Source organism: Tribolium castaneum, chromosome 10 (genome assembly GCF_031307605.1).
Source record: "Tribolium castaneum strain GA2 chromosome 10, icTriCast1.1, whole genome shotgun sequence".
NCBI classification, from domain to species: domain Eukaryota; kingdom Metazoa; phylum Arthropoda; class Insecta; order Coleoptera; family Tenebrionidae; genus Tribolium; species Tribolium castaneum.
In genome coordinates this window covers 2,172,797-2,417,363 of record NC_087403.1, presented here as the reverse complement: position 1 = coordinate 2,417,363, position 244,567 = coordinate 2,172,797, and the positions used below count along the sequence as shown (strand labels likewise).

The window sequence follows — 244,567 nt, the reverse complement described above, 5'->3', positions numbered from 1 at the left end:
CAACACGTTTACCTAATTATTATTATATACTAACAACATAACGTGCTTAAATGTTACATAATACCAGTTCGCCGTTGACATTGAAACACTGATCTTACACTTGAGGTTATTTTGTTTATTCGGAATTTTTTTATTATTTCACGAACTTAACATAAACCTTCAATAAAAGCTCATCACTGATGCAAAACAATCGACTTTACCGAGGTATAAATCAATCCGGTCGGGGCGCGAAATAATCAAACAATTATCGTCTGCTAATCACCAAGACCTAAGCTAATAAATTTATTGTTGTGAGTGATGGTGATATAAAAACAGCTTTGAAATTTCAAAATCAAAGCATTGCGTGACCGTGAATCCTCAGTTTCATTCATTCATTATTTGTTATTTATTACAATTTATTTTCTAGCATAAATATTAATTCGCGACTAGTTTATTATCAGTGAGTTTTTGTCTCACGGAAAATTCCGGCTCTCCATCGGGAGATTAAAATTAAGAATGCCAATCTATTTCACTGATTGCTCAAGAGATTAATGCAACTTCGTATACAGAATTAGGTTACATTTTCACTTTTTTCTCCTTAGATATCCCAGAAATTGCGAACGTATTAATTGAGGAAATCATTCAGATAGGAGTAATTAGCAATTGCAAATAAATAAATATGTGCATTAGAATTAGCTTAGACGCCACGATAATGTTGAATCTCATCTAGGTTTTCTGCATTATTTAACTATTTCAATAATATTACGGTTGGGAAATGCGGCACATTTTCTATGGGAAGTCTTACATTTTGACCTTATTGTTGGGAATTGAGAAATGTCTCTTTTGTGTGAGATATCTCTCGGCAGTGTGAGTTATTTTTGGCTCACGTTATGACGAATGAGTCCTTATTATTTGTTAAATGCAATAAATTTAATAAAATCTAACCTCGAACTGTACTTGAAGAGACCTTGTTTGGAGCGTTAACATGTCAATGAAATTGGCGAAACAGATCAGTGATGGGAAATAAAAATAAGACTCGGTTTAATAAAATACACACTTTATTCAGTCTCATTATATTGGACTTAAAACTGGGAGACTACAATTAAGGATAAATTATTAGAACATCTTTACAATAAATTCACATAATGATATATATACAATGAATGCGTGATAAAATAACGATAATAAAATAAATGGGAAAAAATATGAAGGTGATGTTTGGCTTAAAGCCTCGTCTTTTAGTGGCCGTACAAGTTCCGGCAGGGCGCCCGCCCTCTCCACTGTCATACAAACTACCTGTGATTACAGCCGCAATCTTACAAAATACCCTCCGATAAGCATCGCCTAATCGCTCACCGGTTCAGTACTACACATCGTTTATTTTCTTGGTGTCAATACTAGCTTGAAACAATCAGGCGGGACCGCAACGCAGCCAGGTTGTACCTTTACGCTTTCTTTTGTACTGACGTCATAATACTGCAGAAGTGTTGCTAAAACCACGAAACTGAAACATTGGACGAGCCTTTGGCCGATGCACGTCCTCTTTCCCGTGCTGAAAGGAATGAAATGTGCCGGTTTGACGATATTGCCGGTGCTCGAAAGGAATCGTTCAGGCTTGAACAGTCCAGGCTCGTCCCAATAAGCATCGCCTTGATTCAGCTCGTAGTTGTTAATGAATACAATCGTGCCTTTGCTGACTTCGTGTCCGTCGATTTCGGTGTCTTTACTCGCGACGTGTGGGACAATGGGCGAAGAGGCTGTTCGGAGAGTTTCCAAGATGGTGGCTTCCGTGTAGGGCATCGCAGCTTTGTCGAAAAGGTTCGGGCAGCGAGTACCGCCAGTCACTTGGTCGACTTCTTCCTGAATACGTTTCGCGACTTCCGGATGATCGACGACTGCGGCTAGAGTTACCATGACCAAGTTACCGATGGCCGAGTGTCCCCCGAGGAAATCTTCCAATTCGAATATGATATGTTGCCAATTCATATTTGGGTCTTCCTCCAAGTGCATCAAAAGAGCATCGGTGAAGTCTCTCGGTGGGGAGTTGGTGTCTAAGGTCGCGCGGTGTTTGTCAATGATCCTCGACAAGATAAACTGTCGGATTTCCGTGGCCCAGTTGGAGATTTTCTTCATGTGGCCGGTGTAGACCGGGAGGAGCCAGGGGAGGAAGTCGACGGCATAGCCTTGATTGATCTCCCAGAAGATCTCATCGAAATACCGGACGATCTTCTGGAAGCCTTTGTCCTCGTAGGCGAAGCTTGTGGAGCACATGTACTGGGTGAACATGTTGGCGCAGACCATGAGGACGGCCGGCTTGACGTTGCAGGGCTGGCCGTGGGGGAGTTGGTCCAGTTGGTGGAGGAAGGACTTGAGCTCCTCTTCGCCGACGTTGTTGACTCTGTCGTACTGGAGCGAAGTGAATCTGGGCGAGCAGTAAGTGCGGGCGATGCTGCGGCGCGTCTTCTGCAGCGAGGACCAGTCACACAGGGCGAGCGCTGAAACAAACATGCAGGTTAGGGGGCAAAAAACGCAGCCTAGTCTCAAGGCCGTGCTGCGGCTCGCCTATCATGCCCGGCACGCGTCAAGCCACGCCAGACCACTTGATGCCCATTGAGGCAATGAGGCGCGTGGACCCACACCTGTGGCTTGCGCCACAACGTAACTCGTGCAACTCCACCATCCATCCATCCACCCGACTCGAAATCGTAGCTGAAACGCGGAAACGCAAATATTCGCGAGTAAAGGAACTCGATGGGGGCCAAGGACGGGACACCGTTAACCAAAATTATTAATGGACCGTTGGCCGGCCAAAGCGACGTCGAACGAGCTTATCTCGAGGTTTTCGTCGATGGTAATGCTATGATAATTGAGGTACTTTAGCGGCAATCAGTTTCAATTTCATTAGAATCCCAAGTTCAAGTTCACGGCAATCGAGTGTGTAGTGGAGCAGTCTTATGAATGAATCGGGCAATCAGGTGCGGTATTATAGAAAGTAAATTCTAAAGCAGCGTAATCGACAAAAACCGCGACGTGGTGACCTCTTAAACCTCGGAATGCATATAATTTTGCAGCCGGTAGGATACAATTTCTTTGCTAACTTTTTCATCGGAATGTTGGATGTTTTAACGGGACTCTCGGTTTTACAGTAATTAGTGATTATACGGTAAAGACAAACTGGAAGGATATTTTTCGGTAGATCGAATTTTCCGTGCTCAGGCTCTGATTTATTTAAGTGAGCATCGGAGAAATCAACGCTCGCGTAAGCGACGAACCCACCGACTCAGTCCACGCTTCCGGGTTTTTAACACTTACAATTGTTGCGATCGCCGCCGAAGAGCTTATGGAAGCGAGCGAAGTCGGGCCGGCCCCCGAAGTCGCCCCCCTTGGCGATGAGCACCTCTTTGATCAGCTTGAAGTTGTTGACGACGACACAGGAAGCCGACCCGAGGTGGATGCTGAAGATGTCTCCGTAGACCCGACTGAGCGCGGTGAAGGCCTGGAAGGGCGTCTCGTGCCCGGCCAGGAGGTGCATGCTGCCGATGAGGGGCCAGGGCCGCGGCCCCGGAATCGTACTCGGGGACTTCTTCGGCCGCGAGAACCACCACACCAGCAGCACCACACACAGACAGAGGAGCGCGAGCATGTCTGCACCGAGTACACTTAGACTGGTCACTGTGAGTAGTCGAACCGCTACCCTCTATATGACGGCCAGCACTTGACGGAGTTGGTGCGCGACCAATGACAGCTCCCCTCTCTTGCCCCACCAGGGGGTGCAGCTGCGATCTGGAGATTGGCCTGAAGATGGCCTGTGGCCGCCCCCGCCACTAGCAAAATAGGAGTCCCACCGTCTCGCGGCCCGTGACCGTCTACGCCCGTGATGGTACACTTCGCCAGACCGAAGGTCATCATTTTCAAGCATATCCTGTGAAAATTGACAACCACTTCCTCGCTAACCACTTTGCACTTTTACAAGTCATCAGTAATAGGACCCCGCGCGCAGACCGCGCTTTTGGAGACCTCCTCCAAACAGTCCCCACTTGATCCACACTCTGCACGAGACCAAACCCATCGGCCCATCACCGCCGTCTTCGACTTTAACACGACACGACCGCAACGCCAGACGATACACCACGATGGACTTACTTCACTTACTTACTTCACCTCCGTCTAATTGCAATTAGACGCTCTCATTACTCGACCGATGCGACCACATCGACGACTACTCATTTATTCTCACTTGTATTGCAAACTTACACTCACAACGATTTACACCGTTTCAGCACATTCATCATTATCCTTCCTTTTACCTGACTCTCGGTATCGGGTTAGAATAACGAAATCTTTCACTACATTTACCTTAAACCCCAGCCTAAACCCGTACTCTTATCTCTCCTAATTATTACCAACTTAAACAAACACCAAGCAGCAATCTTAACGACGGCTGAAATTTGACTTCACCATTTATAAATTTTATAAAACAACACGTAAAACAACTAATATCCATTATCATTTAACAATCAATTAGCCTTTCTTAAAAATCTTCAAGTGATTAATTGGTTGGTTTCCTCCAAAATCTATGAAACGCAGATAATGCTTAAAATAATCTGATCCTGTTTATGGCAGTCTTTGTTCAAGTAAACATGTTTATCCCAAAACAAAGACTTTAGGCAAAAATATATTTTGCCTCTGGCTGAACAGCCGTAAACAAAATTGTAACATCAAAGATTGATTTGGAGATTTTCTTGATTACTAAATGTTTGGATCCTATTTTAACAGGATGTGTGTTTTTTTCATTAAATCGGTTTTTTGTAAATGGGGCAATAACCTTTTTTTAAATCTTGAATATTACTCGGCCGGTAAAGTTTTTGCCCATAATAATGGAACGAAAATCAATGTGTTTAATCATTTGATTAATTGACGAATGAATTAATTCGCAATTACTGTCGTAATAATATTTTTAATTGTGCCCGCACAAATTATTAATATAAATTAGATTCCTCGTAGTGGTTGTTCAATAATTCAGTTTCTCAATCCCAGCTTTTTGGAAGTTGGTACGTTACGTATTGCAATACTTTCGGAATAAGTTGGATAAGTTTATTTTTTTGATCCTCGTCGTTTAAAAATATGTCCGGTGCGTATAATAATACGTAAACTTTTAATGTTTGATTAATTTTATTCGCCTAAACGTCGTTCAAAAATCTCGAAACCTATTAAATTTTCGAACTGATTTGATGTTTTTCTTCTTAAGTGGCAAGGCAGTTGGCGTACAGTCCTTGCGCAATAATCCGTGATAAAAGGTTTGATCCAGCGGCGAGGTGCATCACATCACCGAATTCAGATGAGAGCAGTTGCGCAATATTCTGACAATTTCTCTGTTTTCCACGCAAGTTTTGTTTTCCAAACACGATACTCTCGTTACATTCACTTACATTGCACAATTAAGAGTTTACTGGAACCCTCAGGTTGGCCAAAAGAGGCTTTCTAGATAGCGATCGTGCGAAGATCTATTTTGGTTAAATTTTGAAAGTGCAATTTGAGCGGAACGTAAGCGAGAATAATTCACTGACGTTAGTTGGTACCTAGAACTATGAGATGTGTTTTTTAATCAGGAGTGTCCCATGTTATATAATAAACCAACAATATCCTAGACTATTTTAAGATCAAGCAAAAACCTTTTCGGTTTGAAATTGGAATCTGAGCTGGCGGAAATACCCAAAAAATTGAACCACTGCAAACAAAGACTAATCTTCGTTGTATTGTTACGCAACTGGAAAAAAGCGCGTTTTTTGCGAAGGGGTTAAAGCCGCAGGCGTGGACACGCTTGGTGTGTAATTAGAGTGATCGGAATTGTAGACAATTAAATTTAAAATACGCGTAGAATACTGTTCTAGATTACTTTTAATAAAAGCGTCGATTCAGCAAAATATAAACATGGATTTATAAAATTGCTTAATGAGATTTTTCGAGTATCGTATTCAGCGGAACTAAGTTCTGTTTTCATTATCTTCGTTTTATTAATATGGCAAGAAAATTGGTTGGAGGATACGAGATAATTTTATCTCGGACGAGAGATATTTGTGACGAAATGCTCTAATTGACGCTTGTGACACTCTTTCCAAACAATTTTTCGATTGCTGGCTGGTCCATAATATCTACGATTTTGAAATTTTCGAATGAATAATGGATGTGTAACAATATTTTGAATAATTTAATTATGCTCTCTCGCTTTAGTTTGACTATTTTTTAGCATTAAGCGGCACTGGAGATAACGTTTTGTCGTTTTGATGAAATTAATTAATACATAGTGCTTCGTGTGACGCAATTTCACGTAATTGCCCCTTGAGAGCTTTGTGCAACAAGGGGCTCACCTGCGATCGATTTGACTGAAACAAATGCGTCTTAGCGGAATTGCTATTTTTACCACTTTGGACGAAATTTTCGGTTGATTAACGTGATAACCTACAATTTCCTAACTACTTAGTCATTAATTCTAGGAATCGTTTGGTAACGTGTTTTTGTTTTTGTATATTGATAAGGACATTAATCTTTGCAGTTTGCCTTTCTTTCGTAATTTCGTCTAAAATAATTTCGGGGAATTGGTAAACGTAGGTAGATGTCGCTGCATTTTAAAAGCGAAAGCTCTTTTCAGAGAAACACTCTAATTTCAATATTCAATGGGAGACTTGGTTAAGTGCGCAAATTGGTCGCTCGTTACATGCGACAATTACTCTTATTTATCGACAATTTTTGTGGCGCGTTGCATTTTTATTAGACAATTTGATTAATTTTTAATGGGAGCTGAGCCGCGCGATCGGTGAACGGTAATTTAAAAAGCAAATTTCGAAAAAAACGTTGAATTATTATGATGGCGCGTTTCTTACAAACTTTTACCTTTGACGTGTTATCCGCAATTTATGAGGTAATTAAAAAATGTAATAAAATCAGCCGCTTGATTCTTAAATAATTTTTGTCGACGGGACCTACGAAAAAAAGTTCAGCCGACTTGATACCAGAGGAAATTAAATTTGTCCTTATAAATCTGTATCGGCTGTTATATAATTTAATTATACATTCGCGATAAATTCAGAGGGCCACACAAAGAAGTGTGTATGTTAATGATTAGACCGTGGGATCTTTGTAACTTTGATTCTAAATTAATTTTCTCATATCCAATTTGAACTTGTTGCATGTTAATTAGCGGGAACACTCAAACACATATGTTAATCCAATTCTAATTATCGGTATCAGATTGGACATCACTCATAATTGACACATCCGCAACCAAACCTCGCTAAGTTAGTTTTTCCATTGAAGAATCTTAAATTGTGAAGGTTGCTTCGTGTACAACATGGGTCACAATGTCAAAAGTTTTAAGGTAATATTCAAGCGTATCCTTGCTTGCTCTATTTTCAGAAAACCTAAGGTTGTGGGAACGATTACGTCCCCTCCCGTTTCTAAACTCAAATAAATGAACTAGTTAGAGTCAATGACATAATAGATCCATTCAGTCACCCCGTGCTGAAGCAATAAATTTCAGGTCGTTTATGAACGAACACGTTTACTGTATTTTTTTCTAATCACCTGAAGAAATTGGTCCTGGTATAATATATTTATGTAAATGAATGGCGGATTCATCAGGATTAGAACTATCCACAACCTGTTCCATATCAACTAATCTTGTTTAATTAAAAAAGTTTATTATTTTTTATTATTTACCCACTTCATTACATAATGCTACACAACCTTTTTGTCCTGTTTTACTTTTCAACCTACAGACTCTCGATCACTCTCCAGTGGATGCGAAAATTTCATTTCAAACGCAATTACGAGACTGGACGTCATAAATTATATTCCACTAGGTCGGCTGAAAACGACTTATATTAACATACTCCACATTTTATTTGTAACTTTTCTTTTAAATTTTGACTTCGTTAACGGACCATCGCCGAATTCGTTTGACTCGATTGTTAAAAAATTGTAATAGGATCTCGTCATGACTGTAAATGATTGAGCATATTTCCGTCTACTGATAGTATGTTAATTGAATCTAATGTCAACTGACATTGGAGATTCCAAAAGTGAATCATTAAATTTTCTAATATAATAAATTGTTGATAAAATGTCCCGGCATTAAAATTTATTCAGATTATTACATAAAACTTAAAAGGCATTGTTCATTTTGCATAATTTTAAATATTTTTCTTACTCTTAACTACGCCGACAGCTTCGTTCCGCAGACGAAACTACACACAAACAAATGTAATTTTTATGCCATTTTAAACACATTTGCGAAATGCAGATGAAATGCAAAACTGCGCCAAGGAATTAACATCTCATAAAAAATTAAGTCATAAAATATTTAACGATTTTTTAATCAAAATTGTATTTTTTCTGAATGATTTTTTACGTTATACATTAGCATTTGACTTTTAAATTACACATTTGCATAATATACTAAAGGCCATTTTTTTCTTTCTAAAAGTTACAACCTCCTAGAACTAAAAATTCTAGAATGGATGTGCCGGATCAATGACGAAATAAAATAGGGTGTCCTGATAGGTTTCCGCCGCCTGTTATAAAATAAAGTGTTTTTTGCTGAAATATTTGCAGCAGGAAACAATTTAGTGGTCGAAGCAAAACATTTGGAAAATTCTTACATAATTATAGCGAAATCTACAGACTCAGACAGTATTTTTACAAAAACAAACAAACAAGATCATTCACTTTTGGATGGAATGTTTTTGGTTCAGTGACTTGCGAAATTATAAAAAAGCCATTTTTGAAACGACGCTGTTCCAAATCGTGTTACTCAGAATTAAATTCGACGAATTTTTAGTCTGGGTCAGTGAATAATAATGCATCGAAGAAAGGTGAAATTGAAATTCACTGGAAAAAATTTGGATCCTGTCCCGTTAATTCTCTGGAGCCACGATTTTCAAAATGACTCAGATTATTTCTGCTGAAACAAAGTACAATAACCCAGTGATCTCACGAAGTCGCGGAAAAAATTTCAGTAAATACAATTAACGTTAGGTTTTGGTTTTGACCCCGTTAGCGTATTTCTCGAAAAACGTTCGGTGAGCTGTTAGCAAGTCGAAGTGTCAAGTGCTATTATAAATAAAAATGTTCTAATGTTTCTGTATTATATTTCTCTTAATTTCAATACAATTGACTTCCAACTTTAGCGCGGTTTTTCCTCGATGCGGGTCCACCAACGTCATTTAACCAGAATTATTTAATTTAATTTCAACACAACGCATTGCCAAAAATTGAGTCAAATGACTTTCGTTTTACTTTAATGACGCTTTACATAATCCGGAAATCGGTTGGAAAACTCTTGATACCGGAAATAGAAAAATTAAAGCTGTCGTTTAAAACATTAAACTTTGCGTTCACAAGTGAAAAATCCGGAGCCATAAATCAGAAATAACGAGACGGTTGGGAGAACATGTTAATAGGAAAATTTAGCCGATCGATTTTCTAGTAAATTCTGCTTCGCATTAACCTTAAATTTGGATTTGTAGGACTGACCGGAAGTCTCGATGAAAAACCTAGCTAAAAGATTCAGCATAATTAAATAAACACAGTGGTATCGGACTCCGCCTGTTGATAGGCCATAAATAATCTTCTACTACCTGCAGCAACAGAGGGGCAGGCCAGCTTGAGCACCTATCGGCCACATATAATTTCAGTTTTTCGTTCTACACCTCATTTGCGTCACCGGGGAAAGAATTTTTATTACGTTTGAAAAATTTACCTAAAAAACATAACTTATGGAGTGTCACGTGTCTTCGAAATTTTTGCATAATATTAGCAACGCTGCACCTGTGACCCCACACGTGGGATCAAAAGACCAAAGACTGTTCCAACCCGGAAATGCACCCATTCATCGAAACTATTTGATTGAAATAATACAACAAATAAATTCGCTCATGACAAAGCATTATAAAATTTTTCAAGCGTCATTGTTGGAATACGTAACTTTCCTAATGCAGACCAGGGGAAAAACGTATTGTTAGAGATCCGATTATAATCGAAATAATTCCACTCGGAGCATCTACTAATAAACGTGATAAATAAAAAAGTGTTTACGAGAGCAAATCGACAAATGGGTAATTACCCGTTGTCGGGAAAATTGGAGTAAGCCTTTGCCAGTTCGCTTCAAGGTGTTATAAACAATGAATAAAATTTCATATTGGAATTGATTCAGTGATTGCATTGGAAATATTTTATTACAAATACTGTGGACAAAATAAATAAAAAGTTTGCTGATATTACAATAGACGCAAATCAAGCATAATTCTCCTATTACATTTTAATTTCGTAATTGTAAAAAAGTTTTGGAAGAGGAGAATGATTTTTGCGAATCCGCGTGCATTTGCCTAATTTGTTGACGAGCTTGAAAATCGATTCGTCTGGTTGTCTATTTGTAAATAATGGAGGAATCGCAAAACGTGTGAAAAATTGCGGGTATTTTCTTTGCATTAGCTTGTTTGAGAAATGAGGGAGTCTTAATTTAGCGTCGTGCGACTGTCGAAAATGCTGCGAGGGCAATTACGTTTGTTTTCGCCGTGAAAATAGTGTGGCTAGTATTTAATTAGTTGGCGCTTTGTCAGCCTGTACATTCAGAAATAATTTTATGAATTAAGTGCGTTAGAGCATAGGCGTGCCGCACTCATTTCTTGAGGGAATTGCCAAGTGTGACAACCGGGGCTGATGTTTAATTAAAAGTTAATGTCGGAGGTAAGTATGAAAAACAAAGTTAGTCGTAAGTGTCAAGTTTTTGCTCGGAAGTCGAGTGAAATTTGAATTTTGATGGGTAAGCGGCGCGCCAATGGAAAGAGGACGAGCGCTTAGTGTAATCCATTTAGCGTTTAATTGCTGACCGCAAGATTACTTAATTGTGTTAATTCGAATCGTCGTTACATAATTAGGGGAGGCGAGAAGAGCCACTTTTCGAAAAATGCCACCAACTGACCTGCATTTTTTCAGTCGGCCGACTGCGCGACGCACTGAAATTTGGCGTGCAATTGGGAGCCAGACATCTTTTTGTTATTTAACTCGAATTATCATTGTACTTCCAGTTATTGTACACGTTTTTGGCCGTACCTATACGTGAATCGACTGACCAGTGGCTGACTCATCAAGAAAAGTGTTGCAGGACTCGCAGCTCGGAGAGACAAATTTTTCGCGAGGGGAAAACCCAGGCGGGCCTTACTGTAAATCAGTTATTTAAATCATCTCGGACACATCCTTTGCATCTGTTACATAACTACAACGAAATTTCATACGGATCCTTTCACTTGACCGCAACCCAGCGCGTCCGGTTTGTGCCTTTCTTGATTTCAGGTTCGCGCTCGGTGACCATGCCGTCCTGTCAGGCTATTAGAAATTTGCGCGTTTTTCGCTCCTTTTCCCGGCAGGAGCTTGGTTTGTTGAAATGTGTGGGACCTATAATTTAACCTAAACCTCGATGGGACTGTCAGAGCCTTGAACTCTAGTCTACGCGGGTTCACAAGCTCTGTAGCAATCGCATTAATCACCTTTGCTAAGCAGTCACCGAAAAGTTCGCGTGAATGATCGATTGACTGACGGTTGACTGCACTGATTAAAGCTTTAGGCTCTTAATGGCCAAAATGAAATTTTATTTGGACCGTGATGGTCACCACTTGATTAAGTTTGCATAATGTTTGGATTCGAGTGTCGGGTTCTGCGCAGCTTAGACGAAGAGTTTTTGGGGTCAACATCTTCGTTTAGTCGCAATGGTGAAATAATTTGTCCGTGACCATGACTCCAATCTAAAAAAATCGGGATCGTTTGAACTCACAGTTGCGCATATAAATATCGCAATCAAGTTTACGGTTCCGTTATCTGAACAAGGAAAAAACCATCATTTACTATTGTTCCACATTTTTAGCCTAGTCCTAGAAGGAGAAACAAATTCCGACCAAAGAAAGAGAAAAGAGACCACTAAAAGCGTTACATAACAGGAAATCAAAGAGAAATGAAACGGTACCTGACCCCGTCCAAAAATCACCGCGGCCATAATGATCTAAGCCAAATCTAACGGTACAAAATACTTACACTTAATGTTGTTTTGGGTCAGCGTCGCACCTTTTCTCCGAAAAAACCTTGCGCAATTCGAGTTTACATAACGGGATCAACCCCGAACCTTCCCTAATTAATAAAAGTGATCGCTGGCGAAGCGCCGAAAGCGTTCCCATCGCGCCAAAATCGTTATGTAATAAAAGAGGGTCATTAGCATTTGGACTTCCCCAAAATCGCTGAGCGAATATTTGTCGCCGTGTGAGATGTTCGCTGCTTCTTCCGGGTCATGCTATGAATGGCAAGTCGATTTTTTCGACAAAGGAGCAGCGGCTGCTAGTGTTGTGGTGTTGCAACTTCTAAAGCATAATATGACATTCCTGCGAGTTATTTTACACGGAGATATTTAACCTAATTTGCGGCCGGTGAGCGAGAGGTGAGGTATCTCACTCTTCTATGTGAACTTGACCGCGAGTTTCAGTGTAACACTCTCCATGACGCAAAGAAACACTCTCTTGCACTCTCTCACTCTCTCCTCTTCTTGCTGCGCTACTCGCGCGACTTGCCCCCGAACAATCGCCACCATTCGCACAAGTCGCGCGGAAATTCAACCCTCCGGAGACGCGTCAATTTTTCAACGCTGCTCCTGACGTGCTAGCGCTTTTTCGCCACTTACTTTTATTGAAACCCCCTTTTCAATCGCACTCATCGATCGCCTTAATTCCACTTTTCACTTCAAAGAAACAAAACTGATGCAAGTATTGCCCGCCTTGCTAAACGTTATGAAATAACGAAAGTGACATTCTGTATCAAATCGAAGTTACTTTTTATGACTACGAAACGTCTAAAGGAAAGTTGGACTACTTTACTTTTTCTGTGTAAATAAAACAAATTGTCTAACACGCCACGCGATTCGTCGGAAGTGAAAAATTCACAAAATGGCTCAAGATTCTGAGAAAGAAAGTAAAATTGAGCGATTGAATTTAAAACGCCCCTGTGAGTGCGGCCTGTTTTTGATTTCAGATGGAAAATCGGAATTATTTGGACGAGGACCGAGGACCGTTAGTCACGTCTGTCGGCATGGCTTTTGCATAAACCGAGCGAATGTCGGGCAAGGAATCGACAGGATGAAATGAACAGTTGCAGCCATGTCTGCAGATTATTACATAGAGATTATATAAAAATAAATCCGGCTTGTGGAGAGACACCATTCTCTTTTACTGTTAAATCACTTTTTTCTATTACTTTCTTATGGTGTATAAAGAGTACAGTTTGTTTTCAACATGTGTTGCTATTGTTATTTGCATTCCACGTTTCTTACATCAGCTCATCCCGTTATGTGTACATTCATAGAAAAAAGGCACCGGAGAGCCGTTTATTTTCATCAAAACAGGACAATTACCCAATTCATTTTCCCGCATAACGTTTTACTATACATAGAAATACTTGATTTGATTTATAACAGCGCTAGAGGCCAGACGAAATGTTTTCTCTATTAATCATGTTAGTCTATTAGCACCTGCAAATGTGCCAAAAAATTATTTCCTGGAGATGATTTTTTGCTTGGCCCAATCCAAACCCCACACGATGCTGTTGAAATACTAATATTCGACTGCTGATTGCCTTCTGAAGTTTGAAAGACAGGCAATAAGCGAAATTGTCCGTTGTAAATAACGAAGGTGCGTAAAAGTGTCTATGATATACAAAAAATTTCGGAAGACCGTTTGAAAATCGAAGGTTAAGGATTATGGGTCTATTATTAGCATTATTACATCGTTTATTACCCCAACTGCTGGGAGAGTTTTCCGGGAAAAAAGGAGGCTTCTTCTGGTGATAACCGTTGCTGGATATGGTCATTATACATACCTACCTAGGCTGGGTGCAGTACTGTAGCATTTCAATTTTGTTGATTAGTTACGGTTATGCTCTAGATCGAAGCCTCTAGAAGTCCGTGTCAATATTTCGGATGGAATGGGACCAATTAATGGTCTGGTGTGTTGTTTTTGGAACGAAAATCCGGTGTAGTAGAAGTTAAATAGAACGCGGATACAGGAGGAGGTACGTGAGGAAAATGCGGATTGTGATTGTTCGAAATACATAATAATATGTAGGAAAGACAAAAAACAAGTACAGTTGTAGTAAACTTGGTCATTGGCACGGCTTATATGCAGTGGATGGCGAATTAACATCAATACCGATTGGAAAAAGTTAAAAATAAAAGTAGTTTGACCTTGACCTCGAAGAACTTCTAAAAATGTTAGAATGGATATTCGGGCCACACGGTGAGCTAGCACCGTTAGATTTTAAATTGCTAGTGTTTTCATTGACCTTATGTTTTGTTTACACTTAGCGTTCAGCACAGGACGTCAACTAGAGTTATGAATATATTAAGGAAATTGCATAAGCAGGCATACACGTTCAATTACCTAACTGCGTCCATTTGCCTTTGAAAACAACATTTTTATTTAAATTTAATGGCTCCCATTAAACTTCGCCCGTCTCTCTGCCTTCTATCTGCAACATGCCTGCACTCGACCAACTCGACCCATTACCAAATTGTTTTTCAGACGACAGAAACGGGCCGGAAGCTACGCTCTGGGGACAATCTATAATTCATCGGATCAACATTTTCAAAAGCACCACGACAAAATCAGGTTCGTTTCGATAAAAAACAACCAAAGAGAAGCAAGCGAAGAAAAAAAGACACCACGGAAGGCATCCAAGGATAAATGTACCTAATCTAACAGCGATGTTAAGGATTGTAATAGAACCGCCGCTTGATATCTCGACACATAAAAAGCCGTTCAAAATAAAAACACAACCACTAGGACTTTACGTGTGTGTCAGTGTGAGTGTGAGAGATAAGTAGATTTTTCATCCCTTAAGCTATTATAGGTCAAGGTTTACCTGTACGCTAACTCGTTAGTTACTCTGTATTTTTGAAATAACATCATCTGACATGTCTTCAGCCTCTATGTCGAAATCGACGAAACGACTGAGCAACACCGCACTCTATAATAACACCTTTTAAATAGATTTTTAATCGCGCGAGCGCTGAATAAAACATGAATCGATGAAATAAGATGTGTTTTCTTTCATTGTGACCATGTAGTCGAGTTAACACGTGGTTAAGTCTACGTTTGGACAACTTTCACTAACAATGTATCTATTAAAGGTAATATAAATTGAGAACGCAAAATTAGTCCATGTTTGAAAAGCTTCTGCATATTTATTCGACCGAATTTAAAATCCTGTTGCAAACGCCAAACTATCCAACATCCAGCGAAACAATCAGCGTTTTCTGCCAATCACGATTAATTTGGAAGCAACTGGCGGCCCAGACCGCCATGTCCAAACACGCACCTCTCTTATGAATGAGTTCAGGTAAAATATGGGCAATAGTTTAAAAATAACAGATGTTAAAGTTTGCAGCCGCCTACGCAGGTAAGTCCGCTTTGATGGAAAACAAAAAAACGCTCAAATGTCCGAAAAGGATAATATTACGTTATTGACGTTTTCGGAAATTAATAGATCTTTTCGGCGAATGAAAGCGAAAGCAAAACATCGGACCCATAAATATAGATCACCTGTACTCTCCAAACCCAGATTTTCGAACACATGCGCCCAAATTCTCCGAAAACACGTAATTATATACTATAATAGCCGCTTCCTGTCCGAAAACCGAAATTAATTAGGCGTCAAGAAGTGAAGTAATAGAGAGCCGAAAAAGAGCAAAAAACACACCGTTTTGTTGTTCTTTTAAAAGGAAAGTTGCACAAAAGACAAACTTTCTGCCAAATAAAATGAAACATGCACGGATTATATTTTTCAGAGCATGTCGCTTTCCGTTTTTTCCTTGAAATATTTCGGTGCAAAGTCGTTAGGATCATCACTTTCGTGATATTCTTACATTATACACGCACCCATCTCTGAAGTGAGCCGTTCGTGTCTATACTTTCCCTTTCCGTTTGCTCTCGAAATATTGCCATCAAAGGACTGACCCATTTTTGTATTGCACCAATAAAATTATTACCTGGAGCTCCCTATTTACTCCCAACTTTACCCATTTGTCATTCCCATATATTTCGCGTTATTTACGAGCCGAGGGACAATTACTTTCGATAAAAATTCGACGACCGGACTCGAGCTTCTAGAAACCAATTAAACCGATAAAATAATTGATACAACACAAAGAATTAAAAGTGAAATGTCCGTCAGAAAATATCACTTTTACCTGACCTGCTAAGAAAGTTTATAACTCAAATTATATAAACTTGTTTGTAAATACAATAAAAAGTCGGTAACTTCTAATAAAATCCGAAAGTCCTCGATGCGCGCAGATCCTTGTCGTAAACTCCAACCCGACGAAATTTTATTGCTCGGCTTAAAAATCTGACGAACAGTAGTTGAACATGCCAAATATTGGTATTTACTCCACCGGAAAAACTATAAAACACTTGACAAAATCGCCGAACCGTTTTCAAGGGTCTCGTTTTATTTTCGATTTTCAGACCTACTTTTTGACCTGACTAAACACAAAATCGATATTTTCAGCAGAAGTGCACGTACTTTTATGTGCAAGTTTCCCATACATTTTAAATCGCGCCTCTTTGTGCTTTCTCTTTAACTAAGCGAGAAAAGCTCGTTGTTTATACGCACCCATTTTAACCTTGTATCAAACGCTTTATTCTTGCTTTCTTGAACAAGTTTTTCCAAACGAACGGGTACAGCTTTTATCGACAATTTCACTGACTTTGTTAGATATGCAATCAACAAAACATCTTCGTACATTCGATTACATAAAACGTGGATAAAACCCATTTCTAATTACTCGTCACGTTTTGTTCACTTAATTAAATCGCCCATAATGCACTATTTAAAAGGGAAGTCCTGCTGCTGGGGCTCAGAATGTGAAACACCATGTGAATACTGTGTAAAACGAACGTGAAAGTGGAATTGGGGTTCAAGGTTTAAATTCTTGGGCTAGAACAAAGATTTATGATTTCGACATGAAATTTTTCGAATCGGATTACGCGTTGACGAAATCGAAGCGGAACTCAACGGTTCTCGCGCAATAAAATTTTTTCTCCACAGAAATCTCAAAAATTCTCAGCTAATTAAACGACCGATCGGTCTCTGGATTCGCTTTTTTCGGCAGACACGTGGAGAGTATGGTAATGAGCTGTCTAGAAAAAATAAATTCGAAAAAAATTTACAGTTAGCCGAAAACAAAAAATGTTGCCTTAGCATCATCATGAATATTAATGACGAGCATATTCCTCAAATTAATTTTAAATACAGAGCCGACTAGACAGACAGTAAAGGTATAGCGACCGAAACCAAATACATAATTAAGTTAAATGAGATAAATATTTATTAGAGAATTTGTCTGTCACTAACGTGAAACCGGTAATGCAAAAAACGAAGCCGGAATAGAATGAAAAAACGTGTATTTTATCCAACCCATTGATTTAATTTATAGATACGGCTAATTTAGTTAAGGATACGCTCGAACTTGGACTAGCATTGTGGCAATAAATATTAATTTGGTCCCTAACTCGTTGCCTCATCTCCTGGAACCAACACTTGACCAATTTTGGTCATTTTTCGATCAAACAAAGCATAAAATCGAACCTCTAGTTCGTAAAAGTCCTAATGGAAACAGCACCTTTTCCATAAATTTGATTCTAATGCGCCATTAAATTCGTGTTTCTTAATGATGTTTACTAGAGACCAAAAATGAGGATGAAATGAAAATGAGCATCAGTTGCTTAAAAGATTTTTCTAGAATCTTGCACAAGTCTGATTATAATTTTTGTTTATTTTCGGCAAAACGGTAAATTGGGACAGTAGTGTGAGAAAGCAACCATTGCACTATTCACCATAAGGCGGTAGTAACAGTGCGAGGACGAGCATTATGTTGTTAAATACAGCTTCTGGAAGCTTGTGAAAATGCGGAACTGCTTTATCTGAATGTTGGCCGTTCTCATCTCGCCATTTTGAGTTGTCCTCAATAGCAAGCAGTGAAATTTTCTTATCAATATTATGGAAATTGGCATGCAATGGTGCATGCAATGTTTTGAGTAATTTTTGACGTCATTACTGTTCATTAAATCAGACCATATCTGTGTTGTGCTACTTCCAGGCCGATGTTAGGTAAGGAAGCTCCATTGTGACGTAAATTGTGGCACGTTGTTATATTTTATTAAAGTATGTAAAATGAGAGTGAAAGTGAAATTGGGGTTCAAGGTTTAAATTCTTGGGCTCCACAAAGATTAACGCTTTCGACACCGTATTTTTCACATCGGATGAAATCGTAACAGAATCTCTAATTCCTTATGCCGACGTTGTTTATTTAAATGCCAGAACAATGTCGAAAATTGGGAAATGTGGCACGTTCTTTTCACGAATTGGGAATTCATGAGCCGTATCATTTATAAAATGTTCCAATTTTAACCGGAAGCTGGCTTGTATCATTTTTTGAATACACTTTTATTATTATTCTGAAGTGTGCACCGGTTTTGCAGCTGGTCCCTTTAATACGGTTAGCTGCATAACAAATGATCGAAATTAAATCTGACGCTCGTCAAAATACGAATTTTTAAAAACACTAAAGGATAAAAATTAAATTAACTCGGACGTTTCTACAGAGCCAGACGATGTTTCAAGAGAAATGTGGCGATAAAGGAAGTGAAACACGTCCGAGAACTACTGTGCGAATTGGTTTTGAGACGGCACTTTCTGGCGATTCTTAATTGGCCAAAAGTGTGATATTTACTAAAAAATACAAACTATGTAACACTTGCATGGAAAATCAAAACGGATGTTTATTACACAAAATTGCCAGAGATACGTGCATTAACGTCTAAAAATATTTTTTATCCCCGAACATACGCAATTCTACTGCAAAGTTATACGGGTTGTTAGTGGTACACTGACACACACTCGCGGGCTTTAATTTTTACCTTATCAAGATAGAAACATGTTTATGTGTCACTAGCAATCTTTTACGCAAATAATTTAGTTGTTGCGGCCTTAAATGTAACAAAAAATAAAGTATACATAAAAATGTGCAATTTAATTACAAAATAAACGATAAATAGTTGGTAGTTTGGCACCCTTGTCAACAAGCTTCATTACACTCCTATTTTTTGTTTAAAAAATTACAAGGACGTTTCAAAAGCTTTAACAGGTAAGTGGGATATTTTTGGTCTTGTTTTAATTTCTTTTTTGCTGATTCAAATTCAATTTTAGAACAGTTTGACAAATGGTTACAATATCCATTGTAAAAGATTGCCATTGGTAGCGCAATTTCAGTTTTTTTCAAAACACAACATATCTGTTACTGGCCAAATTTACGATGGATGACAAATAGTGTAAGCTGAAATTTTTTGGAAACTTCTACGATTTTCATTTTTAAAAGACGATCGCATAATTTTTCACTTTTTTCACTTTATCTTCTATTATTATTTTTTCTGAAGCAAATTTTGGTCGCGTATTTTTTACTCAGAGTGTAGGAAAAATGGAAAAAAGTAGGTGAAACGGTTGTGGAAATATGGGAAATTGAGAAACGCTGAATTAGTTTATTTTTGTGTCCTTTTTTTATTGGTAATAAAAAAAAATTTTTGGTCTAACAGTTCTTGTCCTTGTGTTAAAAATTGATGAGCCAGAGAAAGCGCATGAGGGAGAGAAATAGGGAAACTGCTGCATTAAGTTTTAAGTAGCTCCGATACTTGAAAAAATGTGTCTAATTTGCGGTCTCGTAAAACGCCTTATGTTTTTCCAAGAATGGGCCGGTGGGCGCCGGGAGTTTGGTGGTGTGTAGCTGTCGATGGAGCTTTGAGCTTTTCCGGTAAATTGTTTATAAATCAACGCGCTTTTATCGCATTGCGTTTGCAAGCGGAGAGGGAGAGTGAATTATACTCCGGTCCTGTGGCTGAAAGACCGGCGTGGTGCAACATTAGGGGAGTTGCGACGCCTGCAGTACTCACGTGTCTCCTCGGCGCTAACCGCTCCATCGTCCTGCTGCTTCTACTCCCAATCCTGCTGCCGGTCGAGTCCTGTCAGTATCGCGCGCGTCCTTGCAACTTCCAAACTCCAACAAGTGTGAGTGCATCCTTAAACGGTATGTGGATTTTTCTCTCACACACACCACTCCCGAGGACCCTCCAAGGACTCCAATTATTACCACAATGTTGCGTGTTGCGGTTTCTTGCGTTAATTGGTTCCGATTGTTAGGCTTTGTCCTTGGGAACTGTTTAATAATCTCATACAGAGAACAAAAGGTAATTGCGGACCAAGACGTGCCAGGGCAGATAAACGCGCATCAAACGGTTTATCGCCACTTTTAACGATACCAACTGCCGAAACACGTGGGAATAGACGGGCTAGAGCGCCGTTTTTCCAACTTGCAACATCTCATCGCTCCTTATCGACGATTATTGCCAACTTTTGGGCCAGTTTTATGGGCCTGACTCGCAGATTTCACTTATGAATCTCCCGCCCCTTGCCGCCAATATCTCCGATCAAAAACGGAAAATTATTTCTTACGTTTCCTCCCACATTTCTTATCATTTCCACCAAAAATCGTAGCTAAAATTTTCGTAAATAAATAATTTTCAGGATCTCTAATTTGATTTTTTTCTGTTGGAATTGGACCGCAACAAAATATCACAAAAACAAATTTTTACAATAGTTTCGAGAAGTGGGCCAAGGGTAAGGTGATCTTTTAATCACCGTAAAATTAGCTTTTTCAAGCACGGTGTTTATTGTTCATGTAAAATTTGTCTCATTTTTTGGAGCTTTTCAAAATATTCAACGTTTCATGAATGATCACAGGGATTTAGGGGGTTTACTTTGATTGATGGACTTTTGGGCTACTTAAGTCGTGATTTATATCTTCTTTACAAGAAAAAATAGACAGATTTACAAATTCACAGTGTGTTTTTTTATACACTGACCAGAATTTTAATACATACTCGAAATTTTGCGGTTTTGGAATTACATACTTGCTTATCCTTATGCCTGGCTCCAGTAGTTCTTTTATTCGAGTGTTTTGTTCATTCTATTATCCGATTACATTAAGGCTTTTAGACAAAGTCGATTAAAAGGGAATCTAATCTAATTGCGGGACGTGTCTATGAATAGATTTTTGCTCGCAATAGCGTAGACTTTTTTCATCTGATCGTGTGGCTTTTAGCTAATTACTAATTACTTCGTAGCATTTGTTACAATATAGTTTCATATCTGGTCGAAGAATCGTATTAATGTTAATTAAATAATTGCTAAATTAGAGCGGTCAGTTGTTCTTGTTTTGGCGTTTGAGCAGTGTTTTACGTAGTAATTACTGCGTATATATATTTATAAAGACGAAGTGTTCTTGTAAACCAGAACAGATTCACAATGCTGAAGTTGGCGACTTGAATGGAATTTTAGATCGCCTCCTATTAGACTCACTACTTCTGTATACGCAGCGTAATAAGCCTGAATTTTATAAATGTGTCCATCTGAAGGCTATTCGCCGGGAAATAAAGAAGGAAATAAGATTTTAATAATAAAAGAATTTGCCGTGATTTAGCAAAAGTCGGTCCATTTTGGGGTAACACTCTATAACCGCATTCCGCAAGTTGCATTTGAAGACGCTTCTTTGCGCCATATTTGAGTATAAATATTCCAAAAGGGTGACTTTGTATCCAGAATAGGAAATTCCCGACGCAAAACTGGAACGTTTCAACCCGTCCAGACGGCGATGCTTTATTCATTACAATTTTTATTTATCTGTAGATCTTTGCGCCCTTTGTCGCATTTTTGTGGTGCAACCTTCAATATGCCGAAGTTGCGGAAAAACTCGGATGGCTCACTTTTATTTTCCAGTTGATTTATTGCTGGAAAATTAAAAACAAGAGAGCGGAAAAGTATTTCAGGCTTTTTTAGCTTTTCCCGGAATATAAGTGAAGTGTATGTTGTAATCATGTTCAACGAAAAGCGGCCTCAAATGAAATAACGTTAAAAGAGAAACCTGAAAGGTTGCGTTATTCCTGAAATTCACTTGTGCGCGCTGTAATAAATTTTATTTAAGGTCCAAGATGAGTAATTAGAAATGTACACTTGGAACAACTTGGACTTGCTTCAGTTCACACAAAACTGGACTTTTCACGCTTTTGTGCAGCGCTGCGTTATAGATCTTTGTGCCCGTTTATTTCATAAGCGCCTAATTTACCCGGATTTGTTACTGACTCGGCTAATTGCAGGATTTACTCAACTAACGCAGACATTCCCTGCTAGCTTATTCTTTAATGCGCCAAGCCGTCACTAATTTTACGCCTCATTTACATTTTCTATTAAATATTACGAAATAATTATAGCCCGGTTGATGTACCGAAAACCAAAATAGTTGTCGGCATTGTTTGTGAGCACAAAAGATAAGTTTCATTGTTTTCGGGTAATTGTGGTGACATTTTAATTTTTCCCTGTAAAACATCTTCGTTTACCGACTTCAAGGCTAAAAATGCAGGTTTTGACACTATTCTAAATAGAGAACTTATTACTGGAGTGACGTTTTGAACCGGCGAAGGCACTTTACAAAATTGATTGATGATTCCATTTGCGCTAATTCCGTACTTTTTTGGTCGAATCTCGTGATATTCTGCGAAATGTAGGCCGCGTGTTTCGAGTGCGGGCTAATAAAATGTTCCCTTGAAATTTTGTATCTTGTTCATTACATTAAAGATACCGTAGCGAAACAATTGAGTTACTTTTACGGCCTTATTTTAAACCAAATATTCAGAATATATGCTGTAGCAATAAAAGTTAATTAACTTGATTTTTTGTAACTTAATTAAAGGTAACAACTCGAAAATTCGAAGCAATTTAGTTGAGGTTTCGCATCCCTTTTAGTTAGCTGTTTGTGAAGTTCGGATTTGGGAGCAAATTCGAAACATTTATAAAACGCACACACGCACCTTTCTCAGCAGTTTGTTTTAAAGTGTTTGCACAACCCTTTCATAAGGGCATGTTCTTTCGGCAAATTAGGATGTAGGGGATTACGGTCTCAAATAAAAATTCAACCACTTGACCAACTCATCTGTTGATATAATAAACCTCTCTGAATGGCGATCAAAAGCTCGAAATAATCCCCTGCACCAATGTGCATAACCCGGAAAGGGCGGAGTTGGGAGAGTAATTGACGGATTTTGGCTAACGACGCTCGCACTGGCGATTCTTTCATTTGTGGAACCCACGCCTAAACGGCTCTTGTAGAACGGACTAATAGAAGAGTGTGAACTCCATTCATTCCGTCATGAAAACACTTCACCTCCACATATTTCCCAAACTTGTACAATAGAGATGGACCCCAGCTTTCCCGCCCAAGCTTGGTATGTTTAACATCACTACAACTATGCTCATTGTAATATTTCACGCTTGTGTTATTTTTGCGTCGCTTGTATTCGCTTCATACATTTTTTAAACTTTGGCTAAAATGCATTAGCTCTCCCGGAAAGCTGCGAAATGCACTTCTTTAAAGTCATGTAGGGTGTCAATTAAACGAACAAATTTTACATTTCATGCAGGGCGACAAAAGCTTCCCGTTTTTAGCTCCTCGACACAAAGGCTTGGACGAGGAGCCAAATAAATTGTACACTGGATTCTGTGTATTGTAACAACTTTTCACAATCACCAAAATCTATAAACGCAAACATGCCATTAAATAATTACATTAAATGTTTTGTGAAAAAAAAAAACGTTTATATTATGTAGTGACACTGTTTTTTCACGTCTCTTTTAGTTGTTTTACTCGCTTAATATAAAATAATTATTCCAACTGCTACTTTTAAGATTGAGAACACACTAATGCTTTAACTTGTAGTCCCAGCAGTTGGAATACGAACCTAGTAAAGTGTTCTAAGACGAAATTCTTGGCGAGACGTTTGTTGGCGAGCAAAGGTGTTCATTATGTTTAACAAAGGCTCCACTATCTTAACAAGTGCTCTTGTGACAAAAGCTCCAACTTGTAAACTCGTGTTTATTATATTATATCGAGTTTAGCATCTGTGAAATATTTCGATTAAGTCCCTTTTATTAGATTTCTAAATCGAATCTGCGCTAAAATGTTAATTGTTTTATTACAGTTTGCAAGTCTTGTTAATCGGGATCATTTGTTCACAAACGCTCAAAACGAGGAAATTATTACGTCCCACGTTATTATTTATCGATTTTGCGTCTTCAAGTTTTAATAAAGTTAGCTGACTCACGTTGAATTAGTAGCTTTAAAAGGAGTAATAATTACTAATGCAAACATAATGAACGGCAATAGGATAATGAAATGAAGTTATTAAAATTTTAGTTAATCAGCAAGGGGCGGTTACGGGATAATACAATACACAGTGGTGTTCACTCCTATTTATTATTAGGCGTTTAAGTGCGCTAGACCTAATCGATTCAATTCCAGTTTCAATTTGCTTAATTTATTATGATTGCGAACAACAGGTTGCTGCGTCTTTTTGGACAAAAGCCACTTCCTGCGCTCCACTCGTCAGCACTTCTACTTTGTATTCTACTATTTCCACATTTGCTGCAGCTTATTGATACATATTTTCATATGTAAGCCATCGTCAGCGAAAGTCTAAACAGCTTAAAATGCAAATTTTTTTATCGATGAGTTAGACACGCGGAGATGTTTGCCCCTGTGCCACGTTTTTAGCCATAATCTCATAAATAACAGAAATAAATAAGTGTGCAGAGGGTAAAAAGGGCACACGAATTCAACATATTACATTATCATAAGATGTCGACAAAGTAACAACAAAGTTTCCGCAAGACCTGAATAAGTTAAACGGCACGCAAGGGAGGCTCATTGCTACGATTCCTCCAAAAATGCAAATTTTGTTGCAAACTTTCAAACGTACAAAAATTTTCATTAAAATCATTGTCCAGAAACTGGCTTTAATCCTTCCGTTGCTTTTGTATGTGAAATATCAAAGCGTTGGGTATTTGTCGCCAATTGTTGACGACACAAATAAAACTGTTTGATCTGGTGTGAATAAAACAGAATGAAAAACCGATGAGCTATCATTTCCGCGGCCTGAGCCAATATTTAAAGCCAAACGTGAAGTTGACTCGATCTCGGCTTATCAGGCTTATTACGAGTGTTGGGGGTTGGAGTGTTTGTCTCAGTTCAGGCAAATGAGCTTTTCCCGATTTGGAGCTTCGAATGCTCATGCTTTACGTTCGAGTGCGCCTGCATTTTTCTGGTAGCGACGAATTTCAAGGCACTTTCCAAGGGCAAGCCTAAATTACACTTACGCTTTAGTGGTTATAGAACTTCATTTCTCTCGTCCTTGGGCTCGGTGAGATCGATAAATTCTCACCGAAATGCTACATCTCAAAACCTGACAAAAGTCATAAATTTCGCTTAAAAAAGAGCCAATCTACATGACGAGGTCTTTAGCAAACCGCAATGCGACAATGGGTGGTCTTCCTGCTGGTATTGCGAAGGTTGCCGGTTTTTCCATGAAAAAAATTTAGATTTTTTAACGAAGCGCGAAGTTATCTGGTACATTTTTACCAGAGGCGGTCCACGATAAAAAATTTAAATGCGTCATTTATGTTTTTACGCTACTCCTGAATTATGTAACAACTGTAAAAAGTTTATACAGGGCGCTAGACCAGGATTTATGACTGGCGTTTATTTACCTTTACAAAATTTTTAACCACTGGTCCTGCATGGCAGTGCGTAAAATATGCACTGCATTTGTCAAAACCGAAAGGATGGAAGTGACGAAAACAGCAAGATAACAGGAGCGGGTGAATACCTAACAAAAATATTGCATTTTCATTGGTTATTCATACGCGCTGTACCGCAAGAGATAAATATGGGAAAGCTGTCCGTGTTGTGCTTGCGTTTGGTATTAACCGTCCGTAAACGTAAACAATAACTCCTGCAACTAGTATTGAACTATCGGATCTTTATTACCATTGACTGAGACGCTAAATAAACAACGGTTTATGTATAAAAAACGGACGATATATTGGATATTTGTCCGGCAATATGTGAATAATGAGAGGATCAAGTTGAGGTGTGATCGCAATAAGGGCTGTTTCCATTCGAGTCGAATTCGGTTCATAAATCCGCTTAAATGTAGGTCTGGTTATAAACGCGGATCTCGCTATTTAGAAACCATCCGCATAATTGTGGTTTTGGACCGAAATCCCGATCTCTCCCCATTATCAAACAGTCAATACAAAAGTTTATCAGTCATTTAGTCAGTTTTTGCCCCACAAATGCAAAATTAATTAACGCGTGAACCTGCCAAATTAGACTAATTTATAGTACGGTTCAATCTGGCTTGTTCAGACGCTATAAACTTGCCAAGTTTGGTAGTTTCTTGCAGATTGTTACCACAGCTGTTTTATATTTATTTGGCGGAAAAATAACGGAAATGTCCAATTGTTAACGATTGGAGAAAAAACGTTTTTCAGTGGCAGACAGGGCAGCAGTAAAAACCTTCGTTCACTTTTAATGAAAGCAACAATTGGATGATTTTAGCTGAAAAACCATTTACACGTCCATTGTGCATTTATTTTGGATGAATCATGTTGCTAGTCCATTTGGGAGCGCTTTTTTAGCAAAAAATACCCTCAAATTTTTGTAAAATAATTAAAGCTGAGCTACCAATAGCGAGTTTTTTGCATTTTTTCTTATTTGTGTGTTCTGGTGAAACCGCCATCCAACTGCGGCAGTATTGAATTTTTTGCGGTGAGGATGCTCTCACATTTGAAGAGACCCTTGTTGAGCAAGGGAGTCAGGGATCTGATCTTAGTTATCCTCTCCTATTCTAGTCACATATCCTTGACTGCGGCAATGACTCTAAGGACTCATCGTTGGATAAATTCTCGTTGAGGAGCATCCATATTAACTGATTTCATTAAGATACTGATCTGGCGATTTGGTTGCGCGTGTTTTGGGTGAAAATCGCGTTAATATTCCACTGTTGCGGGAGTAATGCGATTTTGCGGGCGGTCTATTGACCAATCTTTATTTCATATTCTTCATCAAGCGCAATTTGTAATTCCGTTTCGGTAATTTTCAAATAAATCATTTCGCATCAAGCGATAAAATTTTAATTAAAATTCGCCCAAACACCGTTTTAAAACCGCGTTGCAGGTAACGACTCAGATTTAATCATGGTTTTGCACTACATCTAGGCTAATTCAACTTTTTTAATTAAATTACTAATTTTATCACGTTGTTAGGAAAAATGTTTCGTGTTTGCAGGGCAAGGGATGAACAAGGATGTATAGTGTGGTGGCGCACCAAAATTACAGAAAGCGTGACCGTTCACCTCGACCACAGAGCGAAAGCTCGCCAACAGGTGGCCACACTGACTCGCACAGGAAACTGTCGTTCTACCAGCGCATCTACAGATACGTCAAGCAGCAATTTCAGCAGGAAAAAGGTAAGCTCAAAGCTGTGAACCAAAGCTTCCGCTACCAGCGAGAAGGGGGCGCGCCTTCTAAGTTTGAATCGATACAAATTTAATAGACCCTGTTTTAATTTTAATTTATTTTTCAATTTTAATAACACAAAATTGATTTAAACAAGGGATTGTGTATGTTCAGGTGGGCTTTATTTCGGAAATTAGAGAACGCCAAGATCGGGTTAGACCTTAATGTGATAATCGATATTTAGTCAAAGGTAATTAATGGCTTTGATATTTGTTTCACTATAGACTTATCGCTTTGTGCTCTGCTACAAGATACGTGCATTAGACAGGTAATTATCCTGATTATAAGAAACAATAATTGGTACTTAGATTTTGCCTTTGTTGTTATCTGAAATTACGAAACATGAGAAAATTCACAATTTGGATAATTATTATTGCTCACAATCTAGGGAAATGTAAAAGACAGATAAGCGATAACTTGCTATTTTTAGTAATAACCGTTTTGTTGTTCCTGTTGCGAGTACATTTTAAACTTGTCAAGATAATCCATACGTGCTTAATAAAAATTTTAATTAATTTAACAAATTAAATTGTGAATGAAAACTAAATGGACTGCTACTTTTTAAAGTTGTCAGAGCAGGAATAATAAAGCTACGGTTGCTGGAACTTATCTACCACATTGCTCTATTTAAATTTATTGCTTCTAAGGGGTGCTGAAGTTTACTGTCACTAGGAGTTCGGAAAAAATCCGATCCATTAAAATCAGAAATTTAATCGGTGTAGATGTCTTTTTAGAGCAATGATCAATGTCGGGGTAATTTGACCACGAAGGACATTGCATTATTCATTGGGAAAAAGTCGGGAAAGACTATAAAAAGCGAACTAAAGTCAGAGATTGATATCTGGCGTAAGGGTCACAAATCTGTTAGTTTCTCATCGAATAAATTTTTCACTAAGTAAACTGGAGTTATCACGTGCTATAATCGATCCTCCGTGGAATAAAAAGTATGGGATTAAAAACCTAGATGTTTCGCGGAAATTTGCCGGCGGTGTATTTGTATGAAGCAAAGCTATCAGATGTGCGTCTCTATTTATAACATGTTTTGCGTCTGAGTCTAGATCGAGATTACATTGTCTTCAATAATGCTCGATATATTTAGAAAAATGAGGAATGGATAATCATTCGAACTAAAGTTAGTAAGTACGCTGCAAGCAAAACCGGCTGAGATCCGGTCAATTATCGGCAAACAATCACGAGAGTGACTAGAAAATGTGTGAAATGTACCACCGGGATGAAATAATTGACTTTTCGTCGTGGATCGGTAGAAATCGGAGGTACAAAGCTCACTGAAGCTTTGCGTAGATGTACGGGCGAGATCGCAGTAGACTGCGTAGCTATGTTTAAGAGCTGGTGTAGTCACACGTTGTTCTGCATCCTCCGACCCCTGCGCTAAACTGGACGCATTTCCAGTGCACATTGATCCCACACAGAGACCATAAACACGTGCTTTTCTCTAATCGCGACATACTTTTCACTTAAGTCACAACACATGTAACATGTTTGGCGGAAATAAGAAAGGTAAGTCTAGATGTGACCACACGTAACAAACCAGCTTGTCCGAACTGGTTCTCAACTAAAAAACAAGACTGACATCTCGCACTAACGTGCTTGCCAGTTTTATTGCGCTCTAAAAATAAAGGTATTATAATTAAATGAATAAAATCAATTTCTCTAATGCCTCGTCGCTGAAATTTTATGAAAAATGCAGCAAACGTGGATACTAAATATTTATTATTCTGCATTTGGTTGCAAATAATAAAAATATTTACGAATTAAAAATGGTGGAGGCGCCGGGTTAGCACAAATACATAAAACAAAATGCACACGTTCTTTACGTTTATTTAATTCCCAGTACGAATTAAATGATTACTAAAACACGAAACGGTCAATAAAATTCGAAATAGTCAATAAAAAAATTAGTATAGCATTATTTGGCACCAACAATAGTGCGTACCATCAATTAATTATTAACTAATTTTTTGGCTTTACGTTAATAAATTAACTATTAATAAATAATTAATATTATTTACAGTCTTGTTCTTAAGCGCTCAGGGATTTTGGATCAGTTTTATTGATAGTGCACTTTTACGCTAAATCTTGCGCTTTGAGCAAAGTTTGTGTTAATTGCAATTTATCTATTACCAGTGTGGTGTTTATTATTTACACGCAAAGTTCCAAAACTTGTTGACACTAAATTTCATAGCGCAGAAGGTGCCACAAAACATCGCAAGTTTTTACCGCAGTTATTTATTTGTGGTAGTAAGTATAATGAGATGACGTTATTTACAACGTAAAGCACCATGTTGTACCAAATCAATCATGATTTTGGCTCAAAAAATTCAAACGTAGAGAATGATGTGTGAAAAAATGGTGGAGGCGCCGGGCTAGCCCGCTATTTAGTGACACGTGGCGCGCCCATCTAACAACCTTTCACGTAAACCTTTAGATAAATTTTCGGAAAGACCTAAAAATGACGAAATTATGCTGAGCTAGTTCAGATAATTCTATTGGACAAGGCGAGCAAATCCGGTTCATTTTTCGCTGAGCTTCAGTTGAAGCAAGTTGATAAAGGCAGCGCTTGAATATCGATAACGTTGAAATACTGCAGTAGACAATGAGAGAAAGGGGGAATTGCTGGGTAAATATTGATTATAATATAAAGTTAATTACCACAATGATAGTGTGCTTAACAGTTAAGTTAATTGTGAAAATTGAAACCGAGTGGCTGGATTAATCCCCGTCTAGCGTAAAAAGTGTAGGCAATTAGGTAACGCAGTTATTATCGTATTAGGCGTGCCTATAATCTGGCGAATACCAGCGGGGAAATGTAACAAAGTTAATAAACTGGGTTTGCCAAAAGTGGAAATTTGTTATTGATGCGGAAAGGCCGCACATTTTTGTGCTTTCATCAGTTGTTCCTAACAAGATACATAAATTGCAGCGCCTATTATTCGCTAAATTGACATAATAATAGTGATTACATTTCAGTTCTATTCATACCGATGGAAAATAAATATTGACGTTCCAATTGAACCGCATCCAATTTTGGCGCATGTTTAGATTTTAAATTTTCAAAATGAATATTGTAATTTAACGGTAAATGACACAAACTTGTGCCTTTGCTCGAGTGCCCTTTCTCTGAATAAATAAGTCACCGGGCTCAGTGAAGGCCACTTTTAAGTTAAGTAAGACTGCGCCGTCGGGGATTATCTGAAAAATCAAGTTGGATACGCAGGGGCGAAAATGGCGGTTTAATGGACCATTTGAATAACGTTGTAATTACAGCATTAGGTGTGAAACTGAGCTCCCTCTCCAATCTGGTAAAACACAGAGCAAACATAGTAAACCAGACCTGATGAAACGTAGTTCTCAGACAAGTTGGAGTTTCTGGCTGACAGAACTAATATAACTTTAGAAAATCCCCATTAATCGCGACACAAAAAGTGCGTTAAGCGCAAACATTTTTTAATTAAAATATTCATTAGCACGGTAATTATAACATAATACGATCTGGTAAAACACGAAAGCAGACGTAATGGAGGTAATAAACCAGAAAGGATTCGTTGCGGAGAAGTTACAAATTCGCTTTATTTGAATGTGCACTCGACACCTCTTAGAATTTTTCAACTTGGACTCATTAAGACACATAAATCCTCGCAGATTTTGTGCAGAGAACACAAAAAGTGCATTAGGGCTTTGTAAGGTATTTACTGTTTAAACTCGAATGGCATTTAAATATTGCTCGTTCCCGACACTAATACATGTTCCCAGGAATAGCTTGTTGGAATTTCGGATGCTTTAATGGCACACGTACCCCATAGATATTGCGTGAGCTACGCCCCGAGGGCTGACAATGCACACTTTTATTTCGCTCGTGCGACCCTGGCCGCTCTCATCCACACAACTCAACTTTCCAATCAAACTTTCCGAAATTGCGATACGAAAATAGTCGTTCTAACTAATTTGCAAGAAACCGCTCCAATATTTGCACTCACACTAAATTCACAGTTAAAAGTTTCCAGATTTAACGTGTACTTTGCCACGGTAAATCTTAATACAGTTTGACAAGATCGACTCCGTATAAAGTAGTTTTATTATTACTCAGACTCCTGTGCAATTTATTAAAGAAAATCGAGCTGACATTTAAACAAATCGAATTGTTAGTATTAATAAAAACCGGCTTAGTGATGTCACTCAAAGGAATGCGGCGTTTTGATTGATTCATTTGAATATAAATTGACACTCAGCTGTCCCATTAAAATTACATCATAATTTATCGTCTAAAAATCGTTTCCTCAGCTTCGTGGCTCACATGTACGACCACTTTCGAGTAATTATTGTCTTGTGTGTTCATAATTCATTAGCAAATAGGTGAAGTTGTGATCAATTAATCAATATTTTGAGTGTCGGTGACGTTTTGGCGGAGGAAATGTTGAACGCGAAAAGTGGTGTTTCATTCACAAAAAACTTATCTACACATAACGTTTTATGGTGATCAATCATATCTCTGTAAGTATTCTCTTTAACATTTTTTATTCCGCTGAACGCTGAGGGGCTGCATTTGTATGGACTTTTGTCAGATATGTCACGAAAGTTGTTGGTGGAAATTAATCAGTGCGATTATAAAATTCCAAAAGAAACAATTTGCACATACTTTACATTATCAGGTGCGAGTGTGCGAACTGAATAGGAATGGTGTCACGTTTTATATGTTTGTCTTTTTATTCCGACAGTTTTAATTGTGTTAATTCATGATAGAAGTTTTCTTAGCAGGGGAAGTATATTTTCTTAATAAACTAGTCCAAGGCTTGCAAATTCCACCTCACAAACTCAAATAAATTACGAGGCTTTGTGCAGCCGCCGAAAGTTTAACTTTATTAACTGACTGTACAACACATTTAATAAATTCACTTTTCTAGTTGAAATGATCAGCCAGAGGAATGTTTATTCCAAAACCTTTCAATCATTTGCCCACCGATAAATGTTTGGTTTAATTAATCAAGCGGCTATTGGATTCCGTCTTGAGTGAAATAAATGTTCGGTGAAGCTAGTTTATGCTTGTATGTTTAGGACCTTACTTAATTTAAAAGACAGGACAATATTGATGGCCTTTTTTAAGTAAACTTTCCACCATAAAACTCAGGAATGAAAAAACAAAGGAAACTGCTATTTATTAAGAAAATAAATTAACTTGTTTTACATAAAACTAATTACGCAAATAAAAATCATCCGGAATTTATGAGGTGCTGTAATATATCTCCCGAATTTTTTTATTCAAAATTCTCGCTGTTTTGAGTAACCTACAAGATTTATGACCCTGCTTGATATTCATAAATGTGCACTCAAAACTGATGAAAACAAACCAGTGTAAGTAGTGGTCTGCTGCAGCTTCAATACTCCCGGACATGATTACTTTTATTTTCGATTTATTGCATCGTGAATCGAGAAGTTTGATTTATGCTCCAGAGTTCTGGCCAACATGGAAATCTGGATTTAAATAATACACAAGTATTTTGATAGCTTTTTTATTTGTCAAAAGTACAAAAGTATCTACAGTCTTAACAGCTTAGGAGATTGAGTCCGAACATTTTTCCCAGTTCGTGCTGGTCGCTTTTTTTTGGTTTTTTCTTCAACGGGTCGTAAAAATTCGGCGGGGGGTTGTTGGACCACGGTTGGAGCTCTACAACGAACAGTTTTCGTGCCATTGGTGCCAAACTGTTTCGTTGGTCCTTGGCGCTCAATCGTCATCAGCAAACCCGGATTCAAAATCTCGTCTCGTTGTCTCTGACGTTCGGCAACCAATTCTTCCTGAATTGTTCTTCGCAAGACTGGATCTCCGTGACTGACTTCCCTCCACAGGCCGTCAGTTCGAACCACGTTCAAGAGAGATGAAGGGTCCAAGAACCTGAAACAAACATAGATTAGTAAAATAAATACAATTAAAATAAAAATAACTTACCGAAAAATGGTGGACCACATCTCCACCGGCAGACGGAGCTTCGGCAGGGCGAAATTCGCAGCGACGAGGAAAGGAAACACTTGGTACATCTTGGAAAGCTAGGAATAAACTGATTTACTGGCTCCGAGCAGCGGTATATATACTGCCTCGAGCGGCCTCCCACTCCGGTTAAGCGGAGTGGTGGACCAATTGCAGCAGAGAGGAGTGGGGACGCTGGTGTCTCCCAACTACTCAACTCACAAAAGTTATTTTATTGAAATTAAATAACGTAGAGCAATAACTCGGCTGCGAATATGACGCCAAAAGTTGTTTCGTTAACGCACATTTAACCCACATCAATCGTTCCTGTTTGAAAACCCTTTCAACTTCCATGATCTGACGAAAGTTTGATGATTATGATCGAATCTGGCAGGGCTACGTCTCGAGCTCTATATACCGAAATACGAGGACTAGTACACCTGCGTTGAGAGGCTTTTATGACTACTAAAACCTTTTATATTAAAAAAGCATTCAGTTGGTATAAACTCATTTCTATATTCGACTCGGAGAAATCGTACACTTTTTATTGCTGTTGAATATTTACGGAGAAAACTTAGTTCGTACTTAAGATCAGTCTCAAACGTCTAAAATAATTTACGACTCTTCAATTCTAAAGAATTTAAAACTTCTGCCGTTTTTGTGACACCGCCTTATTAATTTTTTGCAATTAACGTGCAGTTCCTAATTGCAGAATGATGTATATGAGAGAATAAAAGAGCTTTTGAGGCAGCTACCGAAATTTTGCCCTCATTCGGGACAAATAAACACAATTTCACTGTTCGTTAAAGGGTTTTTGAATATTAAATCACAATTATCAAGCGATTCAACCCGCTATGGTCAAACTGTAAACTAGTTTTCCTAAAAAGAATCAGCAAAAAGAAAGATATTGGGCCGTATTAGTTTATACATCAATACTTTTATAACGAACAATAAGAGCGTTGGGCAAATAGCCAAACAGCTAATCGGACTGCTAAACATTAATATAAAACGACTGCTAACAACGCAGTCAAGGATTAAACAAACAGTTTTTCTAATTTGACGGATTGAAAGCTCCACTGCAGGTTAATAAGTATAACAAACATTCAATCATATTTTTTAAACGCAGACGCACGTGTTATTTTCACATTCAGTTCTATTTGTTAAATAATGCCCTTTTAAATTAAACATTAAAAAGCTTGAAAAATAGATCTTTTGTGAACTTAATTTTACGAGATTTATTTAAAGCACCTGTTATTCCTTTGTCGAAAATATTAATATTAATATAGCACCTGAACAGGTGTACACGACATATAATCTCTTTATTGATCCGGGGGTGGATATACGTGAAATAACAATATTAAATATGAATAGAAAAATATTTACAACACTTTGGAAAATTACATAAACAGAAGCTTCGACAATTTCTAATTTTCTGCAACCGTGTGAATAAATGAAAAATTTTTGTGACAATTGACCAAACATTTGATAAAGCTGGGATTTTATAGCGGATAAAGCCATACAATCTATTTTAGTTTTTTGCGTTTGTCTGACAGGCTCCTTCAGTTTCGACAAACTTATCATTTTCAACGGCTCCCCAATTTGTTGTTTCATGACACAATTTTGATGAGTGTATTTTTATCACAAGCCGCATAGGCTGTCCATTATTCACTTATATAGTCACTTTTATGTGTTACTTTCATAGGAACAAAAAACTTTAAACATATCATTTCATGCGTTCAAAGTGCGGCGAGAAAATTCATTTCTGTCACAGGCTGCTAAAATAGTCATACAAATCCTGCTAATGTTGCAGAACGTTAAATTTAATTACACATGCACACACAATTTTTTGTTATTATGGCTTTTGTTATGGGTTTCACCTGTTCGGCTCTATTCGTACCCATATGACTTTTATCACAGTGAACGAAAATAATTTATTAATAATTTGCGTTACACAGCAAATTGCTGGTAAGGAGTTTAGAAAACCATATGAATGTTGTATGTGATCGAAAATATCACAAAACTTCTTCCTATTAATATTTAAATAGACTAGTACTTTTGAAGCGAAGTAAATGCATCGCCTTTAAATTTTTTGAAATAAAGGTAATAAGGCATTCTATTACCATAGAACTCAAGTCGCTATTTCTTGATAAATGGTTCAAACCTAAACAAAATCGCCCAATAAGCATTCGTAGGCTCTATTTAGGTTTTAAAAGCTTGCCGTGATGAAGCCAGTTGAAAATATTAAGTTATGTCTGAAATAAAACAGCAAGGATTATCACCCATTTGGAAAAACAAAAGCGGAGATTAATTGGTTTTAACTCGTCATCTGGTATTTTTATTTAGCGTAATAAAAGATTGTCAGATTACATTAAGCCGAAAATGCGAAAGCGCTCAAATTACCCAAATAGAATAAAAACAAGTCAAGTTTGATTTTGTGAAAATACGGTTCCAAAGCAGCTGTTTGTACAAATCGATTTTAAAACGAGTTTAAATTCAGTTGTCGAATCAAAACAAACAGCGTCAATAATTGTTATAAGGGCTTCAAATTTGTGTTATTTCTCTTCAGAACAGAGCGAGTTTCAACAAAAGCTTTTTTATCGATTTCGACCCGTTCAATGACTTCACTCTTTGTTATTGTAATGTTTAACCGTACATTCTTAAATTCAGCCGAGCAGTTAAAAAAGTTTCAGGCCATAAATATGAGATCCTTGCAAAAGCAATGTTTAAATTTTGCATAAATTTTAAAGTAGCTATAGCAACAATGCCATTATCGCAGTAAAGTTGTTTATGGCCTCCTTCTGGTGCAATTTGCATGGATATGTTAAGTCGTTACAGTACGTGAATAAAAGTAAAAATCAGTTTCATTCAAGAGTTATCACGACCAAATCTCAGCAGACCCGTTTGAAAGCAGAGGAAATAAAAGTCGATTTTATAAATTAGTCGCTGGGGCACACGTAAAATACGGTCTAAATTCACCGAAATAATTAATTTTTTCCTTAACCGGGACACAAGAAATTGACGACGTTTATAAATTAATTTTTTGAAAATTGTACCAAAATCGATGCGCCCAGTCATCTCAGCCATGTAGGCCACCAATGCAGCAGTTCGACTTTTGCCTCTGCGAAATGCCTGTTTCCGGACACAGTTATGCCGTTTCGCAATACCAACTTTATGTGGACCTCCGGCTACGTCCGACGTAATGGCCAACTCAACTTTTCTCGAGGGAAAACGGCCGCTTATTGCACATTCTGAAAACCAACTTTTGTCCTTCAAACAAATTCCAAAATCGCAAGTTTTTCCTTTGTTTATAGCGCACGGTAAAGTTGCAGAGAGGAGATAGGGAAAGTAACACGAAAAAGACATTTAATGTGTTTAAGAAATTTATTTTCGTCCCTAACACAACTTTTTACAATTATTTTCCTTATGTACAAAAATATTTACAATTCTACAGTCTTAACAATTTACGAGGACGAGTTTGAGAATTTTTCTCGCTGGGTTGCAGTCCTCCATTGCGCCGTCGTTTGGCGGGTCGTAAAAATTCCACGGGTGGTTGTTGGACCACTGTTGGAGCCCTGCACCGGACCGTTTTCGTGCCGTTGGTTCCGAACATTTCCGCTGGTCCTTTGCGCTCGACCGTCATCAGCAAACCCGGATTCAGAATCTCTTGTCGTTGTCTTCGACGTTCGGCAACCAGTTCTTCTTGGATTGTTCTTCGCAAGACAGGATCCCCGTGACTGACTTCCCTCCACAGGCCATCAGTTCGAACAACGTTCAGAAGGGACGAAGGGTCTAAAAACCTGAAACAAGCATAGATTAGTAAAATACATACAAACAAAATAAAAATAACTTACCGAAAAATGGTGGACCACATCTCCACGGGCAGACGGAGCTTCGGCAGGGCGAAATTCGCAGCGACGAGGAAAGGAAACACTTGGTACATCGTGGAAAGCTAGGAATAAACTGATTTTTGGGTGCAGCGGCCGCTGTTTATATACAGCGTCCCCTTCCACTTTAGAAAGTTGAAGAACTGGTAGTGGTAGGGTGGGGTGATGGGCAGTGGGGTGGGAGTGGGAGCAAGCTTTGCTTATCCGACCGGTATCAAAGGCTGATTTTTTTCGAGGTCATAAAGCATTTAAAAATGACATGTTCTTAAAATACGACGTGTTTTCATTTAAAGCAAAGCAAGTGCTTGGAATTAATTAACTTCTGTATCTCAAAAGACATATTTAAGGAGTATAATACTTCAAAGATTTTTTTAATTCATTTCGTTTAAACAAGACTTGTTAAATATTTGTTCGCTCGACTTTTACAGTATTAAATTTATTCGAAGGGTTAATTATTAAATGCTGAAAGTTACAAAATATCGGAGCGGAGTTTGTGTAATTTTTTGTTATTGTAATCAATCGCTATCCTTGCGTTCTAACTGCTTCGTTCTGTTTATGAAAACGAGATCTCATTTTCTTTCTTCCGGTATGTTTCCTTGTTCTGTTTGCTACAGAAGATTTTAAATTACTCGAACAAAGCCAAGCAAGAAGAAAAATCGACGTAGTTAGAGAAATAAATTATACAAGAACAACAAAAACTGCGGTCTCACGTTTAAGTAGAGAAGTTTTAAATTCTGTATGCAAAAAATGGGCATGACGGTCATAATTGGCTTATCTTAGTGCGAAATGAGCACAAAGCGCTTTGGTGCAGTAATACCAACTTTGGACATATATTCCAATAATAAGCTGCCAAAGCCGACTACAATGCCATACTGGATGTTTTGTGGCAAACTTTTCAAGTAAATTCACTCTTTTGACAGAGTGCTTTATTATCGATTTAGTTTAGGAGATTTTGCCACATTTTCACTGATTTATACTTTCTCAGACTTAATCACCGGGAAATCCGGCTAAGACTTATTTGCCAAACAAAACTTCATACCTTGAATTCTAGAAAAAGAAAAAATTTGCGGCAATATTTGTGCCGTCATCGTACATCATTGAACTAATCTTTACTTCTCCCTGCGTCTTTCCTGCCGACAGTTTACGCCATCATCTGTTCCGAACGGCTATGCTCCATTTATATCTTCTACAACACTAATTTCTTTATTTAAGGAGACTCTAACCGCGGTTTTCACATCTCTGCTGCCGTAAATCAATAGGCAAAAATCACCAAATTGCCCAGGCACATAAATGTCTCAAATGCCTCCAGCGAAATCACGTTATAACCTGCTGCAACACAAATGTATTATTAACCAACCTGCAGTCGTGCAACATTCGTAATCATCGCCATACATATTTAAATCACAATAGCATTCTGTGGGGCAGAGTTTAAGGCTAATGGGGACGACAGAGTTAAACCAAGTGTGCGACAAAGACAAGTAGTAATGAAATTTATTTTTCTATTTTTAGCGATATTTGTAGTTCAATTTTAAATCGAAAAATAGAATTGAGTCTTTTAAATAATTCTAATTTGAGACATCGTAAAGAAATATTAACGAATATTTTAAAAAACGTTATGTTTCACCTTTACGTTCATCTCTTTTTCTCTCAAAACAAAAAGTACATTTACAATTTGGGGCTTTTACGTACATTTACATTTTTGCCGCATTATTTTCTTATTTCTCTCAATTTTATGCTCCGCTTTACGTTTATTCGTCTATGTGTTTTCTCAATCTCTTATTTTAGTTTACGTGTTGTTTCCTTACCTTTTCTATACTTTTTTCATAGAAAAATTCTTACACCTGATCCGGGGTTTGAACCCCCGACCTCCAGAGTCGTAAGTGGCGCTTATACCACTGGGCCACGAGGCCCCAGGTGCTGACCGTCTTTTGCAGATATTTTAACACAAACTTTTTAAATAAATCAACATTACAAACTAAATAATTGCAATAATTCACATAAAACGCAAATACTTTCAGTTCAAAAGTCGGAGACTTAATTCGAGAAAGCATTTTTTCCACTTTTTTCAATTTAACTCTAATTTTTCATCAGATTCTATCAAAACATACCGGGCGTATAAGTCAACTAAAGTTTGAAGTTATATTTTACCTTTACGTTCATCTCTTTTTCTCTCAAAACAAAAAGTACATTTACAATTTGGGGCCTTGACGTACATTTACATTTTTGCCGCATTATTTTTTTATTTCTCTCAATTTTATGCTCCGCTTTACGTTTATTCGTCTATGTGTTCTCTCAATCTCTTATTTTAGTTTACGTGTTGTTTCCTTACCTTTTCTATACTTTTTTTCATAGAAAAATTCTTACACCTGATCCGGGGTTTGAACCCCCGACCTCCAGAGTCGTAAGTGGCGCTTATACCACTGGGCCACGAGGCCCCAGGTGCTGACCGTCTTTTGCAGATATTTTAACACAAACTTTTTAAATAAATCAACATTACAAACTAAATAATTGCAATAATTCACATAAAACGCAAATACTTCCAGTTCAAAAGTCGGCGAATTAGCTCAAAAAGAATTTTCTTCCACTTTTTTTCTATTTAATTCTCTAATTTTTCATCAGATTCCATCAAAACATACCGGGCGTATGAGTCAACTAAAGTTTGAAGTTATATTTCACCTTTACGTTTATCTCTTTTTCTCTCAAAACAAAAAGTACATTTACAATTTGGGGCCTTTACGTACATTTACATTTTTGCCGCATTATTTTCTTATTTCTCTCAATTTTATGCTCCGCTTTACGTTTATTCGTCTGTGTGTTCTCTCAATCTCTTATTTTAGTTTACGTGTTGTTTCCTTACCTTTTCTATACTTTTTTTCATAGAAAAATTCTTACACCTGATCCGGGGTTCGAACCCCCGACCTCCACCGTCGTAAGTGGCGCTTATACCACTGGGCCACGAGGCCCCAGGTGCTGACCGTCTTTTGCAGATATTTTAACACAAACTTTTTAAATAAATCAACATTACAAACTAAATAATTGCAATAATTCACATAAAACGCAAATTCTTGCAGTTCAAAAGTCGGCGAATTAGCTCAAAAAGAATTTTCTTCCACTTTTTTTCAATTTAATTCTCTAATTTTTCATCAGATTCCATCAAAACATACCGGGCGTATGAATCAACTAAAGTTTGAAGTTATATTTCACCTTTACGTTCATCTCTTTTTCTCTCAAAACAAAAAGTACATATACAATTTGGGGCCTTTACGTACATTTACATTTTTGCCGCATTATTTTCTTATTTCTCTCAATTTTATGCTCCGCTTTACTTTTATTCGTCTATGTGTTCTCTCAATCTCTTATTTTAGTTTACGTGTTGTTTCCTTACCTTTTCTACACTTTTTTTCATAGAAAAATTCTTACACCTGATCCGGGGTTCGAACCCCCGACCTCCACCGTCGTAAGTGGCGCTTATACCACTGGGCCACGAGGCCCTAGGTGCCGACCGTCTTTTGCAGATATTTTAACACAAACTTTTTAAATAAATCAACATTACAAACTAAATAATTGCAATAATTCACATAAAACGCCAATACTTTCAGTTCAAAAGTCGAAGAATTAGCTCAAAAAGAATTTTCTTCCACTTTTTTTCAATTTAATTCTCTAATTTTTCATTAGATTCCATCAAAACATACCGGGCGTATGAGTCAACTAAAGTTTGAAGTTATATTTCACCTTTACGTTCATCTCTTTTTCTCTCAAAACAAAAAGTACATATACAATTTGGGGCCTTTACGTACATTTACATTTTTGCCGCATTATTTTCTTATTTCTCTCAATTTTATGCTCCGCTTTACTTTTATTCGTCTATGTGTTCTCTCAATCTCTTATTTTAGTTTACGTGTTGTTTCCTTACCTTTTCTACACTTTTTTTCATAGAAAAATTCTTACACCTGATCCGGGGTTCGAACCCCCGACCTCCACCGCCGTAAGTGGCGCTTATACCACTGGGCCACGAGGCCCCAGGTGCTGACCGTCTTTTGCAGATATTTTAACACAAACTTTTTAAATAAATCAACATTACAAACTAAATAATTGCAATAATTTACATAAAACGCAAATACTTTCAGTTCAAAAGTCGGAGAATTAACTCGAGAAAGCATTTTTTTCCACTTTTTTCAATTTAACTCTAATTTTTCATCAGATTCTATCAAAACATACCGAGCGTATAAGTCAACTAAAGTTTGAAGCTATATTTTACCTTAACGTACATCTCTTTTTCTCTCAAAACAAAAAGTACATTTACAATTTGGGGCCTTTACGTACATTTACATTTTTGTCGCATTATTTTCTTATTTCTCTCAATTTTATGCTCCGCTTTACGTTTATTCGTCTATGTGTTCTCTCAGTCTCTTATTTTAGTTTACGTGTTGTTTCCTTACCTTTTCTATACTTTTTTTCATAGAAAAATTCTTACACCTGATCCGGGGTTCGAACCCCCGACCTCCACCGTCGTAAGTGGCGCTTATACCACTGGGCCACGAGGCCCCAGGTGCTGACCGTCTTTTGCAGATATTTTAACACAAACTTTTTAAATAAATCAACATTACAAACTAAATAATTGCAATAATTCACATAAAACGCCAATACTTTCAGTTCAAAAGTCGAAGAATTAACTCGAGAAAGCATTTTGTTCCACTTTTTTCAATTTAACTCTAATTTTTCATCAGATTCTATCAAAACATACCAAGCGTATAAGTCAACTAAAGTTTGAAGTTATATTTTACCTTTACGTTCATCTCTTTTTCTCTCAAAACAAAAAGTACATTTACAATTTGATGCCTTTACGTACATTTACATTTTTGCCGCATTATTTTCTTATTTCTCTCAATTTTATGCTCCGCTTTACGTTTATTCGTCTATGTGTTTTCTCAATCTCTTATTTTAGTTTACGTGTTGTTTCCTTACCTTTTCTATACTTTTTTCATAGAAAAATTCTTACACCTGATCCGGGGTTTGAACCCCCGACCTCCAGAGTCGTAAGTGGCGCTTATACCACTGGGCCACGAGGCCCCAGGTGCTGACCGTCTTTTGCAGATATTTTAACACAAACTTTTTAAATAAATCAACATTACAAACTAAATAATTGCAATAATTCACATAAAACGCAAATACTTTCAGTTCAAAAGTCGGAGACTTAATTCGAGAAAGCATTTTTTCCACTTTTTTCAATTTAACTCTAATTTTTTATCAGATTCTATCAAAACATACCGGGCGTATAAGTCAACTAAAGTTTGAAGTTATATTTTACCTTTACGTTCATCTCTTTTTCTCTCAAAACAAAAAGTACATTTACAATTTGGGGCCTTGACGTACATTTACATTTTTGCCGCATTATTTTTTTATTTCTCTCAATTTTATGCTCCGCTTTCCGTTTATTCGTCTATATGTTCTCTCAATCTCTTATTTTAGTTTACGTGTTGTTTCCTTACCTTTTCTATACTTTTTTTCATAGAAAAATTCTTATACCTGATCCGGGGTTCGAACCCCCGACCTCCACCGTCGTAAGTGGCGCTTATACCACTGGGCCACGAGGCCCCAGATGCTGACCGTCTTTTGCAGATATTTTAACACAAACTTTCTAAATAAATCAACATTACAAACTAAATAATTGCAATAATTCACATAAAACGCAAATACTTTCAGTTCAAAAGTCGGAGAATTAACTCGAGAAAGCATTTTTTCCACTTTTTTCAATTTAACTCTAATTTTTCATCAGATTTTATAAAAACATACCGAGCGTATAAGTCAACTAAAGTTTGAAGTTATATTTTACCTTTACGTTCATCTCTTTTTCTCTCAAAACAAAAAGTACATTTACAATTTGGGGCTTTTACGTACATTTACATTTTTGCTGCATTATTTTCTTATTTCTCTCAGTTTTATGCTCTGCTTTACGTATATACGTCTATATGCTCTCTAAATCTCTTATTTTTGTTTATGTGTTGTTTCACTTACCTTTTCTACACTTTTTTTCATAGAAAAATTCTTACACCTGATCCGGGGTTCGAACCCCCGACCTCCACCGTCGTAAGTGGCGCTTATACCACTGGGCCACGAGGCCCCAGATGCTGACCGTCTTTTGCAGATATTTTAACACAAACTTTCTAAATAAATCAACATTACAAACTAAATAATTGCAATAATTCACATAAAACGCAAATACTTTCAGTTCAAAAGTCAGAGAATTAACTCGAGAAAGCATTTTTTCCACTATTTTCAATTTAACTCTAATTTTTCATCAGATTCTATCAAAACATACCATGCGTATAAGCCAACTAAAGTTTGAAGTTATATTTACCTTTACGTTCATCTCTTTTTCTCTCAAAACAAAAAGTACATTTACAATTTGGGGCCTTTACGTACATTTACATTTTTGCCGCATTATTTTCTTATTTCTCTCAATTTTATACTCCGCTTTACGTTTATTCGTCTATGTGTTCTCTCAATCTCATATTTTAGTTTACGTGTTGTTTCCTTACCTTTTCTATACTTTTTTTCATAGAAAAATTCTTACACCTGATCCGGGGTTCGAACCCCCGACCTCCACCGTCGTAAGTGGCGCTTATACCACTGGGCCACGAGGCCCCAGGTGCTGACCGTCTTTTGCAGATATTTTAACACAAACTTTTTAAATAAATCAACATTACAAACTAAATAATTGCAATAATTCACATAAAACGCAAATACTTTCAGTTCAAAAGTCGGAGAATTAACTCGAGAAAGCATTTTTTCCACTATTTTCAATTTAACTCTAATTTTTCATCAGATTCTATCAAAACATACCGAGCGTATAAGCCAACTAAAGTTTGAAGTTATATTTTACCTTTACGTTCATCTCTTTTTCTCTCAAAACAAAAAGTACATTTACAATTTGGGGCCTTTACGTACATTTACATTTTTGCCGCATTATTTTCTTATTTCTCTCAATTTTATGCTCCGCTTTACGTTTATTCGTCTATGTGTTCTCTCGTCTCTTATTTTAGTTTACGTGTTGTTTCCTTACCTTTTCTATACTTTTTTTCATAGAAAAATTCTTACACCTGATCCGGGGTTCGAACCCCCGACCTCCACCGTCGTAAGTGGCGCTTATACCACTGGGCCACGAGGCCCCAGGTGCTGACCGTCTTTTGCAAATATTTTAACACAAACTTTTTAAATAAATCAACATTACAAACTAAATAATTGCAATAATTCACATAAAACGCAAATACTTTCAGTTCAAAAGTCGGAGAATTAACTCGAGAAAGCATTTTTCCACTATTTTCAATTTAACTCTAATTTTTCATCAGATTCTATCAAAACATACCGAGCGTATAAGTCAACTAAAGTTTGAAGTTATATTTTACCTTTACGTTCATCTCTTTTTCTCTCAAAACAAAAAGTACATTTACAATTTGGGGCCTTTACGTACATTTACATTTTTCCGCATTATTTTCTTATTTCTCTCAATTTTATGCTCCGCTTTACGTTTTATTCGTCTATGTGTTCTCTCAGTCTCTTATTTTAGTTTACGTGTTGTTTCCTTACCTTTTCTATACTTTTTTTCATAGAAAAATTCTTACACCTGATCCGGGGTTCGAACCCCCGACCTCCACCGTCGTAAGTGGCGCTTATACCACTGAGCCACGAGGCCCCAGGTGCTGACCGTCTTTTGCAGATATTTTAACACAAACTTTTTAAATAAATCAACATTACAAACTAAATAATTGCAATAATTCACATAAAACGCAAATACTTTCAGTACAAAAGTCGGCGAATTTTGATTGTTGATTTTACGATTTTAAAATTGTTTTTACCTTTTTTGTGACTTTCAGCATGTTTTTGACCGAAAATGGACATAATTTCTCCAAAAATCACCAAATTTGTGTATTTTCTAGTCAAAAATAGTGGCCGTATTAAATATTTTCGTTTAATTTTTTTTATAATTTGAGAAGTAAGTCATCTAAGGATTCAACGCTAAAGTTTAAAGTTATGTTTCACCTTTACGTTTATAAAAAGATAATAGAAAAATAAATTTCGCACCGTCTTGCGGCTTAGAAACACACTAAAACATGTTTCCGTTTAGCCTTAAGGAAATCGCTCTGGAAACTGCCACAGCAGCCGCAATTTTTTTTTCTGATGCTGAAATGCATCTAGGAGGAAATGGAATAAATAAGTTATTGGCTCTGATACTTCTATTAATATCAGTAATGAATTGAAACAAAATAAAATGCGAACAAAAAGCAGCTTGGCTTAATTTATATTCTCCCCAATTTCTCAATGTGTGGGAGATGTGTAACTGCATTTTCGATTAGCGGGCTATGTGAGTTACTGATTGTCTCTAGGGAGAGGTTTGGGCGTATGTTGTGCATTCTGATGCCGCCACAGCTGAAAACGGTCTCTATTTTTCGATGTGAATTAATTATGTTCAAGCTTCATGTCCCCGAATAATTTGATAATTTTAAAGAGTTGAAATGGGCAAATAAACGACGTAACTCACTTTATCAAGTTTCCAAACTTATTCACGACCACTTTCATTTCCATTTTTAACTCATCGAAAGCTACTATTCTTAACAAGTTAAAAAGTTTGGAGAATAAAAGACTCAAGGAGTGCGGAAAATAAAGCTTTCGACTCGAAATGTTTCATTTTCCAAAATTTCGTTTAATTAAAAGTGAGCTTTATTGGGCTATAACGCGTCCTCGGGTTCACCTAAGCCCCTAACTGCGGTTTGGAGTCGCTAAGTGCACTCTGCCGCTGTGCTGGTGTACATAAGAAGCCGAAGCTTCGCAGCAACCGCAAAATCGGAGCATTCCAGCGGCATTTCTGTGTCTCAATTACTTAATGGAATCATTTTCAGTACGACGCTAAAATAATTTTAATTAGAAACACCTTGTATATCATTTTAATTACAACATGCAAATTGTTGTTAGGGTGTATAGAAACATGGTAAAGCAGATGCTGTTGACATCAACTTGTAACAAAGCAGGCAAGCGAAACGCTTAAATTATCTTTCTGTCACATTCACGATTTACGACAAATACATAAGCAATTCGGATTTCGGGGCTATGATGATGCTATTAGATAGTGAAAGTGGATTCAAACAACTTTTGCCCAACTTTGATCGATTTCGAAAAGGTTGGAGGAAACTGCCATCAATTCAATAAGCTCCAAGCTTCAACACTGAACATTATTGTTCTTGGCTCGTAGCGCTTTAATAGACAATATAACAGTTTTTATTTTCTCACAAATTAAATCCTGTTTCACCAGAAAAAATTACTCGTTTTGTCTTAAGTGTCTGCAACCGAGATTCCACAAAGAAGATAAACACATTTTACTTAAAAGCCTTAATAAAATTTGCATAACATTATTCGAGATAAACCGAATGAGTCACCAAACGGAAAACTTGAATTTTATAAAATAGAAAATAGTAATTTTAAATAGCGAATAATCAGAATAAACCGCAAAAATTTACGTAAATGTGCAATAAATTTTTTATTGCCTAGCTAGGTTCGCATTTTTTATGTCTATTTTGATGTAGCAGCAGTCTATAAAATAAAAATGTGATATATCTTAGATAATTTTATTAGGAAGAATATAACATGCCAGGAATAATAAAACATAGGAAAGAATGATAATTAAAATTTCAAAAATGCATATAACTATTTTTCTAACTTTATTAGTCTTCGTTAAAAATTTAATTGTGTTATTGGAACGTGGTAAGTAATTACTAAAAATAAAGTAAGAATGAAAATCACGCTATTAGCGGTGCACAACACAGCCCAAACGACTTTTTTTATGAGATATAAAAGCAGATAGCAACATTGGTAAATTAGTGTATACCAGTTTCCTAATATTATTGACATGAAAGCGTACATTGTGCGAGTTATCACAAAATTGAATCTCTTTAAAGGGCTAATGAAAAAAAGGACGCAAGAAATTTTCCCGACGCTATTAAAATTCTTCCCCGGCAAGTGTTTATGAATATGAACAACGTACAGTGTAAACAAAATTTCGGAAAACCAACTTTGCCAATCACCGATGTGGAAGTTGGATAACTTGTTGATTTGTTTTGGGAACAAAAGTTTTTCGATGTAGCGGCAATATTCCAAATCGATTAGAATTTCTGCTTGGTAATGTGCAATATCCGAGCGAATCGCATCAACATTTAAAGAGACAGCAAAAATATTAGCACCGTGAGCACATTTCATTTCGTGATTTTTCAAGCCGCTGAAAGCGAAAACGTCATGTTGGAGTGAATGGTCGCCACGGTGATACGTCTCGAACCCTTATTTACGCCAAAAGTGGCATTGAACTTTACGGTAAAATAGTGAAGTGACGGAAACAAATTCAACTTTCCGCTGGAGCGATTCCGACGAAATCGATTTAAATTTATTAGAAGCCAGGATTATAATCCTGACGGAACCTTGGTTGTACAAATTTAAACAAGGATGAGTGTCGCAAGAAAAAGGGTCAATGCGAGCGTAATTCTGGATCTGATCTGTGTTTATCGGTGGCCACCACGCACCGAAAGCTCCAATCCAGCCAAGACCAACCGGAGGCGGGTGCTAAATAGAGGATTTTCCTTCGCTCCGTCTATTTTTCTGCTGCAAATGATCAACAACCGAAAGGCACTAATATCGACCCTTATTACATTACCAATGTCTAATAATAGCCCCTTTTAAATTTATTGTTTTTCGCTGATGACTCGCAAGTTTGATCAAACAACTTCCTGCCATTTTTGCAGTGCGTTCCGCCATTTAATCAATTTTCTGTTAGAACGATTAAAACGTATTCGCCGGACCTATGCATAGATTGGTGACATTTTTCAGATTATTAATGGCGCCGCTGTGTCTGTTTTGTGTGTTACGAATAATATTATTATTAATTGCCCAAACCGTCAATAGCAGCATTGTAATATATCCATCATTATGTTTACATATGTACAACATCATCGTTGATTTATACAGTGCGAACCATTAATGACTTTAACCACCCGTCATTAAACAAAGTCAAACCAAATAATAAGGCAACCGTCAGTTCGGACCCAATTTTCAGTTTCGGAGCGGTTTAGCCGTTGCCAATGGGCCAAAATCAGCCCGAAATTACCGATATCGCGCGTTACAAATCTAGTAAAGTGCGACAATGTGTTGACGTTTAATTGCAAGCATGAATTGAATAATTTCATTTAATCTGTGTTCCGGTTTTGGTATCTCTTCGAATCGACAGCGAATATTAGCACTAATGCATATTGTGGCACTGCCAAACTAAATTAACCCAATGTCAGCCAAACACGATCAAAATCGAAAGGACCGGAGAAAAAGCCCGTACGTCGCATGAAGTTCGTACATTATTTGCCCGAAACTGTGTAAAAAATTCAGAAACTTGTGAAGTATAATACTTATGGTAATAGGTGAGGGAAGCAAGATGTTGAAGCGCCCGCACCAGTGGTGAAAAATTAACCAGCAGATTTTCAAGCGATGCGGTTTCTCCAATATCCGAATATTTCACCTGATTATGGATTATTCAGATTTAAGTGGACCCTTTTATCGGGTGCCCGCATGTTTTCCCAAATTATAAACTAGCCCACACTTTCTTACCTTCACACACTGCATTATTAACGAAACTGTTTTTACCTCCGCCGCTCCAGCAGGTCAGTTTAATTAATTCTGATGGAATAAAACAGCGAGAGCGAAATTTCAACCCTCGATAAACATTCGCTAATTATATTGTTCAACAAGAAGTTGGAAGTGTTGGCGGCTTTTTTGGCGGGCAACTGAGCAAATTACTGAGGCGGGAACAGACATTAATAATTAATATGGCGTGGCATCTCTCAAGTGAGATTTATGGAAAAGAACTAAAAGACGGGGAGTTTCTGAGCAAAAACTGTATTAAATAAACTAATACATTTATTTTGCGGTCCTGATTTTGATTAAGTGTCATGGGGAATCAGCGATGCAGTAAAATCTTCCTCAATCCGGTGCCAAAAATAACCCACGGAGCGAAATTCTTGATTTATCGGCGTACCTCTATTGATAAAGAGATCTAGAATTCGCGGCCTCGGTTTAAGAAATCCTGCTGATTTATTGGCCAGAAGACAAATTATCAAACCGGACTTCGGCCAACTTTTTTCATTAGACATTATAGCCTACACAAAGGATCGTGATTGGACAAAACATACATTACAATGGAAAACAACTCAATAGATGATAAGAAATGAAAAATGGGAAATCTCACCCCCGGCATTATTGTTTCCTTAATGGAACACATATCGTGTTGTTTCGAGGGGTTTAAGTTCATTGCTAAAATTAACTCCCAGCAAGCAAGTCGACAGAATGAAAAAATCTTAACTCATCTGCAATGAAATCATTGCTTGCTTACGTTCCATTTTTAAATATTTACCGAAACAAAAACGCAAACAGTATTACGCGTGGAGAAATATAACCGGGTCTGTTTATTATTGTGCGTCGGGACTAGGCAACTCTAATGAAGTTGGAAGTTTGCAGAGTTTGCAGCAATATCACCTTCCCTTATTATTCCGCTACAACTTTTTTCTTTTAACAAAGTTCGGCTATTTTCCGAATTATTTTACACGGAACCAAATTTTAATGTGTTTGCACTATTTTTGCGTAGTGATCGTGAGTGAATGCATGAAGGACATATCTTATGAATTTCAGAGTGTATTTAATCCAATTTTCCGGTCCATGTCTCTGTTGTAAAACGGTGCAGAGCTTTCGCATTGACCCAATTTATACATAATTTGAAAGAGGAGCCATAACTAACAGAAATTTTTGCGATTTTGGACTATGCCAAGTGAGAGTATTGACATTATTGACGACAGAAATTTGCATAAACATTGTTAATTGGTCTGTATCATAGATCATAGCAGAACTATGGTGGTAACTGATAATAGATCTCCCGAATTCTCTTTTATTAGAAGTATTGATTGGGCTATTTTTGGTAAAGCATTGACATGTTTTTCTCGCCGGTTCATTTAAATATAGGTCGATGAAGCTTTGTTTAGGTTATTTCTTGGCAGTCGAAATGGGCCTTATTTATTTAGGAATTGACGGAAGTGCATTGTTTGAAGCACGTTCCGGTCTTTTAATAGATTAAAACCACCGTATCGCGTATCTTCCATAATTTACAAAGACAATGCGAAATCACTTCAGTATGAATGTAGTAAAAGTTTAAGGCCGTAAAAATCCTCGTTGTTTGCAAACAAATTGAAACTTGGCTCAACTTTGAGCTAAACTCTTTAAAAGTTCTTCTAGTAAATAAAAAGCGGCGCAAGGCGTAAAGAATTCTGTGAATAAAATCGGCCTTCACCAATACGTCTGATTTTACAGCTTAACCAGTCGATTAAGTTTAATCGGAACACGCCAGTTTGAAAAATAGCGCTTCCACCCGCTAACATAATTGAGCGGATTAAAGCTCAGCGTCAGGTGAATTCCATGGCAGGTGTCGAAACATTCGTTAGAATACAAAAAATTGAAATATATCACCTGATTCAATTACTTTTTCCTGTGGAACAAAAACGCCCAAATAAATCATGTTCCAATCCTGTGTGAAGCATTAAGTTTATATACGACATGAAAATCAAAACGTACACCGAGACCATCCGTCATTGTCTCGTTTCGACCCAACTCCAGACAGAAATGACCCGGATACTGCGAGATTTTTATTCCCGGCCACGCTACAATTAAGAACACGGACAAACAAAGCCAATTACGCCCAGCTATAGGCATGTATCAGCGAAATCAACCGCAGAAACAATAAAATAAAATAAAAAGACAGCTCTCCGACGTTTCAGTTTAAAGCATCAAATTGAAAATAAGGCGTTTATTTTTATATTTGTAGCTATTTTTACGTGTGGGTATTGTTAAAATATTTAGCGAGATTCCCCAGAGTGAAGCGATCAAGCCTGTACTCCGTGGCATGAAATTTTGCACTGCAATATTGAGCGTGCTCGCAAAACGCAAAAGTCTTTTTGTAAATTTATTAAGTGACTTATGAACCCTGAATTTATAACTGGGATTCCAATCGATTAAAAACATGCCCAGTTATGCTAAAATTTCAAGAGCCTTTGACAGTAGCGATATCATGTATGCTCCAGGTTCTAACACTAATGAAATTCCCAACATACTTTCAGAAGAAACTGCTCTTTTTGCGTAATTAATGCCAAATTATGAGATTCATTTTACATGCCGTCTTTCCATATTCTCGTCGTGAAAGAAAATGTCTTCTCACATTTATTTGTACAAAAATTTTAGATTTCAAATCTCGATATAGGAAAAAGAGCCAGTCTTCCGAGCGCATTTTTCCGCACTCGTTTCAGCACGCTTACTTTACCATGAAAACAATTGTACGTTTTGAAACGCGCACTACTCGTCCATTTATCAAAAGCTAAGTGTTTCTAAATTTATTTCAAATGAGTGTCTTCGGTCGGGAAGACCAACACCATTTTTAACTCGTTAACTTGGCCATTATTAATCGCGAAACCACAATGTCGGCAAAGATTTGAATTATTTTGTTTGTAAGCGCCGTTTGCGTCATGGCTGTTCTATTTCAGTAGACTGTACAATTGGATTTCACCATTAAAATGTCACATTAAGTTTGATTCAACTTTTCATCTTGGTTTTCATTGATTTTCTTCGCATGTTCTTGTTTCGTTTACAAGCTGCGGTGTTACTTTTGCGAAAAATCCGGAGTCTAATCATAATTTCGTACAGTGCCACTTTTCAATTAAATCAGTTTGAAGCGTTATGTAATTTGCAAATAAACTTTTGTTCGTTATTGTGCAAGTTTCCGTACTCCCCGAAGTAGCTATGATTGGTGCATGTTTCGCGTAACGCCAAGGAAAATTTAAATTAGTTGTAAAGTTATCCTGGTCGGATTTGCCGTTACTTAGGAGTATTTCGATAGAATTGCTCGGTTCGACTAAACAACCAAATTTAATCCCAACGTCTGTTAGTATTCTCCTTCCGTCCCCTTTTTAATCTGCGACTGGCGAGCATTTATCTGGGCAAGCCGCTTGTGCCATCGCAGAAGAAGTAGCAAGTTGCCGCCGCGTGAGTTGATTGATTGTAGCGGCCCTATCAGGGTGAATAATCCCGAATGGGGTGTAATTAGGAAATGAAGACGTCCGCATGGGAGAGCTGGCGCTGTGTAATTGTACAAAGTGTAGAAACTGGTATAAACGGCATAAACGGCACACCAGTAGCTATACTCCAGTCATGTAATGATGCGCGATAACGTTGCGCCGGTGGTTCCTTCAGGGATCTGTTAGTACACTGGCGTCCGTGGATTGGGAGTATCGTGCGTCGCGACGCCGTCGATCATACGTGCCCACCACGCGGACTTGATGCATCATGGGTATATCATTTTTAAATTTTCCCCGCAATTTTGGCCGCATGTCTGTAGTTTGGCCCATGTTGAGCTTTCTTTGCACATCCGGCGGACAACTGCCCGTTTGCCCAAGTCTCAACTTCTTTCAACTCACCCCATAAATTATTGATTTGACCGACTCTCGATACCATTCATGGAATAATTAATGACTAGTGCATGATTGTTCCATCAGTCCCAAATCTGGGGTCTTTGACTCCCGTCGCTTTTTCCCGAGAAACTGCGATGCTAACTCACCTACTCCTTACCCATGCATTAATAACAGCCCAAAATTATATTACGACTTAGGTGTATTTTTTGGTAAGGTGGTGCTGCAGTGCCGCTTCCCACGTTTAAATAAATCTCCGGTTATGTTCCAAAACACGCTGCATTATGTTAAATCAGACAGTTGAGGATAATGCCTCACTTCCCTGCAACTTGTTAATGAATAGCTTTAGTTAACGTGAACTGGTTAAAAACAGCTTTCACCGCATTATGGACAAACCCCGATAAATTATGCACGACTCATCTATTTATTGCCTTCATCTTAATAAAGCCTGTGCGATTAAACATTGTACTCTAAACAATTTAATCTACGTTCACATAAATTGTAATATCACGTCCCTCGGGATCCGCTGGGTTTATAGTGGAACTGTTTTTACCCCACGTGATGCTTTCATCCCATTTATTGTGTCATTTGCATAATTCGATGCAATCGTTTAATACGCTCCTACAGAGTTGCAAAATTATTTATACGTTTTAATTAAAGACACTTAAAAACTTTTGATTAACTTTTCCATTTTATTGCAACTATTATCCCAAATCGCCAAAGAAACGATTAACTGCACCAAATTGAGCCGATTCGGAAGTGGGGCGTTAAAGGGTGCCAACTGCAAACTGCGCTATTAAAAATTTTTATGTCTTTCGCTCCAAGTATTTAATTAAGTGATAAACCGTTGCTGCGTTATCAATACCTATCCGCGTTTTCGCGTACTTTGCTTTTTGGTTTTGGTGTTTAGACCCGATGGCAAAGAACAATATTTGTGCAGGTCATCAGATAATTGCCACTAGGTGCTTAACTTCATCCGGTCTTATCGCACTAACAAGGGTGACTTTAGTGTTATGTTTTCTACGTACCTGAATCATGCCTAGCTTTATTATTATAGGTGTGCTTCCAGGGTGTTTTCAGCCGGGCCTGAATTAATCATTTAATGCTACAAGCTGGTCTGAAACCATAAGTCGTGCTTTTTACACCATTCGCGCTATTTTCGTACGTGAATAATAAACGGAAATGTTATGCGCGAGAGCTATAAAAATTAATCGAACTTAAATGAATCTTATTTTTAACCCCATTCAGGACTGAGATAAGTGAGTGATTCAACGTATCATAACTGCACTTGGCACGGCGATTTTCCAGCTTATTTTCAGACCAATTGTGGTTCGTTTACCCTCATAACAGGATACAGAGAATTACAAAATTTAATCAATAGGGAACTATAAATTTATTTATTTATGCATATTTAGTGGTCACAGAGCATCGCATCGAATATGCCGTTACACATGTAGTTACTGAATTAAGCCAACACATCCAAATATCCATGAATTTTGGTCGGAACTTTCAAACAAGCAAAAAATTACAAGTTTACGTTGTCAGAAATAGCAGATTTGATTTACATGCGTAATTTTCTGACTGGTAGTTCAGCCGGATGATTCCGATGTTTATTGCAAAAATCATTAAATCAATACATTTCATTACTTCATCAGTTCGGGGATCTAATTAAATCACATGAAATGAAAATCGCACGGATTATTCAACACGGCATTCGTTTTATTTTTTTATATGACAAACTTATTTATGCGAGACAACAGACTGTGTTGTTGAAACAATGTAAATGTGTACATACTTGATAGTAAAATTAACATTGTTATACCAATTAACTATTGCATTTTACCGGCATTTGCCAAACAAAGTTTGTGTCAATACATCAAAAGCAGACGAAATTGTGTAAGAATATTGAGCTTATTAAATACAACTAACTTAACTATACGCAACACCTTAACAACCCTTTGATGTGTAGAGTTTTTTTTGACAGCTGATTGCCGTTTTTAAGGGATTACGTATTGTAGATGAACAGTTAACAAATGTCAAGAATTTCCTGATGCAATTTCTGGGCCAGCATTTTTGACTTTTGCGAATCAACCTAGCGAAAAAATTTCGTTGTTACTGACCTTTACACATGCAAATTATTCTACATGGCTACTCTTTAGGCGCAAAATTTTGTGCCAACAATTGGATTTTCCTCTCGAATGGAATACACATATCTTATGTGGGCGTATTTTCCGAGTTTGCACAAACGTGTACAAGTTGTCGCCGAAACTTCCCCAAATGTAATCACCATATTCTAGTCCTAGTCGAGCTCTTGCCTCGCCGTTGAAAAGATGTCGGTCCCAATTTTGAAATTGTGTAAAATGGTCGGTGGCCAAACAATGGGGGTAGCCAGCAGACGCGATCTGATTAATTATCGTGTATCCACATGTGGAAATTTTCGCGGCTTGAACGGAGTTGAAGAGGTAGAGGCACTACTATATTCGAGCAATCGTGTGGAATCCTAAACTCGAATTGTCTGTGTACATCTGCCATTCAACCTTTCAATCAAGATGATTTTGATCCCACATTAATTTTGCATGAATGTGTTTAATTTGTGATGGGCCCCAGCATAGTTTAGTACATTAGGCAACTTAAGAGCCCGGTTAGAATAAATCAATTGAAGGCGCTAAGTGGTGGCACTGTTCATCAGAAGGTGGAGTGCGGAGTGAAAAATTGTCGCTCTCATTAGTGCGATTTTTACAATTCCTGCCTACACGCAACAAATGCTTCAAACTGTGTCAGAAACAGACGAGCTCGTTATATAATTGGCCCTTGTGAGATACAGTTTAAACGTACCGTTTTCGCGCAGTATGTGCTTTGCATATTTTTATCTTTACACGAAATGGGCGCTTTTTTGCATTTTAAATTCGCTATAAAACTGTTTTTAATTAAAATCGCTTTTGAAGGAGGATCTGCTTGTCAATCATTCAATTAAATTGTTGCTTTCCAGTTTTCCGCTTGCAGCAGATCTAGTCGGGCTTGAAGAAATATGAGCATTTTATTGACGTATACGTGGAACTTTCTATGAATAAATATTGTTTGTAGGGGGTGATGTGTTCCGCGCATCAACCCGACAAAGAATTATAAATGAAATACGAAATTTTAAATATTGGATACACAAACCTCGCGTGAATACCAGATGAGGCCCAATCCAAATAAAAGCCTCCACCTCAGATCAATTCTTACCCAAATTACGGACTTGGCATTTATTTATTCGGGGAATTTCGTACATTATACACGTTTGTTTACACACAAATCCACAATCTCTAATTCCAATTTGTCGCATTTATTCCACTCACGATTTTTGCGAACAAATCGATTTTCGTATAATAAATATTTTAACAGAAGAATGAAAACGCTTTTGAGCTAATCTACTTGCAGTTCAAATTAGTTATCCAAGAACTCGAATATAATACGTGTACTTGTAACAATAATGCAGGCTCCTGAATATGGCCTATTGTTAGGCCGCTTATTTTGTTCTATCTTTCCATTCACAACGCTTTGTTGGCGAATTTATGCGTGTTAAATATTTTCAGTACCTCCTAACTTGCTTTACGGTGTTTTAGTCACAACTTCGGAAGTAGTTAAGTCGATAAATCGCCAATTCGGAACTTTTACACTCTTAAGGACATTCGCATAAAGTCAACGTTGTGTGATTTCCGCTTGTTCGCTACTTAACGTCTTAGTGCCGAGGATCGCTTTCAGTGCGAATATTTAATAATGTGTTTTATTTTCCGCCTCCACCATATTTCATTCATACGTATAACGCTGTCCGCGTCGACTGTCAGCTCGAAAATTCGCCTAAGCCTGACATATCCTCTCCACTGTTCTAATAATGCTCACCATATTTCGGGATCCTTGGCGATTCTAATGGAGTAGCTAGCCGACCTTTGCACTTGAAAGGTGTGGCCCTTGCCCCGACCCTTGTAATCACAGAGGAATCCGGAAAAATGACCTCGTTTAACTTTGTAATGTAAACACGAATAGTGCAGTTCTGTCCATGTGAGACTAATGTTAATAGAGCGTCCTTTATCTCCCTGAGCCTCGCAACTTTATATCTATTGTTTCAAAGTTAACCGAGTTATTACTACTCTTGTCATAAGACCGAATACCGCCCCGTAATAAAGCTTACAAGAAAATATACTGGTGCAATAGAGCAATCAGCCGTAAATTACGTTGATAAAATCTCCGAGACTGGTCGCATTTAATCGGAATTAGAACAGTTTTTTATTTGTATTGACTGGTCGTGGTCACAAATTTCAAGTGTGAAGTATCACTAATGTAGTTGTCCCCGTCGGGGCAAGTCAGTATATATTTCATTTTTGCTATCTTACGTGCTAAGATATGTCACTTCGTCGTGACATCCTTTCCTCTCCGATGCTTTTTTAATGAATAGCTCCAGAGTCTTTTAAACCTTTCAAACGGCTCTATCAAAATCAATTTTCTTGAAAGAATACATTTTTCACGCAAAAAATGATGCAAATCTCTCGCTTCTGTGCACTTTATTCGACGTTTTGAATAATTTTATGCAGCACCTAGTTTATCTCTCCCACTCCGCCGTCGTGATTTAATGTGCATAATAACTCACGGTTATTGCTATCGCCTAATAGTTGAAACAATAGGGAGCTTATTAGTACAATTGCAATTCCCTAAGCAGTCGTGCTTTTCATTGCAATATTTAAATTTGTCGTCGATAGATCGACGTGGCATTCAGTTGCCTGACAATGGTAACAAGGTGAACGAACCGTCAACGAAATCGACCATTTAATTAAAACAGCCATGAATTTGCAATTTTCCCTATTATATTCGTTATGTTTGTTTACATTTCGACGATTGTGCCAAAAGTCTGTGTAGGCAATTTGGCCGGGAAGACAAATAATTGACCCACATATTCAGCTGAATTGTCAGGGAGAATCATGATCTATCTCTTTTATTGGTAGCAACAGTGCTAGTTTTCTCCAAAAGCGGCAAACAAGGGTCGACAAATTTCGGATGGTCCTGACACAGAAGCCGCAGAACTTGATAAATGAGGCCTTGTCATGACGTTTCGGACTATCATACCATTAGTCGCTTAGGTGAAACACAAAAATGCTAAATCAACTGACGTAGTCGTGGCAAAATAAGCTGTCAGGCGAGGAAATACACAGATATATTATCGTGCGTGTTACCTTATCCGCCCTTTCACCTGTCGCTCCAACGCTGAACGTACCTATCATTAGAAATAAAAACAAAACTGGAATGAAAATATCCATTTTTCTCCGATAATTTTTAACCGCGGTCACCACGTAAAGAATTAGTTGTCTGCGGCTTTTGAGGGCTTTGAAGGAAAAGGAAACTCATCTATTTCGAAATTGGGGCTTAATCACAAATTGAATGAAAGTCTCAAAGCACTTTATTAAGCAATTAATCGCTCCAGCAAAGGTTTCATGCACAAATACGCTTTTTAAACAGCATGCTGACTTTGCGGGGCTTGTGTTTCTGCAGGATAATAGGTGGTCACGGAGCAATCCCAGTTTTCCAACTATATTGAATGCAATCCCGTTGGACGTGTCAAATTATTAAAGCCTTCGCCCGCATCGGAAACGTAATTTTTGTGCGAACCAATTAATTTGAGAGCACACACGGTGCTCCGATTTGATCGCTTTCTCAATACGAATAGACCGAATTTGAATGGAATCTGAAGTAACTTTGTCTGCTCAGATCTTACAATAAACGCTTTGTAAAAGTGATGTCTTCTTTCATAGCGTGCTTTCCACAAAACTTCTGGTTTGATAAATGCAAGTCTATTACTATCAAGTGACAGGATCTCCTAAAACAAAATTTACGCCCGAATATGAATCGGGGTCGCGAGTTGTTTTATAATCTATAACAAGGAAGCACCGATCTTATCTGCAAATTTGTTCGCTTTTAATACTGAGATTAGACGGCTGAAATATTTAAAAATGCGGCATTTTAAGCACAGTCACGTAGGGTGAGTTGAAAGTTGCGTCCCCAGAATTCCCGATTGTCTAATTCCATTCCGGAAGAGTCCGGGAAGTTATTTTGTAAATTGCACCGTTTCACTTGTCTGTCTAGTGCATTATTTTTCTCAATATAAATTTATCCTAGCGACACTAATACCTACGATAAAATGAATTCCGTCGATACATCGGTAAAATCAGATTTTCTCTGTAGGCCAGGAAATTAGACAACTGCCACCATATTTCCCGGAAAAACTGGGAAGTATTATAATATGTATAAGGGCTTTAGCGTGTTTTCTCTTCTTTTGGCCCGGATTTCGGGTAAATGCATTTTTATTACCACCCGCCTTAAATCCAAAAATCATAAAGGGCAAGTTTTTTAACTGGATTACGGCTGGAGATCGATAGAGTATAAAGGAAATGTGTAATTTCCTGCTGCACGAAAATGTGGCCCGCCTTTCGTCAAGAGTCCTTAATTCGGAGTTGTTCACTTGGCGTTATTTGCCCGCAAAACTCTATTTACAATGCAACGGTTTTAATGGAGTTAGTTAGAGGGCGGAAATTTATGCACTTCAAACATGATCAATCATACACTGATAAGTGAAAAAGCCAGCAAATGCATTAACTTCCGAGAATAACGAGCAAATAAAGTTTTTGTGTGGGGCAATACGGCTTACCTAGCCTCAGTTATCGATATTTTATTCGAAAACGATCCCCATAAATTGCTTATTGTTGCTGCCGCTCTCGCCAGGATTGGGTTAACATAAATTGCGAACGGCTACATGCAACTTATCGCCTGCAATTTTTTGATGACATAAATTCTCCGAATAAATGACACCAACATATTTGCGGCAAGGATTTTTCCCAGAGAAATATCAACAGGAAGGGAACAACAGACAGGGAATAATTTAACTAATATGTTTGCTTTTTTCGTACGCCCATACTTTATCCTTCCGTGCCCTAACCAATTTTCGTTCTGTTTCAGATGAGGAGACTGACGAATTTAATTTCCATATAGCAAGGTATAGGCCGGAAGAATTACAGAAATTAGCGTCGAAAACAAAATTTACGAGGAAAGAAATCCAATTAATGTACCGAGGATTCAAACAGGTTAGTAATAAAAAGGCCAAGAGACGTAAGGCGAAAAGTTTCTTGCCAAATTGAATCGTATTCAGAGTTCATCTCTCAAAACTGAAGCAAACTATGATTTAATGCCCAACCGGAAAACATGACCAATTTATATTTTAAAACACGCTAGGTTAAGTACCAGAATAAGTCTTGTCAAAACTAACTAACCTTTCCAACATCCCCTTTGTCGATTGCAGTTTGCGTATGCAAATGCTCGTTCTGTGGGCTGAAAGCCGAAAAGCGTACAGCAATAGCCTTAACTTTAACATATTTCCAGACTGTTCTGTAATTTCTAACTTTATGATAAAATTTAAATTCTGATGTGACTCTGTTACGAGCGGGCTATTTATATTTCCCCGATCGTTCCTTATTTGATCGTAAATTAATTCAGACGATATTAGTTTTTGCCGCAAGGACGAGTTTCTGAAATGATTTTTTCCAGGAATGCCCCACTGGAATGGTAGACGAGGACTCCTTCAAGCAAATCTTCTCGCAGTTTTTTCCATTAGGTGGTAAGTTCTCTAGAATTAGCGAACGATTTTGTAATAAGACACCAAAACAACATAAACCTGACATAAATGCGCTCTGGAATCACCGGTAGGAAAAAGCAGGCATTAAAAAGATATTACACTATATCAACTCTGTGTTACTATGGGAGCCTTGAACAGGTAACGACACATCTCAGACAAATCACTTCTCAAGAGGATACTTTTGTTAGCCCCGAACGTTGATTGAAGGAAGCACTAGAATAACTGAATTAACAAAGAGCGACAATAACTTTTACTTTCATGTTCATTGGAACAATTGTTTAAAGCACGGTCTTGTCTTACAAACTCTCCCCTTTAGGGAAACAAGGGATTCGATCCTACGTAAGATAAAACAATAGTATTCCACCAACGGCTTCCCTCGAATGACAGCAACTCGCTTTAAATGATATCTGACGGATTCTTTTCAGCTCTATCTATCTTCCCCTCATTAATTAACATTTTGCAGTTGGTTAACCGCTCGGCTTAATGAAAAGTGACAATCTCCTATTCTATTTTAGCGAATGAATAAATTAATGTCATTTACATTAGTAGCGATTAGACCCTGCAAAGCCATAGACAGAGGAGGTATATTAATTTAGCGTTATTGCAAGCACTACCGCCTGAACTTTGATCTATAATTAATTTCCATTAAAAAATGAAAGACATTTCGTTTTTGTTCCGCCTCAATACTGGTGCATTGAATGGGCGCTCTTCACGTTTTATTTCTTCGTTATATCTCCTCTTGACCTGCATTTGCGGACCAGAAACTCATTAATTATTTTAATGATGACATTTGCGCTAGTATTTTACGCTGGCTTTCGAGATGTCTTCAAAAGCCTGTTATCTAATTAGATACAGATTCCTGCAAGGTAGCTGCTGTAGCGCAAAACTCGTCTATGTAATCTGCTTACGAACCCCCGAAAGCTGATTATCACACTTGCAATAAGTAGGTGCAGAAGAAATGCATTTTAAGACAGCTGGAAAGTCATTCTGGGTTGGCTGTTATTAATTCCTTGGGTACACAGCGTAAGATAATGATCTTAAACATGCAAATGGCAAAACTGTTGCTTTTAATGAATATGCATTTACATTTCGTGTGATTTTATTCGCGAAAATTTGCTGCCACATTAAGACTCGCTTTAATTATGATGTAGCGCTTGATTGGCTAATTGCACAAAATGAATGCGTGTTTTACCAAACGCCATAATTGGAGACAACAGACAGAGACGATTGTGGCGCGCGTTATTTAAAAATATCGAAAGCCATTGGCTGGAAGCCTTTCTTTAATGGAAAGATGATATAGAGTGTCAATATTTAATAACCCTTAAAATATGTGACGGGGTGTTTACAGAGTATATTGTTTGGAGAAATGAAATACACTGGCTCGATTCCGCTACAATTATCCTCCAAAGGAGAAATGGAATAATAGCGTCTTGTATCCCTATTCACTTAACTATCGCTATAAATCTACGAAGTTTTTCCTTCGCCGTTTACATCCTTGCTAATTGTTAAACTAACCCCGGCTTAATCCGGGACTGCACGAAGATTAGATCTGAATAACCTGGGCTCTAGTACGAATGATCGAATTCGCCCCCGTTAGATTTTATCGAACTTTGTTTCGAGTTATTCCTTGATTGATTAATAATGGGACAAGCGATTAATCATCCAAGAAGCTTTTAAGGGTGTTTGCCGATATTGGCATTTTTAATGCTCGTTCAATTTCGGTTTGATTGCGCTCCAAACTTCCATTCTTATTTTTTTCTTTAGGGGCAGTGGAACAATATAAAAACTTGACACTTAGAACGAATGGGTTCCGTTTGTGCTAACCTCAAGGGCCCAACTTGTTCTTTGTGAACTGCACGCAGGGCCGGGAAGTCATGCATATACACGCATTAACTTGGCATATGTTTGACTTAATACCCGATTTCTCACAAATAAAACAATCAACGTAATTTTTATATGTTTTATTATTTTTTTATAAAAAAGTATTTTACAATCTTAATAATTTACGAGTATGAGTCCGATCAATTTTCGCGCCTCGTTGTGGCCCTCGTCGCTTGGTTTTCTCAACAGGTCGCATAAATTCAACGGGTGGTTGTTGGACGACGGTTGGGGCTTTACAACGAACCGTTTTCGTACCATTGGTACCAAACAGCTTCGTTGGTCCTTGACGCTCAATGGTCATCAGCAAGCCCGGATTCAGAATCTCTTCGTGACGTCTTCGACGTTCGGCAGCCAGTTCTTCTTGGACTGTTCTCCGCAAAACTGGGTCTCCGTGACTGATTTCCCTCCATAGACCATCAGTCCGAACGACGTTCAGGAGGGATGAAGGATCCAAAAACCTGAAACAAACTTAGATTAGTAAAATAAATACAATTGAAATAAAAATAACTTACCGAAAAATGGTGGACCACATCTCCACGGGCAGACGCACCTTCGGCACGACGAGATTCACAGCGGCGAGGAAAGAAAACACTTGGTACATCTTGGAACGCTAGGAATAAACTGATTTTACTAGCTCCGTGCAGCGGTATATATACACTCTTTCCCCACCCTTACCAAACTTTCTACTTAGTGGTGGGGCTAGGAGTGGGGATCCCGCCACGTGTTGGCTAGACTAGATCTTTAAAGGTTTATTAATTAAATTTGGAAAGTAACGAATAAAAAATAAAGACGCTGAAACGTGCATTCATTTAAAAAGTTTAAAGTGCAACTAGACTAGTGTGAGTGTGTTGTGTCACTCCCCCTCGACCCGTTGAGCAGAAACTAAAGCAACTAAGCGAGATACATCCGATATGATACATTCTATACTGGAGATAAGAACCATCTCCGGCAATCTCATCAACTAGAGAGCGAAACAGTTGCATTTTAGCAACCCTTCTCACTTTCAGTAAAAAATTTACTTCTCCTCTTTAGTGATCAGAATTAGCAAGTGGAGGACGTTTTAATTATGTGTTTTTCCGTTATCGCTCAATTCCTGATAAGGGGTGATGCGTGCAAATATTGGGTGTACAACACTCCTGGAAGTTTGTTTAATTAGGAAAGCAGGGAAAAATCCTGACGGAAGGTTTCGAGTTGCTCGTGAGATGGGGGTTTAGGTCTAAACCCCGTTAAGTTCCCTGGAAGCGAAAGCACTTTGACGCAGCGTGCATTTCAGAGACGTCGAGGGAGTATGCTCAAGACTATGCGTTATCAGCGCATATACTACGTGATAAGCTGTATCAATTCAATGGTGGTTTTAAAGCGCTTTATATGCCACAAATAGACAATGTTATCAAAGCCTACACTCCCCTTGCTTATTGATTCTTCCATGTAACAAATGCAGCCTTTGGAGACAGTATATGTTTTACAGACGCCCGCATGTCTGTCACTGAAACACCGCTGAAAAAATATTCAGCGAGTGACGATTTTTACTATCGAATCAAAATAACGAAATTAGAATTTAGTAGCTTTTATTGACTTTACATCAAAAAGGCGTCACTCTATTCAGATAAAGACAGAATAAAATTTGGATGGGATAATTTGCCGAACGACCTACTGACACTGGATACAAGGACGGCCAATACGAACAGAATAGAGGTCACAATCAGAAATTGCGTCAAGACAGAAAATGTAACTTAGTTATCTATAATCGGATATAATCCCAATTAATTTTGCGAAGCTCTGCTGAAAGGATTTCACACTATTATTATTACTAGAAGTGTTTATCATTAAGTGTTTCATTTTCGTATTTACACGTATTTATTATAATTAAAAATCGGATTTTTAGGGAGTTAGAAACCTTATTTAGGTGTCAAAAAGGTTGTACAAAAACAGAAATTAATTAATTACGTACGTATATAAAAACATAAGTCATAAGTTTCAAATGCCCAAGTTAATAACTAGAATTTGGTGCATTTTTAAGTTTTGTGAGGAAGTCTTACGAATCAATTGAGTTTGTGCTGAAAAACGTGCGAGTTTGAACACGAACCAATTGCGAGAATCAATCATTATCAAAAACAAATCGATCCACAATTTATTCACGATTCTTGAACCCAATTGTAATAGAAAACTTGAAATTTTCCTAGAAAACTGCGAAAGTCCCGATGGTTTGGCCGACATTTACAAAATAATCAGACTACAAGTTTTTGTTCAGTTGTGAACGCCTTATGATTGGACTGTTTTGCAGTTGGGAGTGCATTCTCCCACCCATATCCAATGGCAAACGCTTCAATCGCCTTGCAATTTTTTGTGCACTGATAAACAAGTAGGAGGTGATTTTTATATTCTTATTGGCCAGTTACTCATTTCTGGGACAAATGAGACACAAGTGAACCTTAGATGCGAATAAAATGGTCGGTTCTGTTTAGTTTTTGAAATATTTTATTACGAAAACACACCTTTTCATTTATTACACAAATACTAAGCATCTTAGAAAAATATGACTCTTACGCAACTACTTAAAATCTTCTGGTTCGGAAGAAATAATTATTACAATTACGAGTATAAAGATTAAATAAATAAATTTTTAAAATTAAGTTTTAAGAAAAGACCTTAAAAATTGCGTGTGCACAATTTATTTCACATTTCTTATCCAGTTTCATTTTAATGAGAAGCATTAGAATCAACTCCAGTCCTTTCAAGTGCTTCATTTTTGTATCTCATTCTCTGGTTAAACTTTGTTTACAAGGATGCACAATTGGAGAACAGTCTGGGAGAGCTTTACGGTCGGAAATTTTTATAGCTTTAGTTCCGACTGGCTATAAAAAACTGACGATAGACACAATTTAAATTTGTTTTTCTAGCTTTCTCATAATATACATTTTCATCGTTCAACAGAATTTTTTGGCGATACGCTGACTAGTTTCAGAAGTATAAGAATTCATATTCAAAACTCCAAATTACGGTATAATAAATTGCTGCTTGAAATTTATAACCGCTTGGATAATAAAGAGAGGACTGTAAAGATTTAACTGAAAACATCTGTTGAGCCGGCGCCCACCAATTGTGTGAGAAATATGAAAATTAAGAAAATGAAATCGAACCCTTGCTAGAAGTTGAAAACTGTACCCGGCTCCTTTGGATAAACTTAACTCGCAAAATTTGAAATAGACAACGAAGCAACTTGGATGCTTTAAAAAATAAAAGAGACAAAATTTTTTCCAAACTTTATTTTTTATATACAAAATTATTTACAATCTTAACAGTTTATAAGGTTGGGAGCGCATATCTTTTTTGTTCCGTTGTGGTCCTCCATGTTGTCGTGACTTGTCCCTCACTGAGAATTCAACTTGTGGCTTGTGATATCACCGTTGGAGCTCTACAACGAACCGTCTTTGAGCCATTGGTTCCAAACGTGTTCGTTGCTTGTTTCCGCTCAATCGTCATCAGCAAGCCCGGATTCAGAATTTCTTGCTTTTGTCTTCGACGTTCGGCAATCAACTCCTGTTGGATTGTTCTTCGCAAAACTGGATCTCCGTGACTGATTTCGCTCCACAGACCATTCGTTCGAACAACGTTCAGAAGGGACGAAGGGTCCAAAAACCTGAAACAAACATTACATTAGTAAAATAAATACAATTAAAATAAAAATGACTTACCGAAAAATGGTGGACCACATCTCCACGGGCAGGCGCACCTTCGGCACGGCGAGATTCACAGCGGCGAGGAAAGAAAACACTTGGTACATCTTGGAAGCAGGGAATAAACTGATTTTAGGAGCTGCATGCAGCAGTATTTATACACCCTTTCTCCCACCCTTGTAGATACGGGCAGCAACTTTCTACTTAGGGGTGGGGGCAGGAGTGGGGGTCTTCGCGCGTTGAGCTTTTTCAGCGCAAGTTATTCAAAATTACAAAAATTTACACAATACCCCAGAACGTATCAATAAAATTTTGAACACGTGCTTTAAGGATAGTTAAGGAAGATCAATAGAAGAATTAATAATTCAACAAAGTGTGAGTGAATTATAGTGTATCCTACAACATGAGCCATTTATTGTCTGTACTAATTAAGGGTTGTTCTAATCTTAGTCCAGTGATTGTTTCGTTGTAATGCAACTTCGGAAAAATCCGTGTCTAACTGAAACACCTTCCAGGGGTTCAATCTGGAAATCCCCTGGACATTTAAAGTTCGGCCGCTCAAATCGAAAGTGTTTAACGATTTCGCTGGCCGGGCGGTGAATCCATTAAGTTTGATGTTAATTCCAGTTTTGGCAAAACATTAAGAACTGTCAGCGGAAACACTTAAGTTCTGTGTGTTTTGATGCCCAATCGATCACCGAACTTAGAGGCTTAGGAAGTTTTTTATAACAACTCGGATAGTTCTGTAGGTGCTGGGAAAAGTATACGTCTCTCGAGACTTCACATGAAAAGTTTTTTCGGAGTATTATTAAATAATTCATGGACTGCTTGAAAAGCCGTCTCCGTGTTTGTATTTCCACGATGTCAATTATTTCAGGTAAACTTGTTTGAGAATAATTTTATTATTTAATATGCATCGAACGCGAAAAAACACGAAAACGCTCGCACGTTTTTAAACCAACTCGACTGTGTTTACTTTAACGAACAACCCATCCCGTTATTTCGTTTTATTTATTTAAAATTTAGCAACAAGCGTTTATAAAAGCATACGTTTGTGTGCGCTCTCCTGATTACAAAATTGAATTTTCCAACAACAATCTGATTAGAAAGATTAGTTTAATTTTTAAAACACAATCAATCATTTGGAAGAGAGCTGAATAAATTACCCGAAAAAACCCGAATTCTAATTTGCTTTCACGAAACCAAAATCATATTTTACCTCGGCACAATTGACTCTCCTTATCGCAGTCGTTTAAAAATTCTTTGTAAGTTATTTATAGAGGGGAAGGAATGATAAAATTCAGACGTTTGTGCGAACTGCGCCGAGGAGGATAATTGCCCCACAATTACGCGCTTTAATCGACCAATTGCTCCAATTGTCATTTCATGCAAAATTATTACTCCAGAATGGCACATAGATGCAATTAACTCACGCAGAATAACTTTCCTGCGCCAGATAAAATATGCAATCAAACGACAAAAGAACGGGATGCTTGAATGGTATTCCTGGGATTTTTCTTGTACAATTAAGTGGCTAAAGCGGACGTCTCAGTGTGACACCACCGGATAAACGGTCACCTGAATCGATTATTAATTTCCCATCTAAATCGGGACGAAACGTACGAATTTATGAGCAAGCATTGATCGGGAGATAAATTTAGCTTTGTAGGATGCAACCCTTCTATATTCTACGTCAGAGTTGACAAATTACTGCACCAATTTATTATTTGACAATGGAACGGAAAAACATCAACGCCCACATCAGATTTTCAATTTTAAACCACACATCAAACATTTATAAGTGTATTAACGTCGGCATTGTCCCACATTATTCCAAAAAACAGATTTTCCAGCCAGTTTCGGAACCGACAGCTCCTTCCGAAACACTCCTAATTCCGTTCCAAACTAATCTCGTTGGTAACATATGTCTTGTGGGACTCCGGTTAAGTGTAATCAATTAAACTGTAGATGTGTATTGTGGCGAACATTAGTTTAGGTCGCTGATTAGGTGATTAATTATCCAAAAATACGAGAAAAGCACAATTAGTGGGCATACAACCAGCAATACATCCCGCGCTTGTTGGGTTTGGAGGCGGATGCGAAAAATTCTTGTTATATGATCCGTGGCGGCAAAGTAATAACGCACTTGACGATGTGAGAACGAAAAAATATCAGTAACACCAGGCGTACTAAACCAGATGCATAAAAAAGCGATATAGCGCGTATATTGATCGCGCTTAATAATTTATGTGGGGGTTGTTTCGTTTAATTCGAATTATTAGATGGCTCGTGTGAATTCTGCTAGATCAGGATTTATTATGTTCAAGCCCTCATAATTGCCTCCAATTATAATTCCATATTACAATTCTAACTTTCACTGGGCCCTTGTCAACCAAATATCTTACTATAAATCAGTTTTGGTAATTTGCTAAATACGATTTTTGTTCCAGATGCAACGAACTACGCTCATTACGTCTTCAACACAATCAAGCAAAAGCAAACAGGAAAAATCAGTTTTGAGGTAAATTGAAAGTCCACATTTTTATCAACCCAAACAATGCGAACGTGGCGGAGGAAGAGGTTATCATCGTATTGACAATTTCTGACACGAATTCTCTCTTCCTTGAACTTTGCAATAATAATTCTTAAACCCGACATCCTCGCAAACTAATTAAACAATTAAAGCATTTACCTTTTCACCTTCTCTAAGCAATTATTGCGCCCAATTTACTAAAAAGTAAGAGTAAATCACAGAATTAAGTCAAAAATGACATTATCTTTGCAAGTTCGGAGGATTTAAACACGTTTTTAAGCCAAAAATCAAGTTTTTCGTCCTGTTTTTATTAAACTCGAACGAAAAAATCACCAAATTTGGTCCAAAAATTTACCTTTTCTAAGCGCTTATTCAGCAGGAACTCAATTATTGCGCAAAATTTCGCAAAAAATAAGCCAATAAATCACAGAATTATGTCAAAGGGACATTATTTTTACAAATTCTGAGGATTTAAATATGTTTTTAGACCAAAAATTATGTTTTTCTTCCTATTTTTATTAAATTTGAAGAAAAAATCATCAAATTTGGTCGAAAATGACCAAAAATTTACCTTTTCTAAACGCTTATTCAGCAGGAACTCGATTATTGCGCACAATTTCGCAAAAAATAAGTCAATAAATCACAGAATTATGTCAAAAGGACATTCTTATTACAAATTCTGAGGATTTAAATATGTTTTTAGACCAAAAAATATGTTTTTCTTCGTATTTTCATTAAACTGGAAGAAAAAATAATCAAAGTTGATCGAAAAGGACCAAAAATTTACCTTTTCTAAGCGCTTATTCAGCAGGAACTCAATTATTGTACAAAATTTCGTAAAAAAATAAGCCAGTAAATCACAGAATTATGTCAAAAGGACATTCTTTTTACAAATTCTGAGGATTTAAATATGTTTTTAGACCAAAAATTATGTTTTTCTTCCTATTTTCATTAAATTGGAAGAAAAAATCATCAAAAATTTACCTTTTATAAGCACTTCTTCAGCAGGAACTCAATTATTGCGCAAAATTTCGTAAAAAAATAAGCCAATAAATCACAGAATTATGTCAAAAGGACATTATTTTTATAAATTCTGAGGATTTAAATATGTTTTTAGACCAAAAATTATGTTTTTCTTTCTATTTTTATTAAACTACAAGAAACAATCATCAAATTTGGTCGAAAATGACCAAAAATTTACCTTTCCTAAGCGCCTATTCAGCAGGAAAACAATTATAGTGCAGAATTTCTAAAAAAGTTAGCCAATATATCACATAGTTGAGTCAAAAAATGATAAGTTCTGAGAATTTAAACACGTTTTTAGACCATAAATAATGCTTTTTTCCCAGTTTTAGTTAAACTAGACCGAAGAAATCACCAAGTTTGGTCGGAAATGACCAAACATTTACCTTTTATAAGCGTTTATTCAGCAAGAAATCAATTATTGCGTAAATTTTCTTAAAGAATAAGGCAATAAATCAGAGAATTATGTCAAAAGGACGTTATATTTACAAGTTCTGAGCATTTAAACATGTTTTTAAACCAAAAATCAAGATTTTTTCCGTTTTTATTAAACTAGAACGATTTGACTTGACACGAATATTCTTCCTTGAACTTTGCAATAATATATCTTAAAACCGACATACTCGCAAATTAATTAAACAATTAGAGCATTGCTGCGACACTGGACCATTGCCATTTCATTCGATAAATATTTATTATTCACGAGGAGGACAGCCGGTGCGACCTTTCAGGGCAAGGGCTCCGCACGGAATTTTTCACTTAACAGTTGCATTTTTATTAAAAGAACAGAACTTAGTGGGTTCATTCAATATTAACGAAGATAAGGCAACGGCAAGCGGGCAGTTTGTTATTTTCAAATGGAAGTTAATTGGGGATTAGCACCGCAGTTCACTATTCTCACAATATCTAGTAGTACTTCCCGTAACTCTTTTAATAAATTACCTACCGTTTAATTTATATCTCAAAAATTTTTATTATTAGAAGAACGAGTCTTTATTTGGATTCGTTTAATATCCAAGAATGAAACACTGGAGAACGGATAGTTTGTTATTTTTAAAAGGGCGATTAATTGGGGATTAGCAGGTGGCTGACCCTAGTTCCAGTTCACCGAGTGTATTTTTCACCCCAGGAATGGAATAAGTAGAGAGAGCATAATTCTAGTTTTAGCTAAATATGAAACTGTATCGTTCCCTTGCCAAGCTTCAATTTGAATTACTAAAACCTTAAAAGCACGTATTACGGCACTCAGTGCGTCAAAAGGCACTTAAATCAGTACATTTCCTTACATAGCGACAAGATCAATAAATCTTCCTTATTTTAAGCCTTTGTTTTTAAACTAAAAAGATCTCTTTGTGACGCAACATCAAAGAAATTGTGTCCATCACCTGCCAAATCAAACTTATAACACGGAGCGTTGTTTTGCCGAAACGAAAGAGAATAAAAATGAGTCGCACATAACACACATCGATCTATAAAAATCCTAATGACATAATTTAATATAAATAAATTTCCCAATGTTGGATTTTTCATTCGCATTATCTTCCGATGGTTTATTTATAGTGCGTCAAATGTCAGTGATAATCGGGCCGATTTTTCACTGATCATTTTCTGACTATTTCACAATTTATAAAAGCAATTAACTTTTGGTTCATTAACTTGTCAATCGAACGCTTTGTTTGTTATTTTACAAACAGCTGTGGGCTGGAATTTATTAGCTAATTATAATTGTAGAAAAACTGTAGAGTTATTTTCCATTTGATGTAAGAGACTTTCGGCAATTCTGCGTGCCGCCGCTGCACCCGGATGCTTCCACCTGCATTGTCTTGTCCTTGGCCATGGCTGGTGGGGCGACGTTGACGCCGGGGTCGAGTCGGGAAATATTGATTCCTGCTATTAATAGCAGAGGGTGCGCTTGGTGCTCGCATCATTCTGTTCTTAGCCAGGTTTTGGGGCGGTTTGTTGTGTCCTTTTCGGTGCCACTTCCGCCAGAATCGTGTAATAATGCCGGAAGGCGACGTGTTGCATAATTCACGTGATCTAAGACAGGTGTCCATTGTTATAGAGAATATCTGAGCGCGGTGCTCGCTTCGCGACACTCTCCCCTACGACGTTCTGCCTTATTTAACTTCTCTATCTAGTTTATATGTTGGTCAGTAAATTTCGGCCCAACTATTTCCTCCATCGATATTTTTTGAGGGGGCAATAAAACTACGTGCTGGAACGCTCCATGTCTTTACGCAATGCGTAAGTTATGCGGTGCGGTTTTCGCAGCCACCAAACTCAAATTATACCAACTGCTTGACTCGGTACAAATCGCCTTAATTAGTGGCGTTCCGAATACAAAACAAACAATTAAAAGCGACAGAAGGAACCACCACCATCCAACCGTAAATAAACTCTTATCACCGATTGTTGGCGATATTCACCCGCTAATTAGGCCGGTCCTGCACGTATCAGTGGCGAAAATACCACTTTTACTTGGGGCTACCGATTGTTCTGTTCCATACAATATGGATGTACTCCCGGTCTTCATAATACGCACTGACAGATGATTAATGAAGGCTTCTCTTCCTGTGCGTCCTATCTATTACGCGAAAATTAAAGGGAAAAATCGGCCATAATGCCACTCCTGCTGTTTCAAATCCAATTATTTGAAACATTCGCGTAAAATCTCGCCCATAATTAAAATAAATGAGCATTAAAATTAACGTAATCCATTCGAGGTACAAACAAATTCCATTATTTGGAAATAAATATTTCCAGTCCCGCACTTGAATTTTGAATGGTATTGCACACGACGTTAGATAAAGGCGCTCATTATAATCAAATTAAAAAATCACCAGCGACTTTGGAACGTCCGAATTGTGATAAATTTTTCTTTTCGATTATCACGAATTTCAAAATACTCAAAACAACCAATTTTGCAATTGCTTCTGGACTTCATACTAATAATCTAAAAATCGCGAACACAAACACAAACAGTAGGAAACGAAAATCTGAAACATGTTGTACACTTTTAATTACAAAAGTCTTTGGTTTTTAGCTGCGACAGGACGGGGTTTCCGGTCGTAATTAATTTAAAAATCTCCCGCGATAATAAATTGCGTCTAATAAATTATTCGTTCACTAGACTAGAGTTACAGTTACTGGGCTAAGTTCGTTATAGGAGAATAAAGGAAAATGGAGTGACATTTATTTGTGATGGACAATTTCAGGTCAAGTCTTGAAGTTGGAGTATTTTTGCACGTGTATCGAATCGGGTTTTTGAATAACGAGGCCCTTTGCATGCGGGTGTCCCCTAACAATGGCAATTCAAAACCTATATATTTATATTCATGAGCGTTATTCCTATTGTGTTCGCCGTAACTGGCAATGCGTGTTCGAAAATTACGACGAGCCGCCCCTGCAAAAGCATATCCTTTGTTTGTTTCTTTGGTGCTTTGTTCCGGCAAAATCTGGATTTATAACCGCTGGTCAAATTTACTATGCCATAACCCAAAGCTCGAATACATCAGGATAAGGTGACGGAATAAGATTTCCTGAAAGTAGGACGAAACTAATCCGACTTGATTTCATTTCCGCTGCAATCTGGTACGATCGAGACAACAGTTTCGATTAAAAATGCGCCGCTGAAGGGTCGTAAAGCAACGAGATGAAATCATTGAACTGACTGTGCACCACACAAGGAAAATATTCGCAAAATTAAATCACAAAAACCCAAACACACCCCTTGTATTCAACCCTTGCTAGTTAGTATCGGGTGAACCACGGCAAATGTCACACCACCGCCGGCTTAATTAATACCATTATGGCCAGTTCGGAGATAAGGACTATTGGTGGCAACCTTCTTGGGGTGTCTAAAAAGCGATAATGCCACCCTGGTTGTATATACATTAATGGCCCGTAAATAATACAGAGGGGTAAATAAGGCGGTAGCTCTTAATTACTCATTTATAAATAAACAATCAAGCTTCCACCTACAGACCGAAAAAACAACCAACTAAAACAAATCCTTTCTCTTGGCCCGCGTTTTAAAACTAATCACGACTCTTTCCGACGTTGAAAAATTAAATTCCATTATTAAACTCCTAATTAGTTTTCAATTAAAAATGAATCACACGTTTTCTTGCGAAGCAAACACATTATTCCCGCTTCAATCAGGGCGCAACAGTTGAATTTATGAAGCTCGATAAGAAACGAATATCCTGCCGGGGGCTTCACAATGCAGGTGGGATCATTGTCTAGCTTTGAAAACGATCCAAAGAAGAGATTCCGCATTTTAAACCGAGCTGTGGCAATAATCGTGGCTAAACTTGCGCAGCTACCCTCCAGGCTCTTGACATATCAACAATTACTTCAGTGATTCCCCAAGCATTGATGTTGCTGATTAAAGCTCGACTGATCTCGAGCTAATTGCAGTCTTACATGTGTTACAATTACGAAATGTGCATCTCCGCAGACGGCAACTATAAATTATTTAATCACACTGCATATGCATTAGTTTGGTCTACTGGCCAATCATCGATTTCTAATTACTCACAGGGCAGCAAATCCTTATCTTGCGCCGTCAAGTGACAATGGAAATAACTCAAAATTTTCCATTTTTGCAAAAGTAATTTTTTAAGAAAACAGTTCTGTTATTTGGGAGTGGTTTCACACCTAAAAGTGAATTTATCGAGCGAAAAACCCACCGTCACGGTTCCATTGTTTCAATAAATTTGCGGCTTATCTACCCGTGATTATTTTCTGTTTACATTACGATTTCCTCGAAACTTAACATTTTTCAACTTTAAAATCCCTAAAGGGAAGTTCAACGTTATCGGTTTAAAAATCAGCCTTACTGCAGCCCTGCTTTGTTTATCCTCTCTTACTATCACTTCCGCTTGCTACACTACTCAAATAAATAGAAATACTTAAGAACAAATATTTGTTATCAGAATTGTGTTGTTTACGGGGGATATTGTTCAGGTACCTGAATCTGAATCCGGAATGTGATTAATTACTCTCAGACAATTTCAAATGGCTTGTAACAGGAGTCGTTTATTTCCCAACACGAAAAATCAATTAGATATGTCTCGAGCGGTTTCTTTGAGAAGACTAATGATGCTGCGGCCCAATATTTCCAATTTTCGTTCAATGTCTGTGAGAAAAGTCCGGCTTTTTAATTAATTCTAAAATATTAAACTGTGTGACTTGCAAAGGGACTGGGCTTAAGTGATTCTCTTTGAAGCACAGCAAAATAATTTAAAATTTAAAAAGCCAAAAAATTGCCTCGATGTAAGATTGATTGGAGTTATTTTAAGCCCTAGACCGGATTGTTTTTACATGGAGCTCGCAAACGAAAATGTCAACGGTCAAACACCTCAGATTAGATATGACCCTTTGTGCCATCCATCTTGGCGGGTTTTTGTGCAAACTGGCACGGCAAATTTCAATATAATAGGAGCCACCCAGCTTGTAATAAATTGCTTTAAATGAATCTGCAATCTGTTGTCCTTAATTAGTTTGATGAAAATAAATCTCGGCCTCAAAAACGGCAATCCCTTTCGGATAATTTGTGTGCATCTAAACAGACATGCATAAAACATGTGCAGGAGTTTCCTGCGAAATAAATAAATTCTGCTGAAAGAGCACTTGCGTGCGGGAATCGCTTTATCGCACCCCATCCTTTTCTGCTGAGGTAATAATTCCAGATACTAATAAGAAAACTTCATGCGAAAAATTCCGAATTGATGATTTCCCAACGCTTCATTGGGCATGACGATGGCGAATTCGCGAGCAATTACAAGCCTGTTTACGCCCCATTATAATAATACTTGGCGGGGTGGCGTTTTATCAAATCTTCGTGACTTATGTCAGTGTTATCGAATATCAAAACATATTTACGTACAAACAGCTAAAAAATCGCAGACTGATAAAAATACTGCTTCTTGTTTTTGGAGGCAAAACTTTATGTCTCAAACATGGAGTAGTGGTAGTCCTTTCGATATTAAACTTTTAGAGGAAAAAACTCGCTAAACTCACGAAGCAGGAAGGTTTTAGGGCAAAAACTCCCATTGCTCCAAAGGGAGCTTCGTTCCTTTTAACTCCGAGCACACAACGCGCTTTAATTAAATTGATTCCATAATTAAAGGTAAGTAGCAAATATGCAACTTCGTTTTTATTCGAGTAGTTACCGGATGAAAAGATTGAAAGCATCAAAGACTCTAAAAGAATCGACTCGTGTAGCTCAAAACACGAGAGAGATACTACCTAATATTTATTGAAATAATTATTTGTGTCTGAACCGAAAAACCTCAAAGTTTTAATTGGGATTTTTTATCACAGGCAGGGCTGAAGTTGTTTTTATATTTTAATTAATTAACAAAACAAACAAAACATGAGGCGCACATTCATATTGAATTAGCCCTTCCTCGTTATTGGATTATTTCAAAATAATTCAGGAGTAAATACACAAAATACATATTTACGCACATTCTCACCCAATTGCAAAAAGCACTCGCATTTTTGCGTGCCTGCAGTATTTCGAAATTGATTTCTGAATTTAGATCCTTGTTTGTATCGCATGTGCAAAAAAAATAATAAAGCAAATACTGCATCTACTTCAAATGAACGGTATTGTTACAAAACTGACAAAAATTGTAACTCCCTAGTCCGGGATGACTCGTTCCGAAAAAATCACCCTGTTTGTGTTATTATTAGCCTAATAAATCGTAGAAATTATCAGCACAAATGGACTTCCGTCTTTATTTCGATGTACGTTTCAGTCGCACAGTCGCGATAATTCCGTTATTTTTGCGTTGCGGATTTATCACAAAATTGTTATAAAATTGATAATTACTAATCGATAGTTCGCGGAAAAATAATCATTTATTAAATATAAATAATTGCGATTCTTTTCCATTCAGGCGGCGTTATCAGGCGATAACATTCCGGTAGGGTAGCACACGAATGTTCTTTCTAATTTTTGCGTAGTCCATGCATGTTCAATCAATCAGGGATTATATTTCTGTTTGAACGGCGTGGTATCAACCACGGTCCTGTTTATGAGCACTCAAACAGGCAAACAGGACCTGTTGCAGGCACGCCAACTTGCTCCTGAATATTTAGCAACACACGATACCGTCGTTTTGAGCACCTGTGGCAACTTACGTCAATTATGCATTCAAATCGCATCTAGGGATTACGTTATCAGTAGTAATTACTGTCTTCGATTTTTCCGATTTGTGCGCTTTATCTTGATGTTTGTAAAAATATTTGTGACCTGTTTGCGCGCAAAGTCCGCGATTTATCGTTTCGCAGACAATTGTTTATTTATTTGTTACAACGCGGGGTCAACTGTGGCGGATCTATTAATAAATGCGCTGTTTCGGGTGATTTTCCAGGACTTTCTTAGCATATTGTCCAAGGTGTCCCGAGGCAGCGTCCAGGAGAAGCTCCAGTGGGTGTTCGGGCTGTACGACTTGAACGGGGACGGCCTCATCACCAAGACGGAGATGGTGGACGTCGTTTCGAGCATCTATGAGATGTTGGGCCGAGCGACGCATCCAACTGTTAACGAAAGCTCGGCCAAAGAACACGTAGAAAAAATATTCCATGTAAGTGATAAGTACGAGACGCGCTCAAGCGACTTTGCCTCTTCTTTCCAGCTGATAGACACGAATAAGGACGGCGTCGTCACCATCGAAGAACTGGTGCAGTGGTGCTCTAGGGATGAACATGTTCTTAAATCTTTAGAAACTTTGGACACTGTATTGTGATCGTATCTGCTGTCCCGTTGGCACTCATCTTATCTTGTTTCGAAAGTAAACCCCGGACCTCCCCGAACAGCCTGTACATATGCAGATCAATGTTAAAACCCCACAAACCCCACCTGTCCCATTGAACATCTCATTACGTAATTTGTTACGGTAGTTGTAACTTTGCAACTTTATACGCCAAATTTTAATATTGTTGTGCTAATTACTAGAGTAGAGAAACCTGCACGAAACTGTATATAAAAAGCTAACGTGGCTAATTTTGGGGCCATTTATATCTAGTGGTTGTAGTTACGTAGAAAAGACTATTTTGTGCTAAACGAATTATTGTTACTTAAAACATGATTTTGGTGTTTCTACCGTAAGCATCAGTATTAAGTCCGAATAGCGTGCTCACATTTATTTAATGACATACTTTAATGTAAATAAATCTTCCTCTTCACCCACTTCGCTAACGACCGCAGTCCTCAAGACCGTTCGCACAAGAACACCACTGGAAATTTTGCGGCTTAGCAGTTTTTTACCTAAATTAAATTAGTTTTATAAACCTAAAGTTACTCAATATTGTTATAAGTTTGACTTGAAATTCTAAATTCTAGAACTGTTACTTAGAAAAATGCATGTGTTATATTCTTGTAAGGGCCCGACCCGGCAAAGTTCGTCAATATTGTGAATATTTCATAAAATTTACAGAAACTTATTGTGATAGCATATTTACTATAAGTAATTAAGTCATTAACTGTCACTTAAATTTAATGATGTTACTAAGAACAATAAATATTAAATAAGTGTTGTAGTCAGTGTCATAATAAAGCATCTTATTTATTCTATTTAACCCCGATGATCACTTCCCCGCCCATGAATTGCCTTATCGCCAAACACAAACAGTTGCGACAAGCTAACTCATTATCTTTTTATCTAATCATGATCCTTAGTCATAATTACACCAGTGAAATGAGGTGTGTGGCAACAAAATGCAGTTTTATTCATACGTTTTTTTATATTTATTGCTGCCCAAAACTTTGAGTAAACGAGTCGAAATTACGTGCCCGCAACACTGCAAGTGTGATATTTTCGAAACTTTGAGACGCGCCACTTGCACACGCGGGAATTTGGCAGGGATTGAGTCAAATATACCGACACAAACGCAAATTCTGGACCTATCCTTTAACCGGATTAGCTGGCTTCAGAAAAATGTGTTTAAGGTAGTAATCATTTCCCGTTATCAGTGGCTAATTCATTTTAAGGAGGAAAAACTCACGAATTTGAAACTACTAAACCTGTCCCACAACATAGTGAGTCATATTGAAATGAAGGCTTTCAAAGGCTTGAGTGCCTTGAGGACGTTAGATTTGTCGTACAACAGTGTCCAGTATTTAACCCCAGCCTGGTTTAGGGACATGACAGCGCTGGAAGAATTATATCTGCGAGGGAACGGCTTTAGTAAACTGGACAGTGGCCCACTTTTCGCCTCTAAGTCACTTAAAGTAAGTCAGTTGTGCGGTTTCAGGGATGAATACGTTGGCGTTTTAGCGACTTGACTTGAGCCTGTGCCGCATATCTTACATAGGCCCGGACTCATTTAGCCAGATCCCGAATCTGGAAGTCTTGGACGTGTCTGAGAACTATTTGATCCACCTGTATATCGCCACAGTTGAGCCTTTGACGAATCTCCAAATCCTGGATGCCGGTAACAATTCGTTGTCCTGTGACGGTGTCTCAAAAAACTTGGCGAAATATTGCGTCCAGAAGGGAATAAGGTTCAAGGATCCGTGCAAGCCGACGATCGCCGATTCGGAAAAGTTCCAGCGCATGGTTAATTTGGCCGAGCCGGAGGACGAGAAAAATTCATGGATTTATGACGACGGCCAAGAGATACGACATGACAATCAAACAACAACAAACGCGACTTGTAATAACACTCCTGCTGATAAGAAAAGCCTGTTGCAGGAAATCGTCGACTTGTCACCCGTGTTATCAATTCTGCTTCCATTTATTTATGGAATCGCCGTTGGTGTGCTGATAGCGTACATTCTGAGCGTGTTTTCCCGAAAAAAGCAATCGGATGAGCCCGCTCATGACCAGAATTTGCGAAGAAGTGGTACGTTTAGCCGGATGCTCAGTCGAGGCGCGGTCACTGAGGAGCGGCAAAACCTGCCCCTGCGCGAGTGGCACCTCTCTGAGTCAACCCCCGTACTGTTTAGGAAAAACCAGTGCTAATCTCTCTCAATAAAACTGTGATACTCCTCAAAATACTTTTATTTATCGCTGGTTATGTACAAAGTGGAATGAATAAAATCAAATAAAACGGAACAATTTATATGCTTTATATTGCACTTATGAGTATGTAAAACAATTGGCACGTAAATTCAGGCCAGGTTGGCACTCTGCAGCAACTCCCGTATGTTCATGTACTCCGTATCCGACGAGAAAAACTCCAACAGCTCCTTGAACGTCGGCCTGTTCTCCGCGTCGTACTCCCAACACCGCCGCATTATTTCGTAAATATGGTCCGGACAAGCGTCCGGTTGCTTCAACCGCTCGCCGTCTTCGATAATTTTGATCGCCTGGACGGAAAAATCAGAACTGTGCCACCACTCACACTCAACTTACATCAGACCCCTTCAATTCGCCGTAAGGCACGTCACCGAAACTGTACATTTCCCAGATGGCGACGCCGAAACTCCACACATCACTTTTGTGTGAAAACTGGCCGTAGTTGTACGACTCGGGGGCGTACCACTTCAGTGGCCATTTCCCGCCCTGCAAAGCTCTAAAGCAGTGTCAAAATCGGGGGAGAGGCTTGAAATCAACTGACCTGTAATATTCATGATCAGCGGCCAACGCTCTAGACAGGCCAAAGTCGCTGATTTTTGCCTGGTGCTGGGACGCTAGAAGGATATTCCTTGCGGCTAGGTCCCTATGAATAAATCTTTGTTCTTCTAAATAATTCATCCCTGACAAAGCAATGAGAGATTAGTGGCCGATTAGGTCATTAATTCGATACTTACTAAATCCCCAACTTTGCATTAATCATAATTACTATTATTAATTACGCTGGGAGTGATCATTGGAGACACTTACCGCAAGCTATCTGAGCGGCCCAAATCTTGAACTCCGAGTTCGGATTAATGCTCTCCTTATTGAGAATAATGTAGTTCAACATAGACCCTAGCGCGACTAGTTCCTGCACCATCAGGAGCGGGCGCCCTTTCGACAGCCCGATGAGCTTAACCACGCAGTGGTGGTTCAGCCTCATCATCACGTGGGCTTCCTTCAAAATGGCATTACTCGTTTCGATTTGCTCGTGTCTGACTGTTTTTATAGCGACTTTGATTTCCTCTCCGTTCCGTTTCGTATAAGTACCTTCGTAGACCGAACCGAACTCGCCCTCCCCAATAACCCGACCCATTTTTAGCCTTTCTAGCGGTATATAGTCATCTTCGTTGTCGTTCGTTGTGTAGTTATTATTATTCGAAAAATTTGTCGTGAAATGGATGTTTTGAAATTGACTAGGAAAACACTTAAGCGACTGAGATTCGGCTATACTTATTATTTCTGGTTGCGGTCTAAGGTTTTTCTTTCGTTGTCTGGGTATTGTGGTACACTGAAAATACACCAGTAGCGGGTTTCGCAACAGGAAAGTGCCACTTACTTCAGGGACCGGGGGCTTAGGTTTAGGAGGTACAGGTGTTTGTAACACTGTCGGCAAGCCGTCAGGGATAAAACTATAATATTCAATAATATGCTCTAAGGATTCTAAGTAAGGCCCATTGTCGATAAATAAATAATCATCCTAAAAAAACACTTTTCAGTGGAAAACCAACATTTTATTTTTATTTTATTTTATTTATTCATTCTAGTCGACTAAAAAATAAATCAATAGTCTAAACGATAGGGAATTTATTACGCCACCACCTGATACTTTGATATTGTTCAAAATGTATACGGTGGGAGATTAAAAGCCAATATTGCGATTTTTTTAAATTATTGGCGTATTTTCTATATTCTATATTCTTTGTCTGTAAGTATAAAATGATCAAAAAATTAGAGGAGACACCTTTCAAATGTACACTCAACCGTAAAGGGTAAAGAATTTTGATTTAATTAGAAATCGCGATTTTCTTACTATTGCTTTGTCATTGCTTTGTCTTGTTTGTCACCACTGTGCACAAGTTACCTTAACAGTCTAGTCTTTGTTAAGTAAAACCACTTGCCTGTTTCCTAATTATGTAATTATAAAACAACGACTCGTTTATAAGGGTGAGGACACGTTCTTTGTTGCGGTCGCTCCACCTGACTAAAAACGTGCCGTCTTTCGTACTGAATTGCTTGATCGTGGTTTCGGCTTCGTGTCGGTCTAGGGTACCGTGGTACCAGTAACTCCTATGCGTTTTGGGTGCTGGACATTGATAGTTTTCTAAAATTTCGGCACATTCTATGAACCCATTTTTCCTAGCAAGATGCGATGGCAATTGGTTATCCTTATCCCGGGGATTAACCGGGGCATTTAGGCTTAGTAATGCTTTGACCACGTCTTTGTGGCCCCGACTGGCAGCTTCGTGTAAAGGAACGGCCCCAGTTTCGGTGTTCCGGGACTGGATGTTAGCGTTGGCCACTTGGACCAGGAGTCTTACAGTACTTGGAAAATTGTTTTGGCAAGCATACTAGAAGGTTGTTTTGTGTTACGGTGATTAATTATCGCTTAGTCTTACATGAAGAGGAGTGTATCCGGCAGTATCTCGTAAATTAACACTAGCACCGTAGTCTATGAGTTTTCTGAGAATGTCGTCCTTGCCGTTCATGCTGGCTAAGTGCACGGCCGTTTGGCCGTTCTGGTTCTTCGCCTCGTGCCTATAGCCGGTCTTAAGAACCTCAGACACGACTTTGTAATTCCCTTCTTTTGTGGCGCGGTGCAGCAAATTCGTGCGGCCGTGTCTGCGTGAATAGTCGGGGGGCGCGTCCCCTTTGACGGGAACAGTCAGAGACAGGCCCTCTGAGAGGATCCCCTTTGTGTTTACGTAGTGCTCTATCAGACTCTCAAGGCCGTGGATTTTAGTATTTTCATCTAGCCCAAGCAAAACTTTGCCCTCACTCTCTTTACCCACTTAACAACCTTACCTATTGAAAAAAACGCATCTTCGCTGTGTCTACGGATTTGAAAATGACTAACTTCATTGTTGTGAAGGACTGAGAGTACGAAATCGCCCGTTGATGAGTTACTCTCACGCACTAAAAAACTCCCATCGGGACGTCCCTCTATAAGGGAGATGGTGCACAATCGCCCCCAGAGAATGCAAAACGACTCACCTTCTTTTAATAGGTTTTCCGTGGCTTCCCGTGACAATTTTCCGTGATACCAAAAAATGTCCTCATCTGTGCACATTTTTCTAAGTGGGTTTTTGACCTGACATTCAGTGGATCACTTGCTTCCTGCTGAGTCAACCACATGTAAAAACAACACTCAGAAAATCATTTTACTATTTCGACAATAAATATTATTGTTCACTATTACAAAAGGAAAAATGTCAAATTAATCGTGATCCAGGCGCGTGCGTACAGCGCACACGTTGACAACGGAGCCTTTTCCACAGTGCGCTATTTCCATACCACACCACCCAAAATTCATAACACAAAAACTGAAGAGCCTTTCTTTAGCTTTTTTATTAATACGTAACTTGGTCATACACAAAACTCATTATACCTTACATAATTACTTTATTTTAAAACAGGAAATTAAGATTGATTAGAAATTTCAGACTAAATAAGAATTTTAGAACAGTGGCGTAGACGAGTTCAGTTTTTAATTTAAAAATAAAAATTCTTTACAATTGAATCTCTTACACAATTCGACTGCGTAGTTAGTGTAGTTAAGAATTCTAGTCAAGACCGGAACCGAGTAATTTGCATTGCAAAAGTGGGAAAGTTGAACATGTGTGTTTAATTTTTTCAAAATCAAAAAATTACCAAAAGGTTTTAAATGGAATTATATTTTTGGTTGTTGGATTTTTTTTTATATTAAATTGCGCTATTTAAGATCCAGTACACAGGGTGATTCTTTTAGGTCCTACATTAGAAACTTTTCCAATTGGAGCTTTAAAAATTTTGTATACGCTCAAAATCGACTATTTTGAGTTCAACTAAATCCACAAAAATCTATGTTCTCGTGTCATTTGAAAAACTGTGTTATAATAATTTTCTGATCATCATTTTCGAATAATCACAGTAGCCTAATGGTAAAGGGTTCAAGAGCTGTAATATTTTGAATGAACTACTTGAATACTATGAACTATCAAAATAAAAATGAAAAATTCTTGTTGAACTATTTTAATTGTCTCCTTAAAATTCATATCGTAATTAGATGTTTTAAAGCGGTAACAAAGACGTAAAAATTTGGTTACTTATGTTTCATTAGTATGAAAAAATAAGAGAAGTATTGCAAACTGTGTCAAAAATGCGACCTTTGACATTATGTTAATTGCTTTCTTTAAAACCAGCCTTGTGTTAAATTATGAATTTACGCATCGGAATGAATCAAAAATGCAGATTTGGGTAAATTCGTTCGCTCCGCCACTGGAAGTGACCCTTTAGTCAGGGGCGGGGCGCGGGGGAACATAAACATCAACAGGAAATTCGAAACTAAAAATATGAAACAAATGGCAAATGAATGATTTTGTCATTAGCAACGATTGCAAAGGTCGTCTGCAGTGATTATAAATACTGGAATTGAATTGTTCTAGATTTGATTGTTTTGTGTTGGTGTCAGGGCCGTAATTCCATACCCGAGTGGATTCATTTATGTTAAAATCTGTCTGGAATTAATGGTGAGCGATAACTGGTAATTCCGTGTTAATTTAGATAATAAGTTTGTTGACCTTTGACTGAACCTCGCCAGGTTTGGGTAATCACTAATTACACCTATCAGGTTGGGAAAATTCGGCCTATTTTTAACGCGTGTCGAGCGCGGTGGTAATCACGAATTGGAGAGTGAACGCCGAGAAAAATCGGGCGATAGCGGTTTTGCCGATTTTACGTAAAGTGTCAATCACATGGTAACAAACGAAAGGATAGGAGTTAATCTGGGACTTGTTTTTCTTTGTCTCCCGATAAAGCATGACCCCTGTGAAGATAAATGACCCCAAGAGCCCGGTTTATATAGAACGGTAAAGTCAGCAGTAGTTTCAGTAGAGTGCTTTAAATCCAGCCATCCTAACCTCAACGTGTGTGTTACCCGCTGTTGCTTGATTTTGAGTGCCTATCCGAGTATCCGCCCAACCGCTCACCAATTTTTTTCTTCATCCTGGCAGCAAAGGGAGGAATGCTGAGTACTACTAGAGATTGTCTTGGTCTTCGAGTCCGTCTCAACGCCCTGCACCAAACCTGGAAGTGGCTGCACCAGACCATCACCGTCCACGAGTACCTCATCGCCCTGACAGCGTCCCATAAAAACGTTTTTATGAAATACGGCCCCACCTGTTAGAGACATTCGGCACAACACCTAAACCTGGCAAAATGGCACTAGTGCACCGCAAGTTCGTCATGAGTGCGATCCTCTCGCGATTCGCGCGCGCTTACTCCACCCCAGTCCAGGAAAAAGACATTCGAAAATCAGTATTTATCTCGCAGTCCAAAGACATTTTCACTAACCTAGCCCTCGAGGACTGGCTGTACAAAAACCTCGACTTTACCAACCACCATGTGCTAATGCTGTGGCAGAACGACCCCTGCGTGGTCATCGGCAGGCACCAGAACCCCTGGCTGGAGGCCAACGTGCCGGCCCTCGGGGCCCTCACGGACCAGGGGGTCGCCCTCGCCCGACGCAACAGCGGCGGGGGCACGGTCTTCCACGACCAAGGCAACCTCAATATGACCTTCTTCACCTCCAGGAATCATTACAACAGGAGGTACAACCTCGAAGTCATCACCAGGGCCATCTTCAGGGAGTACGGCCTCAAACTCGAGATCACCCCCAGAGATGACCTCACTTTACGCAACTGCAAAGTATCCTTTGTCATATGACGATAACGAGACTACTTAAAACTGGTTAACTCAAATTGATAATTTAATTCGTTACAAACGCTTGCATAACCATTTCCATACGGCCATTCAGTGCTAATGAGCCTTTTGACCCCCGTTTTTTCATTATGTAACAAACGACAATTGTCTGCTAATATAAAAAATTAAAAAAAATAAAGAACTGGATTACATCATACACACATCATATCACAAGTTCCGGGCTAAAGACTGAAAATAAATCGTAAATTATTTTTCGTTTTTCTGGAAAATGCATTCTTTAGTATTGCAGAGGTGATCATGAAACACAGCTCCCAGCGATTAAATGTTAGAAAATTTATCTTTTTCTTTACAAAAGTCGTAGACTTTTAAACTTGCTTTGTTTTCTGTCTGCATCATATTTTTCGAGCCAAATTTCAAAGAGTCCTGTTGTTCGAATGAATTAAAATTTTGCATACTTACGTAATCTGTGTGACAATGCAGTCCTATGTAGTTATGTAACTACTCAACAATACGAAATTACAGAATTACTATGTTCTGTTGAATGCTAACTTGAAGCAAAAATATTCTCTTTTGACAAAAAAAACATAATTTTTTACTTTATAGTACATCTTTTAAATACAAGCTTTTAAAAAAATATTTGTTTAATGGAACGCGCTAAATTTTATTGCATTTTTGGACGTAGCTTTTAATACTAATAATTTTGATCTAAACTTATTTTGGTCGATTCTGCTTGGTTTTTGAAAAAAATGATTTTTTAACATAAACACTTTCAAATTATTGTACAAAAACTAACAATCCTAGAATAGTAGGATTTTCACCACTTTAAAGGACAAAGTTCAAATTTAAATCTATAAAAATTATTTAGCACTCTACAGTTAGGAACGTTTGTTAACAAATAGAATAACTTGAAAAAGTTAATAGAATACCCAATTTTTTGTTTTTGCTTTTTAAAGACCGTTTAATTGTCTAAAATTATCTAAAAACATTAAGTTTTAAATGCCTAAAGATAATAACTAAAAAATATTTAATTTCAGCAACAATACACATTATTCCTGGGCATTGTTGTTACTATATAAACCATACCGTACCCATAGTATTTTAATTTTAATTATTTCACTCATATAAATGACGAATAATGGCCTAAAGGTAGTTATTATCAGCTGAAAAATTCCTCTTCGACTACTGAAACAATAGTTAATATTTTTTTAATGTTTAAAGTTAAATGTCCTTGAGTAGTCGGGAGAGAGACACTTAATTGTTAATTTTTTTAGAGAGACAAAAAAGTCTTTTAGATGCGAAAATATAAAATGGGGTGTTCCATTAAAAAAAATTGTTATTGAACTTGAAATAAACCTATTTATTTTTTTAACTGCTTGATTTCAGGAAGCTAAATAATATATGCTTTAAGTTTGAACTTTTTCTTTAAAGGGGTGAAAGTTCTAGGATTTCTAGGATCGTTAACTTTTATGTAATACCTTATTTTTTTCAAAAAAGTTAAATTAATAATAATAAATTATTTATTTATTTATTTAATATTTTTTAAACATCCGGCTTCTTCTCGGGTATAATTGCTTGAAGTCTGGGCATTTGATTTCCACAACTGCAGATTCATTTCCTAAAATCCGTTGTAGTGGCCGCAAAATTATTTTTTTATCTACCAACAGGCCAAATTCTTTTTAAGTCACCATACTTTAGATTTATTAGCATTTCCACAAAAATTACTTAAAAGAAATGTTCCACGATAAATTATGGCCACAAAGTTTTGGGCAAAATCTCAAAATCAAAAAAACTTCGTGATATTTCCTTGACTGGCCAGGTGTCGGGCACCGCCGCGAAGCTGGGGCGCCCCAGTGCGTACCACCACTGCACCCTGTTGGTGAACACCAACAAGGTGCACCTGAGCGAGGCGCTGCAGAAGTCGGACGTGGGAATCGAAACCAACGCGACCAAGTCCACCAAATCGAAGATCCTCAACTTGTGTGAGGAGAACCCGAAGATCAAAGTGCCCGCTTTGTACAAAGTGGTGGGTTGGGAGTACTTGCGCACCCACGCGTTGTCGGTGAAAGACGGCGGCATGGAGCTGGCCAACCAGCAGAAGGGCTTCCAGATGGTGAACCCGACCGAGAAGTGGTTCCCAGGTTTGTAGTTCATTGACAGTGGCTCGGTTTTGAACGTTTGTTTAGGGATTGAGGAGATTCGGGACAATTTGCAAGGCTGGCAGTGGCGGTTCGGGAAAACCCCCAAATTTACGATCAGCCGCTCGTTCACCGTCCCCGAGCATTTGATCAGCCAGGATGTGCCTGATGATTTGAAGGTCACCATGGTGGTGGAAGGGGGGAAAATCAGCGATGTGAACCTGTATGTTCCACCCGGGTTGGTGGCAAACGGTTTCAGTGGGAATGTTAATGTTATAACTAGTCTCATTGGGCACAAATTTTCCGAGGAAGCCTTAGATAATCTGGAGTGGTCGCTCGGGGCGCTTGGTAGTGATAAGGATAAATTCGTTACTGATTGTGTAAAGCAAGTCATGCAGTCGGTATGACAGAAAGATGATTAATCTCTCGGTCCGAATATGTTCCTAATATTTTCCTCAGCTAGTGCCATTTTATTGTTTTTGTTTTAATTAAATTATCATCACATTATTTTTAACTGGTAGATAATTGTGTTATTTTCTGATATTCGTTATATTTAGATTAAGTTCAAAACCGTTTCGAACGGTCAACAAGAATTAATCATATCATTGTTAACTTACATTATTAATAATTGACTAATTTTTTTCGTTTCTTATTGTAATGGAGCGGAGACAGCCTGAATTTTGTAAATAAACTTAGTTTAGTATTTTCTTTAGTTAGCCAGCTTTTTCCTTAATTTAGTGCTTGTTTAATTTTCTGCATTTTGCGTTAAGATGTTGTGCCTTCAAATACATAGTTTTAATAATCCTAGTGATAAGTTGTGTAATAGATGTTTGGATAATAAAAATATTTTTTGAACGGGAAAGGTCTATTGTTCCTTCAAGAAAAACTAGCAACGATGTTAAGAAAAATTTATTAAATATGAGAAAACTGGATTACTACAACATTTAAAATGTAAAAAAAGTAAACCAGAAACGAAACTTGTACAAAATAAACGATATTAAATCCTAAGAAATTATTAACAATTGAATACTTAAAATAATATTAATCAATAAGAAGGAGTGAATCTGACATGCGAATCAAATTCATTCTATCACGCTCAATTGCCGCAGAGGCCCTTTACAAAAATACAATGTCACTTCGAATTAAATTTATACATGTTTAATGCAATTGAAGTACACATACTTATAACTCAACTTCTGTTCATATCAAAATGAAAACAATCTTTTTTTTATATTACAATGAGTCCTTTTGTACAGTAGTAGATATATCTTATTTACATAGTGACTACCTACTTTGATATTAACAAAAATTAACACTTTTATCAGTCTTAAATATAAATAATTATTCAAGCAAAGCCGAAGCCTTCAGAACACTCATGAATAGCCTTCAACAGGTACGAGCGCAACTTGTCGTAAGTTTCGTACACGGGAAGATCCAGTTGATTGAAGCTGAAACAACCAATCAGCAACGCCCCTGTGAAACAAACGAAAAACGTACCAAGTATGTGCCGATGGTAACCTATCAGTTGAACGATCGTCCCTATGAATTTGGAACTTTTGTACACCGTTCATTCCCTCAAGTGCTGCAAATCCTTGTAATGGAACCTTTGACGTCCCGGTCACGAACTGGAGGAACTTCGCCCGATCTGCCTGGTCAAACGACCGCAACGCGCGCCAAAACCATTGAATCTGAAAAAACAACAATAAAACGCGTGATTTCCAAAAACCAACGGTACCAACCTGAAGAGAATTTGCTTGGTACTTATGGTACTCAGTGTTGGCTTTCAAGTCGTCTATATCTACATTTGGTAATCCGGAAATAAGCAATTCAAGTTCTTGTTCATTAAATATGGAAATTAGGCGCATAGGAATAATGTCATAGAATCCGTCCAGGAATGCGTTCAGTCTGCAAAAACAGCATTAAGAATACGCAACCGTAACAAGGCACATGTCATTACTGTTGCTTGATGGCCCCCGTCATCTTCATCTGACACGAGAGTCGTATGTATTCCATTTTCGTCTCTTCGGTAACTGGGACATGTCGCCCGTTAACAATCAAGTCCCTGGTTTCAGTAACTCCGAACTCGTTGATTTCAGTGCTAAATGTTAAGTCAAGTCCTAAGTTATTAATATTATTTTCCATTAAATAGACTAAGCCCCTATAAAAACTGTAATCTTCGCTTTCCATGTCTGTGTATTTCACCGGAATTCCCAAAATGTGCTTGTAAAATGATCGTGTAAAATAACACTCAAGTAGTTTATTGTCATAAATGGCTTTAGCTACAAGAACAGAACGTTAATTAATTTCCTTTCACACACGCAAATTCCTCACCGATAACTCTCCCAACGAACTTATAGTAGCAGAGATGATTGGGATTGTAATGGCTAGCCGAATTGATCATATAAGTGACTCTATCACCGGGTGAGACAGTGAACAAGGCATACATTGGATTAAAAATGTCCCGTGATATGATCACGTACCACTCTCGTAACAAACCGCCGGCATCTTGTCCCTCTTCGTCTAAAACCCCCTAATCAAACACCCACACTTACAAACAACTTCACCCACCTTCAAAAACGATATAGAACCGATTTTTCCACTCTTCGGGAGTGCGTCTGTACAACTCCCTGAACGAGTCTTCGAAAATGTTGCTTCTGCGCACATGAACCGCCGTCTCTTCTCGTCGTATGCCCTGATCCATCCGCTCCAATTCGGACCGGAAATACCTGCGCTTGATATCAAAATCAAGAATTCGCGTGTGGTCCACCAGCACAGCGAACGGCCCATCGGCCAAATGCGACGTGCTCTGCCTCAGGATCTGGTTCAAGACGCGTCGGTGCTTCTCAGCAAAACTCAGGAACTTCTGTTGTTCGGGGGGTACAGTTTTTGAGGTACTTTCGGCCGTATGCAGTTCAGTTTCCGGGTTGACGAACTTGTTTTCGGTCGAGGGTGCCGGTGGCAGATCGCCGGACTCGGCTGACGTTGTCGTACGACTTTCGGGGGCTTGGGAAGAACTCGGCTCGGTGTCTTGCTGTTTCTTTGAAGGGCCCTGCTGGGGGGAATGAACGAGGAAGAAAGCCTCCACAGCGGGCTGGAATCAAATTCAATGTGGTGAAATTAATACGTATTTAGGAAAGTTAGTTACCTGCAATACAAGGACGGCATGGTGATCTGGAGTATGCTCCAATTCGGAAAGGCACTGGCTTAATGTTTCCCAAAGACTATCAATGCTGCTTAGTTGTTCGCTTAGTGCGGGAATATCGTAACACCATGAAGCGTCGGCTCGTTTTACGTTCTGTTTGAAGGAGTTGCGTATTTGCACGATGACGCGTAATACCCTCAAGAAAAATAGTTGACTTGAAGATTTCGAAGTTAAAGGCACCATGGAAGGTAATTGGAGCTCGCATGAAGCCTTTACTTTGGTAGATGCGGTGATGATCACAGTTTCTTTGGTAAACCTGTCTGCAATTGTCCCTTTTGAAGTGGAAGGACCCAGCTCGTCGTTATTCGTTACTTTGCGCTTCTGCGCGTTGTATTCTTTCAACTCAATTAACATGTTGTTTATTTGTTCGCGTACTATCTCGCCGATGCGCACAGCGCCACTCAACAACAGATTCAAGATCTGCAAAATCCTACTGTTAAACGGAAACAACACACTAATTATTTACTCACCATGTAGCTCATTTCAAGTGTGGAACTCGCTAGGTTCAGGAGCAAGTTTGTGATAAATTCAAGCCCTTCCTCGGAACAGTTTTTGTACGTGATTACGTTAACAGCAAGGTGCAGTGCATTGGTGGGTGTTGTGTTTTCTTTGAGTTTGTTCTTAGTAGCCTTAATTGGAACGGTAGGAGGTTTGGCTAATTCGGGCATACCTGAAGTTATCACAGATAGTAACCTCAATAAATTATCTGTGAGTTGCGTATTTCTATTCACAACCGGCGAAGCCAACATATTCAGCAACTGACCAAATACCGACTGTTCGAAAGTAATAACTTTATTATCGGGTTCAACCGCAGTATTACTGCTACTACTCTTAGGAATACTTTTTCCTTTCTTTGTACTAGCGGAATCCAATCTGAGCAAAATCTCCCAGAAATCGCCAAACGACTCCGACTTGACTCGAACTGGCGACAAGTTGTTTTTATCTTCTCGGTCATCTCGAATGCACTTGAGGGGAAGCAAGCACGAAGGGAAAGCTTTAGCCAACGAAGTGAACAAATCGAGGGCGTTTCTACACACAATTGGAGCAGCCTGAGGATGGATACTGATGCTTGACGCCGCCGATCTGTCGCTTCTCTTCCCAGTGCTGGACCTATTAATGATGAAAACATTTGCGGAGCATCCAAGTGCTGCTTCCATCCGGATGTTTAACCAGTTCCCATTGTTTTGCAGCAATTTCGAGTCGGTCATCAATTTGCTAGACAAAGGTCCAGGTTTTGGCATTTTCCGAGCCGGTTTATTCAAACTCTCATCGGGCTTCACATGGACGCTCTTATCAATAATCGACAAAAGTGCGTTAACAATCCATTCACGTGTCGGTGCGTGGTAACACAAATTCCTGATAACTCGGTGCAGTCTCAATTTGCCCAAGTGTGGATCATCCGTGAACAATAGCACCAGAAGACACGAAAGTCCCTCGTGGTCTAACAACTGCCTTCCTCGAATTTTCAAAGGCGGTGTCGGCGTTGCCGAATTATTCATGAACTCCCTATTCCAGTGCGTCCACTGCGCTCGATGGAAATGTCCCGACGAGTGATGCAACGGCTGTTGTCTAGCCCTGGCCGAGTGTCGTATAATACTCGTCAAATTACTCTGCAAAATCCTCTCCTGTACCAACTGGCGATTCCTCGCCTCCCAATCGCGGCGCAAAGTCTGCGCTTCGGCCGCCAAGTCCGGCGGCAGAGCACTCATTTGCGAGTCCTCCATGTCGGACAAAATCATCGTTCGCAATGACGGCTGCAAGGTCTCGAAGAACGCGCCAGCGTCGACCGGTTCGTTCGGATTGGCCTGTGCTGCGGCCTGTCTCTGCTGTTCGAGTCTCTGTTGCGATAGCACCTCCTCTTGGAGTGAAGGCGGCAAAGCTGCCAAAAATTCGGGACTCACTTCGGTCGTAGTCCCAGCTGCAGCTTCCGGGTTTTCGGTTCGTGCGGCGATACGCTGCTGAAGTCGCAAAATGCGGTGTTGCTCCAACACCTCCTGGCGCATATCCGGAGGGAGAGCCTCCAAGAACGAGGGATCAACACCGTCGGGAATTTCCTCGGTCTGGTCCGAACTGGGGCCAGGTTCGCTCGTGGTTTGCTGCTGAGGCATTGCGGTTATCTCACCGGATTCTTGAATTGAATTCGTGGTTGGGGCTTCCTCGGTTGGGATCGGGTCGCGTTCGGAATTCGCGAGTGAGTTGATTTGTTGGTTCAGGCTGTCTTCGAAGATATCGCCGACGGAGTCGCAAGTCGGCCGGTTTCGGTTACAGCAGTAGTTCTCGTCTTCGTTTTCGCGTGTTAAAGGTGCCTCGTTATTCTCCTGGTCTGCGTGTTCGACCATCTCGGGAGGGTGTAGCACGCTTGGTGAGAACATGTCCGTCAGACGAGAAGGTGGCGTGTAGGGTGATAGCGTCCCAATTGTTGAAATTCCAAACGGGTTAACAGATCGGCCGTTCCGGTCACCACTCTCGTTATTTTCCTCGTTGTTTTCCTGATAAGCTTGCTCGACTGCGTCTGGGGAGTGCAGCACATTTGGTGGGAAGAATATTACCGGCAAACGGGAAGGTGGTGTGTAGGGTGACAGTGTGGGAATTTCAAACGGATTGACGGATCTGCCGTTGCGATCGCCACCTTCATTATTTTCTTCGTTATGTCTAACAGTGTCAGATCTGATACTCGGACGTGAATTCCGCCGGACTTGTTCCGTCCCATTGTCAAATCCGATAAATGGTGATGAGTCCATCCGGTTGTTGGCCTCCGAACGGTCATCGTTCGACGAGGTTTCCAACGGAACGCCATCAATGTCTTCATCGGTACCTACAAGTAACCTTCAACACTTGAAAACCACGGAAAAGCTCAACTTACCATCAGTTGCATTTGGCTCAGTCGAGTCCTCCGCCGGTTTAATGTAGTCATCCTCAAAGAATTTAAACCGTCTCAAAGTATCATGCGATTTTCTTTTCTCGACGATTTCAACATTTCGTTGTTTTATCAAAATCGGTATCAATTTGTTGCATACTTCCGTCGTAACATCATACACCGACTCGTAGTCTAAACATTTCGACTCGATGTTCCACCAATGCAACACCGGCGAAATATGATTTAAAGTTGCAGCTAAACTCGGGCCGAGAAGATAACCCGATGATTGGTCAACAAAATCGATTTGTTCCTCGTGCGAAGGCAACAAACCGAAATTATCCATTACTACCAGTCTTGCGGATTCGCGCATTTCAGGAGGACCACCCAAGATACTATTAGCTGAAGCTAGAGTGACCTGTGGTTCGTGTGGTCCTAATAATCTTTGCAAAATGACCGGAGGGTTGGGGTTTCGCGGATTGAACAAATATTGGTAACGGCGGGCCCTAGTAACACGCTGGGTGCGTGTCGCTGTATTTGAGTTACTTTCATTTGCGGTACGAGATAGTAACAATGGGTGGACTATGGGACCTGTGGTGGTTTATGTTTTGGTAAAATTTGAACCCGTAACATTTGACTCACCTGTGTGGTCACTGCTATTGTTAATTTCATCAAATAAAGGCATGGGGAAGGCAGCATGGTCTCCCATTGGATAGGCCACCATCCGGGTCACCACCTCATTTTCGGCCCCCGGATTGGTGTATTGGATCATTAATACGTCATCGTTGCGGTCCATGTACGAAGCTAAAGGCAGCTTTAGAACGCTTAACCACTACCAAAATTAAACTTACCTCGCCTTCTGTCACTACCGTCATCGTCGTCGTAATTCGTATCGTCAGCGTCGTCGATATTTTCATCGTCTCCTTCATTATCATCGTTTTCTTCGTCTTCGACTTGATCAGACGGGTTCGAATCCGACTCACCCGAATCGGTACTCATCAGCTCCTCAGTCGCATCTCGTTCGTGTTCGAAAGTCAAGTTGCCATCCTCATCTATGTCCATTGTATGGTTTCTAGACGATGCAACGTCGCTAAAACTTTGGTTGTTGTCATTCCCTTGCTCAAGCAGCTGGTCAATCATGTGCACTAGCACGTTCTCGTTCTCGTTGGCTTCGACTTCAATAGTCGACGTAACAACAGCTATATCATGTTCGGTGTTTTCCGAGTCCTCAATAACGACAGAATCGTCAATTACGACCTCTCTTTGGGCGTTTGTCCCTTCGGTCGAGGTCCCACTCTGAGTGCCAGCACTCTCATCGGTGGCCTGCTGATTCTTTCGGCTTTTCTGCACGTTAGCCGGCACCGGCTGATTGACAATTCTCGATAAGGCTTCAAGTGATTTCAAGCAAGCATTGACGGTGAACGGAGTGTTCGGTGAGGACAAGTCGAGGAAATGCGGCACTCGGGCCAAGTCGTTGAACAGCGATTTGCGAATCATCAAGCGGACTATGTTGTTCATTTGGGGAGTCGGCGGTTGCGACTTGACTCTGGCTTGCGACGACGGACAATTGTCGATCATTATGGAGATAATCCCCGCGATTAATTGCACTTGACTGTGTTTTTCGGTGGATTCGGGCATCACCAAGGCGCGGAGCAGCGCAGCTCGGACCTCACTCACGAGAGTGAACTGCGCTTCAGGCGAGTGGTTCGAGCTTGCGATCGCCGCGATCAACATGCGACACATTGTCGCGCAATCCGAATCGGACAAATCATCAGCTTCCGGCAATATGTAGTCTAGGATGAACGCCAAAGCTGTGCAATCCTCCTTAATGCACTCGTTCGACCCGGCCTTGTACGTATACTCCGTAATGATTCGAGCAACAGGGCCGTAGGACACGACTGCGTCACCCAAAATCTTCAAAATCACTGACTTTGGTAACATCATTTTCTTCATACTTTGTATGGGTTCGCTTTGATCGTCGGCGTTAGCCTCAGCCTGGGCCGGTGTTTCCGAGCCTGAGTCGTTGTTATCGCCGGTCACACTCTCGCTCGGTTTAGTGCTGCTAGTCTCAGGAGGGGCGTTTTGAGGCGAGGTTTGTGGCTGCGTGTCATCGACAACCTCGAGCGGGTTCAACAATGCGTTCAACAAGTCGCAAATGACTTCATTCGAAACGACTTCTTCCAACGGTGGCGCTCGGGTTCGCGTCGGCGGCTCGGTTTTAACCGGAATCCGCGAATCCACGTCTTCCCGATTGACGTCGGTGTCGACCCGCAGAATGTTTTTGGCAACTTCGAAAAACGTTTCTGGGGAACGAGTCACAGCGCCGCCTATCTGTCTAGTAAGATAGAGTAGTTCTTTGTAATAGGGAGGTATAGTCGATAGGGTTCGAGCTCTGATAATTTTTTCTATAGCATAGGATAGTGTGTTGGGTTCCTCCAAAGTATGTCGGATTAAAATCGTTGCTAGAATACCAAAACTGGGGAATTCTCTCACTTGTTTCATTGCAATTAAACACTTGACGCCTCCTTCCTGTACGAAAATTTTCGCCAGTTCAAAATCGCGGGTCAATCGGATACAAATTTGTAGGATCGAGTGCAAGAGGTCTTTCTCGATCGTCAAGTGCATGAGTTTGACGCAAGCTCGTATGATTTTAGTTTCTTGTGCCTTGTCTAGATTTCGCACATATTGACATCTCTTGTCTTCCTTTTCGGTGAGTTCCGCTCGTAAGGACTCTTCCAAGTTGACGATGAAAACGTCAGAACAACTCGACAAGCCGGAATTGATCAGAGTCATACAAATGGGGCGGTTATTGCCGCTCTCGTCGTTCAACTGTAGCATATTCGAGAAGGTTACAGTGTAGCGTCTGCGGCCACAAATCACTCTAACGCTTTGCTCGCCGTTCCAATAGGCATCGTTAATTAATTTATTATTGCTATTTGAATAAGGCGTCCATTTACCCGTTTCTAAGTGGAACCAACGCCACACCCGTGTTGTGCTTAAGTGCATATTTCGTTTGCGATGAGCGCAAGTCGCAACTTTCGAAGCAGCATCGATCAGAAGAAATGACGATGCTAACCATTTCGGTTCTGTAACTTTCTCGGAACGACTCATCACTTTCTCGGCCATACAAATCAACTTAATGAGAAGATTAATCAAATCAATTTTATGTACCGCCAAAGCACATGGGATTTTCATTTCAAAGTAGGACGAAACCTCGAAGAATAGGATATACAAGTGTAAGTAATTCGCCAAACGTGTCGCACATGGCAATTTTGCAACGCTTGGCAACTCGCATTCGGGTTGTTTTAGGGCGTAGCAAACATTTTTAGCATTCTCATAAATCTCCTTAACTAAAGTATCGAGAAGATTATCACGGAACGTGCGCCCGTTACGTTTCATAATAGTTACAAGTAACTCGCAAATTTTGTGAACGCATTCCGGAGTGTTGTCTAGCAGTCTGAGACAGGCCTCCAGAGCGTGATTGGTAAATTCGTCAATCAGACTTTCAGCTAGTGGTTTTCCATCATCTTGTATTTGTCGCTTTTTCGACACACTCGGTAGATTGTTCGAAACTCCGAGTGAAATAGCTATGGCTTGCATCATCTGGTCGTCCTCGTCGGAATTCATGAACGACTGGGAAATACGGTATAGGGAAGGTGGATTTGTCAGTAAATAATCAGTTGCTTGTTCAACTGTTAACGTATTGAGTAAGGCGTCAGTCACGTGCTCGCGAGAGAACCCCATATCCATCAACTGCCTCAAACTATCGGGATTCACTTCGGGTTCACGACTCGAATTCCCGGACGACGATTTAGGTCGACTTAAATCAGTGGACATGTTCTCCTCAGATTTCAGTTTCTCTTTGATTATTTTTTCACCTCGCAAAATGTGGCGCAAAACTGTTAAAATGTTCTCGGACAAGCGAGTACCGTAAGTGGTGAGAGGCGCTTTGTTCCACAGCAATATCACAGCCTCGAACGCCAATTTATGAATCTGGATTAGGTATTTAAGCGGATCGAAGTTATAGCCCCGATAGGTGGAGCTTTGCGATGACCGGTTTGATATTATATGAGGAGACTCAAGAATAGCTTTCGGGTTCACCATTTTTTCAAGTAGCATCAACCACGCGTCCAGAAAACCGGCGGTTCCTGAGGAAGTACCTCAGCATTGTTTGTGCACCGTTTTTTTCTCGCAAACACTTACCTTCAGGCAGCGGCCCGTCTTCGAACGCCTTTTCAATGGGAATGGTCCCGCCAGCGCTGAGGGCCCATCGAAACGTGTTGAAGAACGTCGCCTGGCCTCCCAAAGCCACAAACTTCTTCAACATCAGGTGATACGGATACCTCTTCTCGTCAAACAGCATTGGGCTCGTGAACCCAACACTGCAAATCAAGAACGTGATCCTTGATTTAATTAAGGGACACGCTGGGAGCCTCTCGTAGTCTAAGCCATCGGCCAATAAGACATTCAGAGCTGTGGCGACGCTGCGTGCGTACGGTGTGGGTAACGGGGGCGCCGCGATTATGTTCTGACCCCGTCTTTGGCGAATCGGCGAACCGACGCACAATTTTACAAGAAGTCCGAACAGTTCGGCCAAAGCTCGGCCAAGTCGTGAGGATGCGCCAAGCAAAGGTTTGATGTATTTCAAGCTTGTGCTTAAATTCAGTGTTATTCCTTCCTGGTCCACGTCCATTTCTATTGAAGGTGGGTTAGTGGTCAAGGCTTCCATGGCTGAAGCCACGTTCACGGTGCTGTCACTTCCCGTGTTGCTACTTTCACACTGCCAAAAACAATTAACCAAACAATTAAACAGCAATAAATAACAAACCTTGTCAAAGAAAGCGTTCAGTTTTTCGATATCCTCTCTTGTAAAGTCAGACGGGATGAACTCTTCGCTACAATACGCCAACAGAAGGGTGCTTTCCCACACCAAAGACGTGTACAAGTCGGCTAGTCCTTTAATAACCCTAAGCCCTTCCTCCGAACCCCAATTCTGGAGTGACAAATTTCGGATTTCGCTCTGACCAGTCCGACAAACGTGCACCAGCATGATGATGTAGCCGTGTGCGGCGCCCATTGCGTGCAACAAAGGGGTCACGCTAGCGTTATTAAACGCGTTTTCGACATTTGACGCGCCGGCTAGCTCGAGTAAGAGTTTGGGTCCGCTTGGGACATCCAACTTCGTATACATTGGCTTCAATACTTCAAGGACTTCGCTTAGTTGAGCTAAACCCTCTTTGAATAAATTCGTTTCATGTGCGAGATTTAGGATGCTCTTGCAGACGGTTGCAACAGCTTGAGCTGGATTAGTGACGGGGCAATTTACTGGTAGGTTTGGTAAACCAAGGATTTTTAAAAGCGGGCGGAGACCGCCTTGTTGGACGAATTCGCGACAGTGATCGTCAGTGGAATTGTTGCTAAGAATAGCGTCAATAAATTTCATTGTGTTTAGAATATAGTCAATGAGGGCTATTGGAGTTCGTTCGCTGTTTTCCTGCTGGACTTGAGCGTCGTTTTGGGCGTTCTGGGACGAAGTTGAAGCCTCCTCTTCATCTTCGTCTTCTTCATCAGACGACCCTTCAGTGTTGGTGGCAGACCGTGTACTGCTAGAGGGCGAGACTTCGGACTTGCTGTGTGGTTTCCAACAAATGTACTTCGGGTCTGTTCCCAAGTTGACCAACTCCTCGAGCAGATCAATAATTGCTTTAATTGCGTCGCTTTTGAGGCTTGGCTGGTGTCGCATTAACTCGTCCATTGCATTTCCTAAGTTACAAGCGGTGTCGGCCATCGGTTCCGAGCTTCGCCTCCGTCTCATTGCTGGTAAATAATCCGGTGAGAGTAAAACGCTGAAGGTTTTTTCGAATGGTTTCATTTTAATAAACTGTTGCAATCCGCGGTTATTCAAACACAAAGCACTGAAGACGTTGGGTAGCGATCCAAGGACTTCACGAGTCGCCGGAATTTCCTTCACCAACAACGAATGCAAAACGACTTCAATTAAGCCGTTATCCTGAAGGGCGGACAACAGCGACGGTTCTTGGTAAACATAAACAGTGACAACATCGGTGGCTAGAAGAAACAAAGACGGGCCGTAATATTCCGCATTTGCGATAATATTTTTCAGGGAATTTGGCAAAGTTCCTTCCATTAAATGTCGGATATTATCCGAGAAGGTCGAATCTTGTAATGCTTTCTTCAAAAAGTTAAGCATTGATTTTAACAGAGCTGCTCTTTGGGGTAGACAGGTTTTTCCGACGTTTTCAGAGTGGTACTCAAGATCGACTAGCTTAGTAGGCTCGCTCGAATTTTCCGGAGCTTCAGTCGAGGGGCCAGCTGCGCCTTCCTCGAGAAAAGTTTGATCAGTCACTGTAGTTTTTATTTCGTAGAGTTGTTCGGCTTTGCACAACTTTACTTCAACCTTTACGTAAAAACAATTAATCGTGACTACAATTTAAAAAAAAATGGAAACTCACATCAAGTCTATTAATGAAGCTCTGCAGCCCTCCATGAGTTTGGAAAGCTTGCATGTCGATGTTGGTAATGAGGTCAATGACCCTAACGGCTCGAGTAACAAACTGAAGCACAAAAAACAGATAAAAATCGATATACATATTTATATAATTGTGAAAACGTACAGTAATGTGTTCCAACTCAACTCCATGCCAGTTGATGACTTGTAGAAGCGATTCCATCATTCCGCAAGAAACCAAAGCTTCGCCTCCTGCTTCGTAACTCGCTAAATGATACAGAAATGAAAACAGAGCAGTTGCTAAAGACAGCGGGAATTTAGCGTTAGGATCGGCAATTTGCTGTGGACTCATTGTAACATCACTGTTTTCCATCACTTTTGCTTCATCGCAATCAACATCAATGATTTCGGTGTCGTCTTTTTTACTTTGATTCTCACTGCTTTGATTTGTAAGAGTTATAATACAATTCCTAACTAAGAGAGGCAAAAATCCATGGTACTGACTAGCACCTGTGACGTCAATTATATTATTAAGTCTAGAACCGGGTTTTCTACAAAGAAAGCATTAAAATCACAGTCACAACTCCGTGAATATTTACTTTGGAATATGGGGATTTCTATCTAAGTGTATGATAGCTGTTAGCGTCCTAAGCGCCGCAGAGCGAATTTCAACCAAATGAGGGTCCTTCATTTCAACCAGCTCTACCAATTCTTCGAGAAGGCCATTGTAGAGCAGATTATGAGGAGAGTCTTGAATTGCATTAGAGTATACAAGCACAGAAAGGGCCTGCAGTCGAGCTTGCACACACAGGAGACGGTTATTGTAATCGGCGAAGTGGTAAGCCAAGCGAACACGCGTGAACAACCACATCTTTAAAAAAGAAAATTAATTAAATTAAATCAACTAAAAATCCATACAGACGTACTTGTTTATCAGGAGGCACATAGTAAATTCCCAGTAACGACTTCATAATTTCGGCAGGAGTTCTATGAATTTTGTCTACATGTTCAATGTGAATAATATGTGGAGAATTTTTGCTATTTTTCGATGGGGCTTCTTTAGGATCATCACTTTCCCTATGAAACTCTACATGCACAGTCGTCGCGGAAAAAGGCAAGGTCTCATCAGCTCTGCAACAGTCAGCAAGACCGAACCCGTTCTCCTTGCCGCCCCAATTCTAAAAAAATGAACAATGGCAGTGGTAATTTAAAAAAAATGTTTGTAGTGTTACCTCTGCCAAATGATGGAGCCGCGAGAGCAAGGAATTTTTCTTATCGGGTGACAACCGTGAAATAAAATTGCTACGTTTGGAGAACATGTACAATAGGTTTAGAACGCCCAGAACCACAGACATGTCGTTGGATTCCAGGAGAACCAAGAGGTGTTCCAATGAATTGTACAAATGTCGGGAAAACGAATGTTCTATCAAAAGCGTGGTAAAGTGTAAGATCCATAGTAACAATTTCTTTTCCTGAAACAGACACCTGCAGGAAAATTCCACGCGGATTGTTGTGACTTACTGTGCTATTGTAATGAGTATCACATTTCAGAGCCCACTTGTTTTCAAAGGATTTCCGTCCCGCCTCTCCCAATATTTTATCGAAAACGTCAAGAACTAAGGCCCAGTGCAGCAGCTCGCATTTCCCGAACGTCCAGGTGTTGATTTTGGACAGTTCTTCCAGAAGTTCTGTCCGGGAACATGCCTGGAGCCTCTCGATAAGCTGTTGGCACTCGATAGGAACATCAGAAGTGCTTTTCCGCACCCGTGACCTGTCTATTTTCATTGTGCCATATGTTAAGACAGGAGCATTACACCAAGTTGAGCTTTCAGGAAGCTGAAAAACTGACACTACTTATTTGTGGAAAATCGAACGGTGGAAGGGCGTTGCAAACTCGCACAAACAGAGGATTGTTTTGACTGGGGAGGTTGGAATTATAAACAAAGTATGACATGCACTCGGCTTTTACCAATTGGAATATGAGGAATAATCGCTTAGTCACTCGAAACGAAAAATGTTTAACTTCGTCATGAAATTGCACAAGGGGGCTCAAAACAAAGCACTGATTTTTGGTGGCGCGTTTGGGAAACCACTTTGCCGTTTTCTCGAGCGTTTTTATCGAAGTTCTCGAATTTATACGTACGCTCTATCGGCCATATTGGAAAACAACTGACAAACAATTTCACAAATGCTGACAACTACAAACTCGATGAAAATAAACCTGGCTTCAATTACCTTAAATTCGGGCCTGTGCACGGAAAATCATTAATAAAGAGCCTTATCAACCCTTTGTTTATATTGCTTTTGCTGGATGACCGCACCACAACCTCGGTGGTGATTTCCTTCACTACTGTCCACCGAACCGTCCAACAACGAACTTCCAACCGATTTTCACTCAACTCAAAACGATTTTAACCAACTTGGTCACCACTTTTCCACAAAAACATACTAAAATTCAATTTCAAACCGCTTGATTTTAACAAGATTTTCAACAAAATACAGTCCAATCGACAAAATAAAGGTGCTCGAATGTCATTACTGCCAACCATCAAACAATGTCACTAAATCGTTCCAAGAACACTGCCAAACAAGAAAAAAATAATACTCTGCCCAAAATTTATACAGATTAATCGCTAAACAAACACTGAAATGTTCCATGCGACAATCTGCGTCTCACAAATAACGCTTCAACCCAATTTAATTAACCACATTTAACGTTGGTACACCGACAAAAATGGCTACGAGTTTGAATCAAAACCGCCAGAATTTTCAACGTTTTCTCTCCCAAATGTTCCGTGAATATTAGCCCCAAACACTCGAAATGTAATAATTACTACTTACTTACCACGAAAAAGCAAATAAATGCTTCCAAAAATAACACACTTTTGTTTCCTTAACTAATCATATAATCCCCGCATTTGCAAGTCGAATATACATTTAAAACGTGCAATTTTTTGCATTTGTCCAAGCGTTTGTCGAAAATAATAATAATTATTATTATTATGGCCAACCGTTTTTTTTGTTGACGATTCACACTGACAGCGAACAGCTGTCAAAATAAAGGATGAACAAGTTAGAGGTTAACTCCAACATAAAATTTAATTTATTAGGGAACGTAATAATCATTGATGTTAGCGCTTTATGTTGAATGTAGTGTAGTGTCTAGTCAAACATGTCCCAGAACGAACATAAATTTGTTTACTCACACGGCGACAAATCAGTTGAAGTCGACATTAAAATCCCGTTTGAGGGGTCCGTTGGGGAGTTAGTCCATGTTTTGATCCTTAAAAACAACTTACCAATATATGTGGAGAAAGGTTTCCCCAACCCCTAGCTTAAGTGTTTCTCACAACGTGAATGATTGCAGATCTTGCTGAGAACTTGTCCCAATTTGTGAACGACTGGAGCATAAAGCACAACAATGAACACACGGCGTCTCTAATAGACGACGCAAGAAACGACAAAACTAACATTGACGAGATAACGAAAGAATGGGAGAAACTAATGCGGGAGGAAATGGCCGAATATGGGGAGCGTAGATGCGCCTCAGATGAGGAGCTTTTCGCCACAGCTTACCACAAAATGGTGCATTCACCAGCGCTAGAGACAATGCTACAACTCGAGCACATGTACTCGAAGACCGTGCGTGCTAAAACCGAGGAAAAAAACCGTTGTATCCAGAACCTATCAATGAAACAAACTGAGGAGATGAACCATGCCGTGGACAGGCTGGAACAGGACATGACCGAGTCAAAAATCAACGAATTAGTGGCGCGACACTACGAGGCCCATTCGCTACTCAAAGTCAAACTAACCAGCGAGTTAGACACAATCAAGGAGGCCCAAAGGAGGGAGTACCGGGAATGGCTGATGCAAATGCTGGAGCAAAACCAAGCGACGAGTTCACTACCAACTCCCAAGTATTGTACAAAAATAAGTCATTTGTTATTCAAATCAATCGGTTCCAGCTCGCCTTTAACGCCACATACCCCCCAACCCGCGATTTATTCGTCAGAGTGCGCCCGGAGCATAGACACCCCCATTTTGGAGGAGAGTTTCACCATTCATTTGGGGTCTCAGCTGAAACAGATGCACAATATCCGCATTTTGTCGGCAAATGTCATGGAGTTGTGTGCCGTGGAAGACAACGATCAGTCGTACGTGTTTGAAATTTTGCTACCACAACATTGATCAACTTTCAGGTCTGAGCCAAAACCACAACTTCTACAAACCGCCCTGGCTTTGTACTCAAGCGATCTCTCGGGGCTTGTTCTCATGACTGACAATAAAATTGGGTCACGACTCACCCAAGACTTTCAAGAAATTTGCCAGAGAACTACTGAATTCCACTTCCCGCATATTGACGACCAGTTGGACAAAATCTCGAACACTGCTCAGCTGTACCTAAAGTCGCAGAAGGAGAACAGCAACAGAAACATAAACAGCGAGTTGTTACAAGCCGGCGATTTTTACATCACCAGACATTCCAACTTAGCACAAGTCCATGTTATTTTCCATATGGTTTCGGACGATAGCTTAAGAGGCAGTGATATTAACAGCAGACATCCCGTCGTGTTAGGGTTGAGGAACATCCTAAAGACGGCCTGCTCCAACGATATCACTTCACTGACCATCCCGTTGTTGCTACAATACGAGATGACAGAGGTAGCTAAACTATTTATTTGTGATTTTTTCAAATTATTTTTCAAAGGAAATGACCATATCATGGTGCGAAAAACGGGCAGAACTGGTTTTTAAGTGCGTCAAAGGTTTCATGATTGAAATGGCCTCATGGGGCGGCTCCGAGCTGAAAAACCTACAGTTTATGCTGCCGCAAGGCATCTCGAGCAGAGTTTTCCAGTCGCTAACCGAAATGTTACCAAGAATATTTAAAGTATCAAATCCCAAAATATTGAAGTAAATTAACCATGTGATATGTAGGAAAATAAGAACTTTTATATTATCAATATTAATTGAATAAATATTTCAAGTTACAGTGCTTTTTTTAACCATGTTTAATCGGATTATGAGGGTTTACTGTACTAAATTTAAACACTTTTTCAACAAATGTATTTCAATACGATAAACAATATATTAAAATACTGATTAAAATATAGCAGATTGATAAATAGTACAACGTAAATTACGTTATTTTGACTTAAACCTCTGGATTTGTTTCCTGGGCGTTGGTTGCCTTTGCCTCGCCAGAAACGACTGTCCTTGGCCGGCGCTCAAAACGGCCAACCTCTCGTCAATGGCCTCCCTGTGGCAGGTCATTCCCAGCTTATAAAACGCCGCAGCCATCAGTCGCTCTTCCATCTCCTTCATATGCCTTGTGTTATTCAAAGAATCAATTCCGCCGTTACTTTTCGGCTCCAGTTGTTGTGCCACTTCCCTCGCCTTCTCCAGATTCCTGGTGTACTTGGCTTGCGCCGTCTGAAGCTCGCTTTCTTTCACCGTCAAAGCCTCTTGTAACGTCGCAATTTTCTGCTTGTACTCCTTCACTAAACTATCGGCGTGTTGTGGCTCATCACTCGCCACTTTATTCTTCAGCTCTTCGAGCTGCGCTTCCAGCTTCAGAACGGTCTGGTTGGCTGACCGCTTCTGTTGTTGCAGTTTCTCAACCCTGGCTAGGGCGCTCTCGAGAAGGGCTTGGTTCGCTTCGTGCTCTTGCAGAGACGTCCGGAGTGTCTTATTCTCTTTTTCTAAGAACCGGAGCCGTTCTTTCATTTCAGTTGGGGTGAGTTCCTGTGCCATGGCTGCTCCCGCCTCCTTCTTCGGGTGGCCCAGCTTCAGCTCGTCCATTTCCTCACGCAGGACGTCCCGTTCTTGGATTATCCGCTCTCTTTCACCCTGGAGAGCGACCAACTTGTTCTCAAGCTTCTCGCAGTTGAACTGGGCTTTGTCGGCGCGTTGCGTCTCCTCGTCCAGTTTCTGCTCCATTTCCATGAGTTGTTTCTTGTAGGTTTCGCACTGGCTTTTCCAGCTGGTCACTTTCGCCAGTTCCTCCTCGTGTTGGAGGATTTTCTGCAGGTATTCCATGTTCTTCTCTTCCAGTTTCTGGAGCGTTTTCTTGGCGTCGGCGTACTTTTCGAGTTTTTTCTTGTACGATGCGAGGTTTGCTTCAAGGACTTGGACCTTGGCGGCGGATTCCGACAGAGCGTCCACTTCGTCTTTCAGGCGGGAAGTGTCGTTTGCGGCTAGTTGTAGTTCGGCGATTTTTTCCTGATTGGCTTTGATCTGTTTTTGTTGTTCGGTGATTTTCGCTTTGAAGTCGTCTCGCATCACTTCGGCTTTGAAAAGTTCCTCCTTGAGCTCTTCGTTCTGTTTTCGGAGGTCGGAACCTTTGCTTTCTTTGTCTTTAAGGGCCTGGTTTTCGGCAAGTAAGGCTTGGTTTTCTTCCAGGAGGTTGTGGAGCTGGGTCTCCATTTGTTGGCACTGTTGACTCAAGGTCTCTTTAGCTTCGTTTGCAACCTCGAGTTCGCCGACTAGCTGGGACACTCTGGTGTCACTGTCGAGGATTAAAAGACTGCCAGAACGGCCCCCAGTCACTAAGTCGAGCTGTTCAATTGCTTGTTTTATGTTTTGTTGCACTGATTCTTCCATGTCCATTATTTTGGTGATGTATTCTTGCTTTCTCTCGCAGTTTATTGCACATCCTGGGACATAAAATGTATAAACTAGAACTGGGCAACTAAAAGACTCACCTAAAATTAACCGTAAAAGCTTGGATAATTGCACAGGATCATTGTTGGCCCCAATTTCAGTCACATCAGGTCGCCCATCTTCAAGCAGTTGGAGGGTGAGGACGTCCTGATAATATTCACTAATAGCTTCAAAAATTTTCTTTAAATTACTGACACGCAGCCTCCAACTTGAACTAACATCTCGCTTTATTTTTGGTTCTAATTTGCTAAAGTGGACCGGTGCTATTTGTATTAAAGCTTCTAACATTGCAACCCCATCACATATTTCTTCAATATTTCGAGCTCTACTTGGCACTATACTTTGGAACCAAGTTATCAAACTTTCACACATTCCACTACTTGGATTCATTTTTATCGTACCGTGTGACATGTCGCTTATCAATGGACTAGACGGGAAGAATTTGTAAAAATTGACCCCTATAATTGTGAGACATATTTATCAATACATTGTCGTGTCAAATGTCACTGTCATTATCTTAACATTTTGACAATAATTAACAACTCCGCTACGTCACTACGTAGAAAAAGAAAGATAAACTGAACGAGCAGATACACGAAAGAAACACAAATAGTGTTGGTGTTCAAATTAGTCACGTGTCGGTGAAGCACCCATGAACATTAGAATCCGCAAAATGACAGATCGTCCACGGTGGTAGGTGTGCGCATTGCTTGAATATGAGAATAAAAAATTCAGTTAAGTTTTAATTTGTAATAGAAACACATTAGAACGGTCAGGAGATGTTTTTATAATGATTATTTTGATAAGTTTCCTTGCGCGCGATTGTCTGGTCGACTGTAATATTCATGGTGCCAGCACCATTTTTGGTGCAATCTTCACCGATATGAAATTTCCCCAGATTGACCTAAATTGGAAACCACAATAATCGCCCCAGACTAATGAACATAAACAATTAAACATCATTAATACTTCCTCACTGGCCTTAAAACAGCATGCATAATAAGCATTTAAGTCAAAAGGGCACAAGATAATGGGAAAAAAATCCTAGAAATGAGACGGATGCTGCTACAATCAGCGCCCCTGGCGGTTTTCTTCACAACTAAATCTATTATTATTTTCACTGATTTTCAATTGCAATTTGTTCTTAGCAGAGGCTGCGGCCCTTGGGGCCTTCAATAGTTGTTACATATTGAAAAGTCCCACTAATTCCTGTACAAAAATGACCCGTAAGTAGTAATTCGGTGCGTGAATGTGATATTTCGACGTAGTTTTGTAGGTGGTAACCAACGTGAGCTCGCCAGAGCAAAAAACCAGAAAAAACAGCAAGAACTGGCGAAAGGTAAAGCTAAAAACGATGGTTTAACCGTAGAACAACGAAAATTCAGGTGAGCAGGTGGGTTTGAAGTGCTGGTACTGATTGATGTTCCAGGGATGCTGAAATGATGCGAGAGAAACAGCGGAAGAAAGAAGAAGCTAAATCTAAGTCTCACTCGTAAATTAATCGTTTGTTTTATTACCTATATAATATATTTTGTACTATGGAATTACAGGGCAGTTGTAGCATTTACTATTCTCAGTTTTTTGAAGTATTAACCACCCATTTGACAGTTTTGTAATCATTACTTTGTTCATTAAATTTTCAAGCCCTTGTGGACCTTTCTTTACGCTTCAACCTTCCTCTATGTTTCGGGTTGGGTCACAGGGGTCAGGAACACACTAGTAGGTGAAGGTACAAATCAATAGAACACTGACATGAGGTCAAGTTTATTTTTTTTATAATTTAACCATACAAACAAAGTATTTCGCACCAACGCAAGTTATTGTTTAAAATAAGAACTCTTGAACAGAAGAGAGCAAAAACACGGATATGATAGCTAAGAGGTACAAAAGTATTTTTTTGTGTACTCGCACAGCCTTATTATCACTACATAACCACGTGAAGGTTGTGTATAATTTGAGATTGTTGCGAGAACAGAGTTTTTTAAGTTTAAATTACATAAAAAATGATTTTACAAAGGATTTTTTTGTAGATTTTATACACCAACGAAATCAAGTATCTACTGAATTTACAATGTTGCAGCAACTAAAGAGGAGGGTTATTAAAGCTGCTCTAATCACACAAAGTGTTGGACACTCCTTTATAACGCTTGACAATGAGATCGTTACGCTTTAAAGAAGAATTGTAAAAATCCTCAATTATACAGTATACCTAGTTCACAAAAAATCTTTACATGAAGAGCTTATAAATCTCACAAATTACCGAAATTTACAACTGATAAATAAATAATCTCCATGGAGAAAGTAATGATGCAAGTAATAAAAAAATACTATTTTTTTCAAATATGTACATGTGAGATTCCAGGACAATATGCAATATCGAGCGACTTAAGACGAACCGGTTACGGTTTCCACAGCTGTAGGGGATCCCCCAGGTATAAACTCCGCAGCTAGCGGGTTGAGATTGCTTTCCTTAACAACTTCAGGGCAATCCAACTTTAGATTGTTGATCATGTTCGATATTTCGTTGTTATCACTGAAATTATAAATAAGTAACAGTTAATCTCCAACTTTTTTCTATTACAGAATAACAATCTTATCTTGCAACAAAAACTTGTTTGTCTAAGGAGTCGCAACCAAAACAAGGCCAACTGTATTTATTTTTCCAAAATCAAAATTTACTGACTTGGCTGTGTTTACATCACGTACTTTAACTACAATATATGGCCAATAGTAGAGAAAGTAGCGTGGTATTAATATGCAGGTCAGGACAAGGTTTTTCGACTTTGAAAAACCCGCTTGTTTTAATAGTGAACTCCACGATCACCTGTCAAGGCCGATTTTGGTTCTTCATTTTTCGCTTGTTTTTGTTATTGCAGTCAAGGTTACGTTCAGGTTTGAAAGTACTAAAAATACTTACTCAACCCCGTTAACATGATTTGAGGAGACTTCACTGTTTTCGTCTGCTAGCATAGCCTCAATGCATTCTTCCATAAGGGCTTCTTCCTCAAGCCTTTGCATGACCTGTGACAAAGGGCGAGGGGTGTAAGCTGGTTGGGTGCTTGTAACTTACTAAATACCTCTTTGTCGAACTCCTCTTCGTTTTCCATCCACAGATATTCGGAAAAGTCATCCTCCGCTGAAGCGTTGAATTCCTCAACTCCATTATTTTCTATGCTTTCCGAAATGTAGGTGGTGTCTTCATAGTCGTAAAGGCCGTTCTCAGATGATTGATTGCTGGGCATTTTCATGCTCTTAAATCAGAAACAGCTATATTTCGAACGCGTTATTGACTCTAATATATGCAGAATAATTCTCCTCCATTTTAAGCAAATGGAACGTTTGGAGTGGAAAATGCTCGTACTTACAAAGGATGCAATTGCGATTCTTGATAACGGAATGGTGATAATTGATTAGGTTCTTCGTCTGATTACAAGAAATAACGTTTTCGCGATTAAATCGTGGAAAAAAACGGAGATTTGCTTGATATCAACTCTATTGTCAAACAACCAAACAAGCTGTTTGCGTAAAGTACGGGTACTGCGAAATGCTCGAAATACTGGCGACGCAGCGCTACAGCCGACCAGTTCCCTGATGGAATGGGTTAATGTTTAAAAATCTAATAAACAATAAATTTGCATAAAACCTCTATCTATGTGTTTGCGAATTGTTAAAATTTGTATTTTATTGTAGATGCAATTATTGCTTTGAATTTTTACTTTAAATGACTTTCTTCAGTAGGGTGTATGAACAGTTGCCTATATTTCCTACTTTGGCGGCAAAAAATCTCACCAATTAATTTATTAATTTTCAGATATGTTGACTTCATCCCTATTTCCTTTTTTCCTGGCAAGGATGCTCTAAACCTCCACGTGATTTTTGCTGAATTTTTTTCTGTTTACCTACTGATGTGTTGAATTTAATAATTTGAGTGCCATATATTGAAACGTATTGTGTATTTTTTATTTTGTACAATACTGATAAACGTCGCTTATTGTAACTTTCATAGAAATAAAGATTTTTTATTGGTGTTGTTTTTTTTTTAATGTCTTGCTACAGTTAGTCAACGCAGAAGCCATACGAAGGTACGTGCATTTTATTTGTGTGTTGTATTTTCTTTATTTCACAAACCAATAATTCCTTTATTCCCTTTTATTTTCTAATAATCATTGTTTACCCCATCCTTACATCATTTGACCAATTAGAGCAATCCATAATTGTAATAAGTATTGCTGATTGTTTTACAACCGCAAAATTATGTAAAACACTTCTTATGTTCTTATATTGCGGAGAGCATATAAAATGTAGATTTGTCGAAAAGTTAACGTAAAGAACAATTTATTTCATATTGAAAATGATTGATTTTACCCAAGAAACGACCATCTTCGTAGTTGTTTTAAAATTTTAAGTCTTGTGTAAAATGAGCCGAAGAATTCACTGGAACAAAGAACAAAGAAATGTTTTTTTAAGATAAGTGACGTGACCCTATACTCGTAATTTCGACGTAATTTTAGAAAATTTTGCCAGAAAGTACAGTTATCGTAAATTAGTACTTCGGGTTTCAAAAGCAGGCTTAAGGAGGCGCTAAAATCAGAATTGCGTCCAAGCGCCCAGTGCGAACTTGATATCCACTTCCTGTTGTAATTTGGCCCTTACTCGGCCAGTTGCTCAAATAATTTTTTTCACGGTAACGGGACAAGAAAAGACAAGTGTAGTTTATTGTAGAGATCTTTATTGGCACCAATAACCAAATATAAGTTGCTTGTAAAAGCAATGTTAAGTGTACAAACTGTAAGATTAAACCCAGCAATTCACTTGACGAAATGCTACACATTCACAGGGATACTTAATAAGCTACTTACAAGATATACAATGTACAAAACCTATACGATTTATAAAAAATATTAGCCTAGTAATTTAATGAAGATGTTATAACTAAGTAAAATATAACCAAGAAGTACGGGTACTACAGTTGTATAAAATAACGTGGTTACAATAAATCACATCCATCATTCAAAAATGATGATTACAGAACGTCTAACTGGCATGAAAATTAGCTCCACTATCTCCCAGTTCCTAGCACCAATAACGTCAGTCACTCGCATTCATCCATTACTTAGAATAACTATGTACAATATGTTATGAAAAAAAGGCATATTCATCACCTGATATTTTCATGTATTAGAAAAATATATTATCGTAGTTCTATAGTGAAATAACGCTTAAAGACAAAGAAAATTAATAAGCACTTTTCAAAGCTTCTTAACCCAGATACAAATCAATAGAAAATGTTTTTCTCAGCACCAACTCTTCGTTTAAATGCCCGTTAAATCAAACTGTTTTTGTATACAGTAAAACTTTTCCAAAATCAATGCGTATAAAAATAATGTTTGAGCAACGTTTGCCGTGAGAAATGGAACTTTCTTTAAAGTGTTACATCAAAAATGTATGCATATAAAACTAGTCAACAGTTCAATCTTTGTGACCTTGAGGTGGTGGCTCCTTGTGTTCTGGATTCGTCATTGTCGAGTTGGACCGAGGGACGACCAATATCGACCCATCTGCAGACGTCTGAAGACTGTATTGGTACGGCGAGTATTGATTCCCATCCGGATCCCGCAAATTCTGCACCGAAAAAATCGTCAGATACCAATATTTGCTCAAGTCACCCCACTTACTTGAAAAACGTGTCTGTATAGCTGCTGGTACTTGTCTTTCATGCGCTGACACTCGCCGGTGACATACTCATGCTCGTTCATGAGCCGCATTTTCCTATCTCGCATATCTTTGACCTCGTCAGCCAGACTCAAAATCTGGTCCAGCTTGCGCTTCCTGCAGTTCTGAGCCGCCACTTTGTTCTTGCCGCGACGGCGGATATCGCGAATCAAGCTCAACTGCGGCTCGCTCAGGTCGTACTTGGACAAGCGTTCGTTGAATTCGTCCATCGGCAAGTTAATAATATCATCGACGGTGATCGGAACGTTCAAGGCACGAGCTCGCTTCTCATCTCTCGTCAAATGCTCCTCGTCACCCTTCTTCGACTTGGTTTTGTCGCGCGAAACTGGACGTTGCATTGCCCCCGTACTTTCAGTGGGCAGGTGGTACGTATGGTTGTGCTGGATGTGGTCGAGGGAGTTTCTCACCAAGTGGCTGTGTCTCCCGAACTCCATCGAACACGAGTACTTCATTTCGGAGGGTTTGGGACCCACGGCCCCCTCCGGCTGGGAGCTGTTGTAGGGGGCTGCCGTGGGGTCGCGGTACTCGTATTTGACGGGGGGCTGGTGGGACACAGCGCTCGTTGCGCCCTGCTCCTGCAATGCGGAATTATGCGGTGCAATTTCGTAAAAAACCAATATTTCCTCAAGATTTTAGCAACGATTACGTGTTTAATATTATCTGTGTGCTTACAAGAATTAAAATAACATTTTGTACTAAGTATTCCAGTTATGTAAGGCATGTTTAAAAAAAAACTGTAAAATTAGAAACATATTTATCAATAAAAATATTAAAAATAAAAATAAAAATCATCATAGTTAACAACTCAACTAAATCGCTGAGTGGAAAAAAGATACATTTTTTTAATATGAAGCCGAGTATGAAACCCGAGATGAAATAAAACAACAAATTTTTGTCTGTGTTTTTATATTTATAAAGAAAGAACATAAATAAACTTTAGATTTAGACAAAAATTTTGGAAAGCTTGTTAAAATGATTTTTTGATTAAATTAAAAATAGTTTTGCACTAATACTAATACGTTTTTCTCTACTGTTGACATCAGAATAAACGATAAAACGTCGATTGAATTTTACTTGGTTTTATAAAAAATTGTCTTAACTAAGACCAAATTAGTGTATTCGGAAAATAAAAATCGTTAATTGTCGGTAATAAAAACTAGAAAAATTTGATTTGTAATAATTAACTTTGCTCAAATGGATTGCCGACTGTTGTTGATAATAAGTGCTAAAGATTTTTTTCTGTTCATTTTTTTACACAAGTGTTTTTTCTTCTTATAGATTTTCTTTTTAGTTCTTACGTAATTTCTAAATTTATTTTCATTTCTATATTGTTTATTTTTTATTATTTTATATTTCTATTAATTTTTCTTTGAGGTAAAATTGAACAGTTTGACCACCTCCCCAACTGTTCATTATTGTTTAATTTTATTCAAGTTGCTGATTCTTCAAATAAAGGGTAAAATAAATTTAAAGTTGAAATGACTTCTTGCCAGTCGATTACGCATATTAATCGGCCAATGTGGTTTGCAAGGTTTGAAAAAGAAAGATATTCGTTTACATTTTACCGGAATATTACTGCACCCCCGTTGGTGCTAAGAATTAACATTGATGATTTATGGACTGTCTGACCCATCCCTAACTTGACTACCTACCGATTTGTCTGGCATCTCGTTCTTACGCTTATCGCTTTTAATTTTTCAATCTCTTCCGCCTTCATTTGAAGAGCTATCAAAAAATTTTTTTTGATATACTTTTGATAAATATTTTAAAAAATTAACACCAACTCATGTTTTTGGCGAAAGTAATTTTGTTTAAAACCACTTAACTCAGTTACAAATAAGTAATGATATACTGTTGTAAAACACCGCAACATGTAAATAAATAAAATAAAGTTATTTTAAAATCTCGGTGCCTTTTATTTAAAAATAGTACCATTTCCGGTTGTTGACAATTTGACGCTCCAAACTGTATTAAAATTAAATAGGGATCCAACCAACGATCTTGTTACATCAAATGTAACCAAAACCATATCCGTTTGCAGTTTTGCTCGACGAGAAAGTGGTCTATTGTTAACTCAATCAGTCATTCTTATCACCTTGTATAATAAATTTGATAAAAATAAGTACTTCTCGAAAAGTGTGTGTTTTGAAAATGATAAGGAAGAGGCTTTAGTTATAAAATCACTTTACGCAAGTTATCTTTGTAATATTTTATTTAAATAAAGCAACACCTTTTGGGGAGACCGTTGATGTAATAAAAACACCAGACACTCATTACTATTTATTTCACTCTAACACTTGTTTCTGTCGATTTAGACTTCAACTTGAAGTAAATAAATTGCGTAAAAAAATAGTTTACGAAGAATTAACAACGCTAAGCCCAAAATGATTTTAAAATCGGTCAAACAACACAAATTAAAAAATTGAGTTTACTTATCGCGTCTTCACATTTGTAATTAAGGATTTTTATAGAAAATAACTAACAAGTATTAACTTTTGTCGTTCGTGTGATCCCAAAAAAATGCAGGTATTTAACTTCTGTAGGACAAAATATTGATAGACTGATTAATATTCTTTGGGTAACAAACAAAGTATCAACAGCAAAGTTTTTTCCATTGTTCCATAATGACATAATTAGGTGGTTAATTAACTATTTGCATAACCACACACTTTTGCAGTGATTACTGATTAGTGAGTGACTTTATGAAGTTCGGTGAATATTTCTAATATTGACTTGACATTCGTTTTTAACACCAAACGAAACACTGATACAGATTTTATGTCTCATAAAACGCCCATTATTGGGACTATTAAACGTTCATTCAATCCCACCGCGATATACAGGCTGGTCACTTACTTGAAGGTATCGTTTTCCGAACATTTGGTGTTTCTTTTGGGCAACGGGCGGCATTCGGGTGGCATCTGAGGCGGCTGCCAGGGCGCTCGCATGTTGCCGACTCGTATAGCTGTAATCGTACGGTCTGTATTTTCTGTATTTAGGAAAAACCAAGAGATTAGTAGAGGAAAATATACGAGTTGGTTTTTCGTACGTTTGATGATAGTCTGTGACGTAGTGATCCCCTGCTGTGTGTCCGGAATCGGAACCGCCGTCGCACCACTCGCCATCTGATAGCGATGGTACTCTCTCAGAGCCCATGGAGCTCACAGCGCTGTCGCTGGAGGTGTCCATCCTCTCTACATCCGTCCGGGACAGGGATGTGGTGGTGCCCGTGGCCCCGTTCATGCTTAAATTGCTCACAGCGTTGTTGCTATCTAACATACGCATTGTGTACATGCCTGGAAAGCCGAAAAATCCATTTTGAAAGTCGTGCGTGTCGCACCGTGCGCATGCGTCCGATTTTGAAATTATTTTACTATACCTACTATTCGGGTTTTACACAATGAATCGCGGAAATTTCTGAGCATTCATCGCGATAAGGTTGGTATTGATTAATCGCTTGCCAAGTCTAATATCCGGTGTTGGACGTAAAAAAATGAATTTCCGAGTAATAATTTGAATAATGTTTTTTAAATCGGCTCACTTGAATGGAATTTCTTTCAAAATGCGGTATGACTTAAATCATCTGTGTGCTCAATTGCGTCATGCACTATTTCCATGTTATCAACAATATGTTGATCTATAAACCTGATAATTTCCAGAAAAAACCACGCGAGTTACGTAAATTTTTGAAAAAATCCATTGTTGTGTTGGCGGCGGTGACATAACGCAGGACTTACGGCAACTTCGATTATTTACAGCAACAGCAACAACAACAAAGACACAAAATCAAACAACAGCAGTCTTGACCCGGGGCGCAGGTGTGGGAAATTTTCATTTCGCTAAAGTGCCGCAAATTTCTTCGGAAATTGTCACACATTGTAGTTCGAACACAAAAGTAAAAAGACTGATTAAAAACAATGTTTCGTTGGCTGTGAATTCCTTATCAGTTTGAGGCAAGTCTCAAGGATAACCCGAACGATGATTCAACATTTTTCTCATTAAGAACCACACATTACGAATTAAAAATTCACGTAATGACCAAACAATGCTTTACCAAAAAACGATTAATATGTAACTAGCGCGCTTTTGTTAGTTAACGCGACGCCACCTGTTCGCTCGAATCTAATACTCGTACGTGCTAAATGTAAAAATAACCCAAGACACGCATATTTTTATCGCCACTCTGAGCTCAAAGCTTCGAAAATCGCCTTCGCGATTGTTCATCTTTTTACCTTAATGACGATTGCGCACGATTCATCCTCAGCCGTAATTTGGCCTTCGCTCTGGACGTAATTACATAAGTTCAAAAACATCACGTCAAATTATGGATTCAATAGCGTAAACAAATCAAGCGGGATTATTCAAATCAGAGTCATACGGGACGCGCATGCGCCACTTAAATACCTGTACGATTTTAGCGCGTTATCTGCGTGCGAGATTATATCGATAGTACTCGAGTTTGAGATACGAGATAAGGAATTTTCCGTTATCAAGGTCCACAAGCACTCACCTTCATTCATTGCCATGTCCATAAGCTGCAGGTCCTCATCGTTCAAAAACGAGGACAAAAACCCATCAGTCTGATTAAGCTCAGTTGTACTATTCTAGTAAAACAGGAGAGAAAAGTCAACAATTTCACTCAAACCGCACCGAATTACCTTTACCTGGTAATACATCATATCGTGCGACGGCTCGAGCTTGTAATGGGGTGCCGAATTCGGTTCGCCCATTGGTTCGCTGCTGTTCGTAAGGTTCATTGAAGTGGCAACGGCATTGCCCAAGTTCGTGCCACCTAAGAACACTGGATTAAGTAATAAAAACTTAAGTCGAGTCAAAACCGACTTACCGATATTATTGTATGGCACTGTGGCGTTTATGTCTCCCATGGGGGGTGTTAAGGTCGCGTTGTGTAAAAGCACCCCCCTGGTTGCCTCCGGACTGTACGCCATGCCGTGGGCATGGGGGTGGCTGTAATTGTGCAGGGGGTGGTGGTGGCTGAAGGGGTGCGGCATGCCGCTGGTGTCGCCCGGACTAGGAAGACTCAGCAAGTTCGCCAAGTCCTGCCATCGCTGCTCCATGCTCACAGTGCGCACGAAAGGCATACGGCCCTAGAGAGACAAGCGTCATTTTTGGCTGGAATTTTTTAATAATTGCTTCGACATATTCAATGCCTGCTTCCGTCGTCCCGTCCACAAGTTGAATAGTTTAAGCTAAGCAAACATGCTGAAGTGCAATCAAGAGGAGAACCAATATTGACCAAAAGTCGAAGAATTAGAAATGTGGATTTGTTACAGGTTGATGTTTTGGTCTCTTAATTTGATCCAGTGGAAATAAGCACTCGAGGTGACAGCTGAATAAAACACTTGACTCTTGTTGAGGCGTATTCCCACGGAAACTCTCACTAAGTAAACATAAACATGGATATCCAGTCTAATCCATAGGAAAAATGAAAAAATAAATTAGTAACTCAGTTGCGTTTTTGCGGCGTTTGGTAAATTGAATTGAAAGCAATTTAAATGCCCAGTTGGAAAAAACGCGCCCGGAATTTTGCAATAAATTCGTTACGGCCGCAAATTTTTCTATAGACCACTTTCTAATGGCTCGAACGTGCAATTTGCCCAGTAAGTGGTCAACATGTCACAAAATCGAATGCCTAACAGATGCGTGATGTGCGAAGAAACGCCTCAACATTGAAACAACTGGAAGCGTATGAGTGCGGAGGCCTTAACCTTGCATAATGAAAGCTTTAGAAAACTTCAACGAGACCCTTGTGTTCGACACAAAAAGGGACGGGAAAATGCTCGGCGCACGATAATTAATCAAAAATTTCAAAAAAGCGGTAAAAAACACCCAGTCCGGTGCGCGTACGAGTCTGGAAAAACATTTTACACCTGATACCGCTGGCAGGTATAAAGAAATTTTAACAAAGGATAGAGAGGATGCCGATGATGGTAACCCGACATGATGATAATTTGACAAGAAGAACCCGCAAATTACAAAGGAGAAGTCACTACCTAGTGCACACAATTCATCTGTCATCGGAAATTTCACCGAAAGGGCACACAATTAGTGGGCGAGTTTTTCGATGCGGTAAACAAACGATTGTGATAAAATAATTAATCAACAGTTACATAAGTACAAAGTAATTACCTCTCTGGAAATCGCTGCTATTCAATAATTAAAGCCCGGTAGGCATAAACTAATTTTGTCGAAGAAATTTTGTTTCTCACGTCAGGAAAACAATTTGTTACAAGCATCTTTAATTACCAACATCTTAAAACCGAAAACATCAACTAATTAGACTTATTCTATAAAAATAATATGGTTATGTAAAAAAATATACCTTGACAATAAAATTACAAGGTAATGTTAATTTTATTTTAAGTACGATGTAGATGCATGTATTTCCTGGGATTAAGAAATGAAAACTTAAACGTGTAATTTCGCACAAAAAGGACGTAAACGCGAGGTCGACCTACCTTCAGAAAATCTCAAATCCGGGAAATACATTTTGTTAAAACACCTAATCAACCCTTAAAAAACCACGAAACGACACAACTGTAACCTCCCGACAAACTAGTCGAGATTTGCAAAACCCCCCACTTCGAGTAACCTTCACTTCAACTAGTTAAAGCAAAAAATAAGCGGGACTAGCGTTTGCCATTTGCCGGCACAATAGGAATAGGAACTATGGTTCCGTCCTATTGGGTAAATCTGTAACAATACCTGGAAAGCCCTGTGATGGGGATGGTGGAATTGCGACGTCTGTATCATGTCGGTGAGGATGCTTAAATCGTCGTCAGAATCCTTCGAACTTGAAGGTGTCTCGCTGGCTTTTGGCGCGCTAGTCGACGGTTCAGTTTCGTTAGTTCCTTCGGCGAGATTTTCAAGCTCTTTAACATTAATGGCCTCCTGGAACAGTACGGTTCAAAATCGAATCGATTTACTTTTCATTTTAACACTCACTTGGGGTGTGTCGTCTAATTCGACAAGACGAAGAGCTTCGTCAAGGAGAAACTCTGGGAGCGGCAATGAAAGGTCCCCTAGTGGTAAATCACACGAGGGGCCACAATCCGCTCCAGTCAAAGACTCTGATAATTCCTCGGCCTTTACTACATACTCCCCTGCAAAGACGAAACATTTATGGTAATGCCATGCAATCTACGAACAATACTCCATTTTTCAAATCACTATTATCCACAAACGTAATTACAAACACATCCAATTCTGAGCTCCGCACGAATATTTAATTAATCATTTTCTGTACAAAAACCGTACCTAATCACAAATCTGTCATTAAAAGACACTTATTTGTACAAATTCGTACATGCTTGTCTAACAATTCGGCATTACTGTTGCTAGCTTCTCGCAATACAAATTAACTAATGCTTTGGCTAGTTGGTAAAATAACCAACATTGATGTAACAGGTGGCCAACAGCGAATCATGTTGCAAAAAATAACTGATGTCCCCTTTTTTTCATACTTAATTTTACCAATGCTGATGGAATATCAGTACAAAAATATAAGCCCATACCTACTTATTTAAAGAATTATTCATTTCTTGTTTAGTAATTTAAAAAAATACAAATTTATTTGTATTTTACATTTACCTAAACTTCCTTCAAATTCAATCAAATTATCCAGAAAATTATGGTTCGCTAGTTTATCAACTAGCTAAACCATTATCTACTTGTATTACTAGGATAATGGTTGTCATATTATTAACAAGGTTCGACTGCATTTAGTTTATAAACTAGCTGCTAATTTATATTAAAATAGCTAATGCTAAGTTAGTTTACCTGTCCAGCTAGTTTATATAAAATGTTAAATCTATATCTAGCCGTAAAGTATTTATATAAAAACACTAATTTATTTGTGGCCTAAAATAATAGAATATAATCTTTTGGCTGTTTAGGACCCCGTTGGAAATAAAAGAATTGTTTTAATTCACGTTTTCTCAATTTTAAATACGAACACTAAAAAGTAATAACACTTTACCATTTAAAAATGAATAAATTATGCAATAAATCGTTATCATAAAGTTCGAGGATAACATTGATCCAGTAAAGAAGTAAAGTATAAAGAAGAACCTGATTAAAAAATTCTGACTATTGTTGTAAAAATCCTGAAAATTTGAAATCCCTTGCATTGTATCAAATCATAAGTTTGAATATTTCCGCTATTACAGGTTTATGTTCAGACATAAATGCATGAAATTCCTCTCCTTGAAGAAATATTGCAATTTATTTAAATAGTTTAACCTATCATTTAATATTACTTGATATTAGGCTACGGGCTTTAGAGTATCGATTTAGAATCATTTATTTAAACTACTTAAAATAGTCGTAAATTACGATTACCTATGCATATAATTTTCGTTACAAATAAAAATTGTTGGAACAACCAAGCAAATATCAAATTATTTCATAGTAGCTTTCTGACCGACAAATACTAACTTATAATTTAATAAACAAACAAAATCGCAAAGTTGAAATTTTCTTGTTCTACATAGTTGCGTTTTCTTCCTTTTTTTATTGACTAATTACAAATATTGGCGATAAAATCATAGCTCACACACGCATATCCATGAAAATACAATTGACGAAATTTCGGCAATTATGTAAAGTACATTACGAATTTTTCGAATTTTGTGCTTACCAACCAAGCTAATAAGTATAAGGAAGGCCAAAACGGCAAATTTCTGCTGACCCACGAAGATTTATTTCGTGATTCGTGATTTGATATTTATCACATAAGAAATTATTTTGAGTGTACGATCGAAGTTTTAAATTAATTCAAGTAATAGTCTGAGCATGCTCTTGCAGCTAATGAACTTACATCAAAAAGTTCGCTCGTTACTAATTACGTGCAAAAACTTAAACTGTATCTAATTTAATAAGACATACAAGAAGCGCATAACTTGGCGAGAACTCGTGTATGAAAATGCAATGAAATCTGTCAAAAGCAAATTAATGGCTCGCAGAGCAAAGCTACGATTTTATTTTAAAAGTGGAAATAAATCTTTTCCCGACGGATTTTTCGCGAAAAAGCCACTTACATAACGGTCGTCCATTGTTCCTCTCACAAAAACAAGGTCAAACAAAAAGGAAAAAAGCGAAAAAGGACTAATGAGATCGACTGAAATGATCCGTCGCGAAACCACTGAATGTTACCTGAAAGCTCTGAACCCCCACACTCGTGTGGCCTTAATTCTAATCTCCCATTGGTCGCAAGTTAACTGTAACACCTTAAAACCCAAGCTGAAAGCCCACCCTTCGGCCCAAAGATCGCGTCTAAATTATTAAAAACATTGCGATGTTTTCTGAATAAGAGTGTAGTGTCCAAACACAATGCTACAAAGAGTTCAAAAGGAACAAAACGAGAAGTTACGAGGTAATGCATCTAACGTGTATTTTTACATGCTGTATCACCGTGTTTCAGCAAAATCGAATTTGTTTGTGTAACTGATGCGAGCGACCTTACAAGTCAATGATTCCTCCTGATATAAACACAGAAATGGTAAAAATTCGAAAAAACGTGATTAGCGTTGAATCCTGCGCCGGCCATTGATCGCCGCTCCCCTCTCCGGCGCAAAAAAGAATAGATTTTTGTCCGATGATTAATGTAGTATTTTATATATGAAGAGGCGTAACTTGAAAATTAAATTCGAATATATTATGTTGCCGTGTGCCGGAAAGCCATTTGCGCGTATAAAGAATGCACGTCAAAGAGCGCCGCCATTGGAAGCCATTTTGTTGTGTGCGTTTCTCGTGCCGACATTAATAAAGACGTGTGGACGCGTTGATAAATAATACGCATAATTACAACATTATTCATATGCAATGTGTTGCAGAAAACTGCAACATGCATCTGGCCGCTTTTTTAACACATTATGCTAATCCGCGATCAAAGAAATTGATTAAAACTATACCGAGGAGGATAAGGCTGCCGACTGGTGATGAAATATTTCGCTTCTGTTGGTTTTAAGCGAGGAATTTCACTCGAATGGTGATTTTCGGCACGTCGGCCGGCATTGAAATCACCGACTTCAATAGACGACGGATCGATGACTTCATCTTTTCAATACAAAATGGAAGGTTTTACACGATTAGGAGTGATTAAAATCTACATCGAAATGGTTGTTGCCTTAATTGTGCCCCTGTGAAGGCTAGAATAAACGATTATAAGACAAAACCTTCAAAATTTTGCTGGGAGAGTGACCAATTCGAATCGTCTAATTTTGTAAAATTCAAGCTTCGCAAGTGTAAAAATCAATATTTTCGGGTGATTTCACGTTGCTTTCAATCATTTTAAACCAACACGAATTTTATTTTTATTTGATGGGATTAAAATTAATCCAAATAATTAAAACAAGAAGAAACTAAAAAATAGCAATAATTAATTGACAAATAAAATATATTTTAATACCTATGTAAAGTATTTTGATCAGAAAATGCTTCTGACTTGTCGGATAATCAAAGACTTACTTTTTTCACGGCTTATTTCTCTTTAATCCTGACGATAGGTACTAGTTTCTCTATTTCATAATTTTGACTCGATTTTCATTCTTACAAGACTTTCGAAAAAAATAAAAAGATTTGAACAAATTACCTCAAGATAGCGAATAAGAATAATTCAATGTAAACAAGTGAAAATTGGATGAAGCCACATTTGGTTCATTTTTAATTTTAAGCATGATAGGGCGTTATGAAATCATACATTTTTTTGGATTCAGTGTTCGGCTTTAGCGTGCGCTGTAAGACATAGTAAAAAGAATAAATGTAAGGGATTTTAGGCCCCAAAATAAGCTCGTGTGAACAACTAATGCTCGTCCTGATTTAGAGTGAAAAATCCGCTCGTACGCATTTTTTTCGAGACAGTTAATTTTCGCCACATTGCTTTGCCATTCTTTTGTAGTTTAAACATTCGGAACACTTTCAAACTGTGAAAATTGATTTATTTTGGACTGATTTAACTTGGTGCAAGTGGTTAGTGTTGCGCTCAAGTTTAAACATAATTTGCAGAGGTAGGCCTTGAAGATTTTGAAACAATATAGACAAAAAGAATATAATCTAGATCCGCGATGTCAACAAAATATAATACCTACTCAAAAAAGGATTAAAAAACGTAGGGAAAAATACTGGCACGCACTGATACTAATTAATTAACCACCCCAAAACAAAAAACGCATTTATTTAATAATAAGCGGTGAATTTTTTATATCGCTAAACCCACCAAACAGTTCTATGTTCAATTACAAAGAAAAAAAATTGAAGACCTCTAAATTGAAGACCTCTAATGCCCCTATGGTTTGTTTAAAAAAAAACATTAGAGACAAAATAATAGAAAAATTACAGACAGAACATTAAATACTCAACAGTAAAACAGTTATGGCCAAAATTTTGAAAAAAATAATAACAAAAATGTGAAAGAATACGAAATTTATGTTTCAAAAAGTTGCGAATAAAATTAAAAATACAAAAAAGTTGCAAAGAATTAAATTTCCCTTAAATAAGTTCGCGCCACCAATGGTATCTTTAATGATTTAAGCCCTTAAGATAAAAATAATTCAGGCACAAAAACGTTCCTTTTGGATATTTAAAATATTAGTCAAGGCAAAAATTTTAAATTGTTCTTAATTATTGTTTTCAGTAGAATTTTTGCTAAAGCCGCACCAAATTTTATTTCACTTAATTAATTTTTTATTATACTTAGCTTAGGCTCTTAAACTTAATAATCGTATAAATAGTACGTTCATATAAATTCCAATAAAAATGAATTAAAAATATTCTTATTATTATCATGTATTATAAAAACGAAAATTGCGTGCATATGTATTAAATTGTATAAAAATTTCCGGGCAACTGTTAAATTTAGATCATAACACCGTTATTTTCTGATCGACATTTCACCAAATCAAATCAAAAAACGGCGCAAAATATTAACACAAAAAATTCTTAACTACATTCAGACTTTCTATGTTATTTATATGAAACAAAGATAACACCATGTTAAAACCGTAATACTTTATGAATTTTCGAATTAAAGATAGTCACAGTATCGAATCTACTACAACCAGTGCACAGTAAACATTTTTACGTTTGCACTTTTAATGTACAAAATATACTGAACGTTTTAATAAAAATTTCTGTACAGACACAAGAAAAAAGTTAGTGAATCATTTAATCATCGCGATACCTGATCGAGAAATCGAAGTTTGTATTCCGCGTTGAACATCGCTTTAGTCTTTTGTCGGAATTATGTTAAAATTGTTTTAAAAAAAACTTAAACCCACTAATAGCAAGGTAAAGCCAACAGTTAGGATGAAACATTATTTCGTTACAAAAAATGTTTAATGAATTAATTGTATTATCTTCGAACTTTAATGAATTAAATGTATTTTCTTCGAACATAAAAAAATCATTAATTTTTTGAGAAAATACATTAAACATTAATAATAAACGTTATTAGAAATTTGTTTCATTCAAACAATTTGTCGAAGTTAATTTCGACAACTGCTGTTCAAGTAAGCTAACTGGGGCTAAAATAAATTTAACGTAGCTTGTATAACATTTTCAAAATTAAAAAAAACACATAATTATAAATTATCTTGACTTTTCTCACTGAAAACAGAAACTAGGAAATATAATTACTACGTTTACTGATGTGTCAAAAACTTACATAGCGAACACTATACAAAAAATGAAATATTTTTTTAGTCGCAATTTTTCTGAAACGCTTTTTTCCCGAATAAAAAAATAAGAGATATCCCTGGGTTATTTTGATAGTGCTTAAAAAAACATCGTTCGTTACAACATAATGCCTTCATTATAATATCTTCGGTACTTGAGGGCACAAAAAGTGTCAAAAATCACTATTTCTTCTGCATGAAAGATAAATAAACAAAACAAAAGGAACGCTGACGGACAACAGCAGGTCCAAAAAGGTACTTCAGACCGGACCTCAACCACATCATTTAAGATAGGAATCTTTAGAAATATTATAAAGCAACGGCAATTTTCACCTTTTAAAGTGCTTCATTTTCAAATCATTTCGACTAATGGCTTCTAAGAAACAAATAATATTACAAGAAATTTGTGACCGGCGATGATATCGGCACGCCGTTTGACAGCAAAAGAACCGAATCCTGGCGATTTTATCTCAAATATAGTCATTTTTGGTGCTTGCTCAGGAAGGAAAGCCAGTGTAACCCGACGCCATTCGACGGCAAACTACACCATTTTCGGCGGCCGTCGGAACCCACCGCCGAATTTCCCGCCGGAACGCGTCTCCCAGTCCCCGGATTTTTAAACAATTTTCCAAACATTCGTCACTTAACCGAATTTTTAGTAATCCTTGCTTCGGATTTCGCGCGCTTTTTATTTCACAAATCGCGAAGTGACAATAATTTTTTTTAATCATTATTTTCTTTGTATTTCAATTTTTGCAGGAATTTGATTTGTGTCAATTGGAAGAATCTAACTGCCATGTGTCTAGTTTAGTAGATTCTGGTAAAATGGTCCTGAGGAAAAAATAAATAAAAGTGGTCCGAAATGGTCAGACAGGACCATTACTCAAAATTAGAAAAATGAAATAATTTCGTCGTGTCATGGTGCAATTCCCTGGAGTATGCCTACCTATAGTAAATCATTAATCATAAATTTGGCTACAATGCGAGATTTTTGACAAGTGAAAACTATGACAAACAAAAATCATTAATATTTCATATAGGCCCTATTGTCGCCCTTAATGATCCTCAACTTAGATGCATAGGTAAAGACCAGATCAGTGAGCAAATGATGTTGTTTTGGAAGGAAACATACCTTGGAACAGAAATCACCGAAGCACTGATAAATACACACTGTATCCAAATATCATGTCCTTTCACAGTCCACCTCGCCAAACACAAAACCTCAGGACACCAAGCATTTTAAGTCGACACATTACTGTAGCACGACCAGCAGGAATTGAATGTGTGCTATCGAAGCTATGACTGCGGAGCTGAAAACAGGCAAAGCCAATCAGGACCCAGCCCAACAGAGCGAGCTCCAAGCTAATATGGCTGCCACTCAGACAATGGGGGCCAGAGAAAGGGAACTTGCTTAGGGGGCAGAGGGGCTACCAAGAGAGGGGCAGAACCCCAGTTACTTCTAACCCCGAATGATGATAGCATTGCATTGCAACTTTTTTACAATCTTACATTTCCATCAGCCATTGCCACCTACAGGACTCCAGGACCTCGCAGCCCCTCCACCGCAAAAGCACTGACAACACACAATTTCACGACTTCTAATGCAACCAAAACAGCTCCTCCAAACATCAAGACGCAATCAACCCTCACAAACAACCACCCCTAACGAATTAAATGGATTTCACGCTAAATCCCGCGCAAAAAACAATCAACACATCCTGGAAACCATCAGAACGAAGTTTTTAACCAAGCCTTATTCAAGTCCAAACATTTTGGGATGATTTAAGTTGATCGCCAGTTATTGTTTTAGGTGGCAGGAGGCAAAGAACTATTAACAATAGAACTGAAAATGTAGAGACCTTGGGCCCACTCGAGTGTTGTAACAATGTAATCTTAAATTCCTAACAAAGGATGACTCTGACTGTAATCCACTTAAAAAGGTAGCAAAGAATTTCTTCTGAGATATTCACTTAATGACAGGCTTTGACTTTTTAATTTAACAGACATCACACACCACAGAGGAGCCTCTCCACCACACAATTCCCGTTATTAAATTTGGAATAATTAAATTCACTAAAATCGCCTCGATAAAACTTTCGCAGAAGGTGCCATTACAACCTGGCCATTTCCTGAATAAATTTTACCACCAAAAGAAAAACTTCCTTTGAAAATCTTTGTCCAGATCGCTCTTCTCTATTACGATTTTATCGAAATTAGTTTGACCAAGTCAAAAAATAAGCTAATGATTATCCGTTGGCCAACAAACCATCGCTGAAAGAAACTTGTTCTCTCGTGGCGATCAAATTAAATTCATTTATTTATTGTTCTGCTTTTATTTATTTACTTGTTTTTGCTCGGAGAATTTGAGTTAAGGTTTTTCAGTTGACTAAAGGGCTCTGCATTGAGTGTTTTCTTTTTTTTTTCTATTTTATTCTTATTTTATTTTTCTATTACCGAATAAAGTAACTTAATGGTTCACATTACATTAACTGTGTTTGCCTACAATTCGCATTAGAAATAAAAACATTAAATTAAATTGTCGTAAAAACAATTTTTGGTTGAGTTTTAGAAACGAACAAAAAATTCGTTAGTTGACAACTGGCACTGGCGGTATTTTTACTTTTTGTTTAAAGAAACGTAAAATTTTATACGTTTATCATTTGTCTTTTTATTAAATTAGACACAAGATGACTTACTGTTGTGCTCTTTTTTGTAAATTGTCACAAAACTTGAGAATCAAAATAAAACAAATAGTTATTCTTTCGATTACTGCGAAAAAGTCAATAAAAAATTATCCTTTTTGATTGCATTATGCATTCGGACGCTCGAGATGGAATTTGGTACGTAATGGTATTTTTAATTTTTTGTTTAAAGGAACGTAATATTTTTACGTTTTTCTGTTTTCTATATTGTCGATTTTCACTTGTGAATAAATAAAACGAAATGAAACAATTGGCAATTATCCTTTTTGATTGTGGTATTGAGCGGACGCTCGGGGTGGAATTTTTGATTTTGTTGGCTGTGCAGGTGCACATTAGATATCTGGTTTGAAAGCGTATTATTTGCGCGCTGGTCGTTCGTGGTGAGTTGGTATGATGGTGCTAAATTTTGACCCAGTCTGAGTGTAAACGGGGTAATCCGGTTGAATAAAGTAGTCAGGTTGTAAATTCCTGTAAAACACCTAGTCATTTTAGTCTGCATAGTGTCTAGTAAGGTCTGTCCCCAGCATTGGCCACTGAATGAATTGTGCTTACATTGTTTGTTGTATCACCTAAGAAGCGTGGCGTCATGCACAAGGAAAACACCAAAGTCTGGAGTCATGACAACTTGCAAGCATCTCATCTAAAGTGGCTAACATTTGTGCCGAGTGTCCAACAAAGACTCTTTTCTAATTGTAACACTCGTAAAGCTAACTACATCATTGATGCAAGCTCATTGGCTATTCGATATGCTAATTTGACCGTCGACTCGCGCTTGCAACAGGTGTATTCACCATCAAAAATCACTTTCATCTATTCTATTATCTGTTTATATTGCACATTGTTAGCAAACTCAGTCGGGCTAAAACAATGAGCCTTCCAAGCAGCGATAGGTGAAATCTCGGACATCTATCACTGCCGAATGACAGATGGACCATTTGTCAATATTTGTGCGTGTACCTGTCCGTAATCTGACCTAACCTATGTCCTAAATTGGCCCCTGTCATACTTCACTATTTTGATTTCATTATACGTAATCACTCCGCAACTGATCTATCAAAATTTTATCAAAATTCGAGCTCCGACAGTGCCCATTCTTTTTTACTGTTCTGGAACCCCGATTTTCCCCAGTCTATAAATAGCAATCGTGGAATAAAATTTTAAATTAGTTAATTTAAAGACAGGTGCTGGGAGTGAAAGAGAAGTCGGCTGTAGCCCCGGTTTTATTCGATCCAACGTACAAGAATGACTCTTCAAATTTGGACTCGAACTTCGAATATTTCCAAGAAGGCCCACCCCACGTTCAGTTTTCGAATTATAACGTTTGGAAGTAGTGAAATATTGTCATAAAATCGTACATGAAAAGTTTTGTGTAATTATCAAAGGATCCCCAAAGAATAGAAAAATTTTGCCGACATCATCGCGGTCCGGGTTCAACTGTCAGACGACCATCATTACTCATAAAAGTAAGCTATCGCCGGAATATTTTAGACAGAGAGCACGGAATCTAACTTCCATTGTTAAGTTATTAATCTGGCTGTAGCGAACGATGCTTTCCATCAATCTGAGCAGCAAGAGCGGAGTGTTCTTACATTAAGAGCAAGGGTTCTGAAGGGAGATGCATTACTTACTTATTCTCCCCGCTGCTCCATTTATTTATATTTAAAACGTTTCTCCCGATTGTTTTTACACGATTCTCGCCGTTTCACGATCTTGATGACCAAATCAACCACCGTCAATTTATTCAAATTAGCTGCGTTAAACCGTAACGTACAGCTGCCCGAATATCAACCGTAAAATCCCGTAATTGATAATTCTGGACATTATGCAAAATAAAGCCACATGGGCGTAAATTAGGCCAATTTTCCGACTAACCTGTTTCGGTGTCTATGGTGTAGTTGAAGCCTGCCCAAGGATCGGCCAGCTCATTCTCAGGCTCCTCCTGCGACATTCCAAAATAGTTAACAAACCAAATAATCTACTTAAACTGACTTTGATGTTGTCGTCATTGATGGCTTTCAGAGTCTTCAGCTTTTCAATCTCGTCATTTTCCATAGAAATTGAGGAAGATGGAGAGCCATTTTGCAGATCTGCGTCCGGTTTGTCCGCCTTCCCATTCGCCACGTCCAGGGAAAAACCCAAGTCCACGTCTTGCTTCCACAGGACTTCAATCAGATCCATATCCTGTTCGGACAAAATCGTAAAAAATCACACGTGTTTTCCAGCAAACTTTTCATTTATGGCGTAATTTTACGTAAAGCCAGCACTAAATTGATATTGTTATTATCTCGTGTATGTACTCAGAGATAAAATAATAACGGCGCTAGTGTAATTATTTTTTAGAGAAGTACGAACTTGACAGATAATTGTAAATTGGATCAGAATCGAGTTATCAGCGCAAATACAATAAAAAGCACCAAAATATTGTGTAACAGCAGATAAAGAGGCGATTTAAATTAATTTGCGTAATGTCAGATAAGATGTTCTCGGCTGCCATTTTGTGAAGCGGCCGGACAATTAGCGCTATTTTCGGTTAATCAAGGACATGCTCGTCGACGTACGGAGCAAAACAACACCTGGTTTAATATACGGACGAAATTAAAGCCCGGCATGGGCTGCACGATGGAAAAGTAAAAGGAGCGTTCGTTATATCAGCGGTCGACAAGATGGCGGCCGAAACTCCAGCAGACTCGACAACGGATGGTTCAACCAAGCGGGAGACCAAGGTGTGGTTCTCGTTTCCCTGTTACCCTACTGTTAACTTAACCAACACCCATTGTCTTTTACGCTCCTCCCAGTTTAATCATACAACCGGCAACGATTTTTTTAGTCGAGGGGGCTCTATCAAACAATCATAATTACTTTTTTCTTCACGTGCGTCAGCCACGAAGAAACTTTGCCACTCGCTAAATTGAATAAGTTTGGAAATTTTCGGAGATCAGCGAACTAGTTTATTTAAATCGAATTTTTATGCCGCTATTTGACGTTGGCAATTAAAACTAATCTCTTGTTTTATTATTATTTTTAATCAGTAATCGCTTCCCTAGATTCTTAGAAATTTCAATCACATCCAGCACTCGTTTATCGCGATCAAAGGCTTGCAACGTGATCGCGTTTTTGCAACATAACTATTTTGACCTGCACCAATTTGTTTATTTTTACGATGATATGTATCAATAACTCGCAACATTTAAACGGAAACTGACACTTAAATATATTAAAAAAAGAAAAATTTAATGTGGAAGCTTGTCTTTAAGTCATTAAAAGTTATTATTTTAAATACATCAAACACCACTCATCATTGTGACGAAAAATTTACAGTAATTCGAAGTTAATAATCAACTAAAACAGTATAATTCGCTCAATCAGAATCAGAATTCAACATGAATTGTTCAAATGATAAAAATACCCACTAAATGTCTCATCCGTCAAAAGTATGCTTAATAAAATTGAGAATCTTGAAACAACAATAACACAATAAAAAAGCATTACAAGATAATTTGATTAAGTTCACGTTATTTACTTTTTTGTAAATCGATTTCAAGGGACAAAATGTTCATAAACACCTTATTTAACGATGAAACAAAAAATTACAGAGACAGAAAACAAGAAAAATCTTATTCAGTGTTAAGAAATTTTCATATATTCCCAGCAACTTCAAATGCTTTTAGAAGAAACCAAAAAACTTCAGTGACGTTCCAACTTATAATTTGAAATATTACACCAACTCTTCGACACAACAAATCTGTTCTAAACATTGTAAAATAATAATTCAATGTACTAATAAGTCTTACAGTATTTATGAAAGAATACAAGGCAGAAAAAACGAAAAACTCCTTTTTAAGTAATTAATAAAATGGTGGATTATTGTATACAATTCGGAATTTTATCATCAAATAATATTGTAATTTCAATGCCTCGCCCGTTCTTTATTTGTTGCTCTAGACCTACATTTTTTGTTACAGAAAAAAGATAAACTTTTCTCTTTCAATTAATAAACAGTAGGTATCCAAGAATAAAGATTTAATTAATTACACTGAACAACAAATTTTATTTTTTTATAAATAAAATTCAAATGAATTTTATTTTATGGTGGATAATAAAAATAAAATATTTTTTTGTAACTTGTCAGGTTTTGCAGAAAATAAAACTAGTAAATTATTTTTGTTATTCCCATGCTATGTATAATAAATATTATGACGCTTATTTAAAAGATTTTTCATTTAACTTGTCTTTTCTATTGTCAGATCATTCTAAAGATTTTGGCGGTTTTGGTGCAACAAAAGTAACAATAATAATAATTTCTTGAATGATCCGTTTACCATAGGTTTCGCAAACGGCAATGTTCTCTTGATTTAACCAGTTTCTTAAACTTTGAATATGTCAGTTAACAAGATTTTTTTATTCGTAGTAATAAAAGAAAATACGCTCACATATAGTGAAACTCAAGATTATTTTCATAAAATATTTAATAATGACGTGATGACCAGTTTTTGAGTACATGTTTAGAATCTGCATAAAAAAGTCCATAAAAGCACGCTAAGACATTAAAAAAAATATATTGACCAGTGTTATAAAGTGGCAACCACCACATTTATAATTGCCGAAGGTCCGATTCTTCAGTAAGTTTTCAGTTGGCTTTAAGTTTGTTATTAATCGGATTTTCTTTTGACATTGCGTCCTTTTTTTAACCGCACTTACTTTAACGTTTTTTGTTCTAAAAGGTGGATTACTGTTTGATTTTTATGGTTGTTTAATTACGTTTTCAGCATATATTTTTTTTGTTTAACCCCACGATACAATAAAATTTATTAACACTGAACACACCGCATGTGAGTATTAGGTATATTTAAGAAACTCACTATTTTATTTTAGTTGACCAGCCCTGTATTGATGATTAGGGAGATAACAAGAGTCAATTTTTCATAATTAATTAGCGCAGTGGAAAATTTCTTGCGAATAATCAAATTATTTAAATTTAAAGCAATAAATATTTATCAAGTTTCAGGCATAACGAGTTCTGATCATGTGAAAATCAGGAGGGTTTCAAGTGTTCTATAGGAAATAAACAAAACAATATTTTTGAAATAAAAAATATGTTTTGAGTTAGTTGGGATTTTTGGACCGGAAACCGAGTTGCGGTGTTAAAAATAGCGCTTTACTCAATCAGTCGATTACAGAAAGTAATCGAAGTGGTTAGGAATAACCAAAGCGCGAAAAAACTATTAAACGCTTAATATTTTTCGAATAAAAAGGCGACCTAATAAAAATTTGTTAGATTTCCGTTTTGTAAGGAACTTTTTAAGCTCGATTGATCTGTGACGGTTTAGGTCTATTGCACAAGAGGAAATAACCACAAAACGTTTTACACTTTATGAAGAACGACGTCCTATAAAATTCTTTCACAAACGCGACATTGTTTTTATTTTTGAATAGAAACAATTACACTGAGACTGGAATTGCTCAATTAAAACGGTTAGGTATCGGCAAAAAATTGTGACGCTTTTTGCGTATCGAAAAAATCGTCGAAGATTTTATTGTGAGTCAAAGGACAATAAAAATAGAATTATCTGCGATAGCGATAATCTCTAGACAAGAAAGTTGTATTAACTTTCGAGTGGTTGCCAGCACAATGGTAAATGCGAAATTTCACAGTGGTTTCGGTGAAACCCTTCTATGCGACAATATAAATGTCACCTACCTGTCCACCTCAAGAGGGTGGCTTCGAAAAATCCGGACTCATTACGTATTCATTGGAATACTTCAAGCCGGTTAATTAAAGTTAAACAAAAATAAATCCGAATTATAATAAACTCCAACTAGGCGGAGTGCTGTAATTACAAAAGGATACAATCTTGACATGCAATCTAACATATCGTAATGTTACAAAAAAATAATTAAAAAGAATTAGTCAAACAACTCATTACTGGTGTCTTAGACAAAAACAAACTTGTTTGAATAAACAGTCCTGTTTGCTATTGTATTGTTGGATACAATTTACATTGTTTTCTAATTCGACAACTCGCCCCGGATTTAATTGGTCGCTCTGTTTGATCATTAAACTAAATCTTTTCTAACCCAACGTTATCTAAAGATAACAAATTTTCTCGCTCCCTTTCACTATCACAGGTAGATAGTACTCCAAAACCGCTAATATTTATAGTTGATAAATGGTTAGTAGTTATTAGGTACCTACATTCTTTCACATGCTCGATCTTCACGTTATCTTTAATCAGTAATTGTGATAAAACAGTCTATTTTTGGACACCGCAACACGTGAAAATCAAATTTCTGGTGTTATTTTAACCATGTACCCGAGTTTATCGACACCTTCCGAAATCCCAAAAGTAATGCAACGATTCTTTGCCACAAAAAGCAATTTTACGAGATTTTTCTTGGATTCAGTAAGAATAACGCTCCTTGGAAACACGTTTTCTGTCCCTAATCAGTTTATTATCACAATCAGAAACATCTTCCTCAATAATTTTGGAGTGTTTGTAGTGAGAAAAGTGGTGACTCACATTCTCAGTTTATCAAATGCGATTTACACATTTTCTCTAAACTTCAAGTTTTAAGTACAAAAAAAAAAAAATTCAAGTTAGCAGTATATGAAATAATTAAACACGACGATGAATAGCATGACAAAATTAATTAATAAATAAAATTAATATGCCTTTAAAATAAAACTTAAAAAGTTATATTTTAATTTTTATTTGTGGTGTTTTAATAACATGCTAGTTCAAAAGCAAGTTTATATTTTTATATTCTGCGATGATGTTAATTATTTTAGCATTTTTGGACTGATAGTGATTGTCTTTTAGATTTTCTTTTCTACGAGATATCAGTAACAACAATTTGTTGATAAAAAATGTAAACTCGGGTGTAAATTTGGGTTTGTTATTTCACTAGCACGCGGAATCCTTGAACAATACACGCCTTTGGTGCGAAAATTGGAGAAAGCGCATGTGTCGACCCGACGTGGAATCAATTTGATTGGCGAACGCGGTTTTGGAATTTACCAAATGTTCAAATCGTGCAGTTTTAATTGGCGCAGACAACAAATAGCGCTTTCGTTGTTAAATACATGCTTTATTTTCGTCATTACGTCCGTATCTGTCAAGCACAGAGTTAATTTTGTTGATGATATCTTCGACATCATCGTATAAACATACTACTGAATTGCAAATTTAACAGTTATAGTATATGCTAAATAATAGATTAACATATTGTTGGAGGTAGGTCTATACATGTAATAATTAACTTTTTGAGCTTTCGATTTATGAATATGTTATTGCGGAATTGATTTGCAAATGGGTATTTATTAAAACATAGAAAATCAATAGTTTGAGTGGAGCAATTTGTAAAAATCGGGTATGGAAAATGAACCGCACCTGAAAATTTGTGTAATATTCCGACGGAGGATTAAAATTAAATGTCAATCAAGGCAATAATTGTAATAATATTACAATAACAGGACGATTAATCACGGGTTTAGCGTGACAAAAGGTGTTATCTTTTATCTTGTAGTCCTTGCATATGCATGGAATAATTTCCAACTTTTTCTACGGCAAAACCGCAATTAAAGTTGTTTTCGATTAATGAGCTGGGTTGGTAAAAGTTAATTACAAAGGATGGAGCATGGAGATGCGGGATAGTTTTATTAAATGAAACGATTGGTGTTTGCTTGATTAAAGTTAGAAGAGAAGGGCCGCTTAGGCTTTTAACCAATGAAGATGGTCGATATAGCAATTCACAGGGAACTGGATTCCTATTAAGAAGTATCATTTATCATCTGTCGCCACAGGACTGATGCATACATGCATACATAGAGCATTTACAGATAACAATACAGGGGCGGCTTCGCCTCGAGAGAAATCCAGGCAAAATTGGGCATTAACGCCCGAAATTCATCTGGGGATACGCGGATGAAAATTTTGACTGTGGGAGAGAGGCGTGCGAAGAAGGCTTAGCGAGTGAGAGACGCGATTCGAACACGAATTCCTAGTCCGTCTCTGTCGGAAAGCGCCCTGCTAGGATACCGCTAATGATATAAGATAGCCGATAGAAGAGAACGGTCTCCCTGTTCGAGAAAGCCGCAAAACGGGCGGGTCCATCGGGACCTGACCTCCTGCTAGATACTCTCTTAATCGATTCTAATTTAGCGATATGAAACCGATCGTGCGTTCACGCTGTATGAATAATGAGATTGTTATAAACTATTAGAAACGGCCATTGTAGACGCTGCTAAAGGTTAAGACTTGTTCGGAGCACATTTGAATAGTTCATGACACTCACATTCATCACAGCTTTCCTTCAAATCGATCGCTCTTTTCAATAGCGCATTCCATTTCTATTTACTTCCACGTTCACGACAAATACCAAATTAATTGACGCCGTCCAAGACGAAACCAACCCCCGATCGCCGATCAACCAATATTGATCACAAATACCGCAAATTTTATTAAAACAATCCCTTTGGGCTAACCCGAATGACATGCCATATGCTTACTAATGAACCCAAATACACAAACATGATGCCAGCTGACAACTACATACCTACATACAACCATAACGAACTCAAAAACTCACTTCCTAACGAACTCATGAACATTCACATTTGAACGGTGATCCCAAAAAAATTGCACTAGATGTCACAATTTACTTTCCGACGGTCAGAACGCGACTTAAAACGCAACAATTTCAATTTAATTCTGATATTATTGTTAAGTAGTGATACTCACCTCATTTTCGCAGAGTTCACACATCGATGTACATTAAAAAAATGACAAAAACACTTGCACTACCAATACAATGGCAGAAATTCGGTTCACTGTGTGTGGCAATAAATCTTGGTGAAATCAATTGGAATTGCTAATAAAAATTATTATTTCCTTAGTACAATTGCATTTACACTTTATGAACGCCAAACAAAACCTGAATTTTTGTTATCCACGACCAATTAAGACCGCATGTGTTCCCATAAAATTTTCTCAAATTTTATTTCGTGCTTTTAATTTCCTTTTGGTCGTGTAAAATAAATCGTAGTTTCGACCACTGACGCAACTACTGTTTACTTCAATTAACATAAGTAAACCTAGCTTTAGATCTCCTATTTTGCGTTTCTGTCAGATTAAGATAATTCTCTAACACGGAGTGAAACAAATAAGAATGTTGTAAAGAGGTTGAGGCTCTTCATGATGTAAAAAACACACCCAATTTTGTATGACGTTGCATTTGGGTTGTTTCAACCCCAAGTCTCGTGATTCATCCAAGCCATTTACTTCATCGCCCTTCGATTAAAAACTTATTTTATCTTTGCCACGAGCGACTTGTTATGAGGAAAAACACAATAGTGAACACTCGAAATAAATTTTCCGATTTCGCACGATAAAAACAATTTTGAGACACAAAACCGAATCGTATTGTCTTAAAGTGGTTAATTTCGCGTACAAAGAAGTGTCGATTTGGCAAAGTGGGTCGTGGCAAAGTTAATGAAAGGGCGTAAAAGTTTTAAACGAAGCTGATGACATATCATATCGATATAAGTGTCTTAAAATGCCGATCATGCAACCATGAAACATGCTTTATATTAACAGAATGATATTTAATGTATTCATTAGGTATTTCCATCGCGTTTTAACGCATCTGCCGTTCTTGTTTCCATTTATTCAATTAAGTTGGTTTAGGCGAAATGTAAAATAAAAGAAAGTGTAAATTGTTGGTCAAAAACGATAATTGGAGTCAACTTAACGATCTTGTTAAATCGCATGCAAAATTGAGGCATTGTCACCGAGAATAAAACATTTTCGCTTTTCATCGTTCGTGGAATCTGTCAAAAATAAGACACGATTTGGATAATTGCCGGAGGAAAAACGACAATTACGCTCAACAAGGCGTTAACATTAACCAAACTCCATTAAATAATACAATGTAAAGCCTCAAACTAATAAATTAAAACGTTCGTTGGCCCTGGAACAGATAAATAAACGGCAGCGGCAATCCCACATGTTTTCCTTTCAAAATTTGGTTTTTACGGTCTTCTTTATATTAAAAGTGTTAGTTTTTTCTCGCTGCACGCCCATTTTTGGTCCGACCACGTAATGAGCGTTGCTCAACATTTTCAAATAAGGAAGTTGTCAGAAAATGATATTAGGTAACGCCCCAATGAATCCAATTTTGTGAGGAGAGGGCCAGCTTGTGCGCGAATTGACAACATTTTAAACTGTTTTTCCGTATTTCCTCGACGAAAATTAGCTATCGATTATGAGGAGCGATAAGCGAGGGAATTGTTAACATGTTTGATAGCGATATACAATGGAGGCAGTGCGCTGAACGGCGCCGAGTCCCAATAAGCTCAAGTCGTGGCTACGGAGCTTCGACAGCCCGACAGCCCCAGTCTGATCGTGCTGTTCAAAAGTGGCCGCTGATTGGTCAGCATTGATTATGTCGGCGGGTTCTTTTGTCAAGCCGTCATGCTTCATTTCTTGCCGTCTGCTGACCTCCGGACCACTCATCTGCCCTCCTTGTCTTCTCATTTTTTATCCTCATACTACATCTTAAATTAATTATTAGTCCATCATGGCCACCACAAAACCCACTTCAGGACGCCAAAGATCCAAAATATACGCACAACGACGTCAAAACAACATTTTCATTTATTACCACGGCCAGATGAAAAAAATGAAGATTGAAAAACCTTAACATTAAGCAAAATAATCGCAAATATGTAACTGTTTCGTCCTAACCAAATCAAATTCAATTGGTTGTTTATAACATTTGCCATCGTAAACTCTGTCAAAGCATTGAAATCACCACAAATATAAACATAGAAACACTCCTGTGCAAAAACACATATTTTTCTGTTTATTTTTGATGATTTTAAACCATTTTATAACACAAACTTTATTACTATTACAGTAAAACCGACTTCGAATTTTCTGTTTTCGTCAAGATATAAAAAGTAATAAACCATCATAAGCAAATACGGAAAAAATACATATATATGTAAAAATAAAAAATGATTCAAACCCAAGACTGAAAAGTAATTTCCAATAAAAAAAATAAACAAATAACTAAATATTTGTAGCCGAGTTAAAACAATTAAAAATTCGATGGATTTATTTTTCTAAAAAAAATAAGTTCAAATCCCATGATACGATGTCGGCTAAATTAGAGCAAAGTTGCGCATTTTTATACTCAATAATTAATTGAATAAAAATTTTATGTCATTTATAGTTTTTAAATTATTCGTTTTTATTTTTTTAAGAAAAAACCAAAAAATTATTTGTTTTTAAATTGGACATTCTTCAAGCACTTTTTTCAAAAAAATCTAAATCTGTCAGCGCCTTTTCCAAGGCGTTCTTGACAACACTCAATTTTGTTTTTTCTTATGAACGCCATATACTTGTATAAAAAACGTTTTTTAAAAAAGTACTTTGAAAAAAACCGCCAAATATTTTGTTTAACAAATTAAATTTTGACAATACTATTAAATATGGAAGCAGAAATTTTATAACTTTGTCTTGTTTTATTTGCGAAGAATAAATTTCTAGCTAATCATGTCGAGTAGTTTTTAAATAAATAAATAAGCTAAGCAGAAATGTGAACCTTCCACATCCAAATTCAATTAAACCTTCAAAATCTAGTTTGTTTAAAAACAAAATCGTTGACGTTTTTCCAAGCACTCTTCGCTAAAATGGTTAGTCTTAGAAAATACGATGATAGGTTTAAATTCCTTAGAAAAAAATGCTTGAAGAACGTCTTAGTTAAAAAAAGTCTGGTTCTAGTTCGCTTGAAAAAAAAAACGAAAACTACAAATTTCCATTTTTGTCTAATAAAACTAAAAATAAGACATCAATTTTTTTTTCAGATAAGTGGTCAACATAAAAATACGCAACTTTTAATATATAATAACTGAAATACCCATGGTGGAGCTCGAAAAACGAAAAAAATTATATAAAAATAAAAAATATATATTGAAAAATAAAAATCTCATTTTTTGATAAATTTTACTTGGAGTCTTGTGTACGATACTGTATTTTTTAAAGCTATTTGTAATTCAAAAATCTTAAGAGATAGATAGGTATAGAAAATGTTGGTGAAAATATGCATAAAATTAAGATCATTCATGGAATAATAACAAATGCCAGCTTATTTATAATTTCATTCCGAATATTATAATTGTTCCAAAAACCGCAATTCTTCAGGGAAGTTGGAAGACTTGTACTAGTCAAGAGCAATGAAGAACGAGCTTTTTACGTGTTTTCTTCTGGGTATTATTAGGTGGGAACGGTTATAACAGTACATTTTCGGTGTTGTAAAAATGAGTCGCCGTAAATAGAAACAATATTAATAATCGAACGATCATCTCTTATTTAGCGATCTCACGAAAAACATCGGGTATTTTAATAAATCGTTGAGTGGCTTTTATCAATTGAATCAATATCGGTAATTGTGTGGCAGCACCTTTCACTAAATTCTTTAACATTGGGTTTGATTTTTGAATAAAGTTTATGATTGCTACGATAGTATCAACGTAATGCGATATACAACGAAGTTAATTTCAGATTTGCCATTCAAATTCGTTGTCGTTTTATGTAATAGTGATGCGGTCGTTTCTAGATATACATTTCATTACGACATTTATAGTCTTTAATAATCCGTAAAGGGTAAGATAAGACTTTCAAATGACAGTAATAAACGATCACAGACGAACAATAACCGGTTGTTTGCAGTAAAACTCTCTTGATATTTCGCGTTAAAAATTATCTCAAATTGTATCGGTAACAATTAATTTAATGGAAAACCACGCCGTTCCTTAATTACAATTAGTTAATTGTAATTCCGCCATTTTCAAACCCCCGCTGTTAAATGGGTCGGCTTTTGTTGCACCATTCGCTCACATTCTAGCGTCATTCGAATAAGGCAACAGGTAAATACCATAATTTTTTTGACGTCCCTTGCCTGTCGCATAATGGCGTCATAACAAATTTAACACAATTTAAGACGATAACCTTCTTATCTCTGCACAGATAGCCGAAAATATCATTTTGAGCATCGCAGGGATCAGACTGACACAGTTTTTGGCAAAAATTTTAAACCAAAGGAAATAAACGAATGTGGTCACAATGGTGTGACTTTATGATAAGATAAGATGATTTTCGTGTGACAAATTGTGTACAGTGCGATGCATCTTTAATTGTCTGACGAAAATAAGTGTTTCCTCTTGTGTAAACATTTTAGGAGTCCATTTGAAAATTGACATATCTCGTAAAATCTGTCTAAGCAATTGACATTAAGTGTTGTTCTTAAAAATCCTTTAAAAGAACGGTTCGCTCAGACACAAAGCTGATTCACGAAATGGCGGCTGTGTCTGTCTATTGTTAGGTTTAGATAAAATCGAAGAACAATATCTGGAAGCTATTCCTCAAAAAGATTATATTATCTAATCAAATAAGCCGTTTTATTCTCACTACCATATTAGTCGGAAATTGTAATAAAAGTGAGTGCCTTTTAGCACCCGTCCTTGGATAAATAATTCCGAATTGGATCTTGACAAACCGATCTATGATAGATACGATCAACTAGTTTTCGCTGTCAGTTCGATTTTAATAGAACCTGACTGAAAAATATTAATAGCAGCGGTTGTGTAGTACCCGTGTTGTATAAAGGTGGTCCTGTCGGAATCGTAAGACGCCGCACTGAGACCTGTCTCAACATCATTTGTCATTCTAACATCCTGACCACCCCATAAACTCGAAAAAGTCATTTGTCAAACAGCAATTGTTTCCCTATGCTTAATAATCACTTGACCACAACGGCTTTTACAACCCTTTTACCTAAAAACTTTCTACCTGAATTTTCAATACAAACCAACAATCGGTATTTGTAAATTACAGTACTGACGCGAAGGACGCTAAATTAGCGTGTCTCCAAGATAAAAATAATTAAATCGACTGAAAAAACAAGTTTATATTGTAGTTATGATTATTTAATAACATGTTATTCAAATCGAGTTAAACGAACGGCCTTGCGCGCCATCTCTTGATCCGATCAATAAGATTACAAGACGCAAACCGACAGATACAGAAGATCCATTTACAAAATTGCAATTAGAGGCACTTTCCAAAAAACAACCACATACCGACACCCAATTACTCAAAATTTATATTGACAACTGTTATATAATAGCGTATTTTTGTAACGCGATAAATTTAGCCATGACGTCACTATTTAAACAATTATGAAATTACAAATTAAAACCTTAAGGTCCGGTTAACATTTAATTCAGTTCGCAAATGCAAAGTAATCACGACTTGATTCTAATTAAAATTTTTGCTCACTCTCCGCAAATGGGCCCTAAGTGCTCCCTAAGTGAACATAATTAAGTTGCAATATGTTATTACGAATGTTGGGATAGTTGCAGTGACAGTTTAGCCATGTTTACAAAATGAAAATTTTCGAAAATTGTGGCGCAAACAAGGCACCGCACATAAATTATGTCAACCAGTTGGTGCGACAAGACATGTTTTTAACTTTTCCGACTTACCATTTTTGTGAAATTTAATCCGAAACACGATTCCCAAGACACACAACACTTCGACGACTAAAGGATCACTACTGTGTGTTGAATTTTGAGACAATAACAAGATAAGAGAAATTTTGATAAGGATAAGCCTCGAAAATCATACACTAGAAAGCGCCAGCGACAATCAGTACCTATTCAGTTATCCTTGACTTTCGTTGCTTTAGTATGGCAATAATTATTTATTAAACACGTGGTCTACCATTGGCGTATCGCGTATCGACAATTCCAGTCAACAGGTTATTCTGAGCTATCTCACGACAATAAAGAGATGGATACGAAAACCGGACACCATACAAACAATTGTTTATTCACATAACAACAAAATCGAAATAAAAACAGTTTTAATGACAATGGATCACCTTTGCCCTTTAAAGATATATTCATTAAATCGGAAAGTTTCGTCTTTCATTTGACGTTTCCCTTCAGCCACACGCATATTGAACTCCCATCATGAATCATTTGAATAAACGCAACGAATTCCGGGAAAATAATTATTTTGAGTAGGTCGTTCGAGGACGACCACTACCGCAAGTCCACGGCGATTCGAGCGATGCACAAGAGATGGTGCCACCACTGTGACATCAATGCGCAGTTGCGCAAGGTCACCACTAGATGCCGCCCACGTGGGTGCATAAAAACACGCGAGATGTCGCCACGTTATTCAAAAACCAAAAAACCTTAACCTACCCCAAGTATAAAAATAAACGAGTTCTAAAATAATTTTGACCAGTCGTAGGTTCAAGTTCAAACATTTTTTTATAAATTATGCGCTCGTTCGCACACCCATCCGTAAAACTCTGCGAAAAACTTCTAGAAAACAATATTAGTCACGCAATAATAAACATAAAGTGGGAGCCAAGTCTTTGTTTAGTAGAAATTTTCCGAAATACGCACGAAATTGGTTAAGGTCGCGCCGAGAATTAAGGGCGATAGCAATGGCATGTGACTGTCGTCATAGTGACACGAAAACACTTGATACTAAGAAAAGAACCCGTAGAAAAATATTATAATTAGTGCTTTTCTGAGACTGTGTAGGCTTGAGGTCAGAGAAAAACTCTAGGGCGATGATCGGCGGCTTTATTCCCAATGGGAAAAAAGCGCATACCTATATTTATTTTTTACACGTGTGAAACGATCTTTATTTAACCCGACCTTCACCTAAGTGAACAACACTGGGGAGGTCGTTTGCACCATTCGGCGGTTCGCTGCCCCCGAAGGGTGGATTTTGTATCAAGTCTCGCCGCCGCCGCCACCACTTTCGTCTGGAGTGGCATTACTGCATTTGCACATATTGCACAATCGTTTCCTAGATTGCACACGTACAGATAACAACAGCGTGATTTTTCCTCAACTGGCTAAACTATATTTTTCATTAAATGATCGCCAGGTGTAATAGGATAATGATCCCTGTCAATTACCTATTTGTCATCATTCCACCTCACGCTGACTCAATAACCATATCCACTTTTCCTTGGACATTCGTTCAACTTACGGCGACAACTCAACGTCCTTGTACACAACAGAAATTCATTTTTAATTGATGCATGTATTATTTTATATAGTTGCTAGCACCAAAAACCCATAAAAAACAAATAAGCATTTGAGTTTGTTTTTTGTTATCAAAATATATGCATATTCTATGCACAGAAAAAGCGGTCACACAATAACCCTGGGGGGCTCCCTCTATATTTTTACAACAGTCACTAGCCAAATATTGGCTTTAGCAAAGACATTCATAAACTGTAAAACAAGTTCCGCTATCACTAAGATGAACTCTTATTAGTAGCACGTCCCATTTACCTATACACGTTTCGCAATACACAAACTATCAATATTTATGAACTGTAAAGATACTCATTGCTTACGACAAATAGATCCGATAGAAGAAAAATGAATTTAGAGTGATCTAATGCAACAAAAATAAACAACGTTGTTTTGTTTTTTGATCATTATCTCCCTAGAATTATCTTCCAATCCATTAATGAAACAGTTATTGAATACAGTTTTCATTAATTCTTCTGAGCTACAAATTAACGTTTTTTCAATGCAAAAATGTGACTAACGTTTGACCCAATTTTCTGGCAATGGTAAAATGAAAAATGAGGTGTTCAATGCTTAACAAAATAAGTCCAGTTTTAGCCATGTTGAGAAAAATATACGAACGTATGCTACAAAATCTTGGTTTATTTTAATGTCATTACATATTTTTGTGGTAACACCAAAAATTTGTAAACATTTATTTAGTGCAGTAATGAGGTAAGTACATTTTTTATTTCTTTATTTTATTTTTCTTTATTATTATTTTTTTTTTCATCTTAAGTATTTTCCATAAATTTGAAGACAATATTTTTAAAGGAAAGGATTATATTAAACAAAAATATATAAGTTAATATATAAGTTTACGTCAAATGTGAAAAAATTTCATTGATTTATGATTACCTTTTGGTACAAGAAGTATAAAAAAAATTAAAGGTTGCTATCCCTTGTGTGCTTTGGTAAAAAGCTGACTTCACAGTAAGTATATTTATATTAAAAATAATCTGTATAGAGAAAAGCCTTACAATTTTTTTATCACAAGCTCCTGAACAATAAGTTATGTAAAAGTAATGTTTTACAGAAAAAAAGAAAAAAGACTGTAGTAACAAAACAATACTGGGTTAAAAATGAGAGTTTTTCATTTGAAAAAACTAATTAGGGATAGTCCTGCCAAATTAAAGACATAAGTTATGTACTGTTTTTTTATTTACTTTTATTTATTTATTTTTTCCAACAAAAATTACATTATTCTGACCATGGTTTACGTTGTCTTTTAGCCATTAACTAATAACTATGCTCCTCCATTATAAAAAATATCAGCCAAGATTGAACCTTCGTAACTCAAAACTCGCCTAAAGGACTTATTTCGTTATAGTTTGAACACCCAAATGTAAAAAGAGTACGTATTTCTCGCTCGTTAAACAATTTATTACATTTTATTAAAAGAAATTTTAGTTTCAACTGCATTTCTTATCACAGAGGTTGTCTGTTAAATAAATTAGCAAAAACACACATCCCCTTTTAAATAGTACACACGTGTTTTATTTACCGAATGAAGTCATTGTTGTTATTTATCTGCCAAAAATAGGTATCATTTATTTTGATGCGAAATCAAAGAAAACAAAAAATTGCACAACATTTGCCAAATTGTGTTTATTTGAGACGAGTTGAACGTTTGAAAATATTTTTTTTGTCATTGAGTTTGCCCTAGGTCGAAGTTCTGCCAAAATTTTTACGAAATCGGATGATTTAGTCCCGAATGCCGGATGTGTTTCGACACAAAAGTGTTCTAAAATGTTCGGATCGCCTTGGAATTCAAAAACAGACAATTTAAAAGGTCACAAAGGGTGCTACACAAAAAACTGTTATATACCGTACGTGTTTTAAGCGCTACAAACGAAACAATAGCCAATAAAATATTTATGAAGTAAACCTTTGGGTCAACACATCTTTTTTAAAATAATGTCGAACCACAAACGGGAGCAATTAACGACCGAAATTAAAACACGGAATATTAATTGGGTTGGGCGAAAAACAGCCAAAATGCAATTCCGAACTGGTTCAAGGTTGACGGGACGTATTTTCCCCGATTCGCAATAACCCGAAGGTATTTTCGTATTTTTGGAATAATAGGGCAACGCATCTTCGCTTATTTACGCCACTGCTCTTTGTCTGCGCGAATTGGCAGTCGCTCAAAAGTCGAAGGAAAAACATCGAACGCATGTGAATCACATGATACGAAAAACAATTTTTACCAAAGTACTTACACTTTCGATTCCGAAATGCGTTTTCCGAATCGACCAAACAAATTCGGGGAAATCGGATTAGTGGGACTGGGGCCAAATTTGTTACAAAAATAATGGTTCGATTCTTTGCCACAAACGGCGCAATTGAATCGACCCGACGCAAATTACAAAAAGATTTTACCCTACTTTCCGATTCAGATCAATATTGACCATAACTTAGCTTGTAACGACTGGAATGTGTCCACGTGTAGGTTTGTTTGCGGCACAATTTCAAGAAAACCATTACAAAAATATTTCAATTTTGCACTTTATTTAACCTTGTTTCGTGTCGCTCGTTGAGGGTCGCACTTGCGATAAATTAAAAAGAAAGTGTTCTTTCATGTATTTTATTGGGGACAATTGTAACGTCAGTTTTCGAGGCAGATGAGGCGATTCGTTACATAAACAATGTTTGTACACTGGGCAGTGATAATGACTTGCCAAATCATCTCCCTCATTATGATGGGAAATGATCAGATGTTTCGCAAATTGTGATAAGCGATTGAACAAAACCTCACTGGCTGTGCCAAACTTTTTCCGCCACTTTTGATAACAATAAACAATAATCGACGTAAATAATAATTAGTGACGCAACAAAGGTTTAACCTTACCATCCAGTACATATCAACGTTGTTATAATATAATTATTCAGTCCCACATGTGAGCCTACTTGCGTTTTTAGCAATTACCGATTTGGTGTCTCATTTTTTCAAATAGTGTGTGACTCATGAGTTTCTTCGGTTTGCGATAAGCTTATCTTAAACTAGCAAACAAACCTCCTGAGTGAGTTCGAGTCCAACGTCAATGGGGGCTGTGGCGGCTTCAGCGGGGCTTGCGCTCTCCTCGTTCTGGCTCTGGGCCGAATTGATGAGGTCCGAGGGGGCGTCCTGCGTGGCCAGGGGGGCTGTCGCCCGCTCGATATTGAGCAAATAGGCGGTGACATCGGGGTGTCTGTAGCTGTCTCGGTTGTAGCGCCCCAGCAAATTCAAGTCGGCGAACAATTCCCGCTCGTAATTCAGCAAAACTGAGTCGAGACTCTTGGGGTGGACGAAGTGTGAGCGCAAAACGGCCGGTGTCAGGGATCTCCAGCTAGTCCCGTTGTCGAAGTCGTAATTCGGGGTGTTATTGAAGAGATCGTTCTCTAAATAGGGCCCACTGTTGCCCCGCAGCAGGCTCAAGATGAGGGCGATTTGCAAAAGTTCGTCCCTGTACACTTTCTTCAACGAGAGCATTTTCAAATCCAAAGTTTTTACACTGTTCACAACTTAACCTAAAAATTGTGGGAGGCGAAAATAAAGTGGTCCGCTACTGCGAGGGGCATAGTCACGGGAGTCTCGGCATTTTCGTCAAACTGAGAGCTTCTTGCAATGGTTTTGTCTCACAAATTTCATCATCGGGGGGTTTTTCGGAGTTAATGACAATGACAACAGGATGACAGCTCAGTTTACAGACCGGTCGACGGTTTTGTAACAAATTCGGTTTGACAGTTCACAATACTTGGGCCAATTGCACTTTTAGCTCAAACAATAACGACTTAAGTCACTCAATTAACTCCACTTTAATTATATTGCACGGGCACAACTACACCTGTCTAACACAATCTTAGAACATCAATGTAGAAAATTTAGCGAATTGCTGCGCACTGCAACAAAAAAGAGTGGGGCGGCGGAAAGTTTACGTACAGTAAACCTGTACACGCGATTTACAAAAACCGACCCAAACTTTTATTTTTAATTTATTCCGTGAAAATTAATAAATAAACAACTTGGTTTAATTTGCGACGAAAGTTGGCCTATTCGCTCACTCACCCTGCAATAAATGTACTGCTCTTGGATGCTCAGGCCGTAGATCACGATTTGGGGACAGTCCTCCCTCATCTTGGCCGCACAATCAAACCACTTTATTAAAACATTTATCGGGCAATAAAGGAGCGAAAATCGCCGTCATTTGTATTAAAATAGACGAACTCAATTCATGCCGCCGCACGTTGTTTCAACAGTTTAAATGACGTCACGAAGCGCTTTTTTATTTAAAACGTTGAGGACACCAATGTGGCCTTTGCCCTTACTGGAGGAAACATTTTCAATTCAAATAGACAACAAGAAAATCAAATGCAAATCAACGCGCACGCATTTATTTAAGCTCTACAATCTTAGCCATAACGTTTAGCAAAGGGGGGCTCGGCGTTGGTCTCCAGGAAGTACACCCCTCGGGCCCTGAAACACAAAATAAATTCGAGAAAAGTATCGGAAACATGTCCGTTTTTCGAATCAGTGCATCAGTCGTGCCAGTATGATTTTTTTTCCAAGAAAAATTAATAAATAAAAAACAAGAAATTGATTGACTAATTAAAAAAACTAATTACAAATAAGAGTAAAAATTTATTTTGTTTTAACGGAACGGATAATAATTAATATTTTATTTTTATTTTATTATTTTAATTAATTTTATTTTCCGTTTAAAATCCGTTTAAAATTTACAATTTGTCAATAGTTGTGGTTAGTAAGGAATTTAAAAAAACAACATTATTTAAAAATCGTCAAAGATAGATAAAAATCGATGCGGAAAAATTCTTCTCAATTTTAAACACATTCAAAGGCAGATATGAACTTTATCTTTTAATTTTCCAAATACGATTTCGAAATTCCTAAAAATAAGACAGTTACCGATTTTTGAAGTGAAAGCTGTAAAGCCAAAAAATCTTAAGCATCTCGAAAAATAACACGAATAATTGAAAAACGCAGTGAAAAACATTTGGAATAAGAAAGTTGATAGCGGCTTCCGTTTTAACCGAAAGTGCCGCCATGTCAAAAATAATTTCATTGAGCCGAACTTAACGGATTATGACTGAGTACCAATTTTCGGATGAATATAATTATTAGAACTTTCAATAATTGCAATAATTGTCCGTATTTAGGTCCATTGCCGCCCTGGGCTACTTAATTTTACGGCCCCTGTCTATAACATTTCTTAAAAAAAATAATTTACTGGTTAATTCAGAAAATAAGAAAAAATTTCCAAACCTTAAAAAGGGCAATTGTTATTGACAAGATCATATAAGACATTTTTGTCGAACTTTGAAAATATGTAACACTTAACCCATTTGTTAAACATATTATCCGTTAAAATCTATTAAAAAATCTTTTCGATTTATTAAAAAAAAATTTTTTTCAAAAAACGTGGCCATTTTTACACTTTTTTCTATAATCTACCGTTGTCGCTGACTTTTTTCAAAGACATTTTTCTGTATTGTGTACTTACTCAGGCTTTTTCAATCATTACTCTTCATAAATTTTCTATAGTATGAACTCAAACTATTAAAAACCTCTTAAAATCATTAATCAAACAATTAAGAACGTACGAAGTAAAAAAATTACTTACTACAATTGATTAAAAAAAAATGCAAGCCGCCTATTTACCACGCCCTGGGCATTTAGTCCAGACGTAAATGTGCCACTGAATATTGGGCTTAGGCGGAATAGCATGTATACTATAATAATAATGTACCAGTAAGTACATTTAAAATTTCTTGGCCCTTAAAATCACTGAATTTGGAGCTGGCAACGGCCGAGCGGCGAATTCGAAAAATGTCAAGTAAGTGTCCAATTGACGTACTCAAGTGATAGGTAATGACCCATGTGGACCGGTTCTTCCTCCAAGCACGTGTAGTCGCCTCGAGTAACATTACAGTGCCTTGCCTCAAAAGGATAGTCGTTAACAACCGACTCGGTGTAAAACTCCACCGATCTTATATGGCTACAAGACACTAAAAACGCACTTGTCAAATCAAGCACCGCACCAACAAACCAACAGTCAGGGGGTTCGTGCACCCCGGCTGGGGCGAAGTCCCCTCATTTGGGTAAAAATCAGCGTCTCCGATCGGTTTAGTTACACCGAACTCGTCGGCATCGGTGTGGATAACGTCCACGAAAAGCGCGTCCGTTTTGTCAAGCGAAAGAGACTCGTTGCGCTCCTCAATCAGCTCGAACAGGGGGCCTGCGGGGTCCAGTCCTGGAAAGACAATCCGTTGCTGGAACTTTACTTAGGGGGTTTACCCGTGATTCTCCGCACGCGGCCTCCCACAAAAGCGCCAGCTATGCCCGAAATGTGCGCCCCCAGGCTGTGGCCGATTAAATGCACGGTCTTCAGATCGATAAAATTCGATTCCAGGAGGGACAGGAACTCGCCAACGTATGTTCCCACAGGAACGGTGTGGTTCACAGCGTCGAAGTAGATAAACGCCGCCAAACGGCTCCAATCAACCACAATTACGTTCGAGTCTTCGGCGTTGTTCAACACTAAAAATTGACCAGTCGCTGGACCAACTAACATTTTAACTGTACCAAGTCTCAATCGAGCAATAATCTCCCGATGTTTGTGGTCTGTGTACCCATGAATGACAAAATAGGTGTTCAAGTTGGGGTTGAAGTTGGACAAGGGGATAAGAGAGGGGTAGCTGGGGGGCAAGATCTGGGCAACTTGCGGGTTCTTTCTCGTGTAGAGATTGAACGTAACGTCGTGACCAATGTTGGGAACATCAGCGATCCCTAAAAAGTAATTGACAGCGCCCTGAAACTGGAAAAACATTTTTTCGATTGTCACGTCTGATAGCAGTTCGGCCCAAGTGCCTGTAAAAGTGATAAGAGTCAAATTTATTCGCTGCAATCAAAAATTCACCTAGTGCCATTAATTGGTATATCAGTAATTGTAAAATAAACATTCTGACACTTGTCCGGTTCAACCCAACACACAAATCGAGTTTTTCGCTCACTTGGCTGGAATCATCGCCCACTCGACGTCTATTGTCTATTGTGTCGCTATCAGTTCATTTTGGAACACCTTCGACTCAATTAATTAAACCCCGGACCCCCGACCCGGTGAAATAAAACAAAAAAATGGAAAAAAGTTTTTATTTATAAATTATTACAATCAGACAGTGACCTAACTAGCATCGCCTTAACGTATCGTTTAGGCAGCGACAAATCATTTTCGATCAAATAGTAAGTATCGGAAGCCTCTTCCTCGGGCAAATCGTTAACGTAGCAATAGAACTCCCCCAGTAGTTTCAAAGCTACTGTTCTATCGCCTACCCACGTTGATAACTTCGCCAAGTCGCACAAGCTCGCAAAGTTAAACAGGACAGAGGATGAGTGAAATTTCGTCAATAGGGAAATAAATTTACAAATTTCCAAAGCCGTCGGTTTGCTTAACAACAAGTAGAAGGCCATCTTCATCACATTATACCTGTCACCGGCCGAGCTACATTTATACAAGTGTGTAAGAGTGGACGCTAAGTCGCCCAAAATTTCATCATCCCCTATTGCATCAACGTATTTCCCCACACATTTAGTGACAAACCGCGCGTCCGAATCGGACTTATTGTCGCAATGTGACAAGACAAGAACATAAATAAACATTTTGTAAATAGAGTCGGTCCCAAAATCCTGTCTAATCCCGGCGATTAGGTCGCAATTCAGCTCCGCTATCTCGGAACACAACAAAATGGTTTTTGCGTAGCACATAATTAGGAATTTGCTACAATCGGGTAATTCCCCCAACTTCAGAACCAAAATCTGCATTATTGGCGCAACGTCAATCTCGCTAATTCGATCAACTATGATCGATAAAACCCGGACTTGTAAAAACTCAGGTGTTTGTAAAACACGGTCCAGGAAAATTGCTAATCTGTCTGGGCTGACATTTCGTAAGAGGTGCGGGACGTGGTTATTTAACCAAATGCGGTTTTCGTAATTAATTTCCCGATTTAGTGTCACTGCTATTTCATCGACGGAGTGCAGCCTCAAGGACAACAAATTAAAATAAAACGAATCAAATTGTTTTAAATAAGCGATTAAACCACTTATGGCTTCGTCAATAACAATTCCGTCCGTCTGGACACAGCCCTGTTTGTACTTTTGGTGCAACTCCCGGAGGAGTTTGATTAAATTCGCCAGGACGTTTCGTCGCATCCCGTGGAAGTGTCTCTGGATGTGGGAGACAATCTCCGAGATGACAGCCGGTATGTTTTCAAGGGCGCACAACGAGGTGAAAGCCTTGATTGCCAAAAAACCCAAATTGTTCGAATACTTCTGCATGATGTTGACGAATAAGTGTCTAAACTTGTCGAAGTCGCCCTCGAGCGACTGCCCAATGAGCGAGCCATTGACAATTTGCGATTCCGTGAAAAACAAGAGTGTGATAACAGCGCTATCACTGAGCTCGCTTTGGGACAAAACCGCGTAAAAGTGCGGGACAAGGGTGGGGAATAAAATAAACAAGTCTTCGATTGTCTTTGGCCGGATGTTCTCGTCAAGGGAAACCCCGAGAAAGCGCTCAATCAGCGACTTCAGCAGCTGCAAGTCGGCGTTTCTAAAACAGAAATTATTTTTTGCAAGCGGTGGGTGCCAGTCACCTCACTATCCAGTTTGTTCTATTGAACAGTTGGATGCAGTTTTGTATTATTGGCACGGCGAAGGGAAGAGTGAGCTGGTGGATGGAATTGTCGGAAACTAACACTTCGAGGCTGTGCAGCGACGAGGATAACGCCAAATCGGGCGATAATGGGTTAGAAAGCACTTCAAGCAGAAAATTTAAAGATGAGACCAGGAACGGCTAAAATCAGGCGAGCTGGACTAAAGTTTAAATTAATTTCATTCTACCTTAGTTAGATTCTTATCCGAGAGACACAAAGCGTGAATGACGAGTCTCGTTTCCGGATTTCGTCTAATTTTTCCACTTTGTTTATTATGATAAAGCGACTTTAGCGTCCGGTCTAATAATTTTATTTTAATTTCCCTGTCGGCGCTATTTTCCATACTCGAGCCCAGAGTTTGGATGGCGCCAACTGATAACGACACGGGCCGCTTCAAGTTACTATCAGTGATTATTTTCGAAAGATTTGTGAAAATACTCTCCTTATCAAAGTTCGGCCAGTCATTCTCTGACGTGACCAAACATTCGACAGTGTTCTACAAAAATTAGTTTGAACGGAAAACGGCACTACACCTACTCACGTTGATGAAAGCTTCGAAAATCTTTGTTTCCTTAGCGTTCAAGCCGGTATCAAGTTTCGTATTTATAATTTTCGAAATGCAACATAAACTCCTGTCAATTACACGCTCCAGGTCGATATTATCGTAACTTTTAGTTACAATAAGCATATCCAAAATTAGAACCGAAGTAAACATTTTCTCAAAATCGAAATTTTCCACCGTGTCGTTGAAAATTGAACATAATTTTTCAATTTCACGTGAAAACGGCTTTTTCCTTAATTTGCGATAAGCAACCACCAAATCGGTGTAAATACGAATGGTTTCACTGCTTTGCAAACACACTAACTCGTTCACTTGAACCAGAAGTGTCGCTAAGTCAAAGTCACACTCCACAACACCCAAATAACGTTCTTTAATCAGTGTGACTAGTTTGGGGCAAAAATAAAACTTGTGGCCAAAAAGGAACGCAAACTTGTTGGTCAGTTCAGAATTAAAAAAACGATCGCCCCAAAAGCCACTTCTTTGTAATTGTCGGAAATAGAAATTGCCCCCGACTTCGTAAACGCAGTCCAGATCAATTTTATAACACGTTACTAAATCAGCAGAGGAACCGCAGGCAATGTCCCATAGAACTTTCAGAAGTTGGGCCGAAACCTCGCACGTTTCTGGATCAGAAACCCGGCGTAAACAAAAGCGGTAAACAAAATTCAAGAACTGCGGGCTTAAATCTTGCTCAGATTTGGCAAGAGTTAAATGGGAGACTATAAATATTTGCGAAATAAATATTTTTAGCGATTTTAAGACGTCGGCAGGAAACTCAAACGAGGAGTAATTATTGAGGTAGAACTGTACCATTTGTACTGCACTTTGTTCGGGGTGATGTTTTTTCGAGACGAACGTGCAAACCATGCGGAGCGCCACCGAGCTTGTTTTTTCCCAGTTAAAAAAATGCATAATGTCGGGGTTGAACTGCGGTTTGTAAAACCCCCTTTTTTTGATTTCTAGCAGCGTATGAGCTTTGAAATAAATATCAGCGTCTTTGATTGCGATAAAATCGTAAAAGTCGGCTTTGTAATGCTTCACGGTTATCGGAATCCAGTATTTTAATAAACTTTGATGGAACTCCCCGTCTTGGAATTCTTCCAAATGGGGGTAATAGTAGGGCCATATTTCCGCTTGGAAATCCTCGAATGTGCAAAAGCCTGTTATCATTTCGTAATAAAACGAGCCGTCACGACTGTCCGTGTTATTACGAAAGAGTTTCAAAATTTGCTTGTTAATGAAAGGGAAAAAATGACGGACCTCTTTTTGCGTGAATTCTTTTAAAATATCGTTCAAATCGATGCCTTTAATTGGAAGGTTGTTAAAATTGCACAAATAATTCTTACAATTGTGCGGCAATGACCTTAATACAATCCTACTGACATTTTGAGCGCTGTGTTTGAAACCAGTCAGAGGAGAATACGCCACTTTTGCCATCGTTTTTAGAACCAAGACTGATAAGGTAGGAGTCAAGACATCGCCCCTTTTTTTCAAAACCATCTCGAGCAGTTTAACTAAATGTAAAGACTGGGGTCTGACAATGACAATAGTGTCGAGAATTTCTTCCAAAATAAATTGAAGAAACGTTATCGAAGATGTAGACTGAGTGAATAAAGCCTTCCTGTACTTCAGTGAAACAAACAAAAGTATCTTGAATATAAACTTCTCACGTACAAAGACTTTAACCGATTTTTTTTTATCTATTGACAAGACGATGTAGTTGTCATTTTTGAGGTTATGTAACAAGTTACCAAATTCATTGTCAAAATTTATTTGAAAAAGTTGCGCTTCTAAATGAAACAGTAACTTTGAAATGGATTCTATATCTGTAAGTGTTTCAACAGGTAACTGTGCCAAGTATGTAAGCAAGCTTATGACATCCTCACGTTTGATACTTTTTTGAGAGATTTGCTACAATTGTACTAATTAGAAAAAAAAAGGTCTTTTAGTGGTACTTGCCTCATCTAATGCAGTCTGGAGGATTAACATCTTCCAGAAATGCTACTGAAGCATTTGCTATTCAAGTTAAAAAAGTGGGGTTAGGTAACTGTTTTTTAGGTTATTTTTTTCCCGCCACTTCCAATTAGATTAAGTTTTTGAAAAATTTTCAATTTATTTTTGTATTGATAAAGTTGTGTTATCAAAGGTTTATGATCTTTTTCCCCTTAAAAAACGCAGTGACGAAATGTCCCGAGATTTAGAAAAATTGAAATCCAAAAATTGGATTGTCAGTAAAATCCAAATATCACTTACCCACAGAATAACAGGTTTTACAGAAACGCATCTATACTTGTCCCGATAGAGCGAAAATGTCACTAGCACATCTATTGTGGCCAGCGCGTACTAAGTGTTATCGCGGGCGATTTGAATTGCCCGTAGTTACTTTTCTTTTAAAGTGATTGCATTTTTCGTATTGTTTGTAAATATTCACAACAATAGTTGCTAATAACACTTTCTGATGTTAGACAACTATTGTTGCTGAATATTTACAAAGAATACGAAAAATAAAATATGAGAACAAATAAAGACAATAAACTTGTAATAAAAATTTATTATCACTAGTCCAATATACACGATACGATAACTATAAACTAATCATTGATCCATCAAATTATTTATATTCCCACAATAAAAAAGTTCAAAAAAGCACACACACGAAAAAAACCACAAAACAGTACTAATTTCACATAAAACAAAGCCGAAGGCGAACACCAAACAAACCAAGCACAAAATGGCGATTGGCACAATGGCAACTGTCACAGGTCCACTGTTAATTTCTGCCGATATTATAGGTAGCTTCGCTAAAATTGACTATACGTGTGTGCGACATCTGCGATGGCAAGCCGAACTACAATCGATTTTGAATTTGGCGCCTATACTTGGTTTGGTGCATTTAGGTTTCACCACCCTGCACTTACCATGAAGTTGTGTGATTCCCCAAGCAATATCGGGCGCCATTTTTGTCATATAAGTATTGTTTTGAGGGTTTCTTCGTTTATGGTTTAAAGGGTGTTGAAAAAATACAATTCGGAGCAACTATTTTTTATTTGGAATAAGTACGTAATAATATACAGAATTTTTGTTAAAAAACCGATGTCAAAGTATCAGTATTTGCTTTGGGTTGGATATACTGGAAAATATTTTTAAGACTATTCCACCCCAACCAAATTTTCTGTTTAATAATATACATATAATACAAGCAATAGAACTAAAATAAATGACTAAATATAGTAATAACATAACCAAGCAAAACCGTGTAAACCTATGGAGGACAATAATGTTAGAAGCTCTAGGTAAACATTTAGTATTGCTTGAAATGTCTTACTATTTTTTAAAATCTTATTGTGTTTGTTTTAATTTTTTGAAAATTAACAAAAGCTTCTTCAATCAACAGTAACTAGAACTAAATCGTTTAATCCTACTAAGCTAACAATCACAGATCTGTATCATGCTCTGTTCTGCAGCCCGTTTCCAATTGTATCTGCATGAGCACCATGAGAAACGCAATTTGAAAAAACGCTTTAAATTTTATTGACAAGAACATTAACGTTACATTGTGATACAAACGAAAAATCTAGGTAGCCAAACATCGGTGTGTATGTAAAGTCCGAAACAGCATTTGAGGAAACATGCGCTATATTGTGAAACTGCGTGTATCTCGGTTCATCGCAATACCCCGTATTTACAAAAAACGCGAATTCATTAAATTCCACAACAACAATTGTGTTGTTTTGTAGACACGGGGTACCTGAAATTTAACTTAACATATTTATTTGAATGGAAACAAATTGAGAAACGCTTTTCAAAACAAAACCTAAAAACTAAATGGCCAAAGCAATGGAATATATGAGAAACAATATCAAATCATATTTTGACGTTCCCCATGTCAGTATTTTAAGGCAAAAGTTTTTCTTAGAAAAAATACAATTAAAAAGCATAACACGGTACTGGCCTAAGATTGGAAAATAAACCGTAAAGTTTCTCTGGTACTAACACGAACTGGTTTTACATATTGAACATGGCCAATACACTAAGTTGCAAAGCTATGTGTTAAACAAAAGCAATGGATAACGTAAACTTGTTAATAACACATGGCTAAAGCAACGAAGAAATGTATGAATGCATTAATGAATAGCTAAAAAACCAGAGAGGCTTGAATAATCATTCATCTAAACTAGTAAGCAACAACTCGAAGCCATTGCTTTCATTTTTCCAAATTATGAAATCAAAGAATACTCATAACAATTATTTACAAGAAATCATTAACAAGAATAAAGATTTCTTCTAATTTTTTGAATTCTAACAATCGAAAAACCCAAAAGAAAAATGAAACGAAATGAGATGCAAATGAACGAAACAAATTGAAAACTGTCTAACTTATGAACAAATCATAGTCAGACCAGTCTGACTCTTCGGAATCGGAAAAAAAATCAGCCAGATCTTCCAAATCCTCTGCTAAGGATTGCCATGGATTATCTCTTTCATCCAAGAAATCCCACAAAATAACTTGCTGTAAATTGAATTCAATAATCCTGTACAAGTGTATAAACTCAGCTCGTACCTGCAGGACTTCAATAGCGGCATTATCGAGACCAGGACCCCGGCGCCTTTGGCGCGGCGGCGGCCCAACATCGCAAACGCGACCATCGGGAAACGCGTGGCGATAAAAGCACTTGTTGCCAAACGGGCATTTGCCCACACCTTTATCGAAATATTTGCAGTCTTTTGTCGATAAAGCGGTCTTATAATCATCGATCAACTTGTTCTTATCTTCCTTCGTATCGACCCAGAACAGGCTCGGGCACACGAAATCAGACGTCACGCGGCATTCCGGACAAGCTCTACAACAACAAAAAATAAACGATCGATGTAGAATCTTCTCCCTCAAGTCCTCTCTTTATTTCTCTAATAAAAATTGCTATTAATCGTCTTGGCGCTTCGTGCGGGTGAACGAATCAAAAACTCAAAAAAATCCCCTACCTGATGATCTTGTTCTCGAACTGCCTCGCTTGTCTCCACTTCCGGATGCAGCTCAAGCAGAAGCAGTGATTGCAGTTGGGCAAAATCCCGAACCTCTGCTCGCCGTTGGCTTTCTCCATGATGACCTCGAAGCAGATGCCGCAGCTTTTTTCCTTTGATCGAGCGATGGCGAAGGAGAGTTCCATGTTCTTCTCGTGTTGTTTAATGCAGTCTTGGCGGTGCTTCTTTCTCAACTCTTCATCGTACGGATGCAATGCTGCGTTTCCGCATAGATCACATATTTCACCATGGAGATAGCTACATTCGCCTGGTGGATACTTGCAGAAGCCATCTTTGTTCGCGTAAGGACAAAGTTGTTTTGTGCTGTTATTGTTTCCAACGGCACCGGTCGGATTGACGGCAGCTGCGTAGCTCAAAGGCTTCGTGGCGATGCTTTTTGGCACAAATTCTGGAGCGTTCACCCAAAGGGAGTCCTTCAGGGGGGAGCAAGCGGCTCCTTCGGCGTTGTTTACGGCGGCCTCGCCCGGTTTGCTACAAATATCATACATTTTTTCTAAGACTCGCATTAATTAGTAACGAAAACGGAAATTTCAAATACATAAAATCGTCTCCCTTTAACACACCGGGTGTGTGGGAAAAATTTTTCTTGTTTTCTTTCCTCAATGTGCAAATGTGTACACTCCACTTTTCCAATTCCGAGGCCAAAAATACCCGTAGCGTCGCAAAAATCTCAAAGTAGTACTCGTATCCCGTACAAGAAACCGAACGAAACAACACACCGACGCGGTACAATTACGTACAATGAGCCCCTGAAACAACACCATCTACACTTCCGTAGCACAGAGCATTTCGATCATTTGACTATTGAAATAATTTTCCCTAACAATAACCCACTGACACAAATCAAAGCACAACTATCAATAAAAATGCAACCCTTCATGTCAAAATTTCAATGCTGGTGCTCGATCGCAAGGGTTGTATTAAAAAATAAGGTCAATAGTTTTTTTTTGCTTTTTTTTTAAGCGAACAATCTAATACTGACAAATTTAATATAAAAAATGTAGCTCCCCGTACGCGGAAAATTTAAGAGTACAATCTCGAAACTAGTATTTTCAGGAGCTTTTTTCACAAAAATAAAAACCTTTTTTGAAAATCTGCTGCTGCTGTTAGATGCGCTCTGATTGTAAGCCAAATTGCAAAATTATTGAATATCAGTTAATTTACGATAACACGATACGTTTTAAAAAACACGATTTTCAGAATTGTTTTTCCAACATGAAAAATCTAAATTAAACGGAGCTGCCGGAAGTTAAAAATAAATTTATTATCTCCATCAAACATTTATCAAAAATTCAGCAGCAACAGGCACTATCTATACAATTATCAATCAGTTTTTCCAAAAGAAAATAGATTGGGGAAAAACGCTTGTTTCCATACTTTCCATTCACCTGATATACACGCAAATTGTTCTACAAATTCTTTAAAAAACATTTTATTAGCTTTAGAATACAGGGGATATAAAAACAAACACAGACAACCCCAGGCACAAATACGACATAATTTTTTCAGTTTCAACATTTCAGTAGGTTTTTATACTAAACAATCACTTTTTTGAAAAATATATTTAAACCGGAAGAAAAAAAATATTATGTGTAATATTAGAACATACAGAAAAATTAAAAATTGAGTGGAAAATCTCACCGTGGCATTTTTTAGAGTTGATCCCATTCAAAAAAGCGAAAAATTAGCAAATTTTTACGACCTTCAAGCGTGAAAATCACTGGTTAAAAATTTGTTTCCAGAACTGACATTATTTTGCATTTTTTTGTCACGTCTTTAAATAAAAAAAGTAATTATTTGGCAAGATTTCGCAACAAGTCGGTCGTTTTCTATTATCCTTTCTAAAGTTTTTAAGCCAGACACTCAAATATCTCGTAAAATTTGACAAAATGATTCAAAAACTTGAAACAAGGGAACCTATTTTCGAACGTTTAAATCGAGGCTGCATCTCCTACAGCTCGAAACTGCAAAAAATAATTTAAAGCCATTGCATTACTACTTAATTTTTCCCAGAAATTTAGTTTTCGTGCGCTGCTTAATTACAGTGACGTGTCAATCCCATAAAAATGGACATTTTTGGCGCATGTGAGCCACAACCAAGTGGTTATTTTAGGTGTAAATGGGAGAAAAGTGAGCGGAGAATAATAAAAGCAAATTAGCATTTTCTAAATAAGACAATTAGAATTATTTGATGACTGTAATGTCGTTTTTTGCTAGCAGTGTAAATTCTTGTTTAGACCTTCAGAACTCTAACGGCGCACTATTCGCTCAATGATGAAAAACATTCACATCATAATAAATGAAAATGAGCCAATGAAAGTTTATTATTAATTAACCAAATAATAGGGAGAAAGTAATTCGCGACTTACCCATTATTCATATTTGAAGCGGCTGAAGCATGGACAGAAGACTCCGCCCGTGAAGCCCTCTTGTCTTCACTCTTGTTAGCGTTTTGCAACTCAGTTGCAGAGGTAGATGGCGTATTTGTGCTAAAACATACTTTTAAAAAAACGTGTTCGGGGAATTGACGAAGGGCACCTTGAGGGTTGGTTACTATTAGTATTTGGTACATTACGCATGTTTACTGGTATTATTTCATGACGGAAACGGCAGTTCCCGGCATGTGTGCAGTACCCGCGCAAGAAGTAGCGGCAAAGCGGGGCTGTCTTGAGTCTCCCGATAACGCACCCGTCTCGCGGCTTTACTTGGACTACGTCGATGTGGTTCTTCCTCTTATGAGTGAGGGAACAGCCTGGTTTCTTACACACATTCCTCTCATAGTAACTGAAACAAACCGGTGTTATATTCACATGAGCCCCCTTTAACGGCTACAAAAAATTATACCGCCAAAATCGCGGTTTAACCGACAAATGGCCACACTGGGCTTCAAGGGGGCACAAGAACAGAAACAAAATGTTTTGGTTATAAACGGCAAGTGGTTGCACCGAACCAAAACCGTGGGTTTCACCCAAACGGACTAAACTAGCGTTCCAGTAACCAAATACGGCAAAAAACCGTTAAATTACTTACTCAAAGCAGAATTTTTGGGTGTCTGAGAAACCCTGATTGCTATCCGCCATATTGTCTAACTAAATGTCTTTCAGTTGAAAATTTCTAATAAAATACGAAACGTTAACTCCACACATTCACGTGAAAGCAAATTTATAACACCAGGTAAAAGTTCTATGTCGTGTAAGTGTTTTATTCACAGTTTTTTACGAAATAAACACAAATTTTAAGAAAAACACAAGAGCAGAACACACTTCCCTTGCATCCTCGAAATGAATGCAGTTGGCGCTGCTGGCTGGCATTACTTCAGCGCAAGCGTGCGTAAATACACCCTTCCACATTCAAAACAATAAAACAGCCCCAAATTTTTTTTAATTAAACAGGGAAAATAAACAACATTTGAAAAACAAAACGTGTCTTAACACAAACAGGGACAGTAACGAGGTGTTGCTGCTGTTGCCAGGCGGTTCAAAATAACCGACGAAAAAAACGTTACCGTCAGGGATGCCACCCCACCTTATCAAATTTACTCTCGCATATTTTTTTATATAATTTATTGTATTTAGCGAAAAAAATATCTATAAAACATTTCCTCACTTAGGGGCGACAGCAACCCCCAGAAATTTTCCAAAGGGGCGGTTTACAGCACGTTTTAATCGCAATTAAATTTTAATTCAATTTGATCATTTTTTTTTAATGTTACCTTGATTTTAAAAAAAGAACTACTGGTTTTAAAATATATTAAAAAAAATATTTAATCTTTCCCCTGATTTTAAATCATATTAAAAAATTTAAATTTATTTTAAATTACAAGACATTTCGGCCGATGATTTCCAAAATTATTTCATTTATTTTTAGATATTTTGCTGTGTTATAAAAATCTTAGAAACTGTCGGGACAAAAAAATTTCCAAAGTGCGTACTCAAATATTTTATGTAGTTGAAGGTTGAGTATGGTTGCATTTGGGTTTCGCCACTTCGTTAGGATTGTATTCTTTTGTGGATCATCATGAGTTATTGTAATTAACTGTATTGTGTTAATTATATTTTAGCTCGTTGTGTATAGGCAACCAAACATACTATTGCAATAAAAACTGATAATATGATAAGATAAAATATCTTTAGTGGTTAATCAAACGCAATACCTATTAGGTAACTACCTAGGTAATTACCTTCTCATACTTAGAAGACAAAGAGATTTGCAGTGATACCTTATCTCTTATTTATTTTTTCGTAATTCTTGTTTTCACTCTTATAATTTTTATTTAGCGTTTACGTATAGTGAAATAACCTATCGTTAATTTTCTCATAAGAAATACCAATATTTGGTATAAATTCATATGTACTTACCTTAACTCAGATTCCGTGCCTTTTCGAGACAATTGGTCACTTGAAGAGCTGACGTTTGTGATCAGTATATTGACTGGCCCAAATTAAAAATAAAAACTGTTTATTGTTTACGTCCAAATGTATGATGTGCATACAATTAGAATGATCTGAGGTGTGTACATGTAGAAGATGAATAAAAAATAAAACTTTTGGAATACAAGTTTAATAGAGTAAAAAAATATCACTAAACAATACACTTTATATAAAAAGCTTTAATTCACGATCACATTACCAAAAACATACGAAATATAAACCAGTAAAAAATCAGATAATAAAATCATGAATTGAATTAAAGTAAGTCCCCTTAAAATTGCATTTAACAAACATTTTTATCTAACTTTTCAGTAGTATATAAAATGTTACTTCTGGGCCAGGACATTTGGCGTCTTAAAAATCAAGGCAAAATCTTACAAATTTACTGTTTTCCCAAAAGTAATCATTAAAAATTAATGATTTTTGAGAGGTTTTAGGCCCTATTCGGTTGTTTGCTTTTGGGCAAACAGCTAAATTTGTAAGATTTTGCCTTGATTTTTAAGACGCCAAATGTCCTGGCCCAGAAGTAACATTTTATATACTACTTTTTTCGTATATTAAATTTGAGAATTCAAACATCAATATTTTAAATATAAAAATTTCTAATGGCAAATTTAAAATATGACTACAATACGTGATGTGGAAAATACTGAATAAAAATATATATCTTGTCTAGGTTTCAAACTAAAAGGTGGCGTGTATAGTCACATTTTAAATAGGCGATTACGACATATACAATAAATTGTTTGTAAAAACTGTCGTTAGGATAAAAATGTATCTAACACAATCTAATAAATGAATTACGAATGAATGCTTAAATATAAACACTTTATAAATCCGATATAATAATCTATATGCACAATAGAAGTATGTACAAAAAAATATATAATAGTTAAGATACAAGTATGCACTGTTTAATATTAAACATAATTAAAATAGTAACGTACAAATCACTGGACGTGAAGACGATTCCACATAAATATAGTTCCGGCACAGATCACTATTTTACCATATACACGACTGATAGTAAATTAAATGCTCAGGCGATGTTGCATGATGCAGTAACCAGGTTACTGCAGACTTAAACTATGTCGTCCTTTAATACTGTATCTAAATAAATGACTAAAATTAATCGCAACATATCAGTCGGATACATGTAGAATAAATGTCTATAGACTTCTACTTAAAACTAAGCTAACCGGACCGAACGAAAGTGCGCTATATAAGTGCGCCACTGCGCGTATACACTGTCCTGTCACGTCCCATCAGCGTAGCGAGGCACTCAGGAAGGAAACTAGCAGCCGCTGGAGGGTAAGTACGCTTCCAATCACAGTCACCTGATCGTGCGCCATATCACAGTATAACACGCTCATATGCAGCCACATGCGGACATGTGTATGCACAATGCGCATGGAATCAGGGCGCCAAGGGTTGGGGCAGCAGGGGATCAGGTGACTGACGAGGTCAGCAAGCTGAAGTGTCTTCACCTCCAAGAGTATAAGCAACATTATCCAGCCTTTGTGCCAAGTGCAACCGACGGCAGTTTATGTCATTGTTCAAAGCCTCAATTATCTGTGGAACAAAACGTAAAAAAAACACCACAACTAGCAAGAGACAACCAACCGGTTCCCTATACTTCGTAACGTAAATGTAGAGCTCCTTGAGCGCAGCAACACTGTCGAATTCGTCGGCTTGCTGGGCCGACAACTGCTGCATAGCCGAGCCCATCTCTTGGTCGGTTATAACCGGCAAAGTCGCAACGTCGTGGTAGAACTGGGACACCATCTCTCGGTACCGAGGAATGTCCTAGAGAAAATCATCACGCAACGAACGACAAAACACAAGACTCACTTTAGCAAACAGTAGCTTATTCGAGGGCGAATCCTTGCCTAACCGATGTTCGGTGGTCGAACACGAGTCCATAAACGTCTGCGCGATCACCGACAAACACGAGTCCAACGTGGTCGTTTTGTTAATGTCGAAAATAAAATCGGGATTCTTTATAAAATTCACCCAAAATCTAAGAGGAAGACTATTCGATTTCCAAGCGTGGACGACTTCAGGGTCCTGGATCCCGTGCTTTCGCGCCGCTTCGTCCAGCAAATCGAACAACCACTTAACCGCGGGGGGCAGTTGCTCATTCACTGTTAGTATAGTCATGAAAAAATCATCGACGAATTTCTGAATCGTCCCTTTGGTGGACAAAAGCCGGGTCAGAAATATCTCGGGGATGGCTTTATGGGTGCGCTCGCCCAGTTTATTGTTCGGAAACTGGTGATCGTCGATCGGCTTAACTAAATGATAAATCCTGGGATTGGTGCCCGTCTCCACGTCCCCATTTGTTGTGATTATCGGCGACTGCGAGTTGTTGAAGTACATACCAGCCACACCTAAAACCCAACTTTAGGTAAACAAACACGAGTTAAGTGACGTACAATTGTGGCACGGTTGTTTGCAATTGTTGAAACTATCATTCTGACGCGAAATCAGCGACATGACCGCACTTTCTTTAACGCCGTAGTGGGCCAAAGTGTTCAATTTCTTCCACGAGCCTACTGTTTTAGTCGTCAAGTCTTCGTCCTGTAACGTTAAGTGACCACCGCGCCCGTGCCGCCACTCCAAGTCGACTTCATGGATCGAAGGACGCATGGAAAACGGTGTGTTTTTAAAGAGTGCATCTAGTATTTTCGACTTGACTTGACTGATTGTATCACAGTCCAACACCTTGCACTGGATTTTTTCGTCCAAGTCGTCTTGCACAATGTGCAAAGTCTGCGAAATTTCAGTTATTTGACGCTTAATTTCGGCCGTAAAACGTACCACGACACTGTGCTCCACTTGCTCGCGTAATAAACGCTCCTCGGATAGCGAGTAACGAGCGTCGTGAGTGATTGCATCGACCAAACCTTTCTCAATTTGATGTTTGATCGCTTTGAATAGTAAAAATAACGACGAACCGGCGTATTCCTTCAGGTAATAGTACATACACAAGGCCATCCAATTGGTTAGCATTTTCTCCACAACGCTCTCGGTTCGACGCAACATAAGTTGCGGATGTTTCGTGTTAACTGACTTATCAATAAGTCGTAAAAGCAAACTTTTGAGGATATCAGTGGCATATTCCATCTTGCCCATTAAGACGACCATCAACAGGGACGCAACTGTGACTCTACGGAAGGAAATAAGTCAATTGTTTGCGACCAGTATCACCTACTTGTCACGTATATTGAACGACTTTTGAGATTCTAAAATTTCAATAAAAACTAGCACAAAGTGTTTGTTATTTATCAGTTGTTCGAACTGTAGCATTGCCGAGTCGTAGTTAGTCCTCGGTACGTTAATCCGTACCTACAATAATAAGTTAAGTCAGGTCAAGTCAAATAAAGTCGTTACTTTAGGCGCGTTTAAAATCGGGTGGTTGCTGACGCCTGGGAAAAACACTTTCATGATGTAGCTCGTGTGGTCTAGTGTCGGTATTCCGGAATTTTCCAAATCGGCGGTGAGATCGGTCATGTCTGTTTGGAGTTCGGCAAATGCTAAAAATTCTGATTCACGAAGATGTATCAACGTAAATTGTCGTCCCTTACCTAATTTACATTCCGATCTTACATTACTCTCTAACGTGTCCATTTGTATCTGAATACGTTTATATTCGCGTTCCGCTTGAGTGGATTTACGACGATAGACAAAAAGAACAGCGAAAAAAAATAACACGAATAGGACTGTTCCTGCCGCTATCATCGCTATTGCTTCGGGAGGAAAAGCGAAACTTTTGTAAATGTCGTAACGCAGATAACCGAGTGGAAACCTCAAGTTACGTCCCACTCGAACGACGACGAGAGGCAGATTAGTATCAGTCTGAAAATATGGATTGTTATTTATGCAAATGATTTTTGTGGAGAGGTACCTTTACGCCGTTCTCGTCCGTGTCAAGTGGCTGCGTTTCAGGTGGTGAGCAAACAAGCTGGCTCATAGCTAGTCCGGTGACATTGCACGGTTTCGTGCCTATTGTAACAACAACATCAGTTTCATCACTAGCCATATTTAAGTTCTCGCCTTCTATTACTAAAGTATCACCCTTGTAAAGTTTTATTTGGTTGGGGAATTTAAAAAATTTCGGGTCCTCTACGTATAACAACTGGCTCCTTAAGTTAGGGAAATGCTTATCTAAATTTTTAACAGACTGTACATTATCCATTATAAAACCGATTTTCACTACAAGCTGTGCTTCTGGCATCTGCAATCCAATTATAAATATCGCCAATTGGGACGAAAACCAGATACGTACTTTAATAGCCGACGGCTGTCTAAGTGATCTTCTAACCCTAGTGCTGGCTAAAAGAAACTGCCGATTGACGGAAGGACTCGGACATTCAATCTGCGTGGCACTCAAGACAGTGCACGAGGTTTTGTTAATAGGGACCGACGGTTCGCTATCCGAGTAAACTTCCATTTCTGGCGCTTGAATGCTACTTAAATTAGTGCCGTGAACGAAGATCATTCTTCCTCCAGACACGAAACTTTTCAGCGGTTTAATTTCCATAATCGTCGGATCTTGCGTGTAATTAAACGGATTACCTTCTAAAGTACGAATCGCGCCATCTATACTTAATGTTAGTTTTCCTACATTAACCGGCTCGTGCGCTCGCGAAGTGATGCAAGTCAGACGTCCGCTCGATGCTTGAGTTAAATTAACTTGACAGGGGTAATCATCTAAATACGCGGTTATTTCTGAACCGATATTAAGATACTGTCCCCTAATTGCTAATTGAGTGCCGCCAGACAGCGGACCTTTCGTTGGATCAATTCCGAACAATTTAATATCTTTGTAACTGAACTCAACCGACGATTTCGTAAAACCAGCCTCGTTCCCCACTATTATCGGCGCCGTCTTCTCGACCTTTGACGGGCCCGTCACACACTGAATCTTCACCGAAACTTCGTAATTAACGAGCTCACAGGGCACCTCCCCTATTTTTATCTTCCCCTGAACGTCCTCTTTCTTCAAACCCAAGTTACTGCCTTCGATGGTTACCAACGTACCGCCCTCTATCGGGCCACTCAGCGGCTTTATCTGCAAGCAAATTGAAAAAGCACATTACGGAAAACAATCGGTTGTTTTAAAAATAAATCTGCAGGCACAACACGTGAGGAAAAGGGCCGCTTCCACGTGAAAAGATATTTTTAGATAAGAGATCATTACGAATGTTTTTTATTTAATTGAGTAACTGATCAAAAAAATCCTGATCACGCGCTCGACAAAGCTGAGATTGTTGGTTACCATGTCTATCCGAGGTCTTGGGCACTCGATGTGCGGTATTTGCTGGCACGTTTCGCTATAGGTGCAAGTGTTTCCGCACCAGGTGCACTGATATTTCGAGTTTCTGGTGACGCATAATGAACAGTCGGCGTGTTCGCGGTGCGATCCCAGTATATCACATTTATATAATTTGACTGTCATTGAGTCAATGTGATGATTTCTGTTCCAAACAACTGTCACATTAGCTTCGTACTCCCCTTCGTTGGCTTCGTACGAATACTGAAATATAAGTTAATTGGATGCAAAATTCGGGGAAACCTTCGCCGCACTCACTGTCGTGTTATCACAAACAATGTGTTTGTTGTACGATACTCGCGCAGGCACCAGCATTGTGGCACCTTCGATGATTATGATACATTGAAAACCGGAGTGGGCAGGCTGGGGGTGGGGTAAATTTTTAACTTCGAAAACCATTTGCTTTGGTACGTTCGTGGGTAATAAAATAACGTCGCGTCTTCGAAACTGCGGGCAGTATTCGAAGCCGTGATTCGGCAAGTGCATGGGGTTCTGAAACCGAAAGGAAATATAGGCTCGTGTCGTGGTGTGAACGTTGGACTAACATTTTCACCGCTAATGATGTTGCGTTGACAGACTGAAGTATTGTGTGTGCACTTATTTTCGTAGACACACCAATTGCACGCCCACTGTGACTTGACACATTGCATGCACGTTGTGTGTCTGGAGCAGTCGTAATAGGCAAAATTTCTCGATACGAAGTCTTTGTTTGTTTCCGACGATCGAACGCTGAGAGGTACGAGGACGTGGTCTTTTTGTGGCGGGATTTGCGGACGCCTTGAGACGTCAGGAGTCGGACATGAGAGCCCGAATTCTGTCACGACTGCATCGATGGGCTCCGCCGAACCAAACACACACTTATATTTAGCACCATATGGAAGTTCTGGAAGAGTTTTTATTGTAAGACGGACGGTAGTCATTTGATTAATCGGAATTCGCTCCGGTAAAACTTGCTCAAAGTCTATACACTGTTGCCCCGTTCCCAGCGACAGCCAGCGCGGAGGGCTATGAGAGGCCTTGAGGCAGGCACTACGAACAGTGCACCTACAATTACAATTACTTAATGCCACTGGGAGAAAAGGGCGTAATTAAAACCTACTTCTTTTCGAGAGAACACCACCCGCAATAAGGGTCTTTTGATTCTAAACAAGCTGAACAGTTGTTGTAGCTGCTGCAGTGCTCGACATTAATCTTTGATATCTAGAATTTAAGCGCTGAAAAACGGGTTGGGGCTTCGATTGATACGTTACCTTTGATGTTGAGAGGACGTAGAGGTAATCTCCTGAAGTCGAGAGAGTCGTATCGGGTAATATCGCGTTACCTTCGTCGACAACAACTTCCTCATACTCTGTAGGAACAGGACCTGATAGAAGTACTTTTTTCAATTTCCCGTCGGTAGTCCCCAGGAAAGCTAATACATGTCTTCCCGTCGACGCGGTAGCAACAGCCGATAACGAAACATTAGGAAACACAAGCGCTGCGTTTGTGACTATAGGCGTAACCCCGCTAAGTTTTAGCCCGACTTCGCAGAAATTCGGGATATTCCCAGCCGATCCGCTGCTCGGACACTTCCCGTCCAAAATAGGCCCCGAAACGTACCCCATATTCCTGTACTTGACGCTTCCGTTGAAACACATGTGAATGTTTTCAATGAATTTGGCTTCGATATCTCGCAAGGGGTAGAGACAGAGGGCTGAGTGCGGTTGGGGTTCGTTGGTAATTCCACGCGCGGGTCGAAAAACAGCGATCAAAATTGGGGTTCCAACTGCAATTCCGAGCGAGTTGGCTAATTCGTCCCCTGCAGTCGCAATTTTAGCATCTTGAACGAGATTATACTTTTGATCACCGTCGACACATTGCAGCGTAACTTCGGTGTAACTGTCGTAATTGGCGTCGTTTATGCAAGTCCTCGATAATCGCGATACGTAGCCTTGCTCTTCCTGGCCCGGAAGGTGCGATTGTTTCTGGACAATGACGAAGTAAGCGTAATCGCTAGCGTTAAATCCGTAAACGTACTGAACAATAAAATGATCTCTATACTTGACGTCAATGCTAACGTGCGATTGTTTGTTGAAAGAGTATTCAGCGATGGCTAAAGTGTCCAAATCCCTACTAGCAATGGCCGGGACGTCGTGCCGAAACTCGCCATTGTTAGTGAAGGTGGTCCCTACGTACATTATGTTCGATCGCCCCCACAAGTTGTAACTTTCGGGCCCGATATAGGCGTAAGTGGACGCATTGGCGTCGTTCGCAGCCACCGCCTGCGGAATGAACTCCGGTTCCGCACTGATGTTGCTCAGTTTGTACTTGTAGCACGCACCTTGGAAAATAGACCCGCACGATATAAGCGTCCGCGATTCCGGTTCGATCAGAAGAATCTTGTTGTAGTTATCGGTCAGCGTGAGGGGTATGTCGGGGTTGTGACACCCGACCGCGTGACATGACGGACTGTCGTTCTTCGGACCGGTCACCACCGCGTACTCCAACTTGAGATCGGCGTCGAGCTGGAGGAGGCGGTTCGTGCCGGCGGCGAAGATCCTCTTCGTTTGGTGGTCGATCGCCAGATGGGAAAAGTGCATCGGTGGATCGGCGGGGCCCGGGTATTGCGCCAGGAGCACGCCTCCGGAGGCGCGACCCCACAGCCCCGCCAGAAGCAGCAGCCAGAGGCCCGCCACGATTTTGGCCCCTCTATCCACCGCCGACCCAGCGACCACCAACTTCACCACCATGAAGACGCCGGCCACTGCATTCTCCGGCCGGCCCCGAACTCAACGCCGCACCGCATCACTGAAACAACATTTACACATAAAAACCACAACACAAACCAACGAATCGCATTTTTTTTTCCCTCTCAGGCGAAACAGTACACGTTCAGAAAAAATAATAATAATTCCTCTTACATCATCAGAGTGAAAACCGAAACAACTTGGCAATGTTTTTCAGGGAAACGTACAGATCTAAATACTGACGAATCCAAAACGGAACCCACATTTTTTCGAGCGTTTAGCAAGTGTTTGAGATAAAAAATTCTGTGTAGACAAAGATCTTAGATCTTAGATTATCGAGAGTTTTATTGTTTTTTCGCAAAATATTTCAAAAATAAACCGAAAAATCATTGAATAGACCGAAAATGCGTAATTTAAAGCACGTTTTGAAGTTGAAAATCCTGTTTTTCGCTAATTGCGCTAAGCCAGACCGGCTTTTAGCACACTGTTCAACTAAAAACGCAAATTAAGTTCTTTATATCTCCGATTTCGTCTAAAGCAAACCAAAAAATAATATTAATTCAACATTTATAGGAATATTAGTAACAAATACAAATTTCGAGCCAAAAGGCGCCTTCATTTCACATAGAAAAAATTGTGAAAGGTGACAAAGGTCCCGCGATTAATATAAAACCAAAACGCAAAAAAATAATAATTATGTACTTAGTGAGCAAAACTTACAGATTTTTGTACAGTGTTAGACCAATCTGTACCGTCATGGTTAAAAAACTGATCCGCGGAATGCGTGCCGTCATTTCAAGTAACAATAAATTCCAAAGACACGATAAAGTGGTGTCATATCGAATCGCTTCGCTGAAACGATATCGAACGTCACTACTATGAAGCTGTCCTTACCCCTCTATATGTAACGTGTTGCAACAATTTAAAAAATTAGTAAAAGACTGAACTTGTTTTAAATAATTGTTTTAATCTACTTTTTTCAATTACTCTTAGCTACAAACGAATTAATTCTCAGGATCGCTGTAGGCCGGATTTACGATTTAAACTTCAGTTGAATACCTTAAAAGGTGCAGCTCATAAAGTTTTACGATTGTGCAAAAATTCAAATCTCTAGTAGTAAAAATAACGAAAACATCAAGCTATCTTTCAACAGAGTTTGGATAAAATCTGCACCAGTCTTTTTTAAATTTATGACCAATGTGGTTAAGTCAAATAAGAAATAATAATTATTTCCGACTTGTACGATTTTTGATGTTTATTTAAGTATGGAAAATAAAATTTCGTATAGCTTTTAACGAGAGAAAGACATACTTACTTCCTTCGTTAGCGTGTACCTATGTATATTGTAAGAAAAGACGAAGCCGAGATTGTAAGACCAATACAATCAATAATTGCCGTAATTGCCGTTTCCGCTAGTGATGAGGAAGTAAATATAATTTCCTAGAACTTAAATTGGAGAAAAAGCTAATATTTTTCTCAACAATAGTTGGAAGTTTTCCGTTCGAACAAAACAATCCCTGCTTTGATTTAAAAACGTATTTAAAAACTTTTGTTCATTTGTCAGTCACCGTCATCAATAGTTGATTTAAAAAATGACTTCCCCGCCACCGAACGTCTCGAGCATTTGTTATAAATTATAATAAATGTGAAGTACATGAAGCCGGTATTTTAGAAAGTTTGTGATTTATTTTGTGATGCAGGCACTAAATTTTGTTTTAGATCTTATTAAAATCGGAAAAACTTTGGACCGTGGTTGCATTTCCGCCCTACAGCCGCATGTGAAGCGTCAAAATGGACATTTGTTTTTTCAAGTGACTCCTTTCGGTGAATATCCGAAAATATTATTTTTAAAAATAGAGCAAGAAAATTCGATATGTGGGCAGGTTTTATTTAATTTGTGGAGGCTATTAGGTATCAGGTGGTTAAGAGCGATGAATAAATATTTTTGTAGTTAAAGACAAACAGGAGAAAAGTAACACTGTCACGTATCGCATTTTGGTATCGGTTGTTTGTCGGAACGAGAGCGTTCACAAATGGAAGTTGTGTGTAAAGAATGAGAAAGCTCGGTAAGCTGAAGAGTTATAGTCTGGAAATTAACATTTTTAATCTAATTGCGGGATTCTCCTCTCGTGGCGAGTTTTGGGCTTGGTGACTTTGGTAAAATTGGGTTTAATTGAAAAAAATTAGCAGCCGGGATGCGAATCTCACGCTGTCTTTAATTGTTGCGTTCGCTGGCTTTGCCCGGGCTGGAAAAATAAAGGATCACTTGCAATCCAGCTCGTAGTTATGTGAGAAATTTGAATATAATTAAAAATTTGAAAGCAAGTCCTATTAACGTAGCTCTATTGTGTATAAAGTTAAAAATAAATTGATGTCACGTATACTGACACAAAGATAATATCAGTTATAATGAGTTTTGCTGTAAAGCTGCTTGTATTAGCTGGTGGCATTTTAAAGTTTGTCGTATTTTTGCGTAAGGGTAAAAATGAGCGATTCGCTGCAGTCGGGGCTTATAATCGGAAAATAATCAATTTGTATAGAGTAATCCGAGGATAAATATGGGGTTGGAAGTTTGCGAAAGGAAATGAAAAGCGACTTATTTGCGTCATCAGTTTGCGAATTTGCTTTGTTTGACACAACCTGTTTGGCGTTAGGAGCGATCAAATGACGCAAAATAAATTATATAAATAAGCATTAACAAGGCGAATTCTGGAGACATTCGCCGAGTGAAGATCTTTTGATGTGAGAGGTTTTAGGGCGAGGGAGTGTTTCATTGAAACGCGTATACGCGACGATGATTGATCTTGGCTCGGTTGAGCTCAGCTCAGACTGGCGTGCCGTCACTTTAACATCAAAACAAGCTCCTATAGTAGAAGTGGACCTGTAGTAGTCCCACTATTAATAGAATACTTCTAAAAACACACCACCGAACTGAGATAATCAATATATTACCCGTAGAATCATACTTATGACTTAATATGTTCTGTGCCACAACACACGGAGACTAAAATAAACGCAAGTTCGTGTTTGTGTAGCGTTTCCAGTGAGAAATGAACCATCCGGTAATCAAAAAAAATATATCTGTCGACACCCGACAGATGACAACGAATTATGTAAATGACAACAATACTCAGATGACATATTTAGTAGTCCATTTTCATGAAATAGCACCCGAACGATACACGAGACAACACTTTCTTAAATTTATTTAAGCTCGACCACATTCTCCCGAATCTCTATATGGTCCTCAGCGTTCGCATTTCAAACGCAATTTAAAACTTTACCAACTTTATAAATCTAATTTCGCCGTAAAATACTTTATTTCAAATTAAATCTCCCCTCGAACAAATAGAATAATGGTGAGAAAATTAAAAACTCTTTTCCGCCATATTTTATTTACTGACAAAAATTGATTATTCTCGGAGCCTTTCAGTAAACAACACCATGATATACGGGAGGTCAAACTTGATCTATTAGTTATAATATCACGTAACATGAAAACGTGCACCCCTCGATGAAAATAAATTGGAAAAATTAGATAAATAACACGGCCATTTAAATAAACCCCGGCCGTATTAATTCGATTAGACAGGGGCTATTAAAACAAATTATTAAATTGTTTAACAAGCAAACAGAAAAAGTATCGCCCATCTCTTGATACATAAGCATTAAATCTCAATTAATTTAATTCAACGCTTCCTTTAAGGGTGCAAACGCAACCGTGTTCGGCTTGCATCACGAACCACTCGCCTTTCCTTTTATTATATTATATCAAATTAATTTCGTTCCGTTAGAGAAAACGACGAAATTGATTAAAAAATGGAACAGCGACAGGTGACGGTGTGAGGCTCTTTTGGTTGGCGTTTTCGGATAATAAACGCGCCGCTTCGACCAAACAATTCATCAAATTCATTGCGTTCGTTAAATGCACCGTTAACAAGACGAGAACCGTCTCTGCCCGAATTTTATTTTTAGTCCGAAACCCATCACCACCACATCCATCATCGCTCCGCTACATTAAAAAACTATACACTTTACACCAAGAATTCGAGTTAGAGTAATTGAGGTGACTAACAAACGTATCTAGAAATATAGCTTCCGTTGGACGCATTGGGTGGTTCGCTCCAATTTCATTTCAAGCTCGTAAAATCAACGACGACAACACTCTTTTATCTCTCTATCAAAAGTGAAATGAGCTCCTTTAACAGATACACGATTTTAACAAAAATTATTTGACGCCGCAAAAGAACTCCATTCACAAAAGCGAAATAAAGTTAGTCACGAAAGACGCTTACTTCACATTTAGAATCATTGTTGCATGTGGATAATATTTCTATGAATCAAATCTTCCTCTTTCAAGACTCTTTACAAACTTTTTCTTATTATTCTTTACCATTTGTCAGCGAATTCTGAATCTTACTTCTCACTCTATCTACTTACCTGCCTTTTTATACTTTTATTTACAATATCAAAGTAAAGCAAATCACAAATAAAATTTTTACATTTTTAGTATAAACAAACTTTATGCTCTCCTCGTATCAATTCCTATTTGGATCTATTTTGTTTTACAAACGACACTAATGCAAAGGCAATATGCAATAAATTTAGTTCTCTCATCAATACACCGCAATTCATAATGCTGGACGTATAGAAAATATTTTATTTCTCTATATAATAACAAAAATATCACGTTTGAAGTGGAAGCCAAAGCCAATATAATAAAATTAAATTAGAAAACAATTAATGCGGTTATCAGTCCTTTAGCGAACAAATGTAGTTAAGTAAATTTATAAACTACCCCTATTGTAATGATTGTAAATATTATTAGGCACAAATAAAAACCAGTCGAAACCCCATTTCCAATTCCCAATTTGGCAAATAAAGAATCAAAAATTCATTAGATCATACTACTGCAACAGAACTATTTCAAACATTACAAATTATTTACGAAATTGATTTTTCATCGCTAATGAAATAAAACATGGTTAACAATTCATGATTTTTTAAACCGCTTAAAGCTTTTAGTTCCACCTACTAACACAAATGTAAAACCTAATGTTTTAATTTCGATTTAATAACCAGAGCCGAAATAAAAATTACTTTCCCAAGCAGAGGATTTACCGAAATAACTTCGTAATAATTGTAAGCATATTATTCCCTGCGTTCCCTGTCTTATTTTTTGGATTTCTGTTCGCATTACACAACGAAGCGTCTACAGCATTAATTTTTTATGCATACTTTAGTTTGTCGCCATTGTGCACCTGTCGTCTCGAATTGGGCTTTGTTCGTTCTGACATTTTCATAGAATATGGGTGTGCAATAAATGGTGATTATTTTTCTGTACCTTTGGATCAATCTCTTTTGATTAGCATTTCCATCGGCGCGCAATTAGGGTGGTTAACAATCAGTGGCTTTATTTCAATGCAATGTCCCTCTCTTTTTTGACGGGCGTATGCAAGAGGGGACAAAACCATTAATTATTGCGTGCAAAATGTCAAGTTTTGTGTTCTTTTCACAATCGAGCTGAATAAGTTTTGTGTTTGCGTGACAATGGAACGGCATCTATGATCGATATGGATTTCACTGTCACAAATTACACAATTAATTGTCAAAAGGTCTATAATGGGATCGTTGGGAACACAAAAAAGGATTATTATTTTATGAATGAAGTAAGGAAATCACCAAAAGCGACATTTGTAGGGTAAACACATAATTCAGAGCGTCACTCGACAAATTCGTAATATCTGAACGCCATAAAGACGATGATTAAACTAAAATGAAAATACGTACAAACAATATTGAACGTCATATACTCGAGCGAGTTCAAATCTAATATAATGAGAAGCCGGGTATGTATTATGTAAGATCGTATGTGATGGAGAGAACGTAAGTCTTTTTATCAAGATCCGACTGTGTAATTAATTGTGCCGTGCCGATAAATAATAAGATTTCGTGTGGGATAGATGTTAAAAACATGGTGAGGAGAAGAATAAAGCCCCAGAGACAGGACCGCATTTGTGCGTAAAGCCTGAAAGCTTTTACGATGTGTAGTAAAGTGGGTTATTTATTTAAGTTTTGTGAGTTTAATACGGTAATAGGAAACATTCAATAAAAATTTAATAAGAAATGAACGTCGGTTACGGTTGGTAGTGTAATGGCTTCTTGTGTGGCAACGATGAGACAATAACGTATTTAAAATATTGCAATGATGGTATGCATTTTAACGCTCCGGAATATTGCAAGAAGCATCCAGCGAAACGTTGATTGAAACAGAAACGTTTCTTTTACAGTTGCACCGAAAATATTAATAAAATTTTTCATAGTCAACTTTTATTGCAGCTATAATTTAATCTCATATTTTGCATCGCTCATGCATCTGTCGTATCGCAATTGTTTACGAAAGACGAATGAAACAGCGAGATTTCAACCCCACCCTTGCTTTTCCTCAAATAAACATATGAACAAAGACTATAAAAAATTTAATCGACGAATAAAATTTTATTTTTCGCAATCCTATATGCCATCATTGGAAATAGATATAATGGCCCATTACCGACACAATTGCAAGATATTACTTCAAGAGCTGACGGCACATAAAATTATTTTACAATTCCTTCGTGCCATCTCGGCCACGCCAGATCAATTACACACCGACCAACCAAAACGCAAAAAATCCAACTAATCTTCATTTGCCAAGTCTACGCCATGCAAAGTCTTATTTCCAGCTTAAATCAATTTCTTCCGAACACAAAGAAATGATCGGCCAAGTGACAACCCATTTATTACGACACCTACAGTAATATAATTAACAAAACTGTGATATTTCGAGTTTTAGGAAGTCAACCAGTGCAAACATATCGCTTTCAACACCGTTTCAAATAATTTTACTAGCATATTAATCAATTACGAACGTTGTTTATGCATGCTATAAATTTTCGCCTTTAAATCAATCTATGTGCAAAAACTTACCATTGAATTTTAGGTGCATTTTAATAACAGACACCGTATCTTTCAATTTGTAAATAAATATCAAATTTTAATAATTGTATAAAAAAAATCGAAATGCTAAAAAATCAACGTACTGACTCCGAAATGTTATTAAAACAAAAGCACGGATTCATTTCATTTTTACCAATGTTTACTTAAATTCTGGAGGATAATTAAGAAAACAATAAGAAAAAGCTATATAAATTGACGTCCAAAAAAGCTATAGCTATTCGTTTGTTACTTTGGATTAATTTAAAACAGAACCATCATTTGAAGATTTGAGGTGGTATGAAATAATTACGTGGAGGCAGAGAAAAGTACACACCCAGTCGGCAAATTATAATGTGATTATCTGTTAAAAACGAGCAGCAAAAATCCAATTCTGAGCGCGAGAATAATAATATAATGGTCGGTCCAAATAGTAGATTTGAAAACATAATAAAAATGGGTTCGGAGTGGAAAGAAAGCGACCACATATCGATCTGTGCAAGAAATTTGTAATTTCAAGTAGAGATTATGGTGTTTCGTGAAGAAGTTTGAAATTGGGGTTTGAAAGTTTTAGTCGAGGCAATAACCAATTAAAAAGAAACACTGTCGATAATTAAATTAACTGCCTTTATCTCTGCTCACTTAAAAGATTTTTTCCCCTCGACCGAATTCGAGTTTCCTAACAAACTTATTTCGCTGCAATAAAAATCAAGTCGAAATTCTAGATAATAAAACGGCGGCCGGCGACGTATATGTGCAGATTTGCTTAAAAATTCGGCGATTTTTTAATTCGCAATTGATTTTAAAGCCGGTCCCGGCTGCAGCCGTAAAATTTCGTGCCGCGGTTGTAACTCACCGATTTTACTTTGGCCAAAACACACGCCTTCGAGATTACATCTGCGAGGCAGGTAGTTATGGTCTCTTCTTCGTTTGTAACTAATATATTATTTATGTATTGGCTTACAAACTATCCCAGGTCTTGTCAATAACTCCAGATATATTACCCCCGCTCAAATAAATAATGTTTTACACGGCCGTAAATAAGCACTAAATCTCCCTCACCGCCACAATTTATGTTAATATCTTCATCTTATTCCACATTGTAAGTCACTTATCTTAATATTTGTGCCGTCTTTTTTCAAGTGATTGCGGAGGAGAACACAAAACCCGGACAAAATACAAGTCCAGATAATAGGTAAACAGACCATTAGGAACAAAAATGATACATGGTATCATCGAAATAAAAGCGATTTTCCACACACCCCTTATTTGATTAAAAATCTGAAGGGCCCTTAATTTAACGAATGAAACGCAAATATTATTAAATGAACAACATTTACCGACCCTGCCGACGCTTATCAACTAATTAAATTGACGTTTAACCCCCAATTATCTAATTAAATTGTCGACTTACGTACACCCAACTTCACTAAATCAAACTACAACAAAACCAACTCGCATAATTACCATTACTTTTATCAAACTCCCAAGAACGAGATGCAAAGCCTTATAATCTGCACACGGAAAATCGTTGAACGCAGACTTATATTATTTAAATTTCAAGAGAAATTCTCAGAACAAAGCAATTCTCCAGTTAGAATAAAACCAAACAGATAACCTTTTATTAAGATATCTATTACAATTTTTCGAGGCATAGTCACAGACGTACTGGATTTTGTTTATTCAAATAACATATATTGAGTATAACCCAAAATAAGACCACTTCGACTAACTGCAATTTTTCCAACTACAAAACAATTCCACGCAAAATCAAATATGCAATAAAAATGTTTCATATTAAACCGACCTGCAAAATACCGTAAAAATTTAAATCAACGAGAATATTGTCAATTTCATTATTTTGCCCATCTGTACTTATAAATATAAAACAACAACACATTTTCAATAAACATTTCAATTATCGCCAACCTAATTTATGTGCCAATTTTTAAAAACAGTTTTGTTTACAAAAAATTAAATATTCGGTGCTGAACACGAAATCTCTAATTAACTGCTCTATATTCAATTAATAAAAACATACCAAAAAAGTTAGAGCCAAAAGGTAAACAAAAGTAGAAATTTGTTTGAAAGAATTTTATTATATATTATACAAATCGTTAATTAACAGCTGCTAAGAAAGGAGAACCTCTTGTTTGGCTAACAATTTTTTACAAACAGCTCCAATTTTCACTTGTTTTATTAAAATTAGCCAACCTATTCTCATCAAGACCACGTTTCTGTGGAACAAAGAGTTTTAAAGTGAGTGAAATTCCGTTCTTAATTTTGTTTCGTATAGTAAGATAATGCGAATCTCGGAATTCTCGTTTTTAGCGGCGGCCATTGACAAAAATTTATGATGCTGTTGAAAATTAAACAGAAAATTGTACTTTTTTTAAAATAAGCGCAAATTTCCTCCAGAATTGGCCATTAAAGCAGATTTGTTCGCAAGTCCCCGAAACGCGAGAGAACATTTCATTAAATTTATTTTAAAACTACCAAAAATTTCATTTCGTAATATGCTCGAGCTCTCATTGAAAATATTAGCAAAGCGAGTTCATGTTGATTTCCAAAAAGAAATTCATCAATGGCAAAACCACTTTTTACCGACGAGAAGCTTTGACTTGGACTGGTGCAATAGAAATTTCATAAAGTTGCTTCTTGGTTATAAGGAATGAAAGGATAGTGCGCCAGATGAAGACCATGAAAAAGGCTTAAAATTTTAGGTGTGACTGAGTTGGAATTTTGACGCTAAAGATTTTCTTTTGTGTTTAAATGTCGGATTTGATTATTTTAAAATTACTTCTTTCCACGTCAACTAAGCGTAATCTAATAAGGGCTCGTGTAACAACTTTGAATAGATCAATTTAGCTCTGCTGCCGATAAGGTAATCAATGGAGGCGCCCCCCATATAAAATCCGAAGTAAAAGCTTTAATGGAAGGGTCTTGCATACTATTCTTCTCTCATTTTGATCTTTAAGGAGAAAAAATGGTTTTCGGAAGACACACGCTAAATCAATTCGGAAGGTGTGGAATGTGAGAGCTTCTACGACAAATAAAACTAATTAAAACTTTATTTTATCTAGACTGTGAACAAAACAGTCCAGTTAGCATTTAGCTCGTTGTATTGACTGAGGAATTCTCATATTGACCTTTATTACTATTGGGACTCTGGCCGTTCAACCATTGCTTTAATAACACCTTTATTACAACAAAGTTAGGGTTGCACCAAAACGTAGTAAACACATTTATGATTGAAGCAGAATTTATTGTTTCGAGGAAAATTATTGAAAGCCGTCGTTAAACGATTTTTCCACCCCTTTGCCCCAAATTTGAATAAATCTAAATAATAGGCTTAGGCGTTAAAATTAAGTAATTTATGCAAATCGTTCGGAACGTAATCAATGCTTATGCATTAGGTAGGAAATATTGCGAGACCTCTGTTTCCTAAATCGGCAAACCGAACGGTCGGTAGATTTTCAATCAGGTTTTTTTCCCCACTAATTAGTTAAATATATGTCGCTAATTGATTTTATAGTCCAGGTTTCTATTACTTCTCACAATCCATTATTCATTTCTGTCAAACACTCGGCATTCAAACGGTCAAATTAACAATTATTTCAAATTTATTTCTTACGACTAAATGGTAGTCGTTAATTAGTCGCCGTCCTTTTTTAGACATCTTTCATCATTAGGTACATTTTTATTTTCGAACCGTAAAATTCGAGAAAACAAAAAATTTATCACTCCCCGGGGCATCCACAAGAAAACTTACCCCACACAAATACACCCAAAATTATAGCACGAAAATATTTAATTCTATCGCCCTCTGTCCCTTCCATTAAACCCCTTCATTGTGTACAAAAACCGGGAGGCGCGCGAGCCCCATTTAATTCATTCGTTAACGACCAAATAAACTTGTTCGATACAGAACGGACGGAAAGCCGTCTTATACGAGGGTATGAACCCCCGATATTCAACCCACTATTAAAATCCTCCAAATCAAAACACCAACCTGAAGCACACAACAATAGCAGGTAGGCGGCTGAAATTGTTTCAAGGAAGCAATAAACAAGAATCTCAGATTAATAACGCTTAAGTATAAAAACAATCTCACTTAGAAGTCAAGCCTGTAAACCTTTATTATTTACGTTCGTGTGCGGTAGCTTACATTTTACAAAATGAAATTAAATTGACACGAACCGCCCGCAATTAAGAAATTGCCCAAAATAGCGTTCCAATAAATGAGTCTTAAACAGCAAAAACATTCAAAAACGGTGTCAAAGGGCAGTGTTTTTTGTGAATTCTTACCGCACTGCGGAAAATACAATGTGGTATTTTGTAAAATTACCACACAACACATCACAACATATAATTTAAGTTCAAGAAGGATAAATGCGTAAAATAAAATAATTTCTTAGTTTTGGATTTAGCCACAAGTATAATTTTTTAAACAAGATTTATAAATAGTTACAGTAGTAGTTCTATTCACCAAAAGATAATTTATCATTTGTCTAATTGATAATTATACACACGGAGCTGCGGCTATTGGATCGTTGCTCATAAACTGTTTAAATTAAAACAAAGCAGGAAAATGGTTAGATAAAAATATCTAACCATTAATGTAACAGATTTATTTTTCGAAGCACTTAGTTTGCCGTATTTTTAAGAAGGAAAGCACTGACAATTATCATTATTATAAACGAAGTAAACTTACGATAGTTAAAAAAATCGGCCCTTTTGTTCGGAGCACAATAGCGAATTTCCATGCGATCGAATCAATCTAACAATTGTTTTTGGCAGCGTCAAACTGTCTTTAGCCGTAAGTGTTATGCATTAGCAAAGCAAATAAGATTAGAAAGAGTTGCTTGGAGGAAGTTGGGTGATAAATCAAATCCGTTAAAGATTGATTCGAAGTGCAAATAAATAAAAGACTTATAAGGAAGCAATAAACCATAACGAGGGTTGGAGTTATTTGCTGTTTCAAATAAGGACACGCGTGCGGTTATAGATGTAAACAATTTTTGAAAAATGGCTTTGAATATTGTTAGGCAACAAAAGATCAAACTGATTTGCTTAAGGGTTTATTTACACTATTTACGTCTAGTTCAAATAAATCCTTTCAGGAAGGAAATATCGAACTGGAAACTCGGTCAAAGGAAGCTAACAATTTAAACTCGAAATCAATAAAAATCGATTGCGAGACACTAAATTATAATAATGACATTATTACCACTCACATCTTACCTCTCGAAGTTAAGATCAATACCGACTTCTAGCGGAGTTTAGCAAAGTCAATATCGGAAATTTTAATACCGCTTGTAAATACAAGTTGAGGTTCGAAAAATGTGACATCTACAAGTTGGTTCAAGTTTTTACTTTCGGATGTAATTAAATTTCATATAGCTTGTTAACTAGAACAAGCCGCCAGGCATTTGTTGGACTTGTAGATCCATTATCGGAGTATTTTTTTATTTTTAATTATAATAAAACCGATCTCTAGCAAGTAATAAGAGTTCAATCAGGATAAGTGTAACGAAGGAGTGACAATTCCGTTAAACCCCACCCTGTTTCGTAACAATGATAGTATTATTTTTATTGGAGGAGCAATAGAATACATCATGCAAATTTATATATCACTTCTGTAAAAACAACACGGGGTCAAGTTGAATCTTGGCATTTTAGATAACCTTTATGTTGTGAGTTTGTCCGACGTGTTTTATTATTTGTTATATAGTTGCTTGTTATAGCTGTCTGCGACAATATCATTCAATTTTCCTTCCGAGGAATTTAAAATCGCAATCGATTTTAATGACTTCGAGCATCAGAGGCAATTTCGTTAGGCTGTTGACTAGGATAGTTTTAAATAGATTAGGTACTTATAGTGGCACGGTACATTAACTTCCATTGCTGTTGTTCTAGTTGATTGCAGTGGTAGGAAGCATCGGAAGTGAGGAGACAAATAAAGCAAAACCACATTAATTAGACAATCTCTTTGAACAATTGGCCGGACTAAAGGATGCTGGTTAATATTAACATGTAGCAGGTGAAATAAAAGACAGAGTTAACGAAAGGAAAGTTCCATTTGCATGGACTCTCTGTAATCTAGACGTTAAATATGTAGGGTTATTGCGGAACAATGCGGCTAGCTTTAGGCCAAATTCAATTGAAGCGTAATTTTTCCATTAGAAAAATGCTTTTACTGATTTTCCTGCACTTTTCATAGTTCCAGCCAACTTCACCGGTTACTCGAGGTCGATGACATAGCAATATTATTACCCATTTTCAGAACTTACAAAATAACAATCCGCGCCGCAAAAAAGACCACCGAATTTTATAATTATAAAACAGGATCAACTGTATTATGAAACGCAAAACGGATGATAATTACAACCTCGAAATTCTAAATGAATTCCAAGTATTCTATTATAATTAGCAGAAAAGCTAAAATAATTCAGCGAATGAAATCAACTCGTACAAAGTTAATTGACAGAGACTCGCGTTACAAAGGAAGTAAAACAAAATATATTATTAAAACATTACAAAAAAAAACAAATGGCAACTCGATTTTGAACTGACATTATTACACACCGACAAACCCGCGCTTCCAATGAGGGGCATTTTATAAATTTGTGATCGCATAACATCAGACTGACAAATTGGCTCAAATTGGAGTTTAAAACAGAGGTAATTATAATTACAACAAGCAAACCCAATTTTGCTAGAAAAAGTTTAACATGTCCAAAGATATATTCCAGTTTTCAAACCGGCTTCATTTTTTAATTAAAGATGAACAATAGGCATGGCTATGGTCTTTTTTGTGAAAGAATTAGAGTGAATCTGTTGTGATGCGTAATTCCGTACAAATTTCAGAAAGACTAATTTATTACTTCGGGTTAAATTTGTGTAATAAAATCGAACCATTTGTAATAACAATGGGCTTGTAAGTATCAATTTAGATCCGTATCATCTATAGGTAAATGCAAATAACATATATTGCAGTGTCAGAGTGAGCAATACCTGTTGAGCTAATTTTGTGTCAATTAAATGGAACAATAATTAAAATGGATTATGAAGGGTTTGTTTCGGTGCGTATTGCATGAAACGTTATCGAAAATTGGAATCTGTATTCTGCTCGTTTAGTGTAATGAAAAGGATGAGTCTGAGTCTAAGACGCGATCAAAATTTTAATTATTAAAGCTGTCAAAAACAAGCGTTTTGTAACCGATTGCGACAAACAATTACCTCATGATGTCACTTAAGAAGGATGTAAAACGATTGCACCTTTATGTATGTACATAAGGAAACGGAATGTCAATAGAACGATAGACGACAATTAAGAAAATTGCGAGACGGACGGGTCGATTAAAAGCATTATTTCAGCAGAACAATAGAGTCCTATTCAAATAATCGCCGGAACGTCAAAAAATTACTCAATCAAAAGATGCCATTATCCGATCTCAATTATTTATCCGATAATTGCATCTGCGAAAATAGGCTAACACTACCAATAATGATGGAACACCGAAAGGCCCCTTCTTTATCAAATATGCAACGATTATATGCACTGACCTAGAAAACGAGACGAAAAATTCGCTCCAAAATGTAGCACTACCGACAGACGAAAGACAAATATTTTTTTAATCATCATCATCAAGCTAATCGGTGCATTCCCGATTTCAAAATCATCCAATCTGAATCACCATACAAAGAAAGGTTGAGTTTCATGTACAGGTCAGGACCGGATTAAGTCCACGCCACACGAAAACAGATAACACCATTACAATTAAAAATACTGACCCGAAAGTTTATCGTCTCGAGTAAATTCTCACGTACACGTACAAATAAATTCCGTTTGTACGATTAAAATTATATTTCCTGTAAGCTCGGCAACACTTCCATAAATTCTGGAATTTAATATGAGACTGGCTGAGATTTCTCTTAGCACCTCGATAAAAGAATTCGTCTTTTGTTTCTGTAATTCTTTCCTGTTTTGTATTGGAATGCAAATACACTCCTTTCGTAGACTGACTATTAATAATAATTTTATTGATTCCTTAAACTAACAGAATGAAATATTAAACGGCATAAATTATTACCACGGTTTTACTTAATCCGACTCGACTCTAAGGTTGTCTAAAAAATCACGTTACTGAAAAAAACATTTCTTGACTGTATGAAACATTAATTTGGGCGGAAAAACGCCTTTTAGAGATTGCTGTTACATATTTTTTCGATTTTAAGCTTGACTTCACCGGGAAAGTAAAACGAGAGGAGAATTGAGAATGCATCAGATTACTTTCATTTTTTTAATCGATTAAGTTGAAAAAACTTGATGATGCGAAAGAAAAAGAGCACCTCGACGATTTCCCAATAAAATAATCAGATCGCTATTAAAGCTGGAACATAAAATCGAAAAAATATTAAATTCTTGAAAACGTAAAATAAATTCGTTTATTTATAGAGTGATCTAATTAACATAAAATTAAAAGCAACTTTATTGGCTTATACCTGTCTACGCCAGTTATTGGCCCTGTCTAAAGGGGCAAGCAATTTAAAATATATTATAGTATTCCTTGGAGTTGATCAATTTTCAATATTGTAAATACCACTATCCGCGCTATTTTTTCCTGTGAACTATTTATCTTACAGTGGGAGCTTTTAATCCGAGAGAAAATTAATGATGAGCCTGGAAATCTGTTTATTCAGTTGCCCCCAATGTAGTGATTTTATTGAACGCAAGAAATTTTTCCGTAATTTAACTCTACGGGAATTTGTATTGTTTCAATCCCCTTGTAGAAATTGCACGGAACAAGAACAGAAAGCGTGCGGAATGATTTATTAATTAAAAGCTCACTTTAATAAATCCAATGAAATTACTCAAGATTGTAAATGACGTAAACCCATTAGATGCAGTTATTGTGGAAATTTGATGCAACGTATTCACCGCGGTTGACTTACTAAGTCCATTCATGCCAATGACAAATCGCAAAATCTTAATCTTAACGTGCACGTACTATATTTGATGTAATTATATTCACCATCCAGGACTTTTGTTATTGTTTATTACCCCGTAAAATCCAGCTAAGAGCGTAGACTACGACGAACAAAACACTCCCATTTAAACTAATGTATTTTTTTCGGTAAAGAAGAGCTTCTCTTGTAAGAAACAAGCAACGGTGGTTAGCGATATTAAAGCAATACGTCATTGTGGGGAGTTTTCGACGAAAAAAGAATATAAGACGCGAAAGAACATCAAATCTCTCCCTCACTCCAAATTTATTAACAAATTTCACACAAACACAAAACTCTAATTACCCTTGCCGGATTCTTGCTTCTTTAATCCAACACATTCACGCTTTTTTACACCAAACCCTAAAAGCCCACCGCTTTTATCGCAATTTGACCGATAACAACTGTAACCGATAATTTCGCTACTCAATAAAATAAGCCAAATAAACTGGGCAAGAATGAAATGTTGGTGCCCTTAATTTTCGTTTTTTAACAAGTTTTATTTTTAATCTGGGCGAGGTTAATTCATGTAATCTGCGGAAGATTGGGCATTTTTCTCACTTAGTTTAACTCGATAATCCTCTCGCAAAGCGATTACGGACAAGATCGGATCGTGGCTTTTTACTTCGTTTAATGCTGACATGTTGCATAAATTTCAAGTTAACCAAAGTAAATGGAAAATTATTAAAGCAATTTATACGAAATTTCACCGGAAAATATCATGGACACATGACACAAACCCTCGCAAAAAGGCAAACACACCTGTCCTGACTATGTAACAAATCTAACAAAAAATGTACATTATACCACTTTCACAAAACGTGAATAAAGCCAAAAAAAAAAAAACAGAAGACGTCCCTAAAACTTATGAAAGAATGCTTGTAGCATTTAACAACTAAGTTCATTTATTAAAAATTTAGATTTCTACAATACGATAACTATTTTTAGTTTGATGTTACCGGTCAAGGTAAATCTGTAAATCCATTACTTGAACTGCGTTCTTTCTGGCACCACAACTTACAAAGTATGGTATAATTGTGCGCAATCGCTTATAAAATTATAAGCTACCTGAAATATAATCCCAGATGTGTACTAAGAATAGGTACCCAAATATGCATCGCCTATCAGATTTTTATAATTCATAGAAATGGAATATTTGAGGACTTCGAGACGAACGAATTGTCAGTATCATAAAAAATAAAGATTTCCTTCCCCTTGATGGGAACATAATCAACTACATTATATTTAATAATACAACAAAAATGGGTTTTATCTCCCGTGTATACAAGTGAAAATTTGCGAATTTGTAACCGGTCGATGTAGAAAAACAAAGTATCATTTGTTTACAAAATCAGAATACACAGCGCTTAATTATAAATAAACAGGTTGAAAAACGGCATTTACACAGTTTTGTGTAAAAGACAACAAAATGATGATCAGAAAAATAGATAATACACATAGAAGAAAGCAGTTTTTATTTCCAACTGGATTAGACATTTCAGATTTAATACAAATTGCTTTTCGGCGTGTTTGTTTATAATAAAGTTTACATACTACTCAAAAAATGAGTAAAAGAGGGAAAAAAGGTTAATGAAAGCATCAGACGAAAAACAAGAAAATCGTTTCATATTAAAACATCAAAAAGCTTTTTAAATCGGGAAAAATTCAACTGGAAATATTTTAATGCGTCTTTGGAAAACGCACGATTTGTATTATCTCGAAAGGAAGTAAAACCGTCTGAAAAATAAATCAGGCGGCTCATTAGCGGCCGTCAAAATCTCCCGATCTTACACCTACAGGTTTGACATCGTGGAGGCGTACCGGCCAAAAATTAGCCGTCATTCCGGTCACAATTTAATAATTAAGCAAATGTGACACACAAAAAGATCAAAGCGACTCGTCATTTGTTAAAAAAATTAATTCTGAGCGTCATGTTTTGATATTGTTTACGTTAAGTCTGAAATTAACAAAAGATCTCGGTAAACGTGCTCAAAGCAGAAAGGCAAAATCAGATTTGTACATTAAAACATGATCACAGGAAACGCAATTTAAAAAAACTCAACCAATTACCATGTCATGTTTTTTTGATTCGTTTTTGTCACTTCCAAACAAAACAAAATTGTATTTACACGCATGATGAGTTTAAAAAAATGGGATTTTCGGCCTGGAAAAAATTTAAGAACTAGTTTTTTCGTCGTTTAGATTTTATCCATCGCATAACTAGGCTATGACAAGGTTCCCAACCTGCTGGTCGTGAGAGGTCCGATGCGGTTCGTCGATTATTATTCAACCGACGAAAATAGCAATAACAATTATAATTAATATGACCACATTTAAATAATGACTGCAAATTGAATTCCGAATGTGGATTTTTCTGAGAAGCGGTCGCCCGGAAAGCTAACTTTGCATTCTTTGTGTAATTTGCGTAGATAGGAGATAGGAAAGAGTGCCAGGGTGTGTCGAGGCAAATATGCACATCAAACAAATCCACACATATCGAGCGAAGTTTGCGTTGCAATTAAAGACAACGAGAGTGATCTAAGAAAGCGATAAAATCACAACGTACAAACTTTACTAATTTAACAATAGTGTAGCAACAAAACCATAAAACGATGCTCCAATCAAGTCTGGTTTTAGTGGTTTTAGTGTCGACAAGGGATGAGTGTGCTCTTAGTCAGAGGATTTTAATACATAAATGCAACGACTATAATCGGAAAACTGTCGACATGTTTATGAGCATCCTCAATGATAAAAGAAGCACGTAATTTCATAAACAATACCGCATTATTGGAGAGTAATGACGGCCTTGGAACAAGGCAGCCTCGGAATGAAATTTGCAAAACCAACCGGGTTTTTTCCGCGAACTTGATGGCAAACGGTTTTCGATTCTTAAATTAAATTACACCCTCTATTATTTGATTGATGCCAGTGAAGATAGTTTCATTGTACAGATTTCAATTTATTTGCTGACCTTCGCTGTAATAAACTCTCACAAAAGTTAACAATGTTTGGAATTTCTTTTATCACGTTTTAATAAAAGTCGAAAGTGGCGGAGTCGAGTTTAAAATTCATTTTATCATATTGAAAAATTGTTTTTAATTGCACCTCAAGACCGAATGAAACAAACTGAAACTTGTTAAGTGATTTTCAGACTAGTCCAAGTCTTTGTGTGAATCCTAAAAATAAATGACTGTCATAAAAAAATGTTGACAAATGGAAATGGAAGATAAAATGTTTTTTATTTGTCACATTGACAGGATTATCTAAAAGCATCCAACGAATTAAATTCTTAGAGTTATACGTATTCTTATCTAATTTTTCTTACCAAACCACTTATCATCGTATTAATATGAAAGCTCCCAGACGAGCCACTTTCCCGCTTTAATTAAAAACATAAATACACCTAGAACGATTTACTTGTTTTTTATTCAGTTAAATCAACCCCCAAAACACCGAAGCCATTCATAACCCCAAATTATAACCAATAATATGTCGCGATAAAAACTTAAACTCATGAAAATAATGGCCAAAAGATGATAAAATTTCTTTTCCAAACTTTAACGCCAAATCTCAAGCGGTTCAACTTCTCAAAGTATTTCGATTTATGTCCCGCTGGAATCTTAAATAAATATGCCACCAGGGCATAATTTCACACGTTTGTTACAACATTGAATATTTCATGAAAAAACCTGAATCGACACTAACCCAGATTTCCTTCGTCAAACTTTAATAAACATTATCCACGTCAATTTATGTGCATAACCGGTACAATATCAAACACACAACAAAAGAAATTGGATTCTCTTTCTCCACTCAATAATATTTCGCTCAATCCTAGTAATTATACGCTGAAATAAATGTTTCTCTATGAATTTGGTAGCGATTATTGGAAGCGCTGTTTCATGGTGGCCAATAGGCCATAAAATCTAGTAATTAATGGTTAGCAAACATGAAATTAAAAAATTCTTAATCCTGTTTAGCTCGGCCAATGCTGGTTAAAGCCGAATGGCAGCTTTCATCATCTATGTTCTTAGAAAATTAATTCGCTCCGAACAGGAGCACCAATAACCGATTTTAAGGGACTCTGAAATTTTCAATTTTCGATCGGCGATTACGATTTGTAGTGACATTTTTTTATTTTCTCAATTACGGCAAAACTATTCGAAAATGTGTAACTATTTTGATCTAAATCCATGTAAAATGATATTGGCATCGAAAAAATCGACAAATTCCCAAAAGTTTTTTTACCAAACGGTAAAATCTCGTGAAAAGCTACGTATAATACGTAGAATGAGCCATAAAATTCTTTTTTTTGTCAAAACACTAAAAAGCTTCCGAGAAATGTTAAAATTTTCACTTTTTGCAATTTTTATACCGCGACTACGGCGAAATTATAAGACTTATTATAATAATTATTATTATAATTAATATAAAAATAATTTTTTTGAAAATGTTAGATAACAAATAAAAGAGCTTTCCAACGATAGTAAACTTCATAGGGTTTTTTCTCTAATAGTTCCGGAGTTACTGCTGTTCCAAAAATCAAAAAAAATGCAAAAATTGAAAAATCAAACCTTAAAAATCGAATCTATAGACTTTTTTGTACTTTTAACAACTCGAGAGAGTTGTAAAGGCATAAGACTTTGCTAGAGTGAGTTTAAAATTTTTTTTGCTTTTTTGCTTTCATTAAAATTTTAAATCTCGTTAAAGGCTGGTATGATAAGTAGAATAAGCCGCAGAAATTATGATTTTTTTGTTGAAGAATAGTATTCAACTATGAAATGGCTACTCAAATAATAAGCAAAAAATTCCAAAATTTTAAATCTTGTGAAAAATCGATAGTAAAAAATGAGCCATAGAATTCACTGGAACGGTTTTGCTCTGCGACTTTTAGTTTTTGAGTTATGATTTTTTTATTGTAAAACTTTAAATGTTTCTTTATTTGGAACCGTAGCCCGGAGTTTTATAATTTCAAGCGCTATATGATGCTTTTTTCATCTTTGCTCTTCTAGTTTTCGAGAAAAATGCAAAAAGGTTGCAATTTTTCATGGTAAAACTTACCATTTACGAGATCACGTAGGATTGGTAGGGATTTTTGATATTTCACTTGTAATGTATGTGTCTATTTTGACCGGGGTACTATTGCACAAAATGCAAAGGAAATACAAAGGAAAAAAGGACTTAAAGATTCCGAAAACCGAGAGTTCAGACAACTGAGCGGTTTTCCAAAAATGACTTTTTGAGTTACACCGCTTGTATTTTCGCAGTCCAAAACTTTTATTTTAATTTTTTTTTATAAGTTTAAGTCCGAATACCTGACCAAGGGGCATTTTCAGGCACGATGAATAATTTGTAGCAGCGGAAAAAATGACGTGTTGTATAAATATTTAGCCGAGATGATAAAGCGCTTGTTAAAAATGTAAACATAAATAAGGAAACGTAAACAATGGATGTCTGAAAAAACAATAAAATGAAAAAGGTGGCTAGCGAGTTAATATCTTGGCGAAAATAAAAGGATTGGTTGAGGGTTGGTTGAATTAAATTAAGAACTTTGAATGGCAATTCGACGCTGGAAGTTTGTTTAAATGTATGCAATAACCGTAGAAACACGTGAATCGGTTATAAATGAAACTGTCTAGACAAAACATTTTTAAACAAAGGTGAAATTTAATTAAATCGGAATTAGCCGTCTGAATTTGAAAAGAAATCAAATTTTAATCGGGAGGGTAGTTGAAAACATTTGATAGCACCTGACAAGATGATTAATGGGAAAAATCCACTTTTGCGAAATGGGTTCGGGGCGCTTTACCTTATTTCGGTGTACGAACGGCCGATCGGTGTATATTTGGGTGCACAAAGGTCATACATAGATCCAGCAGCATCCAGAAGACTCCCCGATTTATGTATAAAAACATCAGCAACACCTGCTCCTCGTGGCCCCCAGGTGCAGCAGACGTCGCCCCCGACGAGGACTCCTCTCAGGCCCGAGCCCAAGCCAGCACGCACTGTCTCTTCCTCCAGAACAACAACAAATCCAATGACCATCTACTCCATTTTGAAACCGTCTATGAAGAATGCATGAATCGCGAATTCTTTGTGTTAGAACGGGTTTTACTCGCACTTATCTATTAACTTGTTACTGTTTCCAAGTCTTCTTCAGTCAGAAACGGCACTAAATTCCGATTTTGCCAAGGGAGTGTCTGTACACGTACAAAATATTCGATTCCCAAATTACATCGAAGCTGCAATGCAATTCACTCACTACCGTGTTATACAAACTCGGCTAGTTCGCCGCACTCTCGCAAGATGGGACTACTGAATGGGGCGCTGATCGACAACCCCGAGGTCCACAAACTCCGCCCCTAAGGTCACCAAATGTTTACCCGCAGCGGTCCTCAAACACCGCAATTAACAGGCAACCAGCAATACACCGACAGTGGCGTCACTAGGGGGCCGCATGCCCCCTGCCCACCCAAAACCGCTGGCCCACCCCTGCGCCCACCAAAAAAATTCCATTTTTGTATCACGCCATTATCGTGTATAACTCTTTATATTTAAAAAATAAACGGTACAAATTAAAGGCACAGAACTTTATTTAAACGGCAGAAAAAATAATAAATGCACACTAATATAATAAATGCACAGTAGAAATAATAAATACACAGCAAAAATAATAGATGCAGGAGGTGTATGTTTCTTTTTAGTTATGCAGGGTAGCTACTGAGCGTTTATAATTTAGATTGAGCAAACTGAAATTAATTAAAGTATTATCTATTTATCTACCTTGTGAGATTAAGCGTTTCTAGGCGTGAAAATTTTTGCTGAAAGATACAAAGCTGATACAACTCTAATGTTTGAAAAAAAATACATATGATAGTATTTTTCGAGCTTCTGTAGAATTTAGTAATACATATAAGATATAAGATAAGTGTTCCTTAATTTTGTTTGATCAGTATCAGTAATTTAGTAACAAACAAATTAAATAAAATCTAGACAGACTTTAAAGAAAAAAGATTAGTTTATGTGTTTGTGGGCCCAACAAAAATTAAGCGCTAGTCCCGCCACTGTTACAAACAGAACTAATTTCATTGGCACGCCTGGCCATTTCGCTCATTTAAAATGCAAACAAACACTTATCATAATACGATTAATTATCACTAACACAGATTACTTCACATGTTCTACGGACCGGGCATTGATAACAACATTTTGACATAATTTCTTCAAGGACGGGAGTTTCGGTAAGTGCCACGTTTCTTATTGTTATTTTTCAGAAATCCTTCACGTGCCTTACAGCCGGGGTCATGACCGGCAATTTGAAAATGTGGCGCGAATCTGCGAGTTTAATTTTGGCTGCAAAATCGGTCTTCGGAGCGCCCAACCCGTTCAATTACAAAATCTTGTGCCTGAAACGCAGTTCCAAGTCGGGATTTATGCCAAACACTTACGTTTTTCCCGGAGGAAATGTATCTCCGAGCGACAGCAATTTGGAGTGGCTAAAATTATACGAAAACTTCGGTTTTTGTAAACAATCATTTGATGATCTACGAGCCGTTGAAAACATCCCAAATGTATTAGAACACGACGAGAAAAACCGCCTGCCAAAATATTTATCGTTCAGGATTTGTGCTATCAGAGAGACTTTTGAAGAATGTGGTATTTTGCTGGCTCGGCCCAAAATAAACGCCGACACTGCGTCCAACTGGGCCTCATTTATCGGTAAAATTATTAGCAGTTTTTCATTTTGTAACACGCGGTTTAGGAGGGAAAGAATTGGTCTCGTGGCAGCATAAAGTGCACGACGACTCGGAACAATTTTTTAAAATGTGTTCGCACTTTGAATTGTGCCCCGACGTTTGGGCGCTGAAGAACTGGAGCCATTGGGTCACTCCTCCCTCGTACTTGACGTCCAAATTTAATACAATATTTTTTCTAACAACGCTGCACCAAATGCCAACTGTGCACAAAGATGAAAGGGAAATCCAAGACTTAATGGTCTTTAAAATTTATTGATCTCCTTGAAAGTCAGTGTTTATTTTAGTGGACCACACCAGAGCAATGTATCGAGATGAACAACCAGCAGAAAGTTTTACTGCCAGTGCCGCAATTTTACGAAATGTCGCGGTTGAAAACCGTGCCGGATGTTGAGGCCCTCTCAGATTTTGCCACAAAGCGGGCCAGAGCGGGCTTTGAGACTTACTGGCCCTTTAGGGTCAAAACAAACGAAGGGATGTACACCATCCTGCCAGGTAGTCGCAAAATTCGCGTTCCCCATAAAACCGAACGTTTAAGGTGACGATTTGTACCAAAAAAATGACGAAAATAACACTGCCATTCCCCAAGTTGAGCAGCTTCCAGAAGCGCGGACAAAAAACAGGATATTGCACAAGTCGAAGTACTCCAATGTGGTTCAAATCGAGAATTTTAGGCCCAAGTGTAATCACATCGCACCTGTCGGTGCGCACTTATTTAATAAAGGGTATTAGTTATGCTTGTCTTATTAATTCAAGCGGAACGTTTTGTTACGGCGGATTTATGGAAGGATTAAGTGACGTCACTTCGTTAATTGACTTAAGTTTATTTGGCGAAATGAGTTACATCATAGAAAGATAACAAAAATAAAATTGAAAATAATAAAACGTATAAAAATAGATGAACTAAGTGCTTCTGAATCTGTGGCCCCTTAAATCATCATACATACATACAAAATTATATAGCCTCGCTAAGCAAGTCTGTGTACACAAAAGTATAACACAATCACAAATTGTTGGCGTAAGTAGCAATTATGATTCGAGTTACAAATTCAACGGAAAATAGATTTTGATTGCACTTCTTTGTACGATTATTTCTATTACTATAGCAGCAGATTGAGAAAAGATCACAGATTTCTTAAATTTAATTGCCAACAAAATATTTCTGCCCGAGTACTTTTGTATAAAAATTGTACATTTGTTCAATAAATTAAAAAAATGAGGAACGCCCACAATAACGTTGAAGCGCCCTGAACGGAATGTTACACTTTAGTTCGTTCAACGAATGTATCACAAAACAGTGCATTTTGCTTAAAGCCATTAGAACACAAAACTGATTTTGTCGTTAAAGAAACCGTAACCTAGTCTAATGATTTAGTATTGCAGGAACTATTTTAATAATTGGATTCCTTACTCTATGCAACTAAACTAATCTGTTGCTACTTCAAAGAGTTCTTCAAGCTGAATTCGAAATGCAAATGAGAGAGCTTAAATAATCAGAAAAATATCGACATTTTACTTCGAAAATATTGTTTAATTGGTTCATAGAATTGGTATTTTAGCGAGACCATCTCCGGAATGTTCCTAAAGCTACCAAATAATTCACAATCAGTTTCTAACATTACAACGGTAGCAATTAGTACAAATATCGTTACTATAATGAACGTGGGTATGAACGCGCCCACGATGTTAAATTTTCTAGTTTTCTTAACATTTGTTTGTACACTATGTGTAGCATTTGGCAGGCAAATTCGACCATCAACCTGAGAATGAGATAACGGAGTTTGGCTACGACTGGAGCGATGAGAGGGATTCGTAGTCTCGTAGCCGCGGTAACTATCAATTAACTGGGATTCGGACGACGAATGTTCGAACGAGTCCCGGAAATAATAATCACTGAAGCGATCCATCGAATCATCCTTCAATACTAAAACACAAAATTTACCATCGCATTGACCTGACCTGACCGGACCTACCTGTTGTTCGAAGTTTGGAGGCGCCCATCGCCTCCTGGTCTTCCGAAACAGTTTCTAAGGCAGCAACATCACTGTAAGCTTGGGACGGGTTCCCGTCTAACCCTGACAGCAACCCTGTACTATTACTAGACTCCATTCGGGAGCCTCCGGCGTCCGAATGACTCGACCTCGGCAGACTACTATAACCTACCCAAAAAATAAAACAAGAAACTAGCCACAGCCGCAAAATACCTAAATGGGGCTGAAGGGGGGTTGAAGGAGTTGCAGGTACACTGGACGCTTTACGCCTCAAACTGGACGTGCGTTGAATGCTGGGCTCCTCCCGTGTTGGGGAGCCGCTGTCTTCCAGGATTTCCTTTTCAGTACGCCCTGTATATTTGAACTTCGTACCCCATGAGAAGAACCCACCGCCGCTCACAGTCGGGGCGTCGGAACTTGCCGGCAAACTAACAAAAACCAAATTTTACAAAACCATTTTCACGTAACAAAAACTTACGTGAAAAATAGCATTTGTTCAACGGCACATTTCCAAACGTGGCGACAGGCGGCGCCCGTGGGGCATTTAAAACCAACCGTATGCTTTTTCTAAAGTCACACTTAGTTACTTTTTTTACAATCAAATATACTCACATCATTGTAATTTAGGTGGATTATGAACATTTTTCCCTCGTAGTTGATTTTCTGTATGTCGGGCCACCGGAAGTGGTGCGTTTTTCTACTACCTTGAATTGTCAAAATTCCGGCATAATTTATGCCCAAGTAGAGCTGACTCCCTTTATGGTCCTAAAACCAAACGCAGACTCAACTACTAATCATCTAACATTTTTTGTTTAATTGACTTGAAATTAAAACTAATATAGTACAACTACGGAGGACTTTAACGTAGGAGACGAAACGAGATTTTCTGAACCCAAAGTAATAATACGGCAGAGTAAAAATGAGGGCGCTTTGAGCGTTATACCAAGCGTTTTAATTTAATTTAAATACAATCGATTCACTAATAACTTGGAAAAAAAGAGAAATGTTGAGCTTTGTTACTCGTAACAGCCAGAAAAACTGACGACTAAAATTTTCATAACAAACATAAGAAAAAATTATTTTAAATTTATAATTTGCGCTTCATCTCATATTTTTCAAGACGCTGCGAATACGGTTGAAGATACAGGAAAAAAATACAAAAAAAAATGTAGAAAATTAAATTTCCTTTAAAAAAATCCGCCAGACCATTTCTCTATCGCCAACGGTTTAGGCCCCAAAGACCTTGAAGCGACGGATTTATTCATTTTACCGGTGGTCAAGTAGAGGAAACTCTATATATATATATTCCTTTTTTATACTATTTATTGCTTTATTCGTCAATTATAAAATTAACAAACCGATTAAACTCGATATTTTTGCCGAATTTCATCATAAATCTCCTAAAAAATCACCAAAAATGTGATTTTTTTGTCAAAAATAATAAAAAGTACTAAGCTATCGTCAAATGTACGCCGTTTTCAAGCATTTTTGCACAAAAACTACTAAATTAAGCACACCATTTGAATTATTTTCGAACTTCTTTAAGGTTTCAGTGCATTTTTCAGTCAGAAACTCACTTATTTCGCGAAATTTGAAAGTATAACACGAAAGTTTTGCAAAATTTTGTCCAACATTAGTTCCACATTTAGCAAATTTAGTGTGCTTTTCATGTATCGTTGTTCATTTATTTCGCTAATTTAAAAAAAAACTGCAAAAATCTTATAATTTACTAGTCTAGGCTTCGACTAGACTTCGCCCCCACAGAGTTTTTATATTTATTTATTTATTTATATTTTATTTTTCTTTAATAAAGGCCTATTATTATTATTATTACTGGTCTTACAGTAAACTTTACTGTTCTGATAACGCACTTGTCCCCTTGTTAGGCCCATTTATTTCCAATTGAAAGGTGAACTACTGACCTTCACTGGGTGCGGGTCAACTCCGTAGGCGTCTAGTTGGCAGGCCAGTTTGAGGAAGGTGTTTTCCACTTGCGAGGGGCTTTGGCCTTTGAGTTGCTTCTGATGGATTTCCATCGCTTTCTCCTCTATGGTTTCAGTCTGTTTAAGTAGTATTTTTAATTCGCTCATGTAATTTCCAACGTGAATTTCAGGGTCGTAATCGCCCAATTCACCTTGTAAGATAAGTGCTGCCAACATTGCGGCTTCGTTCGTGGCGCAATATAAGCGCCCATGTAGTAGATCTCGTTTTAATTGCAAAAATATTTGGTAACGTGTTATTTCTTCCTTAAGGCGGAATGGATCAGGAGGGTAGAATTTAACACGAAAACTAAACAGGACCGGATCCAAATCTTTGACTTGTTTACAGATTGATTTCCCTAAGTCCAGCCAGTGCTACAAAGTGGTGTTAGCTGGAATTGTTCAATTACCAACCACTTACTCTTTGGTCTTGAATATCAACATAGCGGAGCCCTAAGTAGTCTTGTTCTACTAAATTCAACTGTTGACACACATATTCCAACAAGTATTTACCCTTATGGTGGGGCTGGAATTTAAGGCAAGACGGGTTAAAGCCAAACAATAAGTTCTTTAATCACCTTATATTCACATTCTAGGATTTCCGTATCTTCCAATAATCGGACCGTGCATTTGTAAACAATATTACTGTCATGTTTGGAGCCAAACTTTAACATTTTCCACTTTAAACATATGTCTAGTTCATTTATAATTCGCAACTTTTTATAAAATTTATTATCTTATTTTACAACAGACAATTATTTACGTAAATAACACAAGACAGCATTTGACACATATTTTTGACAGAAGCTTGAATACTACGTGACGTAGCTGCGCATGAACAACATCGAAACTCCCCACAACAACGAGACAACTCGGTTGCCTGAAAGGACAAATCCGGCGATCATCCCAAGAAAAAACAATTCCTAAATTATTTTTTTAACAAGACAACAATCAACACAACTGCAATACTCCTCCCCGCTAAACCCCGCCCATTTTGGCGCATAGTTCACCTGTTGGGCGGAGTCACAACACGAGTTCACTTCATTGCCAACTTTCTACGTTTCATTCATCACAAAATGTCCCAATAAAAGCAATTGCCCCACCATTAATTTCGCCAACTTTCGTAAAAAGTTACAAGGGCTGGTTTTTACACAGGGTGATTCGTTTATTTGTACTGCGCCAGAAAAATGCAATCAATATTACATACTCCGATTGTACACCCCTTGAAAAAAGCCAATACCTATAGACATAATAATTGTTTTTGAAAAAATAACAATTAAACAACAATATTTAAGAACAAACATCAGGCGCAAGTCTCGTAAAACATGCTGTAGTCACTCGTTCGAATCGGAAATGTTCGTATAATAAATTTAATTGGAAGTTTTCGAAACTATAATAAATTTCGGAGAAGGGCGGAGTGGCCTAAAATAGTATTCCAGAAACTGGGGCAGAAATACTTCGAAAAATCATTTGATTTAGGGTTTTTTCGGCCGGCCTACGCAAATACATCAATCAACTCTTATCATTTCACCTGGTGATTAATATTCGGAAATGTAATAAAAAAAGATTCACTCAATAAAGTAATTCAAATTCAAATCGTGTAGGGGAAACCCGAACAAAATTTTTATAATTAATTTTAATTTTAATTTTAAAAATTCATTTAATTAATAATTAATTAATCAGATAATATAATTAGAATTAAGTATAAATTATTCCAAAGTGACAGTGTAGATTTTAATTAATTGTGTAAAAGTGCCCACTTTTCTAGGATTCTTAATTTTTGTGTAATAAATTAAAAAAGTGTGTTTTGTCAAAAAAATAAATTTTATCAAGAACTAAGCAGAATCGACCATTTTATTCGCATCTAAGGCGACATCCCGTTCTGTGAGAAAGACCGGCCCTTAACCGGTTTACTGTCTCATTTGTCCCATGAATGAGCAATTGACCAATAAAAATATAAAAATCACCTCCTACTTGTTTATCTGGTGCACAAAAAACTGCAAGACGATTGAAACGTTTGGCATTGGATATCGGGGAGGGAGATTGCACTCCCAACTGTAAAACAAACCAATCATACGGCGATTATAACCGAGCAAAAAAGAGTTGTTTGATTGTTTTGTAAATGTCGGCCAAACCATCGGCAATTTCGCTGTTTTCGAAGAAAATATAAAGTTTTCTCTTACACTTGCGTTCAAAAATCGTAGATAATTATGGGGCGATTTGTTTTTGATAAAAATTGATTCTCGCAATTATTTCGTGTTCAAACTCAAACGATTCACAAGTTTCTCAGCAAAAAGTCAATTTATTCGCAAGATTCCCTCACAAAACTCAAAAATGTACCAATTAGGTCAAAAACCTTGATACTTTAAGACCCCATTTTTTTGTTTTTGCTTCTCAAAGATTATTAAAACTCATAAAAGTCAATACTTTCTGTTGAATGGGCTGGAGTTTCGTCGAAAAGGTTCTCATGTTTACAGTATCGAATACAGAGTGGATATTTTGTTTGAAATAATAAATTCTGCAGTTGCATGTGTACATAAATGCTACGTACCTTCACATACTCTTTCTGCGAGCACATCTGTCTGTATCGTCATTTATTTACAGACAGCACGGGAAACACGAGCATGTATAAAGAAATAACATATGAATGTGAATATTAGATATATGCACTGCCACACACCGCAAAGTATGGGCAATAGACTTTCAGGAAAATGATGGTTCGTGTTTTAGTGTTTTTGAAGGAATTGACGCAAAGGAAACGGGCCGCATTTAAAACAATAATGTTATTAATAACTTGAATCAATAAAAAGTTTACAGCCACATGTGTAGGTACAACATAGTGGGAAATAATCGTTAATTTTTCGAAACCAAAATATCGTGAATTCCCATCGTAAAACGCTAAAAATGTTATGCAAATGAGGGAGTATCGACTCGATTAGCTACCTGAGCGCAACTAATGCAGCGAAAGTTTATACTTAGAACTGATAAATGACACTCGATTATTAGGCTGATCGTTAAAAGGTCACAAATGCGTTGGTATTTTTACATAGGCCCAATAAAAGCGAGAATTGTGACATTTTGCACACAGACGGATTAAAAGCAAAACACCTGCGGCAAAACTACTTTTATGTAAATCAATAGGAGCGCTTTCAGCTGTATTTGCAAATTAATTGCCCGTCTGTATTGAAAAATATGTCATTTCGTTCGCTTTGAAACGATCAAGCTGGGAAAAAACGACCAATCCATTCCACATTCCCATTACTTTATTATCCGACCCTAATTAAATGATTAAACTGTTCCGATATTGTTGGAAAGTTGTGTGGACAAGCTTTAGAGGGCGCGTCAACCCCCGGCAATGCGGCTGTTGAAGAGCAAAGGGAGAAAGGAAAAACAAATTTTACAAATTTATAAACGTCAGCCTTAAGTTGATTGAAAATTTGATGTGTAGCCTCTCGGAGGCATATTTCGCGACGCTACTTCATTTCTCTTTCGGTCAAAAAGTTTGGGCAAAGATTCGCCGAGTTGTCTACGGCCTTTATTGATGATGTAATAAAATATTAAGTATATTTTTGTTTTGATTGGTAGAAGTCGAAAGTGCGGAATGAGTGTTGTCAGCCATAGAGGGCGCACGGGTCGGTGCCGTGATTGTGGACATGGGTACCTGCGATGGTTATGCGGCGCCTGTATGCGACGCCAGGCGTCGTGACGCGAGGGGAGTAGAGAGAACATGGCGGTCGCGTGAGCAAGGTTGAACGAACTGTTTTAACAAACTAAAAGAGTTTGAAAATAAACCCCCGTCTAAAACCCACGACTTTGTGTTAATTTAAATCTAAGTCAAGTGCCAACCACCACACTGTTTAATTTTTTTAGTGCGTATTGGTATAAATATGATTAAACTTGTACAAGGTTGGGAAACAAACGCATCCAGTCAGAAACTTAAAGCAATGTTAATTAACGAATCAAACAGTTAAGTACTAACCCTAATTATTCCCTTAAGTTTAATTTGAGTGAATCTTACTAAAACGGAGACTCTAAAGTTAAAGTAACACCAAAATTGTGTCATTGAAGGTGGTTCGAGTGCAGCTAAACGAGTTAGTTAGGAGAATATCTAAATGATGTTTCACGAATTGGCAAAGGAATGATTGTTGTGAGCCATTTGAATGAAGCTTCCATCAATACTAAGCACATTGATTTTAATTGATGACATCGAGAACTCAAAATGAGGTAGAAGCATTTTTCTGATACCCTCTCATAGGTTGGCATTTAAATTGCAGTTTCGGCTTAGGCTAGAAGGGGATTTTTCGTTTTAATCGCATTTTCTGCTTTCTTTAAATCTCCTTTTAGTCTAATACACAATTTTCCCCTTAGATCACATTGAGCGAATAATTAAACAAAACGCAGAATGAAACGAACTTATATGCAATTTATATGCTAGAAAAAGATAAACATACTACTGCAGGAGACCCGCACAATTACATTTATCCCTGTCTCACTTTCCTTGAGAAGGCGAATGGAAATAATCAATTTTCGTTTCATCTCTCTCTTGCATCAGAGCATTACAGGGTTTACGGTTAACAGGACAAGGACAATACGGCATGATAAAAACACACATATTTAAAAAGTAAAACCCTTTCTTCAAAATTTCAGCGAAAATTGTGTAGCGTTTCTGAAACTCTCCCGATCCGTTTGACACTTCTGTACTACTTTACCAAAAATCTATACTGAAGAAATATGCCAACCTTGGGTCAAACAAGCTTCAAGTGCGCTTAAAAATAATGGAAACAAATTGTTCGCGAAGGCCGTTTTTGTGTTTTTGGTAAAAGTGGGGAAGTGAAAATTTGTTTACATGCGTGCTTTTAGGGTATCGTGGGGGCCTAGGCGCGAGGAGACATGTCCGACGCCTCTGACTTATCGTCCGAGGAGGAGCGCAGCCTATTCCGTCCATTTACGCGCGAGTCGCTTGCGACCATCGAGGCTCGAATTGCAGAAGAACATGCTAAACAGAAGGAGTTGGAAAAGAAAAGAGCTGAAGGAGAGGTACTTAATCGCTTTTTCCGTCATCTCATTCACTTCACAAACCGAAATCATTGGTGACAAGTCGCGACATACTATACATCATGTTTAATCTTCTATGTATATAACGTATCTGTTTTGTACTTACTCCTCAACTCTTATGTATGTAAGCATGCATGACTTTAATGTACTTATATTGTCCATAAATCTTAAATTAGTTCAAAGACCAACGAAGTGGCATTGCTTTTGTGGTTTAGTGTACATAGGGTCTCATTAGCATGCTACCGACTTGATGCAAAAATTAACTAAAGCACTATTTTCAGACATCCTACCAAACACATACTTCTAGTGCTTTCCAGAAAAATCCAAACACCTAAAATTAAAGCGTCACGGAAATGAATAAATAGATCAATATTTTACTGCTTATGCTGTTAGCGTGTAGCAATGATTAAAATTTGATGAGAAAAGAAACGCTTTCTGTGGCCTTTTTTTCACCGCTGTTACCAGTGGCGGCTCGTGGAGCGGGCCCGTTTCCGTTTTTGAGTTTTAATCGAATATTTTCGATTGATTTGGTTTTAATAAAATATGTTGACTTATGTTTTGTTTTATTTATTTTGGCCCCCTACGCATTGGAAATGTGGAGTATTCAGGATCAATATCGCAAGAGTCTCGGCGATGATCTGAGTAACTTTCAGACGTGGCATTTTTTGATTATTTACCTCGCACATTTCATGTCATATCACGAGTGGTGCTTTGTTACCGTGAGGGAAACAAGGTTGGGCACCAAAAACGTCATCAGTTGGTAAATTTTTCAGTGAGGGTTGTGGCGGTTGATATCCCTCTCATGATGACTAATCACCACGGAATTGTGTGATGTAGTGTAGCAAAGCGATGTTATGTGCTTATGGATGTTAAATTGTATAACCTTTATTGCAGACCGGTTTTGGACGCAGGAAAAAGAAAAAAGAAGTAAGATTTCCTCATTAAAAATGCTCAAAAGAGTTGCTTTTTAGGTAATTAATGCCTCTGACGATTTTTCAAAATTTTCATGGATAACGCCACGATATGGCTCACAACCACTGTTTCCTCTGTTTCCTTTCTCTTCTATATCGTCAGTTGCATCTGAATAAGTGCTTCATTTTGTTAATGCTTGATTAGATAATTTTAATGCATTTCCATCAAATGTGTGCATTCTTATACTTAACTCGTTAACGCGACACGATAGACAGATAAGACACTACACGAATATGAAACACTAACCACAATGAGTTCAAGCATGTTTGATATTAGTTGAATGAATTGAAGACGCGAACTGATAGAGCCTTTAGTCCACTTTCTAATTCTTTCAACCAATATAGAAAATAGTGGAAGTTAGCTGCAACACTGCTTTAGTTATGATTGCCACAACCAAACACGAGCCACGACACCAAGGGAGCGTCAAGCAGTTTTGACGGTCCCTTCTTAGACTGAATTTTTAAAACACACCACAACAGCTTAAGAGCTTGAATTCGTAGTTGATCGGTGGATTGATTACAGTTCAAGTGTACACTTGACAAGTGCATGTTGTATGTGTTGCAAATTTCTCTTCTTTAGTAGATTTTTCTTTTATCAATACTCGAGTAATGGAGACCTGCGGATCCAAAAGTGAAAAGAAAATTCTTTTGAGCCTTGTTATAATTATTGACTGGGAGAGTTGCAAACGATTCACTTGTTCCACATGACACGTGTTATATTTACACAGCCACTTTAGCAATTTTGCGGATGTACCGCCTGATGGTAAATCTGCAAAGTGTGAAAATCTGTCTTTTGGGAGAGTGCTGAGTTTGGTTGTCGATGCAGATTCGGTATGAGGACGAGGACGAAGATGAAGGCCCCCAACCTGACCCAACTCTGGAGCAAGGGTTACCCATACCGGTCCGTCTTCAGGGTGGGTTTCCCCCGGAACTGGCCAGCACACCACTTGAAGACATCGACCCTTTTTACAGCAACCAAAGAGTAAGAGCGAACCGAGCCGGCGCTGAGGTACCACTAAGACTCGTTTGCTTTCAGACTTTTGTAGTAGTTAGTAAAGGCAAGGACATATTCCGATTTAGTGCAACCAACGCTCTGTGGATACTCGATCCTTTCAATCCAATCCGTCGAGTAGCCATTTATATCTTAGTGCATCCTTTATTTTCTCTTTTCATCATCACCACCATCCTCGTCAATTGTATCCTCATGATTATGCCCACCACACCCACCGTAGAATCAACTGAGTAAGTCCGTTCTGGCGCGGCTTCGGCCCAGATCATACCAGATTTGACATATTTTAGAGTAATTTTCACTGGCATCTACACGTTTGAATCAGCTGTGAAGGTGATGGCCAGAGGTTTTATTCTTCAACCGTTCACCTACCTTAGAGATGCATGGAATTGGCTCGACTTCGTAGTCATAGCTTTAGCGTGAGTAGCTTAGACCTAGACCTAGCCATATTCTTAGTCATCAGAACAATTCTTCAATTGGACACGAATATTTTTATCATCTGTTTCTATGGATAAATATGTTTTATCAATTTTTTCGAAAACCTCATTTTTCGCTACCTTTCTCCACGCCTGAATCAATATTTTATTGGCTTAAGAGTGTAATTTTGGCTAATTGCAATTAAAAATGTTACAAGTGAGTTTACTGTGACTGCTACTACATCTCCACCAAAGTAGAAAACACGTAGTTGTTTAGAAATTTGTTCGAAAGTCTAGAATCCCAGCAAACATCTAGAATAGAATTAGAATGATTTCAGCTAGACCTGGATCGATATATACTTTTGTAGTGTTAATTTTAGACTGTTTTTAAAATAGTAAATTGCGAGCATTATGAGTTAATTCTAACGTATCTGCGTTGTCTAGTACAAAGGAAGAAGGCTTTTAGCAAAACTAGAACCGCCCTGTGTGTAGATAATTCATTCAACGAAAAATTTTACAGTTATGTTACCATGGGTATAGACCTTGGGAATCTTGCTGCCTTGAGAACATTTAGGGTACTACGAGCTCTAAAAACTGTTGCCATTGTGCCAGGTAACAATCGCTTCGCAGAATGCGAAACTCTAACTTTATGTCCCAACAGGTTTGAAGACTATCGTGGGAGCTGTAATAGAATCTGTAAAAAATCTCCGAGATGTGATAATTTTAACGATGTTTTCGCTGTCAGTGTTCGCACTGATGGGTTTACAGATTTACATGGGGGTTCTGACGCAAAAATGTATCAAAAATTTCCCCATGGACGGCTCCTGGGGAAATCTCACCGCTGAAAACTGGGAAAGATTTGTAAGCAACGAAAGTAAGTCCGTGTCACAGTGCGACTGTTCGACTAAACCCACTCTTTAGCGAATTGGTATTGGGACGAAGAAAAGGGGGAGCGGCCTTTATGCGGAAACTCCTCCGGCGCCGGCACATGTAAACCTGGTTATACATGTTTACAAGGCTATGGTGAAAATCCAAATTATGGGTACACAAGTTTTGATACATTTGGCTGGGCCTTCCTTTCTGCCTTTAGACTAATGACTCAGGATTATTGGGAAAATTTATATCAATTGGTTTTGAGATCTGCAGGACCTTGGCACATGTTGTTTTTTATCGTGATCATCTTCTTGGGCTCGTTTTATTTGGTCAACTTAATTTTGGCCATCGTCGCTATGTCTTATGATGAATTACAAAAGAAGGCTCAGGATGAAGAAGAGGCCGAAGCCGAAGCCATCAGAGTAAGACTGTGGGAGGTGGGAAGTCCGTGTTTAATTGTGCGCTTTAGGAAGCTGAAGAGAAGGCGAAGGAGAAGCAGGACCGGGCGGACGCGCGAGCCTTGGCGGCGGTGGAGGCAGCTGCGGCCGCGGAAGCGGCTGCCAGTGGCGGCGGCCACGAGATCGTGAAGTCTTCGTCCGACTATTCCTGTCATAGCTATGAAAGCTTCGTAGGACAAGCGAGCGGCCAGGATGACAACAACAAGGAAAAAATAAGCATACGATCTGAAGGATTAGATTCCGTGAGTGAACACAGAAGAGTTCCTAATCTCAGCAAGATACGGAAAGTCAGCGCTGTAAGTGTCTTGATATTTGAAAGCGATTGACTTTAGAACGGAAACGATGTTGCTTTCAAAAAGTACTTCAGTTGATGTCAAAGTAAAAGATCATGACAATTATAGTGTTTAGACTCTCTTCCAACATTGTTATCACCTTAAAGCCAGCACTTTATTTTCTGCTTTTTTTAGTTCGTCATTCTTATGCAAGTAATTTTGTAAGCCGAGTAAGGAAGAATGATTCTTGCCGTGGGTACACGCTTATTTTCACACAAACTTTACATACACGTCACGCATGTATAACCATGTCCGTATTCAGGCAAGTCTTAATCAACTGAATCAAATCAGCCTCAGAGCGGGAAAAAATAACACCAGTTATCATTTCCCGGTCGTGGTTTACTAAGTGCAAGTTAGGACATGACCTTCATGTGACCGTTTAGGCAAGTCTCAGTCTTCCGGGATCTCCGTTCAACCTTCGCAGAGGGTCCAGAGGCAGCCACCAGTTCACCATCCGGAACAACAGGCACATGGTGGGCGGCCCCTGCGACCGCAAACCTTTGGTTCTCTCGACCTATCTCGATGCTCAAGAACATCTTCCCTACGCCGACGACTCCAACGCTGTCACTCCCATGAGCGAGGAGAACGGCGCCATGGTGTTCCCCATGTACTACGCCAATCTGGGTAACCACAATTTTACCAGAAACAACAGCTACTAACTTTGCTTGAAGGGTCACGTCACTCATCGTACAACTCCCACGCCGCGCGGATGTCCTACACCTCGCACGGGGACCTCCTTGGAGGCCTCGTAGGCAGTGGGAAAAACATGACGAAGGAGAGCCAACTCCGGTGCCGTTCCATGAGGAACGCACCTCCGGCCACAACAAACTCGTTCTTTGAAATCACACACAAAGCACACCGAGGTGATTATGTAAGTTGCAACTTGCACAAAAACGGGATTCTAATCACGAGTTCCCAAAGGATGGTCCCACGGGTCAGCTTTGTGAATCGAAATTAAAACAACTGGATAGTTCCTTTATTGACAACAATCAGAGGCAAACGGTTGTAGATATGAAAGGTACTGGGAGCTTGGTTTAGAGAAAAAATTAAAAGTGTGCTTTCAGACGTAAAAGTCCTCAACGATATTATTGAGCAAGCGGCTGCCAGCGGCGGGAGTGAGCATGGAGGTAAGTTGGCGGTTTTTTCAATCCCCAGATTACATCCCGCCACACGAAACATTGTGCTTAATTAAACACTAGCCAACGCACTGCTGGACCATTCAAACTAATACGTGTTTATTTACTACGATTTACAATACGGAGGGATTTTAAACAAGACGTTTCTTAGGTAAATAAAATAATAAGAATCAGCAATGTTGAGCACCAAATCCATTCTGTATTGAAGCACAAGAACTAATTGGTTAGTTAGCGATCATCTAGCCCCTTGGCAATTCCTGGTGTTGCAGCACCGAAATTTCAGCGACAATTCACATCATGTTACATGTTAGCTAGTTTAGATTCGGTGCAAATAGGAGAAATAGACTTGATGTTGAACTTAGCAATTGAAAGACGCAAATGTTCCATTTCATCGGCATGAGCTTCTAGTGCGTGTTGGCTCTCATTCTCTCCGAAACTTTGGCCAAGAACACAATTTCCCAAATTGCTTTGAGCGGAACAAGACAGACTTAACCAGCGGTTAAGAACGGCTGCTCGACTGTCGCATTGCACAAAACCTCTTTCCCCAAAAAAGAGTGTGTCAAAATCACCGTTACTAATGCTTGGTTCAGTTTCCGTTTATATTTTCTCAGCGACTAATAACGACGAGAATGACGAAGAAGAGGAGGAGCCCACGGTCGGCGAACGCATGCTGGCCTACACCCTCAAAATAATCGACATTTTCTGCGTCTGGGACTGTTGCCACTGCTGGGTCGTCATCCAGAAGTTCGTCAGTTTGATAGTGTTTGACCCGTTCGTCGAGCTGTTCATCACGCTCTGCATCGTCGTCAACACCCTGTTCATGGCGCTCGACCACCACGACATGGACAAAGACCTGGAAAAGGCCCTAAAGAGCGGCAACTACGTAAGTCACCCCGGACAGCGAACCCACATAATCACAAATTTTAGTTCTTCACCGCCACTTTCATGATCGAAGCTACGATGAAGTTGATCGCGATGAGTCCGAAGTTCTACTTTCAAGAAGGCTGGAATATCTTTGATTTCATAATAGTGGCGTTGTCGTTGCTGGAACTTGGGCTTGAAGGGGTCCAGGGGTTGTCCGTTTTGAGATCATTCCGACTGGTACGTTCCGCAAATTTTGTTCTCTATTTTAATTTTTTTGCAGTTGAGGGTTTTTAAACTGGCAAAGTCGTGGCCAACCTTGAACTTACTCATCTCCATTATGGGCAGGACGATGGGGGCTTTGGGGAATCTAACGTTTGTCTTGTGCATCATCATATTCATATTTGCCGTAATGGGGATGCAACTATTTGGGAAAAACTATACAGGTAGACGCATTTCAACTACTCGTTACCAAACGACAAAAATAAAAAATTCCAGATAACGTTGATAGATTTCCCGACCACGAACTTCCAAGGTGGAACTTTACCGATTTTATGCATTCCTTTATGATAGTGTTTAGAGTACTGTGTGGAGAGTGGATAGAATCTATGTGGGATTGCATGTTAGTAGGTGATGTGTCTTGTATTCCATTCTTCCTAGCAACTGTGGTAATTGGTAATCTTGTGGTACGTATCTCCCAACCACTCGCACCTGTGTTACATGAGGTGCTCCAGGTACTGAACCTCTTCTTGGCTCTGCTTTTGAGCAACTTTGGCTCTTCAAACCTCTCAGCACCGACTGCCGACAACGACACTAATAAAATAGCAGAGGCCTTTGAGAGAATAGCGCGTTTTATACGGTGGATAAAGGGTAGTGTTTTAGACATGGTAAAAATCGTCCGATTTAAACTAACTAATCAGATATCAGACCAGCCCTCAGGTAAAAAAAGAAACTTATCTCTAGTTAGTCACTTGGTAATTTCAGACGAACGAGAGTGTGCGTTAGAAATATCAGAAGACGAAATATTGGCTAACGGTTTAATGAAGAAAAACCCTAAAGACCGGGTTGAAGTAACGATAGGCATAGGGACCGGTATGGACCTTACAGTTCATGGTTTGCATAACAACAAAAAATTGGCTTTGGTTTCATTCTAAATTTCAGGTGATTCGAAAGCGAATTTGAAACGAGACAAGAACAGCTTGAGTAAAAGCAAAACTATCGGAAATTCAATTTTAGACCACAGTGATTTTATTAGTCACTTGGACGACGACGAAATTAGTAATAATTCATACGGGAGTCACACTTATCGCTTTAAGGACGAGAGTCACAAAGGCAGTGCCGACGTTCTTGAAGATAACGAAGAGCAGGAAGAGAAGCGCGATGCTAGCAAAGAAGAGCTAGGTATCGCCGAAGACACGGAAGAAGAAGGCTGCGAATGTAAGGAAGTCCTGAATGAAGATTTGGTTGACGCAAACACTGAAGACATCATCGACGAATATTCCGCCGACTGCTGTCCCGAGTCGTGTTACAAAAAGTTCCCGTTCCTGGCCGGCGACGAAGACTCGCCCTTTTGGCAAGGCTGGGCGAACTTGCGCTACAAAACGTTCCGGCTGATAGAAAACAAATATTTCGAAACGGCGGTCATCACGATGATTTTGCTGAGCAGTCTGGCCCTGGCTTTGGAGGATGTGCATCTTTCGAAACGGCCGATCTTGCAAGACATTTTATACTACATGGACCGCATTTTTACAGTGATTTTCTTTTTCGAAATGTTGATAAAGTGGCTGGCTTTAGGTTTCCAAAAGTACTTTACGAACGCATGGTGCTGGCTAGATTTTATTATCGTAATGGTAAGTCTCGATCTCCCCTTGGCCAGACCCACCTAACATTGCTTACTAGGTGTCCTTAATTAATTTTATTGCCTCTCTTTGTGGCGCTGGTGGTATTCAAGCGTTTAAAACCATGAGAACACTCCGAGCTCTGAGGCCGCTCCGTGCCATGTCGCGGATGCAAGGGATGAGGGTAATCTGCGACGAAGTGTCTCATTTCCAGACTTAATTGGGGCGTTTCTAGGTTGTGGTGAACGCACTCGTACAAGCTATACCATCCATCTTCAATGTACTGCTAGTGTGCTTGATCTTTTGGTTGATTTTTGCTATAATGGGTGTACAATTATTTGCTGGTAAATACTTTAAGGTAACGCTGATTTTTTGTTTTTGGTTTGTGTGACCACTGTTTCTTTACAGTGCGTGGACGCAAATAAGACGAGTCTGAGCTACGAAATTATTCCCGACTACAACGCTTGTATTGCCGAAAATTACACGTGGGAGAATTCCAGAATGAATTTTGATCACGTGGGTAAAGCCTACCTTTGCTTGTTTCAAGTCGCCACGTTTAAGGGCTGGATACAAATCATGAACGATGCGATAGATTCCAGAGAGGTACCGAGGGAACATAAGGTATTCAATTGTAAAAACTGTTTTGCAGATTAATAAACAACCAATAAGAGAGACGAACATTTACATGTATTTATATTTCGTCTTCTTTATTATTTTTGGATCGTTCTTTACTTTGAATCTGTTTATTGGGGTGATCATTGATAACTTTAATGCACAAAAGAAGAAAGCCGGCGGTTCGTTGGAAATGTTCATGACTGAGGATCAGAAAAAGTACTACAATGCGATGAAGAAAATGGGTTCGAAGAAGCCTATGAAAGCGATCCCGAGACCGAGGGTTTGTTGCGTTTTGACTTTTTTATAAAACTGACGTGATAATTGTAGTGGAAGCCTCAAGCTATCGTGTTTGAGATAGTAACAAATAAGAAATTTGACATGATAATCATGTTGTTCATTGGCTTGAACATGTTGACGATGACGATGGACCATTACCAGCAGAAAGAGACGTTTACGCAAGTGCTAGACTACCTCAACATGATTTTCATAGTTATATTTAGTACCGAGTGCCTCATGAAGATGTTTGCGTTGCGATACCATTACTTCACGGAACCGTGGAATCTCTTCGATTTGGTAGTTGTGATTTTGTCAATCTTGGGTTTAGTTTTGAGTGATATCATCGAAAAATATTTCGTATCACCAACACTGTTGAGAGTGGTGCGTGTGGCAAAAGTCGGGAGGGTACTCCGTTTGGTGAAAGGAGCAAAAGGCATCCGCACACTGCTTTTCGCATTAGCCATGTCACTGCCTGCACTATTCAACATCTGTTTACTGTTATTCTTGGTGATGTTCATCTTTGCCATCTTCGGGATGTCCTTCTTCATGCACGTCAAAGACAAGAGCGGATTGGATGACGTCTACAACTTCAAAACTTTTGCCCAGTCCATGATTCTCCTATTTCAGGTAGTGTCGTTCGGGGAGGGACACCATTTGAACGAATCGTGTTGCAGATGTCCACTTCGGCCGGGTGGGACGGCGTTTTGGACGGGATTATAAACGAAGAGGACTGCAAGTTGCCGAACAATGAGATAGGAGAGACGGGGAACTGCGGGAACTCAACAATAGGCATCGCCTTTCTACTTAGCTACCTCGTGATCTCTTTCCTGATCGTCATCAACATGTACATCGCCGTGATCTTGGAGAACTACTCCCAGGCCACGGAAGACGTGCAGGAGGGCTTGACCGACGACGACTACGACATGTACTACGAGATCTGGCAGCAGTTCGACCCTGACGGCACCCAGTACATCCGCTACGACCAGCTGTCGGACTTCCTGGATGTGCTGGAGCCGCCTTTGCAAATCCACAAACCCAACAAATACAAGATAGTTTCCATGGACATCACCATATGCAAGGGTGATCTCATGTTTTGTGTAGATATTTTAGATGCGCTAACTAAAGACTTCTTCGCCCGCAAGGGCAATCCGATTGAAGAGACCGCCGAACTCAGTGAAGTGAACACTCACCCGAACGAGCCGGGCTACGAACCAGTGAGCTCCACGCTGTGGAGGCAGCGCGAGGAGTACTGTGCGCGCCTGATCCAGAACGCGTGGCGCAAGCACAAGCAGCAGCGCAGCAGCGGCGTGCCCGAGCCGGCAGGCGAGGGGGAGCTGGACAAAGACAGTGAGCTGGAGGCGCACCAAACGGCCGTTTTGGTGGAGAACGACGGCTTTGCGACCAAAAACGGGCACAAAGTGGTGTTGCACAGTCGCACGCCCAGCGTCAGCTCCAGGTCTGCGGACGTCTGAGAATGGCCCCGCCCCTCCTTGACGCCACCATAGTGGACGCTACGTTCGAAATTTTTATCTCGGCTGCTCTCCAGACATATCCTCTTATTACATGCATCGAATTACGTTTTGCGGCCGGTTTGCGGTGGCCGTCATTGTTAACTGGACGATCTCCCGAGATAAAAACTTGCGGCGACCAAGTAAGTGCGTGTAGTTTCATGGAGAAGGTACCACTAGATTTTCAATACGACTAGTAACAACAATGTCCCAGCATTAGTTGCTACTGCACACCAAACACACAACTACGACTGGTCGAACGCTTGGTGGATTTTAATAGATAAGAATCCTGCTGTTCGAACTAGCATGATTTATTCCATATCCTTGCGCAACTTTTGCGCTCCACTAGTACCATATGCTGGTTGAACCAGTAGGGCGCATTATTCATTGAATTGTACCAAACGTAGTCGTTTTCTGCGCGTTTTTGGGGGCACTATTCCCAAGTGCGCCCCAAAAATAACAGGAACAATTACACATATTCTAAAGAGTAATTCGTATAAACGGTGCTTTCTTCAAGCTACATGGACAGTATTGGAGGAGGGGCAAATGGGTCAAAAAAAGAAAAATTTTCGTATGCCTCATACAATATCTATTGTAAATTTGTATGTGTGACATTTTTTCAAAAAGGAGACACTTTTTAACAAGCAATATAGCACATGCTGTACTATTTTTAAAATATGTGCTTGAATACAATTAGCTTAAAGTTTTTTATTTCACACAATAACAGCATTTTACGACTTATTGATCGCACGAGTTGTATAAATTATAATGTAACGTTAGTTATACATTGAATTTTTTTATCATGGCTGGACCATTGGAGGGTTTTTGGCAAAAATGTCACCCATACCGTTGCAAATATTTTATTCGATACTTAGAGATCCAGATATAACTACAGAACTGTCGTTCTACGTTATGATATGCTGTTACGTTTTATTGGTTGATTAGATAATTATTGTTAAGATTTTATATGAATATTACGGATTTGGTTAGTGTTTGTTGACGTGGTTACTATTACATTTTTGGACCCATTAAACCGACTGTTATTCCCAGACAGTGATTTCAATGGGCAAATGCGAGACTTGAAAGGCCTTCGTTTTCCTGTACACCATCTAGCCATGACAAATAAAATTTCCCTTAAATTTCTTCTGATTATTTCGAAAATTCCATAAATATCGACAACCAAAGCTCATTCAAACACTCACCATTGACGGAACGAAGTGATAACTGACAACTGCGGTATGTTTCATTCGCTCGAAGATGAGTGGAGTAACTATATTTAGAAAGATTATTGTCTCCCGGTGCAATGAAACACACTACTTATATATTACATTGGCAATCGCTAATATACGAATGATTTGTTTAAGCTCCACCGCTTCTTTTCAACAGTAGACTCAAGATTTGACGAGATCTGTTCTCTAGTGTGCTGCATTTTAATCTAATAATACGCACACATTGTTATTGTGATAGTGAAATAGATTAACTGATTTTGACAATACACTGTATATACGTAGTTCAAACCAACATTCCATTTAAATGATTTATTTTGTTATTAGGGAAATTAAACAGCAAGGTTACATGAAGAGGTGTATTGTGAATCAGTTGCCTTTCCGCTTTCATACTCCACAGTTTGTTTTAAAGTGAGTGATTCAAGGAGCAATTTTACTCATTCACAAAACACAGGTTGAAAATTTTTGCACATGTTTGTTATCTGGCGTAAGAAACTGCACAATCTGCTTGTATACCTAGGCTTAGGTACAGTTCCAGCACTGAGCGAATATCTTCATACATTTCAATTGTTCACTTTTTTACGCTGGATATGATATGCTTAATATTTTGCGATTTGGGTTTTTTCCTTTCTAACGCGTGTAGGTACATGTAACATACACTTTAGATAATTGTGTTCGGTACATCGTATCTACATTTTGACAAGCCATTCATGTAATATAATGAATAATCATAGTATTACAACATATTATATACATATAATTTTTCTAAGCAATCGTTGTTTTTAGGGTAGTTATTGATAAGATTTAGTTTGTAAGCTTTGCGAAAATTAAAGCGATCTCGATTTATATTGGATATTATTATTGTCCATATAGATAATTACCATTCTGTTATTACTTTTGTTGTTTTATTATTAATTACCAATTCAAATAAAAATCACATAACGCCTAATTTTGCTTGTTTTTCATTTATTTGAATTAAACCACGCCTTTAATATATCGATCTCCGGCGCTGTCAGGGATTTGTGAGGCAATGGCGGAATACCGAAATCAAAAACAAGGCTAAATTGTTAAATTTTCTATTTTTAAACCCATCATATATTTAACAATAAAACATTACAAAATATATTAATCATGGTAGAAACAAAGTATTATTAACAATAATTAAAATTTAAAATATTTGAACACTGCATTCCAATGAATATTTTTATATTTAGAGGCTAAAACAAGATTAAAGCGACGCTATAGCTTTGTTCTAATCTTCATAAACCAATTATAAAATTACAAAAAAGCTATTTTCTGCATAAAACTACATTGCCTTTTCAGTGGTCATTTACAATTGCTTAATTTAGTATATACATTTCATTTAAAACATCAGCGATAACGTTGCGAAACTTTTGTCTGTCAAAATTAACACAAAAGCGTTTAGAGTTTGATCGATGTATGTTTATTTTTTACCTAAACTGAACGTAGTTATTTCTTTTAAATAAATGCATATTAAGTAACGATAATTGGAATGTGAAGAAATGCTCCATTAAATTATCCTATAATTGCTCACTTCCTGTGAGTTTTTATTTCCCGTCACAAATTATACTCTTTCAATAAAATAACGTACTAGTGTCTTAGTGGTTGACAAAATCCAATTGTTTTATGCGGATAATAAAAGCTCACCCTATGATTTAGGAAGATATAACTGTATACTAAATGTCTTACTGTATAACATCACAGTATTATTGAACTAAAAAATTACATAGAATGTTTTAAGAAATATACACCTGATAAACCATTTGTAGCAGTTTGTACATTTAGTAAAAATATAAAACTAAATATCTATTTTATGCTACACAGGCGTATATATGCAGTGCAAAAACAACAAATTCCTAAAAATATACACTGAAACTCTACTTAGTTCGTTTATACAATGTACACCTTATAAGGAAATAAATAAAATAGATATGAAATATAGTACATATCACATGTTGTGAGTTTAGAGAAAAAATGAACTACGTTTACGTATATCATGTTCAAAATTCAAGGCCAATTTCACGAAATCACAATTCAACATAATCCAAAGGACGGATATAATATCATTTCAAATGGCCGATCAATAGGCTTTCATGTAGGCCACTGTTTGTATAATAAGTTTCAAAAAATAGTTTCAGTGTAAGTGGTTAAATTAAGTTTCTGACGACCAATTTCTTGATAAATGATGTTGAACATGATATACTTGTTCAATTAGTTACAACATATACAAAATAAAACAAAAAAATCAAATGAACCTCACACAGAATAATACATTTATGTCTTAAGCAAGCATATGTGTTTTAGAAGGTAGTGTATTTCTGTTCTTAGTTTTAATACTACTAACATTTCTAACATTTAATATTGCTTGGAACAATAACAACATAACAAAATAAATTATTTTCCCAGTTCTGAACAGTTCGGTAATGCCATGATGAAAACCTACAATTCCGCTATAGTTACAAACAAAAACGTAATATGCGAGATTTATGTGTCACATAGCAATAACATTTGCTTTCTATTATTATTATTATTATTATTCATATATTATTATTATTGATATTCAACATTTATTTTGTCTGATTTATAATCTTATGTTATACACTAAGTAATTACGGAACTTTTTAGAATATAATCATAATACCGTTAACTATCAAAACCATAAATAAACTAAATTTTGTGCATTAAACAATCAGTAAAAAAACTAAAGCTAAACAAAAGTTAAGTATATTTGAGAAATAAAGAGAGCTTTCGTAACAAAAATTCATATAAAAATACGTAAAACAAATAAAAAAATAAAGAAAATATACACAAACTTTAGATCTGCAAAGCAAAATAACAGATATGCCATTAGATTGTTGGATAATTTTTACACACTGTTACGTTTGCATGATACATACATCACATCATTATTTTGTTTTGGAAGTCTTCTCTTAAGTGAGCTGGCCTTCTGACCATAATAGCTTATAAATCATGACCTTAAAATAAGTTAATTTAAATGTCTAACTAATTCAACTTCCATAAAAGTAACGAATTTTAAGAACATGTTTCAACCCCAATTAAAAATGCGTAGCAGAAATGAACGGTAGTTCGGTAGTTAAAAAATTTGATTACTTATCTTGGGCACCGTTTAGGCTCCCACATGGTTCACCAGTGGACATACTACGTTGAGGTACCGGACTACGACCCCCACTACCACCACTACTTAGCGCCATTCGTTGCATTTGTCGAATCACCGTCGTAGCATGATATGCTTGCTAAAAACACTCACTAACAAAAAATCATTAAGAAAAACCCATACCTTCCAGCGCGATTTTGCGAAATTCTTTTTAAGTTGCTCAGCCACGGTACCGTGAATGTTCTTATTACTGGCCGCATTCCCGGATATCCTACCAACAACCACAAGTTAAAAAACACACACAAACTACCTGGAACCCACCAAGGATGAGCCAAAGCCTGGCGACAAGTATAGCGCTTCTCGACATTAACACACATCAATTTCCTAATAAAGTCTTTCGCAGAATCACTGATTTCATCCCAGTACGGCGAATCGAACTCAAATTCGCCTAAAACAGACGTTTTATTCCCACCTTGGGCGCGCAGAGAGCGAACCTTTGAGGATTTGTGCAAATAAATTTGCGTCGTTTTCGTCATAAAAAGGGGGATAACCGCAGAGGAGGATGTAAGATATCACGCCTATGCTCCAGACGTCCACCGCCTTCCCGTACGGTTTCTGCGCGAGGACCTCCGGAGCTGCAAAATGGGTTAGAAAAGGGGGATTTGGGGAATTCCAGACGTACCGACGTAACCTGGAGTCCCACAAGCAGTGGCCATGATCCCAGAATCTTCCATTTTTGATAAACCGAAATCACTAATCATTATTTTGCTATCTTCGTCTGGACTATAATAAAGCAGGTTTTCAGGCTGAAAAACCTCGTTGAAAGTGGCCCTTTTCACCGCCTTTCTTACCTTCAGATCACGATGGACTACACCTTGCTCATGCATATAGTCTACAGCCTCTAGGACTTGTCGTATGAGATCAGCTGCGTCTTTTTCCGTGTATGAACCCTTCTCAACAATGCGATCAAATAATTCGCCACCCGTCACTCTAAAAATCACTTTCGTACGAATGCTGCCACTTAATTCACACTAAACTTACAATTCCATTATCAAATAAACCTTCGATTTGTCTTCAAACGTTTCTAATAACTGTACAATATTAGGATGAGTTAATCTGAAAGAAAATAAACTCGGTAAATCGAGCCATTTCCACCTGCCCAAACAAACATTTTTCCAATGACAGGTTTAGATTTTACGGCAACAGTCGTAAAATTCTTTAAACAAGTCACTCCAAACAAACTGAAATGTATTATTCAGCTCCACAGAGGTAATGAAACACAATTCGCATTTATCGACAGATTTTTGGCAAAGCTTATCAGTGTTTTGGTTATTCCCGAGGGCGACACATTCATTTTAATTAAGCGATGCCCACAGGCGGAACACATTTTCTCTCTCCAAATTCCATACTAGCAATTTTTATTAGTATAGAAAAAAGTTCAGCCCCATTTTAACGGACAAGTAAAAAAAAAGAAAAAAATGTTCGTGAAAGACACATTTGGCGAAAATTATCCTGTTTCCAATTTACAAATCGTATTTCGGTATTCAATAACAAAAAACATTTCTGTTAACTAATTTCTGCGCCCCGCCGTTTGAGAACCGTCGGTGTGTGCCAAGATTTATTTGCAGTGTCGACCTCTCGGTTATCAACTTTACGGATTGGCGTAAAACAGCAATTTGCTATTATTTTAAACAAGGGAATACCATTTTCCCCAAGGTTGCGAAACCATTTACATATAATTTTTCCGAGTGGTCCAAAAATGCAGACCGTTTTAAGGCAAATTACGAATAATTTCAGCGTCGAATGTCGAAATGAAATAAAGAAAAAGGCCGTCATAAATCATAGGTTGATGACCATAATATTGACCAAAGCGTTGCCGTTGCGCAGACAAAATGTGGTAGAAATTCGGGCTTATCTCAGTTAGTTTATTCAAAACTAGCAATGGACGACATGTCATAATACCGATTAGTGACACCAATAAATATATTTATAATTAGATTAATCAGTTCTAATTACAAAATATTTTCACTTGTGTGGAAAAAATCCGCTATCAGTGGCAGCAATACAAAGTTATTTCAATAAAGTACGGAGAAATCGTGCAATTTTTCATTCTCAACGGAATTATTAAATTTCAGAGCGGAATTAAAAATTACATTAATACCGAAAAAAATTCAAGTCGCACTTCCGTTCCGTCATCTGATAACTGTCACTTCTCGTATTTCGTTAAGTTTAGGTCAAGGCACTGTGCTTATTGATCTAGTTGAGTGACATATTTTAAATTAAACATTTAAAGTGGTAACGAATTTATTTGTTGTTTTCATCAAAACCAAATCGTTTTCTCTCGTTAATTGGGACAATGGAAGGATAGTTGGAAAAGTTGAGATTTGATCATCAAAAATAATAGACTCTCGACACTTTACTCCCATGAGAGGAAACACACTTTATTGTGAACTTTACACCAGGGGAATGAAAAATACGAACACTCGAACCTTTACCAAGTTAAACGAAAACAAAATACTAAAACGACTATTTGCGGAAGAATCATTTCAACTGTTGCTTCAATAAATTGAACGCCTCGCTTTGTGTGCTTTCCCGAATTTGCAAACTCAAATATTTGCGACCGGTGCATATTATTACTGCCCGAATAAAGCGAGCAAACATTTTTAACAAATTCATAAAAAACAAGGCAAAACCAAAACCACAACTTGCATATTAATTAAACGTTCCAATTACACCATTAGAACAATGAATAACACTTGTTTTAATTTTTTTAATAATTCATAAGCCGCCGGTTTTATCAATGAAAATTTGAATAAAGCATTAGCACTTGAATACGATAAATTTTACCGGCTGACTTTTGGTACAATTTTTGGATAAGCGCAGTTGGAGCCTGGTATTTCTTTGTGATGCCAATTGAAGAATTTTCTTCCGTTATTAGCATTCAGTTGGCAATTTGATGGATAATGGATATGCATATATGGTGGTAATAGCTGGAAGGAGTGCCAATTTTCGATTCGATAAGAAAGCCATTAATCTTATGGGCGGCAAAGTCGAAACAAGTTTTCCCGAATTTTTTCTCCGCTAATCTCATTATATAATTCGGATGAATTGTAGTAATGTTGGGCTGTCACGAAACGCGTAAAGTGTGAAAAACCTCAGAGATTTAGGTAACGGTTTGTAATGAGATGCGGGTAAAGCCTTCAAAGAAATTAGTGAGCCGTCTTAACTTAAGAAATATCGATCATCCGATTCAAAGTGCACAAAGTGAACAAAGCGCGCATGTAGCAAGCAGACTAAATACTTCATTAATTTCAAGCCGGTGGTATTTTTACCCCGGAGAAAATACGTGCTAATATCGGATTTACGCGTGGCTAAGACTCTTATCGCACAATAAGTTAGTTTTCTCCTAATACCGAGGCGCGATTTAATTACGCCAATTTGCGCCACTATGTGCTCCGCACAGAAAGCAATAATTAATAGATATTATCCCTTTTCAATCAACAGATGAAAAATTAATTATTCGAGGCGCCGTCGGCGCATGCGTTTAATTTTCCCACTGGTTAAACTTATAACCGCTATCCTAATAAACAACACCTTGGGGTACTTTACACCAACAAGATTATTCCACATTTTATGCCCATTTAACCAGATAACTTTATGTTTAAACCACCACATCACGGCATTAATTCGAAAATTGACAGACGTGACCCGGTTTATTTCGACTTTTATTTATCATCACCAACTCGGTTGCGCATTTTTCTAACAAGCGAGGAATCACTGAGGTTTGTTTACGGTCAAAACGGGTGCTTTTTGATAAGAAAGCGACCTTGACTCTTCTTTCAATAGACCTACCTAATTTTTATTGTAAAGCTGAATCGTAATTATCGCAAGTGGAATTACAAATATCAACATTAACGTAATTGTACTAACTCAGTTGCGACATTGGAAAGTATTTAAAAGTGTGCAAATCGAAAACATTTTATTACGAAGCTAAATTTAGGCTTTAATTTAATTCCAATTACAACAATCCCAGATGATATTTCCTTACGTGCTTCCAGCTCGAACTTGAAACGCATATGTTGTTTTCTTTATCTTTCGTTCTGTAGTTTGTTATTTTCTTAATTAGACAAGTCGGATACTAAGAAAATGAAATTTTTCTTGATGTAATTGGAAAACGCGAGCCCGAGATGATTTTTATTGATTGGAACAAACAAGCCGCTACATCCTGTATAATTTCATGGTTCTCACTTTAACCCTCGATTCGCTGCAATTGAAGGTCTTTCAACCATAAAAGCGATTTTTTAGTGTTAGCAAGGTAATATAAAACAAAACAAACAATCGATTAACTATAAAATTTTCCCGTTCGGTTGATCCAAATTAATTTTCTTGGACGTTTTTTAATAAATTGGACAACTGCTAGCCACATAAAACACTGCGAGCGATGTTTCTGGACCGTATCAATAGTTGCATGTTGATTCGCTTGTAATTGCCAACTGGGTTACGAATTTTTAGCGCTTTGCATTGCTAATTGCGGAATAAAGTGGTAACCCGACCATTTAAATACTTGATGCGATCCGTTATTAAATCGTTATGGAAAATTAAGTTTCATGGGGAAAATTATAACGGGTGTTTTATCGGCGCTGTAAATTACATAAAACCGTCGCAGTGGCGAAACAATACGTATTATCGGCAATCGAACATTACCATTATAATTGTGAATTACATCCTTTGACAAGGTGCACACACAATGAGCGCGCCTCTAATTACTAATTAGTTTGAATAAAATCAGCATATTTAATTGGTGTGTTTTTCCAGGACAATAAAAATTTTCGGAAGTTGAATCACTAAATTTGCTTTATGGGTGCTTGCGATTTAACGGATCTATAATAATTTAATCGCCGCTCCTGCAAGTGGGCAAAAGCCGGGCGAAATATTTGTTTTGATTAATAGTGTGGGGGTTTATTTGTTGAATTTATGAGTAAACAGTCTGAAAATAACGCACTTGGACTTACCTTCGTAGCACCTTAATTTCATTTTCGAGCGAATCTTCTTTACCCTTTAAAGCTTTTTTGTCGATTATTTTGACGGCGTAGACCTGGCCTGGCTTTTCCTTGCTTTCGGCCAGCCTGACAACGGAAAATGCGCCCCTTCAACAGGAAAACAAATAGAGGTTAGAGTAATGTCAACAGATGAAAAACAGCAACTTACGTGCCGAGTAATTCTTTTAAGTAGTATTTGTCTTCGAGTGAAGGTTGCTTATCTGAGTCTTTCCCATCTTTTTTCGTTTTCTTCTCCTTACCAAACAGAGGCATTTTTCCAATTTCCTTTTTACTCGAGCTCCTCACATAAATGTTGCACTTCTACACGCATGAGACAACGCACAACATTACTATACACTCGTGCGCGTTATTCACCTGCTCCAAACGTTTATTGTGTTCTTATAATTGCTATCTATATTGCTTATCACAGTTAAACTGCGATAAAACTGTACACTGATAGCCTAGCTGCCACACAACCGTCAAAATTACAACGTCTTACCGACTACTGCTACCAACAACAAACCGAACTCTAGTATCAAAGGTCTTCACCCCGAGCTCGCCAAACGCCTTCATATCACACATTTACCGAAATAAGTGCATTTCGGACTAGCACTGGACTCCACCAACCGATATTCTCCTTATTTTTCTCAAAATCACTGCCTGAACAACACCAACTGGCAACAGCGCCTCCGCCAGGCCCGGACTCCGCACATTCGCCCCTCCACCAGCTACAAGACAGAGAGCAACCCCACGTCATGTAAACAAAACACAAGTTGGCACAAATAACCAACGAAATTCAGAGAATGGGGCAAATCCCGCCGAACAGTCACCATATTTTCCCAAATTATTGAACATAGCCGGTCGTTTGTGACGAAAATTTAAATTGGCAATAGGTGGCCATGGCACACGCGTGCGCAAATTGGCAACACGCACATGTTAGTCAAGCTGTCCTAGGCCCGCCCCTGTTATTAATTCAAATAATATTTTTCTTAGCGAATTTCTCTTTTGGCATTGTAATTAAGTAATCCAAGCACACCATTATGGGATATGCATGTTAAGTACATTACGATGTTGCTAAATATTTTCTTCCTAATATGCATACAAATTACCTGAGTGGAGCATCCACGTTAATTATTCTGTTTTGAGGGCAAAATATTTAACGACGTGACGAAATACCTATAATTTGGTATGCAACAACCTTGGTTGTCTTAATTTTGGGTGTGACCATGATTAGTCCAATTATGAAACGCCAAATATCACAACAATTTTATTTGAACGAAACTGAAATACATTGGAACTCATAAGTACATATACTTATAGATATCTGAAAACATAAATAAAATACTTTTTGACACTGAAATTTAGAGGGCGAAACTTACATCCGTGAAACAGTGTCTCAAAATATAACATTTTGAATTTTTTTTTACAAACGACCCCCCCACAATCCATGCAAAATCGAAACTACGGTACTAGAAACGAAAGCTCTTTCTCCAAAAAAACGAAACTAATCTTCTGGGTGGAGGAAGGTCGTTTTAACTAAAAAACGATTATAACATGCCAATACAATTTTACAAGATATGCATTTTATATAACAAAACAAAGCAATTGCATACCTTGAAAAGCAAACAATGAACCTTAATTAACTAAAAATGAAACGAAAGCACGAACATGTAACTCAATTAATTTAGTATTTAAACTAGGATGAAGTGGATGGTCCCGGAGATCCATGACGCTTCTTGGATCGCTGCTTAAGTTCAGCTAAGTAAGTTTTGCGCGACTCGGCCAGCACTTGGGCCATGATTTCCTGGTCATAATTGTCGTAATCTGTAAAAGTCACACACATTTTAAAATTAAATATTTCCGTGCATTTCCGCCAGATGTTTTCGGCTTGATGACAAAAGTTGACATTTTAGCGAAATTTTATTTTAATAAATCTAAATCGATTCGCCGGGCAAAAAAAATACGAGAATAAAACATTCATAACCATGCTTAAATAGGAAAAAAGAGTAAATGAGATAAATAAAATGTAAATGAAACAAAAAAAATGAGAATGAAAAAAGGGAAGTAAATAATAGTAAAAAGAATAATGCATTTTTTATTGATATTTAATATGCTGTTTGGTTGTATAATGTATAATACTTAAGATTGCTTGTTTTTTTTCGTACAACAGAATGTAACGGTAAATATTTTTTTCAATTACGTGTGGCTCTGGAAAAATAAATAAAAAGGAGATTTTTAATGTGTGTTTTCTTTAAATTGTCTTAAATTGTGACTGTCAAATATGTGGCATCATTGTCTAACAGCCGGTATCGGAAGTGTGAAACATAAAAACATTAAAAAAGAGTCAACAAAGTAAATTTGTATGCCCATATTTTTTATAATATAAATGTAGGAATTTTTTAAGATTTTTCCTGTAATCTACATTTGCTTCTCAAGAACGTGGTGCGCCAGTTTTTAAGTGCTCTGTATATTTTTTAAATTTAATCACTCACAATATGCAAAAAGTACAAAATAATATTCCATGTTTTTTTAAAAGCTTCCCCAAAGAATATATCTTAAATTGTCAGATACTTTAAATTACAATAACGTAATTAAATTGTAGTATGTTATAGCGAGTGACACATGAAGAAAAATTGTAAATGATAATGTTACTAAGTGAAAAAATATAATAACAAGTATAATAAAATAATAAAAGTTCAAAAGTTCAAAAAAATAAAAGTCAAAGTCATTAGTTTTAAAAGCTGCATCCAAAAATGCAAAAAATATAGGTGGTCCATTTAGCTGTACCTACAGCTTTTACAAGCTCTAATCTCTTCAGGAACCACGATTTTTGCCCAATTACATGTGGGCTTAGAATTTTTCTAAGCTAACCCTACCGTAATAACTCGATTATCCTGCGATGAAGCAGCGCATTTGGCCGGAGGGCTAGCTGAAAAAATCGCTAAAATATCAATTTTTGTCCGAAAAATGCACTTAATCGACGTCCATTTTGTTTGAAGCAAAAATCAGACAAACCTATATCACCGCGGTTTGATGGCCCGGCCCCAGCCGACTGATCCGAATCGGAATCAAAATCAAATTTAAAGTCCTCGTTGAAATTTTCATCATAGTCCGGGTTATTAACATCCTCGGCCGGGGGCTCAGAACGGCGCGGCGAAAATTTCGGAAATTCCTCCGGTGGTCCACCGCAGGCTCCCGCCACATCGCCCCCGCTGACGTCGGCCTCATAGCGGCTAGTCGATGGGGACGGCGCCCCAGCGCCTCGGGGGCTCGCTGCAAGGAAATGTTAAAAAACGCCATCGACTCACACTTGAGTACCTAGTGGTGTTGTCTTTGGCGAGTTGGACCCTTTGGGGGACTGCGATCCCTTCGGGGAGACCGAGCCTTTCCTCGACGAGCGCGAGCTGGACATGGTTGCTGATGTTATCGTTGAACTGCTACCACAGGAGTGTCCTTGGTTCTTCAAACGGCGTTCTGAGTCGCGAAAATATTGGATGTAGGACTCGCGAGCTACCTGTTCTTCGATGGCTTCGTTGGTGGCTTCAAAGTCGGTTGCTTTCAACTTGTCTTCTAGCATAGTCTAGAAAGATTCTGATTAGTCAAGACAACTGTCAATCAGGGCGCCAATTTCGGGTCTCACGGATGCACGTAACTAGATCCACGACAGACGAAAAAAAATATAATAACCTTTGTAATACAAAGCTAACACTTAGTAATTCAAAACAACACTATCTGTACGCATATATCACGTCGGAAAAAATTAATCTTCTAATATTTCCGAGTATTGTATTATACACCAACAGCCAATCAGAGAACAGAAACGTCCCGGACGATTATACCGCCATCTCGCGTCCACATACTTGTTGAAATCCCGCCACCAAAACTTGTAAATTTGTTAATTTATATGTGAAAATGTGTGCCTGGGTGTTTTTTTATGTTTGTTTTTATATTTTGCTAGTGAACATTGCGTGGTTTTTGAGTTTTCAACGTTGGCACCCCCTACTAGACAATGTAGTGATAGCAGTGCGGTACACAACTTAATTTGAATATTACATCGAAACTGTTGCAATAATTCACTTTGTGTGGGTTTAACAGTGCAAAGTGCAACCCCGTCCCAATTCACCGAAAAAATGGTATGTATAACCTCACATTCATTACGCCTAGTACGCTTAGTAATTTGACTTAAAAATGGCACTTACAAGGGATTGTGACTTGTCCCTGTGTGGATTTGAACGCACAGATAAGTTTAAGCGGTGAAAAAAACGCCTTTGTCATTTCTTACGTGTCGCTTCGATAAATGTAGATCGAAACACAGTGTAATAAAAGCGGTGCTGTACAGTGTGTCTCAAAATGTACCCCCATGGCTACAGATACGTTACACTCTCACCGGTTCTGAAGTGTTATTTCTGTCAATTTTATGACATCGCTTGTGGTTAGTGAAATGTTTATTAGGATTTATTAGTAATTTAATTTATTAGTAATACTGGCGTAAAAGCAAAAAAAAGTCTGAGCGAAGTGTGTACACGAATTCGCCTTAACTCGAATTTTACTTTTTTAAATTCGGATAACGAGGTTTCACTGTAGAATTTTTGTAATAAGAATTCGATTCCTCAAAATACATAAAAAAACGTCCAAAGCGAGCTAGTAGCTTCATTTTACATTGTAATAATACTGTAATGAGCGCGAGTCTAGGTTTTATGTGGGTTTTGTTGTACTTTTATTTATTTTGAAGAAAGTGATAGGCGTAATTGTTAAAATTTTGAGAATAATTCGTGAAAGCCCCTATAATTTTTACCGAAGTGTTTTCGATTACATCTACGCTACTGCCTTGTGACAGTGGCTGTGCTCCGCCCCTGAGGCTTCGTTATCTAACCGTTTTGCAGCCTTGAACAAAGGTGGGGCCTGCTACCTGGAGTGCGCACAGCAAGCAAAACCGTAACTTATCTCATGCGCAACATGAGGTTTCCCAGTGGCGTAACAATAACAAGTGAGTGTATATTTATTGATAAAAACAAGAAAATCACAAAAATACGACGACTGCGATTTCCCATCGTGATAAATTGAAATAAAATTTTATTTTACTATTTTTACGTTCCATATTTTAAATTTCACTGTTAAAAACCATTGTACTTGGTAGTTTGTACCGCGACAAAGCGGTTCCGACCGAGCTCCATCAGCACGTTTCTACAAGAAAAAAATTGATTAGTAACGAATAAGACAAAAATTCTACCAAAGAATTCTACAAAACTCGGCGCAAAAAATATTTTTTTCACGAATGGGCAAAAAACCCCGAACGTAATCAATTTAAATAATACATTTTTAATCAGCGGGAGCGAAGAAAGGGACATGTTTTGGTACGCCACTGTGTGGTTAGTATGTTATAAAAATTCAGTGACTTTTTTATGAATGGGAATTATTTGATTGGTTTACCTGTTCAATTAGCAACTCATCACTAGCCCGCAGAGCGTCATTGAACCTTCTTCTGTCAATATCAACGGTATGGTAATTGGGTAAACCTAAGCCTACCCCTACTGAAGGTTTATTTGGGTTACTAATAGAATTATAATGACACATCCTGTGGTATGATAATCTAATAGGCTCATATGAGTTAATTAATCTTGAACCATTGAATATATTGATTGGTGCTGGAAACGGCGTATTAGTAAAAATCAGGCGGAAGAAAGGCAAAAATTACTTATTTGGTAGCAATAAACTTCGATTGTCCTATTATATAACTCGCTCATTGCTTGTATTTCTAAATGGTTGCCATGTACGTTCCATATACGTTTCCGTGCAACGTATTTATCAAAATCCTCCGTCACGTAAGGTTCAAAGTAGTCACGGTTTTGAACCTTCCAGAAACAAATTAGAAAAAATCCCCACTTTGCGTACAACTTACGATGTAGTTCATGCAGTCCTGCCTGACTTGATAATGGAATTCTTGGTCGCCGTACACTTGGTCTGCTATCGACCGGAAGAGACAGGCCCCATCTTCGTTCATTTGCTTGATTTCGAACCCAAGGTTGGACATGCCGCGGGAAAATAACACGTCCCTTTTTTGCCACTCTTCATCCGGTATGTTCCGCTCTTTGAGGAGTCCCTGGTCATCGTACTCATCCTCGCTGTTGAAGCCCGTGTAGTCTTCCTTGTTCGCAGTCCCAGGTTCGTTGTTGTTGCAAGTGGGCTCAACAGCGACTGAGTCAACAACCGAATTACTCGCATTATTGTCATGTAGAGGCTCATTTGAGATATCGCGTTTAGCAACTCGTTCCCGTTTTTGTTCCCTCCGAACTTCCCGTTTTTGTTCGCGCTCGCGTTCCCTATCTCGCGCCCGATCTGGCTCTTTATATCGCTTCCTCAAACGCTCTTTCCGCTCAGTTGTTGACTTGACGCTGGAAGCAAGAATGAATTTTTCCGCGATTGAGGGTGGAAACTTACTAGGGGAACTGAGATCGGCGGCTTGAAGGGCTTGCCTCATTCAGAGAACTTATATCGTCTCTCCTACGCACCGCTCGCTCGGAATTCCCCTAAAAAAAGTCGGGCCTTAATTATTCGAACAAAGGAAGCCGACCTAGACAGCTCTTGAGCTAGTATTGGAAAGCAATCATTACCTACCTATTTTACATTATTACATTATTAAACCTATCTAATTACGCAATCGTGTACAAAATTTCAAGATCAAGCAAAGATTTCGCTAGTCCAACACGCTGACAATAAAGATAACACGATTTATGATTATGAAGTTTCTCCTTAAAAAAAGATCAAAAATGACAAGTTTAACATATCTACTCACATTTTGCTGACTATTGTCGCTTTTCTCCTCCGGATTCGCCGAAGGTCTTTTGGCTGGTAAAATTGTCATTGTCTAATTTTTCAAAATACAGAAAATACTACAAAATTATTGAATTATTTTCTATAGTTTGACAAATCTCTCAACTACTGTCAACACACGACGAACAGCTGCTATCAACAGTCACCAGCGGGACTAAGTCCCCGGTTGGCAGCCCTGAATTTGAAACAACGCGCGAAATAAAACACACTCAAGCAGGCATCGAAAATTTTATTATGAAAAATTAAAGCAATACCAATAAGGCCGATAATAAATGAGGGTGGGCGATACATTTGTAATGAGATTTACACATGTAGTAGGACTATAATAAATATAAAAGATTATAAAATGTTGAAAGCTGATTCCAACAAATGTATAAAATAAACGTGCTTCAACACTGGCGTAGATGTTCGGGTGCGTGGTAGTGCTGTTGCGGATTCATTGGGTAGACCGGTGGCGGGAAACAACGTACATGTTCAACCGACAACTCGTCGTTCTCACTCGACTTCAAAAACTTGTTCAAAATCGCAAAGATCTGCGAATTGAGCACTTGGAAGCGCCTGATCCTGTCCACCATTCTCTTCAAGCTCTGGGAAAGACAATTATAGACCGAAAACAACCGTACAACCAACATACAATGCCTTTCACAATTTCATCCTTCATGTCAACTCTTTGTACTCTCAGAATGTGGTAACAGAAATCGAGGGCCTCAAACCGCCTTTGCTGGTCCAGAAGCACGATCATTGTACACCCCGCCCAATGCAAACCTTCGCCAAACATTTCCCTGAAACACGGAATAAATAAAACGAAACATAAAGTCGGTACCCACTCGACAGTATATTCGTTCTCGCTAACTGGAATACAATAGACGAATTGTAAAGCCGACCACAAGCGATGGAACTCGGTGCATTCGTCAACGTTCATGACACCGTTAGCAGGCGGCGGTCCGACCCAAACCGAATCGTCCAGGAAGGTCCTTAATCGGTTCAAAACAACTTCAAAAATCGAGAGACCGCAGCACAGCCGCTCACGGGTCAATAAATCGCCCTCCTTCGATATCAAAGATTGCTACAAATTGGCGAAATAACAAACAGTTGTTTGCACATTTATCCAACCTTTGCAGTTCCTAACTTCTCTATATTTGGTACAATCTGCAAGGCGGCATATTTGGCTTCAAGCCGTTTCTGCTTCGTTTCGGGCTTCTCCCCTTCCTTGCAAAACGGCCGTGGGAGGATATTCTGAAACGGTGCCGCTTGCAACAAATCACAGACTTCCTCCTGTGACAAGGCCTGTTCCATCAGTAAACAAAACAGGATAATGTTCCCAAATTCTCGGAAATTGTGGAACAACTCGGTCCTGGCATCGGGGTATTGGACAATGTCGTTCAATTGGGCGTGGTAGTAACTTAACACACCTAAAATTCGTCTTATTAATTCCGCCCAAATCAAGCAAATCATTACCCGGTGAGCCGTAATCGTAACGTGGCAATTTGCACTGCTTTGGCATGACCTCCATTAGAGTTTTGGTGAATTGGAGGAGGTTCCCTTGGATCAGACTTTTGACAATTTTGAGGAGCTCCTCCATCACAACTGCAATGCCTTGATAACCCAAGAGTTTGCACATTGTGTGGAAATGCTGAGGCCCGACGAACCCTAAACCGTACTAGTTAAACAAAATTAGGACCATAAGCTAGATTTACCGGAATATTGGCCATACTGAGTCGTGTAGGCAAGGTTCAGTTGCTTGCTCCCCCACATGTAATGATGCGACATTTGCGGCGGCTTATCTCTGTGGACAGCCCCCGCGAAAGCAATCTGCCCCCGATACTTAGTAAATCTGTTCGTCGCGGCATTGTAGACGTAATTAGGCAAGAAATCGTAGTTCAGCTCCCAAAACACATGCAAGGTGATGCGGCCATAGGGCGCCAAAACGTTGTGATTAGCCTCACGATACATTGAATCGAAATCGTCAAGTGCGAGCCACTTGCTCAGCAATTTATGACACAACCGATTCACTTGTAGGAGGCCTTCCAGTTCCATAACCCCGGTTATGTCACCGCCTTCGAACTTACTTATTGCCAAATCGAGACTTTTCTGCATGTCGGTGTTGATCCTCTGAGTGATCAACTTATTCAAATCGATCGACCGCCCTAATAACTGGACGTGCCGCTGTTTTAGCAAGGTTTCGTAACGATTTGCTCGCGGGTAGGGGAGCAGGTAAGCCCCCAAGGCGGCACACTCCACTCTGAAGCGCTTATCAAGAAAGATACTGAAAGGATTGATTGTGAAAGCGTTCCCATGATTTTTATCAATACCTTGCCGCCAGTTGTTTATAGTACGCGAAAATTTGCTCGCTCAGTTTATAAACAAACTGATCAAAACATAAATTAACTTCAGCCTCGACCTCATCGTATAAAAATTGCTTTCGGAATATTGTCAGTGCGTAAAGCGCGCTATCATTGTATAAATCAAGCGGGTACAAGACGTACTCCATCATCGAGGGTTCCTTAGTTTTCAAAATATGATCAGTCAAAATCCAAGGCATGGACATGTCGATTGGGAATTGTATGCGTTTTTCCATCGTGATCAAATCGTTACATTCTTCGTTATGAGCGTGACGCACGGTGCATTTCTATGAAAAGTTTGGCAAATTTTTGGCAAAATTACGCGTTACTCACGTTTATTCTCCGTCCCATGGTCATCTCGAGGTAGAACTCTCTGTACCACAGCTGCGACAGGTCGCAACATTGCTGCAACGATTCTGGGAGGAAATGAATTAATATCAATGTTTTTGTACGTACCACTGAAACTGAGAAGATAATTCCAGTAGAAGGAGGTTTTGTGGAACTGGTCAATTTGCATTAAATATTGACCGTCTATGTCCTTCCTCAGGGTTCTTTTGCCGCCTGATTTATCGGCAATTAGCGACTCCAGCATTGTCCTGACCATGTAAAGTTGGGTGGAGGAAGGACCCACGTTTCTCCTTGGCACTTTAACATTAAACCCGTTATCGTCCTTTTTGCCCCTCAAAGCCGGGTCTTGAGTCGGCTCGACACCTCTCTGCCAATCAGCGCAAGTTTCTCGCACCGACATAATGATACTAAAAAAACGTGTTACGTGATGTGGACACAAAAACGCGCTACCTTCTGATAAGATCCTTTTTATTTTTAATTGCTTTCCTCAGCGGTTCCCTCAAAATAATCTGTACGAAATCTTGCAATTCGGCGTAAATATTCCGCCGAATTGCGTCAGTGAACACCGTTTCCATTCTGGCCATCAGCACTTGTAATCCCTTAATCATCGCAATGACTTCAATTAGCGCGAATTTTTCCTCGTCGCTGTAATTATACCGTGTCGCCCTTTCGTATTCCTCGGCCTCTTGTGGGCACTCTTTATTCTGATGGTGGTCAGTTGGGTGTAAAAGCTTCCATGAATACAGTTCCGTTACAACACTTGTCCATTCAGACAGTAATTGTAATCCGCGGAGCGCAAGTTCGGCCGTTTCTTTATTTTCAGCGTCAGTACCGCTTTCTTTGTATGTTGTCGTGACTTCGTTACTGTATCGCGCTAATTCGCTTATGTACTTAACATGATCGTCACGAATTTGGGGCAAATGTACCATTAAATCGGCTTGGGGAGAGGGAGTATTGCTACTTGATAAAGGCCATTTGCTTGGGTCGAAATGCTTGCTCCGCTTTATGTAGTTGAAAGGGGCGATCTGCATGTCCCCGAACAAAGGGACAACCTCCAAGTTCTACGAAAAAACGGGCTTTCTCGTATTTTGGTCAAATGTTGTAGATTTATAAACCAGTCGTGATTTTATTTAAGCATTAAATATAAAATTTGCCACCGATCTGGCAAGAATGTTAAGTCAAGAGCTTACTCATTATACAGTTTCTCTGATTAATTATTGAAAATCATTTTTGACGTAAGTACACAAAATTTAAACTTTATAATCTGAATATACAAAGCGATTTTTGAGAGTAAATTCTAATTTTGTTTGTAGTTTGTATTAAATACACAAAATTGTATCGTCACGCAGATTACGTAACTATGCAAAATTTCAATTCATTCGGATAACAAAAACTAAAGGACTAATTGAACTAATTTAAGCTTGAACAGAGTTATTCAATCAAATGCGAGTTGCTTTTATATTTTTTGCCACTCACTTTGAAAATCCGGTCAATGCGGTCCAGCCTCAATTTCTTCTTCTGGTCTAGCTTATTAATATTGCACAACTCGCTGTCCATCAGGAAAAGCCCGAAGCCCATAACTTTAACAAGCATGTGTTTTTCGCTGGGTGTGAGGTACATTTTCGTTTCAAACATGTGCACGCAAATGTTGACAACATCAGCTAGCAATTCCTCATAGCCACTGATTCGTTCCAGATTCTCCTTAACAGCATCCCTAATTTTATTTTGTGTGGCTAAGAACATCGATAAATTTTGTGATTCTTGAAGTGTTTGTGAATCAGACATGACTTTCAAAAATTGTGCTGCTCTTCTGTATGTGGAATAGTCGTTTTTGACACTTGATTTCATGTTTTTTAACTCGTCTAAGACGGCAAACATGTTTATGAACTTTCCCAAAGTGAGGAGATAGGCTTCTGAGACAAAGTCTTTCCTTTTTTCGGTGTGACATAATCGTTTTACTTCTTCGAAAAACCGCTCGATTGCTTTTTTCTGAAATGATTAAGGGAGTCCTAACCGGGTTGAGTTAAAAGGGGCTTACTTGAAAATACATAAAGTTCAAGAGTTTGTTCACTTCGGGGGCGAGCACTTCGACAGTTTTCTCGTAAATTTCGACCCGATTTGGTTGTTCGTTAGATTTGGGCTGAGGAATGGCTCTAGAGCAGCACCTCCACGTGTAGAGCATGACAGCATGCTCCTGCCCTTCCTCTAATAACTCGTTCTGTAAATGACCTGACTGACACAGGGGACACAAATGGCTCATTTAATAATTACGAGACTTGCGTGTACTGTTGCCTCTTCAATGTATTTGGCAATTCCTGTCACAAACCCGTTCCGATCTTCGAAATTTGTATCAAAATTCGCCTGATAGACAACTGAGCAAGGTTGGGCCTCAATGCACGGTTGTTCATCAGGCAAAGGAAGTTCGTCTAGTACATCAACGTTGGATAATGCGTCACTCAGCGAAACTCGATCAGTTCCTGCCATTTCAAGCACTCCACTTGCTGTTTTTCCAGAGAGAAAATAATTTAATCAATCTGGAAAAAACCAAATTTGAGACTGCAGTCAATGGAACCACACAAAAACACACTCTTAGAAACATGGCCCAGAACGTGGCTATTTGTTATCAACAACAAACTTAACTAATTTTGTGCTATTTTAGAAATATTTAACATTTTTAGGTGCGGCATTAGACAAGTAAACAAATGACAAATATAAAACTAGAGTGTCAAGAACCCCATGCAATAAAAGTTACTAGGATTGTGGCCATATTTCCGGCCGAGTTAGTTGGAACGCCAACCAAGAGGTGGTGCGCTCAGTTAAACGTTCAAATATATATTAAAGAAAAAAATCGTTACACCGAATTGATTTCCTCGCCGTGTAATTATTTTTGATAAGTGTTTTTTTCTATATTTGGTTCAGAAATTACTCAAGAACACTTTCAGTTATTTTAGTCCACGTTAGTAGAACGCAAAAAACTTTCCTTTCAATTATTTTAGAACAAAAAGTGCATGAAATTGTTAATAGAATTGTTGCAAGAGCACAGTAATATTGTTTATTCTCATTTCGATATAATTGTATGGAAGTGTTATCACATCATATCAGTTAAAAAATCGAACGAATAAAAAAGTTGATTTGCAATATCGCCAGTTAATTTAATGAATTTTCGGGCCGCAATCGGGTCCTTTAGTTTGGTATTTTAGTGCCAAAGGAGCTCTCAGTGAGGAAAATAAAAAAGTTAGTGTGCAGTCGAGTTTTAAGCGACAGCTTGTTATGTTTATAATTCCGAAATTCTTAGCGTTTCTTGTCCTTTCATCATTCGAATTCATCTGAATTCGTTAGTGCTTTAAAAAATCGTTGAAAATCTATCTCGGTGAAACATTCATGACATTTGACGGTTTCGGCGTGAGCGGCCGCTCTTTATGCGCCTTCATAATAAAATCAATCATTTTTTAGTCGCAAATTAATTAAAAAAGTGACATTCCTAAACAGCTTGTTATGTGGTTACAAGTAATAAAGCCTGTTAATTGATTAGGTTTTAAATGAAAATTCTCTTTGAAAAGATACCGGCAAATAAAACAAAATCATTAATAATGAAACGTAAATATTGTATGCAATTTGCTGATAACAATGTTATTATCTTTAAGATTTTTTTCATCGGGGAATAAAGTGAGCGTATGCCATTTGTTCAGTTTATTAATTATCTCTATTTATTTTACAATTTATTATAATAAATTTGCATGCACTTGTTCATTAGTTTGCGATAAATTAATTAAACAGCGGGTTCAAGAATGCTATTTTATACAAAAAATTAACACTTCTACTTACATTTTGTCTGCCAAACGACTAATTAGCCGACTTTCTTAACAATTCATAAAGTCCTTTATAGATTTCTAATTTTGTTTCCGTTGCTGAAAACTGAATAGAAACTTTCTTGCACCGCGTTTGTTTTTATTTGAAATCTAATTTGCGCGAGGCGACCTGATATCGCAAATAATATTAGTTTTGCTTAAATTTGTCTTTCTATAAGTCGTAAAATATCGTTTCTTTTTTGCAAATTCTGACATTTAGTTGAGAAAGTTAATTTTCCGCGTAAATAGTAATCGCGAATTTACATGAACGCTTAGATTATTTCATTGTTGAAATATGACTTGTAATTTAAATAAGCGTGAAATAATTCTTGGAATAATATTTCCGAAAAACAAATATTTACATTATAATAAAAATATGTTTCGCATTTTAACATCCGAATTTGCCCGGTTCAGGGGTAACATTTACATAACTACTAATGTGTGGCCATATTTCGGATCCGCTAACTATTAATTCAGAATTGATTGCCATTGGATGTTGTATTTCAATGCACGCAAAAACGAAGATGGAAATAAACAAAGCACGTCGTAAGAGCGACAGATGCGCGAACTTATATTGACATTTCAGAACGGGTTCATTCAAAATATTTAATATAATTTAGTAACTTGATATGGCAGTCTAGTGTCAAACGGTCAATTGAAAGTAAAAAGGGACCCCAAACAAAACGCCGTCGCTTTTCATCCGGAATTAAACCGAACTTAGTTCTCGGGGTTTAAGAAATCACATCCTATTTGTCACATCTCAATAAAAGCACAACAAATTTCAGGAAACGGCTCTAAAGCACTTGTTTTTATTATTACTTTATTATTAAAATGTTAATGTTTGTCGGGGAAGAAATCAAGTCGTTCCGTGTGAAAGCAAAGCCGGAGTATATGAGGCAAAAGCGGTAGACGCGAAAACAAGTGTCAAATTATAACACGCTTGATTCCATTCTGCTCGCCTGGAATGACGGACTGTCACTGACGCATTGCTGGTATTAAGTTCCTATCAGCCAGAAAAACGCTTCAACGCACCTTAACACGTCCACACTTGACCACCGCCGGTCTATTCCAAAACACGCGTGCGACAGAACAGAGCTTTTAATACCGCAATCAAATTGGAGGTTTTGCCATTTATTTGCAGGGCTAAAATCACATCAAGTACACGCAAATATACCAAAAACGAAGTTAATTGAATATCGATTTAGAATTAGGACCTGTGCAAACCCATTTCTGGATATAACGGCCGCTTTTTACAGAATGTGCCCTCCATAAAGACGTTAGATATCACTTCATGGACGTACCGGATCTAAATTGTTCTACGAGCACTTCACAAAAACATTTGCCGGTTTTTGTCCCGAAAACTGGAATTAGGAAACTTGGACTGAAATTTAAAAAATGTTTTCGTCTTTGTATGTATTCACTGTTTAGATTTAGCGACGAGGTGCTGCACGAATGAAACATGCAATTAAATCACTTAAACTCAAGCGGTGAATTATGCCACACACTTTGAAAGAACTTCATTTTTTGAGTGGCATTTAATATACCGTAAATCAGGATTACTTTGTTTCGGGATGATGAGTTTTAACCACTGCCAATTTTCTCTTGTCAAAAACCCACTGGTAGTTTTTTAGCAATATAATTCTTTAGAGGTAACGGTGAAAAAATATTTTAAAATCTGTGCGTTTGCTTGAACCGATATTTTTTCACAATACTTCCATTTTAAGATATCAAAAACAATAATGTTAAAGTGAAAACAAGAAACAAGTTTCAAAATCTACAAATTTTTAGCACTAGTCGTCTTGGGTAAAATATTTCACATTTGTTCAAAAAAAGATTATATTGTCATTTATAATAACATCAAAAATCATTTAAAGTCAAAGCCAGTAAACTTATTTAAAAAAGAAATAAAGCTAAACTTCAGTAATTATTCTTTTGCTGTTGTTTTCATTTTGTATTTTTATTGTATTATTATTATGTTTTACATTTTTTCAATAGTATTCAGGGCACATATCTACTTTTTTTATTATTACTTAAAAATTATTATGAGAAATTCGTCGTTTTCAACCAAACATTGTCGAGTCACTGATTTTTTGCTGTGAAATTGTGGAAATGTTTAACTAATAATTTAGTTAAGACTTGAAATTGATATACTTTGGGGCGAATTGTGAATGCCCCAGGAGTCCTTGTCTGCTGTTTGTTTATTTACGCAGCATAGGCGCCGAGAATTTGTACTTGTGGTACTTTTAGAGAGATCATAAACAAACCGAAATAACTGAGATGTGGTTAGATTAAATGTGCCCCTTTGTTGCGCTGTTAAATCGAGCGATTGTATTATTCGGTTTTGCTAATTAAAATATTGTGTGCAAAACGATGTTAATTTAAGTAGTTCATGCGTTCCGTATTTCACGTTGTAAATTATCTGCTAATTTGCAGTGAAGTTGATGAATTGAATGATTATTATCCGCTTTTCTCGCTGTGGCCGAGTGGCGGCGTTGATTGGTTGAGAAATTTGTCGAAAATATTCGATTAAAAAATTCATTCGATAAGATCAAATCAAGTCAAAGCGGCATAATTATTTTCGTGTGGACGTGCGATTTTTTTACATGTTTTTAGCGAATATAAAATTTCTCGAAGGCTGAAATCTCATGGTGTGAAATTTGTCAGAGTTTGTCCTGCTGCAAAATGGACCATAAAAAACATTGATGAAACAAGATACGTTCTGCTTATAGTTCGTGTCAACGTATAAATATTCAAAATTGCCATTTTTACAACACTTTTTACATGATGGTTTATCGGCATGATTAAAATTCTTGCAAAAGGCAAGTGTTCTATTAAACTGGGTAATTGTGGAATTGTTGTGTGGGTCGTAAAAGATGGATTTAAGCGGGTTTTTGTGTTCATACGACGTATTTTATCGGTCAACATAAAGTCAGTTTAAGGTTTTTTTTAGATTTTTCGAGGTCTAGCTGGCGCGCATTATAGAACTTCTTATTTGGGGCTACCGAAAGTTTAGTGCCGATGTTATCATATTACATCTTGATTGAAGCAAAACATAAACAAAACGATAGTGACACCATGCAAGCGTTTGGTGTTAAAGTCGGTTAACTTTCGAAACAAGTTCACCGGTATCACTGGTAGCCGTACAACTTGTCAGATTTTTCAAATAACATTCCGTACAAAATATGCTGTTGAAAAAACAAAATGTCCACGATAAATTCTCGCTTAATTACCCCTATTGTTAATGTAAATTAGAGGGAGGTCCTAACCCCTTTTCTAATACAGGTGGTGAAATGAACTGATATATGAACATCCTCAAAGTAAAACCGCAAAATTTTACACAAAGGCGGCCATTATTCGTAATTTCCTGAAAGTTCGAACAATGCGATGGACCTCTCTCTAAAGACAAAACTTTCAAACGTTATTTGGGATAAATGCAATAAATCAAACTTTACTCGCAAATAAACACCAACAATGAGTGAGAAATTCGCACTTGGAGTACGCGAAAATGTGCAACTTTAACTACGCCCTTTTGTACAACAGAAATGTGCGCAAAATTGCGCGTCATTTTACCACTTAACACCGGAAGCAACTTTTCAACACAAAAACTTATGTAATTGTCTGATAACAGAACTTTCTACGAATATTTGTCCGGAAACATTTTATCAATAGAGTACCAGCATCACGAATTAAATACTCTGCCGCACGTCACATTACTTATTTTATTCATTGTTACTTCAACAAAATAATTAAAATCAATTTATTGATGACCGGGGTCTTGTGTATAATTGGAGCTGGAAAAATTCAGTCTTAGATGACGCTATACGTGCCTAGACGCCAGCAAATATCCAACTCATGATTCATTACTTGTTAATTTGTCAATAATTAATTGATTATTTATTGACTGTAACTACCTTTACGATCGGTAATTTCGATAATTAAGTTTTCTAATCTGCTCCCGAGCCAGAAATTCTTCCAATTTCCCTATTTATTGTTCAGTGGTAAATGTGCAATTACTGAACATCAATCTACTCACTAGTCACTCTGTTTTACTTGCACTTAAAAGATTGTTTGTTACTTAAGTTTTATCTGCATAATTTATGGTTACATTTTATTGTGGTGTTTAGCAGGCGTTTATTTCCTGAAGTTTGTTTAGAAAACGAAGTGGAGCTCGTCCCCACTTGCTGTATCCTTACTACTGTAAATGGTCCAAAAAAATAAATATTTCACCAAACCCCGTAAACCTCTATCAAAAATATATAAACAAACTTGTTTCAATTATCCTTGAGCCAACTGTTTATGCATTAAACCGTTTAATTTTTGTCGTGTTTACATTTGAGCCCAGTATGGCATTTTCTTCCGAAGTACACGGGATGAGTCATTGCTGTTAGTCTCTCCGATTACCCTTTTCCGCTTAAGTAATTAACGCTAGCTAATTAACTGTCATTTTACAAATATCTTCAATTTCACCGGGAAATTTTGCAGAATCAAGCCGGAAAAATGTGGCTGAAAAAGAAATGCAAATTAAATCGATAGACATGAAAGAGATGTAACCGATCGCTGGAAACGGAATTAAATTGGAGCTACTTTGATTTTGTTAGTGAAAATTGACAGGGCAGTTTTTGTTTTGATAGAATTTCGTGCAGATTTAAATGGCTGTGTTAACAATGTTCGGCGCTTTATTGAGGCAGAACAAAAAAGACCGTAAAGAGTAATTTAGCAGATCCACATTTTTCAATAGTCATAGATATCTATTTCAGCCTCTGTCAGTATTGATCGGCGAGCGTGAATGACTAATCGGATATAAATTTAAAGAAAACGTAATGACTGATTTTATTGGCGCTCACATAAGATTAAAATCACGAAAAACACGAAATTGCAACTTTTAATATCTTCTTTGGCTTCGCAGACGGTCATATCCATCCATCTCGTTCGTCTTTATGGAACCACTATCTACATTCGGCCGCTTATCAGATGAACGAAACAAATTTATTTTTTAACGGGGTGTATTGTAAACGCTTTAAAACGTAATTTTGAAATTCACTTAGCATGGGGGTGCTTCAGATAATAATCACAATTATTCAAAGCTTTTGTTCATTACCGTCTCTGCTCCTGAAGCGGGCCTATCAGCGTTTGAAATTAAGGACAATTTGTACAAAGCATGACGATTTTTCAAAAATTTTATACATACCGAAACGAGTTCTACGTGCTTCGGTTAAACTAAATTTGCGCCTCATTAGCTCGTTGTTTATGGCTTTAAATTGATTTCAAGACACATAGTAGATCTTGATAATAGTTATTTATGTAGTTTATTAGGAGGCGAACAATTTCATTAAAAAAACGCTTTACCAAAAATTACATTCCACTTACATCAGACTAATACCAGGGATTTTTTGAACACTTTTTGGAGCATTGCGATTGTTGTTCAGATAACGGATGGGCGACGCTATTTTTAAACTACGATTTGTTTATATAATAGGAATGTTCGTGTAACTATCGCCATTCTAAAACAAGAAATTGTTAACGACAAGACTAGAACATATTTCTCCATAAAATATAATTGCCTACTTCTTACCAAGGTTCTGGTATTTCTGGTCACTAAACATTTGCTTGGAGTTTTTTCTTCGTCCTATCTAATTATCAAAGCTGCAAATGGTGCTGAGAAAAAAAACGTTTATTAAATGTAAAAGAAACTAAAGTTTTATGGATATATTAATTAAATAATTTTACTATCTGGTTTATAATTAATAATTAAAATGTAACACGTTTCAAAATCTATTAGTTACAGAACCCGACGCTTGTTATGTTCGTGGATTCATTGTGTTACATGTTCTCTTACCGCGAGGTATTTTTATTGGCAATTAATTTTTTTTTCATAATTCTGTTGTAACTAAAAGAACAAAAATCTCCGTCATTTTAGATTGATGTTCTGATAAATGTAGATCAAGGATCTACACAGAGTTGGGATTGTTTATTAGCTGAAAACATTTAATGTTCAGATATTCACGTATTTATAAAAATGTTTGAGATTTTTGCATCCGTAATGAGTCGGAAGGGGCAAAAGAATGGAATGGCTTAAAAGTCGGTAATTGGGAGTGAATGTTATTCAAAGTGTTATTTATTTATTTAATTCATGGAATTAGTTGTTTATGAATGGGTGGGTGTCGGAATGGAGGAGGCGATCTTGTTGGTGGTTGATAGCAGGGCCGGATTGCCCACCGGACGCACCCAGGGGCACCCAAATATTTTGCAACTCCATTGTGCTCTTTGAAATAACAATTATAATCATTGCTGCGTGGAAGCCTTTGTGATTTTTATAACTACATACTCGAAAAAAAGTTTACCGAAACGATTTTTTCAAATATTTATTTATGCTTAACAATATTTTCACAATAAAGTAAAGAAATTGTTATTAGAAATAATGTTTTGTAAAACAGCGAATTGTATGGAGTTGTATGGAGAAAATCACTTCACTAAAAATTTATTTTTGTGATCAAAGTAGGGCTTATGCTTTTATGTTTGTTCTAACTTATCTAATCTCTCATATACAAAATCAATAAAATTACTAATCATAAATTTTGTTGCACGGGTTCTAGTTTTTTGTCGAATTTTTTTACTTCTTACGTCATACTTCACTTCTTTCTATTTTTTATAGAAAAAATGTCAGACCTGATTCGGGATTGAACTCTGATTTCCCTCCTTAAAAGTGGCGCTTTAAGTTTGTGACCGTCATATTTTAACACAGATTTTTTAAACCAACATAACAAACTAATCATTGCTTTAATTCGCCTAAAACGTAAATATTTTGCACAAATAAGTTTAAAAGTCGGCAAATTAGGTTGAAGGAAACATTTTTTTGCACTTTTCTCAGTTTGATACCTACTCTAATTTTGCACCACATTCCATAAAAGAAGATAATGTTTTGGAAGTGGAAAGTTCGAATGAAAAAACCTCAAATTTAAAATGAAATTGTTTTTACCCATTTTATTACTTTTTGCACGTTTTTGACTCCAAAAATGGAGAGTTTTGACGAATTTTTCCCAAAAAATTTAACAAATTTGTGTATTTTATATCAAATCAAAAATAATATAAAATATCCAAATTATTGTCAAAAATGCGCCGTTTTTCAAACATTCATGTACAAAAACTACTAAATTGACCTCACTATTGCATTATTTTTTGACTTTTTTAAGATTTCAGTGCATTTTCAGCCAGAGACTCAATCATTTCGCAAAATTTGAAATTAAAATCAAGTTTGTTCTCTTATTAAAGCGTTCTAACGTTACAAATTTTAAAGGACGACCAAAAATGACCCCCTGTCAACAAAAATGAACAGCTAATTCAATGGACGAATCTTTATTAGTTTCTTTTATCATTTACCAAAATATAAAAATTTCTGTTTATGTATACAGTATACAGATGTGAGCAATTCGTAGATAACTTCTGCGGTACATATTTTGATGCAAAAATATTAATTTTATGATTATTCGTGGATTCTGTAATCTTAAAATCTATATTATTACTATTTCTCTCTATTTGAACACATGTTCAGAGTGTTATAATAGTTTTGTGGTTCCTCTGCAAGTCTACATGATCGCGAAAAAAGTTTAAAAAATGGTTGGGTTTGAAGTGAGTTGCCAGAAGTGCAGCTGGGAGTTGTGAGGGTGAGATAAAGTGTTAAAACGAAAATATGAATAAAAAACGTGTCCTGTCTGTGGGGGGTTGAGCCGAGGGCAGGGTTTGGGTATCGCGGATCGCGGTGAATGGCAGCAGATGGCCGGTCCGATGGTTTCACGTCTCAGGACGCGCTTGGGGGCTAATTAATGGTGGTCAGTTATTATCGAGATATTTGGCGTTT

The 244,567-nt window shown here is 37.8% G+C and overlaps 25 protein-coding genes and 1 long non-coding RNA gene across 50 annotated transcripts; 8 read left to right on the top strand and 18 right to left on the bottom strand.

Moving 5' to 3' along the window:
- Window positions 1-1,206: 1,206 nt before the first annotated feature.
- LOC658081 (cytochrome P450 307A1) lies at window positions 1,207-3,726 on the bottom strand. Its single transcript, XM_008201837.3, has 2 exons — window positions 3,292-3,726; window positions 1,207-2,474 (listed from the first exon to the last, which is right to left on the bottom strand). The coding sequence occupies exons 1-2, from the start codon at window positions 3,620-3,622 to the stop codon at window positions 1,357-1,359; spliced, it is 1,449 nt and encodes a 482-aa protein (XP_008200059.1). The 5' UTR covers window positions 3,623-3,726; the 3' UTR covers window positions 1,207-1,356.
- Window positions 3,727-9,844: 6,118 nt separating this feature from the next.
- LOC135267278 (uncharacterized) lies at window positions 9,845-15,094 on the top strand. Of its 2 annotated transcripts, none has more exons than XR_010335681.1 (3): window positions 9,845-10,722; window positions 14,592-14,872; window positions 14,920-15,094. It is a non-coding gene; the product is annotated as an uncharacterized LOC135267278 (long non-coding RNA). The 2 variants fall into 2 exon arrangements; XR_010335682.1 differs by lacking the exon at window positions 9,845-10,722 and adding an exon at window positions 13,434-14,082.
- Window positions 15,095-20,017: 4,923 nt separating this feature from the next.
- On the top strand, window positions 20,018-78,282 carry LOC657688 (Kv channel-interacting protein 4). 3 transcript variants are annotated; one of them, XM_015977634.2, is made up of 7 exons: window positions 20,018-20,149; window positions 27,299-27,479; window positions 59,904-60,028; window positions 60,489-60,558; window positions 68,585-68,655; window positions 77,076-77,288; window positions 77,340-78,282. In XM_015977634.2, exons 2-7 carry the CDS (start codon window positions 27,317-27,319, stop codon window positions 77,448-77,450), a joined length of 753 nt encoding a protein of 250 aa, XP_015833120.1. In that variant the 5' UTR covers window positions 20,018-20,149; window positions 27,299-27,316; the 3' UTR covers window positions 77,451-78,282. The 3 variants fall into 3 exon arrangements, with proteins under 3 accessions (XP_015833120.1, XP_008200057.2, XP_008200058.1); XM_008201835.3 differs by lacking the exons at window positions 20,018-20,149; window positions 27,299-27,479 and adding an exon at window positions 28,873-29,046; XM_008201836.3 differs by lacking the exons at window positions 20,018-20,149; window positions 27,299-27,479 and adding an exon at window positions 52,646-52,801.
- LOC103314824 (hypothetical protein) lies at window positions 33,070-33,598 on the bottom strand. The gene is made up of 2 exons (XM_008201834.3): window positions 33,488-33,598; window positions 33,070-33,433 (listed from the first exon to the last, which is right to left on the bottom strand). Exons 1-2 carry the CDS (start codon window positions 33,574-33,576, stop codon window positions 33,079-33,081), a joined length of 444 nt encoding a protein of 147 aa, XP_008200056.1. The 5' UTR covers window positions 33,577-33,598; the 3' UTR covers window positions 33,070-33,078.
- On the bottom strand, window positions 36,882-38,788 carry LOC107397476 (uncharacterized). Of its 3 annotated transcripts, none has more exons than XM_064359461.1 (3): window positions 38,429-38,788; window positions 37,357-37,454; window positions 36,882-37,302 (listed from the first exon to the last, which is right to left on the bottom strand). In XM_064359461.1, the coding sequence occupies exons 2-3, from the start codon at window positions 37,443-37,445 to the stop codon at window positions 36,951-36,953; spliced, it is 441 nt and encodes a 146-aa protein (XP_064215531.1). In that variant the 5' UTR covers window positions 37,446-37,454; window positions 38,429-38,788; the 3' UTR covers window positions 36,882-36,950. The 3 variants fall into 3 exon arrangements, with proteins under 3 accessions (XP_064215531.1, XP_064215532.1, XP_015833147.1); XM_064359462.1 differs by having other exon boundaries at window positions 37,357-38,583; window positions 38,625-38,788; XM_015977661.2 differs by having other exon boundaries at window positions 37,357-38,575; window positions 38,625-38,788.
- Window positions 62,523-63,117, bottom strand: LOC107397473 (uncharacterized). The gene is made up of 2 exons (XM_015977647.2): window positions 62,970-63,117; window positions 62,523-62,915 (listed from the first exon to the last, which is right to left on the bottom strand). Exons 1-2 carry the CDS (start codon window positions 63,056-63,058, stop codon window positions 62,564-62,566), a joined length of 441 nt encoding a protein of 146 aa, XP_015833133.1. The 5' UTR covers window positions 63,059-63,117; the 3' UTR covers window positions 62,523-62,563.
- LOC135265230 (uncharacterized) lies at window positions 65,716-67,053 on the bottom strand. The gene is made up of 2 exons (XM_015977652.2): window positions 66,153-67,053; window positions 65,716-66,097 (listed from the first exon to the last, which is right to left on the bottom strand). Exons 1-2 carry the CDS (start codon window positions 66,239-66,241, stop codon window positions 65,839-65,841), a joined length of 348 nt encoding a protein of 115 aa, XP_015833138.1. The 5' UTR covers window positions 66,242-67,053; the 3' UTR covers window positions 65,716-65,838.
- A 96-nt stretch (window positions 78,283-78,378) lies between the features above and the next one.
- On the top strand, window positions 78,379-79,767 carry LOC103314823 (leucine-rich repeat neuronal protein 1). 2 transcript variants are annotated; one of them, XM_008201833.3, is made up of 3 exons: window positions 78,379-78,652; window positions 78,695-78,934; window positions 78,981-79,767. In XM_008201833.3, exons 1-3 carry the CDS (start codon window positions 78,422-78,424, stop codon window positions 79,665-79,667), a joined length of 1,158 nt encoding a protein of 385 aa, XP_008200055.1. In that variant the 5' UTR covers window positions 78,379-78,421; the 3' UTR covers window positions 79,668-79,767. The 2 variants fall into 2 exon arrangements, with proteins under 2 accessions (XP_008200055.1, XP_008200054.1); XM_008201832.3 differs by having other exon boundaries at window positions 78,379-78,934.
- On the bottom strand, window positions 79,691-83,043 carry Shark (SH2 ankyrin repeat kinase). The gene is made up of 9 exons (XM_964060.5): window positions 82,758-83,043; window positions 82,569-82,706; window positions 82,163-82,515; window positions 81,665-82,114; window positions 81,103-81,243; window positions 80,532-81,054; window positions 80,266-80,404; window positions 80,061-80,220; window positions 79,691-80,014 (listed from the first exon to the last, which is right to left on the bottom strand). The coding sequence occupies exons 1-9, from the start codon at window positions 82,831-82,833 to the stop codon at window positions 79,817-79,819; spliced, it is 2,178 nt and encodes a 725-aa protein (XP_969153.1). The 5' UTR covers window positions 82,834-83,043; the 3' UTR covers window positions 79,691-79,816.
- A 1,054-nt stretch (window positions 83,044-84,097) lies between these two features.
- Window positions 84,098-88,460, top strand: Lipt1 (Lipoyltransferase 1). Its single transcript, XM_008201830.3, has 4 exons — window positions 84,098-84,271; window positions 84,755-85,448; window positions 87,280-87,601; window positions 87,647-88,460. The coding sequence occupies exons 2-4, from the start codon at window positions 84,960-84,962 to the stop codon at window positions 88,003-88,005; spliced, it is 1,170 nt and encodes a 389-aa protein (XP_008200052.1). The 5' UTR covers window positions 84,098-84,271; window positions 84,755-84,959; the 3' UTR covers window positions 88,006-88,460.
- A 32-nt stretch (window positions 88,461-88,492) lies between these two features.
- On the bottom strand, window positions 88,493-102,926 carry HUWE1 (HECT, UBA and WWE domain containing E3 ubiquitin protein ligase 1). Of its 4 annotated transcripts, none has more exons than XM_008201825.3 (20): window positions 102,359-102,926; window positions 101,645-101,967; window positions 101,356-101,595; window positions 101,050-101,301; window positions 100,723-100,994; window positions 100,290-100,674; window positions 100,128-100,229; window positions 98,483-100,072; window positions 97,858-98,434; window positions 94,506-97,802; window positions 94,297-94,458; window positions 93,664-94,245; window positions 91,271-93,615; window positions 90,744-91,220; window positions 90,167-90,689; window positions 89,930-90,118; window positions 89,556-89,877; window positions 89,338-89,503; window positions 89,096-89,286; window positions 88,493-89,046 (listed from the first exon to the last, which is right to left on the bottom strand). In XM_008201825.3, exons 2-20 carry the CDS (start codon window positions 101,906-101,908, stop codon window positions 88,944-88,946), a joined length of 12,039 nt encoding a protein of 4,012 aa, XP_008200047.1. In that variant the 5' UTR covers window positions 101,909-101,967; window positions 102,359-102,926; the 3' UTR covers window positions 88,493-88,943. The 4 variants fall into 4 exon arrangements, with proteins under 4 accessions (XP_008200047.1, XP_008200046.1, XP_008200049.1 ...); XM_008201824.3 differs by having other exon boundaries at window positions 101,645-101,959; XM_008201827.3 differs by lacking the exon at window positions 102,359-102,926 and adding an exon at window positions 102,093-102,281.
- Window positions 102,927-103,141: 215 nt separating this feature from the next.
- On the top strand, window positions 103,142-105,119 carry LOC657381 (uncharacterized protein). Its single transcript, XM_064359527.1, has 4 exons — window positions 103,142-103,440; window positions 103,491-104,280; window positions 104,326-104,788; window positions 104,835-105,119. Exons 1-4 carry the CDS (start codon window positions 103,296-103,298, stop codon window positions 105,042-105,044), a joined length of 1,608 nt encoding a protein of 535 aa, XP_064215597.1. The 5' UTR covers window positions 103,142-103,295; the 3' UTR covers window positions 105,045-105,119.
- A 59-nt stretch (window positions 105,120-105,178) lies between these two features.
- On the bottom strand, window positions 105,179-107,694 carry hook. Its single transcript, XM_963770.4, has 2 exons — window positions 106,831-107,694; window positions 105,179-106,782 (listed from the first exon to the last, which is right to left on the bottom strand). Exons 1-2 carry the CDS (start codon window positions 107,198-107,200, stop codon window positions 105,272-105,274), a joined length of 1,881 nt encoding a protein of 626 aa, XP_968863.2. The 5' UTR covers window positions 107,201-107,694; the 3' UTR covers window positions 105,179-105,271.
- A 170-nt stretch (window positions 107,695-107,864) lies between these two features.
- Window positions 107,865-108,437, top strand: LOC657227 (uncharacterized protein). Its single transcript, XM_963698.4, has 3 exons — window positions 107,865-108,015; window positions 108,066-108,174; window positions 108,219-108,437. The coding sequence occupies exons 1-3, from the start codon at window positions 108,009-108,011 to the stop codon at window positions 108,283-108,285; spliced, it is 183 nt and encodes a 60-aa protein (XP_968791.1). The 5' UTR covers window positions 107,865-108,008; the 3' UTR covers window positions 108,286-108,437.
- A 100-nt stretch (window positions 108,438-108,537) lies between these two features.
- On the bottom strand, window positions 108,538-110,334 carry Paip2 (polyA-binding protein interacting protein 2). The gene is made up of 4 exons (XM_963621.4): window positions 110,155-110,334; window positions 109,867-110,040; window positions 109,707-109,810; window positions 108,538-109,322 (listed from the first exon to the last, which is right to left on the bottom strand). Exons 2-4 carry the CDS (start codon window positions 110,035-110,037, stop codon window positions 109,175-109,177), a joined length of 423 nt encoding a protein of 140 aa, XP_968714.2. The 5' UTR covers window positions 110,038-110,040; window positions 110,155-110,334; the 3' UTR covers window positions 108,538-109,174.
- Window positions 110,335-111,496: 1,162 nt separating this feature from the next.
- cnc (cap-n-collar) lies at window positions 111,497-148,267 on the bottom strand. 8 transcript variants are annotated; one of them, NM_001170642.1, is made up of 12 exons: window positions 142,462-142,499; window positions 129,906-130,097; window positions 129,789-129,855; window positions 119,489-119,646; window positions 119,249-119,434; window positions 117,369-117,630; window positions 117,187-117,314; window positions 117,033-117,126; window positions 115,572-115,818; window positions 115,379-115,511; window positions 112,465-113,097; window positions 111,497-112,411 (listed from the first exon to the last, which is right to left on the bottom strand). In NM_001170642.1, exons 1-12 carry the CDS (start codon window positions 142,462-142,464, stop codon window positions 112,259-112,261), a joined length of 2,256 nt encoding a protein of 751 aa, NP_001164113.1. In that variant the 5' UTR covers window positions 142,465-142,499; the 3' UTR covers window positions 111,497-112,258. The 8 variants fall into 8 exon arrangements, with proteins under 8 accessions (NP_001164113.1, XP_064215282.1, XP_008200011.1 ...); XM_064359212.1 differs by lacking the exon at window positions 142,462-142,499 and adding an exon at window positions 147,098-147,985 and having other exon boundaries at window positions 111,499-112,411; window positions 117,181-117,323; XM_008201789.3 differs by lacking the exon at window positions 142,462-142,499 and adding an exon at window positions 147,098-147,984 and having other exon boundaries at window positions 111,499-112,411; window positions 117,187-117,323.
- Window positions 148,268-148,421: 154 nt separating this feature from the next.
- Window positions 148,422-151,144, bottom strand: LOC656896 (inactive pancreatic lipase-related protein 1). Its single transcript, XM_963396.5, has 6 exons — window positions 150,999-151,144; window positions 150,665-150,949; window positions 150,377-150,619; window positions 150,129-150,332; window positions 149,937-150,087; window positions 148,422-148,537 (listed from the first exon to the last, which is right to left on the bottom strand). The coding sequence occupies exons 1-6, from the start codon at window positions 151,039-151,041 to the stop codon at window positions 148,474-148,476; spliced, it is 990 nt and encodes a 329-aa protein (XP_968489.3). The 5' UTR covers window positions 151,042-151,144; the 3' UTR covers window positions 148,422-148,473.
- A 73-nt stretch (window positions 151,145-151,217) lies between these two features.
- LOC103314827 (uncharacterized) lies at window positions 151,218-155,444 on the bottom strand. The gene is made up of 5 exons (XM_064359526.1): window positions 155,315-155,444; window positions 153,335-155,266; window positions 152,981-153,289; window positions 152,734-152,933; window positions 151,218-152,690 (listed from the first exon to the last, which is right to left on the bottom strand). Exons 1-5 carry the CDS (start codon window positions 155,342-155,344, stop codon window positions 151,235-151,237), a joined length of 3,927 nt encoding a protein of 1,308 aa, XP_064215596.1. The 5' UTR covers window positions 155,345-155,444; the 3' UTR covers window positions 151,218-151,234.
- A 937-nt stretch (window positions 155,445-156,381) lies between these two features.
- On the bottom strand, window positions 156,382-161,692 carry LOC656720 (probable E3 ubiquitin-protein ligase makorin-1). Its single transcript, XM_963229.5, has 6 exons — window positions 161,426-161,692; window positions 160,934-161,179; window positions 160,765-160,884; window positions 158,336-158,866; window positions 157,917-158,196; window positions 156,382-157,865 (listed from the first exon to the last, which is right to left on the bottom strand). The coding sequence occupies exons 1-6, from the start codon at window positions 161,473-161,475 to the stop codon at window positions 157,728-157,730; spliced, it is 1,365 nt and encodes a 454-aa protein (XP_968322.2). The 5' UTR covers window positions 161,476-161,692; the 3' UTR covers window positions 156,382-157,727.
- Window positions 161,693-162,939: 1,247 nt separating this feature from the next.
- PlexB (Plexin B) lies at window positions 162,940-193,175 on the bottom strand. Its single transcript, XM_064359312.1, has 16 exons — window positions 192,680-193,175; window positions 169,411-170,947; window positions 169,260-169,360; window positions 168,706-169,204; window positions 168,419-168,652; window positions 168,107-168,364; window positions 167,114-167,899; window positions 166,733-167,062; window positions 166,413-166,683; window positions 166,219-166,370; window positions 166,040-166,173; window positions 165,646-165,994; window positions 165,261-165,597; window positions 164,677-165,215; window positions 164,449-164,631; window positions 162,940-164,397 (listed from the first exon to the last, which is right to left on the bottom strand). The coding sequence occupies exons 2-16, from the start codon at window positions 170,887-170,889 to the stop codon at window positions 164,290-164,292; spliced, it is 5,760 nt and encodes a 1,919-aa protein (XP_064215382.1). The 5' UTR covers window positions 170,890-170,947; window positions 192,680-193,175; the 3' UTR covers window positions 162,940-164,289.
- Window positions 193,176-193,834: 659 nt separating this feature from the next.
- LOC100142560 (acyl-coenzyme A diphosphatase NUDT19) lies at window positions 193,835-195,359 on the top strand. 3 transcript variants are annotated; one of them, XM_008201816.3, is made up of 5 exons: window positions 193,835-194,111; window positions 194,145-194,589; window positions 194,633-194,865; window positions 194,912-195,119; window positions 195,163-195,359. In XM_008201816.3, the coding sequence occupies exons 2-5, from the start codon at window positions 194,175-194,177 to the stop codon at window positions 195,354-195,356; spliced, it is 1,050 nt and encodes a 349-aa protein (XP_008200038.1). In that variant the 5' UTR covers window positions 193,835-194,111; window positions 194,145-194,174; the 3' UTR covers window positions 195,357-195,359. The 3 variants fall into 3 exon arrangements, with proteins under 3 accessions (XP_008200038.1, XP_064215383.1, XP_008200039.1); XM_008201817.3 differs by having other exon boundaries at window positions 193,836-194,111; window positions 194,167-194,589; XM_064359313.1 differs by having other exon boundaries at window positions 193,835-194,589.
- Window positions 195,360-195,432: 73 nt separating this feature from the next.
- Window positions 195,433-200,147, bottom strand: Frmd5 (FERM domain containing). The gene is made up of 8 exons (XM_008201818.3): window positions 199,173-200,147; window positions 199,016-199,120; window positions 198,538-198,969; window positions 197,228-197,380; window positions 197,094-197,182; window positions 196,829-197,043; window positions 196,598-196,783; window positions 195,433-196,548 (listed from the first exon to the last, which is right to left on the bottom strand). Exons 1-8 carry the CDS (start codon window positions 199,266-199,268, stop codon window positions 196,118-196,120), a joined length of 1,707 nt encoding a protein of 568 aa, XP_008200040.1. The 5' UTR covers window positions 199,269-200,147; the 3' UTR covers window positions 195,433-196,117.
- Window positions 200,148-202,268: 2,121 nt separating this feature from the next.
- On the top strand, window positions 202,269-216,117 carry LOC656391 (paralytic A). 7 transcript variants are annotated; one of them, XM_064359196.1, is made up of 27 exons: window positions 202,270-202,818; window positions 203,455-203,631; window positions 204,544-204,576; window positions 205,447-205,602; window positions 205,657-205,862; window positions 205,920-206,048; window positions 206,566-206,657; window positions 206,707-206,919; window positions 206,967-207,340; window positions 207,388-207,618; window positions 208,092-208,332; window positions 208,380-208,579; window positions 208,630-208,726; window positions 208,773-208,835; window positions 209,435-209,727; window positions 209,772-209,945; window positions 209,989-210,151; window positions 210,204-210,391; window positions 210,440-210,644; window positions 210,690-210,818; window positions 210,867-211,555; window positions 211,605-211,727; window positions 211,779-211,901; window positions 211,952-212,146; window positions 212,193-212,438; window positions 212,486-213,061; window positions 213,109-216,117. In XM_064359196.1, exons 2-27 carry the CDS (start codon window positions 203,485-203,487, stop codon window positions 213,904-213,906), a joined length of 6,084 nt encoding a protein of 2,027 aa, XP_064215266.1. In that variant the 5' UTR covers window positions 202,270-202,818; window positions 203,455-203,484; the 3' UTR covers window positions 213,907-216,117. The 7 variants fall into 7 exon arrangements, with proteins under 7 accessions (XP_064215267.1, XP_064215262.1, XP_064215263.1 ...); XM_064359194.1 differs by having other exon boundaries at window positions 207,388-207,672; XM_064359197.1 differs by having other exon boundaries at window positions 202,269-202,818; window positions 210,440-210,818.
- A 111-nt stretch (window positions 216,118-216,228) lies between these two features.
- On the bottom strand, window positions 216,229-224,036 carry CaMKI (Calcium/calmodulin-dependent protein kinase I). The gene is made up of 9 exons (XM_962848.5): window positions 223,513-224,036; window positions 223,317-223,451; window positions 219,346-219,420; window positions 219,156-219,294; window positions 218,987-219,110; window positions 218,799-218,939; window positions 218,626-218,752; window positions 218,488-218,575; window positions 216,229-218,443 (listed from the first exon to the last, which is right to left on the bottom strand). The coding sequence occupies exons 1-9, from the start codon at window positions 223,614-223,616 to the stop codon at window positions 218,297-218,299; spliced, it is 1,080 nt and encodes a 359-aa protein (XP_967941.2). The 5' UTR covers window positions 223,617-224,036; the 3' UTR covers window positions 216,229-218,296.
- A 561-nt stretch (window positions 224,037-224,597) lies between these two features.
- Window positions 224,598-230,323, bottom strand: Duba (Deubiquitinating enzyme A). The gene is made up of 8 exons (XM_962766.4): window positions 230,137-230,323; window positions 229,782-229,870; window positions 229,243-229,735; window positions 229,039-229,195; window positions 228,774-228,988; window positions 226,662-226,923; window positions 226,359-226,616; window positions 224,598-225,167 (listed from the first exon to the last, which is right to left on the bottom strand). The coding sequence occupies exons 1-8, from the start codon at window positions 230,203-230,205 to the stop codon at window positions 225,040-225,042; spliced, it is 1,671 nt and encodes a 556-aa protein (XP_967859.1). The 5' UTR covers window positions 230,206-230,323; the 3' UTR covers window positions 224,598-225,039.
- A 65-nt stretch (window positions 230,324-230,388) lies between these two features.
- Window positions 230,389-235,610, bottom strand: Cyfip (Cytoplasmic FMR1 interacting protein). The gene is made up of 14 exons (XM_962689.4): window positions 235,452-235,610; window positions 235,136-235,398; window positions 234,903-235,082; window positions 234,341-234,853; window positions 233,315-233,925; window positions 232,973-233,271; window positions 232,850-232,932; window positions 232,487-232,803; window positions 231,872-232,440; window positions 231,633-231,824; window positions 231,288-231,586; window positions 231,002-231,240; window positions 230,809-230,956; window positions 230,389-230,761 (listed from the first exon to the last, which is right to left on the bottom strand). Exons 2-14 carry the CDS (start codon window positions 235,346-235,348, stop codon window positions 230,564-230,566), a joined length of 3,861 nt encoding a protein of 1,286 aa, XP_967782.1. The 5' UTR covers window positions 235,349-235,398; window positions 235,452-235,610; the 3' UTR covers window positions 230,389-230,563.
- Between the last annotated feature and the right edge of the window lie 8,957 nt (window positions 235,611-244,567).

Coding starts and splice junctions, on each gene's coding strand:
- LOC103314823 (XM_008201832.3), top strand. CDS start 78,422: ATGCAGTTTTATTCATACGTTTTTTTATATTTATTGCTGCCCAAAACT. Junction 78,935..78,980: donor TCGCCTCTAAGTCACTTAAA/GTAAGTCAGTTG, acceptor TTGGCGTTTTAG/CGACTTGACTTGAGCCTGTG.
- LOC103314824 (XM_008201834.3), bottom strand. CDS start 33,576: ATGTACCAAGTGTTTCCTTTCCTCGTCGCTGCGAATTTCGCCCTGCCG. Junction 33,434..33,487: donor ATGTGGTCCACCATTTTTCG/GTAAGTTATTTT, acceptor TGTTTGTTTCAG/GTTCTTGGACCCTTCATCTC.
- LOC658081 (XM_008201837.3), bottom strand. CDS start 3,622: ATGCTCGCGCTCCTCTGTCTGTGTGTGGTGCTGCTGGTGTGGTGGTTC. Junction 2,475..3,291: donor CGGCGGCGATCGCAACAATT/GTAAGTGTTAAA, acceptor TGTTTGTTTCAG/CGCTCGCCCTGTGTGACTGG.
- LOC657688 (XM_015977634.2), top strand. CDS start 27,317: ATGTATAGTGTGGTGGCGCACCAAAATTACAGAAAGCGTGACCGTTCA. Junction 60,559..68,584: donor GCAGTTTTTTCCATTAGGTG/GTAAGTTCTCTA, acceptor TTTTTGTTCCAG/ATGCAACGAACTACGCTCAT. Junction 68,656..77,075: donor CAGGAAAAATCAGTTTTGAG/GTAAATTGAAAG, acceptor GTGATTTTCCAG/GACTTTCTTAGCATATTGTC.
- cnc (XM_064359211.1), bottom strand. CDS start 147,553: ATGCTCTCGTTGAAGAAAGTGTACAGGGACGAACTTTTGCAAATCGCC. Junction 119,647..129,788: donor CACCATAGACACCGAAACAG/GTTAGTCGGAAA, acceptor TCGTCTTTGCAG/GGGAGTATGTAGTAAAGGCC. Junction 119,435..119,488: donor AATTAGACGACACACCCCAA/GTGAGTGTTAAA, acceptor GTACTGTTCCAG/GAGGCCATTAATGTTAAAGA.
- Duba (XM_962766.4), bottom strand. CDS start 230,205: ATGACAATTTTACCAGCCAAAAGACCTTCGGCGAATCCGGAGGAGAAA. Junction 229,871..230,136: donor GCGACAATAGTCAGCAAAAT/GTGAGTAGATAT, acceptor GACTTTTTTTAG/GGGAATTCCGAGCGAGCGGT. Junction 229,736..229,781: donor CGCCGATCTCAGTTCCCCTA/GTAAGTTTCCAC, acceptor TCTTGCTTCCAG/CGTCAAGTCAACAACTGAGC.
- HUWE1 (XM_008201825.3), bottom strand. CDS start 101,908: ATGAAAATAGACAGGTCACGGGTGCGGAAAAGCACTTCTGATGTTCCT. Junction 94,246..94,296: donor CAATAGCAGTGACCACACAG/GTGAGTCAAATG, acceptor AAACCACCACAG/GTCCCATAGTCCACCCATTG. Junction 89,878..89,929: donor GTTCGTTGGGAGAGTTATCG/GTGAGGAATTTG, acceptor CTGTTCTTGTAG/CTAAAGCCATTTATGACAAT.
- LOC107397476 (XM_064359461.1), bottom strand. CDS start 37,445: ATGTACCAAGTGTTTCCTTTCCTCGTCGCTGCGAATTTCGCCCTGCCG. Junction 37,303..37,356: donor ATGTGGTCCACCATTTTTCG/GTAAGTTATTTT, acceptor TGCTTGTTTCAG/GTTTTTAGACCCTTCGTCCC.
- LOC657227 (XM_963698.4), top strand. Junction 108,175..108,218: donor GTAGAACAACGAAAATTCAG/GTGAGCAGGTGG, acceptor TTGATGTTCCAG/GGATGCTGAAATGATGCGAG.
- hook (XM_963770.4), bottom strand. CDS start 107,200: ATGTCACACGGTACGATAAAAATGAATCCAAGTAGTGGAATGTGTGAA. Junction 106,783..106,830: donor GCTTTTACGGTTAATTTTAG/GTGAGTCTTTTA, acceptor TTTATGTCCCAG/GATGTGCAATAAACTGCGAG.
- LOC656720 (XM_963229.5), bottom strand. CDS start 161,475: ATGGCGGATAGCAATCAGGGTTTCTCAGACACCCAAAAATTCTGCTTT. Junction 158,867..160,764: donor GCTTCAAATATGAATAATGG/GTAAGTCGCGAA, acceptor TGATATTTGTAG/CAAACCGGGCGAGGCCGCCG. Junction 158,197..158,335: donor TTCGAGAACAAGATCATCAG/GTAGGGGATTTT, acceptor TTGTTGTTGTAG/AGCTTGTCCGGAATGCCGCG.
- LOC656391 (XM_064359192.1), top strand. CDS start 203,485: ATGTCCGACGCCTCTGACTTATCGTCCGAGGAGGAGCGCAGCCTATTC. Junction 208,580..208,629: donor AAGCACACCGAGGTGATTAT/GTAAGTTGCAAC, acceptor GAGTTCCCAAAG/GATGGTCCCACGGGTCAGCT. Junction 208,836..209,434: donor CGGCGGGAGTGAGCATGGAG/GTAAGTTGGCGG, acceptor TGCTTGGTTCAG/TTTCCGTTTATATTTTCTCA.
- Frmd5 (XM_008201818.3), bottom strand. CDS start 199,268: ATGTTAAAGTTTGGCTCCAAACATGACAGTAATATTGTTTACAAATGC. Junction 198,970..199,015: donor TTGATATTCAAGACCAAAGA/GTAAGTGGTTGG, acceptor ACCACTTTGTAG/CACTGGCTGGACTTAGGGAA. Junction 197,381..198,537: donor TTGACCCGCACCCAGTGAAG/GTCAGTAGTTCA, acceptor GTTTGGTTTTAG/GACCATAAAGGGAGTCAGCT.
- LOC107397473 (XM_015977647.2), bottom strand. CDS start 63,058: ATGTACCAAGTGTTTTCTTTCCTCGCCGCTGTGAATCTCGTCGTGCCG. Junction 62,916..62,969: donor ATGTGGTCCACCATTTTTCG/GTAAGTTATTTT, acceptor AGTTTGTTTCAG/GTTTTTGGATCCTTCATCCC.
- LOC135265230 (XM_015977652.2), bottom strand. CDS start 66,241: ATGTACCAAGTGTTTTCTTTCCTCGCCGCTGTGAATCTCGCCGTGCCG. Junction 66,098..66,152: donor ATGTGGTCCACCATTTTTCG/GTAAGTCATTTT, acceptor TGTTTGTTTCAG/GTTTTTGGACCCTTCGTCCC.
- CaMKI (XM_962848.5), bottom strand. CDS start 223,616: ATGCCTCTGTTTGGTAAGGAGAAGAAAACGAAAAAAGATGGGAAAGAC. Junction 219,111..219,155: donor TAGTCCATCGTGATCTGAAG/GTAAGAAAGGCG, acceptor GAGGTTTTTCAG/CCTGAAAACCTGCTTTATTA. Junction 218,444..218,487: donor TCGCAAAATCGCGCTGGAAG/GTATGGGTTTTT, acceptor GAGTGTTTTTAG/CAAGCATATCATGCTACGAC.
- LOC657381 (XM_064359527.1), top strand. CDS start 103,296: ATGTCCCAGAACGAACATAAATTTGTTTACTCACACGGCGACAAATCA. Junction 103,441..103,490: donor ACCAATATATGTGGAGAAAG/GTTTCCCCAACC, acceptor GAATGATTGCAG/ATCTTGCTGAGAACTTGTCC. Junction 104,281..104,325: donor GTGGAAGACAACGATCAGTC/GTACGTGTTTGA, acceptor ATCAACTTTCAG/GTCTGAGCCAAAACCACAAC.
- Lipt1 (XM_008201830.3), top strand. CDS start 84,960: ATGGCACTAGTGCACCGCAAGTTCGTCATGAGTGCGATCCTCTCGCGA. Junction 85,449..87,279: donor TCACTTTACGCAACTGCAAA/GTATCCTTTGTC, acceptor TTGACTGGCCAG/GTGTCGGGCACCGCCGCGAA. Junction 87,602..87,646: donor GACCGAGAAGTGGTTCCCAG/GTTTGTAGTTCA, acceptor ACGTTTGTTTAG/GGATTGAGGAGATTCGGGAC.
- Shark (XM_964060.5), bottom strand. CDS start 82,833: ATGTGCACAGATGAGGACATTTTTTGGTATCACGGAAAATTGTCACGG. Junction 82,516..82,568: donor AGATGCGTTTTTTTCAATAG/GTAAGGTTGTTA, acceptor TGCTTGGGCTAG/ATGAAAATACTAAAATCCAC. Junction 80,405..80,531: donor GGCCGCTCAGATAGCTTGCG/GTAAGTGTCTCC, acceptor TTGCTTTGTCAG/GGATGAATTATTTAGAAGAA.
- Paip2 (XM_963621.4), bottom strand. CDS start 110,037: ATGAAAATGCCCAGCAATCAATCATCTGAGAACGGCCTTTACGACTAT. Junction 109,811..109,866: donor AAGAGGAGTTCGACAAAGAG/GTATTTAGTAAG, acceptor CCTTTGTCACAG/GTCATGCAAAGGCTTGAGGA. Junction 109,323..109,706: donor AATCATGTTAACGGGGTTGA/GTAAGTATTTTT, acceptor TTATAATTTCAG/TGATAACAACGAAATATCGA.
- Cyfip (XM_962689.4), bottom strand. CDS start 235,348: ATGGCAGGAACTGATCGAGTTTCGCTGAGTGACGCATTATCCAACGTT. Junction 233,272..233,314: donor AAAAAGGATCTTATCAGAAG/GTAGCGCGTTTT, acceptor ACGTTTTTTTAG/TATCATTATGTCGGTGCGAG. Junction 231,587..231,632: donor TTACGATTACGGCTCACCGG/GTAATGATTTGC, acceptor GACGAATTTTAG/GTGTGTTAAGTTACTACCAC.
- PlexB (XM_064359312.1), bottom strand. CDS start 170,889: ATGGTGGTGAAGTTGGTGGTCGCTGGGTCGGCGGTGGATAGAGGGGCC. Junction 169,361..169,410: donor ACGTCCTCTCAACATCAAAG/GTAACGTATCAA, acceptor CTTAAATTCTAG/ATATCAAAGATTAATGTCGA. Junction 164,398..164,448: donor TTACGAAGTATAGGGAACCG/GTTGGTTGTCTC, acceptor TTTGTTCCACAG/ATAATTGAGGCTTTGAACAA.
- LOC100142560 (XM_008201816.3), top strand. CDS start 194,175: ATGACCGGCAATTTGAAAATGTGGCGCGAATCTGCGAGTTTAATTTTG. Junction 194,590..194,632: donor CAACTGGGCCTCATTTATCG/GTAAAATTATTA, acceptor CACGCGGTTTAG/GAGGGAAAGAATTGGTCTCG. Junction 194,866..194,911: donor GGGAAATCCAAGACTTAATG/GTCTTTAAAATT, acceptor TGTTTATTTTAG/TGGACCACACCAGAGCAATG.
- LOC103314827 (XM_064359526.1), bottom strand. CDS start 155,344: ATGTTAATCCTCCAGACTGCATTAGATGAG. Junction 153,290..153,334: donor TTTTCGAAGCTTTCATCAAC/GTGAGTAGGTGT, acceptor TAATTTTTGTAG/AACACTGTCGAATGTTTGGT. Junction 152,934..152,980: donor CGGATAAGAATCTAACTAAG/GTAGAATGAAAT, acceptor GCCTGATTTTAG/CCGTTCCTGGTCTCATCTTT.
- LOC656896 (XM_963396.5), bottom strand. CDS start 151,041: ATGTTTATTTTACAATTACTGATATACCAATTAATGGCACTAG. Junction 150,620..150,664: donor TATTGCTCGATTGAGACTTG/GTACAGTTAAAA, acceptor GTCAATTTTTAG/TGTTGAACAACGCCGAAGAC. Junction 150,088..150,128: donor CACGAACCCCCTGACTGTTG/GTTTGTTGGTGC, acceptor GTGCGTTTTTAG/TGTCTTGTAGCCATATAAGA.